The sequence below is a fragment of the Panthera tigris genome, chromosome X, assembly GCF_018350195.1.
Source record: "Panthera tigris isolate Pti1 chromosome X, P.tigris_Pti1_mat1.1, whole genome shotgun sequence".
NCBI lineage: Eukaryota > Metazoa > Chordata > Mammalia > Carnivora > Felidae > Panthera > Panthera tigris.
The window spans coordinates 112207378-112495735 of NC_056677.1; the positions used below are offsets into that span (position 1 = coordinate 112207378).

The following is a 288358-nucleotide window of genomic DNA, read 5'->3' on the forward strand; positions in this document are numbered from 1 at the left end:
TGACTGATGTTCTAGACGCCGGTGACTCCGTGTGTGGTTTCCGGCAAACAACTGGCCGCCTCCTTTAAGAGACAATATCACTAAGTGCTTTTTTTTAATGCAAAAAGAAAGAAATAAAAAAGAGCTCCCTCTGTTCCTCATTCCTGCAGGTGCCCAACCCGAAGGACTTGTCGGAGTGCATTTTCTGCATTCTTAATAGATAGCCAGCAGGAAATGCCTCTTATAGCCCGGGCTGGAGGGGTAGAAAGTAGCGAGGGGAGGGTACAAAATCCCCAGCCCCTGCTTCCGCAAGCCCTGAGTTGCTCCAAAGTGGGCCAGGCGACTCTGACCACCCCTACGCACCTTTGCCCAGCCCTGGGATCTTGCTGTCTCAGTTTGATGGTCAGGAGTTAAGGTAAGAGAAGCTGGTGACTTTGGGGGGGCGGGGGGGGGGTGGCAAGGAGTGATGGAAATTCAACCGTGAAGGAATCGGGGCGGGGAAGCGGTGAGCATCCCACACTTTGCTCACTGATAGACGATCTGGTCCCTTTGGGGCTTTCGTGCCAAGTGGCGACCTCTCTGACACGACACCCCACCCCCCGCCCGAGGTGCCTGGTACCATTCTGCAGACGGGTGGGAACCGCGTCCCTGCAGGCAGACCGCTGGCATAGGAGTCCGTGTTGGAGTATTTGTGCAGAAGTTTGGCCATTATTTTGAGGTTGAGTTGGAGCGCTTGGCGCCTTTGTCGTTTCCGTGCTGGGGACATCGCAAGCGACCAGGGTACTTTTGTGATTATGCTATTCTAGCCGCACAGCTGGCAAAGCTTGACCTTAGGGTTTTGTCTGCAAGAGGCTTTTGCTACAAGCCGGGGACTGGGACCGGGCCGTCTCCCGGAAGGTCCCACCCTCTCTCCGCCTCGTTGCTCTTCTCTGGGTTCCAGCTTTGCAGTATCCCCTTCTCTTCAGCCAGACCCCAGTTCACTCCTGGAGTCATTTGGGGATGGAACTGCCCGTGTTCCTCCCGAGGTGCCGTGAGATGCAGCTTTGCAAAGGCTGTAGATGGTAACATTACTCTGAATTTCATAGCCCTCCGAGGGGGCTACGAACATTCCCACAGAGGTGTGGGTGCCGGCCGGACGCTTGCCCTTGAGCTAGATGCAGAGACGTAACCCATGGTTTCCCTTGGGGACGTGCGTCCGTGTGTTTGGGGAGGACGAGATAGGGCAGAGGTAGCAGTTGTGGCTTGTTCAAGATCCCACTTGCGTAAGGTCTGATCCTTCCAAGATGATGGGGATGAGGCGTTGCCTCTGGCTCTCTCAATAACCTTTCCTGGCTGTGGCCAGCGGCCTGTGGTCTCTGTGCTCTTTACCCGAGGAGACGAGGGCCGTGCTCCGGGGCCCTGATGTCCCCAAGGGTCCAGCCGGCTGTGGCTTCAGGGAGACTCCGCAAAGACAGATTTGCAAGCTGTGTCAAGCCTGAGCTGAGATCAGTGGCCACTGGCATTTCCAGGGGTAAAGCCGTGAGTCCTGCAAAGGTGCGAAGCAGCCCTCGCAAGTAGAGGCTTTACGGAGGCGCCTGGAAGGGGTGCACAGATGTTCTGCCTGTATCCCCCAAAGGAAACCAGGTGGCTGCTTTAGGGCCTGGCTCCAGGTTCCCTAGATATCAGAAGCCAAGCCTTTACGTTTGGTAGACTGGGGCGGACGGAGGCTCACAGAAGGGGACTGTTAGTCCCACCAGGTAAGGGACGGTGGGGAAAGGACAGACACTGAAGCTAGAGAGGGTTCAAATCCCAGCTCTGCCTGCCACAAGCCTAGCTGTGCGGCCCGGGTAGTTCATTTCCCCTTCTGGGCCCCCATATTGCTCATCTGCAAAATGGGGTAATAGTACCTGCGCCGAGGGCTGTAAAGACTGGAGAGAATATCCGTATAGCTTCAGGCACCGAGGAGGTATTTCGTAAACCGCGGCTTTAGAAAAAGCGCTGCCTCCCAACATTTATCATGAGCTTATGCTCCGTAACAGCTTTGCTTTCCTTTTTTTTTTTTTCCTTTCTTTTGCTGTGTTTTCATACAACTGTGTCCATTTAAGGTGTTCCGTGTTAATTTGATAAATGTATACATTGTCATAGGATGGCCCCTCTAGTGATCATGCGTAACCCCACATAGTTACTTTCTATTCGGCAGCTGGAATAGTTTAGTTCTAGTCTGTGCAAATCGGAGGATTATACTGCGATAGGGTTGTGTGTGCGTTCTCTGCACGGTCTCAGGTCTTTGGGGTTTATTTACTCCTTGTAACTTTGTATCCTAAACAAGACTTGCCCGGTTCCCACCCGCCCCCCAGCCGCTCGTAATCATCACTTGAATCTCTGTTTCTATGAGTTTGGCTTTTTAAAATTCCGCACACTAGTGATATTATACGGTACACTTGACTTTTGAACTACAAGGGTTTGAACTGCGTGGGTCCACTTATGCAGTCTTTTTTTTTTTTTTTTTTTTACAGTGCAGCTCTGTAAATGTATTTTCTCTTCCTTACGATTTTCTTTACGTTTCTTTTCTCTGACTTTAGTGTAAGAATGCAGCGCATAATACATATACAAAATATGCGGTTAAGTGACTGTTTACGTTACCAGTAAGACTTCCGGTCAACAGTGGGTTATTCGTAGTCAGCATCCCAAACTCATAATGTGCTCAAGGATAACACCTTTGTTTTATTTCTGCAATGCTGAGTATCTGGATATAGCACGTGCTTTAAAAAAAGTTTTTTTTTCAATGTTTATTTATTTTTGAGACAGAGAGAGACAGAGCATGAGCGGGGGAGGGGCAGAGAGAGAGGGAGACACAGAATCCGAAGCAGGCTCTGGGCTCTGAGGTGTCGGCACAGAGCCCGACGCGAGGCTCGAACTCATGGGCCGTGAGATCAGGACCCGAGCCGAAAAGTCAGGACGCTTAACCGACTGAGCCACCCAGGCGCCCCGCATGTGCCTTTTTTAATCGAGGAATAATTTACCTTTAGTGAAATGCGCAGATCTTAAGCGTACCATCTGATGGATTTTGACAAACGCGTACTCCCACATAGGACATTCACCCTCAAGATGTAGGACATTTCGAACACCCGTGAGAGTTCCTCGTGCCCCTTCCCAATTTCCACCCTACAGCCAGCCACTATTCTGATTTCTACCCCCACAGGTTATTTCTGCCAGTCTCGTGTAAGTGGAATCCTACAATATGTGGTCTTTTGTGTCTGGGTGTTTTTTTTTTCACCCAACATAGTATTTTTGTGATTCTCCATGCTGTTGTGTGAATGGGTAGTTTTTTCCTTTTTCATTGTCGAATGACATTCCATTATACGATAGCGTCACAGCTAGTTTATTTATAATCCTGGTGATGGGCATTTGGCTCATTTCCACTTTTTGGCTATTATAAATAAAGCCGCTATGAATATCCTATACAAGTCTTTGTACGGACATATGTTTTTATTTCTCCTGGCTCTATGTATCTAGAAGTAGGATTGCGGGGTCATATATATAGCAAGCATATGTTCAACTTTATAAGAAACTGCCGAACACTGTTTCAGAGTGGTTGTTGGCGTGTTTTTTTTTTTTTTTTAATAAGGATACAAAGGATTCATTTTTCAGGTCGGGCCTGGTGATGCTTACTTAGCGTGGCTGTCCACCAGGGCGAAACAGAACGATGTGCTCAATTGAAAGCTGTGTTGTTATGAAGGCTTCAAGGCGGCAGAGCCCAGTGATGACTGGGGCCAGAATGAGTCGGAAAGGAGAACTTTTTGGAAGGGTCCCCTGCTCATCACAATCGATTGACACCAGGAACCTAAAAGAATGGGCTGCAGAATTCATCGTCTCCAACCTCTTAATTTTACTCAAGAGGAATCTGCATCCCAGAGAGGCTATGTGCCTCCCCCCAAATCACACAGCTGAGGAAAACCCCAGGTCTTCTGACTCCTAATTGGTATGATTGCCTTGCGTTGTGCTTTCTCTGCATGACATGGCATTGAGGCACTCGGCCATTGTTTAGTGACTAGAGAAGAACACAGAACATAGCTATTGAACTGTAATCATTTCCATCATATTCACAAGAATGAATAAAAGTGCTTTTAGCCAGAGCACCTTGGCAAGTGGGGTTGGGGGGGCCAAAGGTTAAGAAGCACAGGCTACTTCTCTAGTAAAGCAAGGCCACGCAGGAGGTCTTGAGTGCCCACTGTGTGCCCAGTCCTGGCTTTGGTGCGAGAGGACAGTCTCTGCTCCAAAGGAGCTCACGGTTAGGATACAATGATGGAAGCCAAGTTTAAGGCAATTCAGCAAAGGGCTATCGAGCTTCTACGGCGTCCCGGGCATTGTTCTAGGTGTGGAGCATCTGGCGGCCAACGGGGTTGACATCCTGGCAATCTTTCAAAAGCTTTTCACCAACGTTGCCATATATATTAGTGTAAAGCATGTTCGTTCTTGAGATGTGTGTTTGGTTCAGAATTTATGTGTCCGGAGGCCTTAGGACCGGTGCTGTTTTTAGTTGCTCGTGTCCAGCACGGGGTGGGGGGTGGGTGCAAGGATCAACAGCATCAGGGGGCAGGGAGAATTTGATGTGTCTCATTCCCTTGCACGAAAGCGGTCAAGGCGGAAAGCAATGCTTGTTATGAAAAGTGGAATCTTCGAATACCCACTGGATTGCTTAGTCAAGCTGTCCGGGGAGGGGGATCCACATGCAGTTCCGGGTCAGTGTTGACTCCTTTGTTTTGCAGGAGGAAGGCACTAACCCAGGAGGCAAGTTACGGTTTGGGCCTCAGTGGCCTTTTTTTTTTTTTTTTTTTTTTTTTTTTTTTTTTTTAACTCCCTGCTGTTCTTGTAGTGGAGTTGCCGGATCCTCCTCATCTGAGGCTCTTGAGGACCCCTTCGGCGCTTTGTAGACTCTTGTCTTGGTCCCTGAACGTTGATCACACAGGGCTCCTCTCCTGGTGCTCAGACCAGCGCAGCAGGGTGGACGAGCTCCCGGACGCCGCTCAGGGGCCCGGGTTCCCTGGAAGCATCGTGAGAGCTTTTGGGGTGCTTGCCCCCCAGGGGCCCCTCATCCAAACGATAGCCAAGCCGCTCGGAAAAATGGTGCCAGTAACGTTTTGTGTTCGATCTGCAGCTGTCATCTGCGTCCCTCACGATGGAAGAAACGGGGAAGACCGCTATCCAGCTGCAGAGACCCATAAAGACTGAGTGGAATTCTCAGTGCGTCCTTTTCACCTATTTCCAAGGGGACATCGGCAGCGTAGTGGACGAACACTTCTCCAGGGCTCTGAGCAGTGTCAAGAGGCCCCAGCAACTGAGCCCCTCGAGCCAGAGTGCAGATGTGATCCTGAGGAACGGTGAGCAGGCTGGGTGGGAGGAAGCTGGAAGTTTCTATCAAGGCTGTACGGAAAGACCGGTTCTGCGATGCCTTTGTGCTCACACGCGTGTATTTGCTGCAGGCGAGTCACACTGTAAATGAGAAGCCGCACCCGTTTCTTAGAAGTTTCGTGTCAAAATCGGGACACCTGGGTGGCTCAGTCGGTTGAGCGTCCGACCTCGGCTCGGGTCGTGATCTCGTGATCTCGTGATCTCGTGAGTTCGAGCCGACTGAGCCACAGCAGGCGCCCCTGCTGTTTGTTTATTTTTGAGAGAGAGAGACAGACCCAGTGTGAGTGGGGGAGGGGAGGTGGGCAGAGAAAGGGGGAGCACGGAGCCCGACATGGGGCTCGATTGAACCCATGAACTGTGAGATCGTGACCTGAGCCGAAGTCAGACGTTTAACCGACCGAGGCACCCAGGCGCCCCCCTCCAAACACCATTCTGAAATGTGCAGTGGACCAGGGCCTGGTTGATTTTAAAAACTCTTTATTGGGGGAGGGGGAGGAACTCTCTACTGTACTTGCCCAGCACCCACATCGAATGCCCGGCCCCCCCCTTGGGCCTTGGTTGCTTGTTTTTGCAAAGCTGCCAAGTGGGGCCTCTGCCTGCGGGGGAAGATGTCCCCTCTTTGCAGAATCCATCACTCTGGCTTTGCTCTTTGGGCCTGGACGCGGACGCGGTGTATATCTGATGTGTTCACCTTTGCAGCATTTAGTGCTTTTCTAGGAGTTATTTCTCCAGCCAGGCAACGTGATTTTCCCCGAGTCCCAGGACACCAAAGGGCAGGATGTAGAGTTTGCTGTTGCCGTGGGCGCGAAGGGCAGGGGGCGGGGAGTGGGGAGTGCCGTCCAACAGTGTGATGAGTACTTAGAGGCGGACCAGGAATGAGTGTGACCAGTCATCCGAGGCACTTGGTTGCCCCCTCTTTCACAGGGCACCCAGGTGGCTCAGTCAGTTGAGCATCCAACTCTTATTTTCAGCTCTCAGGTCAGGATCTCACAGCCCACTTCAGATTTTGTGTCTCCCTCTCTCTCGGCCCCTCCCCGGCTTGAGCTCTCTCTCAAAATAAATAAACTTCTAAAAAAAAAAAAAAAAAAAAAGATTCCCTCTGCCCCTTCCCCCGCTCAAGCTCTCTAAAATAAAAAATAATTAGAAAAAACCTCCTTCATTTGGATTCCGTAACACCACACTCTCTTGGCTTTCCTCCTTCCTCTCTGGTTACTACTCCTTTTTAAAAAAAAAAAAAAGAGGTTTATTTATTTTTGAGAGAGAGAGAGTGTGTGTACCAGTAGGGGAGGGGCAGAGAGAGAGGGAGAGACACAGAATCGGAAGCAGGCTCCAGGCTCTGAGCTGTCAGCACAGAGCCCGACGTGGGGCTCGAACCCACAAACGGCGAGATCATGACCTGAGCTAAAGTCAGATGCTTATTTTACTGAGCCACGCAGGTGCCCCCAAATTCTGTCAGTTTTACCTTCAAAATATATCCAAGTTCTGGGGCGCCTGAGTGGCTCAGTCAGTTGAGTGTCAGACTCTTGATTTCGGCTCAGGTCATGATCTCCCAGTTCCGTGGGATCGAGCCCCATGTTGGGCTCTGAACTGGGGCTGCAGAGCCTTCTTGGCATCCTCTTTCCCTCTCTCTCTCTCTCTCTGCCCGTCTCCCGCTCATGTGCACGTATGTACGTGCTCTTTCTCCCAAAATAAATAAACATGAAAAACAGTATATATCCAAGTTCTGACCACTTCTCCCCACCTCTGCTGCTATGATGCCATCATCTCACCCCTGGATTTTTGCTTCCCGATTGCTCTCCCTGCTTCCACCGTTGTTCCCCTTCAGTCTGTTCTCAAGGTAGCCATCAGAATGGTATCACTAAAACGACAATCTCCTCCTATCTCTCTTCTGTTCAGAAGCTTCTAGTAGCTTCCTGTGTCTTGGAATCAAACCCAAAGTCTTGAATGGGGCCCCACTCTCTTCCTGATTTCATCTCCTCCCACCTCCTACTTCACTCAATCCAATCTAGCCTCCTGGCTATTTGTAGGATGTGCCAAGTACAATCCTGCCTCGGGCCCTTTGCACTTGCTTTCCCCTCTCCCTGAAATGCTCTTTCCCCAGATAACTGCCTGACTTTCCGTCTTCTTCATTCAGGTCTCCCCTGGAACGTCACCTCTTCGTCCAGGCCTTCTCTGCACAATCTCTTTAAAAAATAGAAGCCCCCCCGCAACCCGTCAACCTCTGTCATCTTACACTATCTTATTTTATTTTTTATATTTTATTTTTATTATACGTTTTCTTTCTTGTCTCCTCCCATCCTCTAGACTCTGAATTCCGTGGCAGCAAGGACTCTGTGTTAATTGCTGCTTCCCAAGTAGCTAGCCCAATGCCTGACACATGGAAGGTGGTCAGGAAATATCGCTTGAATGAATGAAATTGTGATTTGGATCATAGGCTACTGATGTCCGCCATAGAAGGCGCCACTGAAGAGAGTGAACACCATGTGATGTATGGCCTTGGAACCGGATAGCCTGGGGCCCAGGCCAGCTCCACCATTGATTAACAACGTGATCTCCGGTCACATCACTTCCTCTATCTGTGCCTCGGTTTCCTCATCTCTACAATTGAGTATTATTGAACTATAGAAGGAGTCAGTGACATAATGCATATCCACTGGCACATAGTGCCATGTAGGTGTTATTTTGTGTGGGTATGAGGGCCTGTGTTCAAAGCATTAAGACTACAGAGCAGCAGGCCTCACCCGGAAGCCTGCACGTTTTCTAGGGACTTCTGGGCCCTCTGTGGCAGCTGTACGGTTTCCTATGCCTTCTGACTTCATTCTATTCTGTGACACACCTGTGCGTGAAGGGAACTTGGACGTGGCCCTGTTCCTTGTCCAAACCAACCTTCCCAGGTCAACCAGAGAGGCAGCCATCTTCCCCACTACCTTCCCAGTTGCGTTTTCCCTGTGAGAATCTCCCAGAGCCCTCGCCTGTCAAGATGTCTTCCACACAGACCGTGGGGTGGGCTAGGCAAATGTTGACCCAGCTGACTGAGCAAATGAGGGCCCGTCCTCCTCAAGGCCTCTCCTTGCTGTGAGGAGTCAAGTGTTTCACCAGCTTTGCTGCCTCAGGGGAGGCCCCGTGGAAAAAGGGCGGCCCCCCAGTGGTTCTCACAAGAGGTGCTGTGTGAGAGACAGGCAGCTTCGGAAGTGGTGGCAAATCCATAAAGTAGCCTTTCATGACTGACCGTTAGCAGTGTCTCAGCCCCTGCGGGCCAGGCCCAGGCTGCCCGGCCCTGGCTGAACCATGGCCGACAGAACAGGCGCCCATTCACAGGCTCTCACTACCAACCCGGCCGCTTTCTAAGGGTGCTCTGTCAAGCCAAGTATGCAAAGCCCAAACACGGAGACCCACATGGCTAGGAAATGCCATCGAACTTCCTGGCTGCTTTTCCCAAATCAAACTTGTTTTAATTTACCTATGTATATTTTTATACTGGCCGTACTTCAGAAAAGAAAACCCAGGGTGAAGTTATTTTTGAATGATCCCCCTTTTAAAAAGACTCCTGGGTTTCAGAGTCGGTAACCGGAGAAGCTTCAGTAGTTAACCACTTCCGGGGCAGGAGACATGGTCCCGGGGCACATCCCGCTCCGTATTCTTCCCATCACAGTCCCAGCCCCAGGCCGGGCGACGTTGCTCAAGGGCTGCTGAGAGGTGAGTGGATGTATACCTGAGCACCCAAAGGCCTTGGGAGCCAGACCCAAAAGATCCCACCTTCTTCTCTCTCCCCTCAACCATAATCCACTGGGAAGGAAACTGAGGCTCAGAGAGCCACGTGATCACTAGTGTCTATTTGAAACCAGGCTGATCTGACACAGATCCTGAGCTCTTAGCCATTTGAAAATACTGCCCACGTTCTGTGTTTCATTTTCATTTTCGCCAGGGAAAAGGTTCTGGATAACCCGCCAAAGACTAGGTACCCCAGGGAGGCGACCATAAGGCGGAAAGTGGGACTGAGCAGGTCGCCTCAGAGGCCTGGAGCAGAATCGTGTCCTGTAAGCTGTCCCTGGTGTTGTTTCAACTTCGGCTAATACAAACAATATCCTCTTTGTTTCTGGGGAGAATGAATAAGAGACCAGCGCCACTAGCCAAGAAGGCAGAGAAGGGAGCGTCCATGCGTACAGATCGGACAGGGCCAGAGGTTGGACTTTTCGTGGTGCAAGACGTGTGTGCTGGGAGGGTGCTTCGTTTTAACTTCTTCAGAAAGCAGGATTTGTATTAAAGGCGGAGACAGAGGGGCGCCTGGGTGGCTCAGTCGGTTAAGCGTTCGACTTCGGCTCGGGTCATGATCTCGCGGTTCGTGACTTCGAGCCCCGCGCCGGGCTCTGTGCAACAGCTTGGAGCCTGGAGCCTGCTTCGGATTCTGTGTCTCCCTCTCTCTCTGCCCCTCCCCTGCTCATGCTGTCTCTGTCTCTCAAAAATAAAGGCGGAGACAGAAAGGGGAAGAGGAAGAGAAGAAAGGATAGACAGAAGGAAATCTGGCAGTTATGGATCGATCTTTTACAACTGTGACTCGAATTCTTTGAGTCACGTGGCTTCCCAGTTTTTACTTAAAATAACTTTTTCTCATCACAAAAGTACTGTTATCTTTTCAAAATGAGCATCTATGCACCCTGCTACGTTTTATAGCGTATCATCATTTTGGACATAAATCGCGTATCTCTCTCTCCCGTGCCGTTACATGTTCTGCTACATCATTTTAATGGCTCAAGCGTATCCATTTTAGGGCGCCTGGGTGACTCGGTCATTAATCATCTGACTTTGGTTCAGGTCATGATCTCACAGTTGGTGAGTTCGAGCCCTGCTCCGGGTGAACACAAGCCCCGGGTGAGCCCCACTTCTCAATATCTCTCTCTCTCTCTCTCTCTCTCTCTCTCTCTCTCTCCCCGCCCCTTTCTCTCTTTCTGCCCCTCTCTCACTTGCGTCCTCTCTCTTTCTCTCAAAAACAAAGGAGTATGCTTTTTAAAGATCTATGGAATCTTATAATTTTTGGACACTGGATTGTTGTCAATTTTTCGCCGTATTCTAAATATCACTTTGCATATCTTTGTAGCTAAATTTTTGCACCCCTCATTGATTTTACCCCCAAATCGCCCTAAGGGCAATGACTGGATCAAAGGGTGCATACAAATCCCACAGAGATATTGTGTCCGCCTGCCACCCTTCCAACGCCAGTAGTTCCTGAAAACACCCAGCTCCCTCTGTTCTTTGGAATATTGTGGAGACATAGCTGCCTAGGGCACGAGTTTGGCAATCAGACCGCTTAGCGCCATCGTGGCATCTGGCTTGCTGTGCGGATCACGTGAGATCACGCACACAGAGTGCTAAGCAAGGTGCCTGGCCCATAATAAGTGCTCAATAAACGAAACTGTTCCAGGGCTGCCTGGGCGGCTCTGTCAGTCGAGCGTCCGACTGTTGATCTTAGCTCAGGTCATGACCCCGGGGTCGTGGGATCGAGCCCCGTGCCGCAGCCACTGTCTACGCCATCCTCCACATTGAACACGCACCTGCTTCTGCTTCCCTGGCACCAGGTGGCCAACGGCGGGGGGCGGGGGGTACCCTCCGGCCTCATGCCATTACCATTGTGCTTTCCCCTGGGTGGATCCACGTGGAGAGTTCCAAACCAGGAAAGAAGCGTGTGAATGTGAGCCCCCAATAACAATTGGTAATAATCAACAACAGCCACAGCCAGGTGCTATGCAAGTCCTTGAGGGTGTGATGGTGAACAAAAGAGAAATGGTTTCCGTGTTCCTTTTTTTTTAGATGTTTATTTATTCTTGAGAGAGAGAGAGAGAGAGAGAGAGAGAGAGAGACAGAGCATGAGTGGGGGAGAGACAGAGAGACAAGGAGAGACACAGAATCCAAAGCCGGCTCCAGGCTCCAAGCTGTCAGCACAGAGTCCGACGCGGGGCTCGAACTCATGAACTGTGAGATCATGACTTGAGCTGGAGTTCAAGGCTTAACCAACTGAGCCACCCAGGCGCTCCCGTGTTCTTTTTTTTTTTATGTTTATTTATTTATTTTGAGGGACAGAGACAATGAGTGGGGTGGGGGCAGAGAGAGAGGGAGAGAGAATCTCAAGCAGGCTTGGGGCTCGATCCCGGGAACTGTGAGATCATGGCCCACGCCAAAATCAAGAGTCAGATGTTTAACCGACTGAGCCACCCGGGCGCCCTGATCTCTGTGTTCTCCAAGCTTCCTGGCTAGTGGGGGAGAGCAAGTGTGAGTGAGTGAGTGGAAACATTGCAGATGAGGGTTACTGCTAAAAAGTGTCCCAGAACCAACATGTCCCTTGACTGGTCTCTGCTTGTGAATGTAGTTTGGGGTTATATAAAACTTCAGTCTTCCTTGGCGCTCCCTCTCTCATCTCTAGAGGTAACTGGTGGGGGGACCTTGGGTAAGAAACTGTCACCAGGGTCACTTCTAGCAGCAGCAGCAGCAGCAGCAGCAACCTTGAGTCAGTCAGGACTGTGGCTCAGGATGCCTTCCCGGTTCACAGGGTAGGGGTCTGTGGCTGCGGGGAAGAGTGGCTCACTAGAATTCAGGGTCTCAACTCCATGGGACAGCAGCACCCATGCCTGCTCTAGAAAGGCGGCTTTCCCCGGGCTCCCCAAGGCCCACTGTGGGGCTGCTGTGAATGTGGGATTTGGGACACTGTGCCTCCCCACACGCTGCCATCCAAGCTGAGCACAGTGACCAAGTGGACCTGCTCCTGGGTAGCCCCCTTGGTTGAGCGTCCAAGTCTTTACTTTCAGCTCGGGTCATGATCTCGGTCGTGGGATCGAGCCCCTCATTGGGCTCCATGCTGGGCATGGGGACTTCTTGAGATTCTCTCCCTTCCTCTCTCTCTCTCTCTCTCTCAAAATATTCCAAAGACCCTGGGGCCCTGCCTTGCACATTTCAAGCATTCAGTGCCTGGGTCAGATGCTACACATTGTTTCTAACGTGTACTCAGGACATGTGGTACCTTATTCCACACCAAGCACACAGAGCGATTATACTAAGTCAGCGTAATCTTTCTCTATTTGTGCCACGCGGGATCCTGAATCGCTGCTGGTCTGCAGGTATCAATTTTCCAAAGTGGCGTTCATCCCCAAGAACAAATCTTAATATGTTCCCTTGCCCTTGGTTTCGCTGAAAGGCCAACCATCGGGCCGTTGCTCACGGTGAGTGGTGCGAAACGTTGGGTAGAATGTCTGTGCCGCGTAAGTTAGGGCTTATTTTGCTCTTATCTATATTACATGAAAAGGTAGGACGGGAAGAGGGGGGAGGCTCCAGTGTCACTGCACAGACCACTCAGCTGTTTTTGTCTTGTACACAATCCAGGCAAGTGGAACATTCAGGAGAGCTGGGAGAGGCACATGTGCAGGGGGGCGGGGAGGAGGAGAGAAGGGGACCAGTCTCTCCAGCCCTCCGATCTTCCTTTGTCTCACGCCCACGCCCCCCTTCATTATCTTGGCTAGATGAGTGCCAGACCTCTCTCCCTCCTCCCCTCTTGCCTGAGTGGGTGTTGCGAATAGAGAAAACATCCATCCGTGTCTTGAGCCGTCCTAGACTTTTTGAACACTCAGATTCAGCTGCTACCATAGGAACAGTTAGAACAGTGTCTATGAGACCGAAGGAGGCTCCGGCCTCGTTAGCTGGTCCGCAAGAACTTTGCAAGAAGACACCGAGTCACCCCTTGACCTTGAGCATTTTGCTTCTGCGGGAAGAGGTGCAAACAACCATTTCTGTACCCATCACTTACGGCTCCAGCTCGGATCCCTGCTTGGCTAATCTGCTCCGCTCGCTTGGTCCAGTCTTAACATCCCCATGCCCCAGATCCCTCTGGAAAATGGGGTTTCAACCCCTCGACTTCTTTGAGTGACTTACACAGGCAAATGTTAAACCCTTCATAAAGTTCTGTGGGGTCCTTCTGTTTGGTGCATTCAAACCACCAGCTGTAAAATAAAGCCAGCCGGCAACAACCAAACAGAAATCACCTTTAATCAAGCAATTCTACTTCTAGAAAAGTTTCCCGGAGGGGCTCTTTGGACATAGATGCAAAGATGTATATACAAAGATGTTCCACCACGGGTGCCATTGAGATCATTGAAACGATGGAAATAACTGAGTTGCCCACAAATACCATGTCTATTGGCCACATTATTAGTGTCTCAGGAGGGAATACTGGGCAGCTATTGAAAAGGCTGGTGTTGGCTCCGTTTGTCACTATGGGAGGATATCTGGGATGTGTTTAATGATGCAAAAGCAGCCTTCAAAATCATATACACGATGTGAAAGCCGCGCGGGCCTGAATGGAAACAAATCCCAGAAAGAAGGCGGATGATGGTCTGTGGTGATGATGGTTAAGGCTTTGTGGGTTCACTTTTTCTACATTTTCTTCAGATCAGAAAAAGAGTACGTATTAACCAGGAAAAAATGAAGCTCCTTCCACGTCGCGAACAATGAACGCCTAACATGTCTTACGAATCTTTCCTTCCCAGATGGTGACATGCCTCCGAATCGGTGGCGTTTCTCTTCTCAGTGGACAAAGCCAGAGCCCGGAGCATCTTTTGCATACGGCGCCACCGACTGCAGCTTCCATGGGCCCGGTCTCATGACTATGGATCACTACCCGGTGCCCCTGGCGGGGAGCCCCTCCGTTCCGTCTGGCGAGCCGTGGCCTTACCCCTCCCCGGCCAGCCCCAGCTCCTCGGAGCCTGGCTACTCTCACGCCTACTCCGGCGGGCACGTGCCGTCCGAGCCCCAGCCTGACGGGAAGTATGAGCCTTTCCTAAGCCTCCTCCAGCAGGACCGATACCTAGCCCCTCCTCAGGAAGCTGCGGTGTGGGAGGATTGCAGCTCTGCTCCGACAGCCGGAAGCACGGGATTGACCTTCAACTTGCCTGCCGGCTCAGCCCACTGTAAGGAAACGCCTCCGGACGCTCGGGGGCTGGCTTCCGATTGGTCGCAGTTGAGAGGGAGTGGGCATGAGATGGGGTGCTAAGACTCATTGCTCCCACTCCAGACGTGGGGCTTCTGAGGGATGGGACGTTGTGCTCGAAAGTTCCGTAGACCTAAGTCTACGTGAACTTGCTAAGCTTCACTGAGGGTCACAGCTTAATGATTCAGGGTTACCCAGGGAGCCAGCCAGATGGGCTTGGCCCCGAATATTGACCCCAGTCTGTTGACTCGGGACTTACCCTAGGAAAATGATTTCGGCGGCGCCCTAAAAAAAAAATCACAGGGTTCTGCATTCACCTCGCTGTAAGCTGCCAAAGAATCCGGCTGTAAAACAGGCTGGCAACTCGCAGTGACGCCCGGTTCCCGGGCAAAACCAAGGGCCATCTATACCAACCACCTGCTCCAAACATTAAAATTCAAAGCCACTGTAGAGCCCGGCGGTCCGTGGCTTGTGCTTTGCACGCTGGACCCCAACCTGATCGGTTTCCCTCGGGTTCCCGCTCCCTGGCCACCACCCCTCCCCCTGAACTAAAACCCCCTTAAGGCTCCTTCGCTCCTTCGGTCACTCTTTCTCCCGACAAATATTTCATTAGTGCCTACGAGATGTAAAGTACCTACCCCGGAACCAAGACTCCCTTCTTTGTAAAAGGCTGAGGGAGAATTGGCCCGAAGTATACTTTCAGCCACAAGACAACTCAACCTGCTACAAAATTTGCCGTTCAGGGTAAATACTGGTAATAACATATATTTGATAGTTTCATGGGGCCAAGTCTGCATCCTCTGGCCTTCTGTACTCTGGACGAATTTTCTTTTACAGCCCCCTAGTCCATACCTATCTGTAGTTCCAGTGTCCCACGCCCGAGAGGAATTGCTAGAAGCCGCCTTTACCCTGAACTACACATACAGGGCACAAAGGGCCTGTTCAGCGTAGCCAACCTACGTCAGGCCCTGCGTTCCAGCCTAACGTCGAAAACACATTTCCCATTAAAATAACCGCTCTGTCGCTTCTAGAGTTTGAGTAAGAATGTACCGGATCCAGAGGAAGAATTAGGCCAACTGTGTTTGTACGTATGCCTGTGCGTACACACAGCAGAGCTCTGTTTCAGCAGTTAGTGAGAGCACGGCTCGCGCAGATCCTCGCCTCCCAAACATAACAGCTAGACGGTTCAAACCCAGTTCAGCAGATGTTTGGTAAGCATCTACTACACACCGGGCGCATCGGGGCAAAATGACGATGACACATCCTCCAATGTTTATCGCCAAGTCTGACGATAACTGCACACTCCACACTCTCCTCCGAACGTTGATGTCAGTGGTATTACTTGGCCTGATGGTCTAGGATCTGCTGGGGAAGTCGGGAATGCTCCCTGTAAGATGGGAGCAAGGCCCAAGGTCCCTTCAAAACAGAAGCTTCTCTGTTGTTTGTTTTTTTGTAACTTCTGATAAAAGGGAAAATATGCCCCGTGTCTGTACACTGAGGGGCAGACCATCTGGGGTCCCTGGAGCTTTGTTGTCTAATCAATGCCCTCGTTGCAAGTGAAAGTATGTCTCTGGTTCTGCCTTTGTTTGAAACACACTATCAAACTCAAGTTTGTTCTTTGTATCTTGAGAACAAACTTGAGAGGACTGGAGTGTGCAAACCAGGCTCTTCAGCTGAAAAGATCTTCATTTCTATTGAGTATTTTCAGAGCCGGAATTTGTTTCATCCTTGTCTCAAGGAACCCATGCTCTGGTTGCCTCATGAACTGTCTTGACCATTTTCTTTTAATTTTTTTTTTATTTTTGAGAGAGAAAGGGAGACACAGAATCTGAAGGAGGCTCCGGGCTCTGAGCTGTCTTGACCATTTTCTTACGCTGCTATCCTCCCAGCTCGGTTGAGTTCTTTTACCTGAGCTAGATTCAACCCAGGTGACTCAGCAAAATGAAGAAATTCATGAGGATTAGTTTGCTCTGTACCAGAAGTTCAGTGTTCAGGCTAGAACATCGGGCCACCCCAGGACTCTGCAGACCAAGAAAATGCCACCTGGGGCCAAAGGCCAAGACTCTGGGCTCCACACTCAGTTTTTTTTTAAGCACCATTTAAGTTTATTTATTTATTTTGAGAGATACAGAGAAAGCACAAGCAGGGGAGGGGCAGAGGGGGGCGGGATCCCAAGGAGGCTCTCTGCCCTATCAGCTCAGAGCCCGATGCAGGGCTCCGAACCCACGAGCCGTGAGATCATGACCTGAGCCCAAGTCAGATGTTTAGCCGACTGAGCCACCCAGGCTGCCTTCCATGCTCAATTTGAAAGTGGTGTCAGCGGCATCTGGCTGGCTCAGTCCGTAGAACATGTGACTCTTGATCGCAGGGTTGTAAGTTTGAGCCCCACGTTGGGTGTAGGGATGATGTGAAGATAAAAAATCTTAAAAAAAAAATGGTGTCAGTAAGAACATCCAAATGGGCACAATCTGGGTGGAAAGGCATGAGGCTCTTTATGGCCTGGGTTCCCATTACTTACTAGCTTCAGAAACTTGGTCACATTTCTTAACCCCTCCATTCTTCGGCTCATTTGCAAAATGAGGATTAAAATAGCGTGAGCCCCGTTGAGTTTCTGTGAGGATTAAACGAAATAATATATGTAAATGCTTAGGATTTACATTCCAATGTAAGTTAGCCACGGTGAAGGGGGCGTTGGGGGAAAGCAAGCCACCAAACCCACAGCAGGCCATCAAAGAGTGACTTCTGGGAAGAGTGCCTCAGGCTGTGCTCTGGGCTGTGTGTGTGTGTGGGGGGGGGGGGGGAAAGGCTCCCACAGCCCCAGTTGTCAAGTTCTTTACAATCTAGCGAGGAGTGGGGTGAGGGCAGTAGTAGACCGTGCTAGAATGTTCGCTCCTTGAGGGCCAAGACTTTGAAGTGTGTGCCCTCACATCCTAGCTTCTGCAACAGAGCTGGCCCAGAGGTCAATACGTATTTGTTGAATGAGTGACTGAATGCTAGAAACCACAGAACATTAATTAATGAACGTCAGGATTATAAAGTCTCCTAAGTACTTGTTAATAGTGTATATCTATATTGAGGAGGGCACCTGTTGAGGTGGGCACTGGGTGTTGTATGGAAACCAATTTGACAATAAATTTCATATTAAAAAAATAGTGTATATATATATATATATATATTTAATGTCAAGCCTTAGAATTACTGAAAACTTGATGCTTTAAATTATTCATAGGCCAAAACTAACAGCAGCATGTACAGATGGGGACTACGAGTCAGATCTTAAACACATCATCCTGCTCCGGCCCCACAGTGACCTTGTGAATTGTGTACGTGCCTTACGCAACAAGTATTCGGTAAACAGGGATTGACTGAATGAGTAAACAGTCTTATTTTATGGATGAGGAGAGTGAGTCTCAAACAGGTGAAAGGGCTTGCCTTAAGATCACACAGCAGAAGGGGCACCGGCTGGCTCCGTCGGTTAAGCGTCCGACTTTGGCTCAGGGCATGATCTCGCAGTTCGTGAGTTCTAACCCCGCATCGGGCTATTAGCTCTGGGCAGAGGGGGGCAGCAAGGCATGGGGACTGGGAAGGAGGTAACTCCCAGGAACCCCAGCAAAGCTCCTGCTCTTAAGCACGCCGCCCGCCTCCCAGTCTTGGCTGATGCTGAGTAGCACAGGAGAGCTTGTGAAATGCGCAGATTCTACGCCCTCGCTTCCTGTTTTGTAAGATTTGGCACGGAACCCAGTCACCTGTATACATTCGATTCTTTGTATATTTTATATTAACCTGGTTTCAAAGTGAACTGGATGAATCTTTCAGTAGGAATTTCAGTAGTTCTGAAAGATTTCCTGTGTGAAGGCCCAGATAAATATTTATCAAAGGAAGGAAGGTAGGGTCTCTTCCTGGCCCTCCAATACGGGCCCAGTCCCCTTGGGCTGCCCGTCACACCCCTGTGGGGGTGAGTCCCAAAGCACTTCGGTGCCAAAATTTTTAGGGAATTTGATGGGGGGGGGGGCGTTGTAGAAATAGACACTGTGCGTTCCTTTAATGTCTACCGGATAACGATACATTGATCTCGTTCATTGATATTGCAATTTGTCAGACACGGTGCTATGATACACATGTATGATATAATAGTGAATGAAACTATCTCTGTCCCTGCCCCCATAGAGTTAACAATCTAGCGGGGAAGGCAGGACCTCACGTCCCGAAAAAGGGAAAAAACATTTGCAACTTATAAGTGCCATGAGGGAAATATATAGGGTGTTGAAATAGGGGTAAAGTGGGGACCAACTTTGGACGAGGCGGTCAGAGGGGGGCTTCTCTGAAGCAGTGATAGGTGAGCAGGGGCCCGAATAAAGGGGGGTGAGCCAGCTTTAGGAAGAGTTGGCATGGAAATGGAGGGGGTGGGGGAGGCCTGTGAGGAATGGAGAAAGATCAGTGCGGCCAGAGTGCAGCGGGCAACGGAGCGTGGAGCGTGGCACAAGACCACGCTGGAGAGGTAGACAGGAGCCACGTGACACGGGGTCTTATGGGTCGTGTTGGGAGTTTGGATTTTATGTTGTGAGTGACTTGGTAGGCCATGGGAGGATTTTAAAGGTGATCCACGTTGTACTCAACTGAGGTCACCTCAGCCGTCATGGACAGGATACCCTGGAGGAAGGCAAGAAGGAAAACAGATCAGTAAGGAGACAAGAAGCATGAAAAGATGGTGGCTTGCTTTAGGTGGTTGCAGTGGAGACGGATAGAAGTGGATGCATTTGGGGTGCCCGGGTGGCTCAGTCAGTTAAGCGTCTGACTCTCGATCTCAGCTCACGTTTTGACCTCAGGATCATGAGTTCAAGCCCCAGTCGGGCTCCACACTGGGCCTAAAGCCTACTTAAGAAAAAAAAAAAAAAGTGGATGCATTTGAGCTCTACGTGGGGTGTTTAGCTCTTAGGGTTTGGCAATGGTCCGGATGGGAGTTCTGAGGAAAGGAGAAGAATTTACCCCAACCGCCCCCCCCCCCAGCAGCCCTCAGTTTGTTCTCCGTATTCAAGAGTCTCTTACGGTTTGCTTCCCTCTCTGTTTTTATATTATTTTTCCGTCCCTTCCCTCAGTTCATCTGTTTAGTTTCTTCAATTCCACATATGAGTGAAATCATATGATACTTCTCTTTCTCTGACTGACTTATTTCACTTAGGATAATACGCTCTAGTTCCCAAGTGGATAGATGTCGGAAACAGTTGTGTATGTAAGCAAGGAGCTCAGAAGGGAACCCCAAGGAAAACTTTGAGGTGGATCGGTGCGTAAAGGACAGTATTTAGATGCTCGAGGCAGAGGGTGTAGATAGAAGGGTGGAGGACAGTGTCCAGGAGCGTGCCGATGTTCCGAGGTTGGGGCCGAGGGGAAGCAGCAGAGGGGAGCAGTCAGTGTGGTGGGAGGAGAACCGAAAGAAACTAGTAGGAGCGAATGTGTCAAAACAGGGAGCGATCCGCTGGGTCAGAGGCTTCCGGGAGATCCAAGAAAAGCAGGAAATTTCTATGGGATGCGGCATCAAATTTTGGTAACCTTGTTAAGAGCAGTTTTCCCTGAGACACCTGGGTGGCTCAGTCAGTTGAGCGTCCAACTCCGGCTCGGGTCATGATCTCACGATTCTCCAAAGTTTCACGGGGGAGCTCATTGAGCCCATAGAAGGGACACGTGGACACAAGGACACGTGCTAGGAGGAGGGACGTCGTAACATGGAAAGTGCACAGAAGGAGAATAGGGGACACAGATGCGAATCGATCGGCTGGTTTGTTTGTCGGGGAGTCAGAAGAGTATGGATCAAACGATCTCTGTCTCCTCCATCAACTCTGGGGCGAGAGCGCGAATGCCGGTGTCGAAAAGTGGGAAAGTGTGAAAGTCGGCAGTCAGCCTCCTGAGCGCCCAGCGGAAGTCCGAGGTCGGGAGTCGCAGGTTGAACCAGCCGGGTTGTGTGATTTTGCTCAGTGCCGTTTGGCTAGTGCGATGCACAGAGGGCAAATGGTAACGTTCATCTGGAGGGAGGCTTTGGCGGGCGAGCGAGAAGGATGGGGAGGGAGGAAAAGGGGCCAAGGTATCTGCAAATGGAGTGACTGTAACAGCGGGGCCTGGTCTCTGACCTGCACAAGGCAGGAAATGGAGGCCGATGGAGGGGGACGGGGTAGAGGTGGAGGTTGAGGGACCGGAGGATTAGGTTATGGAAACATGTAGTGATAAGACTACTTACGCCAACGACACGGGAGGTGGTGGGTGGAGAGTCGGCGTTTGAAGTTGAAATGGCAAGGGTGCTACCTGTGTAGGTGACGACAGAGTCTAGCGCATGACCACGGGAATGGCTGGCTGAGGTAGAAGGAAGTGAAAGGTCATTAGAGATGAGAAGAATGATAAGATTCACAGAGGTGAAGCAAAATGAGAACCAGCAGCGACCTACAGGGTAGGCGCTATTTTTATCCTCACTCACAGGATGGGAAAATTGCAGTTTAGGGAGGTTAAATCATTTGCCCCAAGTCAAGGTGAGTGAGTGCCAGAGTCTGCTTGCTCTGACTCCGAAGTCCTGTGCTTCCCTACGAGGCTAATTCTACTCTGCGACGTATAAGGACACTGCCTCTTTAACAAGATAGTAGTTCATATCTATGGAGCAGATATGTGCCAGGCACTGTGAGAAGGAGCTTTATGTGGGTTTAACTCACTTAATCCTTTCCAGAATCTTAAGAGGTAGGTATCGCTTGTAGCCCCATTCAACAGATGAGAAAGTGGGGCTCAGATAGGCTAGGTAACTCGCCCAAGGTCACACAACTGGGCAGTGATGGAGTCAGGATTCAAACCTGGGCTCATTTGACCCCAGAGCCAGCTTCTTCCTCATCGTGCTCATCTTGTTTTTCAGAAAGCCAGTCTCCAGAGAGAAGAAATGTGGTGGTTTTTTTTTTTAATTGAACTTCAGTCGGAAGAAGAGAATTCCTTTTCCCAAACCTGCCTGTGATGTTCTACTGTGAATCTTGAGGGTCTGGAGACTGCACCGTCCTTTTCCCTTTCCGTCACTAGAGAGCGTTGCGCCAGGAGCAAGTTTCTGTTCTCCCTAAAATTCTACGCTTCCCTTCCTTGGCACCTATGTCCTGTGGCAGGAGTTCTCAAACTTCAGTGACTCCCCAGCGTATGAAATGTTTAAAAGAGCAGTTCAGGGACGGGGACCATAGAGGCTCATCCCACCCTCCCTGCCCCCAACTGCTCTCCTCCTTAGAAGTCATAGCGCCCTTGCCCTCTACCAGCAGGGTCTTTGGTATCGTACGGGGCCGCCCCACTCTGCCAACCGAATGGAGGAGATCCGAGGAACATCCTGAAGCTTTCTAGCCTCACCCAGACTGTGGGCCACTGCGCTCCGGCCTCTGCCAAAAGCAAAATGAACGTGCTGTCCTGAATGAAGTACTTTCTTTTTAATGTTTTCTTTATTTTTGAGTGTGAGCGAGCGAGAGAAGGGGGCAGGATCCGAAGCGAGCCCTGCAGTGAGAGCCGTAGGCCCAATGCGAGTCTCGAACGCACAAACTGTGACATCGTGACCCGAGCCGAAGTCAGACGATCAACTGACTGAGCCCCATCCCAAGCCGAACCCGGAGTAAGTTCTGTGCCAAGAGCGTTGGTCGGTTGCAGTTCCAAGAGTTTCTTCCTGCCCTCACTCCGAGGATGAGGATTCTGGCATCTGACGCCCCACAGGTGTCCCCCTGGACCTTGGTGACACCTTACGGCCTGCCACGGGGCCCGCTTGGCTTCCCCAAACAATGAAACCTTCCCTTCGGCTCTTCCACTGTTAGGGGCATCTGGGAAGTATTATCTGTCTTTTCGGTACAGAGCCGCTGGGGCCACCCATGGGGATACCCACGGCGTCTTAGACACATTGGTGGGGAAACACAAGGCTTGGGCCAAGCCATGGCAGCAGGACCTCCCTGCAGATCGTTCCAGATAAAGTGACAAATTTCTCCAAACTCCTTCATCTCATCTCTCTAATCTACCAGACGCCCCTGAGGCCAGCGTGAGCTTGGCAGTTAGCCTGCGACAACCCCAGAAGGCCTTGCTGCCCATGTTCCCCGTCCACACAGCCCCCACTTGCTCCTGTGTAATAGCTCAGGGGGTGAATAATAAAACTACTTTTTCGGATCACGCTGTTCTCCGTTCCACGTTCTTTCACATCCGTGGTCTCAGGCCAACTTCCCGGCAACCCTGGGACTGGCATTATTACCTCCGTGTAATATGTGGGTACTGAGGCTTAGGGCTGCCAAATGACCTGCCCACGGTGTCCCCACCGCACTACATCGGGGTGGCTCTTCCATACTTTTCCTCCCATCTGCTATGTGAAGAAAGACCACAGCTCTTGCATGAGTGAATTACACTCATTCTCCTGTCTCAAGAACAGTTTTTTTTCCCAGTGTGTCACATGTGTTTCCTACATCTGGGGAGAGAAAGGAAACTCGGCCAGTACAATTCGTCCAAGTTATTTACCTTCAAAAGCCATGCTCTTTTTTAGGGCTGATGCATGATTATGCAAGTGTGTGTTCCTTGGCTCACGCCAGGAAGATTCATCAGTGTTCAAAGATAATATGTACCACTAGGATTGAACTCCTAATGTACTGTTTAAGGAAAAAGAAATGATTCCCAGAAGCCTGGCATCTTCCGTAGCCTGGTAAAATCGGATAACGTTTCCTGAACAAATTCCTCAGCCCGGAAGCTCTATCTTGAATAAAGCTGAAAGCAGTAATCGATTTTCCCACTTTAATAAAGAGGGAAGACCAGGCCTCCTTCCTCAGAGACCCTTGCTCCTCCGACAGACCGGTAAATCCCCGCCCAGGTCAACTCCTACATAATCCCAGACTTCGATTTCCGGTTTTCTCTACCCATTCTTTGTTTCTTTTCCCGCCTCACTTCCAAAAGGCTAACTTGAAAAGCACCTCTTCAACTTACTTTTGGCATTTGACTCTTGGAATGAAAAATGCACACCAGATGGGGGCCACCCTTCACACACAAAGGTGGGGCGGCTGGCCCCGTCAGAAGTTGATAATCTTCTGAGATGCGAGTTAGGGGGTGAGGGGTGTAGAATTAGCAGATTGATCAAGGTCCGAAACTGGAGGGGCGCCTGGGTGGCTCAGTCGGTGAAGCGTCCGACTTCAGCTCAGGGCGTGATCTCACAGTTGGTGGGTTCGAGCCCCCAGTGGGGCTCCGTGCTGACACTGAAATTAGTTATCCCTCCACAAACAAATGCTAACTAGAATATAACAGTTCTCTCTCTCCCATATAAACAATCTCTGCCCTTTCAATAATGGTTTCCCTCTTGATATAATTAATTGAAAATAATCTAGTAAGCCGTTTTGTATTTCCAAATGTGCAGTAATAATGCGATGGCCCATTTCAATTCCTTTACTGTGTAAGCGTTTATTTATTTTTAAAAAAAAAATTTTTTTTAACATTTATTTTATTTTTGAGACCTAGAGAGACAGAGCATGAATGGGGGAGGGTCAGAGAGAGGGAGACACAGAATCTGAAACAGGCTCCAGGCTCTGGGCTGTCAGCACAGAGCCCGACGCGGGGCTTGAACTCAAGGACCTCGAGATCATGACCTGAGCCGAGATCATGACCTGAGCCGAGATCATGACCTGAGCCGAAGTCGGCCGCTTAACCGACTGAGCCACCCAGGTGCCCCTACTGTGTAAGCGTTTAAAACCATATGTCCCTGTGAATTTTTGTAGGATGGTGGTTTTATCGCAATTTTTAAAATAAATTTAATTAAGATTAAATGAAGCCTCAAAGATCTTCTCAAAGTGAAGTCTGGTTATTTATTTTTGTCCTTTTAATCATTCTGTATGCTTTGAAGCAAGTCAAGTCTATTAATTTACAGCAGTTACGGTTACTTTTTTGGTAAAAACTGTGACCCTCCACCAATCTTTCCAAACGAGTAGCCTTATTTACTTATTTATTTATTTGTATTTTTTAATGTTTATTCATCTTTGAGAGAGACAGAACGTGAGTGGAGTAGGGGCAGAGAGAGAAGGAGACACAGAATCCGAAGCAGGATCCAGACTCTAAGCTGTCAGCACAGAGCCCAACATGGGGCTCGAACTCACAAACTGTGATATCATGACCTGAGCCGAAGCCGGATGCTTAACCAACTGATCCACCGAGGCGCCTATTTATTTATTTGTTTGTTTCTTTATTCATGAGAGAGTAAGAGCAGGGGAAGAGCAGAGAGAGAGGAGGACAGAGAGGGGATCTGTAGTAACCTTTGTGCTGACAGCACAGAGCCTGATGCGGGGCTCGAACTCACGAAACACGTGAACCGAGCATGACCTGAGCCGAAGTCAGGCCTTCAACTGACTGAGCCACCCAGGCACCCGGAGCAGACTTTTCTTGATGCTACTGGGAACATAGACTGAGGACCTCTGTGTTCCAGTCCCGGCCCCTAGCTGGCCGGGTCTCAGTTTCTCTTTGGAAAATGAGGTGATCCTGGAGTCATTTCCAGCTCTGATGGCCTTCGTTGGAGGCTTCAGGTCTGCCCTTCGGCAGCAGGGAGTGCGGATCCCCGAGTGAGTGCCTCCCCAGGCCGGAGCCTTAGCCTCTGCTGTTTGTGGGCAGTCCCCAGCCAGTGACTGAGCATTATAGGGGTACGAGGGCCTGGCCATTTCTGCCCACCGTGGGGCTCCTCTAAGGGGCAATATTTGTTCCAGGTTCCCGTTGAAGGGGCTGAGACTGTCAGATCCCCATCACGGTCTGCGTCTCTCCCTGTTCACCTCTGCTTCCTCCCCCCTTGTATCTTTCACAGGTTGGAGGGCCCCCCCCCAACCCCTAAGTTCACACCACTAGCCCTTTCTCAGTGCCTGCTTCCTCTTCCAGGGTCAAAGATCCTTGCGATTACGTTGGGCACCAGATAATCAGGATAATCCCCCTGGTTTAAGCTAAGCTGATTAGCAACCTTAATTCCATCTACACCCTTAGTTCCCCTTTGCCGTGTTACAGAACACATTCCCAGGTTCCGGGGATTAGCCCCGCGGGCCTCCCTGGGGCTGTTATCCTGCCGGCCACATCAGGTCTGGAAACAACCTACCTATCAGATGTAAAGGTTTCCCCCTGAGGCCATCATATCTGAGGACCTCTGTTTAGCAAATCTGCATATCAGATACATTTATACGCACTGATATGGAAAGCTGTATCATTAATTGAGAAAGGCAGTTACAAAACAGCCACTTCGGTATTATCCCCTCGTGCTTTTTGGAAAGGGAGGTGTTAGTGTGTGTGTGTTGGGGTCGGGGGGAGGTTGTTGCTTTGCACAGTGCCACAAAATTCCAGGGGTACCAGTCACATTCTATCACGATATTCTTTTTTGTTTTAAAATTTTTTAATGTTTATTTTTGAGAGAGAGGGAAGCGGAGGGGCAGAGAGAGAGGGAGACACAGAATCTGAAACAGGCTCCAGGTTCTGCACAGATTCCGACGTGGAGCTCGAACTCACAAACTGTGAGATGGTGATCATGATCTGAGCTGAAGTCAGACACTCAAACGACTGAGCCACCCAGGCGCCCCATCACCATATTCTATGTGACTAAGGCTCTCTCCAAAACCCAGGTGTATGTATGTATATGTATATGCGTGTGTGTGTGTGTGTGTGTGTGTGTATCCAGCATATGCGTATTTGCACATGCCTAGGAAGTGCAGAGATACTGGGAGAATCTCAGGCAATCCAGCAACAGTGATTTCCTTTGAGGGGTGGGTTTGGGGAGCTGACGTGGGGTGTCGTGTGTATTTGGTGATGTGAAGGAAATTTTACTTTTCACGTTACACCCTTTGGGGCCGTTAGACCTTTTTACAAGCATGGATTATTTTCATGAGAAAATAGTTTTCCTATGTGTCTTATGCAGGAAATTTTTAGAAAATGAACAGGGGTTATCTCCGAGCGGAGTGATAATTGTGAAACCGCAAAATAGGTTCTGTTCTTTCAAAGCTTGTCTGATAACAGAGACCAATCCTCTTTCTGAGGCCCGTTCCTCGTTCCTTTCGTGAGCCTGGAAGAAAGTAGTAACACCCCTGGGGGCAGACGCAGCCTTCAGATGCATACATTATTTAAGGGATTCAAGACAAATCATTGCCTATCAGGAAACTATTAATAACCTTCTTCGAGAAATACTAATGACCTGTGTTCAATGAGTATTTTCTCTCTTGATTACTTACAACTCTGTAGACAGAAAAATGAATTTTTAACAACATCTATCGTCTGTTCCGAAGTTACCGTCACGTGCCCTGCCGCACGTTGAACCTCACAGCCACTTGTGCAATCGACAGACAAGGAAACTGAGGCTCAGGGAGGTGTAAACATATTGCCAAAATGGGAGAGGGGAGGGAATGAGCGTTTATGTGCCGGTCACAGTAGGTGCTTATGAAGGTGTTGTTATCCCCATCTTGCAGATGGGGAAACAGAGGCTGTCCGAGTTTCGGTTATTTCCCTCAAGGCCACGGTCTTACTCCATCCGGGGTGCCATGGCGAATTACCACAGACCGGGCGGCTTATAAACAACAGAAACTGATTTCCCACAGTTCGGGAGGCTGCAAGTGCAGGTTCAAGGCACAGGCAGATTTGGTGGCTCATGAGAGCCCGCTTTCCTGGTTCGCAGGCGGCCGCCTCTTTGCCCGGGTCCTCACAGGGGGAAGGGGCGAGGACGTTGTTCCCTGGAGTGCCTTCTGGAGCCCTTCCCATTCTTGAGGGCTCCACCCTTGGGACCTAATCACCTCCCAAAGGCCTCACCTCCAAATGCCATCACTAAATATTTTAACCCCTTATTTTTTTTTTATTTTTATTTTTTTTATTTTTTTTATTTTTTAATATATGAAATTTACTGTCAAATTGGTTTCCGTACAACACCCAGTGCTCATCCCAAAAGGTGCCCTCCTCAATACCCATCACCCACCCTGCCCTCCCTCCCACCCCCCATCAACCCTCAGTTTGTTCTCAGTTTTTAACAGTCTCTTATGCTTTGGCTCTCTCCCACTCTAACCTTTTTTTTTTTTTTCTTTCCTTCCTTCCCCTCCCCCATGGGTTTCTGTTATGTTTCTCAGGATCCACATAAGAGTGAAACCATATGGTATCTGTCTTTCTCTGTATGGCTTATTTCACTTAGCATCACACTCTCCAGTTCCATCCATGTTGCTACAAAAGGCCATATTTCATTTTTTCTCATTGCCACGTAGTATTCCATTGTGTATATAAACCACAATTTCTTTATCCATTCATCAGTTGATGGACATTTAGGCTCTTTCCATAATTTGGCTATTGTTGAGAGTGCCGCTATAAACATTGGGGTACAGGTGCCCCTATGCATCAGTACTCCTGTATCCCTTGGATAAATTCCTAGCAGTGCTATTGCTGGGTCATAGGGTAGGTCTATTTTTAATTTTCTGAGGAACCTCCATACTGCTTTCCAGAGCGGCTGCACCAATTTGCATTCCCACCAACAGTGCAAGAGGTTAACCCCTTATTTTTACAGAATCCTTCGTTTAAAGGTCTCCAAACTCATTCTCCCAGCCCTCGGGGAGCAAGGGTGGTTGGCCGACAGGACCTCAGCTCAGAGATTTGGTTAGCAAAAGATAAGGCGACACTATTTCAGAATCCTTCTTTTGTTACCTAAGTAGTAGGCTGGGAAAAGGAGAAGGCCATTTGTCTTTGTGGGAATGACTGCTTGTTCGTGACAATTATTTATCGTTTACCTCGTTATATATAATATATATAATATATATTATATATAATTATATTGTATATTATATATAATATAATTATAATTATATATAATTATATTGTATATTATATATAATATAATTATAATTATATATAATTATGTAATATATAATATATATTATATATAACTATATAATATATAATATATTATATAATATATATTATATATAACTATATTATATATAATTATATAATATATAATATATTATATATAATTATATTATATTAAAATATATATTATATATAATATATTATATATAAATAATATATATATTATATTATATTATAATTTAATAATTACGGTAAAAAGAGAAATGTGCGCCCTCGAGTGATCCGTTGGTAAAACCTGTTATCCACGGGAACTGAGGTTCCATCTCACAAAATGAACACACTGAACTGCACACTTGGAAATGGTTCAGACAGCCAGTTTTATGTTATGTGCTTTGTACCACAGGAAAAAAAAATTGGTTGAAAAACCTCTGAGAGGGGCGCCCGGCTGGGTCTGTCGGTAGGGTGTCGGACTCTTGATCTCAGGGTCATGAGTTCCAGCCCCACGTGGGGCGTGGAGCCTCCCCCAAAAAATAAAAATAAGGGCGCCCGGGTGGCTCAGTCGGTGAAGCGTCCGACTTTGGCTCAGGTCATGATCTTACAGTTTGTGAATTTGAGCCCCACGTCGGGCTCTGGCTGACAGCTCAGAGCCTGGAGCCCGCTTCGGATTCTGTGTCTCCTTCTCTCTCAGCCCCTCTCCTGCGTTGTCTCTCTCTCTGTGTCTCTCTTTACCTCTCTCTCAAGAATAAACATTAAAAAAAATTACAAAAGAATAATAAAAAAATAAAAATAAAAACCTCTTAGAGAGTTCTGGGAACTTTAAAACAATGTTCTCCTCGCACACATAACCTATATATGAAACAACCCACCGATCTGAGCCCTCAGAGATTCTCTTAAAGAACCGTTAACTTAAAAACATGTACGCGTCAGCTGTATTTGGACGCACCACTAGATGGTACAAAAACCTAGATTTCTGGTAGTGATTTGCTCATGGTGTGAAGGCAACAGCAGAGTATTTAATTTGAAGCCCTCGGAGTGCGTCCTTTATGAAGCTGGAAAGTGAAGTAACATCTGGAAAAAACAGCATCACATTCACATTTTCTGTTAGTTTGCTTTCCACCAGCTAATGACAAAAAAAAAAAAGCACTTTTGGGAAAACAGTTGGGATCCGTTTTCAAAATTTTCCAACCCCTTGGCTGGGATTCTGTGTCTCAAAACCTAACTGCGTTGGTGATATGTCCACTCTAACTGGCTTAACCTCAGCAGCTTCTAAAATTAAGTGAAATTATGAAAGAAGCATTTCCTTCCATTTCGAGGTCGGCAGACCTCAGTACCTTGAAAGTATACTGTCATTTGCACTGAGAAGAAATACTTTGGAGTTCCAAAAGGGGAAGTAGCAGGATTCCGTTTCTATTCAGTTAAAAACAAAAAACAAAAAACACGACAGCCAGGCGGAACAAATCTATGGTGTAAAATGTCAAGGTTCTAAAAGCAGAAAAGACAGACCTCCGTCTGCTCGTACCGCTGACACTGAGCTTGATTTCACCCTCAAAAGCCGAAGGTCAGTCTTCAAGACTCCATTGGCGAATGCCATAACCTACAGCCACGCCAGGAGGTTCTGGAAATTCGGGTGCACTTTCCTGCGTGCGAACCAACGCATTTTGTGTTGCCAGCGGAACAAATCATCAGTGGATGTTTCAGTCAGGCAGAAATCTGGCCAAGGAAACCTTCAGACGTAGTTGCCGTTACATTACCTGGTGCTCATCGGGTTGGTGATCCTGGATAAACTGGAAGGCATCCCTGCCACCCCTTCTGAAAGAAAAGAGCCAGCTTTGGGAAGGGCAATACTCACGTCTGAGTCAGCTTTGTTTGATCATGCCTCGCACAGTGCCTCGTCCCGTAAGTTTTTGTTCAATAAACAAATGAATGAGAATAGCACTGTGCCACTGACCAATCGCCATTACCGTCGGCTGGCTGACGAGGACAGCAAATGAACTTTACGGATCCTTCTTGGACCCCCGGTCCTCACTCCCGCCCAAGGATCCCACAGCTCCCTGGACTTCCCTTATCACGGCAAAGGCGACTCCGTGTTTATCCGAGATGGCTTGTTTCCTTGTCTGTGTTCCTCGCCAGACAGCGAGCTGCGGGTGACCTGACCATCACCACACCCCCCAGTGCCACGTCCCCGGATGACAGCATGCATGCAATATTAATGGTACTCTATGGTACAGAAGTACAAGGTCAAGGCTAAGGAATGATGGATTTAGCACTCCTTCGTCAGGTTTCCTTGCTCAGCCAACTGTGTGACATTAGACAAGCAACTTGGCTTCTGGGAGCCAGCCTCGGTTAGAGTGCTTGGTTTGGGGACAGCTCGTCAAGGGGGCTCAGGGCATTGTCTTACCCCAGGGCTCGGAGAGATCTAAGGCTGGAGGAAAGAAGAGATTGTCCCTCTAGAACAAAGTTGACAGAGGAGGCTCGCTTCTAGCAAGTAGGAGTAAGGCCTTGTTTCTCTACCGGGGTTTGTTGTGAGCATCTCACCCCTGCCATTGACTACCCTCAAGGTGAATTCATAATTGTGGATGTGTGTGTGTGTGTGTGTGTTTAGAATTCCTAAAATGTTCGAGGAATAAGCACTGCGATTTACCGAGTGCTCATTGCGTCCCAGGCTCCGGGCTAAGTGCTTTAGATGCATCATCTCATTTGATCATCACAATAACCCTTCCCCTCGGGAATCAGAGTCACTCTTTTGCAGGCAAGGAAAATAAAACTCGGAGTGCTGAAATGAATGACCCAGCCCACGCAGGTGGTAAGTTGCAACGCTGGGATTCAAGCCTTGTTTTGTCTGACTCCAAAGCCCATTCTCTTAACCCCTCCACTCAGCTGCTGCAGAGTAATTAAGGGGCATTAAGGTGGAACCCTGTAAAAGCCAGAGAATAAGGTAAATAAATAGAAAGCTTTTGCCTTCTCTTGAAAGGCCATTAGTTCCAGCAAGCTCTTGGTGTCAAATGGAAAAAATAATAAGCTGGGCCCATCAGTTAGCAGAAGCAGGCAACCCACTTTACCAGTATGCTGGGCCCTTCCTCCTACTGCTAGCTAAAATAATTACCATCTATTCAACCACTTTAATGACTGCCTACCTGGGCTTGTGCGGCTTTCATTTGGCTCTCTACTTCGCTCTGGAACATCAAATTATATGTAGATAGGCGGCCTTCCCTAAGGGACCTTTGAAAGCACGATTAAAAAAAAAAAGAAAAAGAAAAAAAGAAGCAGAAGTCTCCAGTTCCCCATCTTCTTCTTTTTATTATTAAATATAATTCATCGTCCAACTGGTTTCCATACAACACCCAGCGCTCATGCCAACAGGTGCCCTCCTCGATGCCCATCACCCACTTTCCCCTCTCCCCACTCCCCCCCCCCCAACAACCCTCAGTTTGTTCTCAGTATTTAAGAGTCTCTTACGGCTTGCCTCCCTCCCTAATTCTCAAATCTTCCAAAGCCAGGAATTCTTTCCAAATTCTGTGAGACCTTTTGTCAAACGCATTCAAGGGGTAAGCTGTCCTCCCCTCCCCTCCCCCCACCCTTCCGCCCCCGCGCCCCCCGGGAGAGTTTCGGGCCTCCTGGATGCTGCGCCTAAAGTTAACACTGGGAATGGCCTTGGTGACTTCCGGTTGCCCTAGTTTTCAGGCCGAAATTTGCAAACTGCTTAGGTTGGGGAAAAACATTTTAGTCAAACCGGGCGCGATTTCCACCCCTTTGGAGAGAAGCCAAAGGCGGTGCAAGGTTAGAGATGGAAGGAGGCCCGGCCCGGACGCGGAGGGGGCTGGACTCGGGGGTCTCTGCTGCCCTCTGCTGGCCGCAGGCCGGTGCCGTAGACGCCGAGGAAGTGACTTGGCGGTGCTGCCCCGAGGCTGGGCGGCGCCGGGAGCGCTGTGACTTCCACCAACTCTGCCATTTTGCGAGAGGTCCCGAGCGAGGTGCCGCGGAGACAGAGAGGACAAGTTCTCGTCCTTGTCCTTGGAAAACTCGGTGTCGCGGGGAAGGCAGATTCCCAGGGAATCACAATGAAGTGCGTAGTGTCACAGGAGAGCGACGAACAGGATCTCTGTGTTCTTTTAACCGGCGGCACTGAGCTCCCACTCTGCGTCAACTGCCAAGTGACGTTCTGGGCACAGAGCTTCCTTGTTGTCGCGGTCCTCTTCGCGCCCATCTCATTTGGGCGGCACAACAAACTGGCGAAGGGATGCAGAGCCGAGGGGAGTATCCCCATTACATGGATTAGGAAACCGAGGCGCAGATGGGTTGCACGTGTCGCCAGATGGAACGGAGCCGGCTGGCAGGGCACAGAGCTCGCACTTAACTGTGACTTGCCACCCACTCCCTTTGCTGTGGCACACAGCTTCATGCCGCTGCCCGAGAGCTCAGAGGAGTACCGGTGAAGGCCAAGGGCTCCGGCGTCCTCCCACTGCCTAGCTGTGTGGCCTCAGGCAAATTACTTCTCTTCGCCTCATTTCCCCCATCTTTTAAATGGGAAGAAAGTAGCAGCGGTCACCTCTCCGGGGCAGAATTCGTTCCTCCAGGCTCCGTAGGCAGGGGGGGAACCGCCAGGGGATATGGGACTTGTAAAATATTTTTTGTTACAAACAATGTTGGGGCGCCTGGGTGGCTCAGTCAGTTAAGCGTCCGAGCTCAGGTCGTGATCTCGCTGTCCGTGAGTTCGAGCCCCGCGTCGGGCTCCGTGCTGACAGCTCCGGAGCCTGGAGCCTGTTTCGGATTCTGCCTCTCCCTCTCTCTCTGACCCTCCCCCCGTTCATGCTCTGTCTCTCTCTGCCTCAAAAATAAATACACGTTAAAAAAATTAAAAAGAAATAAAAATAGTGTCTTCAGCGAGTGGGTGATGTGTCCATACTGCTCTGGACTCACCAGTGAGGAATCGCATGACAATCACGTCAAGGACCGGACTTACACATTAGTTTGTGTAATGATATTAGTTTGTTTCAATTATATTTTAAGAGACAAAGATGCTTCAGATCCATTTTAATACGAAGGGTTGGCTCCGGTTAACAGGATATGTGTCCAAGAAGGTCCGTGTGATACGCACACACATAGGCAGCTGGAGAATTTTATCTGGCTGGGAATAAATGCATTTTGGAGCAAAAGGGGGAAAAAAAGAATAAAAAAACCCTGAGAAATTCTCACACGAGGTTTTTAAATCATAGACAATTTGTCATCGGACAAAATTCATCTGATCCATACCTGCAAAACGAGGTCGTTAGAAGCTGGTCCTGGGAATGCGGGGCGAGGACTTAATTCTCTGGATCCCATGACAACCCATCCTCCCAGTTTTCTCCTCTCCTCAAATCTCTCCGAGGCTCCTCTTTGGCGCCTTCATGAACCTCTCTTTCTCTACCATCCCCTAAGTGTTTGCGCTCCCCAGGGATTTCTCCTTGGCCAAGGCTCTCACACACTATACCCTCTTCCTACATGCATCCTTTTCCATAACATCAATGACCACTGATGACTGAGGTGATTGCTCCTAAGTCGATTAGGCGTCTGACCCTGGATTTCAGCTCAGGTCATGATCTCACACTTTGTGAGATCAAGCCCCATGTCGGGCTCTGGGTTGTCAATGAGGAGCCTGCTTGGGATTCTCTCCCTCCCTCTCTCTCTGCGCCTCCCTCGCTTGGGCTCTCCCTCTCTCTCTTTCTCAAAATAAATAAATAGACTTAAAATAAAATTGAGATATAATTTGCATATCCACCCTTTTAAAGTGTTCAGTTCAGTACTTTTTAGTAAATTCACAGTTGTGCAACTGGCCCCACAATCGAGTTTCAGGACACTTCATCACCCCCCAAAAGATCCCTCTTACCCGTTAGCAGTCACTCCCCATTCCCAGCTCCTCCCACCCTTGAAAACAACTAATCTGCTTTCTGTCTGTTTGGATTGTGCCCCTTCTGCGTTTTTCATATAAATGGGATCATAAAATACGTGGTCTTTTGTGTCTCACTTCTCTCACGTAGCGTAATGTTTGCAAGCTTCAACCATGTTGTAGCATGAATCCGAATTTCATTGTGTTTTATGGCTGAACGGCATTCCATTGTATGGACGTACCACATTTGATGTCTCCATTCGTCAGTTGATGGACACTTGTGTGGCCACGTATTTCCGGTTTTCTTGAGTGCATATTTAGAAGTGGAATTTCCGAGTCGTACGATAATCTATCTTTAGGTTTTTAAGGAACTGCCGAAGCATTTTCCAAAGTGAATGAATATGCTGTGTTATACCCCACCAGTCACATATTTCCGGGAGGGTCGAATTTCTTTGGGACTCAGTCTTGATTCCTCCCTGTCCCTGAGCTCACACAGCCAATCAGTCACCGAAGTCTTGGCAATTTAACAAGCTGAACATCTCTCACAACTGTATCTTCGTCTCCTGTCCTGTCGCTATCGCTTTGGTCCATGCTACATCATCTCTGGCCTGGACCGTTGCAATCGCCTCCAAACTGGTTCTTGCCTCTGCCTTCTGTCCTCCACTTGCTGTCACAATGGGCTCTAGTAAACAGGTGCCTAACACCATCGTGGTCCTGCTTGAAACCCTTTAATGCAGTGGCTCTCAACCCTAGCTGCACAGCAGAATCATCTGGAGAGATTTCTTTTTTTTAATGTTTATTTATTTTTGAGAGAGAGAGAGAGCATGGGAGGGGCAGGGGAGGGGTGTGGAGACACAGAATCCGAAGCAGGCTCCAGGCTCTGAGCTGTCAGCACAGAGCCCAAAGCAGGGCTGGGACCCACGAACTGCGAGATCATGACCTGAGCGGAAATCAGACACTCAACGGACTGAGCCACCCAGGCGCCCCCACCTGGACAGATTTCTAATATCCTGATGCCCACGTTGCACCCAAGGCCAATTAAATGGGGATCTTGGGGGTTGGGAATCCAGGCATCAAGCCCTCCAAGTGATTCTAATATGTAGCCAAATTGGAGAAACGCTGCTTTCATGGCTCCCTGTTGCTCATAGGCTAGAGTTCCAGGTCGTTAACATCATCCTCAGATTCTTCACCATCTGACCCACCCCCCAGCACCTCTTCATCTGAATCTCTTACCCCTCCCGGCCTCACGTGGAAAACCCCAGCCAATGTTGACATGGCCAATGTTATGATTCTGACTCAGTCTTAGAATGTCCCCGAACCTGGACTTCCTCTTATGCCCAGGACCACAGAGGTTACTCGGCTGGACACAATCCAGACCACCTCCACTGGGTTTCGTTCCCCTCAGGCCTTTGAGAGTTCCCTCCTGGCCCCCCGCCCCCCCCTCCCCCCCTCCCCCGCCCCGCCGGTGGCTCTGTGGGTTAATCGTCCGACTTCAGCTCAGCTCACAATCTAATGGTTCATGGGTTCGAGCCCTGCTGGTGGTGCAGAGCCTGCTTGAGATTCTCTCTCCTTCTCTCTCTGCCCCTGCCGCACTCGTGCACTCTCTCAAAATAAGTAAATAGACTTAAAAAAAAAAGAGCCTATTCCCCATTATTCCACCTCTCTTGGCAAAGGAGCCCGAAACCCACTCTTCTTTGCAGCTTGGCCTTTTAAAATCAGCCCTTCAGGCTTTAATTTTTGGCTCGTTGTTTCTGTGTCCAAACTGAAAGCCCACAGGGAGAGAAACCCATGCCGCAGAGTGACTCACGGCGGGGGGGGGGGGGGTGCCAAAGAACCTTACAACGCCCACTTTCCAATCAAGGGTGACTAAATTGTGAACTAGCACCGTCCCCACCCCCTCCTTTTTAGTTCCTCACTTGCCTGCTATCACCTATTTTATAATTAGTAGTCGATTAGCATGAAAAAGATCTCCCTTCCTGAATGCGGCCTCACAATTGGGTTTTTCAACTTCTGACCCAAATTGCCGGACACTTTAGGGTTGTTGTTTGTGTGCCTGCTTTTTTTTTTTTTTTTTTTTTCCACTTGCCAAATCCCTGAAACACATTTTGAACAAAGCAGCTTCAAGGCAGAGTTAGGCTGTTTCTGCACGCCAACAGAAGAGCACCTAAGTTTGTGTTTCCACCGGGGGTAGAAAAACCTTTTCCTTCTGTGGGAAACGGGATTCAGTTTTGCACATGACACCGAGTTTGTATTCCAAGGTCAGGACTTGCCAAATCAGGGCTCTCTTGTTTTCGGGGAGGGTGGGGATTCCACACAGCGGGTCTTTAGGGTGCCCTTGATGCGTGGCACTGCCGCTTTCTCCTCGAGAAGGTTCCTCTCGCAAAGCACCCCACTTCCTTTGCAAAATTTACTAATTTCGCTCATCAGCAAAAAAAAAAAAAAAAAAGAAAATGTCTTTTTCACTTCTTTGTGATCATCTCCCCAGCTCAGCAAGTTAATGGCCCTCTGTCACTTTGATTTATTCAAATGATGCGAAATGTCAACCTATTGAGATCTGGAGGGGACCGTGGGTAGTGTCACCAGTGCCCTGAAAAGCCAACGGATTTCAGCTCTCTGAACGGATGTCAGAGAGGGTCAAAGCTGAGCCCGCGGGACCTCTTCCTCCCAGGCTTCTCAGTGGAGTGACTCCGGCCAGTGTGAATGGCGCCATCCTGGAGACAAGGAAAACGGTCACGGAGACCAGGAAGCAGAACCTGTCCATCCCAACCAGTCTGATCTCACTGGATGGGCAAGCACAGAGGCGATCTCAATGACGGTGCCAGCGGTTGAGGACTTTAGGTGAGGCCTCATGAATCGGTCTGCAGAGATGGCCTCTCACGGTGCTTGGCACCGAGGTAGGAAGCACCCATTGCATGTTGGCATTTGCTCTGATTAATGCAAGTTCACGTCCCCAGGGTGCCACTGATGGCCGACTTGGCCCCAAACACCCTGTGAGTGTTCCCGCGGTTGCCTCCTGCCGGCGGCGGGCCTGGCGCTCCGGTGTGGTCAAAAGCACCGCCGGAAACCTCAGGGAAAGGCCTACATTCTCCAGAGAGCGCTGGAATCCAGTGAGCTCTGCTGGCTCCCGAAATAACTGGATTCGTGTCTGAGGCCTGGAAAGGCGAGAATTCTCTTTTGCTCTACGGGAAATTTGGTGCGGATTTCGCAGTAAGACCAGACCTATACCGCCTTGCCCTGTTGTCAACAGGGAGCGGCGCTTCAGCTCAGTGTGAAGGAAGTTGGTCATGCGGTGCTATATATAACAGGGCTCTGACCTTGTTCTTAGCTGAGGTCACATCGGCTTCCTCCAGAGCCTTTGCCAAGTGGCCTTTGTGGTCGAAGAGCACACCGAGCTCTCTCTGAACTTCTTTGTCGGGAGGACAAAAGGATCGATTTTTGCCTGGCTGGCTGCAGTGAACGTTAGGGAGTGTCCTCTGTGCTCGGTCGCTGGACAGTCCCAGCCTAAGTCCTCACCAAATTCACACTCGAGTTGGGGACACAGATGGTTACAGGCTGTAGCCAACTCCTGCTGGCGCCTGAGATTTGATAAATGTTCAGGAACATTGCAAACAGACTGCGAAACACGTCATTATGACAACTAAAATTATGCAGACTGACTGTTAAATAAAACATAATTAAAACAAAGGTCGTAGGGGCACCGGGGTGGCTCCGTCGGTGGAGCGTCCGACTTCGGCTCAGGTCATGATCTCACGGTCGGTGAGTTCGAGCCCCGCGTGGGGCTCTGTGACGACAGCTCGGAGCCTGCAGCCTGCTTCCGATTCTGTGTCTCCCTCTCTCCCCGCCCCTCCCCTGCCTGTGCTCTGTCTCTCTCTGTCTCTCAAAAATAAACGTAAAAAAAAATTAAACAAACAAACAAAAACCAAAGGTAATAAGTCCTCAAAGCTTATCACTTCCTAACCATTTTTTTGCCTTTTATTATTCTCCCTGCTCTTGAGGCAATCTACTGCTACTGTATCTGTATGGTGAAAATAATATATATAATATAATAATATATAATAATATATAATGCGGTGCCGCTGGCATATCTTCCCAGCTTTAGTGCTGCGTGGCATCACTCTGGTAGCCTGAGATTGGCCACGGTAGGCGTATTTATATCCTGGAAATTGGCAGTCATTATAAACTAGGATTTTTTTTTCCCCCAGGAAACAAGTTATTAAACATTTACCAGCACAGTACCAGAGAGAGACTAGCAAATAGGTGATCACAGTAAATCCAGTGGACCCATGGGATTTCGGTGTAGGATGGGGGAGTGTGACGAAGTTATCACAGCAGGCTTCACGGAGGAAGTACTGCTTAAATAAGACCCTGAAGGATAATTAGGATGAAGGCCCAGAAGCAAGATAGAGCAGAAGTGATGGAATGGATAAGATGTGTTCCTAGCCCTCGGGGAGCTCTCAGTCCAGTGGGAGAGACAAAGGAAGAAACAGATGGAAGGAAATGCAGGGTCAAGTGCCCTGTTGGGACCTGTTGGGGCCGCTCTTGAAGCACAGAGGAGGGCGCCCTGTTATTGGGGGTAAAGGAAGGCTTCCTGGAGGAGGTGATATGATTTCTTTTTCAAAAAATAATTTCTTTAATTTTGCTGAACTTTTTCCTTTGTTTTTTTTTTTAAATTTTGTTTTACTGTTGATTTTTTTTTAAAATTTTTTTTTCAACGTTTTTTATTTATTTTTTTTGGGACAGAGAGAGACAGAGCATGAACGGGGGAGGGGCAGAGAGAGGGAGACACAGAATCGGAAGCAGGCTCCAGGCTCTGAGCCATCAGCCCAGAGCCCGACGTGGGGCTCGAACTCACGGACCGTGAGATTGTGACCTGGCTGAAGTCGGACGCTTAACCGACTGCGCCACCCAGGCGCCCCTGTTGATTTATTTTTTAGAGAGAGAGACAGAGTGTGAGCAGAGGAGGGGCAGAGAGAAGGAGACGCAGAATCCGAAGCAGGCTCCCCACTGTCAGCAGAGGCCAATGCGAGGCTTGAACTCATGAACCGTGAGATCATGACCTGAGCCGAAACCGAGTCAGATGCTTAACTGGCTGAGCCACCCAGGCGCCCTGCTGAACTACTTTTTTTAAGTTTATTTATTTTCTTAGTAATCTGTACATCCAACATGGGTCCCCAGCTCACGACCCTGAGATCAAAGCTCACATGCCAAGGCACCTGGCTGGCTCAGTTGGTGGAGCATGCGACTCTTGATCTCAGAGTTGCAGTGTGAACCCCACGTTGGGTGTAGAGATCAAATAAAAATAAAATTTTAGAGGTACCTGCGTGGCTCTGTTGGTTGAGTGTCTGACTCTTGACTTCAGCTCGGGTCATGATCCCAGCGTCATGGGATCGAGCCCCACATCAGGCTCCATCCATGCTGAGCATGGAGGCTGCTTAAGATTCTCTCTCTCTCCTGCTCCTCTCCCGTGCTTTCTCTCTCTCTCTCCAAATATAAAATAAAATAAGGGGCGTCTGGGTGACTCAGTTTAGCATCCAACTCTTGATTGCGGCTCTGGTCATGTCTCATGGTTTGTGAGATCGAGCCCCGCGTCGGGCTCTGAGCTGACATCACGGAGCCTTCTTGGGGTTCTCTCTCCCAATCTCTCTCTGCTCCTCCCCCGCTCATGCTCTCTCTATTTCTCTCTGTAAATAAATAAATAGATAAGCTTAAAAATAAATAAAATCTCGTTTTAATATAATTTACGGTCACATTGGTTTCCATACAACACCCGGTGCTCATCCCGACAAGTGCCCTCCTCAACGCTTTCCCCTCTCCCCCACCCCCAACAACCCTCAGTTTGTTCTCTGTATTGGAGAGTCTCTTATGGTTTGCCTCCCTCCCTCTCTGTTTGTAACTCTCTCTTCCCCTTCCCCTCCTCCATGGTCCTCTGTTAAGTTTCTCAAGATCTACAAATGAGTGAAAACATATGGTATTTGTCTTTCTCTGACTGACTTATTTTGCTCAGCATAATACCTTCCAGTTCCATCCACATTGCTGCAAATGTTGCCAGATTCCATTCTTCCTCATTGCCAAGTAGTATTCCACTGTATATATAAACCACATCTTCTTTATCCATTCATCAGTTGACGGACGTTTAGGCTCTTTCCATAATATGGCTATTGTTGAAAACGCCGCTATAAACGTTGGGGTACAAGTGCCCCTATGCATCAGCACTCCGGTATCCCTTGGGTAAATTCCTAGCAGTGCTATTGCTGGGTCATGGGGGAAAAAAAAAAAAAAAAAAGTCACAAGCTCCTCTGAGCGAGCCAGTCACGTGCCTCCATGATGTGATATCTTACGCTGAGATCAAAAGATAATTAGGAGTAGCCATCTCTCTTGGAAACGGAGGTAGAAAAGTAATGTCTTCTTACATATTAAAATATGTCACCAACATATTCTCCATAGGGATATCAGAGTAATTATTGTTCTCCCACCCGATATAGGGCTTTGCTTTATATCAGGTCTGACAGAAGGCTTCCAGCTTCTGCCTGAATGTGGGCAGAGGGCGGAGCTGGGGAAATTGGGTGTGTCTGTTGAATTCTGACCTAAATGGGACCGATTCCCTTGTTTAGGGGAGTATATACTAAATCCCATATTCAAAGCTCTGGTGTTTGCTAAGCCCTTGGATTTCATGGACAAAGCATAAGCCACGCCATTCTCTTCTTAATAATATACTTTCTTATAAACACCGCAACCTAACTTTAACAAGCAAAATTGGCCCAGGGATAAGGATGGAGAATATTCTGGCATATGTGTGAGGGTCAGGCACCTTGAATTGTGAACGGGTCCCAACTACAGAGAATCTAAGAAATGATGTTGTGTCACTTTGGTAATAAACGTCACTTGGGGAAAATACCTACTATCTCTTTGCATTTGGTGCCTTAAAAAAGAAAAAAAACTAAAGGTCAGATTACCACCCGAAAAATGAAAGTAGAATGGAGGCGAGGCAAGGAGTAGTGTACCAGTTTAGTCCATGCCGAGAGGAAGCAGAGCGAGTTATCCGAGCACCCAGAGGTGAAATGTCCGCCCTTTGTGTTACAAACAGGATTAATCCCTCTGCAAGTGAACTCTTGGAGGGAAAACCTGGGCTCAGCTCTTGCCGAGGCTTTGAGTTGTCATTTACTCCTTTGCATTCTACTCCGGTTTCTTGTTTGCAGGGAACAGAAACCCATTAGCCTGGCTCGGATAAAGGATGGGTGGGGAAATTGAATTCATCCTGGCATCGGCTGTATGCCAGGTTCTGAGCGAGGAGTCCCTGATAAGCAGTGACTAGGATGGGACACGGCCCCCGTCCTCAGAGATGGTATCGTCTAGCAGAAAACGCAAGCACTAAACTCACAATCACACACCTGGTTATGGAACCGTTAAGTGTGAACTGCCCTCTGAAGGAAAGGACCGGAGAGACTGTGAGATCCCATAGGGCCCAACCTAGTGGGACTGGAGGAAGGGGTCAAAGAAAACTCCCCCAAGGAAGTGATATTTATCACTTCATAATGTATGTCAATGTTGAATCACGATACCGTACACCTGAAGCCAACATAATATCGCATGTCAACTACACTTCAATAAAAAAAAAAAAAAGTGATATTTGGAAACAGGAGTTTGCTTTCAATTGCGATGAAGGAGGCACGTCTGGTCCAAACTCAGCATGAAAATTGAAAAATTAAAACTCAGAAACGGTGTCGAAAAATAATCCTCCAAATCTATTTTGCACTTGCAGGATCCTTCAACAAGAATGCTCAGTTATGTTCCCGGATCTTCCATTTCCCCAGGGGGTTATTCCTTGGATACTCCTGACAGAACGCTGTTTCGCAGGGCATCTCAAATGTGTGCAGGTACAGCACTGTACCCAGCCGGCAACCTAGAAAGGAATTGTCGGTGAATGGATGGCCTTAGTCATGGGAATGATAGGACCCAACGGTTGTGGGAGGGCTAATTATTATTTTTTTTTAATTTTTATTTTGGGGTGATGTGTATTTATTTTTGAGAGAGAGACAGAAAGAGCGCAAGTGGGGGAGGCGCCGAGGGAGAAGGAGACGGAATCTGAAACAAGCTTCAGGCCCTGAGCTGTCAGCGCAGAGCTCGACGCTCGGGGCTCGAACCTGCAAACCGCGAGACCATGACCTGAGCGGGAGTCAGACGCTGAACCGATCGAGCCACCCAGGCGCCCCGGGAGTGCTAATTATTTACACAGGACGTTATGGGATTTAAAACTTAATCCTCTGTCTTCACAAACAACGGTCTTGGTCCATTCAGGCTGTTCTACCAGAATACCTTCCACTGGGTGGCTCGAACAACTGAGGTTTCTCTCTCAGAGTTCTGGAGACTGCGAAGTCCAAAATCAAGTTACTAGCAAATGCGGTGTCTGGTGAGAGCCCCTTTCTTGGTGACAGCACGTGTTGCCGTGTCCTCACGCGGTGGGAGGGGTGAGGGGTCCCTTTTATAAAGGCACTAACCCCGTTCATGAGGGCCCCACCTCAGGACTTCGTGACCTCTCAAAGGCTCCATTTCCTACTATCACCCTATTTGGGGGTCAGGGTTCAACATATACATTTGGGGAGTGGGGACCAGACATGCAGTCCATTTGCAACAACCGTTTATTTTCCTAGGGCTGTAAAACTAATATCGCCATTGTCTTGGGTTTCATACTTTACGTGGCAGGTATCGTGTGCTTTTGAGAGTGCTACCATGTTTCTGGAGTTACTTGCCATCTCAGAAGTTGGAGGGAAGGCATTTCTTTGCATTGAGCCCCACCCACACCATCCACCTCGCCTCTAAGAGCGACTACGAGCAACCTCCTGAAGGTGATTCGATACCTCAGCAGACGCCGAGCCGCTGAGCAGGATCCCAATTTTCCCTTTCTTACAGCCATCTCTCTGTCACCCCCGGGGCAACTCCTGGGTAGAGGAGGAGGCCCCTTCTCTCCCCTCAGCTAGTTCTCTCCCAGAGACAACAGAGTGGTCTAACCTAAGAAAGCCAACTGACCTCAGCTTTGTGCAAAACTCAGCACTTTCCATTTTGCAGAAACTGTTGTTCAGTTACATTTGCATAAAGAGGGCCTTTTCCTCTTTACATTTCACTTTGAATTCCACCTTTGTCTGAACCCAAATAGCAGAGTGCAACTCAGCCAAAACCACAGTGTAGACCCCAAAGAAGAAAAGGTTTACTTGAAACCTGAAGGTTTTCTCAAAAGTTTTTGAGGGGGTGCAGTTAGAAAGGACCAGCCTTACTCAGATTTGCAATAAGGAGTGAAATGTAAAACCATAGGTTCTCAGGCCTTGGCTACCACTAGGGGTGGGTGGTGAAAGAGTGATAATGGTGCTCCATTATTCATGGACTCCTGGCAGCACCACTGTGAATTGGGCTTTTACTATTTGCCCAGGAGATGTCATGCTAAGCATTTTTATTATCTCGTTGGCTCGTGCAAGCAACCGTCTGGGGTAGTTACGATCAGGACCCCACTTTACAGGTGAGGAGACGAGGCTTAGAGAAGTCAGCACAAATGGCTCACATTCTCACAGCCCGTGAGTGTCAGAGCTGGGATTTGGACGCACATTTACCTTGGCAATGCCTGTGCTCTCAACCGGGGTCGGCTAGAGTGGGAAATATTTGAACTCGTGATAAGCTCATTTCCAAAGCAAAGGAGCAGAGGGTCATCGTGTCTGGATTCCTGTAAATTAATGCCAAGTATCATACCTCTTATATATACAAATTATATATACATATATACTCTCTAACGTTTAGGATGCCGGCACTCTTGTTAACTCTCGTTCCGACTAGACATGAAGTCCACCCTTATGCAAGTGCTTCCTACTGTGTTCATAAAAATGTGTTTTCTTGCCCATCTTGGTAGCAAGGAAGGACGAGGGGGAGGCAGCCTGATAGAGGACCCCATGATGTAGCTAGGTTGAAAAAATAATTTTGGTTTTCCTTGGGTTGACCGCAATGGGCAAAGCTGCTCACTTTGGCAATATTACTTGGGGCTGTTATACATGGGGACAAGTTTGGATCAGGAAGGTAGGTAACAATAGCACTAGAAAAGAGCATATATTACACACCTTCTCAGTCGATGGACTTCATATACGGAGTCTCTCATCTGGTCTCCAAACGTTTTTTGTAACATCTTATCTTGAAATAATTATAAATTTCCAGAAGGTTGCAAAGAAATGCCCAAGGAAATCTTAAGCAGCCTTCTCCTAGCTTCCCTTAATGTTGATGTCTGATACAACTCTAGAAAAATATCAGAGTCAAGAAATTGACATTTGTAAAGTCCACAGAGCTTATTCCAATTCTGCTGGTTGTACACACGCATTCGAGTGTGTGTGTGTGCGTGTGTAGCTCTATGCAATTTTATCACACGTCAAGATTTATACAACCACCACGACAATCAAGACACTCAACTATACTATCCTCACAAAGCTCTCCTGTTTTACACCGTAGCCACAGCCATTCCCCTCCCTCGTCCCCGGCAAGCACTAGTCTGTTTTCCCTCATTACAATTTTGCCATGCTGGGAATGTTATGTAAATGGACTCACACAGTAGGTACTCTTTTGAATTTTTTCAAGTTTATTTATTTTGAGAGAGACAGAGACAGTGCAAGCAGGGAAGGGACAGAGAGAGAGGGACAGAGAGAGAATCCCAAGCAGGCTCTGCACACTTAATGCAGAGCCTGATGCAGGGATCAAGATCACAAAACCATGAGATCATGACCTGAGCCAAAACCGAGAGTCGGATGTTTAACCAACTGAGCCACCCAGGTGCCCCTAGGTACTCTTTTGAGATTGGCTTTTTCTCCCTCAGCATAATTCCCTAGAGACTCACCCAAGTTGTCCCATTTACAACTTGGTGCATTACCTTTGTATTGCTGAGTACTCTTCCATAGGGTGGATGTATCACAGTCTGTATAACCAGTCACCTACTGAAGGATGTTTGGGTGGTTTTCAGTTTGGGCTATTATGAATAAAGACGTTACCAACATTTGTGTACAAGTTCTTGCATAAGGATTTAGAACCATAAAGTTGTTTGTGGTATTCCTTTATTATCCTTTGCAGCATCTGCTGTGATATCCTTATCTCATTCCTGATATTGGTGATTTGTGTGTTTTATTGTTTTCTTTTTCTTTACTTTGAGAGAGAGCATGAGTGGAGGAGGGGCAGAGAGAGAGGGAGAGAGAGAATTGCAAGCAGGCTCTGTACTGTCTGCATGGAGCCCAATGTGGGGCTCAAACTCACGAACCTTGAGATCATATAACGGAGTCGAAATCAAGAAATCAAGAGCTGGAGGCTTAGCCAACTGAGCCACCCAGGCGTCCCACTGATGTTGGTGATTTGTATCCCTTCTCTTTTTGCCTTTTCAAACTTGCTAGTGGTTTATCAATTTTATTGAGTTTTTTTTTTTTTTTGGAAGAATCAGCTCTTTGTTTCATTAATTTTCTCTACTGATTCCCTGTTTTCAATGTCATAGGTTTCTGTTCCTGTCACCATTATTTCCTTCCTTCTGCTTTCCTTGGGTTTATCTTGCTCTTCTTTTTCTAGGTTCTTAAGAAGATTAGATTATTGATTTGAGAGTTTTGTCCTTTTCTTTAATTTTTTTTAATGTTTATTTATTTTTGAGAGAGAGACAGAGACAGAGACAGAGAGAAACAGACCATCAGTGGGGGAGGGGGAGAGAGAGAGGGAGACACAGAATCCAAAGCAGACTCCAGGCTCTGACCTGTCAGCACAGAGCCCGATATGGGGCTAGAACTCACAGATCGTGAGATTATGACCAAAGCCCAAGTTGGGTGCTTAACTGACTGAGCGACCCAGGAGCCCCTGAGACTTTTGTCCTTTTTAAATTATAAACATTTAATGCTATGAATTTCCTTTTCAGCACTGCTTTAGATGCATCTCATACATGTTGATATGTTTATTCAGTTCTGTGTACTTTTAAATTTCTTTTGAGACCGCCTCTTTGACTCATGGATTGTTAAGTATGTTGCTTAGTTTCCAAGTGTTTGGAGATTTTCTTTTTATCTTTCTGTTATTGCTTTCTAGTTTGACTTTGGTCAAAGAACAAACTCTACATGATTTAAATTCTTTTAAATTTGTTAAGGTTTTTTTAAGTAGTTGCTCTGAGCATTACCACACACATATACACATTATCACAGATTACTAATGTTGATATTTTACTACTTTGAGTGAAGTATGGAAACCTTAATTCCATTTGGATCCTTTTACCCTCCTTGATTTTCAAATATCATTGTCTTAAATACTTTCTCTACATGCATTGAGCTCCATATCAGATGGTGTTGTATCATTTTTCAGCAATAAAATATTATTAAAGAAACTGATGAAGTGAAGGATAGTCTATAATGTTTACTTCTATTTTTACCCATTCCATGTTCTGCTTTCCTTTCTGAAGTTTCCAGCCTTCTTCTGTTATCATTTTTTTCTCTTTAGAGAACTTTCTTCAGCTATACCATCAGGGTAGGTGTGCAAGTGGCAAGTTCTCTTAGTTCTCCATTATCTGAGAATGTCTTGATTTCCCCTTCATTCCTCAAGGATAGTTTCAATGGATAGAGGATTTGTGGCTCCCAGGTCTTTTCTTTCAGTACTTGAAAGCTGTTATGACACTTCCTTTTGGCCTCCATGATGTCATCTGAGAAACCTACCATAATTCAAATAGGATGTTCCCTATAGAATGTTCCCTATAGAATTACCTACAATTTTGTGGTTCTCTTTGGCTGCTTTCAAGACTTTTTCTTTGTCTTCACTTTTCAGAAGTTTTCCTGATGCCGTGTCCTGGCGTGAATTTGAGGGGGGTGGGGGGGGGCGGGGGTGGGGGGGGGTTGGTATCCTAACTAAAGTTTGCTCTACTTCCTGAATCTGTAGGTTTATGTCTTTTGTCAGTTTGGAGGAGTTTTCATCTATTATTACTTTGAATGTTTTTTCAGTCCCACTCTCTCTGTCTTCTCTTTCTGGGACTCATACAATATGAATGTTTTTTATGTGTTTCAAGATAATTTGTACATTCAAGAGAATTTTTAATAGATTGTTGAAACATTTTTATGACATCTGCTTTAAAATTCTTATTAGATAATTCCAATGTACAATCCATCTCAGTATTGGTATCAGTTGACTGTAGAGTTTTTTTTTTCTCTCAGATTTTAGTTTTCTTGGATTTGGTATGACAGGTGATTTTTTTTATTGAATCCTGTACATTTTGACTATTATGCTAGGACACTCTTAATTTTATTTAAGTCTTCTATTTTACCATGTATTACCCCACTTAGTTTACGTGTGGGTTCTGGCTTACGTATGTGGGCTCCAGGGCCAATAAAAAGTAAGTTTCCTAAACCTTTGGAAGCCATCATCCTTTAGGCATGTTTTCTGGGTTTAGGCCATCTCTCAAGATTTTAGAAACTCCTGAAGTGGGGCGCCTGGGTGGCTCAGTTGGTTAAGCGGCCGACTTCGGCTCAGGTCATGATCTCGCGGTCTGTGGGTTCGAGCCCCGCGTCGGGCTCTGTGCTGACAGCTCAGAGCCTGGAGCCTGTTTCAGATTCTGTGTCTCCCTCTCTCTGACCCTCCCCCGTTCATGCTCTGTCTCTCTCTGTCTCAAAAATAAATAAATGTTAAAAAAATTTAAAAAAATAGAAACTCCTGAAGAAAACTGATTAGTGTTCCAAGCTTCTATGAAGTCCAAGGGGTTTCTATTCAACTAGAATTTTCTAAGACCATAGAGATATAGCTCAAAACCCACTTTTCTGATGCTATAGCTGCCAGTATTTCAGTAAATAATGTTAACAAAAGAGGATTTTCTCACATTAATTGTGATATTTTTGCCCATTCTACTTAAAGTTGGTCTATGCTGAAAAGTATACCTTCCTACATGTCATGTGTATACTTTTTCCCTACTAAGAGATTTTTTTGCAGAATTTGCTCTGAAACAGTTATCCCTCTGTCAACTTCATGAAATGATGGTAGTTCATCTTGAATATTTATTGTAAACAAATACATCTTAACCTCAAAAATTTTCAAGGATAATCTTTCTGATGGAGTAAGAGGAGCAATACTATATAACTTTCCCATACTCTCATTTTTAAAAATTACTTTGTTCTCCATCATAAGCAAAATGGTGGGTGCAATTTTACACAGGACAGTCAAGGAAGGCCATCTCTAAAGAAGGTAACATTTGAACTGAGATGATACAATGAGAAGAGAGCTATGTCAACACCTGGGAGAATAGCCTCTAAGGCAAAGAAAACAGAAGTGCCAAGGCTCTGAGATGGGAACAAGATAAGGGTGTTTGAGGAACAACAAAGAAATCAGTGTGTCTGCAGCAGCATGAACAAGGAGACAAGTAATAAGAGATGAGATCCAAGAGAATACAAGGAGATGGTACTAGAGGGCCCTACAGGCCATAATTGGGACTTTGGAATTCATTATAAGGGAGTCCACGCAGCTAGGTAGCAAGGCATTGGAGAACTTCAAAAAGATTTTGAAAGACATGATCTGATTTACATTTTAGAATGATCATTCTGGATGTGATGTACAGAATGAATTGGAATGTAGCCAAGAATTGAGTCAGGGAGAGCAATGAGGATGCTATTACAGTGGCCCAAATGAGGATGACTAGTTTCTCTGGACCACACTTGAACTAGGGGGGTGGGTAATGGTGGAGATGATGAAGAGTGGTCAAATTTTGATATACTTTTTAGATACAGTCTATTGGAATTTTTGAGGGTTTGAATGTAAGGGATGAAGAGAAACTGAAGAATCCAGAATGACTCTTGGGTTTTTGCTTGAATGACTATTGGACTATTGTGCCATTAACTGAGATAGGGAAGGATGTGAGAGGATCGTGTTTGTGAGGATGGGGGGGGGGGGAGAAGATAGCGAATCAGGTGTCCTTTGGCCATGTTAAATTTGAGATGTCTGTTATACATCTAAAAGAACTGGTTAAGCAGGAGGTAGTGTATATGAATGTGGAGCTCAGAGAGGAGGTCTGGACTGAAGATAAAAACTCTGGAGTCATCAACATACATAGATAATATATAAAGCCATGGGATTGGATGAAATCATTTAGAAATCATAGGTAGATGAAAGAGTTCAAGGTCAAACTCTAGAACACTCCAACACTTATAGATGGGATTAAAGGGAAAACCCGGCAACAAAATTGAAGGAAACAAGCATTTTAGGTTGGAAAATATGGTGTCACTGAAATCAGGAGAAGCAATTATTTCAAAAAAGAAGGAGTGTTCAATCATGTTGAATGCTTAAGAGTTTGAATAATACGAGAATAGCAAAGTGACTGTTGAATTAAGTAACGTAGAAGTCGTTAATGACTTTGACAAATGTATTTTCAGAGAAGTGGCGGAAATGAAAGCCCAGTTAGACAATATTGAAGAATAGATGGGTCAGTTGATGAATGGGTAAGCAAAATGGGGAATATCTGTAAAATGGAGAGTTATTCAGCCATGAAATACTAATCCATGCTACAACATGGACGAATCTCGAAACATGATGCTAAATGAAAGTAACCAGGCACAAGAGACCCCATATTATATGATTCCATTTATGTGAAGTGTCCAGAATAGGCAATTCTACAGAGACAGAAAGCAGATGAGAGGTTACTTAGGGCTTGGTAAGATGAGAGGGGTTTAGAGTGTGATAGGAAAGGGTACAGAATTCTTTCTGAAGCTGAAATGTTCCAACTCCAAGACTATACTAAAAACCATTGTACTGTACATTTAAAATGGGTAAGTTGTACGATATGTGAATTATATCTTTAATAAAGCTGTTTTTTAAAAAAAGACTGAGGGGCGCCTGGGTGGCTCAGTTGGTGAGTGTCTGATTTTGGCTCAGGTCATGATCTCATGGTTTGTGAGTTCAAGCCCCACAATGGACTCACTGATGTCAGCGCAGAGCCCACTTTGGATCCTCTGTCTCTCTCTCTCTCTCTCTCTCTCTCGGCCCCTCCCACGCTCACACACTCTCTCAAAAATAATAAAATATTAAAAAAAAGAGTGAATGGAAAATGAAAGAGAGTATAGACAATTGTTTGCAAACGTTCTTTGCAAAAGTTTTGCTTTGAGGGGGAACCGCAAGTGGGGCATATAGGATCAAAAGAGAATTGTTTAAAGACAGGAACTATTAGAGTATGTTTGTATGTTCAAGGCCTTGATGCAGTAGAAAGGGAGAGACTGGTGATGCATTGAAGAGGGAATCTCCAGAGATATTTCCAACTACCTGCAGGATAGCTCCACCTGGAGGTCCTACTGGCTGTAACTCAAAATTTTATCCCACATGCATTCACTTCTCTCCACCTCCACGCTACCACCTTGGCCCAAGCCATCAGCATCGCTCCCTAGACTCTTGTAAAAACCTCGTAATCTGGTCTCTCTGCGGCCACTCTCGGTGTTCTCAAATCCATTCCTGAGCCTGAAGCCAGAGTCATCTTCCTAAACGGTTAATCTGATCTTCATGCCCCTACTGAAAGCCATTCAGTGATTCCCCATTGCTCTTACAATGTAGTCTGCACTCCTTAACTTGGCCTATAAGACTCTCCAAGATCTGATCCTAAGTTTATATCCTCATCCCTGACCCTTACACATTAGATTGCAGTCATAGTGACTTTCTTTCTGTTCCTGGAATTCATCGTCATGCTCTTTCTCACCTCTGCACCTTTGCACATGGATATTCTCTCTTCTCCCAATTCACTTCTCACCTCATCCCCCTAGTGACATGCCTCACTTCTACTCATTCCTTAGGACATTTTTTCTAGGTGGTCTTCTCTGCCCACCTACATTAAATTAGGCCCCTCTCTATGTATTCCCATAAACCCCTGGGCTCTTGCTCTCACAATGTATGGCATACATTTTTGTATCTGTCCGATTATCTCTCTCCCTCACTAAAGTATAAGCTCCATGAGGCAGAATCTAGATTTACTTTGTTCATTACTTGTATTACTTTGCTAAGGCTACTGTTACTAGGTACCACACACTGGGTGACTTAACCGAAGGTCGTTGTCTCACAGTTCTGGCGACTAGAAGTCTCAGATCAAGGTGTGGGCAGTGTTGATCCTTCTGAGGGCTGGGAGGAAGAATCTGCTCCAGGTCTCTCCCCAGCTTCTGGAAGCTTGCGGGCAATCTTTGGCATTCCTTGGCTTGTACATGCATCATACAGATCTCTGCCTCCATGCTCACATGGTGTTCTCCTTGTGAGCGTATCTCTGTGTCCCAATTCCCCTTTTTATAAGAACATCTGTCATGTTAGATTAGGACCCATCCTAATGACTTAATCTTAACGGTCATCTCTTTAAAGACCCTACTTCCAATTAAGGCCACATTCTGAAATAGTAGGGGTAGTAGGAGTATCGCTCAGTGTATCTTCCGTAAGGGGGACACGGTTCAACACATAACACGGCTCTATCTCTAACACCCTGCACAGTCCTTGGCTCTGGGTGTCCAACTCCCCTGATGAATACTGAATGAACAAATGAATGAATCCGTGGATGGATTTTAAAGCATCTGCACAATGGTAAGAAATATGGTGTGTGTGTGTGTGTGTGTGTGCACGCGTGCACGTGCACATGTGCATCTGCGTCCCTACGTTTCTCTGGAGAGTGGGCTCCTAGCCTTCCATCAGATTCTCAGCAATTTGTGGCCCTACAAGTGCTAAGACTCACTAGTTTATAGCGTAAATGCTGCTCCTTTGCTGCGATACAGCAGCCCTTCATCCTATGACGCTACCTAGCTCTGCAGCCTGAGCTTTTAAACCTCCAACACGCGGTCTCCAGTCGCGCTAAACGGTCTGTGCTTCCCTTCAGGAGCCATTCTCTTGCTCACCTCTGAGCCTTTGTAGTTCACCCGGCAGATTCTTAACCATCTTTTTAAAAATCAGTTCTAGGGTTAGCTCCTCTAGGACAACTTGTTTGACCTCTCTGGAGAGAGGTAAGCATTTCTACTTTGGGGCTCCCTTGTTCACACCTTCACTAAAGAACACACCATAGACAGATATGTCTGTGTCTTCCATTGGACGCTGATATCCTGGAGAATGGGGACCGTGTCTTACCTCTGAATCCCCCTGTGCTAGATGACTGGCATTCACAGGCCAGGCCCTCAAGAGCGAGCTAAAAAAAAAAAGAATGGCTGACCTGAGGAAGACAGGTTCCAACTTAAAGGATGAGTTGCTCACTCCAACAACAAAATGGGTTGCTTAGTGAACTAAATAGTGTTTAGTCTCTAGATGCTGCATGGCCACTCATTATGAGTGATATTCTAGAAAGAGGATATGCACAGGTGGGAGGTTGGCCTGCATCTGGCCACAGAGTCCTCTTCCAAATCTGAAGAGTTTCTGATTCTATGAAAGCTTGACTTTCATCTTTAGTTTCCTTCTTGGCTGGAATGGGGCTGCTGAACTGGATGGCATGCACCTTTGAACTGACTTACTAGGCTAGGGTTAGAAAAGGTACTTTCCAGAAGTTCACCATCCCGGGCAGACCCACAGTGCCGGGCTTTGCCTTCTCAGCACCTCTGACTTCCCATCTGAAAACTGACTAATACTTGCTAATTGTATGTTCTGAAATCCTTTGATGAAAATGCCATACTATGTAAGTATCAAGTCGTGTTATGAATAATAAAAAATGGATGAAGTTTCTATTGCTTACTCCCTGAGTGGCACTGTAAAAAAAAAAAAAATGGATGTCTCTTTCAAAATTACAGGTCATTATCTGCATTGGAGAAAAGAGGCCGGTAAAGCATATCCAATCCTTCAGCCCTTTGAATTCAATGTAACAATGTATTTTCTTTTCTAAGAGTCTCCTGCCTTAGTCCATTCCAGGTGCTCTAACAAATTATCATAGACTGGGTGACTTATAACCAATAGAAACTTATTTCCCACAGTTCCAGGGACTGGGAAGTCCCAAATTAAGGCCCTGGAAGATTTGGAATCTGGTGGGAGCCCACTTCCTGGTTCGTAAATGGCCGTCTTCTTGCTGTGTCCTCCCATGGCTAAAGGGTGGGAGATCTCTCTGGGGTCTCTGATGAGAGCACTGATCCCATTCATGAGGGCTACATGCTTATGACCTAAACCCCTCCCAAAGGTCCCACCTTCTAATACCATCACATCAAGGGGTGGGATTTCAAGATAAGAATTTTGAGGGGGACACAAACATTCAGTCCATAGCATCTCCTGATTATAAAAATGCCATAGAACCTTTCGGTGTCATGGTGGGTCGTGCTCAGCAGACCTCCACCAAAGACCATGGAGCCGCACTGCCGTGGTTGTCCAGTGTTCTGTCTACTCAGAGCAGCACTCCCCCTTCTGGGAAATGCTCCCTTCTCCACTCCAACCACCCATTTGAAGGACCACAGCTATGTTCTTAGAGAACTCTGTTACCTGGACACAGCGATTGGCATAGACACGGGCACGGGATCTAAGGTGGGCCAAGCCTTCCTGGGATCTTTTAATACTCGGCATTAGAAAGAGTAAGTAGAAATTCCTCTGTGGCAGGAACTCTGGGAGGTGTGAGCACAGAACCGACCAGCCGCCATGCATCCAGCCGTGCGGAAGAAATGTCTGAGAGAACGAAGCTGCCGGAGAGGCAGAGATGGGAGTCGGAAAAAGAAAGGGAGAGGAGAAGGGAAACAGAGAATCCTGTCAGTTTTTCGAGTCCTTTGTTCCAGTTGTCCCTGCCCTTCCCATGGCTCGGTGACATGAGCCAGTAAGTCTCTCTTTTTCCCAGAAGCAAAATGGCAGCTGGGGTTAAGTCACCGATCACCATAAGAATCCTGAGTAATATCCACATGGACGGGCTAGCGGCTCTGGAAATGAGTGAGGAACCTCACAGTCACCAAGGACTTTCAGCCCAAGATGAGGTATTTTTTTTTTCTTTTTCAAACCACTTTATTGAGATATGATTCACATATGAAGAGCTGTCCATTAAATATCAACGTATAAAACTTGATGAGTTTGGAGATAAGTACACCCCCGTGAAACGATCATCATAATCTTTCTTTTTAAAAGCTTATTTATTTAAGTAATCCCTACACCCACTGTGGGGCTCCAATTCATGACTCCAAGATCAAGAGTCACATGCTTCTCCAACTGAGCCAGCCGGGCGCCCCCCCCCACCCCATAATCTTTGCCATAAACATATCCGTCACCTTCAAAGTTTCCTCCTACCTTCTTTATGATTATTGTCATTATTATTATATTTTGTGGTAAGGACACTTAAACATAAGATCACCCTCTTAGCAAAAATTTCAGTATACAATATGGTATTGTTAACTACAGGCGCTGTGCTGAACCATAGATCTCTAGGACTTATTCATCTTACAACTGAAACTTAGTGCCTTTGACTAATATCTCCCTGTTTCACCCCCCCCCCCCCGGCCCCTGGCAACCAACATTCTACTCTCTGCTTCTATGAGTTTGACTATTTTACATTCGTCATTCAAGTGGGATCATGTAGTATTTGTCCTTCTGTGTGTCTGGCTTATTTCACTTTACATAATGTCCTCCAGATTCATGAGACACCGTATTAACTATCAAAGAGACTTTTCTCAAGAACATCCACTCCTCCTCCTATGGCAATAACCTGGGGGATAAAAGGAAAGAGAAGGAGCTGACTGGCACACGAAAGGGGCTTTGCAGATCACGTGGTCAAACCTTCCTCATACAGTTGGGGAAATGGGGCTCCAGAGAGGGAAAGACAGATGATGCTCCCAAAGTCACACAGTAAATTAGCGATGTATGCATCAACTTCTGGTCCCATTCATTCTATACCTTCAAGTTAACGACTATGTAAAATGTCAAGAATTTCAAGCTCTGTATCTGCTCGAAAGTTATGGCCACGACACTCGCAATGTTAGTTCTACAAACTACGTTGGTTAATATCCAATTCTCAACTTGGGCATGAAAGCCTAATGAAGGGATCAGGTCCTTCGTCTTTTTATTTTTCCTCGTATAAAACTACTTGCTATATTTGGCCTTTTAAAAAAATGATGGAACCAGCTCTCGTTTTGGTAATTGTGTCCTCAAGACTTTCACAAACTGATGGCACTGTCATTGCTGTGAAATGATCCCGCAGCCACGGAGAAAATATAATAGCTATTTTGGAAATGATGATGAGATTCACATCATTGTCAGGCCCTTAAATATTTCTTCAGAGGGAAATGTGCACAAGTAAGATATTGCTGGCTATAGATCGCTTGGTTGATTGATCAGTCAATCGTTTGGTGTCTAGGAGGTACCTAGCACTGCTCTACTTGGGGAACAAAACAAGTAAGGCCCTTGAGACACTTAAAATATATTGTTCCAGATGCATTTTCCATCTGAAATGCTCAGCAGCTTTCCCACGGCGGTTTGCTCTCCTGACACTAGGAAGCCACATGAAGGCTGGAAAGAGCCCGGGCTCCGGAATCAGGCAGTAGTGGAATTAAATGAACTTTACTGATTGTGCAAACCTGGAGACGTTACAGCCAACCGCTGCCCCTCACTCTATTCATCTGTAAAGTTATTATAATAAACCATACATGGAAGGGGCACCTTGGTGGCTCAGTCGGTTAAACGTCCGACTTCGGCTCAGGTCACGATCTCGCGGTTCGAGCCCAGCGTCCGGCTCTGTGCTGACGGCTCAGAGCCCAGAGCCTGCTTCGGATTCTGTATCTCCCTCTCTCTCTGCCCTCCCCTGCTCACACTCTGTCTCTGTCTCTCAAAAATGAGTAGATGTAAAAAAAATTTTTAGTCAGCAATACATGTATTAATAACCCTATTAATTAATAAATAACACCAGCATTTTAAATGAGAGTTAAAATTCACACTGTCAGTTAGTACTCAACATCAGCGTCATTAATTAATGTGAATATTACTAATCAATATTGTTAATAATTAATACTAACATTAATAATTAGCACTAATTGATATTGATATTGATATTTGTTATAATAAAGAAATATTATTATTATTATTATTATTATAGCCATTATATCTACCAGGTAGGGTTTTGGGGACAATTTAAGGTGATACCAACCGGGACGAATTTAGCACAGTGCATTCGCTCATCGGTGAGGTTGTCCACATCTGTGCTGTAGAGACACTGTGACCGCTTTTTAAATCACTGTTATTTAGATAACATTTTCTTTCACAGGAACAACTGACCCCACTCCTTATTTTCCTCTGCTTTTGTCATAAGGGCTGAAAATAACATCGACATACAGAGACTTAAGGATTACTTTTAAAAAGCACTTAAAGATTTCAAGATGACACATCAGAGTTCCAGAAGTCTATTATTTTTCAGAGCGAGAGATAACAGATCTTCAGCAGAAACTTTTCTAGATACTAATGTAATTAAGTCACTAAGGGACTGCTCTCTGTTTGGGGCACTTGCAGAGAAGAGGCACACTGTAAATGTACAAAAATGTTTACAATGAAGTAAAATTAATCTTTTAGGTCCTCTGCCATTGTGTATAACGAATATCGTGCAAATCCAGCCGCTAAAATAGTTCTAAAGGAAAGACAAGACAGTCAACAGATTGTGCTGTTTCAAATGCATTTTGTAAAAACAAAAAAACAAGTTAAACGTTTTTACTGCATTAAAACTCTTAGAGTTGATTTTCTAAAGGAAACGCATTTTTTAAAACAAAGCAAAAAGATTGCACTGGACAAAACAGAAGAGACTCTGAAATATGGAGAACAAACAGAGGGTCGCTGGAGGGGTGGTGGGAGGGGGGATGGGCTAAATGGGTCAGGGGCACGAAGGAATCTACTCCGGAAATCATTGTGGCACTATAGGCTAACTAATTTGGAGGTAAATGTAAAAAGTTAATTAATTAATTAAGTCAAAAAACAAAGATTGCACGGGCTGCTGCGTCAGGCAGGAAGCCGAAGAGAGAAAACATTCATTGACTATCGGCCACATCACATGATCGCACTTAATCCTACAACAGCCCCATGAGGTGGACCCTTATGTTATTTACCCCCATTTTACAGAGGAGAAGACAGGCCCAGCAACACGAAGTGCCTTGTTCTAGAGCACACAGCGAATCAGTGATCCAAACCTGGGTCTGTTTACTTCCAAACTGCATGTTCGTTCCAGATCTGACCCTTTGCGTTGCCCCCTGTGACCTGTGTCATTTTGGTTTATCTGCGTCTTGTTGCTTAAGCTGCTTTTGGCTTCATGCAGTAGCGTAACTAACGTCAGTTTAAACAACAAATTTCATTTTCCCACATAATAAAAATTTTGGAGATAGATAGTTCGAGAAAAGGGACTGCAGCTCAAGCCCCCAGTTCGCTCTCTCTTTCCACCCCACCACCTTCAGTGGGCAAGTGGGTAAGCAAAGTCTCCCGCTCAGCAGCGTTCTCACCAGCTCCTGGCATCACATCGTCACCCAACAACTTCCAGAAGCAGGAAGTGGGTGCAGGGAGGAGACTTTCTCTTAATATAAGCCTCTCTCTTCGATCAGAGAGGAAAACCCTTCCCCGAACCTCCCCCCACCATCGGACTTCTCCTTTGTCTCATTCGCCAAACTAGGCCACGTTGCCACCTGTAAATGTCACAAAAGAAAGGGGATTGCCGCGCTTGGCTCGGTAATGACGGTGGTTAGGGACACGTTCCCTGAGATCAAGAGCTCTTGGCTCAACCAATGGGCAAGTTATTCCGAGCCACTTCTCAGTGGGATGGAGAAGAAGGCTCTAGCTACAGTTAAACAACAAAATAAAACAAAAACCTGAGACATATAAATACACCAAATCAACATATGCACTGTCCACTCAAGCCCTTGGACGCCGCCCTTTCTCCATCCCTCAGACTATGCTGGTCTTTTGTGAGGTCTTCTCCCCATCGAAGCTGACCTTGACATTCTTTTTCTTTCTTTCTTTTTAAGTGTTTTTTTAAAATTTATTTTTGAGAGAGAGGGAGAGAGCACGAGCAGGGAAGGGGCAGAGAGACAGGCAGAGACAGAATTCCAAGCAGGCTCCATGCTGTCAGCACAGAGCCTGATTTCACAAACCGGGAGGTCATGACCTGAGCCAAAATCCGGAGTTGGACGCTTAACTGACTGAGCCACCCAGGTGCCCCTTGACATTCTTTTTAAACCAGTTTGTACAGATGGTTGTCCTAGGGGTGGGAGGGGATCGACCGGGCCTTGTCCTTCCTTGGCTTCCCTCCTCCCTCCACCCCATCATCCTAACATCTGATCACCATCAATGTGGGTTTAGGAACTTGTCCTGTCCCAAGAGAGAAAGAAAGAAAGAAAGAAAGAAAGAAAGAAAGAAAGAAAGAAAGAAAAAATACAGTGGAATAGTCCATTGGGTAGCATAATAGATCCAGAAAAGATCTGTTTTCTGTTCGATTTCTTAGTGAATTATATTTCTCAATCGGAAAACTTTCCACCACGTTTTATATTGTGCTTTAAAAAAGTCAACAGTTGTTGTCATATTTTCTTTAAAGGCATCTGTCAGATTTAATCTTGTAACAGCTTAGTGACTTAAAGCACCTCCCCAAATGGTTTAGAGATTTAAACATTTCAACATTAAAAAAAAAATTAAAACAGCAGGATATTCTAATCACATCCCTGCTCCTTGCCTACAACTTGATGTCCCTCTCGTACAGCTTATGTCTGATGATATATCACTATATTCTCAGGTCCCCCTGGCTAAGGAACCTCAAAGTCTTTTCTTTTTTAACTCTTCCCCCTTCACCTTTTGATAATATCCACTAAGCAAATTAATCAACAAAGCCTCATAGTGCTACAAGCTCATCTCTGAAATCCAATACCACACCCCCTATGGTTACTTCCTTATTTTTTAATTTTTAAATTTATTTATTTATTTATTTATTTAGAGACAGAAAGAGAGGGAGACACAGAATCCGAAGCAGGCTCCAGGCTCTGAGCCGTCAGCATAGAGCCAGACGCGGGACTCGAACCCACGAACCGTGAGATCATGACCTGAGCCGAAGTTGGACGCTCAACTGACTGAGCCACCCAGGTGCCACCCCATTGCTACTTCTTAAGTTTAGCCCCCGTCATTTTTTTTTTTTTTTTTTTTTTTTTTTTTGCTTGAGTGCAAGTCTTCCTCATGTCTTTTTCAAAATGTAATCAGGTAGAAGAAAAACACAACAGCAATTGAGTAGCCCTCCTCCTGCAGAAAGCCTGTAGTTTTGCTTTATTTTTGGCGGAGGCACCTGGTAAATTGTGTGAGGGGTGGCTCCAATCCCGGCAGGGTGAACACAGAGTGGAAGGTGACACTGAGGCTCCCGTGGCACACATGTTTTTGTTCACCCAGATTCATGCACAACGGGAATGCGGAGCTTCCTGACATTATTCTACGTGTTTGTCCTGTGTCTGGGGGATGATCACAAACGTCAAGGGAGTGTGGCCCTCCCCGCGGAATCCTTGACAGCAGAATCCCCGTGAAACCCTGAACAACTCTAATCTCAATAGAAATTCAAAAATCGAGTTGCCTAAATGGGAGGGCCCAGGTGGAGAATGCACGCCCAGTGCAACAGCACTGCTAGGAATTGACCCAAGGGATCCAGGAGTGCTGAGGCACAGGGGCACTTGTACCCCAATGTTGATAGCGGCGCTTTCAACAATAGCCATATTACGGAAAGAGCCCAAATGTGCATCAACTGATGAAGGGATAAAGAAGATGTGGGTTATATGCACAATGGAATACTACGTGGCGATGAGAAAGAATGAAATCCGGCCTTTTGCAGCAACGTGGATGGAACTGGAGAGTGTGATGCTGAGTGAAATAAGTCCGTCAGAGAAAGACAGATACCATACGTTTTCACTCATGTGTGGATCTTGAGAAACTGAACAGAAGACCATGGGGGAAGGGAAGGGGAAAAATAGTTTCAAACAGAGAGGGAGGAAGGCAAACCATAAGAGACTCTTAAATACAGAGAACAAACTGAAGGTTGATGGGGAGGCAGGGGAGGGGGGAAACGGGGGATGGGCATTGAGGAGGGCACTTGTTTATTTTTTATTAAAAAAATTGTTTTAACATTTATTTATTTTTGAGAGACAGAGCGAGACAGAGCACGAGCAGAGGAAGGGCAGAGAGAGAGGGAGACACAGAATCCAAAGCAGGCTCCAGGCTCTGAGCTGTCAGCACAGAGCCTGACGCGGGGCTCAAACTCACGGACCACGAGATCATGACCTGAGCCAAAGTCGGACTCTTAACAGACTGAGCCACCCAGGCGCCCCAAGGAAGGGACTTGTTGGGATGAGCACTGGGTGTCGTATGTAAGCGATCAATCACAGGAATCTACCCCCCAAACCAAGAGCACAATGTATACACTGTATGTTAGCTAACTTGACAATAAGTTGTATATATATATAAAAAAATAAGTCCCAATGCAAAGCACGCTGCCTGGGTCTTTGCCCTCATTTGTAAATTGAATAAAGGTGTACTCACTTAAAAAAAACCCAGCAGAACATCAGATGAGTGCAGAAATGAGATCAGGGTAAGGTTGAAGTGGCTTGTTCATCAGGCATTAGTATTCCCCCCCAACACCTCCCCCAACCATATGCATTAGTTTCCTAGGGTTGTCACAATAAATTACCACGAAATGGGTGGCTTGAAACAACAGAAATGGATTCTCTTACAGTTCCAGAGGCCAGAAGTCTGATATCACAGTTAGCAGGGAGCCTTCTTTTGTTGTTGTTGTTGTTGTTAAGTTTTTATTTGTTTGTTTGTTTGTTTAGAGGCAGGGTGAGTGGGGGAGGGACAGTGAGAGGGAGAGAGAGAGGATCCCAAGCAGGCTCCACACTGTCAGCACAGAGCCTGACGTGGGGCACAACCTCCCGAACCCTGGGATCATGACCTGAGCTGAAATCAAGAGTCGGGCGCTTAACCAAATGAGCCACCCAGGCGTCCCAGCAGGGGGGCTTGTTTTGGAGGTGCTGAGGGAGAAATCAGGCCCGTGCCTGTCTCTCAGCTTCCAGCGCTGGCTGGCAACTCTTGGCCTTCCTTGGCTTGTGCCTGCATCACACACCATCTTCCCTGTGTGCGTCTGTGTCCTCACATGAGCTTCTTCTCAGGGGACGCCACTCCTGAGATCCAGGGCCCCACCCTAATCCAGTATGACCTCATCTTATTTTAACGAATTACTTCTGCACATATCCTGACCCAAGTGGGGAATGTGTTGACAGCTTCCCATTAGGAGATCATGTTAGTGATTCTTCCTGGAGTCAACTAGTCGATTCTCGAGACATTTCGGGGTTGCCCCCTCCCCACCTTTTGCCTTTCTACCAAACCACATAGTAACATACCAGCCGGCTTCCGGCAACATCAGCCTGGGAATCGTCGTCATTTCAAGGGAAACGTAGCTGATCTCATCAACTGGGGAGAAGACTCTTGGAAGCAAATACCATGGCACAACTCAATCAATGAATCGAATAATCATAGTAATTACCAATTATTGACACAATTCCAGTGCCCATCTTATTTGCATGGTCATTGGTTAGGACTGTTATGAATCCTGCAGGCTGAGACCAGCTGATGTGGGATTCTCTGAATAAGCTACCGATTCCAAGCCTCCCCCATCCTGTGGCTCCTTGAAAGTCCACGAGGCCAGGTGAAGATTGCACAGCTCTGCTACCGAAGGAGCAAAGCCTTCTTACCGTTGCTTTCATCTTTGACATGGAAACCTCGAGAAAGAGACAGCTGTTTGTGGTGGGAAATATACCAAAGGCCCCCATCTTGGGTAAAGTAGGGGTGATGGGAGTTTAAAATCATATTATGATGATGAAAACGTGGGCCCCTTAGCTCATCTGGAGAACTTCTTTCTGTTCAGGATTATCTGTTTTGTTTGCCTCGTGATAACAAAAAAAATCTGTCACCATATCCCAAGGGGAAGGCTGGGAGACATTCAGGCAAGTGTTGAAACCCTTCTGTCTGCTCAAGTTCTGGTGTGGAGGGAAAATTCTATTATCAGTAATTAAAAAAAAAAAAACAACAAAACCTAAGCACGTCCAGTTTGTTCTTCCCAAATTTACCAGATAAATCACTTCACTGAATAAGGAACGAGCCTACGCGTAATTCCTGGGCAAAGTTTTGTACCGACAATTATTTCAAACCTATTTCTTCCCTGTCACCAGACAGATTAGGGTTCGTACAAAAACACGCCAGGCGAGAAAACAGAAAATCATTTGTTTTTGGTGGTTTGTGATTGTTTATTTCATTGACCGGAACGATTTATTTTTTTGCTGTGACACGAATCTGAGTATCCCCACTCTGAATCAACCTACCTTGCCTGTGTCCCCTCAAACAACTAGTAGAACTCAAAAATAAGCCCCGAGCACCACTCAGAGTGACCTACCATGTCCCCAAAATTCAGATATACATAATAAACATGCTGATGAAGTCAAGGGAGGGAATATGGCTCATTCCATCCCTTTTCGTTGGTCTTTAAATAAACATTTATTTTTTTACTACCCTTCCATTTGGGGCAATTTTTTTTCCCTGTCATTTGCTGTGGGCGGGGGGGGGGGGGCGCAGAATATAACTTCATGCAGCACTTTTTGCTACAAAATGTAAGCTTGCAAAACAGCACAAATGTCTAATGTGTGTGTGTGTGTGTGTGTGTGTGTGTGTGTTTGCTTGCTTGCTTTTTTTTCATAATGGACAATTACATTGTAGCATATTTAAAGTGTACAGGGTCGCCTGGGTGGCTCAGCCGGTTAGGCATCCGACTTCAGCTCAGGCCATGATCTCGCAGTTCGTGGGTTCAAGCCCCGCACCAGGCTCCCTGCTGTCAGCGCGGAGTGTGCTTCAAATCCTTTGTCCTCCCCTCCCTCTGCCTCTCCCCTGCTCGTGCTCTCTTTCTCCCTCTCTCAAAAATAAGTAAACATTAAAAAAGATTAAAGTGTGCGACATAGTGATTCGATATACATTGTGAAAGGAGTTTCACCATCAAATCAATCAACGCATTCATCACCTCACATAGTGATTTTTTTTTTTGCAATAACACTTAAGTATTACCCTTAGCAAATTTCAGTGCAGTGTTATCAGCTATAGTCACCATCCTCAGAACTTATTCATCTTATAACTGAAAGTTTGTACCCTCTTGCCAATCCTTCCCAATTTCCCCCACTTCCCAGCTCCTGGCAACCACCAACTCTGATCTCTGTTTCTAGGAGTCTGACTTTTTTTCTTTTTTTCTTCTGTTTATTTATTTTTTTTTTTTAAATTTTTTTTTCAACGTTTTTTATTTATTTTTGGCACAGAGAGAGACAGAGCATGAACGGGGGAGGGGCACAGAGAGAGGGAGACACAGAATCGGAAACAGGCTCCAGGCTCTGAGCCATCAGCCCAGAGCCTGACGCGGGGCTCGAACTCACGAACCGCGAGATCGTGACCTGGCTGAAGTCGGACGCTTAGCCGACTGCGCCACCCAGGCGCCCCATCTTCTGTTTAGATTCCACGTATGAGTGATACCAAGTAGTATTTACAGGGTTTCCTTCTTTTTATTTTATTATTTTTTTAAGTTTATTTATTTTTCAGAGAGAGAGAAAGAGAGAGAGAGTGCGAGAGCATGTGTGAGCATGCAAGGGAAAAGGGCAGAAAAGGAGAGAGAGAGAGAGAGAGAGAGAGAGAGAGAGAGAGAATACCAAGAGATTGCGGGGCTCGATCTCACAACCGTGAGATCATGACCTGAACTGAAATCAAGAGTCGGATGCTTAGCTGGCTGAGACACCCAGGCGCCCCAGGATTTCCTTCTTTTTAAAAAGTGAATAATATTCCCTTATATCTGTATATATGCCATGTTTTCTTTATCCGTTCATCCATTACGTACCATTCGGGTACTTAAGTTGTTTCCGTACCTTGGCTATTGTAAATAATGCTGCAATGAACACGGGTGTGCAGATAACTCTTCTAGATAATGGATTCATTTCCTTGGGACATATACTTGAAAAGTAGGGTTGCTGGATCACCTGGTAATTCTATTTTTAATTTTTTGAAAGGCCTCCATACTGTTTCCCATAGTGGTTACACCAATTTGCATTCTCACCAACAGCGTGCAAGGGGACTCACCAGGAGCCTCACCGGCATTTGTTGTTTGTTTGTTTGTTTATGTATTTATTTACGTATTTATGTATTTATTTATTTTTTGTCTCTTTGATAATAGTCATCTTAACAACTATGAGGTGATATCTCATCGTGGTTTTGATTTGCATTTTCCTGATGAGCAGTGATGTTGAGTATCTTTGCATGTCCTTGTTGGCCATTTGTACGTCTTCTTTGGAAGGGTCCTTTGCCCACTTTTAAATTGGGTTATTTGGGTTTTTTTGCCATTAGGCGGTCAGAGTTCCCTGTATATTTTGGATATTAACCCTTGATCAGACATGGGGTTTGCAAATATTATCTCCAATTCTCTAGGTTGCCTTTTCTGTTGACTGTTACCTTTGCTGTGCAAAAGTTTTTTAGTTTGATGTTGTCTCACTTGTTTATTTTTGTTTTTGCTGTCAAATAAAAAAAAAAAATCATTCCCTAGACCAATGTCAAAGAGCTTATTCTATGTTTTCTTCTAGGGGTTCTATGTTTCAGGTCTTAGGTTCAAGTCTTTAATCCATTTTGAGTTGATTTTGTGTGTGGTGTAAGACAGGGGTCCAGTTCCATTCTTTTGCATGTAGCTGTCCAGTTTTCCCAACACCATTTACTGAGGAATCTGTCTTTTCCCCATTGTATCGTCTTAACTCCTTTGTCAAAAATGAATTGACCAAAGATGCGTGGGTCTATTTCTGGGCTTTGTCTCCTGTTCCATTGATCTATGTGTCTATTTTTATGCCAGTATCACATGGCTTTGATTATGACAGCTTTGTAATACAGTTTGAAATCGGGACGTCTGATGCCTCCAGCTTTCTTCTTTTTTCTAAAAGTCAAGTTAGCTAATCAGAGTCTTTTGTGGTTTCATACAAATTTGAGGATTATTTGTTCTAGCTCTATGAAAAATACCATTGGAATTTTGACAGGAATTACATTGACTCTATAGATTGCTTTGGATAGTACGGACATTATCGCAATATTAATTCTCCCAGTCCATGAGCATGAAATGTCTTTCCATTTATTTGCGTCCTCCTCAATTTCTTTCATTGGTGTCTTATAGTTTTCAGTGTACAGATCTTTCACCTCCTGGGCTAAATTTATTCCTAGGTATTTTAATCTTTTTGAAGGTATTATAAATGATATTGTTTTCTTAATTTCATTTTCTGACAGTTTGTTGTTGGTGTATAGAAACACAACTGATTTTTTTTATATTGATTTTTAAAAATTTATTGTTTTTAAATTCAAGTTAGTTAACATACAGTATAGTATTGGTTTCAGGTGTAGAATCTAGTGATTCATCACTTACCTATAACACACAGTGCTCACCTTGAAAGGTGCCCTCCTTAACGCCCATCACCCATTTAACCCATCCCTCCACCAACCACCCCTCAGTTTGTTCTCTGTATTTAAGAGTCTCTTATGGTTTGCCTCCCTCTCTGTTTTTATCTTAATTTTCCTTCCCTTCCCCTGTGTTCATCTGTTGTGTTTCTTAAATTCCACATATGAGTGAAATCAGATGATACTTGTCTATCTCTGACTGACGTATTTGTGTATTGATTTTGTATCCTGCTACTTTACTAAGTGTCTTTATTAGTTCCAACAGTTTTTTTTGACTGTAATCTTTAGGGTTTTCCATGTATAATATCACGTCTTCTACAAATAGAGACAATTTTACTTCTTTACTTCTCATTTTACTTCTTACTATTTCTTTGGATGCCTTCAATTTCTTTTTCTTGCCTTATTGCTCTGGCTAGGACTTCCAGTACTATGTTGAATAAAAGTGGCAGGAATGGCACCTGCATCAGAATTACCCATGATATTTCTTTAAAAATTACAGACCTCTGGGCCCCTTTGATTCCCTTTGTCTTTTTTTGCATTGGAGTGCCCCAGCCTCAACCTCTGCTTTCTACCTTTACTTATTTCCCTGCTACTATTCTCATTTTTTATAGTCTATTCTCAACACAGCAGCCAGAGCGATCCCTTAACACTTTTAAGTTAGATCATGCCTTCTTCTCCTCTCCTCAAAACTCTCTCATGGCTGGAGTCACAGGGTCCCTCCTCCATCGCTCCAGTTCGTGTGGGGCTCCTGTAATGTTGCTTTCCTTCCCTGTAGCTTCAGGCCTAGGAATCACCGGCCACTACCTCACCCCTGTGATCTCTGTGACCTTGTCTCTTATCGCCCTCCCCCTTGGATCACTCTATTCCGGCCAGCAAGCCTCCTTGATGCTTCTCAGGTCTGTTTCTGCCTCCACCCTTCATTTTTGACCCAGATAACCACATTGGTTACTTGCTCACTCTTTTAAGGTCCCTACCCAAATGTCACCTTCCTTACGAGTCCTTCTTTCTGTGTAAAATAGCGACTCCCTCTACACCCTTCGAGGCACTCCCCAGCTCTCTAACCCTGTCTTATTTTCTCCCTATCGTCACCTAGCATATTGTAGATCCATTGTTAGTTTGTTTCCTGCCTGTCTCCCTGCGCTAAGATGTAAGCTCCAACAAGGAAGAGATTTTGTTGTTGTTTCTTGACAGCCCCAGCCCTGGTGTCTAGCCTGGGCCACAGGAGGCTCTAAGGGAACATTTTTTTGAACAAATGAATGAATGAATGAGTGAACCATATATAGGCATGTAAACGCATGAATGAGGATGGATACACACTAAACTGGCATAGTGGTACCTCTGGGGAGTGGGGTTATGGAAAGGGGACTTACATTTTGTACATCAGCTTCCCTGTTGTTTGAATTTTTATAGCAATCAAGCACGCATTACGCGTGTAATTAGAAAAATAGAAACAGTAGCGGTTTTAAAAAGAAAACGAGCTGTACAGAGCCAAAAAAAACCGCTTAGGAGATCAGGTTGGGCAGCAGGTGGCAGGGTTGTTTCAACTTCTTCTCTCTGCCAGGCTGGTGAACATCAGAGCCCACAGGCATGTGGCCTGGTGCTGGCACAACGCCAGGGAGAGTGGTGTGAATACGGAAAAAAAAAAAAAAGGCTGCAATTAACACACAGCGTGATGTGACCAGTGACTATATCTGGCAGTGAGGTTACGGCAGATTTTTTTTTTAATCTTCCTTGCACTTTTGTGTATAGTTTGATTTTTTTTTTCCATGATGAACACGTAGTACTCGTGGAATAGGGGGAAAGAGGAGCATTTTGGTTTAAAGGTGTCAAGTCTTGCGTCCCCAAGCAGGAGGCTGCCCCGGCTCTAGATTGTAGAAGGCTTCTATAGCATTTCTCTGCCCACGAGAGCCCCAAGGAAATGCCGCCAGCTAACTATGGGACAATAAACTGGGCAAACTTACCAACGTCCGTAGATTGTGGAATCACCTCTGCCTCAGGTGACCGAGAGTTTCCCAGCTGAGGAGTTTGGCGTTCCCGTGTCGAGGCTTTAAAAGGTTCACAACTGCCGTCTCTATAAAACCACATCTCTATAGGTACAGAGTCAAAGAAAATTCTAGAAAAAGAATTTTCATCCGACACTTTTCCCTTCCCCAGCTCCCCAAGCTTTTTTCTGCTTTATAGCAGCTGCTCTCACCAGGGGCATTTTGAAGCAGGATTCTTTTGTCCTTGCCCACATAAACCAGTGATTGACGAAAGGGGCAGCCAGCTGAGCGTGACCATCCCTTGTGCCACTTGGCCTCTAGGATCTATGTGCGTATCTCACCTTTGGGTTATGATTTTGCTGGTAGTGCCCCTGCCCGCACCTGCCACACGCAAACATACGCGTGTGTTCACGTGCATGCGTGCACACGCACACACATCCAGCTCCGGACAGGAAGCTCACGAGACCCCTCTGGGCCCTCTGTATTTCACCCTGTCTCCAGGTGTCTCTTCCTTCACCCCACCCGTGCTGCTCCCCACCCATTGACGGGTGCGGCCTGGCCCACGTCCACCATCCTGCTGGACATCTGCTTCCCCAACACTCTTACGTTTTCACTCCCGGCTCCCAACTCTCTACCGACCCTGCGTGTATGTCAGTCAAAGCTCCATTATGCAAGGAACAGAGACCCGCTCAAGCTGGTTCAACAACAAAGTGTGTAAGGGGACAGGAGAGTGGGGCACTGGCCGTTGTAAGGAGATGGAGGTCTTATGGCGTTCCCAAGAGAGCCACAGCAGCGGGACCCGGAACGGGCAGTGTGGCAGCTACAATTTCTGGCACTCCCTCCAAAGGCCCGGGATCTCTCTCCGTATCTCCGATCGGCTCTGCATATCTGCCCCATCCTCCTCTCTCTGTTGGCTGGTTTCCTCTTAACTTTTGCTCATAGACGGTCCCTCATATTTGACCCAACCCCATCTGTCTTATAACCTTTCACTCTCATCTCAGATTGTGGCTCAGACCCTCGGCTTCCTTATACCATATTCCCAAGAGAGGAATCTGATCGCTCAAGTTTACCTTCTTAAGCCAGGCCACAGGAGTTCTCCAAAGAGCGCTAACCTCCCTATGAAACAGCCACCGTTGGTCAAACGCCCAAATGCTGCCATCAGACACCACTGGGAAGGGTTGGGGTCTCAGGGACGTTTCGGGTCACGGAAGCCACGTGCAGATCCCTGTGGAAGCGCAGGCAAATTATAAGCATCTCTGGTACGGCAGGCCCGGAAACTGTGGTCTGATTAAAAACCCAGACCAAAGGGCTCTGTCTACCTACGAGGACTTACAAATCCTACATGATATTCATGTGTCTCGTCTATTCACAGAGACTCCCAGAATTTTCAGGTCTTCAGGTTCATTCAGCCTACTAACACCTGTCCTGGTCCCTGCTCCCTGGTCCCCACTGCCTGCATTTAAATCCCTTCATTGAAACGAAATGTGGTGTATTCATAATATAGAATGTCACTCAGCCGTGCAAAGGAATGACGTACTCGAACATGCTAAACACAGAGGAACCTTGGAAACATGTTAAGGGGAAGAAGCCAGTCACGAAAGACCACATACTATATGATTCCATTCATATGGATGTCCAGAATAGAGACATCTATAGAGACAGAAAGAAGATTAGTGGCTGCTTAAGACTGGAGGTGGGGACGGGGTAGGGAAGTGATGACTAAAGGGTACAGAGTTTCTTTTTCGGGTTATGAGAATTCTAAATTTCGAAAACTAACTCTGGTAAAAAAAAAAGAAAAGAAAAGAAAAGAAAAGAATGAAGAAACCTGTGGCGATCGTTGCATATATCTGCGAATATCCTAAAATTCACGTCTCTCGGAAACTCAAAATGGCAGAAATGCAAAAATCCTTTGTCTCAGACTAGTGAAAAACCGTTCAAGTGGAGGAAAAATACGAGACACTGTAACTTCCAATTAATTTTGCCTCATCGTGAGATGAGTCATGGCACACGCAGAGATACAAACCCCAACAAAGGTGGTCAAGCGTGGAAGTGAAATTCCAACCCAGGGCGCACGATTCTCCCACACTCGTTTTAAGGATAACAGCATGAGGGGATGCATGTGTGGGTGATGGTATTAGACTTTTGCAAAGAGTCGTTACAGCTAACAGAGCAATTGCTTCCACTTGTGGGAAGTGTTGCATTTATTTTTTAAAAAATTTTTTTATGTTTTTATTTATTTTTGAGAGACAGAGAGAGACAGAGCACGAGTGGGGGAGGGGCAGAGAGAGAGGGAGACGAAGCAGGCTCCGGGCTCCGAGCGGTCAGCACCGAGCCCCACGCGGGGCTCGAACTCATGGAGTGAGTGATCATGACCTGAGCCGAAGTCGGATGCTTAACGGACTGAGCCACCCAGGCGCCCCCATCTCAAAGTAGTTTTAAAGGTAAGCAGAGCAGTGTGTGTTTCCAAAACTAATAACAGGAAAGAAATATAAGCGAATAGACCAGGGCAGACAGGGTGTGTCACAGAGGAAAGAACCAACCGTGGAGTAAACTTTTTCAAGTCTGACCTTCAGAGAAGCTAACTTATGTTACTTAGATCTCAGTTTAGAAGTTCAGTGTCCCTGTTAGACGTTTTTAAATGTGTTTAACCGCTAAGTATTTAAGAAATTATAGCCTATTGCTAGCACACCGACATGGGCTCACCGAGAGCTCATTCAAACAGCAAAAAGCAAAACGTGGTTTTCACAATTAGGTGGTGCTAAAAAAAAAAAAAAAAAAAAAAAAAAAAAACGGCCAAGCTATGATTCATTTGCTTATTTAGCCTTCATTACAGAATTTTAAAATAGGGAATTAAGTCACTTTAATTGACACTAAAAAGTACAACACAGAGCAAAGTAAAGCAATTCATATTTACATTTTTGTATAAAATATGATATGTATCACAAAACATTTAAGAATGAGAACAGTGAGGTGTTCTTTCTAAAAAAAAAAAAAAACACTTCCCCTTAGGGGCACCTGGGTGGCTCAGTCAGTTGAGCATCTGACTCCTGATTTCGGCTCAGGTCATGATCCCAGGGATGTGGGATTGAGCCCTGCATCGGGCTTCTTGCTGAGTGTGGAGCCTGCTTAAGATTCTCTCTCTCTCTCTCTCTCTCTCTCTCTCTCTCTCTCTTTCTCTCTCTCTGTCTCTCTTTCTTTCCCTCTGCCCCTCTCCCTCACTTACACTTTCTCTCTCTAAAAATAAAAAATAAAATAGTTGAGTCCGACTTTGGCTCAGGTCATGATCTCAAGGTTCGTGAGTTCAAGCCCTGCATCGGGCTCTCTGCTGTCAGCACAGAGCCCGCTTCAGATCTTCTGTCCCCCTCTCTCTTCCCCTCCCCCACTGGTTCTCTCTCTCTCTATCAAAATAAATAAATAAACTTAAAAACTTTTTTTAAATTAAAATAAACAAATAAATAAATAACTCCCCTACGACACTCACTTTATATTAGGAATGAAGTTTCCTGATCTCTATGCCAGATGTAGTATTAAGTTTATCTCTTTTTTTAAAATTTCTTTTTTTTTTAAGTTTATTTATTTATTCTGAGAGAAAGAGTGTGTGCACAGGACAGGCGGAGGGTTGGGGGGGTGGAGAGAGGGAGAGAGAGAATCCCAAGCAGGCTCCGAACCCTGGGATCATGACCTGAGCCAAAATCAAAAGTTGGACGCTTAACCAACTGAGCCACCCAGGCATCCCTTACGTTTATTTCTTAACTTGCTTTTTCTTACCTGGTGATACGAAAATCCTGTTTTACAAGGGTCTGTGTTGCAAAAGGAAAAAGACACAGTGCACGGTTGGCAGTGTTTGGAGACTCTAAAACTCATGAATTATTTGATATTCTACAGCTGTCTTCCTCTGATTTCTAGAAATGGGGTTGGGCTAGGCCATCTTCACTTTGAAGTAGTCTGGCTTCTTGCTTGCTTGATGCAGACCCAGTTTGAAGACCTACATCTGTGTTTCTGGCGTCAAACTTCTTCCTTTCTGTCACAAGTTCATAGGAAATGAGTGGATGAAATATACACATGAAATAGACAAGATATGATAAATAATAATCCCAAGTCTGTGGAACCAGAAAGACAACCGTTGCCCATTTCCTCGCCTTTTCACCCCAGAGACGGTGCTAAGCACAGAATTAGTAAATCCTTACCCAGTCTCCCTTTTCTGAGATTGCAGGGGGTGGCCCTGCACTAGAAGTTGACCTAGCCTCCAAAATAAAGCAAGAAATTTTCTACTTCAAAGCTTCTGCGAGCTCCTGGGGCAGGAGGCTCTGTGATCGGTTTACTTCGTATGCCTCTGGAGCACAGTGGGAAAACAGGAGAAACAAAACACTGTCACTCATTTTTGCATAACAGTACAACTTGGCAGGGCCAGCCTGGCAGGTGCTGTGACCCTTTGGGAAGTCTTTCTATTGCTCGCTTTGGATTGGACCCGACAGTCCTTAATAATTAATGGGTCCCCATGGGAGACGTGTTGATCCCCGAGGATCAGATCATGTCCTAAAGGTATAGGTCCCTGAGTCAGTCTGCTTAGGTTCACATTTACCATTTTCTATCTGTGGGACTTTGAGCAACCTTAACATCACTAGCTGGGTAACCCCTCTGAGCCTCAAATACATCATCTGTAAAACTACTGATAAAAATAGTCCCTCCATGGGCACCTGGCTGGCTCAGTTGGTGGAGCATGTGACTCTTTTTAAAAAAAAAAAATTTTTTTTTAATTTATTTATTTCTGAGAGACAGAGCGAGACAAAGCACGAGCCGGGGAGGGGCAGAGAGAGAGGGAGACACAGAATGTGAAGCAGGCTCCAGGCTCTGAGCTGCCAGCACAGAGCCCGATGTCGGGCTCGAACCCACGAACCGTGAGATCATGACCCGAGCCGAAGTTGGACGCTTAACCAACTGAGCTACCCAGGCACCCGGCATGTGACTCTTGATCTTGGGGTTGTAAGTTTGAGCCCCATATCGGGTGTAGAGATTACTTCAAAATCACATCCAAAGGAAAAAAAAAAATCTCTCGATGATGGAGTTGTGAGGATTAAATGGCCATATCTCATTGAATCTAAGATGATCTAAGACATCATCGACTGTAGGATAGACCATTATCTTATGTACCTCTCAAAAAGAAAAGACAAGTTACCCCTTGAGCTCTATACATCTTGATGTTGACACATCCTGGCTTCAGAAATGTTAAAATACTAAATGTGCACGTTTCCTAATCAAAGAAATGCAGTAGTTAACACTGATACGGCGCTTAGAGCAACGCACGACATATAGTGAATGCTTAGGGTTTGCTATTTTGAGGTAGGCTTTCCCGAAAGGAAAGTAGTCGTCCCCACCTTGAAAATGGAGACCTTACTGAGAAGAGAAGTCCACAGCCTTCAATAGGAGAGGGTAAGGCCAGGAACCCGATGTGTCCACAGAAGACCCTTGTGTAGGAGTTAATTCTTTCATGCTTTTTTGTTGCACAACATAAAGGCAAAGCCACATTTATTTTTTAAAAATATTTTTTTAATGTTTATTTTTGAGAGAGAGAGGGAAAGACAGAGTGTGAGCGGGGGAAGGGCAGAGAGAGAGAGGGAGACACTGAATCCGAAGCAGGCTCCAGGCTCCGAGCTGCCAGCACAGAGCCCGGCGCGGGGCTTGAACCCACGAACCGGAGATCGTGACCTGAGCTGAAGTCGGACGCTTCACCGACTGAGCCACCCAGGGCCACATTTAATGTATGGTTTGCATCCTCTGTCCTTCACTGAAATTCTCTCCAGTTACCCTTACCCCACCCCTCCAACAAAGTCTGGAACTCCTATAAGACTCTGCGTGCTGGAGTCTGAGAGGACTGCCCAGCTTGGAGCCGATGCCCACGCAGAGATGCAGCAGCACCCTGGGAAGGACCATTGTGCAGGAGCTCCATGTGGTGACAAGGTCGGCCACGAGCGGAGGCCTGTATGGAAGAATCTCAGAGAATGGCCTGGAGGGAATCCAACCCAGAGAAGCGGCTGCTCCGGAACACCTGACGGAGAGGTAAAATATGAGGGGGCAAAACCTCCTTTCCCCAGGATTTCAGAGAAAGAAAGACCCTAGGAAGACCCTTGGGGTGGCAGAAGTGGCTAACGTTTAGGTCACATCAACGATGCTAATGCTTAGGTCACATCGATGACGAAATTATAAAACAACCCACAGAATCCATACCAGCAGTCATGGAATTGGATCGCTATCTTTACTGTGTTTCTTCACTTTAAAAAAGGCACGTGTTGGGGGGTGCCCGGTTGGCTCAGTCAGTTAGGCATGTGACTCTAGATCTCGGCTCAGGTCACGGTCTCACGGTTCGTGAGATCGAGCCCCACGTCGGGCTCTGTGCTGACAGCATGGAGTCTGCTTGTGATTCTCTCCTTTCCTTTCCGCTCCTCCCCCACCCACACACATGCGTGCACACTCTCTCCCTCGCAAAATAAATAGACTTCTTAAAAAATAACATTCTTGGGGCGCCCGGGTGGCTCAGTCGGTGAAGCGTCCGACTTCGGCTCAGGTCACGATCTCACGGTCCATGAGTTCGAGCCCCACGTCGGGCTCTGTGCTGACGGCTCAGAGCCTGGAGCCTGCTTCCGATTCTGTGTCTCCCCCTCTCTCTGACCCTCCCCTGTTCATGCTCTGTCTCTCTCTGTCTCAAAAATAAACATTAAAAATTAAAAAAAAAACATTCTTCACACTTGATTATTTCTGAAATCAGGGTGTATAATTATGGTGGAGGCGATGAGGAGAATAATAATAATATAATATAATAGAGCTAGCCAGGTGTCCCTCTAAGTCCCTTATCTGTAACAACTTATTCATAACCCTATGAATTAGGTACAGGGATGATCCCCTCTTTGAGAGCTGAGGAAACTGAAGCACAAAAAAGGTGAAGTACGTCTTGCAAGGTGTCACATATGCGCACCTATTAAGAGGCAGAGGTGTGCCGAGTCGTGACCCTAACCATGACCCTGGCATCCAGTTTGCCAGAACCCTGGGATTAGTGTTCTCTCCCGAAGCTATCTTTAAACCAACGGTGTGCCTTAGATCCCCAGTGCTATTTTAGAATCAAGGAAATCCAACGGGTGGTGAGACAGTACCCACAGTCCAATCTCAGTCTCCCCAGACCATTTTCATCTCTCGTTTGACTTCCGGGAGTGCTCCGATGAAGGGCCTTCCCCTCGGCGGTTAGTGAAGGGGGTGGTGCTTATGCAGTGAAGACTAGCACCTTTGGACGGCGCCAGCCCTCAGCTGGCTCAAGCTTTCTAGACTCTTCTCAGTGCTTTAGAGCACACAGCGGCCTAAAGGCCCACTGCAAGGCCGCCATTTGCCCGGAGAACCCTGGCAACCGCAAACCGGGCACAACTTTGTGGCAGCTGGGAATGGGTAACATTTGCTAAGACTGGAAAACCACGTCTAGGTTTTTGTTTCACGTCGCTCAACTTTTTTGAATATCTCAAACCTGACCCAGGTTTGCGGGAAGCCCGGAAAGACTTCGGCAGGAAAAGCAAACACTCAAGCAAACAAAAATCAGATGCTGCCGGGCGCCTGGGTGGCTCAGTCGGTTAGAAGGCTGACTCTGGATTCTGCCTCAGGTCATGATCTCACAGTGGATGGATTAGTGAGATCGAGCCCTGCCTCCGAATGGAATGCACGCTGCCAGCGTGGAGACTGCTTGGGATTTTCTCTCTCCCTCTGTCTCCGCCCCTCCCCCACTGGTGGAGGAACATGCTCTCTCTCTCAAAATAAATTAAAAAAAAAAACTTTAAAAAGTCAGGCACTGCCATCTTGAAGCAGTGGATGGCCATGTGCCAAGGAGCACGCTGGAAATTAACGATTCAAGTGCTAAAGTGAGACCTAATTAACGAGGGGAGAGGATGTTGGGAGTCAATCTGTGGTAATCAAACAAATCCCCTTTTCTTAACTGTCAGCTTATGTCCTCTTGTTCTCTCTGTGGAAAAGAAGGCAAGCTTTTAATCCCCCCCCTAGGCAAAAGAAACCCTTTTAATGGGTTATTAGCATGGGATCAATGAATTTTAAAAAGGGGCTTGAGAAGGGGCGCCTGGGTGGCTCAGTTGGTTAAGCGTCTGACTCTTGGTTTCAGCTCGGGTCATGATCTCCCGGTTCGTGGGGTCGGGCTCTGTGCTGTTGGGATTCTCTCTCTCCCCCTCTCTCTGCCCCTTCCCCCACTTACTCATGCTCTCTCTCTCAAAATAAATAAACATTAAAACAATTTTTTAAAGTAAGAAACGAAGGGGTTTGAGAAGAAAAGTGTAGTCAAGAGGGGAGACAAAACTGCCGGGTGACCTGAGTGGTGAGAGATCTCTGTGGAGGAAGGGGGAAAAGAATCCGAGGCTGCACGGTTGTCTTTTATGGGAGCCATCTTGAAATTGAGCCATGAATTACGGTACATAAGTACAAATCTGGCACCTAGCTTCCTGACGCCATTTAGTCTCATTCCTCTGGGAACGTGCATGGATCTTTGGTTTGAAGATTTCAGGTTGTCCCCCTCAGCATGTGTCCCGAGGGGCAAGATGCAAACCATAGCCAACCACCACAGCAAACTCCTCTTGCTGTAAGCACATTGCTTCAACCAGCCAACTAGGCACAACTAAGCCAAGTAAGCAATCAACACAACCGCTCTCCACAAGGGCCCCAGACAGGATTTCTCACGGTATATAATAACCAAACTCTGGTCCCCCATCCCGATATTCAGCCTGGCTCTGGGTCTGAAAATGAAATCAGTCATCTCTGAAGTCGAATATCCGCCAGGGCCATCTCTGGGCATGGGGCCCCCCAACTCATAGTGTCCAGATAATACCATGGTGCTCATTTGGGCTTTAGAAGTTCACAGCCCTGATTCTCTGAGGAAGGCACAGGTACGAAAAACACTTGGGGGAAATGTGTGTGGGTAACTAGTTATAAGCCAGCTGGTGAACGTTTGGTGACCTACTGTCCTTCTTTTAAAGATTTTTTTCTTTCTTTTATTTGTTTTAGAGAGAGAGCGAGCAGGGGGGAGAGGCAAAGAGGGAGAGAGAGAAAGAATCCCAAGGAGGATCCACGCTCAACACGGAGCCCAACACAGGGTTTGATCCCACGACCCTGGGATCATGATCTGAGCCGAAATCAAGAGTCCAAAATCAGTTCATCTGACTGAGCCACCCAGGTCTCCCGGTGAACCAGTGTTCCTTAGAACCCACTTATGGGTTGAACCCTCAGGGGCTAAGTCACTACCTCCCATCTTTTCTGGAAGCAGTGGGGAGGAGAAAATCCATGGAATGAACAGCAGGGGCAGAGATTAAGGAAACACACAGAGCAGCCAGTAACACTGAGAGCTGGGTACCACTTGTCACAGACAGTGGACAGAACAGGAATAGCATAATGATTTTTTTTTAACGTTTCTTTATTTTTGAGAGACAGAGAGAGAAAGAGCATGAGCAGAGGAGGGGCAGACCCAGGATCTGAAGCAGGCACCAAGCTGTCAGCACAGAGACGTGGGGCTCGAACTCACAAACCGCGAGATCATGACCCGAGCCAAAGTCGGATGCTTAACCGACTGAGCCACCCAGGTGCCCCAGGAATAGCATAAGGATTAAGAGACAGACAGAGGAAGTGGGCTGCCTAGACTTAAACCTGCCATGCCATTCCATAGCTGGGCGAGTTAATTAACCTCCTTGGGCCTCAGTCTCCTAATCTATAAAAAGGAGATAATAGCAGGATAGCTACCTCAGGGGGTTCGTGCGAGAGTATATGTGTTGGTAAATAGACAATTATAACAGCACGCCTAAGCACATGCCAAGTGCTCTATATTATCGTTTCTGAGTTCTAAATGTTTCTAGAATGTTCTACCAACCTCAGCTGCCATGCCAGTTTGGTGAGCAGCCGTTAAGGACGGGGCAATTCAAAGGTGGGTGAGAGGACAGCTGCTATGAGGAAAACTTCCGAGTTCAGGTCATCGATTACCTCCCGCAAAGTCTAGTCCTTTTACACACCCACCTTTGGGGGGGGGCAGGGGAAAGTGGGAGCGTTTCCACATGGACATGAAAGATTGAAATTGCTTATTTCGGGAAAAGCAAAAGCAAACACTATGGAGATACAATGGGGGCCGTCCCCACCTACTTCCTAGGCGACTTCATAGGAAGCTGGCATTGGCCCTTTGAGCCGTGCGGGGTCATCTGGGCCTGGTTCTGTCACACACCTACTCTTTTCTATTCCACCATGTAACAAAGAACCAAGTCACCGTTCTTTGGTTACCCAGCACTTTGATGAGTGCAACTCTTCATTTCCTAGTAACCGTTTCCTTCCTCATTACTAAGCCCTACCAACCGAAGGCCTCTGAGCCCTTCCACTCTGACTCAGAACAAGAGGCCCGCATGGCAAGCCCGACGCCATGAATCAGAGCTTTTCCAGTGTTTGTTGATAGGAAGGGAAGAACGCAGATATGGCAACAGCGATCACAAGAGCTACGGCTTTGGAAACCTCGCAAACCAATTTCTAGTCACTCGTCATCTAAAGATTTTTCCTGAGGGGTAAAGCACCTTGATGTGAAGGCGGAAACGATGACACAGAAACTGCAAAGGTCTCCCTCTCCACCCCACCTCATCCTATGCTCCACTCCGTCCCGCGGCCCACAGGTGTTTCATCGCTCAGGATGGGGAGGAAAGGGTTTGACACCGAATTCACATCAAGGTGTTAGCAGTCGTGAGTGTGACCCCTCTAGGTAGTATTTCTAGGTAGTAGGTGCAACTGTGAAGGGAGTCCCAGGTAGGGTAACAAATCTCTAAGTGGCGGACATCCCAGCCCTGTGACTTCTAGGCCCCAAGCCCCAGAATAAGATGAACTGGTCCGGATGAGACTTTTCTCAAGTATCCCAACTAAACCACTTCTCCCCCACTGGTCAGTCTCTAACCAATGGCCCCCTTTGGTTTTCTTTATAAGCCTTATCACGATCTGGAATGGTCTTGTCAGTTTCTCTATTTATCTGATGACTGTCGGCCCACCCTCCTGAGAATGTAATGTACATTAGGACCGGGGCTGTGTCTGGTTCATTCACTCCTGTAGCTTTTAGGGCCAAACACAGTGTCTGTCACGTAATTAATAGGTGCTCAATAAATACTTGTGAAGTGAATGAAGGAGTAATGAACTGAAGTGATTTTTTTTTTTTTTTTTTTTTTTTGCACGAGATAGCACGGGGCTGTGGCAGTGTTAGGAGGCATCGGTTATTTTGTCCCTCAAAGGATGTTGGGCAAGGGGTAAGGTGGAATTCAGGCTGCCAGAGGCCAGAACGCTCTCCTCGGGATGTTTACACCAGCCTGGGGCAAGATGGGAACACTTCATCTTAATCGAAGTGCTGAAGAGGAGATTGAAAGGCGAAGAGAACAGGTCTCCACGCGATAACCCCACAGCCCCGAAAGTTCAAAGTTTCTACTTCGTTAGATAATGACTCCTCGCTTTCCATGGCATTTGCCTATGATAACCCTCACGACAGTGAAGGGGTCTGGGACAGGCCCCCCCACCCCGGCGCCCCCAGGGTGTGCCACTCTGGCGTGCGGATTCTTTTGAGCTGAAGGCAAATCGAGACCCTGTGGGCTCAAGAGAAACTCTTGCGCCTCCCTTAACTGCGTAGAAGAATCTAAGTTGGAGGGTCTTTCCAGAACAAGGGCTATTAGCGGAGATACATTTTATCCGAGTGACCCATCTGTACGGCAGGCACACATCTAACTACCAACATCTGCTCTTCTTATCGCCCTGTGAGGTACTTTTCTTCCCTCTCAAGTCCCAGACCCCTGCCCCCTTGTCCTTAGTTCGGGATGACACATACATCTCCCTTTGCCTGTTTTTGGAATTTCCACGTCCGCGTGGAGTCCCTGTACGTATGGTATTAAATTCGGCCTTCTCCCGTTCATCTGTCTCCTGCCAATGGCTTCTTAGTCCGGCTAGAAGGACCCTCGAAGGGGAGAGGAGTCTTTGCTCCCCGACAACAGCAGGAAGGTGTGTGGGTGGCAAGTATTATTAGGCCTCCATGCAGGTGGAGAAAGTGAGACACAGCAAAGGTGGGTGAACCGACGACGTGACCTATTGTGTATTCCGCTCAAGGCGCCACTCACCGAGTGCCTGGTCTCGATCGGCCTCGTTTTCAAGCCGTGTCAACCAATAGCCCACGTTAGTTTTGTCACTCAGGTAGGCCCGGCTTTGCTTAGCTCGGGACTGGGAGTCTTCTCCGATGGCCTGGAGGCCGCCCCTGAGCACACAGTCACAAATGAACTGGGCTGGGAGGACCAGAGCCTCTGTGGTGACAGTGCTTAAGAGTGCTGGGTTTCCTGTAGAGAACGAAAGGGGCCTTCCGATTGGCTGGCGATCACAAGGCTCAGTCTGGGGCCAGGCACTGTGCTTCCCTTGTGTTATCTCACCGTGTTCTCATAACCCTCCAGGCAGGAAGTCTCTTTATCCCCCTTTTATAGATGAGGAAACTGAAGCTCCCTGACCTGCCCAAGGTCACGCAGCTAATAAGCGGCAGAGCCACTTGAACACGAGTCACCTGGGTCCGCCTCGCCGTGGGGTCAACCGCAAGGCGTTTGTCCTTCCAGCGGAAGACGTACCCACCAGCACCGGAACAGAGCACTGGGGATCTGTCATCCCACACACAGTAGAAAGCTCATGCAGCCAGAGCCCCACGCAATCACCACTGGCATCTAGAGCCACATAACGGCACAGGCTCTCAGTGAGGGTGCAGCCAATGCACCGGTCATGTTGGTAACGAAGCCATTGCACCTTTCAGGAAGGGGGACCGCGTGTGTAGAGTCTTCTGTCGGGAAGTACTATTTTAGAAAGATTTCTCTCCGACAACACTGTAATGTGTAAGCGCCCACCCGTAAAGGGCCGGCCCTCAGTTACATGGGAAATGGGCTTCTCTGGAAGAGTCTTGCCCCCGTCGGTTCTGGGTAGCTGGGCTTGCCTGCCCCCACTGTCCTCCCTTCCCACGCAGTGACGACGCGGCAGTCAGCTGCGGCGACTGGGAGCACAGGCTCTGAAGTCAGACTGCTGGGGTTCTAATCTTGGCTCCGTCACTTGTTAGCACTATGATCTCAGGCAAGTCACTTCGTCTTTGTGCCCCTATTTCCTCACCTGTCACTCATTAAATGCGTTATTATTTGTAAGGCACTTAAAACGGAACCTGGCGTAAAGGAAACACTGCATGAACTGCCGTGCTGCTTCAAGTAAGAAATGACCCCATGATGACAAACTGGCTCGTGGACAGGCCACCAAATAGACAAAGTACAAGCAGCCGGTTGAAGGCGAAGCCTGGAAGGTAAAACTTCCGTGCACCAAGGACTTCTGTCCTCTTTCCGCCGTTTGTTGTTGGGCTCCAGGGTAGTTAGACCGTGGCCCGCCAGAAGCCACACTCTGTGACCACCGACACTCAGAGTTGCCCACCTCTGTCTTCTAGCAATTCTGCGTGGGTGACTCAGCGCTCACTTTCTAATTCCCCCTTAGCACTTAAGCCCGAGGCGAGCCCGAACCACAACAGCTAATGATATTGTCAGTATACATTGGGCGGCCCCTCTCGCTCCTTCCTTCGGAGTCTCCCTCCTCCAATCTCCCAGGCACTCTGGGCCTTTAGTAGGAGCCCTCGCCGGGCAGGACTCTTTGCAGAGACATCCCACAGGTTATTGGCCTGGGGCTCCAGTCCTTCCCTACCAGATTCTGATTGAGTACAACCTACATCTGAGTAGCTAGCTGGATTCGAATGGCCTAAGCCTTCATTCGCAAAACAGATACACTCCATCCGTAATAGCTCCCTAATCTTTATTAGTGATCTGCAGGACTGATCCAAGATGGCTTGGTGTTTCCACCTAGCTCAGGATGTCCTCCCTCCTCTTGCCAGGCCACCCTTGATAGCTAGGACCTCTCCTTTTTTCAAAGTCGGCCATAGCAAACCACATCTTGGGAGCATCAGAATAGGTCTATAGCATCTCTACTTGTCCTCGGGAGGGAAATGTTGGATGACTTTGTATCTTTTGTAAAATTTCTGAGGTCATCTATTAACGATTTTCCTCTGAGAGCTAAGCGATTTGGGCAACTTTATACTTAGAGAAATCTCCAAAAGATTAAAGGCATGATTGCCCCTTTTTTTTATTCAGAAGAGCACATTTTATCAGTAAAATATAAGATCAATTCATGCATGCAGAGAGTTTTCATGAAACATTCATCCGTCCTTATGAAATGTTGGATTTTATGCAAATGGAAGTATATGGTACATGACTTTGGCAATGAGTTGATGGCAATGCCTCCCTGATATCTGACTTCTCTTACTGAACAAACACTTTTCCCTTCATTCGGCAGCCCTACGCTTAGGTTTCTGTCCACTTTTCTGCTCCTCTCCACCCCTTCCTCCCTACCCATCCCACCCCATCTCTATTTATTACAGAAATGAACAAAGACAACATGTTATGGGTTGAGTTGTGTCCTTAAAAGTCCAACTGTTGAGGGGCACCTGGCTGGCTCAGTCATTGGAGCATGCGACTCTTGATCGCAGGGTCCTGAGTTCGAGTCCCATGTGTGGTGTAGAGTTTACACAGTTTAAGGAATCAATAAGATTAAGACAAATAATGATAAAAAAGTAAAAATTCAAATGTTGAAACCCCAACCCCCAGTGCCTCAGAATATGACCGTATTTGGAGATTGAGTCTTCAAAGAGGTGGTTAAGCTAGAAGAGGTCATAGAGGTGGGTCTTAATCCAATACGACTGGTGTCCTTACAAGAAGAGGAGATCAGAACACGGAGACAAACAGAGGGAAGATGGAGTGAAGACACAGGGACAAAGCAGGCATCTATAAGCCAAGGAGAAAGGCCTCAGATGAAACCACCCCTTGGACCTCTAGCCTTCAGAACTGTTAGACCTTAAATTTCTATTGTTTAAGCCACCCAATACGTGGTATTTTGTTACATCAGTGTTAACAAACGAATACACTGTATTGCACAGGCAATTAATACTACTCTTTCTGGATACTTAAGGTGATCAAGCATGCAAATCTTTAATAACCTGTATATGCCAAAGGGCCATGTATCCTGGGGCAAGTCTTCAACAGGACAGATGTATTCCAGAGCTCAGGGTCACCGATGTGAAATAGCTGGCTGGCTTAACCAACAGTGATTATAGACCTCAGCACTTTGTCCTTACAGTCTGGCATTCTGGCAGCAGGAGAGCCTGTGTCACAGTTCGCTCTGTTTATGGGGGAACAACCAAGCTAAGGGGGCATCCATTTTGTGGATGCCCCTCCGCTAACATCACAGCCCACGCAGTCTGAGGCCTGTCGTGAAAAGAGCTACCAGCCCCAACTTGAAACAATAGGGCTGACTGCCTTGGTCATTGGCATAGGCTCAGGTGGTGAGCACAGAAGAAGGAAAAAGAGCTCAGTCTTGAACCATAGCAGAAGGGGAAAGGCCCTGGGTTGCAAAACCTGGCTTCTTGATCTGAGTCTCAAGGATTCTAAGTTACTTAGCCTCTCAAGGTCTTTTTTACACCTGTAAAATGAATGAGTTGCACCCCCTTCCCGCTGAGACAGAGGTTCTCAAGGTGGGATCAACATGAACCACCCGTAGCACAATCATCTGGGATACTTGTTGCCCATGAAATCCTGGGCCCTACCCCAGACCCACTAAATCAGAATCTCCTACCTCGGGGCCTCGGAATCTGCATTTCAAGAAACTTTGTTGCTCCAAGGTCCCTTCCAACTCAACATCTCATGAGCCTATGACCTTTTATCCACTCTGCCCCTCCCTGGCATCTGTTTAGAACTAGGATCACTTTCTTGCTTGGACCCCTTGCTACTCTTAGCTGCTGGTTTGATCCTTAGTGCAGCTGGTGGTGTCCTCAAGTGCTATCAGCTATAGAAGCCCTATTTGTACTTTTAAGTGAGGAGAAAAGTAAAACTAAAGGTTTGGTGGGAATTAAGTTTGAAACTACTAGTTTAATATAAACTTTTGATACTGTGTTGCTTTTGATCCTCCAGAACTTGTTTGTCTCTCATGGACACAAATACTCAGTGGGTAACCTCACTGAAAATTTCCTTGAACTGGTTCCTTTGACCAACCAACCAACCAACCAACAAAAAAACAACGGCGGAGAGAAGGGTTCACTAATCACTTGAGTTCTACCAAACATCACATAATCATTTTGCAGATCACTGTTTTGGCCTTTCCTGCTAAAGGTCTTTCCTTGGGTTTGCAGACAGGAGTTTGACAAGAGTCCTGGTACTGACTGAGCTTTCTTGGTAATGTCACAACATTTCCAACCACAAAGTTGGTCTGCATTTGAGTCAGAGCCATTAGAGGAAGATTAATGTCTGTGGACAAAACTACTGAAATCTTTTATTGAGGAAGCCAACTAGGTAATTACATTGAGAAAATGTCTTTTTACAATGGTGAGGTACAACCTGCCATCTCTTAGCAGAGAAATGCCCAGAAGATATTCTTAAAGAAGAGGAGAGGGGCGCCTGGGTGGCTCCATTGGTTAGGCGTCCAACTCTTGATTTCAGCTCAGGTCATCATCTCAGAGTTCGTGAGATGAGCCCTGCAGGGGCTCTGTGCTGACAGTGCAGAGCCTGCTTAGGATTCTCTCTCCCTCTCTCTCTCTCTCTCTCTGCCCCTTCCCTGCTCTCTCTCTTTCTCAATAAATAAATAAACTTTTGAAAAGAGAGGAGACAATATGAATATTTGGGACTCTCTCCCACAGGCTGTAGGGAATGGCATTGAAGGATGACTTCCTGGGCTTTCCTCTGACATCTGTTTTCACAATCTTCCTGTAACTCAGGGCTTCCACCTTTATTTCCAGATGATCTGGGTTGGTGTCTCAAGGAAAGCCTTGTTTCGACTAGTCCCAGGTACTTTTAATCAAAGTCAATGGGAACTTCACAGACACACATGATCTTGGGTTGGGCATAAACACGTACCGTGGAAATGGTTGGAAAAGTCATTTTTAGAAAAGCTGAGTATTGGCTAAAGGAGCGGTACCCTATATAGAAGTCAGGATAGGTAAAGCCGCCAAATGTTCAAATGGCTCTTTTCACTTGAGAATACACTGGCGCTGGATCTTGATACAAGAAAATCTTCTAATGGAATCCGGGATAATAAAGAGAGTCTATACTTATAAAAGAAGCTCACAGTGCAAACGATTTGGATTGATAATGCTTGTGCAAATCAACAAGGACAAATTATGGATGGTAAACATTTCCAAACATTTACGGGGCCCTAAGTAAAGCTCAGGGTTAGAACTTTTCGGCAGTGCGACAGGATGCAGGAACCCCCATCCGGACTCTAGAGTCTGGGTAACACCTCTGTCAGCTGAGCCACTTAGAACCAGAAAGATTCTGCTTATTACCTTAGGATTTCGTCTGATGCCTTCCAAGATGCTAGAATCTTCTCACTTGGTTACCACGGAGGTAAGGTGTAAACCCATCAGGGTACCCTCTCCATCAAACCAACCAACCAGATTAAAAGGGTGTGGGAGAGGCCTCCACATGTGCAGCCTCCACATCAAGGCCACTGAAACATGACATTAGCTAGGAGTAGGTGAGACAGGGGCCAACACAGAATCTGAGTTTGAGGGTGGCAAACTTGAGCCGCTGAAAATGACTCATCCGATTGCTCCCATACGTGCTCCATTGCTCACGGAGGGGTATCTGTTCAGACAGTCCTCAGTTGGGGGCGCCTGGGTGGCTCAGTCGCTTGAGCGTCCGGCTTCGGCTCGGGTCATGATCTCGCGGTCCGTGAGTTCGAACCCCGTGTCGGGCCCTGTGCCGACGGCTCGGAGCCTGGAGCCTGCTTCGGATTCTGTGTCTCCCTCTCTCTCTGCTTCCCCCATTCCATTCATGCTCTGTCTCTCTCTGCCTCAAAAATAAATAAACATTAAAAACAATTTCTGGACAGTCCTCAGTTTGATGCTACTCATGCTTGGTGGCCCCAACTTAAGGGTCTTTGAAGAAATGACTGTCTTCCCCAAATAGAATAATAGCTCTTTGGGGGCACCAGCCACATCTCCAACCTCTTAACCTTGTGCCTTTTGCAGACAAGCAGGAGAAAACCCGCAATACGACAGTGATGCAATGTTATTAAAAAGAAAGCATTTCTAGGGGCACCCGGGGGGCTCAGTGGGTTAAGCACCCAGCTACTGATTTCGGCTCAAGTCATGATCTCACGGTTCGTGGGATCCAGCCCCGCATCAGGCTCTGTGCTGACGGCCCAGAGCCTGCTTGAGATTCTCTCCCTCTCTCCGCGCCTCCCCACCTCAAAATAAATGCATAAACACTTAAAAAAATTCTGTTCTGTTGCCTTTTAAAACAGTGGTTACTAGAACGTAGAGCAATGTCAGATGCTTAGTAGAAAAGGCTAAGTGGGGGCGCCTGGGTGGCTCAGTCGGTTAAGCGTCTGACTTCAGCTCAGGTCACGATCTCGCGGTCCGTGAGTTCGAGCCCCGCGTCGGGCTCTGGGCTGATGGCTCAGAGCCTGGAGCCTGCTCCCGATTCTGTGTCTCCCTCTCTCTCTGCCCCTCCCCCGCTCATGCTCTGTCTCTCTCTGTCTCAAAAATAAATTAAAAAAAAAAAGTTAAAAAAAAATTAAAAAAAAAAAAGAAAAGGCTAAGTGGAGGTAACTGTGAGATGGTGGATGTGGTAATTAACTCAATGGGGGCATCTTTCCATGGCACGTATGTACATCAAATCACCACGATGTACACTTTAAATACCTTACCGTTTTATTTGTTAATGATACCTCGATAAAGCTGAAGGAAAGCTAAGTGAAAAAAAAAAGCATGATACAATCATTACCTAGATCCTATAATCACAACTATGAAAAGGTTTATGTGAGGGAGAGACCAGAAAGAGATATAACAACGATGGTTATGCTAGAAAGGTAAGTTTACGGGTAATTTTGTTCCTTTTCTCTCCGTTTGGCAACATCATTAGATAACACTTTTCCAGAATTGTATTTCAAAGAGGGCTTTCTGTTCAGTTACAAGTTTCCAAGTTGAAAGCATGAATTGATTTTTTTCCTCCTTGCCTAACCCAATCTTCCAGAAACTGAGACTCAGTGGGGTGAGCCGTTGTTCATCCTAAAAAGATTGCCCAGGAGAGGGGCTCCGCTGGGCTCTTCGCTTCAGTAAGTAAGCCCAGAGAAACTCTCAGTCATCCCAGAAAAAGAGCCAGCAGCCTCATTTCTGACCGTCCTTTCAAATCGAGGCCATCACGTAGCCCATTCTTATGCGTGCCTACCAGAGTGGTTTCAGAAAGCTGAGTCTCAAGGTGGATCAAGGGCAGCTGGAAAGCCCTGATTTTGGCTCAGTGTGGACGGGCCCGGAACTTGGGAAAGGGAAATGGAGCATGCTGGGTACGAGATGGGGCCTCCTCTCCCTTGGAAGGAAGATGACCTTTGTGGCCAAGTTTGCCACTGAAGAACTTTCCCTGTCCCCACAGATCGTCAAGTGAATCACCAGGTTCACCGAAATATTTTGGGGGATGGCTGCTTACTACCTTGACACAAACATACACACACACACACACACACACACACACTCTATCAAAACCACATTTGAATCAATCCCGCAATTTTTTTTTTTTTTTTGAAAATGGGGAGTGAAGCTTAATACGTAGTGTTTGTTGAGGAGACGAAAAACAGTTAAGTGCCAGCGTCTGGTGCTACATAAGTAAGTACAACGTGAATGGAAGACCACTCCGAGGCTACTAGAACAAACTCCAAGTTACTCTGCCACCTTCTGGGCTCCGGAGCTGTTTGCCTTTATTAGGATTTGCTATTTAATAGTGATGGAACGTGCTTCTGAGAACCAGCGCTAAAATCATCTTATTCGTTTACAAAACCAGTTCCCAATAGGGATGAATGGGGGGGGGGGAAATTTAGAAAAATGCTCACTCCACCCAGTGTTCAGGGGAGAGTGAGTATGAAGTTGTATGGCCGGTATGAATCCAGTGATGCAAAAGGTATGTATATTTATTTCTTTATTGAGAGAGAGTGCATGCAAGGCAGTGAGCCTAGAAGGAAATACTCCAAAATGTTATCAGTGTTTATCTTTGGGTTGTGGGTGCTTTTTGTTTCCTTATTTATATTTTTCTGCATTTTAAAGTTTCCCACAACGAGCACTTATCACTTTTCTCATCAGAAAACCAGAGCTCCAGCAGGCATTGGTGGGTGAAGCATTCTAAAACACAGGGCCCTACGTGACAATAATAAAATGGGTTTAAGAACGATTTTAGAGAAATCTTTGGCTAAGTGAAAATGAATTCTTCGCAGAAATTAAGGCCTCTTCGAGGTAAACTTTTTTTCTGCTGAGATCTAATGCGGCAGCCATCCCCCCCCCCCCACACACACACATACACAAACTTGCCCTAATATCTCAGCATCTTGCCCCCTCACCCAGGGCCCGAGCAAGCGGGAGCTGAGGGCCTACGGTATGGCCAGCATTGCACCGGGTGTGATGGGGCTGCAGGGATCTCTCCTCTCCGTTGTGAGTGAGCTCAGCCCCCATTAGCTACGAGAGAAATCTGGGTTTCATCTGACCATGCCCCCTCCAGCGTCCCTTACCGTAGCGGGAGCCCTCATAGAACAGAGGTTAAAGCAGAAACACAGGAATCAGGCTCGGATTTCCATGTTGCTCGGTGCTGCTTACTCGCTTGGCCAAGTAACTTGACCCTTCCCAGCTTCCATTCTACCTCACAGGCTACCGTTGGGAGCCTCCGGGCAGATAAAGCGTACGAAATCTTTGGCAGGGACCGGGCATATCGTAAGCGCCCAAACGATGCTGGTCCCATCCTGTGCCCTTCCCGACGTCACCTCAAGTTCTGAAGTATTGTGGTATCTTGCCAGGTGTCGAGCAGGAAAGAACCACAGAAACGGCCATACAAGGCACTGGGTGGACAAAAGGGGATGGTGATGTGGGAGGCAGTGCAAACATTTCGTACCATTCCTAGCCACCCACAAGAAGTACAGACTTTCTCTCTAGAAGGAAGGGCCGCGTTGCGTGGTAGACGGTTCGGTTGCCGCAGGAGCTTACATAAAAGAGAGACTCCTGTGGGGCTTCCTGGAGAAGGTACAGCTGCAGTTGAGTCTTGGAGAGACGGGTGTGGGGAGGTACAAAGGAGTGGAAGGGGTTGCAGGGAAGGTGAATGGAAGGAGAGGCATAGTGGACGCAGTAAGAATGCTGGGCTGTTGACCTAAACTCATACGGTGCTGGCAGCAGTAGTTTGTGAGCAGAACAGCAAGGTCCCTCAGGGAACGTTTTACGGTCCAATCCCCTCATTTTACATCTAAAAAAACCGAGACCCAGAAGGGGAAGAGGCCACATAGTCACACAGCTGTTCAACAGCACAGCCAGGGCTAGGAACTCAGTCTTCTGCCCGCCCAGAGCGCAGCGATGTGGCACAAGACTGAGAGAGCCTTGGGGGCAGGGTCCTGCCTTTGTCAGAGTTGAGTGGGGATGGGAGGGGGGGGAGGAGGGCACGACCGCAAAAGGGGATGTTCCAGAAGTGGATCGTGGTGATGTTGGCACAACTCTGTGAATGTGCTAAAAAGCCATTGAAATGTATACTTTAAACGGAAGAATTATGGGATTTACGTCTTGATAAAAGTGTTGTAAAAAGTACCGAGGGCCCCAGGGCCCGTCCTGGGTCCTGGCCCAGATCAGGGGCCCAGGTGCCAGGAGAGGAGCGGGGCCGGTGAGCGGCAGTCATGAACCGTTGAGCTCACACGGTGCCCCTTGTGTTAGAAGTGCCAACTGTTAGGTTCCGGGTGCTGGCAAAGAGCTAGCCGGGTGGGTGCGTGGAGACCTGTGGTTTGGGAAGCGCTCGGGCCAGCAGAGGCCCCAGGCAGCGTCCCCACTGCCTCTGGTAACATGACAAGCGCCAAAGAGGGGTGCGGCTTTGATGCCTACCTGGTTTATACGCTCCACGGCTTTCCAGAACCTTTTGTGAAGCTGTAAGGGGTCCCTCGACTTCTTGAACACAATGGTCAGGCTTTCGATGAATCGAAACACACATATCCACAACTGTTTCCCCTTCATTCACGCCACAAAACAGGAATGGCCCGTGCCCTTGTGGACGTCGTGGTCCAGTGCGAGAGAGGGTAATCAAATAGGCACTGTGGTAGGCAGAATTCTAAGATGGCTCCCGAGATTCCTACACCCTGACGCGCATGCCTTGTACCGTCCCCTCCCCTGGCAGGTGGGCAGGACCCATGAGTACGATGGGGATATTACTCCTGTGATTCGGTTACATAGTATGGCCAAGGGGAGGGGACCCTGCAGATGTGCTTAAGGTCCCAAATCAGTTGGCTTTGAGTTACTCAAAAGGGAGATTCTGCCGGTGGAGCTGACTTAAAAAGCAAAAAAAAAAAAAAAAAAAAAAAAGTGGGAGATGACCATTGGCACAAACATTACAGAAAGGGAATGTGGGGTGCTAAGAAGGTCTGCAAAGGGGATATTTAACTATATATATACACACATTTGTATATATATACGGCAATAGGTAACACTCAACATAATATGTCCTATTTTCCAGGTGCTGTTTTTTTAAGTTTATCTTTTATTTTAAAATTTATTTTATTATTTATTTATTTTAGGGAGAGAAAGTGCGAGGGGGGGAGGGGCAAGAGGGAGAGAGAGAGAGAATCTTAAGCAGGCTCCACACTCATCGTGGAGCCCGCCACAGGGGCTTGACGTGGGGCTCGATCCCACGACCCTGGGATCATGACCGGAGCTGAAATCAAGAGTCGGACGCTCAAGCGACCAAGCCGCCCGGGTGCCCCAACTCCGGGTGCTGTTCTGGGTGCCTGTTTAGGGCTCACTATAGTCCTAGGAGCAGAGGCCATTGTCCTCTTTTGTAGCTGATGAGCTAGAGATGCGGCAAATTTACTGACCTCTGTGATGTTGTGGGCTTGGAGAATGGTGAAATTGGGAAGCTGGGCCGTGTGGTTCTGATGCTGACGGTCAGTCCTAGCTGATTAGCACAGAAAAAGCCTTCCTTGGGTGGGGAGGCGGGCAGTGCTCCAGGGGAAACCAGAAGGATGGGCTTAGTTCTTTTGCATCTTTCCCCCTCTTTGGTTTCTATGCTATCACCCAGTCCTGATTCTCTGTTCTTTTGACGCCTCCTTGCTTCTCTTTTCTCTTTTACCTCATTTTGAGACTCTCCCAAAGTCTGGCTACTTCCTCTCTGCCCTCTTTCAATTTGAGACTCTCCCAAGGTCTGGCTACTTCCTCTCTGCCTCCTCCTTTCTGAACGTGCACTTACTCTAATGGGTGGTCTTTTAGGGTATTAGGGAGTCGTTCGATCAAGCGTCAGTAATGAATCACAACTAATCTCAGAATCAAATGGCATGCATGTCAACTTGTGTAAAACGGAGAGAAAGTACTCGGAGACAAATGGCTACTGCGCCAGTTTGCAATTCCAGCTACCCAGCAGAAGCACGTGAGAAAGCTGCTCAGGTGATTCTCATGTGTAGCCAGGACTGGGAACCTTTGGGTTAATGCCAATAAAGCCAATGAATACAGTCTTCCTTTAAGGGGGTCTAAGGAGTAAGCACGGAGGGGTGTGCACTGTTACTTTGCTGACGAGACCATGCGTGAGTCAACACAAGCTAGAGCAGCAGGAAGAACATCCTACAGCCACCGGTGCAAATTTTACAAATCAGGAAAAAAGAAAAATGGTGGTACATCCTTTTCCTTAGTGTACTCCACATGAGACTGATGATAGGCAGTTTAATTTTTTATGCTCTTTTTCGGGTTTTTACATTTTATTTTATCATCGTAAGAACACCTGAGATCTAGCCTCTTAACAAACTTTTCAGTGCACAATGCACTATTGTGGGTATAGGTACGATGCTGTACGGCAGATCTCTCAACCTTATTCATCTTGCTCAAACTGGGAATTTACATCTGTTGGTTAGAATTCCCCATTTCCCCCATCCCAGCCTTTGGCAAACACCATTGCAGTCTTCTGCTTCTATGAATTTGACTATTTTAGATACCTTACCTAAGTGGAATCATGCAGGGGTTGTCTGTGTTTTCATGACTGACTTAGTTCATTCAGCATACTCTCCTCAAGGTTCACCCACCCTCCTTTTTAAAGGTTGAATAGTATTCCATTGGATGTATATACTGCATTTTCTCGATCCAATCTTCTGGCGATAGACATTTGAGTTGTTTCCACATCTAGGCTATTGTTGCAATGAACACAGCAGTGCTCCTATCTCTTCAAGATACTGATTTCAATTCTTTTGGATAAATACCCAGACGTGGGATTGCTGGATCACATAATAGTTCTATTTTTATTTTTTTGAGGAATTTCCGTACTGTTTTCCACAGTGGCTGCACCATTTTGAAGTCCTATCAACATGTGCAAGGGTTCTAATCTCCCAATGTTCTCATCAACACTTGTCGCCTTTTTTTTATATATATAGTAGCAGTCATGACAGGTGTGAGGTGATGTCTCATTGTGGTTTTGATTTGCATTTCCCTGATGATTAGCGACATTGAACATTTTTTTTTTATATATCTGCTGGCCATTTATTTCTATGTCTTCTTTGGAGAAGTGTCTATTTGAGTCCTTGGTCCATTTTTAAATTGGGTTGTCAGTTGTTTGTTTTTTAACTATGAGTTGTACAAGTTCCTTATATATTTCAGAGACTAACCCCTAATCAGATGTATGGTTTGCATATATTTTCTCCCTTTCTGTAGGTTGCCTTTTCATTCTGTTGAATGTTTCCCTTGCCGTGCAGAAGCTTTTAGTTTCATGTAGTCTCGTTTGTTTATTTTTGGTTTTGTTGCCTACGCTTTTGGTGTCATATCCATGAAATCATTACCAAGACCTAAATGTTCTTCTAGGAATTTTATGGTTTCACGTCTATTGTCTAAGTCTTAAATTCATTTTGAGTTGATTTTTGTGTATGGTAGAAGATAACGGTCCCATTTCATTCTTTTTGCGTGTGGATGTCCAGTTTACCTAATAGCATTTGTTAGAGAGACTGTCCCGTTCTTGCTGTGAATTCTTGGCACTCTTGTGACTCAGTTGACAGTATACATGTGGACTTCCTTCCGGGGTCCCTATTCATTTCCAAAGGTCTATTTGGTGTCTTTATGCCAGTGTCTTACTGTTGTGATTATTGTAGCTTTGTAATATATTTTCGAGTCAGGAAGGATGAGGCTTCCAGCTTCGTTCTTCTTTCTCAAGATAGTTCTGGCTATCCACAATCCTTCGTTGTTTCACATGATATTTAGGATTTTTTTTTCTATTTCTGTAAATAGTACCATTGGATTTTGTTAGCGCTGCATTGAATCTGTAGATTGCGTTGGGCACTATGGGCATTTTTACATTATTAAGTCTTTTGATCTATGAACATGCAATGTCTTTCCATTTGCTTTTATCTTGCTTAATTTTTTCATCAGTGTTTTGTAGTTTTCAGTAGACAAGACTTATACCTTCTTATTTGAATTGGTTCCTGAGTATTTTATTCTTTTGGGTGCTGTTTATAAATGGGATTGTTTTCCTGATTTCCTTTTCAGAGAGTTTGTCATTAGTGTATGGGAACGCAACTGATTTTTGTACATTGATTTTGTGTCCTACAACTTTACTGAATTCGTTTATTAGTGCCAGCAGGTTTTTAAAAGGACTCTTTAGGGTTTCCTGTATATAAAATCATGTCATCTGTAAACAGGGACAATTTTACTTCTTTTCTGATTTGGATGCCTTTTCTTTCTTTTTCTTGCCTGATTACTCTGGCTAGAACGTCCAGTTCAATGGCGAATAGAAGGGGCAAGAGTGGACATCATTGCCTTGCTCCTGATCTTAGGGGGAAAACTTTCAGTTTTCCACCATTGAGCATGATAGCAGCTCCGGGCTTGTTGTGTATGGCCTTTATTATGTTGAGGTACTTTCCTTCTATTCCCAGTTTGCTGAGAGTTTTTATCCTGAAAAGGTGTTGGATTTTGTGAAATGCTTTTTCTGCATCCATTGAGATGATCATGTGATTTTTACCCTTTATTCTGTTAATGTGGAGTATCACATTGGTTGATTTGTGTATATTCAACCGTCTTTGCATCCTAGGGGTAAATCTCACTTGGTCGTGGTGTTTGAGCCTTTTAATGAGCTGTTGAAATCAGTTTGCTAGTATTTTGTTGAGGATTTTTGCTTCTATATTCATTGGGGATACTGACCTACAGTCTCCTCGTGGTGTCTTTGTCTGGCTTTGGAATCAGGTATCATTGTGCAGACATCCCAGAATGAGTTTGGAAGTGTTCCTTTCTCTTCATTTTGTTTTTGGGAAAGTTTGAGAATGAATAGTATTGATTCTTCTTTAATGTTTGGTACAATTTTCAAGCCATCCAGTTCTGGGCTTTTCTTTCTTGGGAGGTTTTTCATTATTGATTCAATCTCCTTACTCATATTGGTCTGTTCAGATTTTCGATTTCTTCATGATTCATTCTTAGTAGCTTGTATGTTTCTAGGGATGTATCCATTTCTTTTCATCTGTCCAGTGTGTTGGTGTGTACTTCTTCATATTAGTCTTGTGTGATCTTTTTTTTATCTCTGTGGCATCAGTTGTATTGTCCCTTCTTTCATTTCTGATTTTGAGTCTTCTCTCTCTCTCTCTTTTTTTAGTTAGTCTAGCTAAGGTTCATCAATTTTGTTTACCTTTTCAAAAAGTTAACTTAGTGTTGTTGATTTTTTTTAATCGATTTTCTATTTCATTTATTTCTTCTCTAATCTGTGTGATTTCCTCCTTTCTGCTAGCATTTGCAGGCAACTTTTGAGTTAAGAATGTCTGGACCTCCTGAGACTGACATTAATTTTTCTGCTGTTTTCTCTACTTCCTTTTCCCCATTTATTGAATCAGATCCCCTGTGCTAGGGGAGGAGACTAAAGAGAGTGGAAAACGATCAGAAACTTTCATTGGGAATTAAATTTTCCCTGCCTCCCCCCTCCTACCCCAAAAGGCCTACATTTCTTCCGGGCCATGGTTTGAGCCTGCCAGTCTAGAATGTTCCATAATGCAACGATTACTTTCCTGCAGAGGTCATGAAATGTAGAGTTTTGGCTTTCCGGTCTTGCTCAAAGATCGTCTTCATTTCAGTGAAATACCAGTCCAGAAGCTACCTCATTTGAAAAGTGTCATATGCCGTCCCCAGCCTCGGTTTAGGAATCATTTGTGCAAAAGCCACAATTGCTCTTCTTTACAAAACCTCTACTGTGGTTTTCGCACATCACTGCTACCTTGAGCACAGTCTTTCCTCTTTCTTACAGGAGTAAGAGAAAGTATCAGTACTAAGTCAGCTCTGCACACATTTCCGGTTTCAGAGGGGCGAACTCCGAAGATGCAGTCATTTTCATTGTTCACCGACCTTGTGAAGGATACCCCCCAAACCCACCTCACTGATAGAAAATTCTCTGGAGCCCTAAGCTGCAAATGGACATTTTGCTCTGAGGTGGGAGTAGATTTTGAGATAGGTCTTTGCTAAGAATTATGAAAATAGGAACATCAGTCATTGGCAAGATGTATGAATTCCCAGGTGCAGCCCACGTATAGCCAGGAAGTTGCCTTAAAAAGGAAAGCTCACATTTCTGTGTCCAGGTAGCTCAAAGGCCTGGAAGACGTCCTTTCCCAGAATGCATGTGGCTCTACCTGGACACAGAAATGTGGCCTCTCTCAAAATCTTTTGCTATCAAAACTGCACCCTCTCCTTGTCTAGCAAATTAGCCAGTAATGGTCCTTAAGATAGTGGTGTGAGCTTTCCTTTTTAAGGCAACTCCCTTCCCTACAATTAATTGGCCCATAACCCTCCTTAAGCTTGCCCTTCCTGTCCCGGGGGGTGTGGAAAAGGCCAGGAAAGGGAACAATTATGAAATCCTACGGGGTCCCCAGAGCTCTGCTCCTCACCCCAGTGCTCAGAGGCCCCTGACCCTCCCTCCTTTTCTCCAATCTCTTGGCTGGCTCCCCAACTTCCAGAGACCCAATCCTTGGCACTGAGAGTAGCCACACGGCCCCCAGCACCCCCACGCGGGGCATGAGGTAACCTTAAAGCTTCCTGGGAAATTGGACTTGAAAGGAAGACCTGGGTACAAAGCTTGCCCTCTGGGAGAACCTCCCCACCCCCGCAAAAGGGCCTGGTGGGAATGGTGGGAAGGTGTCACCTGCATGGGAGATGGGGGGATATTCTTAGGAGAAGGCGTGAGAACTGGAGGTTGGGCCAGGGTGACAGCCAGGGATGGAGGTACCGTCTGCCTGCCCCACCCCACTTCCTTTTTCCTATTTGTTTCAACAAGTCTTCCTTTTTGATCGACTTTTAGACATTTTCTGTACTTTTCATGTTCTGTTCCTGACCTGAGACCTTTCTCCAACCACTTTGCTGCCATTTTCTCTCTCTGTCTGTCTCTGTGTCTCTTGACGTGTCCTGCCCCCGTCCCAGAACCAAATAAATCATTCTGCTGTTGATAAGCCCACCAACCTGCAGAGCCTACCCTCCCCTTGACCCTGGATCTGTTTTTCCTGGGGGGTGCTAATTTTGGACAAGGAACCCTATTTAGTATGTATTTAAAAGATTTTCTTTTTCAGTAATCTCTATACCCAGCGTGGAGCTTGAACCCACAACCCCAAGATCAAGAGTCATACGCACTACTGACTGAGCCAGCCAGGTGCCCAAGGAGCTCTTTTTATTTAAAAAGGTTTTTTTAAGTTTATTTATTTATTTTGAGAGAGAGAGAGAGAGAGAGAGAGAGAACGCAAAGGGGAGGGTCCGAGAAACAGAGAGAGAATCCCAAGCACGATCTGTGCCATCAGCGCAGAGCCTGATGTGGGCCTCAATCCCATAAACCATGAGATCAGGACCTGAGCCAGAATCAAGAGCCAGACACTTGAACTGAGCCACCCCAATGCCCCATAAGGAGCTCTTTTTAGACTCACCTTGTATGAGGTGAACGTCATAACCACTGCACTGTGGAAACTGACTTTTCAAACTCACCTTGAATTGTACCACATAGGAGCCTCCTTGTAGGCGATATGAGAGGTCATCTCCAGAAATTAGCTATCCTTTGCCTGGGGAGTGGGAGGTGGAGGAGAAGGCTGTAGAAGGACAGAGACTGAGAAGAGAGAGGAACCCCTTCAGCAGTCCTGCTGCTTTTTGCAGAGCACAACAGCTTGGCTTGGATAAAAATATCCCTAATGGCAGAAAATTCTTCTAGGGAGAAGCTTGCATTTGTCACATCCATTCAATAAAATGTACCGATGACCTACTGTATGCCAGGCACCATTCCAAATGCTGGAGATATAAGTGCTTGGGGAACATGACAGACAGAAAGTGCTATCCTTATGGATCTTACATTCTAGAAACTTCTACTGGGCCAGGTGTCAGGACCATGAGTGCTAGTCACAGCCCCATGAATTCTTAGCTATGAGACCCGGGAGGAGTTCTTTAACAACTCTTCGAGCCTGAGAATTCTTATCAATCAGAAGGGTATAAGTTTGAATGGGTTGATGGATATGCAAGTGTGCTCTTTGAAGAGTGTCAAATACCGTATAAATACATGGTTTTGTTTTTGTCTACCCTCACTCCTTCCAGGGTTTTTAGAGAGTAGTTCCTCACCATGGGCCTACAAGAAATGAAGGCACCCTGGGACTCTTTCACTTAGAAGGATTCTGTGAGTGCATGAGAGTACTAGTAATCAAAGATAGGTAGATCGATAAATGATGAAAGGTAGAGACACAGATTTTTTAAGTTTATCTTGAGAGAGAGAGAGAGAGAGAGAGAGAAGGGGGGCACAGAGATCTCAAGAACCGTGAGATCATGACATGAGCTCAAATCAAGTCAGACACGCTGAACCGACTGAGCCATCCAGGTGCCCTGAGACACCTATATTTTACAAAAGTCACACATACCCGTTGTAGGAAACTTAGAAAATACAGACAAGTTGAAGCAAACAGAGAGAAATATTCCAGAATTTATCACTCAGAGATAAGTCTTCTGGTACCTTCCAGGCTTATTTCTCTAGAGCAGTGCACAGCATAATCAGAGGGGCCGCCCAGTCCTTATGCTTGAGGGCGCGTCCTCTGGGGAGGAGCATCTTTCTTTTCATGTCACAACTGGCGCAGCCTTTCATAAGATGGGGCCAACTTTTTCCATATAAGTGTTGTATTTGTTTCCAGTGGCTTCCATAACCCTACAGCAAGCTTACACACTCCACACATATGCTACCACAAACCAGGTAGCTTGAAACAACAGGTTATTCTCACACAGTTCTGGAGGCCAGAAGTTCAAGATCAATGTGTCAGCAGGGCCACAGTCCCTCTGAAGGCTCTAAGGAAGAATCAATCTTTCCTTGCCTCTCCCAGCCTCTGGCGGTTGCCAACAATCCTTGATGTCACTTGGCTTCTGGCAGCATCAGTGTATGTCTGTGGCCAAACTGTCCTCTTCTTATAAGGACACCGGTCATTGGATTGGAGCCCACCCGAATTCAGCATAGCCTCATCTGGATTTAACTAATATCTGCAAAGATTCTATTTCCAGATAAAGTCACATTCACAGATTCCCGTGGACAAGAATTTTGGGTGGATGCTAGTCGACCGTGTACAAGTGTCACCCCCCATTATTTACTGGAACATGCTTCAGATATGATTGGTTCTCCCAATTTGGGAGAGAGGTATCCAGGCATCCACGACCTTGTCACAATAGGGGGTGTCAGGGCTTCCTGCCCCTCCGGGTCAGAAGACATCTTGACGTCAAAATCCTTGGTTGGAGGGGCACCTGGTTGGCTCAGTCGGTGGAGCGTGCAACTCTTGATATCAAGGTTGTGAGTTCAAGCCCCACGTTGGGCATAGAGATTACTTTAAAAAAAATCCTTGAGGATTAGATGTTGGATGAGATATAGATGTGCTCTGGTGGAAGCTGTTCTAAGTCTACACTTAGCAAGATGGCACCATTCACTGTGGGACATTGTGAAGGAGAAAAGTTCTCAACTCCGTTTATTGGCAGGTGAATGCTTGAGCCCCAGCGGATCTCAAAGGTTGTGGTAATTGTTTCCAGCTACCAACCTGTAGATAAAAATTAACATGGGTGCAGAGAATGGAGAGGAACATACAGCTCATTTCTAATTAGTACTCATAGGCACTTTGGGGACACTCTCACCTTCCTTTTACTTTGCAGTCTTAAGTGGAACTGTGGAAACATTCTATTTTTGCCATGACATTTGTACTAACAGTGTATCACAGGGGTCCCTCTACACCAGTAACTCTACTTTGGGACCAAAATGTATTTAACTACTAATCCCAAATCCTTTGATACAGCCCTTCTCCTCCTCACCCCACCCCTACCGTGGTCCCTGACATCTTACCATTTAATTGAATCTCTTCATCTCCTTCTGTACCCTCCACTCTGCCAGGAAAAAGAAATGCTTCCTGCCCCTGGCATTTCCTTAATGGTATGCAGACATGGTTGGATGTTCTTTGCGAGGCTGCTGAGTCAGAAGCCTGGACGGGCCAGCTGCAGTCTTAATGAACTGACTCAGGAAGGAAGTGCTTACAGAAATGCTGTACCGTGCAGTCAGTGGGTGGGAGCAAATGTCGGCTAGAAGACCTGAGCCTTGTGAAGGGGCGGCCTGATTCCCGGGGAAGAGCATTGGCTGGAAGTCTGGAAGCCTGGGCTAGTCTCTGCTCTGCCACTAACTTGCCGCATGACTTTGGTAAGTCGTCCCCTCTCTCCGAGCCTCAATTTCCCCATTTATGAAACCATGGGGCCGGCCCCAGGTGACCCTGTGGGAGCACCAGAGGTTCTCTGAGTGAGGTCCCCACCAAGAAGACAGTCTCCTGTGAGGATATTAGGAAATGAGTGGGGAGCAGAAGTGCTGTTTCAGAAAGAGCCCCAGGAGTGAACCACAGGACGGGGCAGAGGGACTGCTGGAGCCCAGGGTCGGGACTAAAGAGGGCAGCCAGGAGAGTAGTAGTTAGAAGTTGGGGAGAGACAGAATGAGAAAGACAGGAGAGAACCCTGAACCTGTGAAGTCAAGAAGGATTGGGTAGGGGTAAATTAAGAGGGGCCCAAGGAAAGGCTGTGTGGCGGGGGGGTCTCGGTGCACAGGAGCTTGGGGCCAGCCTACCAGGGCTCTGGAGCTCTAAGGGAGGTACAGAAGGCAAGCTGAGACCAGAACGAAGGAGGTTAAAAATGGGCTTCAACCACACAGACAAGCCTTATATGTTCATATCAGGCTGATTTCTAAAGGAAAACGGGTGCCAATAATATACCCACCCAGGGAGTACTTGATCCCTGATCTTCACCCTGGAGCAGAGGGGACTTTGTCTACCTATAAAGCCCTAATAGCCTGTGCTCCACCTTAAGGGCCCATTGGAAGAAGCTGAGGTGCTATGCAGAGCCCGGAGCAAGGCTTTGTTTGGTCCCAGGCATGCAGCCTCACGAGAAGAAAGATGCTCGGTCTCCGGGTCTTTGCGTGTGTTATTTCCTGTACCTGGAGGGCACCCAGAAAATTCCCTCAGGGTTCTAACATTACCTCCTCCAGGAACCTTCCCCGGCCCTCTCACACTTCACCCCCACTCCTCCTGCGTGCTCCCACAACCCCATCTACTTGCCTTGTTCTGATGCTTCCCCAGCGCACTGTGGTTGACTCCTTGCTTTCCTATCTCCTTAACTAGTAGCTCTTTCTTCTTCGTTTTAGTTCCCCAGACCTATCAGAGAGCCCAGCGCTTGCTAAGTGCTGAGCCAATATTTGCTACATGGATGTTGACCACTTGGTGTCAGCCACAAGGCACCTCAGGCAGTCCTGCCATAGGAGACATCAATGGGAAGACCTTTGTGGAATCATACGGAAAGAGTCCATGGGACTTGTGTCTTTCTGTTAGACGCACAGCAGGAGGTGTTAAACTCATACGAGGGACGCAGCAGCTTCCAAAAGCCCAGCTGTGACTAGAAATTTCTTCTAGAATTTTCCTTGTGCTGGTTGGGGGTGGGGAGCACAGCAGGGAGTGAGGGGACAGAATCCTGCATCCAGAACACAACTCTGAAGGGTTTTTTTTTTTTTCCTTAGAGCCAGAAAAAGAGGGATCACTCACCCATTCTCCATCAGATACTAAGCTGCTGACTGCCTCAAGGACGAACTTCTCTCCCTTGTCTTTCCAGGCTCGGCCAGATAGGTAGAGAGAACATGGACGAACATTTACCGTGTCAGGCATGGAGCAGATTGCCTTATATAATTTTCTCGTCTAATTCTCAGGACCACCCTCTGAAGCAGGAACTATTGTTACCTCTGCTTCATAGACAAAGCGACGTAAGGAACCAAAAGGTTAAATAGTTTACCCAAGATGCCACAGCAAGCAGAGTAGTCTGTAATATCTGCTACCGAATTCTGGCTATTCCCACCCCCCATATCCGCCCCTCAGAAGGATTGTTACACTTAAAGACCCCTAGTCAGGTTAATGGCATTAGTATTTTCAAGCAATTGTTTTAAATGACCACGTTCTATATTTTTGTTGTTTTAAATGATCACGTTCTATGTTTTTGAAAGATGCTAGCAACAAAGAGGACATATGGGTGGCAAATGAGCACATACAAAGATGTTCAACATCACTAGCCATCAGGCAAATACAAATCAAAATTCTGATGAGATAATATTACAGACCTATTAGATAAATAATACAGATGGTACCGAGTGCTAGCAAGGATAAGAAGCAACTAGAACTCCCGGCCAGAGCTATCTTTGGTGACAGAAGGCAGCACAGCGGTTACCTTTGTGAGAAGTAGAGGTGACTGAGAAGGGGGGTTTCAGAGGTAAAGGTCTACATCTGGGTGATGATTCCGACGGGCGTGTTCACTTCATGAAAATTCATTAAGCTTATGAGTTGTGTGCTTTTCTGTCTGTAAAGGTTTATTTAAGTAAAAAGTTTATGGAAAAGTAAATTATTACGGGGGCACCTGGGTGGCTCAGTCGGTTAGGCGTCCGACTTCGGCTCAGGTCATGATCTCCCGGCTTGTGGGTTCGAGCCCCGTGTCGGGCTCTGTGCTGATGGCTCGGAGCCTGGAGCCTGCTTCGGATTCTGTGTCTCCCTCTCTGTCTGCCCCTTCCACACCTGTGCTCTATCTCTGTCTCTCAAAAACAAATAAATGTAAAAAAAATTTTTTTAATAAAAAAATAAAAAAAAATTTTTTTTAAAAACTAAGTTATTACAAAAGCAAAATACGCTCATTGTAAACATCATGCCAGCCTCCAGTTCTACTCCCCAGTGGCAATCGGTGTTACCTGTGTTCCTTTTCCACCTAGGCATATAGATAAATATAGCTTTATTTTTCTTACACAAATGGGGCACGGAGGTAAAGTGCCTCCCAAGTCAGAAACAAGGAGCAAGAATTTGCCAACAAAATTCACTTTGGGGATCTGGGATGGAGATAGGCAGCTGGTAAGAAGAGAGATTGAGGATTACGGTCACGCTGGCAAAACTAATACCTACAACCAGGCCAACCTTCCAAGTACCCCTGTCCCCAACATCATTTGTCAATGCTGATTATCCCGAACCCCCTCCTACCTTACTCCTCCTGAGCCTTTGGAGTGTCAGAGTCAATATAGTCAACTAGAAGATGGCTGCACAATGAAGAAGGATAGGAGGTTCTGGATTAGAAAAGCCAAGGACAGTAGATGGATGTTGAACGCTGGGATTTGTCAGTGGAGTGCTAGAAGCCAGGATACAAAGTGATGGCAGGGATCTCTCCTCCTAGGGAAGCTTCTCTGATATTCTTTCTATTCCAGCCCCCTGGCTGGGTAGGTACTCCTCCTTAATGTTCCCACAGCAGTCTGTGTTCCCCTCTACTGTGACACTTCTCACTTTGTTTTATGTTTGTCTGCTCCTGTACTGGTTGGCTTCTCTGAACTGGGAGCTCCTGGCAAGGTAGGGACCACCATTATTTTATTTTATTTTATAGAGAGAGAGAGCACGAGGCGGGGAGAGGAGCAGAGGGAGAGAGAGAGAATCTTAAGCAGGCTCCATGCTCCGGGCAGAGCCCGATGCAGGGCTCAATCCCACGACGCTGGGATCACGATCTGAGCTGAAATCAAGAGTCAGACGCTCAACTGACTGAGCCACCCAGGCGCCCTGGCGCTATCATCTCTATCCTTGTCTCCCCAGCATCCAGTTCAGCACCTGGCCCGCAGCAGACAGTGAATGTTGATTTGAGCAAATGAACTAATAGAAAGAAATGTCTCCTGTAATTGCTTCTTACCAATCTAGCCAACAACGGCAGCGTTGTGGATGGAGGCACCAGAGAACACATCATCTCTGGCTTTTTGCTGCAGATCTACATGGAGAATCACACATGGGGCAACAAAGATTCTCAAGGCCAGGTAGGGCTTTGCATTGGAAGCTTGAAAATGCAATGTCTGGCTTTGAAGAAGATGTATACCGCAAATAATTTGCTATGCGTTGATAACGGAAATTTTCATTTTCCATTGGCTAATAGAAAATTAACCATGACTTTTAAATTATCTTCCTTTTAGTGTGATGTGTTTAGGTCAACATGTTGATTGTTTAATGTTTTAAAAAGTGTGATTTCTTTTTGCCTTCCAGATCTTGCAGAAATGTCTGAAAGGAAACTGTAAAAAATGAATATGTACGGGTTTTTTGTTGTTGTTGCAGCATTGTCTAGTATCATATGACTGGAAACAACCTAAATGTTCGTCAATAGGGAACTAGTTAAATAAGTTATGGTATATCATCATACAGTGGAATACTATGCGGTTGTAAAAAACAAAAAGAAAGAAAGAAAGAATAAAAAAGCATTTGCTGACATGGAATGATCTCCAAAATATATTGTTAAATGAAAAAACAAAGATGTAGAACAATGTATTGTATACTACTGTGTGTAAGGGTGGAGGAGAATATCTATGTACTTGCTTGAATGCATGTAAAAGCATCTCTGCAAGAGATCTAAGAGACTGACAACACTGGGTGACAATGGAGGACTGGGAGAAAGCAGTGGACGGGAGACTTTACGTTGCACATTCGTTCTCTTACGCCATTTACCTTTGTAACCATGTGAATGTATTATGTGGCCAAAAATAAATGTAAAAAGAATGAAATCACAGCAACCATGGGGAACAAGAAAAAGTGAAATAAATTTTGAGAAATCCGAACAAGTAAGAAAGCCAATGACTTTGGACTAGCAGACAGATGAGAGCATTGCACTGCAATGCAAGAACTCGGAGGCGAGAGTGGGTTTTCCCAAGGAAACATCAAGCTCAGAGACAGTAAATGCAAAGAGCAGGGGTAGGCTGAGAGGTAACCATCATGGTAACTCATTAAAGAGCTGCGGCAGAAACAGCTGGGACAGGTGGGCTCTTTCCCCCTTCTCCCTCTTCCCCCATGAACCCTTAGCAGCAGCATTTGGCCTTTGCCCTCAGGCTAAAGTTGCCCCAGGAGGGCTCTGGGGAGGGTGCTAAGACCTCCACGAAAGACAGGAAAAAGAAAACAAAAGAAAAACCAGCATCAGTCAAGAGTGAAACCCTCTACAGGGCTTCACCCCAGAGAAAAGCCCTCCTGGTTTCATCGGTTGTGGGGGTCCCTGGCCTTCCTGCCTCTCCACCCACATAACCTAAAGGGAAGCCTGCCTGTTGACAGGCTCTACCCACTGAAACAGAACCCGCAGCCAGCCCTCCCATTCCGGAGAAGGGTTTGTGGGGGGAAACAGATCAATGCAATTTGCAGAGGAAACCCATGCCGTCTGCCCATAAAAATGAACATAGTTTTTCATTCATAAATATCACCAGACAACTAAGGGTCATCAGGCATTTGAGGAGAACCACCAACATGAAAGAGAAGAACCAAAATAAACGAGTGGAACTGACCCCAGAGGAAAGAAAGATAACTAAAGGAATAGAAGAAAACTTAAATATATTATGACTTCTATCGCCAGAGAAGCTCGCCAGTGCTATTCTATCAGATTAGATAGAATGTTGAACAACGCCCCTTTCTATGCCCTTAAAAAAAATTTTGTAGATTGGCATTCACTAATTCCTTGCCATGGGTCAGGAAGCAAGGGTTCTGAGCTTTGAGTTTTTAATGGTCTCTTTGCTCTAGGAGCCAATGGTAGGGAAATCAAATGAGTCAGTTATGAGGCAACGTGGCACATGCAATGATAGATTAAGCACAGAAGATAGATTAAGACGGAGTAAACTTTCCACATTGTCTGCTGGGAGGGGATATTTCAGAAGGGGTGTCTCTTCCTCGACCTTAATGGATAAGGGCAGAGGGAGTCAGCATGAGCACAAGGAACAGCTTGAGCAGGAACAGCACGTTTAGGGGGATAAACCTGGCTTGACATGGCAGGGGACAGGTCGTGTTTTGGGCTAAGAATTGAGATGCCGTGCCCTAGGCTAGGGTTTTCCAGACATGTTCAGGGCAAAGAGTCCGTGTGAGGCCCTTTGTAGAACAAACAAAATGCTGATAACATTTAACTCTTTCATATGTACTGGAAATAATTTTCCTAGCAGAAACTATGACGGTGTTCTAGGTTATCAATATATAATCACAACCACAAGCATACTCACACCAAAGACAAACTGTTGAGGTATGATCCATTGTTTTCTGAATTTTTCCCTTGGTACTTATTCGCGGCAATGCAGTCACTAGTTAGCAGGAGAGCGGCAGTAAAACAAGGGGACAGAGATTTAAGAAAAGTTGGCATAAGAAAAACTGACAAGTGACCCAACCTATTAACTTAATGCTCTCTGTGAATTCAGAAAAAGATGGCTATCATTTGACCTTGGTTGTAGGCACTTTTGCGCGCTCCAGAGATCTACGGATCTCTTGGAAACTAAGTTTAAGAATCACTTCTGGATGCATTAGGCAGCTGGAGAATTTTTTTAATGTGTACTTATTCTGAGAGAGAGGGAGGGAGAGAGAGAATCCCAAGCAGGCTCCACTCTGTCAACGCGGAGCCTGACGTGGGGCTTGAACCCATGAACCGGGAGATCATGACCTGAGCTGAAATCGAGAGTCAGACGCTTAACTGACTGAGCCACCCAGGCGTCCCTAGGCAGCCGAAGATTTTTAAAGGGGGTCAACACCAGGGCAAGGCCACTCTTTTTTGGAGGAGAGACGGGTGTGGGATGTCCTGACACAAAGGACAAATTGATACAGAATCAGAAATCAGAGACTAGAGCTCAAGTTTGGAAGTCGGAAAGGCAGCCAATTGTTGTAGAGGACCAGGCAGAAGAAGGACGAAAGAAAGAGGAGGCTTCCAGGACTGAAGGGCAAGCAAGCTATTCTGGAGCTAATCCCATCCATGTTGAACATGCCAGGGCTCTGCCAATCTGTTTCCCTGGGTCTGGGGCACAGTCTGAGGGAGTCAGGTCAGATTAGATGAGATGGTCAGTTACAAGATTCAGAATTAACGTTCTGCTGGCAGTACGAAGGGTGGGTGGGGCAGGGCAGGAAGGGAAGCAAGGAGATACATTAGGAGAATGCAAGTCAGTAATCTAGGAGAGAGGGGATGTGGGACTAGACTCAGATGTTGACAGGAAAAGAGTAATGGCAATCGAGAAGCTTTGGGGAAGAAGAAGCCACTGGGATTGGGGAGGAATCTGGGCAAGAGGGAGGGAAGAGTCGTGGCTGGCATCCAGGTCTCTGACCCAGGCAGTTAGATGGGTGTAGCGGCACTCTTCCCCAAGATAGGAAGAACCTTGAGGGAGAACGGGTCTGGGCAGGAAGTGGAGTCAAGGGTAGGGGTGTGCAAATGTGAGGTGGCTTTGGGATGCCCAAGTGGAGACGTTGAGCGGTAGCTATACTTACAAACCTGAGATTCAAGGCCATGGTTATAGACTTGGGATTCACCACAGTGAGGGTCATAGTGAAAACCCTGAGGGTGGATGGGAATCGCCCAAGGAAAACGTGTAGAGTGAGGGGTGCGGAGGGGAGGCGCAGGGAGGAGAGGAGGGTAAGGATAGGGAATACCAAAGTTTTAAGGGGAACAAAGAAAAAAAGGGGCTCACACGAAGAAGTATTGTGAGAGGCAAGTGGGCAACGCTAGAAGGGTGACAACAGAATCGTAGGTCAACAGACTAATAGAAAGGTCACGCAAAATGCACTCTAAGAAAGGATTCGGCCCAGACGGTTGGGCTAATAGTGGTGTGGGTAGTTCCCGGGGAATGTTGGGAGTGGAAGTCAGACTGCAGGAGGCTGAAGGTGAGAAAGCGGGAAGCAGGGAGATCGGACAACTTTTTCTTAAAGGCGGTCACGTGAAATGAAGCCTGCCGTTGCCCCCATCTCTGGGGTCCCTTCGGCGTCCTGCCCCTGGGCGGTTGGCCGAGCTGATCTTGGCAGGGCCCTCGCCGTTCTGGCATTCTGTGATCTGGTAACCATACGAAACTGGCTTTGGAGAAGTCCCCGAGCCCCTCTCTTGGCGCCCGTGATCGTTTTCCTTCAGTGGAACGGAGGTTACTTGTCTAAGAACTGAAGCCTCTGACCTGACGGATGGAAGTTTATCATGTGCATCGAAGCCACCTACTTGGCAGACGCAGTGAGGAGCTGCACAGATCTGGGCCCGGGACAGGATGCTGACGCGTGGGAGGGGAAGAGAGCAGGTGCTAACTATACAGAGAGTGTGCCTGCCGGAGCACTTTGTTACATTTCCTATTTGTCTCTCAAAACAATTTTATAGGAATCACCAAAGTGATCTCATCATGGTTTCTTGACCAGGTTGGGATGTGGGGTAGGGATTTCCACAGCTGCTTTTATTTTGAAGGCAATCTGATAAGACGACACAAAAACCATTGAGAAATGCATAATCCTACACCCCTCAATGATTCAATGTGTTGTCAAAACTTTGGGTGTTTTTGATGTTGTTATTCTCTTGGTTTTTACTAGCGTGTAAGGAGGTAACAATTATTTCGAAAACTCACTCTCTTCGGCTAAACCAATTCCCCCAAATTCAGGGCGACTTGTTTGTCTATTGCTTAACACGTCTCAAAGATCTTTTGTGCACATTTTTAAAAGTTTTTTTTTTTAACGTGTATTTATTTTTGAGACAGAGAGAGACAGAGCATGAACGGGTGAGGGGCAGAGAGAGAGGGAGACACAGAATCCGAAACAGGCTCCAGGCTCCGAGCTGTCAGCGCAGAGCCCGACGCGGGGCTCGAACCCACGAGCTGTGAGATCATGACCTGAGCCGAAGTCGGACGCTTAACCGACGGAGCCACCCGGGCGCCCCTGTGCACGTTTTTATTTGATCTTCACAACAGCCTGTAGGCTAGGCAAGGCAGCTCTTTGGAGATGGGGAAACTGAGACCTGGAGAGGTCAAGTGATTTGTCTGAGGTCCATAGCGATTTGTTGGTGGAGCAAGGACTAGAATTCAGGTCTCTTAACTGGAGCCTATTGTCTCTATTCCGAGCCATTATCTGACAGATTAGAACAGCGTAGACAAGCAATCCGGCTAAGTCAAGCCAAGATTCCCACTTTAACCTCGATCCCAGAGTTTGGGACTGATTTCTTTCAAGACCCTACTCCTCTTGGCCTTGGAGAAATTTATTTTTCTCTAATTACCTTTCCAGCTAAATTCTATTTAATAACTGTCAGTCCTCCTTTGTGCTTTATGCCATGCAGACCCGACTGGCCAAGCTTCTGGGATTTCGTTGGGTTTTAAAGATGAAAGGAGTCTCGAGGAGCAATTCGCCAGTGGCCCAGCAGCCACAAAATCAATCCAAACTTTTGTTGACGTTTGTTTCTTTCCCCATACGCCAGGTTCCTGGGTGGTATTAGTAAGATTGAAATTGAAATAAGTCGGTTGCTGGTGGATGAATTTGTCACTTTCCTTGAAACTGGTGAACCCAGAAAGTTAGCGATAGGAAAAACACTGCCATTGTCTGTTAAGAAGCCTATGACATTTCAAGGCAAGAATGAATGTATGGAAGAAGAAACTTGTTTCTTCTTTACTAACAAAAGGGAAAGCCTGGAAGGGAATGATATGGGTAGAATTAAAAAAAAAAGAAAAGAAAAGAAAAACCTTTACGTAACTTTTTTTTTGCTGGGAGAGAAGACTGCGAAACACAATTTCCAGGAAGTGTGGGCTGCAACGATTGTGCGCTCTTAACTAATCCTGAGTAAGGTGGCCACTTTGACAGTGTTCTCATGCTGCTGCTGCCACCTCCTCGGTCTGAAGATCTCGTTCCAACTCTAACACAGCATGATCGAAACATATAGCCAAACTGCTCCCCGCTCCGTGGCCCCTGGACCACCCGTCAGTATGAAAATTTTTATGTATTTACTTACTGTGTTTCTCATCACCCAGATGATTGGGTCAGCACTCTTTGCTGTGTATCTTCACAGAAGACTGGACAAGGTAAGACGAACCACAAGCCCTTACTAATTACGTGTGGGGGTCCTTACCGCCGGGCGGGTCGGTTGGGGTCCGTTCTGCCCCGATGGGCAATGGTAGGAACCCAACTAGAGACGTGGTCTTGTGGCATCACGTTCGGCACCTAGTCCTGGAGGACAAGGTGTCCTCTTCTGGTCTCTGGGCGAGAGCCTGGGCTCTGGAGTCAGACTGCTTGGGTTCAAACCGCGACTCGGCTCCCTATTGGCCCCGTGATCCCGGGCAAGTCATTTTCTATTTCTAGGCCTCAGTTTCCACATTCGAGAAATGGGGACGAGAGTAGTGTCCACCCCGCAGGTTAAGTGAATTTAGCCTTTGTAGCAAGCTTCGAACAGAGCCTGGCACAAAGTAAACACTATGTGGACATTAGCTGTGGTTATTCGCTCAAGTTTTGCTTAAAAACTACACTTTTCTTCTGCTAGAGACAACTTTTGTTTTTTAATTGCCGATTAGAGGAGAGTGTGAATTTGATCTGAAACGTCCTAGTGCTTCAGAGCAGCGCAGACACGGCTAAGTCCCAGAATTTGCACATTTACGGCAAACGTGGCGTTCTCTCTATAATTCTTCAAACGCTGTTGGTAGCTGCAAGCCCCTCAGTCTCCCTCTGAGGGGTTTTACCTTCTTAAGCGGCTGGACTTAACAGGAACAGAACAGTGGAGCAACTTAGCAGGCGGTTTTGCATCCCGAGGGAAAAATAACCGTTAGGATTTATCCTGTCTCCGTGTGTCTACCCACTTCCCCCGCGGGGCATTGCCGGCCGGGCCAACAAAACATCGATCATATATGAAGAGGAGAAATTTGATCAATTATCTGGCTGGTCCGAAAAGTCCGGGTGTAGGAATGGTGGGTGTTCGGCCTCCGGAGGCTGCATGTTCCCAGGGATGTTTGAATGCCCTCTGTTGGGAGGCCAGCCTAGAACTGAGGCCGTGAAGGTTACCATCAGGATAAGGAGGGGCAGGGATGGTCGAGGCCATCCACTGGGTTAGTCAAGTTTTAGCTTTCAAGGCTGCAAAAAGAGGGGGGTTCTGGGTCTGTTTGTGTTTGGCCTGGTGGGCTCTTTCAGTCAAATGCACAAACTAAAATGAAGTAGGCAAACGAGCTCAGCAGAAAACTATTTTATAGACTGGGCTCACAGTGACCGATCATTACTGGACCAATGAGGGATAGATCATTCTAGAATATTGCTGCTTATCATACGTGGACAAAATGTGATGGAAGTTTATTAGAATGGCTGTGATTTCTACCTGGACTTTCAGATAATATGGCGTTTTAATTGCTGCCTTTGGTTATTACACTGACAGACGTCATTAGCTGCATGTTCCAGAATTATGTTTCTCATGTCCCTGTTCCTTCACAGATAGAAGACGAAAGGAATCTTTATGAAGATTTTGTGTTCATGAAAACATTACAGAAATGCAACAAAGGAGAGGGGGCCTTATCCTTACTGAACTGTGAGGAAATTAAAAGCCGGTTTGAAGCCTTTCTCAAGGTAAGGAGCCCAGTTGTTCATTAAAGTGTCATCGAAACGCTTTACTGCTTTTGCTAGGTCGGGAGACGGAAACCTGGCAATGTAAAAGCGTAGACATTTGTTTCATATACCTACATACGTAGGTGCATACATACACGTGGGTAAAGGTATCCCCCTCTCCCCCCTCCCCCCCCCCAAAAAAAAAGGAAAGGAAAAATGAAGCCGAGATCCCATGTTAAAAGGGAAAGGAGAACGGGAAGGGTGCGTGTTCATAAGAATGTTCTTGAGAAGAACAAAAAGGCCTCTCCCGGGGACATTATGCGCTCTCACGGTCGCATTCGCACACATCATGGGCTCACACATGCAGCCGCCTCTGTGAACGTGACAAAGGACACCGACTCTGTCCTCCGGTATTTTCTTGTCTTTCCATCCAAACCTCGATGCCTTCTCACTGGGGACCTGTGGCCACGTTACGGTCCTGCCTTCACCACGCTAGGTGGCTACGGTGGGTACCAGGGACTTCGCAAGGCTGATGCTCTCACACTGGAAGGAATGCTTCTCCAGTGACAGAATTTCAGGCGCCACCAAAGGGAGGTCTTTTCCTTTGCTCGTGGGGACAGGTGTGGGGAAAGGGGGATGGACTTTCTCGGTGCCGCTCACACCAGACCCTACATAACACCACTTGCTGGTGAAGCCAGTCCACCCTAGGGCCGGGCAACACCTGAGACGGACAGAGGACCCAGCAGGAAATCACTGCAGTCACTGGGGCCTCTAAAGGGTACCCCAAACAAGAAGTTTTAGAATTTCATTTACAACATGGACTCCATCATCACGGACAAGGAGTCTAGAAGCTCCTTCTCCTGAGGCAGAGCATTAAAAAGTCTTTCTACCTGTTCTGCTCTCAGAACACTAAGTACCCTTGGCCCTCAGCTCACTTTGGGACCGTGAATAGGAAGCAGCTCCCCACATTGAAGGCAGTTTTGTGCCAATTGGGGGGGGGCGGTATCTAGATAAGCCAACAGGAGTTGGTTCTCACGTATAAATGATGTATAGTTTAGGGACTCCTGGGTGGCTCAGTGGGTGAAGCATCCGACTCTTGATTTCAGCTCAGGTCACAATCTCACGATTCCTGAGTTCGAGCCCCGCATCAGGCTCTGTGCTGACAGCGTGGAGCCTGCTTGGGGTTCTCTCTCTCTCTCTCTCTCTCTCTCTCTCTCTCCCTCTCTCTCTGCTCCTCCCCTGCTCGCACTCTCTGTGTCTCAAAATAAATAATCATAAATACATACATACATACATACGTACATGCTCTGCAATTCAACCCAGGAGTAAAGGGCTTACGATGCAACCTGAGCTTACGCCTGTCCTCCTGCACTGTCCCTGAGGTGGAATTTAATCCAATAGTGAAGACTCCGAAGCCTATGAAGGTGTCACCTACAGGAATCAGAACGCAGCCCGAATCTGCTGCTGGCTTTTGCGTTCTTTACGGCAACCTAGGGTTTAGATGGAGACTCCTCTTTCTCTGCCAGGCTTGGAAATGTCTTGAGTTTCTCATGACTTGAGTTTGTCTGGTTCTTCAAGGATTCTCTCCAGAACCACGGGGCATTGGGAGGTGTTGCAAAATTAAAGCCACTTTCAGAACAACAGTCATCCAACTGGCCTACTTAATGCGCTTGGCCGTGTGACCTTGGGCAAGTGACTTCACCTCCCTGGGCCTGTTTTCTCGTCTGTAAATGAGAGGGCTGAGATTATCTGCTCTGCCGTCCTGTAATTATACGATCAGCCTTGCGTTCCCTCCAAGGCAGTGCGAGTGGCTGTTGGGTTTTCTCCTCCCTCTTTCTTACTGAGAGTTTTACAGTTCCACTGCCCATGGCTTACGGCTCTATTTTAGGTCAGATGTGTAAAACTTCCCAAGCCAGCCTCCCAGGATAGGAGCGAGGAGGACAGCCGGCTTGGCCTCTCCAGCTGCTTGCCTAAAAATAGTGACAGCTCCAAAGTCTCACATGCTAGAAAGGCAGACCTTCTCAACATGCCACCCAGGGCTCCTTGCGTGTAACAGAGGAAGCCCCTTGCCTCTCCTGCCACAGGGGCGGGATCCAAGGCGGCGCCCTGTGTACCTACGTATGATACGTGCAGTGGTGAGACAACGAGTCCTTTTCCAAGACCGACCCCCTCTCCGATATCCGTTCTCCCAAATTTCTCATTCTAAACGATATTTTGGAATCTTAAAAAAAATCCAACAGGCCAACCGCATAGTAACCCCAAACTGGATTTTAATATTCTTAGTGAGCGTTAACAGGCTTTCTTTCTGGGGTTCACGGTCTGACTGGTCCAGGGCAACCTAAGGTTTGATTTGGGGGGCTCCAAATCATAGGACTTGAAGGGGTCCTAGAAATCACCGGATCTAAGGGTGCCTGGGTGGCTCAGTCGGTGTCTGTCTCTTGACTTCAGCTCAGGTCTTGATCTCAGGGTCGTGAGTTCAAGCTTTGCACTGGGCTCCACGCTGAGCATAAAACCTACTTTAAAAAAAAAAGAAAGAAAGAAATCACCAGATGCAATTATCAACCCAAGACTTCAGTTTTCTCCCCAGTAATCCCTACCCAGAGGTCACCAAACTCTGGACACCTCTAGTAACAGGCAACTCATTATCTCCTGAGGCAGGGAACACCTACCCGTCCCTTGGACGGGATGGGATTCAGGGTTTATGCTAGGGTAAGTGGAGGCAGCATGTTGAATAGTGTAATTTCACGCTAAGACATACTACCCACCCCACCCCGCTAGACTGGTCAGTTCCAGGGTCGTCTACCCACTGAGGCCTGAGACGTCTTTGAGGTGTCAAAGCATTTCCTCTTCAAGGTAAAGGTCCGCCTGTCCGTCCCTGCCACATAGACTTCCCACTAAGAGAGAAATAACCAGTCCCAGATTTTCTGAAAGTCAACTTTAAGAAGTCTTTCGGTCGAGGTGGGGAGTGAAGCAAGGGGGGAAAAAGGCTCTGGGGAGTGCGGCTGAGGGAAAGTTCACAGAAAGGCAAGGCTGGGCACATAAAAGACAAACTTTGCTGACTTCACGTTTTCACGTAGCCTAAAAGTATCTCACCCTCGATCATCACACTCCATTTTTGAAAAGACACTAAATGCTCATTTGTTTACTTGCTGTCTCACAAACATTTTCCTGTCACCGCACTTTCTCAGCGCCACAATCTAGCTCAAGTGGAAAGTTAAAGCCCTGCGGGCCCCTGTGAGCATTTCGAGGCTCAGATTCCCCGCTAGGGCTCTGTGGCTTACACCCTCACATCTGGCAACCGAGCTGAGCCTACGAGACCCTCAACAGTACTGCCACGGATTCCTTCTGGGGAAGAACGGAAAAGGAAGGGCCCTATAGAAAATGGAGTCCGGTAATGGGACTTTGATGATCAGATGTGAAAATACTACTGTGTTCCTCCCTTGTATTTAGAGTCCAGAGTGATGGTGTGAGCTCAGTCGGCCTCTGAATGTGATCTCACGGTTTCTGCTCTTGGCTTCCACCCCAGACCCCTTGGGTGACCTCATGCCAGCCAGTTAAGCCCTCTAGGCCTCGTATTCAGGATCTTTAAAATGGCAGCCGTAGCCATTATTGCCTTCCTGCTTGCGTTGAGGGCTGTCCCTGTTAACTTCTTTGAGTACCTCCAGCTTTCCCCAGTTGCTAAGTGAAAAGCAACCCCTCAAGAAGTGTTGCATTTGCCTTTGAACGCTGGCATCACTGGGAGATTATCTGTGTTTCCCATCTGCTGATTACTCTAAATAAATACAGGCCACGCAAGGCGACCAGCAACCAGAGAATTCCCTCATCCCCTTGACAGGGATAAAAAAAAAAAATGTCTGAGGGTCTTTTCATAGTCTGGAATTTCTTCCCAAGGTCGAACTTACTCTTACCATTTCCTAAGAGATTTCAGACCAATTTTATTCCAATAGACACACACCATGCTTCGTGTTTAATAATATTCTATATACTAGTTCCCAGGGTAGAAAGGTCTCCCCATTCAGCATTATTTGTCAATACCTGTCAGAGGCAGGGAGGCTGGGGTCATAGGAAGGGTCAGCACCACAGCCTCTGGTCTGGAGAGAGCACCACAGCGGAGATTAATAAGGCCCAGATTCTGCTTCCAGGTTCGCCCCTGGGCTTTCTGGGCTGTCAGCTCATCTGTCAGAGCCATGGGCTCCCAATCAGGATGATGGAATTAATGACAGGATCTAAGTCCGTGTGATAATCCTCACCAGGAACAGGCGATAAAGCAATGACAGACGCCCAAAGAATGATACCTCTAAAACCCCCACGCCCGATTTCCTGTCAAAATGACCTTTTGCAATGATTCTTATTTTAGGACATAATGCTAAACAAAGAAATGAAGAAAGAAAAAAATGTTGCAATGCAAAAAGGTAGGTTGCTCTCTACTCATTTTTATGAATACTTAAAAACTAAAAGGAAGCTTTGGGCTGATGACACTGAACAGCCCGGTTGATGAATGAGGGAACTTTTAGCCCTAGAAATAAAACAGGAATACGATGGCCAAATCGACACCTTCTCTAATGCCTGCGATTTGGGAAGGCTTTGTTTATACGTGTCTATGGGGAAGTCATCATTTGGGAGCAGGGGCGTTCACCGCTCAGCGATAACAGGTTTTCATGGGGGACCGTGGCCAGTGGAGCATCTGGGATCGAGGAACGATACCGTGTGACGACGTTCTACTCTTCGCCCTGTTCTTGATGTCAGAACATCTCAAACACCTCAGGGGCGGAAAGGGTCTTGACTGGAAGGGTTCTCAAATGTAGCACCACCCACACCATATGCATCTCCTTCACAACGGCACTGACCATCTGTCCTCTGATCCAACACGCCTAGGCACCTTCTGTCTCATTAATCATCTGGGTCCATTTTTAAGTGGCTCTAATAATGATAATAAGATCGCTATACCGCTCGAGAGAAATCTTTCCTCCTCTGGAGTTGAAAGTCGTTCCTGTAATCTCCCACTCACTGGACCCAGTTCTGCTCTTGGGGGCCGTACTGAGCAAAGCAGAATTCTTCTTCTTATACAGCAACTGTCCAGATGTTGAAAATGGCAGCCGTGGCCCCTGAGCCTTGTCTTCTCCAGGCTAAACACCCCCAGTGTCTTCCACTGTTCCTCCTACGATGCTTTCTAGGGCCTTTCCTCTCCCGGCCACCTCCTTTTCTGGACACTCTAATTTTCCCTGTTCCCCTTAGTATATAACACCCCCAAGACAAACACTATAATGCCTGGAGTGGGCCAAGCAGCTGACTATGGGAGAGATGGAGTGTTGGTGGACGGGTGTTGGTAGAGACTGTCATTCACAAAGTCAGTGAAAATGATGCTATGGCTGCTGCAAATTTATGCACCCGGAGAAATAGGTACAGACAGAGATACAGATACTGTTTTCTGGGGCAAAGCGAGTACTCAGCGCTCGCAACGGGTCATCTGATTTCCACCAAGGTTTTTGTCCTCAGAATGACCGTAAGATGTGTTGAGTGGTACCATCGTGTCAGCTACTTACAGTGAAATTTGAGGAACCAGTTCACATGGATGCCGTCTAGAGGTCTGCAGGAAAAGGATCAACTTGACGAAACTGCTTATCTAGGTCCTGCAATTTGATTCAATATTTATAGGGCACCTCCAAGGTGTCTGACATCAGGCCCATTACCGGGGGGGGGGGGGGGGGGGAGAAACTTCCCCATAGTCTCTGCACTCAGGAGATCAGCACATCTGATTAAAAAGCAAGCTTTCTACACGAGAAACAACTCGAGATAGGCACAATAGTTTGGCCTGTTGCCTGACCACATCAGACACGGCCTGGGCGCCCAGTGAGATCCCCAGCGGATGGGAGCTGTTTCCAAAAGCAAAGCTTCCAAATATGTTTCATGGAGACCAGGAGTTTAGCCGGAGTCCACGTAGGTAGAGAGGCGTCGGGTATCGAAGAGCCATTAGGGGAACAGCCTCGGTGCCAAGAGCCGGTTCAGGCGTTCAGATTCCAGAAACCAACCTGTCCCTGTGACAGGGACTTCAGACCACTTTACCTTTCCTTTTGCGTAACCGGTTTAAGCCCGGCCTCTCTTACGTGGCTGCAGAACTAGATCCAATGGCTCTGCGGGCAGTTTCGCATTGCTCTTGGCCTGACAGTTGGCTCTTGGTTTCAATTTCAGGCGATCAGGATCCTCGAGTTGCCGCACATGTCATAAGTGAGGCCAGCAGTAGCACAGCGTCCGGTAAGTCCAAAGCATCTGAGTCGGGCACCCGGGCGGGAGGGCGGGGATGCTGAAGCGACACGGCCTACTGGGCAGGTTCCTCTCCTCCTCTGGGGCCCAGTCTACCAACCCACCCATACACCTCTCGTCCGCCCTCCTTTGTCTTCAAAGTGAGCTCCGACGGACAGATGGGCCTTGAAGGGACAAAAGGAGGTGGGAAGCAGTCCCGATGTCCTCATTATGTTCTTGTTCAATGGCCGATTCCAAATGATGAATTGCTGGGTGGAGGGACCATTATTCTGACAACATAGAAGAGATGGCAGGTAGTGAGTGACCTCCCGACTGGGAGCATCCCTCATGCTAAGCCCTCTTCGCTGTGCGTAAATGGGCCTCCGGAGGTATTTCCCGCCATCTGTCAATCCCTGTATGATTAACCCCAGGCTCGCTGGGGCCAACCCCGGGGAAATTAAAGGTAAAACCATTCTGCAAAGATCGATCGTTGCCAGGACGTTAGCTTTTCCGATGAAGCAACAACAGACGACACACCGTAATCCTTGCAACTCCGAATGATTTTATTTCCATATGTGTTCTGCCATCGTCCTGGCTCTGAGATCTTTTTCAACCAAACGTGTGCCTTGAGATAGGCAGTGCCAGAGAGTGTGTTGCATCTGACAAATGGGTGGAAATGTGCACACGAGCGTGAAACCGCCTCGGGAAAAAATGCAGCACAGTGCTCCAGAATGGAGTTCGACACAGCATGTGTGTGTGTGTGTGTGTGTGTGTGTGTGAGAAAGAGAGAGAGACACACGCACACACACACAATGAGAAAGAGACAGAGATAGAAATAGAAGACAGAGAGAGAGGAGAGGAGACACCACCTCATATGTGAGGCAGCTTGGGCGTCTCAGTGGGTGTAACCCATAAATGATTGTCGGAGATCATGATATGGAAGGAAGAGCACCGGATAGGAAGTTTTTGAACCCTGAGATTCCAGGACCGTGACTACCACTTGCTAGATGAGCTCGGGCCAGTGCCTTCACCGCTGTTTCCTGCCTCGTTGACTCACGGGGTGGCTCTCAGCATCGCATCAGCCAATGTGGAAGGGGGCTGTACTGCCACGTGCTCCACAAATGCAAGGTGTCGTTCCTGAGCTTACTTTACTGTACTTTAGCTGGCGGAAGAGCCGCGTAAAGCCCTTCGTTCCTACCCCTTGTTCCTACAACGTTTAATAATTCTGCCAAGTAGCCATTCTCAGAAAATACACTTATGGGAAAACATCACGAGTCGATGGGCATGTCCAGGGTGGCTGTTCACATGACACTGGCACATCCAGATTGCATGACAGCAACAGAGCCACCACCTAGGAGAGTAGCTTCCCGCTGGTCTTTGTCCACCTGTACCTAGACGCTGGCCCTTGGATATATTCCACCGCGCTCAGATTCTGCCCAAAGACCCATGATCGATATTGGTCCTAGCGTATTTCCCCGTCTGCATCCCAGGAGGCCCACAGGCGATCAGGTGCCAAGACAGTAACATCCCTCACCCCACCCCAGTCCCAAAGCCCTCACTCCTGCCCGCTCATGCTGCCACAAACGTGACCTGGATCCCACAGCAAGGACAAAGATTAGGTAAAAGGGCTTAGGAAAATAATGTTGGTGGACTAAAAGATAGAGAACCCGCGCCCTTGTTTTGTCAAACGGTCCCAAAGTGAAAGCCCAGTAATGAAGCGTCCTTTCTGGAGTGGTCTGGAGGGCCAGGAAATGTCAGACATTTCAGGATGCCTTTCCTGTTACCGAAGGATGAGTCTTGACAGGTTGAATCTGACACCCCGATAGACCACCAAATAGGAAATTTAAGAAAAAAAAAAAAAAAGAGCTCAAGGAAGCAAATGATCGATACTTTCACTTCTCCCCAACCCCCACAGCCAGCAGTCTAGCTGTCTGTGGGAGCTGAGATTTGAAATCGGGCGCACACACTACTTTGAACCCACTCAACATCTCAGCCGAGAAAATGGCACACTGTTGGTGGGTACTCAGGTTTCGCCACAAGAACACAGGTACTTTCAAGTTGGTGACGCCCCACTACAATGGAAGATCAAAACACACAGTGAAATGACAGGTTTATTTTCATACTTCCTTGCCTAATTTTAGTCCTTGCTGTGGGAGGCAGGTCGGGCTTGCGACAGCACGATCAGGGAGGAAGAAATGGGGTCTCTCCCCTTGTGGGCTAAGGCTGAGCTACGTGGAACGGGCAGCTCTCGGACTTTGTGAAATCCCAGGAGAGCAAGATGCCAGTGTTCCTGTTAGCGAGGGCTTTGTCTGACCGGGTTAGCGTGCGTGACTTATGACGTGGAATTTTGAAATCACTCACACCTTAAAGTTCACGGGCAAATCGGCTTCCAAAGCTCTAAAGGAAGAAGGAAACTCACCGCGTTAAGTACAGTGGCTGTACTTAATCCTCAGAACAAGTTTCTGAAAGACGCTGTGCTACCAGCCCCGTGTTACAGAGGAGGGACTAAAAAGCTCAGAGAGGTTAAGTGACCTGTGCGGGCTTGCACGACGCCCGGATTGGAACCCAGCTCCGTCCGAAGCCGCTGCCGAGTTGTAGCTGCTCCGTGGACGGAGGTCCGGAAGGGTCCTCAGGAGCCCCTATCCCCCCAAACTCTCATTCGTAGAGGAAGCCAGGGCCCCACGTTAGACTCTGTGTTGTGTTAGAATGCGAACCACGTACGCGTCGTCTCACCGTGAATCTCCCCTCTCCATTGCAGTTCTCCAGTGGGCCCCCAAAGGCTACTACACCATAAGCAGCAACTTGGTAACCCTCGAGAATGGGAAGCAGCTGGCCGTCAAAAGACAAGGACTCTATTATATCTACGCCCAAGTCACCTTCTGTTCCAATCGGGAAGCTTCGAGTCAAGCTCCGTTTATAGCCAGCCTCTGCCTGCATTCCCCGAGTGGATCCGAGAGAGTCTTACTCAGAGCTGCAAATGCCCGCAGTTCCTCCAAACCCTGTGGGCAGCAATCCATTCACTTGGGAGGAGTCTTCGAACTGCATCCGGGGGCTTCGGTGTTCGTGAACGTGACTGATCCGAGCCAAGTGAGCCACGGGACGGGCTTCACGTCTTTTGGCTTGCTCAAACTCTGAACACTGGCACCTCGCAGGCCGCGGCTGAGCTCACGCTGGTGGTCTTCTAGCAAAGCAGTTAAGCCCACCCCCTGTTGAACTGCCTATTTATAACCCTAGGATCCTCCTCGCGGAGAACTATTTATTATACACCCCCAGGCCCGTAGGGCTGCGACTCGCGAATCGCGGGGCCGAGCAGCCCAAGCAGGCCCCGGGTCCGTCAGCGTCTATAGTCTGAAGCGGCAAGCCCCCCCCCCCGCCCCCCCACCCGAGGCAGCCGTCCGGAGAGTCCCATGAAAAGACGAGACCATTATGCACAGATTGAGTTCAGAGTAAACGGCAGAAAATTCGTCAAGTTTAGTTTTGTGTCTTTGCGTGCAGTGTCTTTCAGTGGGTGATGTCTTTGATTACTGAAGACGTTGGTTCCGGGTTCCTGCGGCCCCTACGATGGAGGGGGCAGGCTCTAGAAAGTCTGCTGCGGCGGAGAACTGAAAAACCCTGCCCCCCCCCGCCTCCCCCCGCCCCACACTCATTCTCTCCCTCCTCCGCCCCCCTCATCCGCACACAGTCAGGCTGTTACTACTCGGTTCTCTTATTTCAACCCTGTCCAGTCTCCACCACTGTAGGTGGGAGGAAGAGAGCAGAGGCAGCCGCTCTCAGCCTGCCCACTCCTCCTCCCGAAATGACTGTATTTAAAGGAAATCTCTCGTATCTACCTGCAGTCTCCATTGTTTCCAGAGTGAACTTGTGATTATCTTGTTATTTATTTTTTGAATAATAAAGAGCCCTTAACATTACTGCTGTGATCCAGCCCCTCGAGCCCGCCGCCGCCGGGTTGGGGGCGGGGGTGGGAGGTGGAGGGTGGGGGGATCTTTCCGAGGGGGTCTCTTTCCGACCTTGGTGATGTTTTCGCAAACTCGGTTCTCAAGCTCGGTTGCACCACAAAGTATCTCGGTGACAGCACAGTCCCCGGAGGACTGCGATAGCCTTTGATGAATGATGTGAAGCCCGTTCAGGGAAAAGCAATCGGGGTCTTTATCTCCAGCCTGCTCTGGAAAGGCTGCAGGGGATTAAAAAGAGACTTTGTTTTCCTCTTGATTAATCACAGTTTAGCGAGGCTGGAGGTGAGGGGGGGTGCTTAGATGAGAAGCAGTTGCCTTACCTTTTTATTTTTAAATTTTTTTTCTAGTGTTTATTTATTCTTGAGAGAGAGAGAGAGAGAGAGAGAGAGAGAGCATGAGCAGGGGAGGGGCAGAGCGAGAGAGGGACGCAGAATCCGAAGCAGGCTCCGGGCTCTGAGCTGTCAGCACAGAGCCTGATGCGGGGCTCGAACTCACGAGCCCTGAGATCATGACCTGGGCTAGGGTCAGACGGCTAACCGACTGAGCCACCCAGGCGCCCCTGCTTTACCTTTTTAATAGCTGCCTAGGTGGTTCTACCTTAGGCGAGAGGGCCTGGAGCTGGGAAACTGGCCCTCCATCCTTCCACCGAGGCCGACAGGGCCATTCTTTGTCCTTTGCGATAGAGGGATTTTTCGCATAAGAGACCCCGAGTGGCTGTACTTGCTCGGCTGCGCACTTTCTTCGACGAGAGAACTTTGGTGTGAGCAGAGGTGACATGTGTTGACTCGGGGACCCACGTACCGATACGTCCACAGTGCCGCCTTGTCCTCCGGAGCGGAAGATCCTGCTTCCGCGTTGTCCTCCGCATGGGACGCTTGAAGGAGGTGGGGCAGCGGCCATGACAGCAAGGAGACGTTGCTCGTGAGGTTCTTATAGATGTCAGGCTCCCGTAGGAAGGCCAGGACCCCAGGTCCAGCTGAGAAGAGGGCTTGGCCTGGTCCAGAGAAAAGAGACCATACACCGGGCCATGACCCTCCCTGCCTCGCGGTAGCTCAGTGCCACTTTGTGCACAGCCACACTTGCCTGGTGGGGTCATGGGGGCGGGGGAGGGCGAGAGGCATCACCCCTTTGGTAGGCTTCCTCCAGAGGGAACCTACGTCCAGCCTGGACGAAACTTTTAGTCTTCGTATCCTCACCTCCCCGGGTTTAAACATGGCCCCTGCACGTCACCCCACCTTCTTCTTCTTTGGGAATGGTATCTCCCCGTTATCTTGGCCTCTGGCGACCAAGTTGCTGATGACATCTGTTACCAGAGGAACGCTCTAGATACAAAGACTACATTTTCTAGTCTATTTCTCCTGCTCTCATACCTCCTACTGCTCCCTAAAGGACACCTCCCGTAGCTCCGGCCCAGAACCTTCTTTCCCCTGAGCGTCAGCCTCACCAAGCCAACTGCCTTCACCCCCTCAGAGTACTTCCTCATGAGGTCACCCTGTCCTTTCCAAGAACTCCAGGTCCCACCCGTTACCCTCTTCTCTTCCTGTCCCACATGCTCGCAGCGGGCCATCTCCCCCGCTTTGCCAGCTCATGGGTCCGAGCACCACCTTCATGCCTGTAGTCCTGACCTGCCCCCCTGGAGTCTGTCCCCAACTGCCTGCATCTCCAAATGGTGGGCCCAGGCCCCCCAGCCCAATGGGTCCAAAGGGAACTGTTGACCCCTCCCCCGACACAACGAGATACGTGCTCCCCAAGCCAGAAACCTGGCTCGACTCCTTCCCACTGTGCTCACTCCACGTCCACACCAGCATGAACACAATCAGCTCTCTTTCTGAAACAGTTCCTAAGTTAATCTACTTCTTTCTTTTTTTTTTTTTTTTTTTTTTTAATTTTATTTTTGGGACAGAGAGAGACAGAGCATGAACGGGGGAGGGTCAGAGAGAGAGGGACACACAGAATCGGAAACAGGCTCCAGGCTCTGAGCCATCAGCCCAGAGCCCGACGCGGGGCTCGAACTCACGGACCGCGAGATCGTGACCTGGCTGAAGTCGGACGCTTAACCGACTGCGCCACCCAGGCGCCCCAATCTACTTCTTTCTATCTCGGCTGCCAACTATCCTAAGTCCGCGTCACTGTCACCTCGCTTCCGGAATGCTACACCAGGCTCCCAGCCTCCCCGCCTCCACTCTTGCTCCCTGTCATTTGACCTCCACACACAGCCAAGGTGACTTCTTGTGTGTTTTTTTGTTTTTAATGTTTATTTACTTTTGAGAGAGACTGAGACAGAAGGCGAGTGGGTCAGGGGCAGAGAGAGAGGGAGGCACGGAATCCAAAGCGGGCTCCGGGCTCTGAGCCGTCAGCACGGAGCCCGACGCGGGGCTCGAACTCACGAGCCATGACATCGTGACCTGAGCCGAAGTCGGCCGCTCGGCCGACTGAGCCACCCAGGCGCCCCCAAGGTGAATTCTTAAACCCAAGTCTGATTTCTCCACTCCCCTGCTTCAGCGTCTCCTGCCAATATGCCTCTCCGCGTCTTAAGTTCCAACCCTCGGTACCGCATGTGGTTTACTCTGCTTGGAACACCCCTCCCCCTCCCCCTCCCCCACCACGCCCACAGCTCTTAGCCAAGTGGAAGACGTTCCTACTATTCTGTGAGCTTTTTGAGGACCAAGACTGTGTCCTATTCACCTGTTCATGGTGACTTCGGTGTCTACCACAGGGCCTGACATAGAATTGGCCCTTTATTTATCACATGAAGGAAAAATGAATAAATGCAGCTGCTTATCACTCGGTGAAATAGCTCATGAAATAATTCTGGGGGTTGGGTAAAGCAAAAAAAAAAAAATGCAATACTGTAAAAATAGTTTATGTCAACATTTCTATGATAAAAAATGTACTCGGGGAGTAGAGAATGAGAATTATAGTGTAGATAAAAATAATCTATTTCTATGGGGCGCCTGGGGGCGCTCAGTCGGTTAAGCGTCCGACTTCGGCTCAGGTCATAATCTCACGGTCGGTGAGTTCGAGCCCCGCGTCGGGCTCCGTGCTGACAGCTCAGAGCCTGGAGCCTGTTTCCGATTCTGCGTCTCCCTGTCTCTCTGACCCTCCCCTGTTCATGCTCTGTCTCTCTCTGCCCCGAAAATAAATAACTGTTTAAAAAAATTAAAAATAAATAAAAATAAAAAAAAATAAAGAATCTGTTTTTATTATATAGTTCATGGTAGTTCGCAAAACAGTACATGCAGTTGTTCCAAACTTGAACATTTTCAAAGTTGTTCTACTAAATGAGGAGGACTTGAGGACATTTCTGGTCTACCTATAACGTTCTGATTATAAATTATCTAACTTCATTCCATTTTTTTTTTTTAACAAACATGTTACTTTTACATTCCCTCTAAGGGTTGGGGGAGGGAAGGCTTGAAATGACCAATGCTTTTTTTTTTCCAAAGAAAGAGAAAATGAGCCAAGTATGAAATATTAACGATCTCTGTTACCTGGTAGGAAGCAAATGTCTACAAAATGCAGTGTGCTCCTCGTACGGGGAAATCGCAGTTAAACGAAGGCAACAGAAACGCGGAACATGAAACTAAGTACAATTCTTTTCTCTGTGAAACACACCTCCAGTTAAAAAAGAAAAAATTGGAGGGGAGCCTGAGTAGCGCAGACTCTCGATTTTTGGCTCTGGCCATGACCCCAGGGTTGTGGGATCGAGCCCCACATCGGGCTCCATGCGGAGCGTAGCACCTGCTTGGGATTCTCTCTCCCTCTTCCCCTCTCCCCGACTCTCTCTCTCTCTCTCTCACACACACACACACTCTCTCTCTCTCTCTCTCTCAAATTAAAAAAAAAATGTTTTAAAGCAGAAATACTCACTGCCGTGTAATGATTGTGTCTGGAGTCAGACAGATACAGTCTTAATCTAGGCTCTAGCGTTGTTGACAACGAGGAAGCCTTGGAAGCCCGGGGGTCCCAGATGTTTCATTTGGCTTGAGCAGTTCCACATTGAGGGTATTTAGGAAGGTTTCTTTTTTTTTAAATTTTTTTTAATGTTTTTATTTATTTTTGAGACAAAGACAGAGCATGAGCAGGGGAGGGGCAGAGAGAGAGGGAGACCCAGAATCCGAAGCAGGCTCCAGGCTCCGAGCGGTCAGCACAGAGCCCGACGCGGGGCTCGAACTCACGGACTGTGAGATCGTGACCTCAGCCAAAGTCGGACACTCTCAACTGACGGAGCCACCCGGGCGCCCCTAGGAAGGTTTCTTTTTAAAAAGACTGTCATCTGGGGCGCCCGAGTGACTCCGTCGGTTATGCGGTCGTCTTCGGTTCAGATCATGATCTCACGGTTCGTGAGTTCGAGCCCCGCGTCAGGCTCTGTGCTGACAGCTCAGAACCTGGAGCTGCTTTGATTCTGTGTCTCCTTCTCTCTCTGCTGCTCTGTCTCTGGAGCTCGGTCTCTGTCTCTCTCTCTCTCAAAAATAAATAAACATTAAAAAAATTAAAAAATAAAAAAGACTGTAATCTGGGGCGCCCGGGTGGCTCTGTCGGCTGAGCACCTGACTTCGGCTCAGGTCACGATCTCATTGTGAGTTCGAGTCCCGCCTCGGGCTCGCTGCTGTCAGCGCGATCCTCTGCCTCCCTGTCTCTCTCCCCTTGCCCCGCTCACACACAGTCTCTCTCAAAAAATGAATAAAAAAGTCTGCGACCCTTGATTTCCAATCTAAAGGACATCAGCACGCAAATGTACCCCCTCCATACCACACTCCTCTGAGTAACCCCAGCAGGCAAGGCGGCAACTCTCAAGAACGCCAGTGAAATACACAGGGAACTTCCCACCGCCCGCTCCTGGAGCTCCTCTGAATTCTCCTGCACGCTTTCCTGTGGACCTGAACCCCACTTGAGTCCAATCATCCGTCACAAACCCTACTCCTCTCTCCTGCACCTCTCTGCTGTGAATGTCTCGAACGCACAGCCTTTAACTCAGATTTGATGCCCATTTCTGGTTACTGCTTCTTTTTGTTGTTGTTACCCATCCAGCCACCCGTCCAACACTGGTCGACGGTACGTGCAGTCTTCCGCACGACACGTGTGCAAGCTCCGGGAGCGGTGGCACAGACTGGGTCCTAAAGGATGTTGGGGTGGAGGAAGGGAGCCCCCGGGGGAGAGCACGGAGCACACAAGACCGCAGAGGTGTGCACGTGGATAAAGGGTCCGGGGGCGCGGGCCGGAGTCAGCTCACAGCGGGCGTCGTGTGGAGGGCAGTCTTGGTGTCTGGGCTGACTTCCCACGGCATCCTGCGCGACAGCGTGGCTCAGGTGGCCGGCGGGGCAAGTTGTGAGGAAGCGGCCAGGAGGCTGGGTCACTGACCAGACCCTGCGGGCTCGGAGGACGCAGACAGCTTAGACCCCCGGTTGGCTTCCACTATAGACACTGAGGCAAGCTTTCAGTTTTCCCACTCCAATTATTGGGAACATTTACTCACTCAACACATACGGCGTAGGTACTACGGACTTGACCCTGTATCGGGCTCTGAATTTATGAACAGGAAAGGAGACAAGCCCTCCTCTTAAGGTACGTCACGTTTGGTGTGGAAAAAGACACAAGCAGATGAAGTGCAATGCGGGGACACGGAAAAGGGGTGTTGGAATCTGGATTCCCTGAGGACGCAATCAATACTTGAGCTTTTTTTTTTTTTTTTTTTAGAAATTATTTCAAAGTTACGGAAAAGTTGCAAAAATACTAATATAAACACCAAGTGTATCTTTTTTCTGAGCCATCTGAGGTTTTGTACATCATGGCCTCGCCCCTGAATATTTCGGGGTGTATTTTCTAAGAAGAAAGATATTCTTGTTTATAACCACAGCCCAGGTGAGTCTCAGATAACACAGGTTTTAAGTATGTGGGCACACTTACATGCAGGAAATAGGGTACAGTACTACAAACGTATTTTCTTTTCCTTGAGATTTTCTTAATAAATTTCCTTTTCTCTAGCTTACTTGGTTGTAAGAATATAGTGTATGATACAACATACAAAATATGTGTTGACTGCATGTTATCAATAAGGCTTCTGGTCAATAGTAGGCTGTTGGTTTCGTTTGGGGAGAGTCAAAATTATACGTGGATTTTTGTGCGGGGGAGGTGGCGACCTTGCCCCCCATGCCGTTCAAGAGTCAACTCTACACTTAATCAACTTCCGTAAATTTAACGCTGATACTGATCTGCCATTTGTATTCCTGAAAATTCTGTTAAGTGATACAATAATGTCCTTTAATATCATTTTTCCCTTCCAGTAGGATCCAGTCTGGGGTCAGGTATTGAATCTAGTTGTTATGTCTCTTTAGTCACCTTTAATCTGGGACATTTCCACAGCCTTTCTTTGTATTTAATGACATTGACATTTTTAAATAACAATCTCTCCCCTTTAAAACAAAAAAAGAATGTTCCGGGGGCGCCTGGGTGGCTCAGTCAGTTAAGCGACCGACTTAGGCTCAGGTCACGATCTCGTGGTTTGTGGGTTCGAGCCCCGCGTCGGGCTCTGTGCTGACAGCTCAGAGCCTGGAGCCTGCTTCCGATTCTGTGTCTCCCTCTCTCTCTGCCCCTCCCCCACTCATTCTCTCTCTCTCTCTCTCTCTCTCTCTCTCTCTCAAATAAACATTAAAAAAAAAAAGAATGTTCCTTATTTTGTCTGATGTTTCCTCATGCTTAAATTCCAGTTATGCCTTCCTGGATGGAAAACTACATACACGATGTTGTGTTCTTCTCAGGGTTCCTACCACATCTGGACGCACACGATGGCCATCAGCCTCTCATCGCTGATGTGAATTTTGATCACTCGGTGAAGGTGTTGTCCAAGGCCTCCATTCTATAGTTACCATTTTCCCCTTTGTAACTAGGAAGCAGTCCTAGGGGGAGACACTTTGAGACTACGCAAGTATGTCTCGCATCATCATTTCCCCCTTCGTTTAGCACCTGACGGTCATTCTTGCCTGAATCAGTCTTTAGTACGCTGGTTGCGACGTGATGGCTTTCCCGCTCCGGTGTCCCTTGCGCGTTTACGAGTCAACACTAACCAGGGTCTGTACCCAAGAGCTTGCTGTTTCTCCCCACTTATTGATTAGTATGGACTCACAGACTTCTACTGTTTTCAATGCTCTCTAATTCACTACTGTTCTTATTTTGGTGCTCAAACTTTCCCTCATGTGGCCAGTGGGAGCCTCTTCAAGTTGGCCCCTGTGTCTTTGAAACATGGCTCCATCGGGTTCTTTTTTTAGCATTCTGTTACTTTCTGGCACAACAAGATGTTCCAGGCTCATCTAGTACCTTCCCTGCTTTAGCCATAGACTCGGCCATTTCGCCAAGGAGCTCTGCTGCCTTTCAGCACGGAGTAGAAGTGCTTACTGCTCCCAGGAAACGTATATATACACTAATTATATAGTGAGAGACTAAATATATATAAGAATAAACTAAGAAATATAAATATATATTTTATATACACGCACACATACAAAAGCTGTCAGAGTTAGCAAATAAAAATTCAGGAGACCCACTTATATTTGAATTTCAGGTAAACACTGAAAACCTTAGTATACATACATCCCGTGCGATATTTGGGACATGATCTCGAATTTGGGACATGATCTCTAAAACTCAAATTTTTAAAAAGTGAGTGAGCTCTACGCCCTCCGTGGGGCTTGAACTCGAGACCGCAAGATCAAGAGTCACATGCTTACGGACTGGGCCAGCCAGGTGCCCCATCTGAAATTCAAATTTAACTGAGCACCTTGTATTTTGTCTGGCAATCGTAATACATACAGACACACATACACATGCAGAGACACGCCTATATGCACGCGTTTTAGAAATTGTGAGTTCACATAGATACTTGAGCTGCCCCCTAATGGAAAGGGAAGAATTTGCTCAATGGACAGTTACGGGAAAGGGATTTTAGGAAGGACAAAAGGCATATTACAGGACTTAGGGGAAATTCGTGGAGACTAAATTTTGCTGTGTGCTGGGAAATAGCGAGAGATTAAATTTTGAAACAGATGAGTGACATACATCTTACAGGTAATCACTCTACTGGCACGAAAGAGGACAGACTGGAGAAGGTGACACAAGAGGGAAGGAGGTGACAAGTGCCAAAAATAGGCGATGGTCGGGAGGATGGAGAGGAATTCAGAGGATACAAGAGAGTTAAAACTGGTAAGATGGATGGCTAGACTTATAAAGCATTGATGTATAAACTTATACACGGTTGAGGGAGAGGACAGAGTGGAGGAGAATGCCCATTTTCCTGGCTGGGGCAACGAGGTAGCCAGGGGTGCTGTTCACTGGGATGGGAAACACTGGACGAACAGACCTGGGAATGCAAATGAGGAGTCCAGCTTTGGATATGTTGAGTTTGAGGTGCTGAAGGACACCCGATCTGAGACCGTCCGGCAAAAAGCTGCATCCATGGGTCTGGAACTCAGGAGAAAGATCGCGATGGGAAAATGCGGACGCGGGAGTCACCTGCGTTGTGATAAATGAAGTTACAGGAGTAGACAAGGCTGTCCAGGAAGAGGCTATAGAAAGGAGGAGGAGAAGAAAAGTGTCGAGGACCAGCCAATGTTCAAGGGACAGGCAAAGGAGGCAGAGCCAGCAAAGGAGACGGGGGTTGGTCAGGTTGGACGAATGCCAGAAAAGTTGGGCTCACGCAAGCCAAGAAGATCTATCAAGGAGGCGAGGGCCAAACACTGTGGAGAGATCAAGATAAGAGTTGAAAAGGCTTCCCTGGATTTTCCGATTACGAGCTCAGTAGTCTGAGGGTTGATGGGGGGTGGGAGGGAGGGGAGGGTGGGTGATGGGCATTGAAGAGGGCATCTTTTGGGATGAGCACTGGGTGTTGTATGGAAACCAATTTGACAATAAATTTCATATATTAAAAAAAAAAGGCTCAGTAGTGACTTCAGGAGAGTAGATGGCTGAGGCAGAAGCTTACCTAGCAGGTGCCAAGTATAGAGGAGGAAACGTGGTAGAGACAGCATGGATCCAAGAGGCAGACAGACCAGGGTTTCGCGTCCCGGCTCCACACACCCCGCCATCTTGTTCAGCATCTGCGCCTCTGTCCATTTGTAAGACGGGGATAACCAATACCCCATAGGGTCGCTGGGAGGGTTTTGTGAGCTTAGCCACGTAAAACACTTAGGATAGAGCCTAGCACCCGGGAGGTGCTGCGTCGTAGCTACGACGTCAGAGTAGGAAACGTAAACTGCCAAAGGCGTGGCGAGCAGAAAGGTAATACTCGGTGCCTGCAAAGTCACTGGCTACGGAAGTGCAAGTCAGGGGGCTTCTATTGGACGGATGGATTCAAGGTCATGGTTGCTGCTGGTACGGTCTCCCATGCACAAAGCTGCACCCTCTGGAAGCTGGGGTACAGAAACCACCAACACGTCCCTGGAACCACCCACATTGTATACGGAGCCTTAGCTGCAAGGGAGCCTGGGATAGGTCTTTTTTTTTTAAGGCTTCTGGGGAGAAACATAAGAGGGGGCACAACTCAGGAAAGAGGTGTCGACGAGGATGCGGAGAAAGGGGAACCCTCGTGCGCTGCTGGTGGGAATGCAAACGGGTGCAGCCGCTCTGGAAAACGGTATGGAGGCTCCTCAAAAAATTAAAAATAGAACTGCCTCCGACCCAGCAGTCGCACCACTAGGTATTTCACCAAAGGATACAAAAATGATGATTCAGAGGGGGCACAGGCGCCCCAATGTTGATAGCAGCGCTGTTGACAACAGCCAGATGTCCATCGACTGACGAATAGATGAAGAAGATGTGGTATGTATACACGGTGGAATATTACTTGGCGAGCAAAAAGAACGAACGCCTGCCATGTGCAACAACGTGGATGGAACTAGAGGGTATTCTGCTAAGTGAAATTAAGTCCGTCAGAGGAAGACCAGTACCATATGATCTCACTCATATGTGGAATTTGAGAAACACAACAGATGAACATAGGGGAAGGGAAGGAAAAATAAGATAAAAACGGGAAGGGAGGCAAGCCATAAGAGACTCTTAAATACAGAGAAGAAACTGAGGGTTGCTGGAGGGGTATTGGGTGGGGAGATGGGCCTGAAGGAGGGCACTTGTCGGCATGAGCACTGGGCGTTATACGTAAGCGATGAATCCCTGGGTTCTACTCCTGAAACCAATGCCACGCCGTATGTTCACTAACTTGGACTTAAATAAAATGAAAAAAAAAAATTTAAGGGGGCAGGAACAGATGCATCAGTCTCGAGGGGGAGCAAATATTTTCACCGTGACTGCTGACACCAGCATTCCAACTGTGGGCAAGATAGAGGCTACCACTGGTTGACCAAAGCCCGACACCGGGCGGAAAATGGTGTAGACAGGTCGCAGGCTGGGGCCAGAAGGAGAGGGGCGGAGAGGTTAAGGAAGGTCCCGTCCCATGGCACGAAGTATCTCTGTAAAGTGGGGAGCAAACGTCCCCTGCCCTGAGTGAAGACACGCGGGAGGAAACTGCCACCAGCTGGTGGGGGCGGGGGGAGAAAAGGAAAGAAACACAGGACTTAGTTTATAAAGCACTGTTATCCTTGTTTATTGAAAATGTCCGTTTGAAAAGTCTTCAAAATAAAAACAAGTTAGAAAATCTGAGCTTGTGTCAGAAGGGACGCGACGGAAGAAGAGCTACAAAGCCTCTAAGGGCAGCGGTTTAGTTACAGGGTGACAGGAACCCACTTATAGAGTATTGTAAACAACACAACTACGGAGACACTGCTCTCGGGCTAACATGGCTTCGTTTCCTTTATATTATTGTTTCACGTGCGAGTGCGGACATCACTCGGCGCAAGCTTCAGTACCCAGCGTACCGAGGGCCTCTCCTGAGAAGGGCCGGGTTCCAGACACATGCATATGTACACGTCACTTTAAAATAAAGACCTTTCACTATGCTAAGCAATCCTACACCTTATCAACTAAAGGATTTCGCAATCGCAACAATGTTCCCTAGGGGTACAGTTTGTGCCATTCACTGCAAGCCATTGGTTAACCCCAGACGGGGCGGACGCTAAGATCTGTGTGGCTGTTGTTAAGTTTTAGGTGAGGGACGGCACATCTAGACTGCTGGGCTTCCGCACAGCTTCCAAAGACGGCCGCCTGGGGTTGGCTGATGGTGGGCGGCGGGAATAGTCCATTTCCCGTGGATGGTGTCATTTCTGCCGGGCGGCAAGCGGTCAACAGCCCCGTACTGTGTAGCTGTGGGAACTTGAGATCCCCGGTACCAAAAAAGGAAAACGGGCTTAGCAGGCTGGGGGTGTTCAAGCTTCAAGTTTGGTTTCTAGACAACACTTGCAAAACCCACATTTATAGGCACCCGTCAAACGTATCTGGAAGACAACCTTGACCGGTCCATTGGCCCTTTGCCTCTCTTTCCAGTGATTGTCCCCGCCTGCCCAATGGCACCTGTCTTTGGGAGAGAGAGGGGCGGGTTGTGCTGCTCTGTCCCGGGGCCTCATGCCAACGTTCGATTGTGTCGAGTTCGGATGGATGCTGCTCTTCTGTGACCCTCTTCTAAACCGGGTTTACGTGGTGCTCATTTCTGAGACACTTACAGAGGCGATCACTTGATTCAAAGGGCAACTTTGGCAAACCGGTTCCAAATACTCAGCTTCACTAGTAACCAGCGCACGACCACTGGAGGGGTCCTTTCTTTCCGGACATACAAACCGGACCAATAGCACATCTCTGCAAATGATGCTTCGAGCCCTACTCGAAGAGGCTGATGAACATACAGCTTCTCACAGCGTATCTGGGAGAGCAATACGGGGAATTAAAGCTGTCTACTAGGGCACAATATCTCCTCGATGCAGATCGTTTTGAAGGATGAGAAGTCGCGAGGCGAATACGCAGTGTGGATGAAGGAGCGGCTCACAGTCCGTATTTTTTAAAAGTAAGCAAAGCGCACACTTACTAGTTTACGCACCAGTGGGTATGGTTGGCTTAAAGCACTGGGGAGACATAAACCTTACGCGGGAGGCAGAAGGTTAGGGGAGGAAACCTATCATGCGCTGGGGAAAGATGGCCAGCTCTGCTGCTGAAGGGGAAGATTGTCTAGTGCAATTTGCTAATGGGTCTGGTGTTGGCATGGATGCGTGGGGCTTCTGCCCCGTAGAGTGAAAATGTCAACCCGCACGAAAGAAATAAGGGTGCTACTGTCTTCTTGGCCCTACAGACAACACAGGGCGGTAACAACAACAATAATAATAATAACAATAAAAAGTGTGCATTGAGGGGTGGCACATGATCACCCGGGGAAGGGTGGCTGGGTCATTGGGCAAATGTGCTAGTCTTCTACTCACCCTACCCTAGTCACAGCTCGGGGAGCTTCGCCTTCATTAAATTGGGTACTGAGGGGCTTCCAGATACAAGAAAGCGTTCGAGAAAAAGTCAAGTTCACATTTACTAAGCCACGGCCAGCCACTTTGCTCTGGTAGCCAGCCGCAAAAGAGTGACCCAGGGGTAATGGCTGGTAAAGAGGCACTATGAATTGAAGGCCATCTGAAGACCATTTAAGTCACTTGCCTACACTAGGTTTCCCTTTTCTCATCGGATGGAAAAGACTCTGGGGAGATTTCTACCACCTGTCAGAAGGATCTGTCAGAAGGAAAACAACCAACCAGTAACCAACCAACAGACACTCAAGCAAACAGGGAGACAGAGAGAGAAAGCGAAGGAGAGAGAGAGAGAGAGAGAGAGAGAGAGGGAGAGAAAGAGAGACTGACTCCGATACAAAATGAAAACCGAAGAAGTGAGCAAACAGAGCGTTTGAAGCTGGACATTTCAAGATGTCCCGAAGGCAACATCTGCCCAGCTGCACAGTGATGGTTATGGAAGGATGGAGATCTTGCTACTGGACTCGGCCCGAATACACTCATCAGTTTGCTTCAACAGCCTCCGGACCAGCTTTTCTAGGTCCCTCCTTGATTTCAATTCTTCTTCCAGGCATTGCTTCATTCTTTTATTTTCCTGTGATGGGAAAAGACTTGTCAATTCCCAAACCAAGTGGCCCCTTCTCAGGGCTCCTCCTGCTTATCCTGTTAGCAGCTTTCACCACTGACTGTACTTTCCTTTCTCGTGCTCCTCTGTCTCACCCTGAGTTTTGTGACAACTTCCCGAGTGTTCTTCCAGTCTCTGTTCTCCCCCCTCCAGTCCGTCCTTTACCCCGTCACCAGGCACAGCCAGTCCCCAAACACTGGGAAGAGTGTGCATCATGAAAACAGCGGATCACATCTCTAGAGGAGCCCACAACTCAAGATTTATGGTTCTCTTTACCCTTATCCACTCACGGATGACTTAGCTTTGTAAAAAAAAGTTCCGTTTACAAATGTCCGAGAGCATGAAAGTTATAACTAAGTTGGGGACCCTTTTGTAAACTGCTAAATAGGTATATGAGCAATCCTGAGAAATTTAAACCCAAGACCACATGGGAAAACCAACAAGACCCACCTTGAAGACACAAGGAAAATAAAAATCCCCACCTCATCACCTTGTCCCTGGACCTCTCCTGAGAACACCTACCAGTGCGTGGTCCTGTTCTATGAGCTGAGAAAATGACTTTTATATTTCATTACCTGTTTCAGTTCTTTGACCTCATCCTTCAAGGCATAAACAGTATCGACAAGACTCCTAGAACATAAAGTTCAGAGTTTAACAGCTGGCACTGAAGTACTGTTAAGCAAAACGTAACAATAAAAGCAGCTTTCTAGAAATACAGATCCTGAAAAGCAGTGGACTTTCCAGCTGGTCGGGAGACATAACCGCCAAGAACGGTCCTCGTGGGGCCCTATTTTTGTGGGTGAACAACCATCAGCGCACGTGGTCATTCAAACACGATGTCATTACACCTTTTCTACACTGCCCTCCTCCTTGGCCACTTGCTTCCCAGCTGGGTGAACACAAAAGAAGAGACTAGGGCTCATCAAAAGGTTTCGATTCTTTCTCTGGGGCAGGAATGAACATCACCGAACATACAATGAGGGCCCTCATGAGGTCCTGCCTATCCTACAAGATCTGTGCCATGGCATTGCACTTCTCATCTCTCTGACCCTACATGACCCTACATGACACAAAGTCAGAGGCATTATTTCTGGAAGATTCCATCTATTCCAAAAGAGAATTAAAGTGCCCTGGCTGAGTCAGAACAGTCACTTCCCGGCTGGCTCTGCTCCTGGACAAGAACTTTGGAGATCCGGGTTCCAGTTCTGATCCTACCACCTACCAGTCCTCCAACCTTGGGTAACCTTGGGTACCTTGGGTAGTTTCTTTCTCCTCCTCTCCTTGTCTTAACTTTCTTCACAGACAGAATGGGGATAATAGTACATTCCCCAAAAACCTCACAAAGTTATCGTGGGGATTAATATAGCTACAATAATTATAATGACAATGATTATCATCTATTAAGTGATTACCATGTGCTAGCCTTTGTATTTATTTTTCCATCTAACCTCACAACAAACCTTAAAGTAGTACTATCATACCCATTTACAGATGAGGAAACTGAGGCACAGAGAGGTAAAGAGGTTTGCACCTAGGCCATACAGCTAACGTGATGCAGAATTTGGACTTGAACCAGGGCTGTCCCCTTGAGCCCAAGTGCTTTACCATTTTGCCACATCACTTCATGTACCAGATGGAAAAACACATCGACAATGTCAAGCACTTTGAAATATGCTGTCCTAGGCAAATTTAGGCCTGACTTCAGAAATGACTCAAGTTTAAACAAACCATTTGGCTGGCCACTTTGTGTTTATTTTATGAGCCCATGGGTACTTAACCTGATTCTCGCCCGTTAGGTCACCCTCACTGCCGTGCAAAGGTAGACCAGGGACATCATCTCCCTGAACCCCAGCTTCCGCGCCTATAGAAGTGGTGAACATAAAGCTTATCTCACTGGGTTTCTGTAGGATTCTAAATAGGTCAAGTGTGTGAAAGTCCAGTGTTTGACTCAGTATGCATGAGAAGCATCCATCTGGGCAGGGAAATTGGTGCTGTGGCCTTCCCCAGCGCCATCTAGATTCATCTAGGGTGCTATTCTTGTGTGCCCTGAAGCACCGTGCCGTATGAGGGAGCTGATCCCAGGGGCAGCCACCAAGCAGAGAGTTCTGCCCACTTGGCCTCCCTTTCCCCCTTCCCTTTGTTGGCGGGGAGGTGGGGGAAGCCCTCCCACCGCTCCCAACTGCATGAGAGCAAAGAGGGCTATATTCCCGGAGAAGGACGGACTATCCTTCGGTGCAGGCTTTGCAAGAGACCCACTGCCCTGCCAGAACCTTCTTTCCGGCCCCCAGACAGATCAGAAACAGCAGCCTGCTCTACTCACTTCTCTTCAATGATGGTCTGGCCATTGCTCCTGGTTTCTTCAATGATGAGCTTTTCTTCCTCGGGGAGTAAGACCTGTGGAAGCGAATCTTTGCGAGCACCTACAAACAAGGATTCAGAGAGGGCAGAAAGGGGACAGTTACTGGAGACTATTCTAGGTGTTGGCCCCGTCCACTGTTGTCATCGAGGGGTCTCTGTGGATGGCATGCTGCTGCCTTGCACCCCAGAGAGCAGTCACCCAACATTTGGTGACTACACCTTCCCGACTGAGGAAACGGCCAAATACACCGATTCAGTCTCGAAGCGGGGGGCCGGGGTGGGGTGCGTTCAGTCAGTCAAGGCCATTTTGGTCAAGGGTAGAGCGGGGGTTGGGGATTATCACATCATCTCAAAGATGTGGGCATCCTTAGGGCTCTGCTCAGACTGCCTCGAGGCTCTGGGACAGAAGAGGTGACGGAACAGACAAGGGACCTGGCCAAACAGCTCTCCTGTATGTCCAACCTCCCCCTCACTTCCGGATCCTTCCTTTCAGAGCTCAAGCCCTTAAACTTCAGTCTCCCTGAGCCACTGGCGTCCTCTCTTCAAAGCCTAATTCCTTCAAGTCATGAGTGCTCACTGCCTCCCCTTTGCTGAGGTGGCCCTGTGTCTGCCTTCCACAGGGCCCAGCACTTGGTAGGTGCCTAATAAGGAGACAGCGGACCGACTGATCAGTTAAATGCAGCAGGAAACAACAGCAGTCGTTTCCAAGGAAGCACGACTTCTGGCCGGAGAGGGACAGAGGATGGGAGGTCACCATGATGCTAGACGCTTGCCACGTGTCAGGGGAGGCTGGGCAGGAGGGGTGGAAACGTGACTCTTTAGGCTACAACACCTGCCTGCCCCTGTGACACATCTACAGACACTGTCGACATGAAGAGAGCGGGTTCGGGGAGCAGGTGAGGTCAGGTTTTGCACAAGGGAGGCTTCTTCTGGGGCCTCCCCGTCCCCCTCGCTTTCCTAGTTTTCACGACACACATTGCTTTCCCTTTCCTTTCCTGCCTCCTCGAAACTTGTTCTCAGAGCTGGGCATGCCCAAGGCCACAGCCAGGATTTGTCTGTGAACTAGATGGTGTGACAGTCCTCCCTTCACCGTCAAACGTGTCAAGTTCGACATCAAACGTCTTCCTCCCGCCAGCCTTAGGGACAAGTTACTCCGAAGGCATCGGTCAAGGCAACCCACCAAAGTGATCCCCTCCCCCCCACACCCAAGTGATTGGGCAGTGGCTGTGTTACAGAGCACTCGTGTCTTAAGCAAATGCAGACAGCAGACACCTCACTTGTGGTCCCCTGAACGCCTATAGTCACGGAAGACTCGTGTCTATGTGACTCGGTTTGGAAAAAAAAAAAAAAAAAAAAAAAAGCTCAAGGATCAATCAGAAAACATCCGCTTGCTTTCCTTTGGTGCCTGAAAGTTGCTGGGGGGAGGGGTGCGGGGAGGGGGGGATTACCCTCCCCCCTGTAGCTCCCTGTAAATTGCACACATTCCAAACAGCCCCGGCTAAGCAGCTACATTTCCAGAATTTCAGAGCAACTTTGAAACTTGAGCTTGGTGAAGCACTGTTCGCTTAAATATGCAGCTGATCGGAGATAGTATTGTGACTTCCTTTCCAAATCTGCCCATGAGAAGAGATTAGCATCAGTTCACAGACACAGGAACTCTCTGGGTTCTTTAATTCCTAACTAGTGCTGGTGAAGGCATCTGCGTACTTCAAAGGAGAATGACTTTTTAAAAAACTTCTTTTGTTTTCATTTCTATCACCTCCAGCTTTTTTACTCTTGCGTGTCTCTTTCTCTCCGGGTGAAAAGAAAACACTGCATAAACAAACCGCCGGGCAGCTAAAAGCCCCTTATCGGAAAGATGCAGTTCTGCTCTTCTGCTCGCTGCTCCTCGGCACAAAGTCACCTGCTCTCCACACCCTGCAACCCAGCTGGGCTGCTTTTCTCTTCTTCAAAGAGGTGCCGAGCAGTAAAGAAGAAACAGGGCTCATTAGAGAAAGTGGTTTGGGGGAACCTACTTGAGCCATGGCCTTGTTGAAAGTTTGCGCTGGTGCAGTAGGCTTCGATCACTTTCAGGATCTGAGCATCTTCTTCCAGAGCAGCCGTACCTGTGAGATTTAATTACCAATGAGTTTGCAGAGACATCTACGCCCCTGGACCCTCAGAATCATGCACTGCACTCAACTGCTAGGGACTGGGCTCCCTGACCGGAAAGCTTCCTCCCCCAGTGGCTTTCTTTCCAGAGTTCTTTCCTGAAGAAATGTCCTCATCACTTTGGGGCTTTTGGTTTTAAGTTTATTTTGAGAGAGAGAGAGAGAGAGAGAGTGTGTGTGTGTGTGTGTGTGAGAGAGAGAGAGAGAGAGAGCGAGAGCCGGGAAGGGGCAGAGAGAGAGAGAGGAAGACAGAGTCCTCTCCATGTTGTCAGCACAGAGTCCGACGCGGGGCTCGAACTCATGAACCTCAAGATCACAACCTGAGCTGAAGTCGGACGCTTAACCGACTGAGCCACCCAGGCGGCCCTGGGGCTTTTACTAGACTCTTAGAGGCCGCAATGACAGCACCAGCCTCAGTTCTCATCCGATATATGCCACAACCTGCCTCTCCCTCAAACTTCAAGGCTTCCCTTCTCTAGGAAGCTTTCCCCCATAGACCTCACCCGTTTTTCCAACCAGCCAGCAGAGTCATTGATTCCCCCTCCTGCCTCTCCTCCTCCAACTCATTCTTGAAATGACTGGAGGGCGAAACCCTGCTAGCTAGCGGGCGGATGCGCACATCCCGGTGGGGGGTGGGGTGGGGTAGATGCAGAAGCTGGAGTCCAGCAGATCTTTCCAGACTGTATTTTTGGCCAGGACGCACAGATCCGTCACCCCTTGGTGATACATCACTTACTCCTTCATGTGTGTCCCAAAGGACCTCGTTCCCAGCCATAGAGGCAAATACATACATATCCACTGGCTGACCGACTCTGCAGCCTGACTCTGAATCCAGCTGCTTCTATGCAGCAGCTGCCCGATTCCTCGGCTAACTCAGAGAACGTCATTGAGCGTTAACCTTCCAGAAGGATTTCAGCCTTCAGGTCTATTTAGTGTATCCTGGTAGAGGAAAATATCTTGGGCATCAGAAACTAAGGGAAAAAATGTATCCGTAGCAAACAGGTCCCTTTAGTGGTTCTCAACCAGGCAGGGCAAAATATTCAAAACGAAATCATACAGGCGGCAGCTGACTCAAAAATCTTAGAGGTGACCAAACCCTTGAATGCATGCATTTTTTCTTCATGAAACAGGGGGTATGGAGGACAAACTGCTCTAATCATCTGCTTTCAAAAAAATCCTTCTGCTAGTTCATCCATAACCGACCTTCCAAAAGTACAAAACACATACTTTTCCGAATCACATACTCCTCCTCCGATGGCTTTCTTTCCGTCTTTCTTTTATGAAGAAACTTCTTCATCGTTTTGGGGCTTTTACTAGACTCCTGTAAGGACGGAGGTTTGTTTAGGAATTAAAATTCTCCCCCCAAGACAAATTAAAAAGAGCAAATGAAATGAAACCGAATGGCTCTCTCTTATTTTGACAGTCCCAAAAGGGCATCAAAGTTTAATAATGTACACAATAAAAAATGGCTCCAAGAAACTCTAAAAGCTTCCATAAAACAGAGGCAGTGACACTGGCCTCTCAATCGCCATAGGGACAGGTGCCGTGTACAGAGAAAATAGTGGGTGTAGATCCTAGGGAAACAACCGCATTCCTAACTTGGTTTATAGTCCTCGCTGATACAGTTTCCAGGGAATCAAGTAACAGTTGTAAATACTAATACGGTACATACTGCTTTTCAAGGAGCTTCAAAGCTTTTTAAATACATTTTCCTTAGTGACAGTCCCACAAAGAAGAATATTAATTTCCATTTGTCAGATGGGAAAATTAAGGGACCAAAAAATTTCCCTGAACTCAGAGAGAAGAGCCAAATGAGGGATGTCCTGATAAATAATTTGGCGTCAGGAACAATGGGTGTAGACCGAAGCTTAAATATACATACAGAAAGCTGTATTTTTAATTAGCAGACAAAAGAGCCATGGATTACTGAATTTGCTTTTGCCGGATAAGTAACCGGTGCTCATTATCAGGTATCCAAACAAAGAGATGAGAATCTCAGACCCTAGTGACCGTCTTATCCCAATGTTCCATGCAAGGTATATACGTGATGTGTGGGTCATAATTAGTACCTTAAAATATATGGGACAAAACAATTGAATTTCTTCCACTTAGCCACAGCGACCCACTTAGACTTGAAAACGGACATGGAAAACTCACATGTGACAAAAAGGATCGGAAAAAGAGCGTTTACCAAAAAGACACAGGGAAAACAGGCATTTTCAAGGCGTCTAAGACAACATTTTCATGTGGATTTCACAAGAGGCTGCTTTCTGAAGAAAGTACTTACATGTCAGAACTGCATCTTCGTACTTTAGCCACCAATGAGAACAAGGGACAAAACAAGCATAAAGGAAAAGCTTCATTCATCAGAGGTGACAGCACAGCATTATGAGGCCACTGTAAGCCAAAGATATTGTTCTACCCTTACCTTTAAGATATAAGACATCCTCTAAAGTGAATATGTAAAGAAAGAGAAAATGAGCGTGAGAGGTCGATGGTTATAATGATCAAATCCATTTATCAGTAATTCTAAAACAACAGTCAAATGTTAGTGTCATCATCAATTACACAGAACATCATCATGTTTCCCGCATTAGTCTCAGATGCAAAATTGTCACGCGAAAGCCCAAGGAATACAGTTCTGTGCAGAATAACAAATACTGAAAATAACTGAAATACACACTATACGCTAAGAGTATATTAATAGCTCTCTTCTCCCAGCAGAAACAACGTGATCATGCCTTAGTTTTAATGGATTAGTTCTGCGAAGGATTAAGTTAACTGGACCCTTCAAGGCTCACCTGAATTCGAACTTAGGAACTGACAATTACAAAATAGCGATCGTTAAAAAGGGGACCCAGATAACTACGATTTTCCCGGGTCGATTTCCACAGCAAACCCGTGGGACTGTTTCCTGGCCCAATTCTGAACAGAGGTACATAATAAGGATTCAGCTCAAGCATTATTTCTCCTGTCATGCCCAGTTGAAACGATCAAAAATTCCTCCGGTGTCAATACCGCTCTATTTTTACCGCACTCGGAGGCAACAATTAATCGAGACAGTAGCACAGTGTTTGAAATCAAAACAAACTTGAGATTGAGCTAAATCTGTGTCGCGCATCAAAACACACAGTCGATATGGCAATGTATGCTGTCTTTGCTCCCTAATTCTAAGATGCGTCTCATAACCGCCACGATCTTAAACCTTCACTCAGGAAGACCTAGTTAAAGAACAGTCACTTATAAATGAGGCTCTTTACTGAAAGCTGAAATGATGATTAACATCTTAGGGAAACAAAACAAAACAAAACAAAACAAAACAAAACACCGTTTGGATGGAAAAACTAACACTCCACACAGTTACAGAAGCCAGTGACTGACATTTCCTGACTGTGACTTTCAGGAAAAAAACAGAAAGAACCTTGAAGTCCCCATACTACCCAAATATCCAATGTTGCTTAGAAGCCTCACTTGAAAAGACATTCTTTTCATTAAATTCTTTTCCCTTTCCAACTGCAGCAGAAGGTCCAGACTCTCATAGCTCAGACTTATGGCTTGGTCCCATAAGACTTTCCTGATTTGGCTTTAATAGATCAAAATGATCCAAAATGCAGAACTGGGTCTGCCTGGTCGCAAACTGAACTCCAAGGAAGTGGCTTCTGTTTAAGATGTGTGGACATTATATACAATTATCAGGAAGGGACCGGGGAACCCAGGCAGTGCACATAAACCCTTCTGGATAAATATTTGCACAGGGACAATGGGGAAATGGAAAATTAAGAAATAACAACATCCCCGAGTCTAACGATTCACGACTGACTGACATGTATCACCTAGCATAAATTCTAGCACATCCCCACAGAACTCTTCGGAATAAGCTGTGACATTAGCTTGACAGACACATTTTATACCATATGTAGCAAAATTACCTCTTTATAACCTAGTGCTGCTGATGGTCTAAGTGGAGGTGCGGGTCGTAGACAACTTAAACTCCACGGTTTTATAATCTGAGGAGGCTCCAAGGGTCCTCGGGACTGTCCGGTAGAGCTAAAAGACTGGGAAAATGTCTGATGAGATGCTGGCGATCTGCCACCTGAACCCGACCTTGTGCCGCACGGCAAGAGAACAATAGTTTCATTGGATCAGCAAAGCCAACCACAGGAAAGGAAAGGTGGGAAAACAAAAGTCCAGATGATGGGGTCTCTAAGGAACAGCACAAAATCGACTCAACATCCTACGGGCCTGTCTTCCCTCTCTCTTCTGGAATTTGATTCACTAAAGTCAGGGGTGGCTTTCCTTCATAAGAGAGGAGAGTGGAGTCAGCACTGGATGGCTTCAGTCGGGTGCCTGGCACTCTATCAGGTGCTGAAATAGGTTATCTCAGCAGAACTGCCTACGACAAACCTTAGCGAAGTGAAGTAACTAACTAGCTAGCAATTGACAAAGCCAAGATTTGACCTCAGATCTGATGCCGGAGCCCTTGTTCTTCCCACCACAGCGCACAGTGCCTGAGACTGGAATTTTGGCATCACCGGTTGGAGTGTTAACAGCACTGCAATCCTCGCTCTCACTCAACAAGTACAGTAAAACCTCATCAATTCCAAGTCCAGGAATTCCAAATTCGTGATGACTTGGAAGAAGGCAGCGGCTGCAAGTTTACCCTTGAAGGTTGCCCGGTGAATGTGGAAGCCTAAATGAGATTACGTGGAGATGGTGAAGTACTTGGGCAGGTAAACTATCTGTTTTTTGACTCAGCACACAACGAATAGGAGAATAACGGCTGCTAATTAACCCGTTGGGATGAGCACTGGGTGCTGTACGGAAACCGATTTGACAATAAACTATATGTAATAAAAAAAAGTGAAAAGAAAATAAATCTCGTTTACCGCTAAAACATCTCAGTGGGACTTCTGATTAGACAAAACTTTGCGGGCAGCTGGCGGGAGCTCCTCAACGCCGTCCGACAAAGCCGCACACCTCTACGTAAAACCTTTCATTAATTTGGACGGACCTCCCTCCACAAGTAGTCAGAATTAGTGAGGTTTAACTGTACTTCAAGACCTACGAATATAGACAACCCAAAGACTAAGGGCATGCTCACTGCTTCTTGTAAGTCCTCTGCAGGCAGGTGTGACGAGAGACTCAGTAGTCCCCGGACCGCACAAGTGGACAACTTACGGAATGAGCACCAGAAGAGGACGACGATGTTTTGGATAATGAGCTGCAAGAGGCAGGTCCCCTGATCAGTCTGCACAGCTGCTCCAGCCATTCCTGGAAGTCCTGGCTGTTGTTGCAATGGACCACAGTCCTCTCTACTAGGTTACCTGCATTGCCCCATTGGGAGCATTTGGAGACAAAAGACACGGAGGGCCTTGAGTTCACCTCATTCATAAACACACGTCGAGCAACTAAGGCTGGGGTGTCTGTTTCCATGAGTGTCCACAGCGATGAGATAACCCCTGTTGAAACCCCTGCTGAAGCAAGGCCAACATCCGATCTCGGGCTCCCTACTGGGGAACGAAGGGGGTAAGGCCCGGGGCCACCATCCCAGCGTGAGCTGCTGCGCCCTCTCGGTGCAGAGTGGAAATCACGTCACGTGGAAATCACACGGGCCTGGCAAAAGGGACCGTAGGCCAAAAGGTCAGGCCTGGTATTTTGCTCAATTTGTGCCTCTACGTCAGTCCATTCTGTTAGTTCTAACAAGTAGCTCCGATGCAAGAAAAGATTGAAACCAATGGCCACGCCGAGGCTTTTGAGTGGCCAGACTTGGTTCTGTCGCCGGACCCTAATTATCCCAGAAAATGGAAGACACCTTGCTGTGGCCAGGTAAAACTTGCTCACGGACTTAGAGCAGAAAATAATAGCTTTTACTTACTCGAATCCCACTTCATTCCAAAAAGGATTTCAGGTAGCTACTTGAAACAGACAAGAGTGCCTACCTGTGATTTCAAATGTGTAGTCATTTCCTTCGATTTCATCTAATCTGGTCACCACGATTCCCGCGACTGGTATTTTTCCCTATCAGAAAAGGAACATTCCCATCAGTTCTGTGGTTAGATGTGCCCCGGCTTATGTCTATTAGATTTTCTGACCCTCTCGGAAATCACTGCTGATTCAGGGCTCGACATATTTCTCTGGCCTGCATGCTTCCCTGCTTTCAAATGTGATCAGACGAGAAAGCAAGGGGGCAATGTGGCTTGTGTTTTGCTAACACATCCTAAACCATACGGTCAGGATTTACAAACAGGCTTACTTGTTTTCTAACACATTTTCCGGAGAATCAGTCAACAGAGTAAAGATTCAAAAAAAAATTTTGTTTCCAGTTTCATGAACATTAGTCATTGCTAGGCCAGCTATAATAGGCAACAGTAACTTATAGCACTCCATATTTGGGGAGCGGACTGAAGGAAGTTTGATTTCCCAACGAGTGGAAGGACTTCTATCGGAACATTCGTAACCTAGCTCACAGCCAGCGCGATGGACGTTCAAGATAAATTCATTACAGCAATACAAAGGTTTTCCATCTAAGGAACATCTGCTCTTATAAGCTGTATAATTACAACAAAGGGTCAGAACATTCTGCATTTTCTGGCTGGAGCTTTTAGGGCCATAGAACAGATATTGCAACTGGATGCAAACCTGTTTTCATTCTGGGTCCTGCTGTTTGTTTTATATGAAATCTACTGACCTGATAGATAAAGCCACTCATCCGAGGACTTGCGGATAACATTATCAAGACACTTGAAAACAACATGAGGTACCGCTCCTCTTTTTCCTAAAGTGAAATGGAAAATATTAAGTGGAGGACAGAAAGTGGACATTTTGTTTGTTAAGAATTTCTGGAGTTGGGGCGCCTGGGTGGCGCAGTCGGTTAAGCGTCTGACTTCAGCCAGGTCACGATCTCGCGGTCTGTGAGTTCGAGCCCCGCGTCGGGCTCTGGGCTGATGGCTCAGAGCCTGGAGCCTGTTTCCGATTCTGTGTCTCCCTCTCTCTCTGCCCCTCCCCCGTTCATGCTCTGTCTCTCTCTGTCCCAAAAATAAATAAAAAAAACGTTGAAAAAAAAAATAAAAAAAAAAAAAAAAGAATTTCTGGAGTCACTGTTGTACATCACAGGGCTTATATACGGCAACGAAACATGAACAGTGACCTTTTAAAAAAGATACCCAACTTAAAAGCACAAGACTAGTTGAATTCGACATCGAAGTGAATATAAAGCCACAGTTTATCCCTCTTTTTCCTATACATAACGGTTAAATACAAATAACGTGCCTGTTTCCCAAGTATGTATGCCTGAGCAGTCACACAGTTAATGCCTTCCTACGCAAGCTGTAGGCAAAGCACAAGTCTCTAGGTTCGCAAAATGAAAATGATTTTACTCTGAAAAGTAGCAAAACAGAAGGGGCTTTCAGGTAGGAAAGCCTGAAATAGGAAATGTATTATGCTCTGGCATGTGTGTTAAGATCTTATTCATAAAATTACTTTTAATCAGTAAGAACATGAAAACCACCGTACTCATGTGAAACAAAGAAATAAATACCTTTTGAAAATGGCACCAAGGGAGATTTTACACGTGAGGGCTTCTCTGAACTCTACAAACAGATGCACACGTAGTAGATGCGAAAAAAATTACATCCAGGGGTGCCTGGGTGGCTCAGGTCACGATCTCACGGTTCGTGAGTTCGAGCCCCGCATCGGACTCTGTGCTGACAGCTCAGAGCCTGGAGCCTCCTTCGGATTCTGTGTCTCCCCGTGTCTGTCTCCCTGTCTCTGTCTCTGTCTCTGTCTCTCTCTCTCTTTCAAAAATAAATAAACATAAAAAAAAATTTTTTTAATTACATTCGGCTTACATGTCCAGCCATGTTAGCTCCAATTATCTCCATGCCCTTCTACAGACACTTAATCTCTTCTTCCTCCTTCCAGCAGCGTCGCCTGCTTAATGAGCTTTTCCTCTTTTGCCTTTAACATACGCACATCTCCTGTCCTAACAGGCCTTCCCTGGCCCCTGTGGCGCCTTCGATATAATACAGGCCTGCCTTGTTTCCTTGCGGTCCACTTCATTGCGCGTCACAGGTAGTCGTGTTCTTTAACAGACTGAAGGCCTGTGGCATCCCTGCGTGGAGCAGGTCTGTAAGTGCCATGCTTCCAGCAGCATTTGCTCGCTTCATGTCTGTCGCGTCGGGGTAACTGTTGCCATATTTCAAGCTTTTTCATTATTACTGTATTTGTTATAGGGATCTGCGATCAGTGGTTATGACTCACGGAGAGCTCAGACGATGGTTAGCATTTTGTAGCAATAAAGGAATTTTTTACGTTTTGTAGACTACATGGCACTGCACACTTAATAAACCACTGCGTAGCGCAGAGATAGCTTTTATACACACCGAGAGACCGCTCTGGAACCAAACCCCCAGGATCTCCCGAGGTATGTCAGTACCCTGTTTCTCGGTATTTTATGGCCAAATGACTTGCTGCCTTCATTTTTCTCCTCATCGATTCCTCCCTAACTGCAGCCCCACCGCTGTCTCCGAGCCATCAATAACTGCCTTCTAGCAAAATCCGATGGCTTCTTCTTGGTCTCCATACTGCTTGACCTTTGAACCTTCTGCAGCACCCACCAACCTTCCCCAGGGTATCTGCGCCTTAAATGAGATTGCTCATTAACCCAAAGTAATGAATCTCTGACAGAGACCTGCCAGGGAGTATAGGAAGATGTCTGGGGACGGGGAAGGCAATTCTAACAGCCGATAAATCAGGCCAGGTGACATAACCAACCTTCCCCCCTCGCTGGACTGCCCCCTTCCTAAAAGACCTATTCCATCTCAGCCCTCCGTGCTTCTCTCTGGATACTTACTTCCTAGGAAGGCACATCTGTCAGGGACATCTAAATCCCTGCCTCTAACTCTGACCTCCCGCCCACGTTTCTCTACTGTTTTAATGGCCGCCCACAAGACATCGCCCCCTGGAGACCCACGGTCACTTGGACGTTAACAGGTCCAAGATGGCGGCCATCATCTCCTCCAGCCCATAGGTCACTGCCTCCTATCGGCTTTCCCTCCTAAATGGGGCTCAGATTTGGCCCTGAAGTTTCATTTTCTGCCACCAGCTTCGTGGGGAAGGGGGGCGGGGTACTGCTCACTTGCCAACCCAGCCGGTCCTTCTGTTTACCTGACGTACGTGGTAGTCAGGTTAAGTATCATAAACACCCCTTCGCTCCCGTTTCTCTACTACTCGAGCCTCTAACAGTTCCCTGTTGCCTGCTGGGTGGATCTGAACGACTCTTGCCTGACGCCCAGCGTTCTCATAACCTGACTCTGTCTCGCCCCACGGCTTTCCCTCTCCCAACACACTTCCTCTGCTCCCGACAGCCCGGCTTCCTCGCCTTCCTGCAGCAAAAGGCCACGCTCCTGTTCTCTCCTGAGAGAAGAATGACCTCTGCCTTACGAAATGCTCGCCTTTTCCCTTCGTGGCCCTCCTCCTCGAGTCCCCTCTCCACAGCCTCCTTGCTCTCTCCCTTCTCTGAGCTTCCGTGCAACCCACTGTTGAGGCGCACCATCTACACTGACTACCTGGGTTCGTTTTCTGGCCGCAGCCTGTGTTTTCATCTGTGTTTAAGGCACGGCTCATCGCGTGGTCTCTCCTCCTCTCTCCCACAGCACCTGGCAGAGTGTGGGGCAAAGAAGAGGCGCTCGGTTTCCCGGCACGTTCGAGCAACCTGGCCTGGACGGACGAACGAATCAAAGAAGAACAAGAAGAAAGATGGCAGCAATGGCGTTGAGCTGTGAAACCTCTTACCTCACATGTTCCATACTGCACCATTACTTGTGACATAAACAGAACATTCCCCAAGGTTTTAATACTCTCTCCTTCCCACGCCTGAATAGGTTCAGAAAGTATCTGCAACTCCAGCTGTTTTCTCTTCCTTAGATCTTGGCACTGCCCCTATGGAACCAAAGCAGAACATACTGGAAGAGGAATTCTTGCGAAACAAGAGCAGAGTTAGAGGAAGCTTTGGGCTCTCAGGTTTCCACAGCGTCCTGATTCCTCACCACGAATCCCATCACCAGATCCGTTCCTCACGGACAGAGAGACCCACGGCCCTGAAGCTCTAGCCTGGGGCCCCCAGAGGTTTTGCGAAGAAGAGCTACCTTTCGCTGTGCCAAAACGGCGAGACAAAATGGCAGAACGGGCTTGCTTCTCCATCACCGCAGGTATATGAGGAGACGAGTGGCTGGCTGGGGTCCCTGCTCTAGCCCCTTTCCAGCTCGTCACCAAGCCGTTTTATTTTACTAACACATGCTCGGTTTCCAACCAAGCGACAGCTTAGTAAAGCAAACAAACACAAAATGACTCCAGGGGCTCTAGAAAAAGGGAAAACTAAATTTCTCCTGCTGCAGTGAATCAAATAGACCTTACAACGAAACAGAGGCACTGCCTATGCTTTGTTTAGGGACTGGGAGTAGGTTGGTATGGAGAAAAAAATACTACATTAATTCTGTTCCTAAAAGAATTGTAAGAAAGAGATACAACTGAATTTTATGAATACAAAGTGAAAATACAAACCAGGAAACAAAATGTGGGGTATGAATACTATATCTATCTATCTATCTATCTACATATAGATAGATATAGATCACTGTTTCAGAAAATGTGAAGTCATCTTAGAATAATTTTTAACAGTATTTACACATTTGTTAAAAAATGTAACAGTATTTACTCCAAATTGAATATGAAAATAAGCATATGGTTAATTATGTTACTGTTTCCAAATAAATGTCACAGTTCCCTGGGGGCTGTGTTTTCTATAAAATCTCTGCTGCCCCTTTCGGCTAAATGGAAACTTGAAGAAATCAGTTCACTGGACACATGTTTCTGAAGCATCTAAAGTGGGAATAAATATACTAGAACCATCAAAGCAAGCTTCACAACATGTACTATGGTCAGAAAGAAATATTGTTGTCAAAAGGAATTTTATATTCAATTTACGTAGGACAAAATAAAAGGGACGCAAATAGTAATAAATGCCATGTAAAACTGCCAAGATTAAACTGTGACCTATGACAACAAAAGGTATTTAATGTAATACCTTACTCTGGACTTCAACTTGCTGTTTACCTGTGGACGCATCACGTACTGATCTTTCAACAGCAATAAAAATGAGGTGATGGCGAATGTTGCATCACAACCTTATAGCAAGAACCGACAACTAACCATGGATCCCAATCCCTTGGAATGCTACATTAATGTCTAGAATGGGGGCACCTGGGTGGCTCACTAGGGTAAGCGTCTGACTCTTGGTTTCAGTTCAGGTCATGATCTCACCGTTTGTGGGTTCGAGCCCACACTGACAGCCTGCTTGAGATTCTCTCTCTCTCTCTCTCTCTCTCTCTCCCTCCCTCCCTCTCTCTGCACCTCCCCTGCTTGCTTGCTCTCTCTCTCAAAATAAATACGTAGACATTAAAAAAAAAAAGAAATGGCTAGAATGAAGCTAAACTTAATCAATCACCCAAAGTGATGCTTTGTTTTCTCCTAAAAGGCCACCAAGTGCTTTTACATCAGTGGGTTCAAGAAGACATTAACAATCATGCTCAAGATACAAGATTACAAAACAATTGCATTTTAGTAGGTTTTTTTCCTTTTAGATTTGATGAAGGATTTCTTTTTCATACGCAAAGAGTAAAACTCACACCCTTTGGCATAAATAGATGAATCCAGCATCGATGGCAATCAGTGAGTGACAAGTTGCACAGACACAAGGTGAACGACACGGGGGTAAAGACAAAGAGACAAAAGGAAACCCCCCACCTACACAACGATGCTTAATGTGGCAGAGACTTCAAATGTGAGTGCTTTATACCCTCAGCCTGGCAACCTTTCATAGGTAAGCATGATTTTTGGAAGACAAAATTAAATGAAACAATCACTGCGATACTGTCGCTAAAGCTTATTGTTTCCACTCTAAAGACCTTTGCATTGGGAAAGAGACGTTACACACAAATCACTCTTTTAGGAACAACGCATACACAACGGAGAATTATAATTTGAGAGCATCACCTACCATGAGAGTTTTGAATGCTACGATTGCTTTCAGAATATCCTGATGATCTGGATGCGTATCCTAGTAAAGGAATACATTGTAAAACAATGTTAAAGGAGAACAGATCAGCGGTCGCCAGGGGTTGGGGGGGGAGGAGGGTTGCGGCTGCAAAGAGACAGGAAATCCGAGGGGATGATGGAACCGTTCTGTATCCCCGTTGTGGCGGTGGTAACACAAATTTAAAGATTACATAATACAACAGCACTTGAGCCTTTGGAATCTCAGCACCTCCGATTATCAGGCGAGCAAGAAATTAAGACAGCCGGTAACACATCATGGGTTTGGCAACAACATACTAGGTGCGGTTATTGGGGCAAGAGCTCTCGTTTCCCCTTTTGCTGCTATACTTGAGATAAGAAATAACCATTAGTTGGCGGGGGGCATCGTCAGGCCATGTTGTTAATAAGTGACCAGAGGTAGGGAGTTGTGGAAACAGAGGAGCGGTCGGAGAAAAATCAATCCAATCTCATTTCCTAAAATGCCTCCATTTTCTTTCGGCGGGTTCAACGTGGCAGACGGGGAAAACAATTCCAAGCTCCATACCGTGTGTTCTTTTGCAAGCGAGGTTCTTACGTATGGTCTGCAATTCCATGGTACTTACAACCCCGAAGAGTGGACAGCTTCAAAAACTACTTGCAGGGATCCACATCTCCGTAACTGTCCACGAAGGGAAAGGGGTGATGCTTGGGGAAGCTGTATACCTAACATGGGGGGCACATGGGGTGCAGCTGCGTACCTAACCTTGGGGGTATATGTACACCTAACCTTTGGAATTCAGCTGGAATAAATGGAAGGAGAAAACCCGCCGTTCGGCCGGCCTTGGGTCACAAAACGCAGCTGAACAGACCAGGGGTCTGCCCCAAGCCAAGAACTGTATCGCGTGTGTGGAGAAAGGTTGTATTCCATCATAGTTAGATGTATCCTTAGCCAGACTAGCGGAGAGCTGACAAGTTCAGGTTCTATTCTACCATTAGCCAGCAGCCAGGCTAAATGATGAGAAAGCTGGAGAAGGAGTCTCACCGGATGGTGAACTCGGGTGCGTGTTATCTGATGGTGGGAAATGGAAGGCAGCCAAAGGCAGGGAAGCAACAGAAAAGGGAGACAGGAGGGAACACGGGTTCCACTTCAAGGAAGGTCAAGAGAGAGGATCCCGGCAGTGGGGGCATCTGGGGAGTCTTCTCCTCAAACGGAGCGCATATTAGTACCTCAGCCCTGAGCAGTAACAGAAACTGATGCCGCTGCTTTCTGGATTTTTGTGATAAGCAAGGAGGGGCAAACCTCAAACGGTTCGGCAAACTGGTTGAGCTTTTGGAAAGGCATCCAGAGGTCAACACCTTCCCAAGCCCTAACTGAAATTTCACTCCGGCAGGCTTTACTCACTCACGGGCTCCCCGCTGCCTCCAGCTTTCCGGCAGGTCAAATAACCTGAGAATGTGGTTTTGCTCAGAGTACATGCTTTCAATCCTTACAAATGCTGACGAGACCGGCAGTGTGCAACCTTTTTCTTTAAAGATAATCAAGCCCTTTAAAACCTCAAAACCTTTCCCCAGACACAGGAAGAGCAACTAGGGTAAACGCAGCCTCCCCCAGAGGGCCCTCCTCTCCCACCCACACCACCTCCGGCGCCCATGCTCGATGGCTCAAGGACAATTCTAGAAGCTATCCCTGTTGATTGGTTTTTAAGAAAAGGATTGGGCCTCTCGATGAAATAATATTCAGTTATCAGGCCTCGGTGCAAACCTTAATATTCAAAGAAGATTATAGCTATGCCACGGCTGGGGCAAGCCAACTAGAAGTTTATAAACAAAAATGTGAGGGAACTTTGGTGTAGATCTACGATGCGTAGACAGATAAACTAATATTGGACCCGTCTATGAATCTTTAAGGAAATACCAGAATCTTCCAGTGTCATCCAGGGTCAGAAAGCTGAGTGATCACAGGGCTGTAGAGATATCGACCCCTGTCTAGAGTGAAAGCGGTATTTCTATTTTCTGACGTTTTGCTCTGTGTGTCTCCCACAGTCAGGTTGGTTCATATACCGGAACAACGGAAGATCTTGGTCGATTTTGATTGAACTGCCGTCTACAGATGAAGAAAACCTAAGTCAACCGGTTAGCATGGGCTTGAGAGAAGCGGCTGGACCGAGAAGGGGAACGATCATGAATATTGAGTAGTAAAGGAGGTGGGACCTTTGGTTATAAGATGAATAAATTCTGGGGATCTAATGCGCAGCGTGGTGGTCACAGTTTATACCACTGTGTCGTATACTTGAAATTTACTGAGAGTCTATCCTGCGTGTTCTCATCCTCTCTGTGAGGTGATGGAATTCACTTGCTCTGGGAATCATTTTACAATGTATACATATATTAAACCATCATACTGTAACACTTTAAAACTCACAATGTACAACCTAAATATACACAATTTTTATTTGTCAATCAGACCCCAGTAAAAGTGGGAAGATTAAATAAACTAAGTAAAACTTTAAAAAAATCTCCAGAAGGGGGAAATAAAGGAATGCTCCCCCCCCCCCTTATTTTGCTGCATAATGAGGAAAACTAGAAGCCCAGGGAAGTGGGAAGATTGAATCAGGTAAAATTTGAAACCCAGGCCTTTTCTGAATTCCTCGGCAAGCTTAGTCTGGAAGGAGACTGGCTGCTTCTTCCAGAGCACAGGCCCATGCGTGGCCTTCCCTTACCTCCATATGGCGTTCCAGCTCTTGCAAGAGAGTAACGTACTTTTCCAGTCGCATGAACGGTTTGCTGAGGCTGGTTGTTAAAATGAGGATACCTGGGCTGGACGCACCTTGACTTTCCATAAATTGTTCCAGATCATCGCTAGAAAAAGAACGAACATGGCTTTGCTATTGCTTCATGTTCTATGCAAAGAATTATCAGCCAAGCATCATTTGCCTATATTTCGTACAATATAAAACCAAATAGAAGTTAGTCGCGCTAATCCAAATGCTGTCCCATGCACGTCAGTGCAAGCGGCGGAGGGGCGGACAGAGGGAGACACAGAGTCCAAAGCAGGCTCCAGGCTCGGAGCTGTCAGCACAGAGCCCGACGCGGGGCTCGAACTCACGGACCGTGAGATCATGACCTGAGCCGAAGTTGGACACTCAACCGACTGAGCCACCCAGGCGCCCCAACATCCAACATACGGTTTTAAAAAGTATTTTCTCAGTCGCCGCAAACATTCAAGTTATTGGCTGGTCAAAGGCGCAGGGTAGCGACTCACCACATGCTCCCTATCACCGGGCACCCACTCATAATGTTCAGAATCAAGTTGAAAATTTGGATAGCTGCGTGTTTGTGTGACTAACCACAAAGTCACGGAGCCTAGGATCTGAAACCAGTGCAGCAGGCGACACAGACAATTCCCATAAGGCAACAACTCGGTTAAAAGAAAAAGGCTATTCATATGTTGTGAACTGTGCCCAGGAAGCTCGTGCTTCTTCTGCTTTTTGCACCGTCTGGATTGTCTCCTTTCTCCCGGCGTGATATTGAGGCCTGGGGCTGAAAGATCATTTTAATATTCATTTATGCAAAATGAAATTAAAGAAGGACACCCACTGCCTACCTGCCAGCCTATTCTGAAACTTCTGCTTATTACTTGGCCCCTTTTACCTCTTTGCTTGCCCGGGCGTATCCAATCAGTCTCGCGTTTATTCCTTTGCATTCCTGCTGCCACTGTCTTGCTTCGGACCTTTCTTTCATCCCATCTGGTTCACTCCAAGAGCCCAACTGGTCTCCTGGCTTCCGGGCCTTTTTGCTTCCAAGTCGTCCTGCAGACCACGGCTCTAAGCCTCTTCCTTTCTCACTCAAGAACCTCTGCTTGCCTCCAAAACCAAGCCTTAACTTTGTAGACTCCTACTGGTCCCACCAATCTTTCTCATCACCCTCGATCACGAACCTTCTCCTACAAAATGACCTACTTCCTTGTGTTCAAGGAAACTTGGGGAGGGGATGCATGGCAGGTCACCCCTATTAATAGACACCGTCCCTCCTTGGGCTTTTGTGAGTGAGAGAGAAAAGGATGGCGTTTCAGCTGATGTCCCAGGAACATGCCGTGCAGGGAAAACGGGCTGGGAGTCACTGCCTTAACGGAAGCTGGATCGCATGGGAGAGGTCACACCTGACAATCCACACGGAGTACTGTCATCGGTTGTTGCAGTCTGGCCCCCGAAGCCCCTGAGAGGAGAGAAGTACCCTGACCTGCAGTCATAAAACAGGCCTGGTCACCCTGGATCGCTTACCTAGCCTCAGCTGACTCATCTGTACAACAGAGATAAAACCCACTTCCTAGGGGCGCCTGGATGGCTCAGGCGGTTAAGCGCCCGACTTAGGCTCAGGTCATGATCTCATGGTTTGGTTCGTGAGTAACGGTTCGGTTTATGAGTTGGAGCCCCGCATCAGGCTCGCTGCTGTCAGCACAGAGCCCCCTTTGGATCCTCTGTGCCCCCTCTCTCTCTGCTCCTCCCCCGCTAGCCCACGCTCTCTCTCTCTCTCTCTCTCTCTCTCTCTCTCTCTCTCAAAAATAAATAAACATTTTCAACAAAAAACCAAGGGGGCCTGGGTGGCTCAGTCAGTTCAGCGTCCAACTTTCGGTGTCAGCTCAGGTCATGATCGCACAGTTCGTGAGTTTGAGCTCCGTAGTCGGGCTCTGCGCTGGCAGTGAGGAACGGGCTTGGGATTCTCTCTCGCCCTCTCTCCCTCCGCCCCTCCCCAACTCCCGCTCACGCTCTCTCTCAAAATAAAGAAATAAACTTAAAAAAAAAAAGATAAAAACAAACAAAAAAAACCCTACTTCCTACTAAAATTCTGAAGATTCGGTATTGGGGTTTAGAAGGCTACTGTTTCATGCTAAGATCTTTGCACACATTCATTCTTATTTAATATGGATGCCAACACTTCAAAACAGATGTTATCCTCATTTTACAGATGAGAAACCTGAGATTCAGGAAGAGAGAGTACTCCTAAGTAAGTAGCTAAGTTGGGGTTCATGCCCAGGTCTGAGGTCAAAGCCTCAAGTCTTTCCATGATGCCACACTGCCTCTGTACAGAAAAGTAGTTTGTAAACTTCAGCCTGAAAATGCATCTTTATTACTATTATTACTATGCCAAGGCAAATACCTTGCTAAAATCACATCTTTAAAAACTACCATTAAGCTGTGATTTCCAGCTTAATGGAAACTCAATTGATGTGAAGTTTCCAACCAAGAGCACAAAGTGCACAAGGAGGTTTAAAAATTCATTACATAAAAAATATAATTAGGAAAATAACTTGAATTTGGAGAATGCATCTGAGAAGAAATGTAATTTAGAGAAAATCACTTTCCTAATTTCTTTTCAATTTGGTAAACAAGTCTTTCTGTGACTACAGAATTGCCCGCATCCTCAATATTCTAACTCTAATTGATACAGGGGTTACAACAATTAAAAGCAAATGCTAGCATGTACTTTGTTATTACTTTCCGTGCAGCACTCCAACTTCTAGGCTTGCTTAATATTATAAGAGAATTAAATTTTTTTTTCCATTTAACATGAGATCATCGGCTATCAGGAAGAAATGAACATTTGACGAGTGCAACGGAAGAACAAAATGGTCTTAATAAAGCCACTGCCCGTTACAATTAATAGGTCCTAAAAGACACATTTTACTTAGCCCGATAAATTTAATGCACAAATTAATATCATTATACAAAAATGAAACACTCAAATATATATTGTGATACCAAAGAACAAGCTGTCTTGAAAATGCAGTTTTTAACTTTATGCAGCCTATTGGAAATGTCAATGGGTTGACTTGTTTTTCAAGCTTAACATGTTCTGTACACGTGATACTATAAAACACAAGCAGTTGTCAAGGTATGGATGCTGTTTTAGACTCAACATATAGTGTACCTCACAGAATGCATGGTGGATGGGGCTCTGGGACATTCTGGGTTGGGCTGGAAAGCTCCAGAAAACTATCTTACCTTATAGTACCTATACAGAGCTTAACCACATCATATAAGAGCGTTTCTGTGGAATCTTTGCAGAGATTTCTACTTTGTTTTTTTTTTTTAATTTTTTAACGTTTATTTATTTTTGAGACAGGGACAGAGTGTGAGCAGGGGAGGGGCAGAGATAGAGAGGGAGACACAGAATGGAAGCAGGCTCCAGGCTCTCAGCTGTCAGCACAGAGCCCGACGTGGGGCTCGAACCCATGAACCGTGAGAACATGACCCGAGCTGAAGTCGGACGCTGAACCGACTGAGCCACCCAGGCGCCCCAGAGATTTCTACTTTGAATGATGAGAGGTCTACCTAGAGCAGCTGGAAAAGGATCGGAGATCTCCCCTCCACAGCCCCCTCCTTCCCACTCCCCTTTCGTGGAAATCACTCTGTTGGAGGCCCCGGGGTGGGGGTGGGGAGTCTGGCCAGTGGAAGATCCCAGGGATGCCGCTCAACTGGGCTGGGTGGATCCCTATTATTCCTTTTTCATTCACCTCATCTCACAGACCAGGCTGTCTGCTTCTTTTTTGTTCCCACCACTTTTTTTTTTCTGTCCAGTCTCACTTGACCCCTTCCCCGGTTCCTCAAAGACACAAACGGAACAGAAGCTACTTTCAGAATGTTCCCAACGCTCCTTGTCCCGAAGCAAATACACAACACAGTTCTTTGGGTTTTTCTCAAAGTCTTCTATTGCTGACAACATGGTAAACAGAGGGTGAAAACTCACAAGAGGGAAAGGGCCCAGCGGTGTTTGTCGCTGCAATGGAGACAGAAGTAGGTAGGGTTCAGACCTGTCTTAGCGCTCATTCTCCCATCTCTTTGCTCTCTCTTTAAATCCGGGCCCCTCTCTCTCGTCAAAAGGATGGGAGCCACACCAGAGCGCGGGAGAGAAGTGGGTATTTTTGTAAGGGAGAGGTTAATCCCAGGAAGAAGGAAGAGCTTCAGTAATAAGCCTGAAGGGGAGAGAGAGGGGAAATCCCAAAAGACCTCAACCAGGGGATAACAAAAGACTGGGGCAGCCATTCAAATATATGTAAATATGGGGACACATCAAGGTGGGGGTCTGCCTCTATATCCAAATTCAGGTAATACATTACTGCATTTTTCACCAGGTGCTAACACGCCATGAATTTTAAAGCCTTAGACCTCATGGCCCATTGTCAGGCGCATTTCTGGTATGATACTGCCACCTGCAGGCTGAAAGGGAGAAGTTCGACTGACTGGCCTGCCCAGGCTCCAGGGATTTTCCAGCGTCTGACCATCCACAGATTCGGCAGGCAAAGAACAGAAACCCACCAGAGTCCTTATTTCAGCTGACAGCTTCGTCTAAAACAGGATTTTAGACTGAAATTTCTGGAAATTTCATTCAACTACGCCTCGCCTTTACTGTGTCAGCATAAATCGCCACAAAATGCATGTAAAACAGCTGAGATTATGTTAGAACCACGTCTGGGGAAACCCCCCAAGTATTTCAATTTAATTTTCACTCCTTACATGCAAATCAAAGGTTCGATAAAAATTCCGTTCTATGGGACTCCAATGAGTCCTCCATCATTTCAAGGGATAGTATAAAATTCTCAAAAAACATCACCAACCCAAAGGAAGCAAACCGGATATAATCCCCCCCCAAAAGTTGAGAACCTCTAAATTAACTATGTGACAAACTTTAAATCATAATGTTTGAAGGAGTTTCTACGGTTATGCATAAAACTGAATTCCTAATATGGGGAAATGCAGTCAGTAACATTTTAACACACAGTTACAACAGAAACTTCTCTGAACACTACAGAAGTCTGCTACTTGAGGCACACTGTTTCTGGAATTGCTACTCTCAGGTTAAAAGGAAAAGAATATGTGCTCATAAAAATGGTAAGCTAACATGAGGGGGATCTCTTTTTTCCATGTTTAGTTTATATTTGAGAGAGAGAGAGAGAGAGAGAGAGAGAGAGAGAAAGCAAGCAGTTAGGGGGCAGAGAGAGAGGAAGATACAGAATACGAACCAGGCTCCAGGCTCCAAGCTGTCAGCACAGAGCCTGACACGGGGTTCGAACTCACAAAATGTGAGATCATGACCTGAGCTGAAGTCAGACACTTAACCAACTGAGCCACCCAGGCGCCCCAGAGGGATCTCTTTTTATTGGTATTAAAAAAATTGCCCTTTGGGCACCTGGGTGGCTCAGCTGGTTAAGCGTCCAATTCTTGGTTTGGGCTCAGGTCATGATCTCACAGTTCGTGAGTTCAAGCCCAACGTTGGGCTCTCTGCTGTCAGCGCAGAGCCTGCTTTGGATCCTCTGCCCCCCTTTCTCTGCCCCTCCCTTGCTCGCACTCTCCCTCTCTCTCTCTCTCTCAAAAATAAACAAACATATAAAATTTTAAAAAAAAAGAAATTTGCCCTTTTACACACAGGATGTTTATGTATCCGCCACAAGAAAAATGTCTCTGAACCATTTTTTTTTCTTTATTGAAGATGGGTGGTAAAGTATGAGAGCGTTCCTGGAAATGACAGAAACAAATCCAGGACTGAGGTCCCCTCCGGTGAGGGAGGGAGAAGCAGGAAATACGAGGGAGCACACACACAGAACTCCAGCTGCAGCTATATTTTGTTTTATAAGCTGAATGGTGGCTACCTGGATGGGATTTATTTTATCTCTGGTTTTTGTGTGCTGGAAATATTACACACCTTTTTTCTAAAAAGGAACTAGCAGCTCGCAGCAGATGAATAAAGTCGAAATAAGGGGTGGTGACAACTACCTTGGTTTTGCTTTAAATTTGTTTATTTTGAGACAGAGAGAGGTGGGAGGCAGAGAAAGCGGGGGGTGGGGGCGAGAGAATCCCAAACAGGCTCTGTGCAGTCAGCACAGAGCCCAATGTGGGACTCGATCCCATGAACCATGAGATCAGGACCTGAGCCGAAATCAAGAGTCGGACGCTCGACGGACTGGGCCAGCCAGGGGGGGCCCGAAGCCAGAGACTTTGGTATACATTACTTCACTTAACCCACAAACCTGCAAGCTGGTGGAAACTATAAAAGCAACCATTTAAGGTCTCTAGAAACTGTCCTAATGGCATAATGATAAGTGAAAAAATATGTATTCGAGAAAACATTCTTATACTCACACAGAACGGGGAGAGTTCATGGCCTCTGAGCCAGGACCTGCTCCCCTCACCTCTCCTTCCTTCCCAGCTCAGCCTGACAGAGACCGTAGTGGCCAAGAAGACAGGTGTCCCTCTCCCCTTCGCTTCCAATCCAAGGACACCATATCTCACTAGCATATCTCATGTGCTTCAACGTTGAACTGAAAAAGCCAATTCCTGGCAAGGGTGGCTGAGAGGCCGGAGGCTTCTTTCTGTGCTCAGCACCCCCACAGACATAGGGAGGGGGCTCTACCCCAGGAGTGGCAGGCTGAAAATACCGGGGCCCCGCACCCTCACCCCCACTCACTGTTGGGCACAAGTTCTGTGCGGGGTGAGGCAAGCAGAGAAGGGCAGAGGCTAGTGCCCTGCCCAGACCACTGGCACAAAGATTATGCCAGGGGAGGAGGGCAGCCTACAAGAACAGAGGGCTCTGGAGCTCTCCCCAAAGGAACTGGTTTTAGTTGAAAAAGAGCGTGGGGAGGGGAGCGGGGCTGGCTCCGTCGGTAGAGCATGAGACTCTTGATCTCTGGGTCATGAGTTTGAGCCCCACATTGGACACAGAGCCTACTTTAAAAAGAAGAAAGAAAGAAAGAAAGAAAGAAAGAAAGAAAGAAAGAAAGAAAGAAAGAAAGAAGGAAGGAAAGAAAGGAAAGAAAGGAAGAAAGGAAGAAAGAAAGAAAGAAAGAAAGAAAGAAAGAGAAAGAAAGAGAGAGGAGAAATCCAAGCCTAAAGGCTCTTGCAAAAACAATGAAGATTTTGGTGGTGAGCAAATGAGAGGGCGCTGGCAGCTTTTCTTAATTAAGAGCAAGAATGTAAACCATAGGCCACTGAGGTCACTAGACACAACCAAGGAAAGAGACAGCTAAGAACGGTCAGAACAAACTTCAAAGACTGGTCTCAAAAACAACCCCTGCGTGAACTTAATTGGATCAGATGACAGATCAATTTATGCCCCCAGGGAATTGTCAGAAACATTAGAGCAATCAGCTGGAAATCAGTGGATCTGGCGCTAAATCAGCTGGATGTGGCATTAAATTGGGGTAAACAGCTTAACAGGAAAATCAGGGAGAGATGGCCAAAGAGAACCCCGCTAAAACCACTGTCATTTCGGGGTGACTGTGTGTGCATGACCAAGGCTGTGCCCTCTGAGGCGTGACCTCAGCGGATGCACGCTGTGGGCAAAACAGACCCCACTAAGACAGTCCAGTCAACTCACTAAACAAACAAATAAGCAAACAACAACAACAACAAAAACACCCCCCTCTAAGAGGGGAGAAAAGAATCCGTATCCAGAGTTGCTAAATCTAAAATTACATAAAGTGCCTAGTTTTCAAAAAAAAAAAAAATATGTACGACACTGGGGCACCTGGGTGGCTCAGTTATTTCAGTGTCTGACTTCAGCTCAGGTCACGATCTCGTGGTTCGTGGGTTCAAGCCCCGCACCGGGCTCTGTGGTGACAGCTCAGAGCCTGGAGCCTGCTTCGGATTCTGTCTCCCTCTCTCTCTGCCCCTCCCCTACTCGTGCTCTGTCTCTCAAAAAATGAATAAACGTTAACAAAAAAAATTTTTTTAATGTAACACACAAAGAAAAAGGAGTCTGTGACCCATACACAGGAGATAAAAAGAGACAACAGAAATTGTGAGAGTGACAAAATGTCAGATTTAACAAAGACTTCAAAGTAGCCATTATAAATGTGTTCTAAGAACAAAATGAAACCATGCTTAAATAATTAAAAGAAGCTATAATGACAATGTCTCATCAGAGAGTGTCAGTAAAGAGATAGAAATTATAAAAAAAGAACCAAATGGAAATTCAGGCTATAAAGTACAATCATTGTGGGCCGCCTGGGTGGCTCAGTCGGTTAAGCGTCCGACTTCAGCTCAGGTCACGATCTCTCAGTTTGTGAGTTCGAGCCCCACACTGGGCTCTGTGCCGACAGCTCAGAGCCTGGAGCCTGCTTCATATTCTGTGTCTCCCACTCTCTCTGTCCCTCCCCCAGTTGCACTCTCTCTCTCTCAAAAAAAAAAATAAACATTAAAAAAAATTTTTTAAGTACAATAACTGAAATTTAAAAATTCACTAGAGGTGCTCAGTGGTAGATCTGAACTGGCAGAAGAAATCAGTGACTTTAATGATAGATTGGTAGAGAATGCAATCTGAGAAAACAGAAGGGGGTTAAAAGAATAAAGAAAATTGAGGGGCGCCTGGGTGGCTCAATCGGTTGTGTCCGACTTCGGCTCAGGTCAGGATCTCGTGGTCTGTGAGTTCGAGCCCTGCATCGGGCTCTGTGCTGACAGCTCAGAGCCTGGAGCCTACTTCACATTCTGTGTCTCCCTCTCTCTCTCTGCCCCTCCCCCGCTTGTGCCTGTGTGTGTGCATGTGTGTGTGTGTGTGTGTGTGTGTGCGCGTGTGCGCTCTCTCCCTCTCTCTCAAAAATAAATACACATTTTTTTCTAAAAAATTAAAATGAAGGGCACCTGGATGGCTCAGTCAGTTAAGCCTCTGACTTTGGCTCAGGTCACGATTTCGTAGTTCATGAGTTCAAGCCCCACATCTGGCTCTGTGGTGACAGCTCAGAACCTGGAACCTGCTTCGGATTCTGTGTCTCCCTCTCTCTCTGCCCCTCCCCTGCTCTCTTTCTCAAAAATAAATAAACATTTAAAAGAAAAAAAGAAAAATGAACAAGCCTCAGAGAAATGTGGGACATCTTTAAGCACAACAACACGTGCATCATGAGAGTCCCAAAAGAGAGAATGAAGCAGAAAAATATTTGAAGAAATAATGACTGAAAACTTTCCCAAACTTGAGGAAAATGTTAATCTACACATCCAAGAAATTCAATGAATTCCAAGTAGAAAAAATGCAAAGAGTTCCATATATAAATTATCGTAAAAATTCTGAGAGACAAAAGCAAAGAGAAAATCTTAAAAAGAGAAAGAGAAAAACAATTCATGGTGCGCTAGGGAACCTGAATAAGATTAACTGCTAATTTCTCATCAGAATTAATAAGGGCGGGGCGCCTGGGTGGCTCAGTCGGTTAAGCGTCCGACTTCAGCTCAGGTCATGATCTCGTGGTCCGTGGGTTTGAGTCCCGCGTCGGGCTCTGTGCTGACAGCTCAGAGCCTGGAGCCTGTTTCCGATTCTGTGTCTCCCTCTCTCTCTGACCCTCCCCTGCTCATGCTCTGTCTCTCTCTGTCTCAAAAATAAATAAACGTTAAAAAAAAATTAAAAAAAAAAAAGAATTAATAAGGGCAAGGAGGCAGTGAAATGATATACTCAAAGTAAAGAAACAAAACTGCCCACCAAGAATTCTATATCCATCCAAACTATCTTTCAAAAATTTAGGTGGAAAAGGGGCACCTGGGTGGCTCAGTTGTTTAAGCATCTGGCTCTTGATTTCGGCCCAGGTCGTGATCTCTCAGTTTGTGGGTTCGAGCCCCACATAGAGCCCTGAGTAAGACTCCATGCTGACAGCACAGTGCCTGCTCAGGATTCTCTCTCTCTCTCTCTCTCCCTCTCAAAATAAATAAATAAACTTAAAACAAAATTTAGGTGGAATGAAAATATCCCCCAATAAACAAAAACTGTAAGAACTCTTTGCTGGAAGACCCACCTTACAAGAAATACTAAAGTTACGTGATAAAATCAAGTAAATCCAGATGTAAATTCAAATCTACCTGTAAGAAGAAGAGAGATGTAAACCGACCTATCATAAAAGACAGTAAAAATACATATGTCTCCTTCTTCTCTTAACTAATGTAAAAACAATTGCATAAAGCCTGTAACATATAGAAATGTAATGTATTTTACAACCACAGCACAGTAACTCAAATCCACAGGAAGAAATAAACACATAGTAAACGAGAATGTTAATGTAACTGATGCTATAAATACATCCTTGCCCTCTTTTCTTCTCTCGTTTTCATTATTACACATAAAATAATACTTATAGCAATATACTATTGGGCTTGTAACTTACAGATGTAATATGTATAACAATTGTAGCCCAAAAAGGGAAGAGGAAACAGAGTTATACCAGGAATCACATTCGTATATCTCACTAGAATTAACTTAGTGTGACTTATAAAGGAGATTCTGATAAGATATATATGGAAAGCATCAGAGCAACTACCAAAGAAAGAATTCAAAACAAAACAAAACAAAACAAATCACTGAAGGACTTCTGGTTTCAGCTCTGACATGTAGAGTTCGGAAGGCATCATTACTATTCTCCCAAGTAAAAAACTAATTGAAAAATCAATGACTTTTCTTAGATCTACTAGGAATTGGGATCACAGGGAAACCACCACCCCCAAATCTGGAAAGACAGGTAAATACAGAGACTTAAAACAGAGATATGTTTCCCTGAAGGACAAACCACTGGCTCCAGTAACTGGCAGAAACATTCAAATGCTAATTTTAAGAGTCTGTTGGGGCCCGGAGCCTGCTTTGGATTCTGTGTCCTCCCCCAACCCCAGCACTCTCTCTGCCTCTCCCCTGCCCATGCTCTGTCTCGCTCTGCGTGTCAAAAATAAATATTAAAAAAAATTGTTTTTAAAGAGTCTAAGTGTGGACTACCTGGACAATTAAAAAACCCCCAGCAACTCAGTCTCAGGATCCAAATATTTTTGTGGGTTTTGCATCCAAGGGCCCAAGCAAGTTCTCACGGTAAAGATCAGGGGAAAATCCTCTCGTGTGCTGTTCTTTACACTTAAAAGTTTGTTAAGGGGCGCCTGGGTGGCTCAGTCGGTTGGACGTCCGACTTCAGCTCAGGTCACGATCTCGCGGTCCGTGAGTTCGAGCCCCGCGTCGGGCTCTGGGCTGACGGCTCAGAGCCTGGAGCTTGCTTCCGATTCTGTGTCTCCCTCTCTCTCTGCCCCTCCCCCGCTCATGCTGTGTCTCTCTCTGTCTCAAAAATAAATAAACGTTAAAAAAAATTTTTTTTAAGTTTGTTAAGAGGACAGATCTCATGCTACATGTTTTTTATTATTTTTTTTTTTGGTCACCATAAAAATAAAAGAGAAAAAAATTAAGTAGAGGAGAAATAAAACTGCCCCAGGCACACAAAAACTGAGGGCAATTATCGCCAATAGACCACCTTTGGAAAAATTGTTAAAACAAGTTCTTCCGAGAGAAGGAAACTTGGATCTACATCCAAAAGGAAGAGTGTTGGGTTGCCTGGGTGGCTCAGTTGCTTAAGCGTCCAACTCTTGATTTTGGCTCAGGTCATGATCTCACAGATTGTGGGATCGAGTCCCACATCGGGCTCTGTGCTGACAATGTGGAGCCTACTTGGGATTCTCCCCGCTCTGTTCCTGCTCTCCCCTGGCTTGTGGGAACACTCTCTTTGTCTCTCAAAATAAATAAATTTTTAAAAAGGAAGAGTGTTAGAGAATAATAAATGCAGGTAAAAGAAAACCTTTTCTTCTTCTGATTCTTCGTGGATCTAATAGATAACTTTTAAAAGTAATAATAGTGACAATATATTAGGTGGTTTTACCTTATGGAAAAATAAAATGAATGAGCACAATGTTATAAGAGATGAGGGAGAATTGAGAATACTCTTTTATAAAGTACCCACACTACCTATGAAATGGTAAAGTGTTATAGTGAAAGTGCTGTTAGATTAGTTATAAATGGATATTATAAACTCTAAAGCACTAAAGTTTTTTTAGAAGTATAATATGCTAGGAGAGAAGATAAACTGAAATCATATAAAACATTTAACTAAAATCAGAGAAGTCAGTAAAAGCGGGGAGGGGGGGCGGATAGTAAAGAAACAAAGAACAAGTGCAATGAATAGAAAAGTTATAAACATGGTAAACATGAATCTGACTATATCAATAAGCACTTTAAATGTAAATGGTCTAAATACACCAATTAAAAGACAGAGACTGTCAGGGTGGGTTAAACAACAAGACTCAACTGCATATTGTCTACAAGACACAGACAGAATACAAGGAAAAGGATGCAAGAGATATATCATATTAACGGTAATCAAAAAAATAGCTGGCTTCAGGGCACCTGGGTGGCTCAGTCAGTTGAGCATCCGACTTCGGCTCAGGTCATGATCTCTGGGTTTCTGAGTTCGAGCCCCACGTCGGGCTCTGTGCTGACAACTTGGAGCCTGGAGCCTGCTTCCGATTCTGTGTCTCCTCCTCTCTGTCCCTCCCTTGCTCATGCTCTCTCTCTGTTTCTCAATAATAAATAAATGTTAAAAATTTTTTTTAAAAATGCTGGATTAGCTATATTAATTTCAGAAAAAGCTGATATCAGAATAAGGAAAATTATCAGGGATAAAGAGGAAGCATTACATAGAGATAAAAGGGCCAATCCCCAACAAGACAAAATAATCCTTAACATGAATACACCTAAGAAGGGAACATCAAAATACACAAGGCAAACATTGATAGAACGGACAGGAGAAATAGATAAATCCACTATTATGGTTAGAAACCTCAACATCTCTCTATCAATAAACAGATCCAGCAGATAGAAAATTAGTAAGGATATAGTTGAATTGAACAGCACCATGAATCTAGTGATCTAGTTGACATTTATAGAATACTTCATCTAATCACAGCAAAATATAAATTCTTCTCAAGCTCACATGCAACATTCACCAAGATAGACCCAATTCTGAGACATAAAACACAGTATAACAAATTTATAAAAATAGAAATCAACAAAAGGTGCTGGGACATTAGACATCCACACACAAAAGAATGAAGTTGGACCCCTACCTCATACCACATGAAAAATTAACTCAAAAATAGATTAAACAGGGGCACATAGGTGGCTGAGTCGGTTAAGCATCTGACTCTTGGTTTCAGCTGAGGTCATGACTTCAAGGTTCATGAGTTCAATCCCCACATCGGGCTCTGCGCTGACAGCTGTGGAGCCTGCTTGGGATTCTCTGTCTCTCTTTCTCTCTCGGCCCCTCCCCTGCTCACTCTCTCTTTCTCAAAATAAATAAATAAACATCTTTTAAAAATAGATTGAAGAGCTAAAGGTAAGAGATAACACTATAAAATTCTTAATCAGGCAAAAATCCTCATGACTTGGATTAGGCAATAGTTTTTTTTAGATAGAACACCAAAAGTGCAAGCAACAGAAGGCAAATTCGAAATTAAAACTTTTGTGATTCAAAAGACACCATCAAAAAACAAACAAAAAAGGACCCCATCAAGAAAGTGAATAGAAAATCCACAAAGTGGGAGAGAATTTCTGCAAATCGTATATCTAACAAGAGGATATAAAGAAGAATATATAAAGTGTTGCAAGTCAACAATGAAAAGAGGAATAACCCAAATGAAAAATGGGCAAAGGATTTAAAAAAAATTTTTTTTAATGTTTATTTATTTTTAAGAGAGAGAGACGGAGTGCAAGCAGGGGAGGGGCAGAGAGAGAGGGAGAAAAGGAGGCTCCAGGCTCCGAGCTGTCAGCGCAGAGCCCAATGCGGGGCTTGAACTCACGAACCGTGAGATCATGACCTGAGCCGAAGTCGGAAGCTTAACCGACTGAGCCACCTAGGCGCCCCCAAAATAGGCAAAGGATGGAGGTACCTGGGTGGCTCAGTCGGTTAAGCGTCCGACTTCATCTCAGGTCATGATCTCAGCGTTCATGAGTTTGAGACCCGCATCGGGCTCTCTGCTGTCAGCGCGGAACCCACTTCAGATCCTCTGTCTCCCTCTCTCTCTGCCCCTCCCCCACTCACTTGCGCTTTCTCTCTCTCTCTCTCTCTCTCTCTCTCTCAAAAATAAGTAAACATTAAAAACGAATAAAATAGGCAAAGATCTGAATAGACATTTCCCCCAAAGAAGCTATACAAATGGCCAAAAAGCCCATGAAAGATATTTAACAGCATCCTTCATCAGGGAAATGCAAAGCAAATCACAATGAGATATTACTTCACACCCGTCAGGATGGCTACAATCACAAACGCTGATGATAAAAAATGGCGGGAATGAATATAAATTGGTGCAGCCACCTTGGAAACCAGTCAGACAGCTCCTCTAAAGGTGAAACATAAGTTTTCATATGACCTAGCGATTTCACGCCTGGGTGTCCACCCCAGAGAAATGAAAACATATGTCCACACAAAGACTTGTAGCTAATGTTCATAGAGGCATTATTCACAATCCATATGTCCACCACCTCGAATGGAAGAACAGTATGCTGTATATTGCATATAGTATATTGTATATTGTATGCTATATATTGTGTATCTAAACAATGGAATCTTTTTTTTTTTTTTTTTTTTTGGTGATTTAAAAAACAAGGTACTTAGGGGCACCTGGGTGGCTCACTCGGTTGAGTGCCTGACTCTCGATTTTGGCTCAGGTCATGATCTCACGGATCCTGAGATCGAGCCCCGGGTCATTGGGCTCCAACAGGGTGGAGGCGACTTGGGATTCTCTCTCTCCCTCTCTCTCTCTGCACCCCCCACTTGCATGCTCTCTCTCTCTCTCTCTCTCAAAAATAAATAAACTTAAAAAATTAAAAATTAACAAATAAAGACCAAGGTGCTAACAAGTGCTACAACATGGATGAACCTGGGAAACATTACGAGAAGGGAAACAAGCCAGACCCAAACGGCCCTGTGCTGTGTGAGTCCACTTAAATGAAATGTCCAGAGTGCCAGCGAGTGCCTGGCGATTAGGATGGGTTTGTTTCGGGAGTGATAAAAATGGTCTCCAATTGATTGTGGGGATGGTTGCACAACTCTGAATATGCTAAGAATAATTTAACTGTATGTGAATTCGAACCCAGTAAGCCTGGTGTATAAAAAAGGAAGTGGTGATGTTTTATTTCTTAAGCTGGGTGGTGTGTACCATGGGTGTTCACTTTATTGCAATTCCTTAAATTTGCATTTAAGTTATTCTTTGTAGGTAAAATATATATCTTAACAAACATATCTGTTTAGAAGTCTGGCAGACCTGGGTTCTAATTCTGACTCAACCGCTTAACGGCTACGGGTTCTCGGGCAGATTCCTTGACCTTCCAACGTCTTATCTGTAAAGCAGAGACGGTAATAATAGTAATTCCCTCATAGGCTCTTACATCATGTGCCTGGCACACTATCAGTGCTATTATTAGCTAATATTAGCTCTAAGGAGTTGAGCCACTTGCCTAAATAACTCAGATTCACGGCTCCGCTTTCTTTAAACGTCAACTTCCGGGTTTGCTATTCTACAAGAATTCACGACGTTGGTCAGGAAATAAAAACTGACCTTCGAGTAGGACCCACTGAATTCTACCTTAAAAATGTCCTTACTTAACAGCTCTATGAAGTCAATAACGCTTCTAACAGAGCAGGACAAAACCCAAAATTCCGCCACCTCCGAGGGTTGGTGTTGACTAGTGTTCCAGTCTGGCTCCGGGAGTTCAAGTCTGAGCCAGATTGAGAGAAGAATATTCCTTTTGGCCATGAGCAGTCTCTACAACTCCTATCCATTCTGAATCTAGTCTCCAGGTTAAGTCCTGAGAGACTCTGTGTGTTGTACTTGCTACTGTCCCCACCACGTCAGATTTCTAGCACATGATTTCAAAGTTCAAACGGCATCTTTAAACCTATCGTACAGGGGCACCTGAGTGGCTCACTTGGTCAAGCACCTGACTCTTGATCTCGGCTCAGGTCATGATCTCATGGTTCATGGGATCGAGCCCCATGCTGGGTTCTGTGCTGACAGCGCAGAGCCTGCTTGGGATTCTTCCTCTCCCTCTCTTTCTGCCCCTCCCCTCCTCGCTCGTGCGCACGCTCTCTCTCTCTCTCTCTCTCTCCCAAAATAAATAAATAAACTTACAAAAAAGAAACCCACCATACAGCGTGCTGGCCCAGATGAATGCATCGGTAAATGTGTCAGGGACAGGGAGCCCCAGGGTCAGGAGGGGTAGGAGAGAGAAGCATTTATCAAGGTCCCTTGCGAGGCCTCTGAAAGGAGATACTATTCTGTTATTCGCCATGAATCTGAAACAATTTCTAATCCTGTACAATTATTATCACAGCCCAATTGCATAAAGTACCTGCCAGGTAGTTCCCACCACTCGTGCCCTTCCACCCTCCATGTTAGTAAATATCTGCCTTCCAGTCACAGCGCTGCTTGAGACGTCCCCCGCCAGACAAAGGGAAAGTGAAAACGAGATGACCCCTGGCACTTGAGCTGTTTGGCAGCAACTCAGAAAAACCATTCATGGGGGCACCGGAAGACTACACCAAAGGATCCCAATGGAGTTTTGCTTCAGGAAGGCCTTCCCTGAGCCTCCCCTCCCCCCACACTAAGCTGATACCATGTTGCACAGTCTCACACCATCCTTTTCATTACCCTTTTGTCCTACAACATGGTTATGGTGTTTGATTTCACGTCTGCATTGCTCTCAAGAGTCTATGCTCTGAGGGGAGGGACTTCCTCTTCCTTGCTTACTGCTGTATCCCCGCCAGCCAGGACAGGACCTTGCACACAGCAGCTGCTCAGTCATCAAAAGTTCAGCTGGCGACCTTGGACTTCCAAATGAAGCAGTCCCAGGAAAGGATCTCACTGTAAAGCAGCCTATTTGGGGAAATGGTAACAATTTACCTGTGCTGTGTGAGTACATTGACAGCTGAAGGGTGATTTGCGCAGTAAGCCAGATACATAGATTTAAAATGAGGCATGAGGTTCAGTAGACAGCCTCCTACTTTGTGTTGGTTTTCTGGGAACCTGTAAGTAAAACAGATGAAACACAGAACGTAAACTAATAAACGCAATAAAGGAAGATGGCTCCAATCAAACCTGGCAACGTGCAAACCTTTGGAATTCTTTTGCCAAAATTAAAAGAGAAACTATATTATAATCACTTCCTCCATGAAATGTAAGCTCTTGACCACCAAACACAGCACCAATGCATAAGGTCAGGTACTTACCTGGAATTACAAAGTAGGGTGTTTTGGGTTTTTTTTTTTTAAGATATTTATTCAAGGGCACCTGGCTGGCTCAGTCGTTAAGCATCTGACTTGGCTCAGGTCGTGACCTCATGGTTCGTGAGTTCCAGGACCACATCGGGTGAGCTCGAGCTCTGCTTTGGGTGAGGCTGCCTCTCTATCTCTGCCTCTCCTGGGATTCTCTCCTTCTCTGCCTCTCGCTCACTTGTGCCTCTCTCTCTTTCTCAAAAAAGGTATTTATTCAAATTATAATATTCAAGTTTTTGGCCAGGCACACACAAAAATACTGTCGGCTAATTTATATGAAGTTCAAGTACAGACACAACTAATCAACTCCAAGAACGACATATCACAAAAGAGTATTATGTAGTCTTAGTGACCTGGTGGTCCCTAGGCAGGATGGCCTCAAGATTTTTTTAATTAATTTTTTTTAAGTTACAAGCCACCTGTTTTTATTTGTAGAAAAATCAGAAAAGTGCAAGAAAGAAAAAATATTACCCAGAACCCCACCATTCGGGGATTATAATAATTTTGGCATTTTCCTTGGACTTCCTCCTACCTCTTTCTCTATAAAATGGAAAACGAAGATTACAAATCTAGTTTGTGATCTGCTCTTCTCAGCTGGTGACTTCTCTTCCCTCATCAACAAGCTGGATCCCTATGCACATTGAGGATGGCTCCACAGGTCTCTTTGGTGTGGGCTCTTACCATCTTCCTTCCTGGATGACCACCCGTGTCCCAGAAAGCTCAAGAAACAGGCAATCCCTCCAGTTTCGCTATAGACGATGAAAGCTGCCAACTTCTCCAAGATACGCTGCTTGGAAAATGAATCTTGCTACAGAAATATACTGCCTGATGATCATTACAGCCCATTCCATAGTTGAACACTTCAACCATCGAGCGAGCCATCAAATATGTATTGTGGTTCACACAAAGATATACTTTCCTTTCCCCACTTCTTCAAGTTGCAACTGTTAATATAACAGATAAGATCCTGGGTGTGATTTAAAGAGAAGCAGCAGCTTGTGCAACCAAATGAGTCATCTGACTAATTTTCCATTCGCAATGTACAAAAGAAAATATCTAATCAATGTCAAAGGCATCATCTGCGGTCGATCGAGACCGTATTTGGCTCTTACACTGCCCAGGAGCAGTAAAAGCAATACAATTTTTCAGTAAAGTCAGGAACAATTTACTGCACGTAGAGCCCTGATATATACAACTAATGGTTTGGCCCTGTGAATGCCACCACCTAGCGTATTTTCTCTGTACCGGGACCGTTTATCAGAGTTGTAACAAATGAGTAAACATAAAATGCCCTTAATCTAAGACAACAGTTAAAAGGAAAACAAAACACGCCAAGGAAGCGATGTTGCTGGCTATCTTGATGGCAATATGTGACACTCACTTTGAACATTCTTCCAAGGCTTGGCAGAGCGTCTGTTGAAATGAGCATACTTCCTCAAAGTTCCCCAATAAAGATGTAAACTCCACAGTACTCAGACTGGAAAAAAAAAAAAACATACATAGTTTCAGTGGCTAGAATTTAAGGATGATTCTAGTTATCTATCTCTGGTCTAGTGAGCTGATGATTTGCTAATAACTGGCAAAGGGGACAAGGGAAGCAACCCCTAGATTTTAACTTTCGCTTTTTAATTTACACCAAGTCCGTGTTCTTAAACAACTTGTAAAAGCATCTTTACTCGGGGTGCCTGGGTGGCTCAGGTGGTTAAGCGTTGGACTCTTGGTTTCGGCCCAGGTCATGATCCCGCGGTTTCGTGAGTTCAAGCCCAGCGTCGGGCTCTGCACTGGCAGCATGGAGCCTGCTTGGGATTCTCTCTCTCCCTCTCTTTCTGTGCCCCGCCCCCCGACGCTGTCTCTGTCTCTCTCAAAATAAGTAAATAAACTTAAAAAAAATAAAAGTGAAAGTGTCTTTCCTTGATTTTCTTTTCCTGCAGTAAGAATAATGATCGTCAAGCAAACGAGGGTTTATCAAAGCCATTTAGGCATTTTACAGTGCAACGAGTGAACGAATTACAACTGCATACTATCTAAATATCTTAATAGGCAAAATGCATCACAACGGGGGATAAACGTAAAGCATTTTGAGTCTTCTAGAGCTGTTGGGAGAGCAATCGAAGGATAGTATATATGCTCGCAGAATGCACAGGGGAAAAATCACAAAACCCAGTTTCTCCCAATTTGCAATGCTCATAAATCAACGAAAGGAAATGTTTAGGAGAGGAGGTCCAGGAGAAGAAACTAGTACTGATTTGTCTGTGGAGTGGAACGGAGCAGAAAAGGCAAACAGAACAGTTTTATCCAGAGCTTCCGCGCTGTGACTTCTGTCCATTCCTCCCCTACCAGACAGTACGTGGTAACAAGAAGCGCCAACCACACTCACTCGGCACTTAACACGGAGGCGGGCATTTCACACATAACGCATCGTAACCTGCCCACAATTTTATGAGGTAGGGACCGTTGCCTCCGTTTTTAATTAATTTTTTAAGTGTTTTTTTTTAATTTATTTCTGAGACAGAGAGAGACAGAGCATGAGCAGGGGAGGGGCAGAGAGAGAGGGAGACCCAGAATCCGAAGCAGGCTCCAGGCTCGGAGCTGTCAGCCCAGAGCCCGAGGTGGGGCTCGAACTCACGGACTGTGAGATCATGACCTGAGCCGAAGCCGGACGCTTCACCGACTGAGCCGCCCAGGCGCCCCTGTTGCTTCCGTTTTACAGGTCAGGAAACCCAGGCACAGAGAGGTCCAGCAAATCGCCCGGAGTCACAAAGCCAGTGAAGGGTGAAGCCAGAATGCCAATCAAAACGTTCTAGCTCCAGAGTCCATGCTCTTAGACCGTTTGGGGGAGGAGGCTTTTCTGAAGACTTAAAGGCCTTTCTTCTTCATGTATTAATACCAGGGGCGTGTTTCCCAGAGAGTCATTTTTGCTGACAAAGAAAAGGAACACCCAAACAAACGCTACCCGAAACCCCTCGGGCATAAAAAGCTGCCAGCTTCTCTGCCCCCATCGCCCTCCTGAACCACACGCTGGAAAACCCCTATGATGGGGAGTCAAAAGCAAAACCTTCAGGCAGCCAGCTTCCCTTTCCTCTTACTGTTTCCAGCTTGCTAATCAGTCACTCCTTCATTTGAAATCTCACCATCTCCCCTCCCAGGGTCACCGCCTCCGTGTCCTGCCTCTGCCTGTCACCTCCGCGAAACGGAAGGCACATGTTACTGGTGGCAGGAGGCACAGTGGGTCGAGCGTGGCCACTTCCTGGCTGCGTGATGGGTACGGCAGTAAGCCCTTCTGGACTTGAGTTTTCTGTGTTCAATGGAGATGGTGATTTCTTCCCGGGCGCTGGACCCAGTGATTCACTGGGGTTCCTTCCATTCAGCTCAAAGAAGCATGATTCACAGAATTCACTTCGTGCTTTACATAATAATAACAAAGGACACTTTGTTGTTGATCGCGTTTAAGCTCTTACAAAACATAGGACTATAAAATCCTTTCACGCTGGAGTAATATTCCCATAGTGCCGTGGAAAATTCCCAATTGGGAAATTCAGCCAGGCTTTACGCCTTAGCAAACATGATGTGGAAAAAAGGGAGAAAAATCGTGAAATATATGAAACATATTTCCCTGACTGAAGCCCAATACTTTAGGCAGCTGTCCAGCAAAAGTAAACTCTTCCCGAGGAAAAAGAGGAGGCTTTTGTCCCCCATTACATGGGCCAACTGCCACATTTTCTATTTGACTTATAGATCGTAATCTCCAGTAAAGTGTAATCAAGTAAGATATAAACACAAACAAATGCAGTTAGCCACTGTTTAATATGCTATTCTAGAAGCACACACACACACACACACACACACACACACACACACAAAATGAGCGGTCGATATTTTTCTTTCACGAAGACTAAGTTTTCAATTCCAGCCTCAGACAGTCACTTCGAAGACCGGAATAAGGTTTGAATGTTTTGTTTAAAAAAACAAAAAAACAAAAACATTTTAACATCTCTATCGTTCTCTTTTTGCCCGGCTGAAATACAGGCTTGAAGCGCCCTTATGAACATTCACAAAATGCCACACTCTTTCCGCTCTCAGACCGCGGGAAAGAGTTTCTGCCCTGGCAAGAAAAGGTCACGGGGAGCACAAAACTTTCCAGTTTACATGTTTGCTGCATAGAAACACCAGCAGGCCCTCTTGGGGCGAGGTAAAACCGCATGTGTCGCTTTTAGGATGTACAAGATAAAAACTGTGACAGACAAATGCGGATCCGCTCATTCCTGCCAAGCTCTCCAGCAGCAACATCTTGCGTAATTTCCGTTGCCTTGACCGCGTTTCTTGGCAACCTGTGATCTGTGGAAATTCTTCTAAAGGGCAAAATCAATTATTCAGTGACATAAGAGTAATGACTCGATGCTGACATTATCTTGCTTTATTTAGCAACGGGTTTAAAACGTAAATCTTACTTGTTATTGGCCTGCAGGGGTCTTAAGTAAGTGACAAGTAGAGACTGAAGTTCTTTAGCATAATCCTTTTCGGTGTCCAAAATGTTCTGTAACACCTGTGGAGAAACAAAGGTCAGGGTCTTGTATTTGTCAGGACAGTCCCAGCTAAGAAAGAGCTTTTAACCAAATTATGAGGCTAGCACTGTAAGTGAAAAGCACAAAATCTGAATGCCCTTTGTTTCATTCTAGCAAACTATTTTAATGATTACGGTTATATTGCATAAGTCATATGAATACAATTTTTCAAAGTCACCCATAACCGGAGGGGCCTGGCCATTTACACAGTACTGTTGAGAATGCTTTTGTCTGGGTACCAATTTGACAGTAAAATATATTTAATAAAAAAAGAGAGAGAGAGAGAGAGAATGCTTTTGTGTGCTTAAATCATTGATCCTCGGGAAAGGGCTCAGTTAACTAACAAAGGATCGTTATTCCCATTTTATGGAGGAGAACGTTGAGACCAGCCGCCTTAGAACGCGCAGATTCAATGTCAGGATAATTTAATGAAAATGGACGCCAAATGCCGTCAAGTGTCTTTATGTTTTTGGCAAGACCTTTAGTGGACAAACATCTGAGGCCACGGTGAATTTTTAAGTAGAGTTAAACCTAGTCTTTCAAAAAAGGTAAAAGGTGCTGGGATGAACGATTCAAAGGGAAGAGGAAGCAGGAGTGTGAGGAATTTGGCAAGGGAAACAAAGCCTACCGGTGTTATGAATTAAAACCAAATTAAAATCCTCTGGGCAAAACAACCCACGTACGGTCCACCGTCTCTCTTGCCCCACCAGTGCTAGGGGCCCGGTCCATCCCCCAGCCTCTTCCGGGGGCAGCTCCAACCTTCCCTCCAAGCTCCTCGAGACACGCAAGCTAACATTTTCGTACCTTTTCTCTCCTACCTCCTGATTCATTCAACAAACATGTACCGAACGCCTACTCTGGGCCGAATGCCGCGCGGCCTGCCGGGAGCTTCCACTCCGTTCGCAGGGCCAGACAGCGTGAGGCGTTCTTAGCTGGGACGTGTACTCACAGGACAGTCCATGACGATCTGCCTTCGAAAGGCGGAGTGAGCGAGGCGAGCGGAGGCCCGGGCGACTGTGGGCGTTTGGGGGGACACAACCGGACTGGAGGGTGGTCGTCCGGGCTCTGCCCCCGGCTGACAGCCTGGCTACAGTTTTAAGGCTTCACCCGCCTCACCTCAGATTGTGACATTTCACCTACCTCAGGGACCATTGTGAAGAGGCACTGAGACACTGGACAGGTAGGTGCTAAGCGAGCAGGAGGCAGTCCCACCAACGTAAGGGGGCAAGAAAAGGTTTCTCCACGGCAGCGCTGTTGCCATTTCAGACCAGATAACTGTCCGCTGTGAGGGGACGCCCTGTGCGTTACAGCATGCCTAGCAGCATCCCTGGCCTCTACCCGAGAGATGCTAGACGCCACTAGCCACCCCCTGCTCCAGCCTGGCGATGACACACGGGTCCCGGCATTGTTCAGTGTCACCGAGGGACAATACTGGCCCTAGGTCAGAATCCCTGCTTTAGAGGGAAGCCGCCCACAGGGTGGCTTCTGAAGCGAGGACTGAGGTCACACGGCCTTCTCCTCAGCCACTTCTGTCTCCTTTCAGTTCCTGTCTTCCTCAGAAACCACTGTCGAAAGGTGTTAGTGGAAACAAATCCCGGGGCCTGGAGGTTCCACCGCTCCCTGGAATTAATCCAGTGACGGGCTGGCGATGCTTTCCTCCCCCCCATAGAAAGTTTAGGCACCCCAAAGGAAGTCAGCAACTACCCTGAGATGAACAAAAAAAGAAAACACAACGTAAAAACACTCACGGGATGCCCTTAAGGCAGACGATATGTAGCTATAAATGTCTCTATCGAAAAATAAGCAACAGGACTTCTGGTTTCTGGGCCAGCATTTAAGGAGCTTGGAAGTCATTACTCCAGCCTAACAATCAGCAGACTAGCTGAACTAACTGGGGGAAAAAAAAAAAAAAACAAAAACCTAACTCTTCTTCTCAGGGAATTGAGGTCACAGGGGACAATGCTACCCCCAGAACTGGAGAGACAGACAAGCGGACACAGAAAATCAAACCTTGCTGGAGCAGAAACCCATGAGCAGAGGCCTCTGCGGAACTCAGCAGCAGGGCAGGAGAATCCGAACTGTGACCGAATTGCTGGGGGGCTCAGCGTAGCCCAGTCTGAGAGTTGAAAACCCCAGGGGGCCCAGTCACGGGACAGCCCGCCCACCTTTTGTTTTACCTCCGCTAGCCACCAGGTTGTCTCAGTGAAGTGGGAGGAAAATCTCCGTCCTGCTTCAGAAGGGGGAAAGGAAGGGGAGCCATCTTGAAATACGCCACAGCATTCTGTTCATCCTAACAAGGTCTGCCCTCAAGAGAGAAACTATTTGACCAGAGCTTGATCTATCAGGTTTTTCGTCAGAGCCTAACCCACCTAGGGGAAAGGAAATACCCTATCCCAGTCCCTCTAGCCTTCCTGTCCCACCTAAGGGAGGAAAGCTGCTTGAGAAGCACTGGTGAAGTTCGTAATCCAGAGACATAAACTCACCAAAAGACTGAGACCTAATCACCGGGCTCCAGAATACTGCCCCTGCCCCCCCGTGCCATGCCACCGTATTACTAAAGACCTATTTACTGCAGTCCCTTTCAACTAGTACATCATGTTTGGCTCTCAACGAAAAGCAACAAGGCGTACTACAAGGCAAAAAACGCAGTTTGAAGACACAGAGAAAACATTAGAACCATGGTCAGATATGGCAGGAATGGTGGAATTAATGAGACTAGGACTTTAATATAACTATGTAACATGCTCTATGAAAGTAGACAACATACAAGAACAGATGGGAACTGTAAGCAGAATGAGAGAAATATTTAGAATAAAAATGAAACGGTAGAGGTCCAAAACACTCTAATAGAAATGAAGAATGCCTTTGGTGGGCTCATTAGTACACTGGCCCACTAAAAAAACAATCTCTGAGGGGCTCAGTCGGTTAAGCGTCTGACTTAGGCTCAGGTCATGATCTCACGGTTCGAGCCCCGTGTCGGGCACTGTGCTGACAGCTCGGAGCCTGGAGCCTGCTTCCGATTCTGTGTCTCCCTCTCTCTCTGCTCCTCCCTGCTCATGGTCTGTCTCTCTCTCAAAAATAAAAAAAAAATTTTTTTTAATTAAAAAAAGAGTCTCTGAACTTGTGGATATGTCAATACAAGATTTCAAAACTGAAAAGCAAACAGGAAAGAAAAAAAGACTAAAGAAAATGGAACAAGATACCAAAGATGACATATGTTTAATGAGGCTAGCAGGAGAAGACAAAGAGAAAGGGACAGAAGAAATACTTGAAACAACAATGACTGAGAATTTTTCCACATTGTTAAAAACACCAAACAACAGATCCAGGAAGCTCAGAAAACACCAAGCAGGCAGATCATATTTAAACTGCAGAAAAAAACAATGATAAAGAAAAGTCCTGAAAGAAGCCAGGGGGAAGGGTGGGGAGGGTTGGGAACAGCTTACCTAGAGAGGAGCTAAGATAAGAATTATATTCAACTTATCCTCAAAAACTATGCAAGTAAGAGAGGAGTGGAGAGAAATGTTTAAAGTGCTGAGAAAAAAAAAAATCTCCCCAACTTGGCATTCTGTACCTTGTGAAATTTTCCTTCAGAACTCAGGCATATAAAAATTGAGGGAATTTGTTGCCAGTAGACCTGCCTTGCAAGAAATGTTTCCCAAAAGGTTCTTCAGGAAGAAGGAAAATGCTATATAGGTCAGAGACCCAGATCTACATAAAGAAAGAAAGTACAAGAGAAGTAGTAAGTGAAGCATCTGACTATTTCAGCTCAGGTCACGATCCCAGGGTCATGGGATCAAGCCCCGCGTCAGTCACGCGCTGAGTGTGGAACTTGCCTGGGATTCTCTCTCCCTCTGCCCTTCTCCCCATCTCTCTCGCTTGCACGCTCTCTCTCTCTCTCTCTCTCTAAAATAAAAAAAATGAAATAAAATAAAAACTCGAATTTTTTGTATTCTTTTTTTTTTAATGTTTATTTATTTATTTTGAGGGGGAGGAGGGGACGGGAGAGAGGGAGAGAGAGAAGCCCAAGCAGGCTCTGTGCAGCCATCACACAGCCCTCCGTGGGACTCGAACCCACAAACCACGAGATCATGACCTGAGCTGAAACCAAGAGTGGGTCGCTTAACCGACCGAGCCACCCAGGTGCCCCATCTACTTTTTTTGTATTCTTAATTGATCTAACAGATAACAGTTTGTTCAAAATAGTAACAGGAATGGGGCGCCTGGGTGGCTCAGTCGGTTAAGCGGCCAACTTCGGCTCAGGTCATGATCTCGAGGTCCGTGAGTTCGGGCCCCGCGTCGGGCTCTGTGCTGACAGCTCAGAGCCTGGAGCCTGTTTCGGATTCTGTGTCTCCTTCTCTCTGACCCTCCCCCGTTCATGCTCTGTCTCTATCTGTCTCAAAAATAAATAAACGCTTAAAAAAATTTAAAAAAAATAGTAACAGAAACAATGTATTCAATTATATATGCTTATCTACAAGCATATATATGATACCTACGTATGTTTATGTATAAATGAAATGAACGACAGTAATGATGCCAGGGGTGGGAAGGAAGAATTAGGTATACTCTGTTATTATAAGGTGCTTGTGCTACCTGTGAAGCAGTATAGTGCTCTGTGACAATGGACCCGGATTCCTTCTAAATATATATTGCAAACTCTAGGTCGACCACCCAAAAAAGTAAAAAAAAAAAAAAAAAATCTATAAAAATACAAACTACCAAAACCAACTCACAAAAGAAATAGAAAATCCAGGAGCGCCTAGGTGGCTCAGTCTCTCGATTTAGGCTCAGGCCATGATCTCACAGTCACGAGATTAAGCCCCACATGGAGCTCCGTGCTAGGCGTGAGGCACGCTTAAGACTCTGTCTCCTTCTTCCTCTGCCCCTCCCCCGCCTCAAGAAAAAAAAAAGAAATAGAAAATCTGAATACATCTATAACAGGCAAAGCCATTGAATAAAGCATTCGAAACAATTCCCATCATTTAAAGCCCAGGATGAGATGGCCTTACTGGTCGGTTCTCCCAAAAGTTGAAAGAATTCATATCAATCCTTCACAAACTCTTATAATCTTAGAAAAGAACAAAGTACAGGGTACATTTCCCAATTCCAAAACACACTCCAAAACTACAGTGACAAGATAGTTTAGTACTGGCATAGGATAGATACATAAATCAACGGAGTAGTCCAGAAATGAACCCCTGGTCAACTGAGTTTTGACAAGTGTGCGAGACCTTTCAATAGGGAAAGAACAATCTTTTCAGCAAATGGTGCTGGGACCACTGGATGTCTACATGCCAAAGAATCTGCACTCCAACTTTATAACATATACAAAAATTAAGTCAAAATGGACTCAAGAGTTAAAACTACCAAACTCTTAGAAGAAAACAGAGGAGAAAATCTTCACGACTTCAGATTTGACACCAAAAGCACAAGCAACAAGAGAAAAAAAAAATACATAAATTGGAATTCATAAAAATTAAAAACTTATGTGTGTCAAAGGACATTATCGAGGACGTGAGAAGACAACCCACAGAATGGGAGAAATATTTACAAGTCGTATATCTGATAAGGATCTAGTATCCAGAATATATAAAGAACTCTTACAACTCAACAGTAAAAATAATTAATTAAAAGTTGGCTAAGGGGGCGCCTGGGTGGCTCAGTCGGTTAAGCTTCCGACTTCGACTCGGGTCATGATCTCACGGTTCGTGAGTTCGAGCCCCGCGTTGGGTTCTGTGCTGACAGCTCAGATTCTGGAACCTGCTTCAGATTCTGTGTCTCCCTCTCTCTCTGCCCTTACCCCGCTTGCACTCGGTCTCTCTATCTCTTAAAAAAATAAACAAACATTAAAAAAAAAAAAAGTTGGCTGAGGATTTGAATAGCCCTAGAGTTACCATATGACCCAGCAGTTCAATTACTAGAGAAATGAAAACCTATGTCCACACAAAAATTTGCACATGAATTTTCACAGAGCGTCATTAATAGTACCCAAAAAGTGGCAATAATCCGAAGGTCCATAAACTGGTGAATGTCTACACAAAACCTCGTGTGTCTATACAATGGAATATTAGCCGCAAAAAGGAAAGAAGCACTGATATATTCTACAACATGGATGAACCATGAAAATATTATTCTAAGTGAAAGAAGCCAGACACAAAGGAACAAATATTGTCAGCACAGAGCCCGTGCGGGACTTGAACTCACAAACCGTGAGATCACGACCCGAGCCAAAATCAAGCGTCGGACGCTTCCCCCACTGATCCACCCAGGCGCGCCCGTGCAAGTTTAAAACGGTGAGTCTTGTGGTATGGAAATTATACGGCCAAAAAAGCGATTTTAAAGACTCAAAGCACATATTTCTCATCTGTTAATGGAAACTCTTTCCGTTTTTTTCTCCCTGACCCCACGTCCTTACCCAGGATGGTCCTTCCAAACTCTAGTTTGTCCATCAGTGAAACTGCCTGCCCAGCTGGGCTGGGGTCGCCTGTGGTACCTCAGATAATCGCTTACATAAATGCGTTGCACTCATATTCATTTTGTATTCTTAGAAATGGGGAGAACTACACCAGAATTCAGCAGCACCGTCTTTTATAAGTAAGAGGGAAAACGTACGCAGACTGCTTCATTAACAAGATTTATTTGTCTACAGCATTTGTATCAAGGGTGGGAAAAGGCTGGTAGCGTGCCTTCCTGCTAATGTTCAGGAAGGGATGAAATCATCTAATCATCTCCTTTTGTTCACATTTTTCTAAAAAGACCGGGTCTGGATACGAGCCATCTCACATCCTCACCCTCCTTTCGAGCACTGTTGCCTAGAGCTGTGACACTACCCAAATCACCACGTCTGTTGAAAATAAGAAAAACAAAAGAAAAAAAAAATCAAACCGAATCCGCTCACCCATTGCCCGAAGGAACTTTTTAAATTAGAAACTGCAGGCGTTATTTACCTCGTAAAATGAGGTTTTCATTTTCTTTTTTTACTTTTTTTATCTTATTTTAGAGAGAGCGTGCACTCATGTGCCCGGGGGAGACAGGAAGAGAGAGAGAGAGAGAGGAGAGAGAGAGAGAGAGAGAGAGAGAGAGAGAGAGAGAGAGAGAATCTTAAGCAGGCTCTACGCTCGGAGTGGAGCCGGATGCGGGGCTCAATCCCATGACCCTGGGATCATGACCTGAGCCCCAGTCAAGAGTCGGATGCTCAATTGACGGTGCTCCACAGGCGCCCCATAAAATGTGATTCTTAACACAATTAAACAGCATTGTTTGAATCCGACTTCCCTCTCACCACTGAAACAGCGTTACTGTTTCAACGTCCTTCAAAACGCTATCATCTGGGGCTCCTTTACAAGAAATCAGTAGGATTTTGCAAGAAAGGTGCCAACTGTCCTGCTCCAGTGGCTTTATTTGCCAGGTGAGGCGGCGCACTTTCTAGAAGTCCCACTCTCGCTGGACCCACCAGCCTGGGACACGCAGAAGGCAAAGGTGAGGGAAGCAGGCGGATATCTCCCGCCGCCTTTCAGTGAGCAAAACTGAAACAAATTTCATAGCTAAACATTTCCTCCTTCAGAGCTAAACAGAAAACATATTTTAACTCTTATTGTTGAAAGTTTTGAGGGTGGCTGAATGCTGACTTTACAAAACTAAACTGACAGAGATGATCCACGATTCCTTCACTTAATAATGCAAAAAACAACAACAACAACAAAAACCCAATTGAACGGTAACATGTTAAATAGCGCTGCCCTGGCTGCGGTCTGACGAGCAGAAATGCTCATCAGGGTGGACACTTAGGATTCTTTCTCAAATTCATTTGAGCTTTTATTGCTTTCCTCAATCTCAAAAGACCAACTGATGAACTTCTGAGACTGGTTCTTTATTTTTCAGGCCACAGGGCATGTACTGTAAAGGGATAAAAAGGGAAGCAGACAGAGGAGGCTATGTGTTCCCAAACAGAAGGCCTCAGTGGTGAGTCAGAAAGCAAGGGGTTTGGCAAGCCAAACAGCAGCACAGTTTGATCGAGATGAAATCCATTCAAACTTACTAAAATAGACTGCATCCAGACATTGCCTTTGCCTCCCTGACTCTGTCTTCACAAGGGCGACGGAGTATTCTTTTGCTCAATTAACCTTTGACTAAATTCAGAGCGAGACAGATGGTAAGAAGCCATAGAAAAACAGGTGGCGGCCTTTTATGCCTCTATCCTGGGCTATTGATTTTCCAGTAAAATATATTTCCCACATTTCCTGGAAAGGCTTTAGAGTGAGTTCGTTTTTATAACTCTTCTTTTTTTTTTTTTCCAAAGGGAAAGAGTCATAGAATATGAAGAAATTATTTTAAGAGGCTAAAATGCATAAACAGCCGACCCTTGAACGACACAGCTTTGAACTGCGGGTCTGCTTACTGTAAATGTCTTTTCTGTTCCTTATGATATTTACATTTTTTTTTAAGTTTATTTATTTTTTAGGGAGAGACAGAGAGACGGAGTGTGAGCAGGGGAAGGGCAGAGAGAGAGAGGGAGACACAGAATCCCAAGCAGGCTCCAGGCTCCAAGCTGTCGGCCCAGAGCCCGACACAGGGCTCGGACTCCCGAACCGTGAGATCGTGACCTGAGCTGAAGTCGGACGCTTAACCGACTGAGCCACCCAGGAACCCCCTGTTCCTTATGATATTTTAAATAGCATTTTCTTTTCTCTAGCTAACTTCACTGTAAGAAGACAGGACGTAATACATATGACATACAAAATATGTGTTAATCAACTGTTCATGTTAGCGGTAAGGCTTCTGGTTAAGCTCTTGGGGAGTTAAGAGTTCTACGTGGATCTTCGACCGTGCAGGGGGTCAGCGCCCCTAACTCCCAAGTTGTTCAAGGGTCAACCGTATATGGATGAGTAAGACAGGAAATGGGTAGGTAAAAAAAAAAAAAAAAAAAAAGTACAGGGAATGTGGAGAAGGAATAAATGGGCAGATGTAGGGAGTAGTTCAGGCTGGTAGATAAAAAGGGGAAGGTGCACAGAGGATTTTGAGGGCAGTGAAAATACTCTGTGTGATACTATAATGATGGATACAGGCCATTATACATTCGTCCAGACCCACAGAACATACAACACCAAGAGGGAACCCCAATGTAAACGATGGACTTTGGGAGATCATGACGTGTCAGTGTAGACCCTTCGCTTGTCACAAGTGGTCACCGATTCTGGTGGGAGACGCTGTGAGCGGGTGAGGCTGTGCGTGTGTGCGGGTGGGAGGGGCACGTGAGAAATCTCTGTTCCTTCCGCTCGATTTTGCTGTGAACCCCAAACCGCTCTGTAAAATAAAGTCTTAAAAAAGAGGGGGGGGGCGGATAAGCGCTAAAAAGGTAGAGAAAACTCCGGGTGGGAGCAGGTGGGTAGAGAGATGAGTAAGAGGGAAAATGGGGTAAGCAGAAGGTGGGTGGTAAGAGCAGAAATTGCGGGAGGCTTCCTGGGATTTTTATGTGAGGTCACATGTTACACACTCCCCACCTTTCCCACTGCGTACGGGTTCTCCAAGGCATACCCTCTAGGCATCCGCCACAAGTTACAATGAAGTAGAAGAAAGTTAGGAGAAAAATAAATTGTGCTGGCCGCTACCGATTGTACCTTCCTGTTTGGAGGTAGGGAGAGATCATCTCTCCCTCTGCAGACGGATAGATGCTCGCGCCCAGAATCGAATGTTCGGATCACTGCGTGTGAATACAGCACTCCACCTTCCCGGGGGGCATTTTGACGGGCGAAGAAGACAGTGCAGTCCACTCTATGACCAGCAGGGAGGGATCGCGGGCGCGCCCACTCTTGCCCGGGGGGATGCGCCCATGTAGCCCCCCTGCCTGAATTCCCTTCCAGCTCTTCTCTGCTTAGCTAAGTCTCGACACGCTTGAATCCCGTCTTCCACTGAACCTTTCCCTTTACTGGTTCTCCAACTTCAGTTTAGTGAGCAGCAGAATCAGCCGTTTCCTGGGGCGCCTGGGTGGCTCAACCGGTTGGGCATCCGACTTCGGCTCAGGTCATGATCTCACGGTTCGTGGGTTCGAGCCCGGCGTCGGGCTCTGTGCCGACAGCTCGGAGCCTGCTTCGGATTCTGGGTCTCCCTCTCCCTCTGCCCCTCCCCCACTCATGCTCTGTCTCTGTCTGTCTGTCTCTCTCTCAAAAATAAATAAACATGAAAAAAAAGTACTGTTTCCTGAGATCTATGGCCAGAGATTCTGATATACAGCAAGTCCGGTATGGGGTCCGGACGTGTGCACTTTTAACAAGCTCCCCGGGGCCTTCTGAGGCAGGATCCCCCAACCACGTTTTGAGAAGCCCATCTTAGGATACTTTATAACTGCATCATTCTCTGCCACGTGGCTTCCTGTCACGTCTGTCCTACGTTCCCAGTGAGACAGACCATGGGCACGAAGAGCTAAGCGCTGCGCACAGATTCAGCCTGATCGCTAAGCCACATACATCCCTTTTCCTGTTCTTTGTTTTCTCAGTTTTACTGAGGCATAATTGACAAATAAAAAGTGTCTATGCTTGAGGTGTATAACTTGATATATTTTTGAAAGATTTTATTTTTCAGTGATCTCTACACCCGACAGGGGGCTCGAACCCACAACCCCGAGATCAAGAGTCACACGCTGCTCCGACTGAGCCAGCCAGGGGCCCCTGTAACTTGGGCTTTTGATATAGGTATGCAGTGTGCAGTGATCGCCACAGTCAAGCTAATTAACACCAGCCCCTCACATCGTTACCATTTTCCTTTGTTGTTGTTGTTCTTTATTTTTAAATGCCTCCTGGCACGTCACAGCAAGTTATGAAGGGCAGAGAAAGCCAACAAGCAGCATAAGATTATTAGAAAAACAATGGATAGAAAAATGGCATGATGTTTCTCACTAGTGAGAGAAGTTTAACAAACGGCAGTGAATTTTGAGAACGCGGAAGGAACCACGGTCAGGGGCAGCAAAAGCCTCCTCTGGGCTGCCACGGCCCTAAAGGATCCTGAGCACCTATTCCAAGCACCAGGCCAGGAGTGGGCAAGCCTCAGTTAGACACACTGAACGTGGCTCATGGCACATGCAGGTCTGGGCTGGGTACCCAAAGCCACTTTGGTCACACTGGAGAACTTGCATCAAGGCCCGGGTGGGGCAGAAATCAGCACACAGTCCCCTGGAAACTTGAAAAGGGGGAGACAAATCTACAGACTTGCAAATTCAAGGAGTCTCTATCCTGCCCAAATTGATCGGATGCGATTGGTTCATTTTACATGTCAACTTGACTAGGTCACAAGGTACCGAGCTTAACCATTATTTGGGTATGTCTGGGAGGGTGTCTGCAGATGGCATTGGTAGGTTGAGGAAAGCAGACTGCCCACCCCAGCGTGGCTGGGCATCATCCAATCTTTTGAGGGCCTGGAAAGAACAAAAAGGGAGAAGAAGGGAGAATTTGCTCCCTCTGCCTGACTTCTTGAGCCAAAAATATCAGTCTTTTCCTCCCTCAGACTAGAATTTACACCATTGGCTCTCCTGGCCCTCAGGCCTTTGGATAATTGAACTTCCAGGAATCCAGCTACAGGTCTTTATATGCCTTGCCAAAGTCCTACGTATAAGATGTTCACTGCAGAATTGTTTAGAGTAGTAAGGTACGAGAAGCCATGCACATGGCTTTCATATCTCAACTATTGTAAATAATGCTGCAATTAAACATAAGGGTACGTGTATCCCTTCGGATTAGTTCTTGTATTCTCTGGGTAAATACCCAGTAGTACAACTGCTGGATTGTAAAGTAGTTCTATTTTTAACTCTTTGAGTTAAACACACACACACACACACACACACACACACACACACCATTGGAAAATTATTCGGCCATAAAAAAGAATGAAAAGAATGAAATCGAGCCATTTGCAATGACACGGATGGAGCTAGAGAGCATAATGCTGAGAGAAACAAGTCAGTCAGAGAGAGACAAACGGCATACAATTGTATTCATCAAGAAACAAAACACATGAGCAAAGGGGAACAAAATAAAAGAGAGGAAAACCAAGAAACAGACTCTCAACCATAGAGAACAAACTGATGGTTACCAGAGGGGAGGTGGGGGGGGGGACAGTTAAATAGGTGATAGGAGGGCACTTGTTGTGATGAGCACGGCGTACTTTATGAAAGTGTAGAACCACTATAGCGCACACCTGAAACTAATATAACACTGTATGTTACGTAACGGGATTTTAAATACAAACTTAAAAAAATAAATAGAATCAGCAGAGGCAGAGACAGCTCCAAAGCCGTGTGATGGCATACTCCAGATGCAAAGAGAGAAGAAGCTACTACAACGTTTTCATCCACCATTTGACTGCATACTTTCTTTAAAAATTAAATCACAGTGGGGAGGGGGCGCCTAGGTGGCTCAGTCGGTTAAGCACCAGACTACGGCTCAGGTCATGATCTCACGGTTCGTGAGTTCGAGCCCTGCATCGGGCTCTGTGCTGATGGCTCGGAGCCTGGAGCCTGCTTCGGATTCTGTGTCTCCCCCTCTCTCTGCCCTTCCGCCGCTCATGCTCTGACTCTCCCTCTCAAAAATCAGTAAACATTAAAAAAAAGTTTTTTTAAATAAAAAAAAAGAAATGTAAGAAGAAAAATAGTGACAAGATTGTCCCCTATGATTATTGCCCATGTCCCCTATGAAGCTGCTTCTTGAGTTTTCATGCCCACGACCACTCATGTCATCATTATGGAGCAAACTCATGGAAGGGTGCAATTCTGACTTTTGGAACGCTACATATAGAGATGTTGAACAAGATTATCCATGTGCAAAATGAAAGGAGTATGCAGTCCAAATGCACATCCAATATTGGGTGAAAAGTGACACTAAGGAGCACCTGGGTGGCTCAATCGGTTAAGTGCCCGACTCTTGATCTCGGTTCAGGTCACGATCCCACAGTTCGTGAGAACTGTGCTGATGGCGCAGAGCCTGCTCGAGATTGTCTCTCTCTCTCTCTCTCTCTCTCTCTCTCTCTCTCTCTCCCTCTCTCTCTCTCTCTCTCAAAAGTGACACTATTTCAAACAAGAAAACTTAGAGCTTACAATGATTTGTCCTTTTCATTAGTGATTGGGCCGAGTCTGGAAAGGAGACATGAAGGAAAGCAGAGGGAAGATTAAGGAGAATAATACAATTTTTTTTTCTCAAATGGGAACTTATTTTGAGTACTGTATCTGTCTTATTTATAGCTAATATATTTTGACATGTCTGTGTTCAAGCCAGAGTCATTCCACGCCTCCTGCTGTGCCAGAGGGCAGTCTTCCCTCCGGGCTCTCCTCAAATACAAGGTTCATAATATTTTGGAGGACACCATAATGGATTGATTGATTCGAAAATAAAATCACAGTATGCGATCACTTAAAACTAATAGCATTAGGGGAATGTGGGAACTCACCTTCTTAATATCTGGTAAGGCTATATCTAACTGCTGGGTTTCCCCATCACGCCTACTTATGAACCAATTTCTCTTTTGGTGCCGTTTAACAGGCCTTGCTCCAAATCTTTGGGCTACCTTGGAATTTTTCAGTACGGTGGATGTAAAACTTCTAGACATCTGTAAGAGGCCTACCAGCAGAAGAGCTCCACGGTAGCACAGCTGACATTAGACCCTTGCGATACTTTACCCAGTCTCCTATGAGCGTCACCTCAACACATCAGTGGCTCAGCAAGTGAAAAGGTTCCATACAGAGAGTCAAGAAATTTTGTTAGTTCTGATCTGAACACTCACCACAGTATAATAGTTCTTGGTAAGTGGAGTAGTTTCGAATCCTTTGCCAGCCTTGGGGGAGAGGGGTCTCTCTGTGGAATAGACATTTAAATTATGTTAAGATCACACAGATCTAAGATGAACATTTTATAACTGAAGTCAACTCACATACTATAAATTTTGTCAAATGGAAGGATCAGTGGAAATGTACATTCCCCGACAAGTGACACTCTAATTTTACTAAACTCTAGATGGTCCAAGCTAGGGTTCTTGTCCAGACCCCTTCAATTTCCGAGAAGTTAAGGCCTAGCTAATGAATGGCAGGGCCAGACCAAGAACTTCACTCCATTCGGGCTCGTTTCTTTACTCCAGTCTGCCTCTCCACTCACCTCATTCAAAACAGATAAGCCAAATTAATGCTAACCAAATACACATATTTGTAACTTGTAAGTTACTATACAAGTATAGTATAGATATATATTATAACATAGGTAATAGCAGCCATCCTTTCTTGGGGCTCTCTACTGTGCCAAAAATAAAATAATCAGAATCTCTAACACACTGAAAACGAGCAGAAAATTCTTCTTTCTTTTATGTATCGTTTGAGTATCATGACATCGTGCTACAAAATGCTGCCTTTCTTTTACCAAGTTAATCTTACCTATTAAACTCATGACTAAGAGACATCCTAACCCATTCTTTCTTTAAAAAAAAAAAAACCACCTCAGGAAAATACAAGATGGTGATGATAAATGTTTAACAGTGTCACTAACACTATCGTTCCTCCCTCATTTTCTCCTTTGTTTCATTTTGTTTTACATTCCATTTTTATCTTGCTATATTATATGCTGCTTTAAACTCTTTCTGAAGTATAGTCAAGTATATATAAGTAACCAATTCATAAGATATCATCACACTTGATTTTTCTTTTTAAAAAATATTTTCTAGTTTTAAATCTATTACATCCCAACCCTAAAAAATGCAAATTATAGAGAAAACATAAAAACCAATGATTAGTCAGAGTTAACCATCATCAAAGTAACATTATAAAGCATGTCTTCTCACTCTTTTTATATATGTATTTGTGAACACACACACATACACACACACACACACACACACACACACACACAGAGGGATCTTTCTTACTTTACTTATGGTTTTGTAATTCTCCTAACAACCTTTTTAAACATTTCTTATTTATTTACTTATTTTTAAGTGTTTTCTATTTATTTTGACAGAGAGAGAGAAAGAGAGAGAGAGCCCCAAGCAGGCTCCGTGCCATCAGAGCAGAGCCCGATGTGGGGCTTGATCCCACCAACTGTGAGATCATGACCTGAGCTGAGATCAAGAGTCGGACGCTTAACCGACCGACCCACCCAGGTACCCCTTTAATCTTATGTTTTTATGTTAGCTCGAACCCCAGTGTGGGGCTCCAACTCATGACCCCAAGGTCAAGAGTCACATGCCCTACTGACTGAGCCAGCCAGGCGCTCCTCTGTAATTCTATCACATTATCACATGAATATTTTCTCATTTAACCTTGACTTTTAATTATTGTTATATTTAAAATATTATTATATTAAAATAATCCTTTTATTTATTTGGCACTTAATAGCTTTTCAGACATTTTATTTGAGCCTCACGACCCTAGCAGGCAGAGATGATTGCATTTTGCAGAGAAGGTCACTCAGGTCCAGGGAGGTGAAGTTAGTTACCTAAGGGCATGTATGTAGGACATGGCAGGGCCAAGACTGAAGCTCAGGTGTGCCTTGACAAGAGCCTGGGCTCCTAACCAATATGATGTCCAGAGGTAAATCTACCGAGAAGGGCTTGGTCAATGGCATTTGCAGTGATTCCTACTGGCGTTCAGAGAGGCCATCAGTTTGAGCTGGGATGCTCAGAGAAGACCTTGCTGGGCAGGAGGCACTCAATCTAGTCCTGGAGGGTGGTGAGAATTCCAACCAGGAGAGAAAACAGTAGAGAACTTTCTGGGCAGGGAAGATTCCAGAAGCACAGTTGTAGACATGGCAATGCTCAAGGCAGGACTGTTCCTGTGCCAATCAATTGTCCAGCTGGGCCTTGCTGGGTAGGGTGAAAACAAGGCAAAAAGGCAGCCCTCTGGGCCAACTGTGTCACGTCCGAATGATGACAAGTGGGGTACAGCCAGTTGCTGGAAGCTTCACGCCATTTCAAGATCCTCCTGGATCTACCTGGTGGCTTCACAAGATTGTAAGTGGCAGAGCCAGGACTTGAAATCAAGTATTGTACCAAGCCGGCTGTGCTTCCCAGGCACCACTGTTGGACTCTTAGACTTACTTGAAATTGACAGTTACCAAATTCTTTCAGTGTTTAGGAGGCCAGTTTCCTATAACGTAGTGATAATGGTTCTACTTAGAACTCATAGCCGAGAGCACCTGGGTGGCTCAGTCGGTTCAGTACCTGACTCTTGGTTTCAGCTCAGGTCATGATCTCCCAGTTCGTCAGTTCGAGCTCCACACTGGTCTCCGTGCTAATGGTGCGGAACCTACCTGGGATCCCCTCTCTCTCCCTCTATCTCTGCCCCTCCCCTGCTCGCTCGCTCTCAAAATCAATCAATCAATCAATCAATCAATTAACCTAAAAACAGTTTTTTCTAAAAGAACGCACAATCGTTTTGTGCGACTGTAACGTAAGCCAGTCTTGATAAAAATGAAACTTTCTAGAGATACCGGCAAGATAGGGTCAGCTTTCAAAAGCCAGGCTGAACGGGAGGGTAAACAGTAATGGAGAGCCTGCCAAGACGGAGAAGCAGGAAGGAAAGGCCACAGGAATGGGTGATTGCAATGGAAACAAAATGTTAACTATGCAGAGTAGGACGGAGAAACATGAACCGAAAAGAAAGGACTGGCTGCATGGAGGTTCCTGGGTGGCTGAACAGGATGCAAAAAAACAGCTGGTGCTTTAAATAAGATCAATACCATTGTCAAACCTCTAGCAGGATTGACAGAGGCCAAAAGAAGACACGAATTACCAATATCAGGAGTGAAACAGGGGCTGTCACTACCTATCAAAAAGATGACAGGGGCACCTGGGTGGCTCAGTCGGTTTACGACCCGACTCTTGATTTCAGCTCAGGGCATGATCCCTGAGTCATGGGATCGAGCCCCGGCGGGCTCTAGGCTGCTCATGGAGCCTGCTTAAGATTCTCCTTCTCTCTCTCTCTCTCTCTCTGCCCCTCTCCCCTACTCGCACTCTCTTTAAACAAAAAAAAAAAGATGATAAAGCAATACTCTGAGCAACTCTACACATATTAACTTGATAATTAGATGTGAAACGAACCAAGTCTTTGGAAAATAAAAACTACCATAACTCACCCAGTATGAACTAGACCATTTGAACAGACTTATAACTATTAGGTAAATTGAATTTCTAAACTTGAAACTCCAGAAAAAGAAATCTCCAGGCCTATATGGTTTCACTGGAGCATGCTATCACACGTTTAAGGAAGAAGCAATACCAATTCTTCACAATCTCTTAGAGAAAATAAGAGGAGGGATAACCTTCCAACTCATTTTATGAAGTCACTATCACACAGACACCAAAGCCAGACAAAGATAGTATAAAAAAATGACAACTGCAGACCAATAGCCCTCATGAATATAGATGCAAAAAACCTTAACAAAATATTAGCAAATAAAATTCCGCAACATTTTTAAAGCATTGTAGACCATGGAATCCATCCCCATGGATGCCAGGTTGGTTAAACATTCAAAAATCAATCAATGCAACCCACAATATTAACAGTCTACAAAGAAAAATCGCATGATAATACCCATCAGTGCAGAAAAAGCACCTGAGAAAACTCAACAATCCCTCAAGGGGAAGAAACTCCCACCTCCTATCCCCCCCGAAATAGGAATAAAGTGGAACTCCTTCAACTCAATACAGAGTATCTACCAAACACCTGCAGCTGGCGTAGACATACATGGCACAAGATGTAAGGCTGAGCGTGGTCCCCCTGAGATCAGGAACAAGGCAAGGTGGTCTCTCTCACCACCTCTTATTCAATTCAGTTCAGCTCAATTCAATTCAATTCAAATCAACTCAATCACTGACATCAACCAACGGTCATGAAGAATTCAAATGGGTTACTTGGCATAAGATAACTCCAACAACAGCACTATCCCACAGATAAAGCCATAAGAGACCCTCCTAATCCTGATATAAAGAGCCTTTTCCAATTAACGCTTGGTTCTTCCCCGCCCCCCCCCCCCCCCCCCCCCCCCCCCCGCTGCTGTACAGATTCCTATTGCCTGTTGGTGGTGATGGGACAAAAAGAAATCTAGTGACAATGGGTTTCTCTGGATATGAAACGTCTATGTGACATACCCAGGGGATTACAACAGGAAGTCTAAATATAAAGCTCAATCTTACTTTTGGTTTACAATCAGCAGGAAGAGTCATTTCTTAAGCTGCCTTAATACAAATTTAATTAGCCAGCCACCTCATCTCCTCATCTGATAACTATATTTACCTGCTGATAAAAAGTCTTAGAAGGATTTAATGACCCTTTAATGGAACCAGTTGCAGAAAACAGAATTTGCTTAAAATATCTGTTCTGATCATACTTGCTTCAATACTTCCTTGGCATGGACATTTTGCCAGGAAAATTTTAATGCAAAGTCCTTAGCTTTTCTCTAAGACAAAAACGAAAAAAAGATACAATTTATGGTGTTACTGATGTATTGGCAGGAATTTTTTTTCATGCATAAATAACATGTTAATTTACAGGTCACCACTGATTTTTAAATAAAGGACTGAAAATTGTTACCAATGGCTAATTTTCTTATTTATAATGTATCTGACTCAAACAAAGGAGCAAAGGCCCTTAATATATCCTCTGATGCTTATATAATGCCTAATTGATTCATACATATATTTTTCATGAAACAAAATCTTTGAGAAAATGTTTTTGTTCAAAAGGGTTTATTTTTCTCGTGCAACAAGAAAACGAGAGGTACGCAAGCAGGACTGGGAACAATGGCTCCATAATGTCACCACCGTCCAGGTCCCATCATTCTTGGTGAGAGGCCTTTATTATCACGGTCACCAAATCCTACCCTACCTTCAGCCTCAATCTCATGTTGAAAGGAGTCTCGTGTGTACGTGTGCGTGCACGAGATACTCAAACATTCTACTTCCTCACTTCCTACGGTAGTAGACTGGTGGCTTCACAGGTCCTCTGAAACCAGTCTCCTCCTGATGGGGGGGGAAGAAGCTGTCCCCAGGGCCTTGACCATAATTATCTTCTAGACAAAAGTTACAGTGGAATCTCAAATTTAACATGTCACTCCCCAAGGGCAACTTTACCAGAGCACAAAGCGCTCCTGTCCATAGCAGGCTCAAGGGAAGAAAAGCGGGCACAGCCCTCCCACGGCACCAAAATCTGCAGGGTGGGGGTTTGCACAGGGCCAGGGTTGCTTTGTTCCGTTTTGAAGACAATACAGAGGCACATGGAATACCAGCCTGAATGAGAAGTACCCCAGGCTACCACGAATGAAGGTCAGAATCACCGACTATTCAAGTGACCTCAGCGTTACCCACTTGACCCAAGAGTAAATGGAGATCACAGGAGTTCTTGACTTCCATGCCTGATTCAGCCTCCCAAACGACCCAAGAGTTTGTGTGGCCGTGGGGTTTAAAACTCTAAATGGATGGTTTCATTTCAACGAAAGACGCATTTAATCTAGGAGTCATTTTTTTCAAACTCCTTACAGACAAATCTTCCCTAAGCTTATACATCACTATGAACTTCACGAAAAGAAATAAAACATTGCGGGGCGCCTGGGTGGCTCAGTCGGGTAAGCATCCGACTTTGGCTCAGGTCATGATCTCGCGGTTCGTGAGTTCGAGCCCCGTGTCGGGCTCTGTGTTGATAGTTCGGAGCCCGGAGCCTGCTTCAGATTCTGTGTCTCCCCTTCTCTCTGACCCTCCCATGCTCACGCTCTGTCTCTCTGTCTCTCAATAAGTAAACATTAAAAAAAAAATTTTTTTTTTAAAGAAAGAAAATGTTGACAGGTGTATTTTCTACACCAAACATAAAATAGCACAACACTGAACTTAACGTGTCCCTCGGCAGCATCCTAAATAGGTTCCGGCCAACTTGCCACCCTGTGGAGGCAGCGAGAGGTGGTGTGGGCAAGAATTCGGGTCAACAAAGACTCACTACCTCCTTCCCAACAAGACATTTTCATGACACCGAACTGATCTCCACCACCCCAAGCTCCCTCTGCTCAGTCCTACCACAGATCCTCTGTGGCTTTGGTCCTCCCTGACCAATCACTATGGCTTGGATTGTCCTCCCCTCTCATCTGGACCTATCCACAGCCTACATGTCTCAAGCCCTACCTCCTCCACGAAGCCACTTCCAACCTCTCCAGCCACAGCACACTCTCCGTCCGCTGATAATCTGCTATGTATTTTTACGCTTTATCATCTACCACTTTACGGCGTCAGTTGTCAGTTTCGTCTCCGGCTATTAGCTCTGCCCCGGACTCCAAATCAATAATGACAGCTACCTGCTGGAAATCTTCAGAACGATGACTCTCTGGTGCCTCCACTCAACATGTCCAAAGCAACTCATCATCTTCAGTGAGATCTCCCCGTCACTAGACTATAAACATGAGGACAAAACTCATGTCTTAGGTTTCTCTGCCTCACCAGTGCCGGGACAGAGCCTGATATCCCAGTCATGGCAAAGAAACCTTCGCCGGCTGGCTGGGTGCATGACTCCACATGCCCTTAAGGAGCTCACCCTCAAGCTGGACCCCTAGACTTGGAATTATCTTCACCTCCTCCCTTCTGCTCATCACAAATCATCAGCAAATTTTCCTGATTGTTTTTTAACAGTATCTACTGCATCCGCCCACTTTTTCCGCTCCACTATCACAAAAGCAGCCCGCACGGCTCTCTGGATTGCCAAGATCTCAGCAAGAGTCTCTACTGGCTTCCCCACATCCTCGTTGGTTACCCCTACCACTTCTCTGCCATCCAGCCCCCACTTGACCACTAGAAACAGCTTTCGAAACCACATACTGTCCCCTACTATCCCCTGCTTTGTGTTGACACCCTTCTTCATATAGCTCCAGCCGAAGCCCCACTCCTCTTTACGTGCCTCACCCTCAACCCAAATCACCCTACCACCCACTCCACATCTTCCTACCTCCATGCTTTAACTTACTAATGCCCTCTAACCTTCTACCTGTCAGAAGCGTCTTTTCATCCTTCAAGGCCCGATTCAAGTGCTCCCCCCTCCCGCCGAGGTTATTGTTCATAGAATCTTTTTTTTTTTTTTTTGCCTGCACCAATAGCATCTTGTCTAGACTTAGAGCTTTGTCTGCGTTACTTATCCCGTGCTACCCTGTTACAGTTGTCTATGTACACACCTATCTTGACCACTAGACTGTAAGGTCATTAGAGGCAGGGTCCCCGAGGACAGACTATTATAGCCCCACCACCACTACTACCAAGTATCTAACTGATGCTCAGTGAACAAGCTGAACAGAATATAATGACCTGCCCCACGGTATCCATTCATTTTACAGATACTTAGAGAGCCTAAACAAAACAGAACATCTCTGCCCTCATGGTGCTTACATTCTCATGGGAATATACAGATGGTAAGTGAAGTAAATAAGCACACGTACACTATGTTAGGTGGAGAGAAATGGTTAACAAAAAATGGTTAACAAAAAATAGAGCAGGGAAGGGGGAGAGGGGCAATGGGGATAGGGTTCAATTTTCTTGGGTGACCAGGGAAGGCCCTACTGCAAAGCGGACAAGTAAGCAGAGACCTGAAGGAGGTGAGGGAACCAGGCATGTTAAACATGTCCCTGGTATACATCCAGGGAGCGTCCTAGGCAGAGGATCAGTAAGTGAGGTAGGTGCCCGTTTGGCACAGGAAACCGGGAGCCAGTGTGGCTGAAGTGGAATGAGTGAGGGGGAGAAAGGTCAGAGAGGAGGTCAGAGGGGCAACAGGAAGCTGAATCCTGGAGGACCTTGTAGGCTAGTGAGATGACCTTGGCTTTTACTCTTTTTGAGATGGGGAGCCATTACCCAAGTTCCATTTTGAAAGAATCACTCTGGCTGCTGAGTTTAAATTCGGTTTAATTTAAGTAGCAGGCTTCCTGGCCCCAGCTGTCCAGACCTATCCTTGATGGCTGGGTAAGACGCTTCAAAGGGTTACCTAGGTGCTCAAATCAGAGCCAGAGATTGCCACGTGAGTCCTTAACTGAGCTCCAAACCAAAGAGAGTATAGAACAAACCCTAAGGGAAGGGTCCAAAGCCCAGAACAAACAGCCCAGGGCAGTCCACAATGCAGCAGCCAGACTGTGCTACAAGGCATCTCAGCGAGGGACATGATGATGAAGGCATGCTGTCTGTCCACTTCCGGTGTCCTCTCGACAATGCTTGGACAATGCCTTGGGGAATCCCCAGGCAAGGCGGCAAGACCTGTGGCTTTCGATCTGGGGGATGAAGACACTGAATCAACGAACAAAGCTAGAGTGAACCTGGAAAGGTAGAGACCGTAACAACCAGACCAAAGCAACTGAAAGATGTAGCGAGGGGTAAAAATCAGCTGTGAGAATCATCAAAACCAAGGAAATTCCAAGAAGGCCTGTGAAAATATTTCAGGGATCAACAGAAACATCTCAATTCCCAGTAATAAAGAAAAAGCTAAGGGGCACCTGGTTGGCTCTGTCGGTAGAGCATGCAAGTCTTGACCTTGGGGTTGTAAGTTCGTGCCCAATGTTGGGTGTAGACATTACTCAAAAATAAAATCTTCTAAAAAATGCTAAGAAGTCTACACATACATATATAACTATAAATCTTTTAGTAAACATTTATTCCATTAAGGGAGGTGCCCCCTGCCTTAAACCAACACACGACACAGAAAAGCGTGCAAGCCAAACTTTCTCTTAAATGCGCTCGGGAAAAGCTCCTAAGAGGGGTTATCTGGGGGAGGATGCAAAGGAGAGAGGAATTTGTATCGCCTATATTATACATCTTTGTAATTTTTTAATTTATTTACAATGAGCCTATGATTATATTAGCCGATAGTATTACTCTTGAGTCATTAAAAAAGCAACGAAGACGTCTACAAAAGAAAAAGCGCACTGAGCAGCTAACCACTCAAAGGAGCCCTTGGGTAAATATTTTGGGGAAGTGAAGAGATATAACAATGTGAATAACCGAACACTACTTTATCTGTATTGTGACATATTTTTATATATCAGGGTTTTTTTGGTGATATAGGCAGGGCCTCCTTGCTTAAATAACAAAAGGCAAGGAAGTGACCTAAGAAAGTTCTAGAAAGACTACTGAAGAATTCTTAGATTTCATTCTCCCGATATTATTACAAAAGAGGATAAGCAGTTAGCAGTACGTAAGAGTTAAGGGCAATTTTATTCAGAATCAAAGCAGCCAGACGGCTTCCTGCAGCCCTATGATTGTTATTTCTCGAACACATGTCTGAGGCATTTAGACTTAGGTCTGCTTAAAGAGCTTAGGGCTAAAAAAAGGAAGTTAGCACATGGCCTCTCTTATTATTCTTTTCTACCATGGTGATTCTTAGAGTGGCAGGAAGGGGACATAGTTAAGGTGGAACAGTTGTCTGAGCTTTGAATTCTTTAGCTTTTTTAGGTTTTTGCTGTCTTGATGTAATCGAAATGCAACTTCGTTTCAAAATATCGAATCACCGATTTTTCCTAGTTCCCTCCTACCCCAATTGTCGGCTTATAAATGCAAATACAAACAGTGTCTGTTGACCAATTAAAACTACAAGATTGTCAGTAGGGGGGCGCCTGGATGGCTCAGTCGGTTAAGCGTCCTACTTCGGCTCCGGTCATGATCTCATGGTTTGTGAGTTCGAGCCCCGCATCAGGCTCTGTGCTGACAGCTCCGAGCCTGGAGCCTGCTTCGGATTCTGTGTCTCCCTCTCTCTCTGCCCCTACCCCACTCACGCTCTGTCTCTCTCTCTCTCTCTCTCTCTCTCAAAACTGAATAAACGGTAAAAAAAAAAAAAAAAAAAAAAAGATTGTCAGTAGGAATACAAGAGAGTACATGAGTCACGTTCCAAAAGGCTTTTGAAAGATCCACTTACCACTGGACTTAATTTCTCGGACATAATTACTAGGGAACCAGCCTGTTCTGCCATTTAATGTGCCTTCCCACCAGCCTCCTTCTTCAACTCTGGTGACATAAATGATGTCCCCTTTACAAACTGACAGTTCATCTTCATTAGTCTGCTTAAAGTTGAATCTTGCCTTTACTATCAACTGGTGGCCTCCATTTTCCATCATCTCCTAGGGAAATAAAAGCCACACCAGATTAAGCACCCATCTACATGGGGCAGGGGCACAAATGACATGAATTGAGGCAAATAACGTGGGATGCGCAAGGACGGAACCCCAGGTCCACAGCCGTCTTGAGTCTTTAACTTAGGAGTGGGGCTGGGGTGGGGGAGGGTAATAAACGGCGCAGAAGTGCATGCAACCTTTTGTGTTTACGAGAATGTGTATTTTGAAGGGGGCCATAGCTTTCATTCCCCTCTCCCCTCGCCAATTGCCTAAAGATACTTGCTAAATGCGCCAGGAAACAAAGTAGAGTGATAAACTATTCCACCCTGCCTCTCCCCAACACCCAGACACGGTCTTACATAATTATAGGGCCAAGATTAAGTACTAATCTACACATAAAATCTGCCTCCCACCTCTCAATGGCTAAGAATATCTTAAATTGGCTGATTTAGTCATATGCAAACATCAAATATCCCGTAGATACCTAAGGCGGAGTTGTTAACCTGTCACGGGCCCCTTTGAGAAGCTGATGCGCACAGGGATCTTTACCTAAACCACCCGCAAGTTCCCGCACAGGAGGTCTGCACACAATTTGAGAGGGTCCAAGGGGGCGCGGAGGAACCGTAGTGTTCATCAGCTCCCCAACGGGAGCCGGGAGCCGTGATCTCAAAAGGTAAAGCGTAGTGTTCATCAGCTCCCCAAAGGGAGCCGTGATCTCAAAAGGTTAAGCGCTTTGGAAGTAATTAAAGTGCTTTGGAAGTAATAGCTCCTGATGGCTTAAAGCAAGTGGGTGGCTTTTGACGAGGAATAAAGGTCTCCAAAGAGCCAGCCGAGGATGAGGCGGTTCCTCCCAAATAAAAGCTCCTATTAAGACCAAATGCAGAGCTAACTGGGCTACCCCACGAGGGGAGTTCATCATCACAGGCTCAATAGGAAGGCACAGAGAAAAAGCAAATGACAGTAACGATGATGATGGCAAGTAATGCATATTGATTGTCGGTTATGTGCCAGGCACTATCTAGTTCTCCTAATAAGCCAGAGGTAGAGGAAATGCCAGCAAGCTGCCATCAGGAAGCCGTTCTAACGACTTCCATTTGCACGGCATTCTCCGCTAAACGAGTCACTAGGTCCCAGGAAGGGAAAGAACTCTGGGACTTCGGCCCCGATTTTCTGACCCTCTGCCCCACATGCCTTTGATGCGCGCCAGCGGGCCAGCCCGAACTGGCGCTGGGTTTAAAGTAGTTTCACCGGCGACGCCCCAAACGCACAGGACGGCTATCTCGCCACACGGGGAGATGAAACCAGGATATCGATTTCATCTGACAGACTGTGAAACAGGCAAGGGGAATTGGCTTCTATACTTACCACTGCCTTTGACTGCCTCTGCAGCCCTGGAGCTGTGCTAACAACTGCTCCCTGTGGGCTTGTCTGAGAACTATTAGCACTAAGAGAAGAGGAACGTCCACATGGTCTTTCTGATAGCTGATCTGTGAAAAGAGGAAAAGGCAAGATAAAGGGAGCCACTCATGTCAGAAGCACGTCTAGAACATAACACAATCTTTCACGGGACATTAGCACGGGCGCCCTGGCCGTAATCCTCACGGTTACCATTCGGAACGTGCCAAGTGAATTTCCTCCCCCCGCCTCCCATTTTGGTGGCCAACTTCTTCATAGTCTTACTGGCCATCGCTGTCCAGTAGAATGAAAAACAGCGACAGAGCCACATTTTCTCTTAACCCATTTCCCTACGACTCTCCCCTCTTGAACCGGTTGAGACAGTACGCCCTGTTATCCAAGGCAGAACTATATTGGGTACCAAACAGCTGTTTGTGGCTCTTATTACTTTGAAATATTTCAAACTTCTCTCTTTGTGTTTTGGCCCTTAACTGGGTGGTTCTTGTCTTCCTCATATGCGGTAACATGTGTAGCGTATGTAATGTAAATTCTCACAGAAACTGGGGGTGCGGCGGTGGCGGGGGGCGGTGGGCGAGGCGAAGGAGAATCGGAGACAGAGTGTGTCTGGGAAAGATGCGATCTTCAAAAATTACACTCGAGAATCTTCTCTTCCTTGAAACCTTGTGAAATTCGATCAGACCAGCGCTGAGCTGGGTGTTTTCCGTATGCTGGCTTCTCGACAAATTCAAATGAGGGCTTTTTTCCTCTCCGTTTATTTTTAAAAGACATAAACTGCAAAAGTCTAAAGCCCAAACATTCCCTAGGCGACAAGCTCAGTATCCAAGTAATTTCCTTGATGCTGTGGGTTTTAACTTTCACCTCCTTGTATTTTATAAATATCCGCGGCAAGGGAAGAGACTATAAAACTTGCTAGCAGAGTTTGGCAAAGGAACGTATAATTTGGATGGCATAATGCTAGAATGATACGATCCTCCCTGCCTAGCACTGGCTAGTTGTCATATGTCTTAAATATAGTTACTCGAATTAGCTGTACTTCTGCTATACGCCTTTGCAATAGCTCAAAAGCCTCCTTTTTTTTTTCCCAAATAGCAAAAGAACAACTCTAGAGAAGTATTTTTACATTTATTGCTATTATGTACAGCTCTTTTCACTAAAACTATAATTACTTGATAGCTTCCTAGATGCTCCATTCTATTTGGCACTCGACTATATTGTCTGCTCTCGTGCGCTAATTGTTTCACGTGGGTACGTTGAGTCTCCCTAAATAGATGGTAATTTTCTCAGGGGCGGGGACCGTATCTTACACTTCCTTTGTAGCACCTGGCGGTGCTGGGCACACAGCCTGTGGACTCTCCAACAGTCTGAGCACCAAGACCTATGTTTGGGGGGCGGTCAGTCCGATGTGGGTTTGAACCCCAGCTCTGCCACTTACTTCCCGGTTGGGCAACTGTGGGCCAGACTCCCCTTATCTGTAATACGGACCTAATAATAATACCTACCCCCAGGGTCATTTCAAAGAGGAGACCACCGATGATTCTTAGAATTGCTTAGACCCATGGTGAGGGCTCAGTGCATCTCAACTATGCTTATTCCCACCCAGCTGTACGAAAGATGCTGTCTCACAGGAGTAAGGTTATACTCCAAGGCTATGGGGCGTTTTCTTCACATTTGCTAGGATTTATAGTTAATGCCTCCAATGTGGTGGGTATTAAACATTTAAATAAAAAATATTCCTTTCACTCACTACGACCCTGAGGTTTCGTTTCCAGTGCAAGGTCACTGACAACTTCTTTTTTCTTTTTAAAGTATGTGGATTTCTTTTTTTTTTTTAATGTTTATTTGATTTATTTTTTGAGAGAGAGATTGACAGAGTGTGAGCAGGGGAGAGGCAGAGAGACAGAGGGAGACACAGAATCCGAAACAGGCTCCAGGCTCTGAGCTATCAGCACAGAGCCCGACGCAGGGCTCGAGCCCACGAACTGTGAGATCATGACCTGAGCTGAAGTCGGGCGCTCCACTGACTGAGCCACCCAGGCGCCCCACTGACAACTTCTTTTACGTGGACAGACACATACAAAAATCTATGAGAAAAACATGGCTCTAATGGGGAAGTAACTGCTATCTTCTGTAAACTTTATGAAAAGGGGAACTCATCTTTTCCTTTTCATTTTCTGTCTTGTTGTTCTCAGTTGCGTATTCTGTAGCTTTGGACGAAATAGTTCCTTGGTTCTTATCATTATATGAAGGCCATTACAATAACATCTGTGATAGATGTGTTTAAATCCTAAACTCTGAACAATTAAAAGGGGCGCCTGGGCGGTGCAGTCGGTTAAGCGTCAGACTCTTGGTTTCAGCTCAGGTCATGATCTCACGGTTCATGGGTTCGAGCCCTGCATGGGGCTCAGTGCTGGCAGTGCAGAGCCTGCTTGGGATTCTCTCTCTCTCTCCCTCTCTCTCTGCCCCTACCCTGCTCACTATCTATCCACCCCACCTCAAAATAAATAAGTAAACATTTAAAAAAAAAAAAAGCATTTGACACCCACTGGGGTTGACTTGCAGGGAGGGGAGAGATGTGCACCGATCGAACAATCGTGGCCAAAGTTGGCTCCTCGGGGAATGAGACGCCCGTGGATCCAAATGTGTCACGCACGACTCACAAATGGCAAACCCAGCTCACCTTCTGTTGCTTTGTTGACAGCTAAAAGCGTGCTCAGAACCTTGGAGAAATTGACCCCTGCATAAAGGTCATCAGGATCAAACACCTATGAGAAAGGAAATTGAAACTGTCAGATGCCGTTAAGTGTTCAACTCAGCAAACCAACCTATCGAAAAGGCCACTCCCTCCAGCTCTCAGGAGAAAACGATGTAAAAGCCAAGAGCCAAACCTCCGTAGAGCCTTGCGAGAAGTGAAAGCGGCAGCTGAGCCGCCTAATGACATGTGGCAGGGCCCTCGGTGAGTCAGAGCGAAGCAGTGCTGGGAAATGAGAGCCGAGCCAAGAAGCTGAGCCCATCAGCAGACGCGCGCTCCGGCCCTGAGCGTGTCAATGCTCGGCCCCGTTACCGGAGCCCCGTAGGCACCTGTTACAGTTCGTGCCCGCCACCTACACAATGCCCTTCCAGCCCACGAAGAAGTTGCTGGAGCCCTTCTGACACGCTGCCACCTGCACCGTTCAATCGCTGGACTCAGGAGGGCCACTGGGGCATGCTGTCTCTTCCTCTGCTGTCCTCCCTGCTGCCACCCACCGGGTCCCAACGGCCTGGGATCCCAACTCCGTGGTCACTCAAACTTTTCCAGGTGGGTCTTTTGCTCCCAGCCTTGATTCCTGGTTTCTGCCGTTTGACCTCGCCCCTCTCAGCTCATCGTCGTGGATTTGAACCTGTGCCGGCTCTTCCTGGCCTCAGGTGACTTTTCCAGACGTGACCTCTGGCCTTCCTAGTACTCCGCAAGTGTCAGCAACAAAACATGAAATAAATACGATATTTCACTTCGCCTTCGTTCCGGTATGCCACCGTCCCTGGTGAAGACTCCTATCGGTTGTTGTCTTAAATACAAATTAATTGTTGATTTGTAAATGTCTTCAATGTATTAAAATGCACATAGAATTCTTCTAGTCTCATATATGAATATTTGAAGCTAGCAATATTCTCAAACACAGGCACAATCTATTCATCTGCCAGCCAGCCCACAATGTAGATATACATATCTATAGGTAACCAGATGCCCAGGTTCTGGATGCAAGTTCACCTTCTAAAAGCATTTCATTCTTTGGGGCGCCCGGGTGACTCAGTCGGTTAAGCCTCCGACTTCGGCTCAGGTCACGATCTCACAGCTCATGAGTTCGAGCCCTGCATCCGGCTCTGTGCTGACAGCTCAGAGCCTGGAGCCCGCTTCAGGTTCTGTGTCTCCCCCTCTCTCTGCCCCTCCCCTGCTCGCACCCTGTCTCTCTCTCTCTCTCATTCTCTCAAAAAATAAACATTAAAAAAATTAAAAATAAAATAAATAAAATCATTTCATTCCAGGAGGGCTAGAAGTCTGAATCTTCTTTTCCCAGATGCAGTGACAGGAATAAAATGTACCTTTTCATGTGGGCCGTCCCATTAGACGGAGCCATGTGTTTCATTCTTAATCTGCGTGTTTTCTGAAAGCCATGTCAAGGCACAATTTTATCTTCTTTGTGTACCTATTCTCCAAGACCTAAACTCTGTCTCTAGAATGAAGGCACATAGTATCCATTTTTTTCGGGGGGGAGGGCGTCAATATAGATAATATATGCAAATGTGAACCTATAAAAGTCTGTGTATTCTGGGATTGACAATGATACTGTTCATTTAACCAATGGATGTTTCGCATTCAAACTTAATATGACTGAAGAGCCCAATCACATCTAAAAATGACGCACTAGGGACGCCTGGGGGCTCAGTCGGTTGAGCGTCTGAGTCTTGATTTCGGCTCAGGTCGTGATCTCACGGTTCGTGAGGTCGGGCTCCGTGCTGGCTGTGGATCCTGCTTGAGTTTCTCTCTCTCCCTCTCTCTCTGCCCCTCCCCTGCTCATGCTCTCTCTCTAAAAAAAAAAAAAAAAATGACACACTCATTCTACTTTTAGTAAAGGGGTAATCCCAATATTACTAAAGAGTCAAATGACAGTACAATCCAAATATGTCTCTGAATCCCACAATATGAAATTCAAAATTGTCCAGGAATAAAGGGGTAGGCACTCTGTTTTAGTCTGCCAAAGCCTGGGTGAACAAGATACAACAGACCCTGGAGAGCGTATCTAGTATCCCAGAGGATTCCAGATTCACTGAATCTCCCTTAGAGCACATCGGTGGGGAAGTCTTAAGGGCACGGGTGCCACGATGGTAACCAAGCCAAAAGGTCATTTGTTTTTAGCCTCTGATTCCTAACGGGAGCGTGAATACGTGTGCGCGTGTGGATGCGGGTGCTGGGGAGGTGTGGTGGGGATGAGCAGCCTAAAATAAAAACCACGAGTAAATATTAGTAGGATGAGACATGAGAGCAACAGCTGTGAGAAAAACGTCCCCCCTTTCCTTTTCTGTTGCTCCCTGATCCAGGTGAATTGACTGCCTACGTGCGGCAGATGCTGGCCCACATCAGGGGCCCGTACCCGTACAAGGGCACTTGACTGAGATTAAGACAAATAACCCGATCAGAAAACGAAACACGCATCCACAAGAGTCACCGCCTGTGCTTGTGGGAAGCTGCCGGGACTATACAGGGTTTCCTTTTTAGAAAACCCCCATATGCTAGAGTTTACCCACGGACACTGTTTTTCTCCCTGCAAGCCTGTTCTGTAGCAGCAGCAACTACACAGGAAGGAGCTGGAAGAGGCCTCTAGGGAGTAGCAGAGACAGCAGAGCCTAAGAGTTATGATTTCAGAGCAGTTGGAAGATTAAATATAGCCAGGAACACCCTCCACCGCACCACACCCTTCCAAACCTCAAACTGCATGCTATTAAAAATTCCGCCCCAGACTTTTCTTCCGCGCACCGAGATGGGTCCCTTACTAAAATGGAAACACTGGGAGGGAGCCTAACGCTTTCAGCTGTTAGCAGTCTTGTAGACCTTAATGGAAATGACAGGCATGAGACCAAGTTTAGAGCTGATGGTGTGGAAAACGTAAAGACATTAGCGCCCAACTTGGGAAAAAGCGAGGGAGAACGGCCGGACGACGTGGAGAGGGTAGGGGAGCGCGAGGAGAACTGGACTGCAGTACGGGGCCGTTTGCCTGGGAGCGATCCCAACCATTTACACACACAAAATGGAGAGCCAATTCCCCTTTTCTGTCCGCAGAGCCCCGGGGCTTGTTAAAGGAAACGCACATTTGCACATTTGCGGCGTTGGTGCTTTTCCGACGGGAAGCCGTGATGTTACTACTCCCCGTCTGCTACTCCGCGTGAGCCCGAGTCCCGGATTAACTGAACTTGCTCTATACCATTTGGGTCCAGAAATTAGCTGGTTAGTCGCAGTGGGGTCTGTGAAGGTCGGATGAACGGCAGGATTCCTTCCCTCCATCTACCACGACTGTGATGCAGACAAGAAAGGGCGGCTTCTGGAACTACCACGAGATGCTTTCAAGGTCCCGCCTCCTGCAACGGGGAGGGGTGAGGGGGCGAGGTTCAAGGACAACAATGACGGACGTTTACTCTACTCTGGGTAAGCAACAGGGGAGACCGAGATTAAACCTCATGAAAGATGTTTTTTTAAGTGCCGTTGACCCTTGAACAACACAGGTTTGAAATGTGCGGGTCCACTTACACATGGGCTTTTTTCGATAAATACAGTACAGTACTGTAAAAGTACCTGCTCTTCCTTATGAGTTCTTTTTTTTTTTTTTAATGTTTATTTATTTTTGAAAGAGACCAAGAGAGAGCAGGCGGGGGAGGGGCAGAGAGGGAAGGAGACCGAGGATCCAAAGCGGGCTCTGCGCAGCAAGCACTGAGCCAGATGCGGGGCTTGAACTCATGAACCGTGAGATCATGACCTGAGGCGAAGTCGGAGGCTCCACCGCTGAGCCACCCACGCGCCCCTTTTCCTTATGACTTGGTAACAACATTCTCTAGCTTACTTCATTGTAAGAATGCAGTATATAATACATCTAACATGCAAACTGTGTGTTAATGGGCTGTTGATGTTATCAGTAAGGCTTCGGGTCAATGTACATAAGGTCAATTTACATAAGGCCCAATACTACATCAGCGGCTGAAATCAGACAAGGCATTTAATATTTTTTTTTATTTTTTTTTAATTTTTTTTAACGTTTATTTATTTTTGAGACAGAGAGAGACAGAGCATGAACGGGGGAGGGGCAGAGAGAGGGAGACACAGAATCGGAAACAGGCTCTAGGCTCTGAGCCATCAGCCCAGAGCCCGACGCGGGGCTCGAACTCACGGACTGCGAGATCGTGACCTGAGCTGAAGTCGGACGCTTAACTGACTGAGCCACCCAGGCGCCCCAAGGCATTTAATTTTTAAATGTTTCCTCGCATTTTTCCATTTCGGATATCCACAATGACCGCACAATTTCTTTTCTGTCCACTAAACACCAGGTGTTAATTCTGGACTGTTGGGCATCTGGCAGTATAAACCACGCAGACATGTAATATTTTCATGGTTTTACAAGTAGACCCTTTGGGGACAGTTTTCACTTTCAATCTGCACGCCGTTCGATGATGTTTTCCCTAAACGACCAGCGCAAGGAAGCACATGAGAAGAAAATCTCCAAGCCCCCCTCCCCGCTCCCCGCCGCTCTGTTCCCTCACTAATCTTACAGGTACACTGTACTGATTTACTGAGCCCTTGCGACACGCCGACACCGTGCCTGGAGATATTTATATGTCTCCATTCACTGCACACGATTCTCCCAGCAAGCCCGAAACGTGGGCACGTTTATTTCCCCCATTTTACAGATGAGCAGACTGAGACTCAGAGCGGTTGCGTCACCGAGCAAGAGAGTGATGGAACCAATGCAGATACACGAGAGAGAGCTCTGGGGGACATCTGAGCCCTGTCTGCATACTTCCCACTGTCACGAGGCACTAGAAAGAAGAGGAAGAAATCCGTGGGTTTGTACCCAAAAAGAAATCCCTGCCTGCTGTCAACACAAGTTCGTTACAACCGCTACGATGACTAATTCAACTAATCGTGGCAAGGAGAAAATGTCCCACAGGACCAGACTGTCTCCGCAGGGGCTGTGCCACATTCCCGTGCTGGCCTTCTCCTTTCAAGCCCCGACCCGGGAGGCACCGGCTCAGGTTTGCCGGAAGCAGGGAAGGGCTGCACTGAGCCACTCGCTTTGTGTTCTTCTGGTTCCACCTTGTGAGCCGCTGTCCATATTTGTGAGGTGTTGCTTGGGCGGGGGTTCAGCCCGGGGTTACAGGACAAACCTAAACTACTCCTTGGCACCTCGCTCTGACCACCTGACATAACCAGTGACAGCTCCGGCCACGTCCTCGTTAAGAGAAGAAGCCACACCATAGAACAGGGTGTCGGAACAGGGTAACGTCTCCAATGTCATGAGGCTTCAGTACCCCTCAATCGACTTCCATTTAAAGTTAATTTAGGGGGCGCCTGGGCGGCTCAGTCGGTGGAGCGTCTGACTCAAATCTCACGGTTTGGGGGTTCGAGCCCCACATCCGTCAGTGCAGAACCTGCTTGGGATTCTCTCTCTCTCCCTCTCTGCCCCTCCCCTGCTCATGCTCGCGTGCTCTCTCTCAAAATAAAGAAATAAACTTTAAAAAAAAAAATGAAGTTCATTTAGGGTCTGGAGTGATCCCAATAGGCTCCGTCACTCAACTGTTAAAACCTAATCAATTAAAAAGCAAGTGATTCAGTGGAACCACATGGACACAGCTTCTGTTTCGGGCCCGTTAAAAAAAAAAAACAAAAAACAAAAAAACAGACTCCAAATGTTTTAAGAACATTCCATCTCTCCCTTGTTCCTACTGGGTAAAATCTGAAATGCACTTAGCCCATCTTGAATCACAGCCTCCAGTTCTCACAGCTGAGCGTGCTGCCTCTGTTGACCCCTGAACTTTGGAGGAAATGTCATTACGTGGTGCAGCAGAGCAAAGCAAATCCGAGCTGCTTAGTCATATCTCACGGGGTGGCACTGCTCCTGGCTCTGTGAACCCGGGATGCTTCCGCGCGGCTCCTCCTGAAAGCACTCACAAAGTCAGCAACGATGCCACTTTTCTGCGGCTCTGTTTCCCACGAGGGATGTGAGTGACGTCTTTCACCAAACCAGCACAGCGAAAGGCTCGCCGGCCCATGATCTGAATAGGGGACTCTCAGAGGCAGCACCTCGGCCGCGTCCCCAAGGTCCAGAATCTGCTCTTCAATTCTCATGGCTCTGGAGAATGGACTCGTGCGAACCGAGTTCGCCCAAGGCCAATGCATAACCCCAAAAGGCCAACTTGCGTAGTTCTGCTAAAAGAAATAAACCATTAAGCAGATTGGATACTGCCATTTTATGGCCAGCGTATCACTCTCTCCCGAGACAGAAATCCGCATGATAAGCCAAATCAGAAATAGAAATTTGTTGGGTAGTACAGCATCTAAGCAGAGGGGTTCTGGGAGATCACAGGCTAATGTCACTACTACCTGTTTACAAGTGGACTTGTTCAAACTGTCATTAAAAAAAGAAATGACCGATTTGGGGCACCTGGGTGGCTCAGTCGGTTCAGCGTCCAACTCTTGATTTGGGCTTGGGTCATGATCTCACGGTTAATAGGCTCGAATCCCGTATCAGCCTCTGTGCTGCCTGCTTCGGATTCTGTGTCTCCCTCTCTCTCTGCCCCTCCCCGGCTCACTCTCTGTCTCTCTCTCAAAATAAATAAAACTAAAACTGTTAAAAAATAAAAAATAAAAGACGCCCTACTTATAAATTCTGGCTCTAGCTTTGACCATCTACGTCCTTGCATCTCTGTGGATTTGTATGGCGTCGTTCTCCAGAACTAATACGGGCTTCTCGATTGCCTGGACCTTAGAGAGTTCAGAGCCAGGAAGTTCCGCTGCATAGAGCTCCCGTGACAGGAGCGAAGACCGGAGTGTGACCCCCTCGTTGCTCACGTCTCGTCACAACATCACCAAATCCTGATGGCCGCTTCAGAATCGCCAACACCTCATGGCCTCCAATCTTCCTTGTTAGCACTCCTCCAGGGGAAAAGACCCTTTTGCTCCCCAACAGGGAGTTATCATCAATCGACGACTAAGTGTTCGGGAAGGAGGGGGATGACTGAGGAATGATCTAGGCATCTTGGCCGGGATGGTCACAGGATTAAGAAGAGAAAGAGACAATAGAGGGCTTTGGATAATTGCCCCAAGAAGAGAGTAGGCATCAGCGGAAGGGAAAGATGAAATCTCTCTTGTTAACAGGGCTTGCCAAGCCGAGGACAGGAAGCAGGGCGCCCAGAACCAGCTGCTGTTCAGCCAGACGCCATCGCGGCCCGCCCCGCCACCCCTCCCGCACTCCCGTCACCAGAGCCTTTGCAGGAGCCGCACTGGCTGCCGCTTCTGAGGGGCGGGGCGGACGGGTGATTCCTCAGCTGCTAGAAACATCTGGGTGCCAGACCTGGGGGTGTCCTCCCCAAGCTCCTCACCCCCACCCCTCCGGAGAAGGGGACTTATTTCCTAGCGTTCCAAATTGGAATGCGGAACACATTTTCCCAGAGATATAGGGTGAATTCTATAGTTCGACCGCATTTATTAAACAGGCTGTTGTGGGCCAGCCAGAAAACATAATCCCTGCATAGAACCTGGTTTCTAGGGGGGAAAAAAATGTCTTCCGGGTTCCTAACAATAACTTGCAAATCAACCTTCGGAAAAGAGCCCGCTTTACGGTGAAGAATGCCTGGACGTGTGGTCCCAGACGAGCGTCCACATCCTTCATACTTTCTCCCTGTCCTCGCACGTCAAGGATGAACGATGACTCTAGACACCCCGAGCACTATCCCTGTTTCCGCACTGCCCATAACGAGAGAATCGAGGGATACAACAGGAAGGTGAGAATAGCCTCCGAAAGTCTAACGGTCGACCAGTCCTGGCTGTTAGGCGGGCCAGGCAGTTGAGGAGGAGACGCACATGTGAAGACAGGGCTTCTGCAGCCCCAGCTGGCCTAGGAGTCCGCTCGGGTTCAGGGTGGGAGCCCTGCAGCCCAGCAGAATCAACGGCTTCACCACGAGTCCCAGGCACCGGAGACACCGGCGTCAAATGAACCCCACACGGAGATTAGGCAGGGAGGAGCACCGCGGAGAAAGGAACCGCGGTGCGGTGGCTTTACACGCCCTGGCCTGCTCATCCGCTGCCTTCCCCCAAAGTCCCACATCCACTTACCCTCGGGCTTCCGTCTTCTGAACTGCCACAGCCTTCCGGTCCGTACGGACGCTGTACAGTTCAGCCCTCAACCATCTACCGCTGTAACATTCTCTGTTTATTCGGTGGGCGTTAAGATCAGGTCTGCGTTTCCAACTAGAAGGCGGGCTCTTGGGAGTCCAAACTGCCCCACAGACGCGGCCCGGTATCCAACGCATGTGAGACGCTCGAAAAGGGATCATGCATCGGCCGATCGACGGGGAGTGCTGGCAGAGAAACTTAAACACAAACGATGCCTCGAATGTGAGCCCCATGAAGCCAGGGCTTAAAAAAACGTTTTCACTTCCGTATCCTCGGGGTCTAGAAGAGTGCCTGTCACGCAGCAGGCGCTTAATACGTATTTGATGAATTCACAAGAGTTGAGAAGCTCTTGCCAATCGATGATTAGTCCTAACTGAAGAAACAGCATTGCCGAAATTACGGTAAAGTTAAAAAAAAAAAAAAAAAGCATACGATTAAATATAAAAAGTCAGGGGGCACCGAGGGGGACTCAGTCGGTTAAGCGTCCGACTTCGGCTCAGGTCACGATCTCAAGGTTCGTGGGTTCAAGCCCCGTGTTGGGCTCTGTGCTGACAGCTCGGAGCCGGGAGCCTGCTTCGGATTCTGTGTCTCCCTCTCTCTCTGCACCACCCTTGCTTGCACACTGTCTCTCTCTGCGGCTCAAAAATGCATAAACATTAACAAAAAAATTTTTTTTTAAAAAAAGACAGATGATTGTATTGAGGAGGGCACCTTTTGGGATGAGCACTTGGTGTTGTATGGAAACCAATTTGACAATAAATTTAATATATTGAAAAAAAATAAAAAATAAAAAAAATAAAAAGACAGATGATTAAGGAAGAAAATCTCAACTCCCACATGACTTGCCAGGAAACACCTATCGGCTAAAATAACATACACCCGTATCTGTCTGCAAAATTAAGCCCTGCGACTGTGAGGTGACCTGCGTACTTCAAATTCCACGTTTGTGGATTTCACTGAGTTTCTGTGCCCAGTCTGGGCAAAGTCTGCAACGGCTGGCCTGTCCCAGTACCGGTGCCTTTTGGTCTCCCCACAAAGCACCAGGACCTACGAATCAGACAGCAAGGAAGCACCAAAGAGCTGAGGGGTTTTACCGCTTTGCTGGCCGTTGGCTCTATCGTTTGAACTGTTTCATTGTCAATGGCTTAAATGACAAACACCATAAGCCACACTCACCTGTTTCACACCTCGCTCTAAAACGGGCTCTGCCGAAGGAACTCAGGAGAAGCAAGAAGGCGTGACAGATTGAAAGCCTCCAATCCACATGCCCGAAGACCCCCTTCCACCAGCTCATCAGGGTAGGAAGGATGTTGTGCCAAAGTGATTACCGTCTTCGTTGAGAGATCACCCCCCACAACATCCTTGGCAAAGACTTTTGGCAACGCCCCCCCCCCCGCTCACGGCCACATGCGAGTCACATTTTCAAAAGTAGGTCCTTTCAGAGATGCCCCATCAATGTCCTAACAGACGTCAATCAGTTAATTTTCCTCCACCCGATCCCAAGCAAGATGTCCACGTGGGATACAATCCACGCACGGCAAGGTGGGTGTTTGCGAGCTCTCATAGCAGACACATGATGGAATGGTGCTTTCCACGGACACCCAGGTCTCTCAGCCTGACGGAACCCCGCCTGCAAGTGCCATTTCATCTCAAGCCCGTCATTTCTCACCATGGTCTCCTCGTTTGCCCCAGAATTCTTCACGTTCTTCACCGTGCCTCTCTCTGACAGGTGCACGTCTCCTGATGGAAAACTTCCCTCACCCATTTGGTCTGGTTTGGTTTTCTTTTTAGTTTATTCATTTTGAGAGAGAGAGACAGACAGCAAGTGACCCGCTATTTCAAGACCTGAGTCAAAGTCGGACGCTGAAGTGACTGAGCCACCCAGGCGCCCCTCCTCAACCATTTGAATCCCCCTTGTCCTTGGGGGCCCGAACAACATCACTCCCTTCCACAGGGTCTGCCCCAAACACGGCACCTCAGGCTACAATGGGCTTCTTCTTCTGAACTCTGTATTATGTTCTAGACCCTGGAATCACTAAGCCGGATACCTCGAGGTATCGCTGTTAAATGCGGCGAGTTCCCACAATGCCAGGCATAGCACCCACCCTAGAGACAGTGAACAAGTACTTGCTGATCATTAGTCTTTGCTTTTCCACCTAAAAGCTAAACAGGTATTTCTTCCACCAGAAACACCTGCCCTTTTGGTATGCCTTCCCCCGAAGGAAAGACAGAGAAAAGGTCTTTTTTTTTTTTTTTCTGGCAGAACTTGATAAATCGGGGCTTATTTATTTTCCATCGCTTGGTAAAACAGATTCTTCTCCTTGAAGATGGTGATTGAGAGAAGGGAAGAACGTTGAAGGAAGCGAAGGTACCGCCTGGGATCACATTCGAGAATCAAAGTTACCGAGTCCTAATGTGTGCAAACGTCACGTCTTGAAAACCCAATGAAATCAAGAGAGTTTGGGTAACGTAAGAAATAAGAGGTGAGCGGAGGACTGGAAAAGCAGAAAAGGTCTTCCCTTCGACATTATGGGACCTAACTCGCATACCATTAACTGTCTTTTCTTTTTTTCTTTTTAATTTTTGAAAACCACGAAACAGGTAGTCCAGCTTGGCAGAAAGAAGTTGAGTAGATACTGTATTAGAAGAGACTCAGCTTTCTCCTTACCCTTACTTACACTCACTAAAGAGTCATTTCTCCGAATAAAAGTCAACTCCTGATATTTTACATACAGACTCTTAGATACACAAGCTATCTAAAATAAACTTTAAAAACACGCATCCGGTCATTCTCCATTGGACAAATACTTACTGAGCCCCTGGGAGACGCCAGGCACTAAGGGAGACATTTGTTGTAGGATGAAAACAAAAAGGATAGTATGTAAAATGTAGCAAATAAAGAAGCCACCCATGCATGGGCTCACCAAGCACGAAACCATGGTTTTCCATCCTGTTGTCTTTCCTGAAAAGTAATTTTTCGATCCCAAATCAAAATTTTCCCCAATCCATAACACATTCCCAAACACCAGCATGTCTTCAAGGAATGCTATCGCAACACTTGTGCCCCCAAAGAAGTGCTTACATTTCTTTTGTTGGTAAAATACTGGCTGCCAGACGCTTCTCACAAATTATTGGGAAATATCCTGTTTGCTGGAGACCTAGCCATGAAGAATAGACGAAGGGGCACCTGTGTGGCTCAGTCAGTTAAACGTCCGCCTTGGGCTCAGGTCATGATCTCCCGGTGCATGAGTTCAAGCCCCACGTCAGGCTCTGTGCTGACAGCTTGGAGCCTGGAGCCTGCTTCGGATTCTGTGTCTCCCTCTCTCTCTGCCCCTTCCCCGCTCATGCTCTGACTCTCTCTCTCTCTCTCTCAAAAATAAATAAACATTTTTTAAAAATAGACGAATTACAAGATGAAATGTTCAGGCCTGCTTCTCAGGCTGGGCTCTTCATAAAAGATGCTAAGAGCTTAACACCTTAAACATGCCTTATAAAATGATGTCCGCACTTCCAAGGGTAGAGAAACGTGTCTGCTATTGTCCAGGGTGAGACAAGCCCTTAATAACCGTGTCACTCACTGCTTTGCAAAGTGCTGTTTCCACCTTTCCCTTAATTTAATCCTTCCTTTTCCCTGTTGCCCTTTTCAATCCCTCAACTGATACGGCTGATCTCTGTAATAATATTCAAGTTCCCAAGAAAGTATAAAGCTGGGATTTGACTCTATTTGTCTAAGCAGAACTTAATTAGGAAGGTAGATCTTCTGCCAGAAGGCAAATAGAAATGATGGGTGGCTCTATGTTCTCTCGGATGAGCCAGCTCTCTGAACCCACACACCCCTCTGTGTGATGGGGTCCAGTTCGCCGGGGTCTGCCTGAGCCCAGAGCTAAGCAGACAGATGTCTGGTGCCCTAAGTCTTTCTTCCAGATGAAATGCAGATATGGAGCAGCTTCTGAACCGGGTGGACATCTATCCCCTCTAAAAAGCGGGTAAGCAGAGGCCCTGAAAAACTAGCAAGTGCCCTCACCCTTCTTCATTTGCAATTCAAAGGCCAGACCTTGGGCATCTTTTCCCTAGGAACTCCAAAGTCATCACCCCTCACACTGATCCCTGGGGGCTCCCGCTACGGGATAACATATGACCAGAGTAGGAGGGGGCTGGAGTAGGGGATAGCTGGCCTACATTGTGTGGTTTTAGTAAAGAGCTATATTGTGTTCTGTTGCCCCCTGAAACGGCCTGGATTACAATCAACGTTAAAACCAAATTAGAGGGGCGCCTGGGCGGCTCAGTCAGTTGAGTGTCCAACTCTTGATTTTGGTCAACTCATAATTCCAGGGTGTGGGATCAAGTCCTTCCCGTCCACAGGGTCTCAGCGTGAAGCCTGCTTGAGATTCTCTCTCTCTCTCTCTCTCTCTCTCTCTCTCTCTCTCTCTCTCTTTCTCGCTCTCTCCCTCTGCCCCTCCCCTACTTGTACTCTCTCTCTCTTTCTAAAATAAAAAAAAAATTTTTTTTTGAGTGAGATTTAAAACAAGATAACTTGTATATCTCCCAGCAGAAAGATTCAATTGATCAAATTTTCTAACAAAACACATTCCCTTTGGTATTATCAATATATATTCAACCCAGGGGCGCCTGGGTGGCTCAGTCGGCTGAGCATCGGACCTTGGCTCAGGTCATGATCTCACAGCTGGAGTTCAAGCCCCGCAACGGGCTCTGTGCTGACAGCTCAGAGCCTGGAGCCTGCTTTGGATACTGTCTCCCTCTCTCTCTGCCCCTCTCCCACTCATGCCATGTCTCTCTCTGTCTCTCAAAAATAAACATTTTTAAAAAATTTTTTTAAAAATATATATATTCAACCCAATTCAGAAATGACATGCTTCCTTTTTAAGTACTGCCTACCGTGGTTTTTTGTATAGAGGCAATTGGTTTTGATTTCCCCCTTCAACTATGCCCAATTCATCAGTTTTATTACTTATTTCCCAGGGGCAAGGGAAAATGTTTTTTGTCAGTCATCACCAAACATAGAAAGCCATTTGTCGAATTGTTTAACTAAAACAACAAGCAAAAAACAAAAACAAAACAAGCATCTTGCTCTGGAGTGTATTTTTATTTTTTTAAACCTTTTTAAAAAATTATTATATTTTATTTTATTTTTGAGACAGAGAGAGACAGAGCAGGAGCAGGGGAGGGGCAGAGAGAGAGAGGGAGACACGGAATCCGAAGCAGGCTCCAGGCTCCGAGCTGTCGGCACGGAGCCCGACATGGGGCTCGAACTCACAGATTGTGAGATCAGGACCTGAGCTGAAGTCGGACGCTTAACCGACTGAGCTACCCCGGCGCCCCTGGAGTGTATTTTTAAGTTTCAAGCTACTGTAATTAAGAAATGAATATGTTGGTCTTAAAAGACACAAAAGTTAAACTATCTCCTCCAGGTAATCAATGTGAGAAACTGAAAATATTCCTTTTTCACGTTCTTCTAGCTCATGCCTAGACTAGAAAAGAGTGAAAAGCATTCCTGATTTTTTCGATTCCAAGAGGAATCCGTCCAAATGGTTTCTATTCCTCGCACACAAAATGGCGGCTGAGGAAGTTCCTGTGGTCAACAACTGAATAATTCGTAGTCTCCGAAGAATTCGGTGGTTTTGTCTTCTCCAGGTCCTCCTTGGAATGACAGCCCCACACACATTTCTAGTCCTGAGTTCTTACAAAGGAAACCATATACGAATTGTCTTCAGCAGTTAAAACTTGGCCATGCTAAGCATCGAGAACAACAGTAAGACAACCAGCCAGAGACCTTAATGTGAACTTTCATAACCAGTTCATAAAACTCTTAAGATTGCACATAAATTGACAGAAATGACAGTTAACGTTTCCGACCTCTGCTCCGGGGATATCACTGAGCCATGATATCACAGAAATTTCAACCGTCTTCACATAGCCTTCCGAATAAAATACGTAAACAAATTAAATAGGACATAGGAATAATTTTAAACACACTTCAACACACTCTCATCTAAATTCAAATTGTTTTCTGTGATGTGAGGCACAGAGAATTTCAAGTACAAGTGAAAAGAAGAAGCACTTCAATTAGTGAATGAACGATATTAATAACGGGCAAAGGACTGATGTCTGCTGGTAAAGACAAGGAGGGCTGCCACTATTCATCCACAGTTTCCAGAAAATGCTCAACTTTGTTTTGCCTTCAGAAGAGGGCTGTTAAGTATTAGAAAATATGTGGAGATTTTACCACCAACTTTACTTTTAAAAAATGTTCTTTTCCAGGGGCATCTGGCGGGTTCAGTCAGTTAAGCATCTGACTTTTGGTTTGGGCTCAGGTCAGAATCTTGCAGTTTGTGGGTTGGAGCCCCACATCGTGCTCTGTGCTGACAGTGCAGAGCCTGCTTGGTACTCTCTCTCTCTCCCTCTCTCTCAAAATAAATTTTAAAAAAAACCTTTAAAAAAGGTTTTTTTCCCAAAATCATGCGGTCTCTGTCCAATAAATCATGGAACTAAGGAACAAGATGGCTGGATTTTGTTTTCCTGTTTTAAGGTTCCTCCCTGTTTAAATTCTCAAAGTAACTGGTGTAAAAGCTCAGAAATCTGGGAGAAGCTATCATTTTACAGAGGCCACAGTCTACCCCTGCCTGTGTCCCAGTTGGGTTTTTTGTTTGTTTTTACTTTTTTTTTTAAGTTTATTTATTTTGAGAGAGAGAGAGAGAGAGAGAGAGAGAGAGAGAGACAGCATGAGCAGGGAAGGGGCAGATAGAGAGAGAGAGGGAGAGAGAGAGAATCCCAAGAAGGTTCCACGATGTCAGCGCAGAGCCCAACGCGGGGTTTGATACCAAGAACTGTGAGATCGTAACCTGAGCTGAAATCGAGATTTGGAAGCTTAACCGACTGAGCCACCCGGGCGACCCTGTATCCGAGTTGTTTTTAATGTTAAGATTTCAAAAGAAGATATTCTCTCTAAAGCATGACTCACTTCTTAATAGACTTTGCTTAACACGGCTAAAGACTTCAGCAAAAAAAATTTTTTTTGATAACGCAATGTTATCATTTGCAAATAATCGTCTACTGGGGGGGGGGGGTTGCCTGACCCCACGCCAAAAGGCCCCGGGTGGTTATGTATTTGGGGGTCTGCTCTTTTTAGAGTTTTCCTGGCTCCTTCCCTGACGCGCTGTTGACTTCATTGCCTCCATGTGGTACATGGACGTGAACTCTCTCTACCCCTGCCGGTACGTCTAGTCCCCAGCAGCCCCCCCCTTCTCCCTTTATCACGACCTTCTATCCAGATGCTGTTCCCCAGTTTACAAAGTGCTTCCACAAACCTTATCTCATCTAATATAATTTTCTATTTCTAATCCGTTTAGGGATGAGCAACCAGATGACCCATAATGCCAACGAGCTCAGTTAGATAAGTAAAAGTCATCAGGCTCCGAGTGGGATCCTGAAGCAGTCTCCCAGGAATAGAGTGCGTAAGCCTTAAGGCAACGATGCGGTATCTCTCTGCAGCCCAGACTTTCCCTCACCGTTCAGTCATTCTACTGATCACTCACTTCATAAACAGTTCCTGAGTACCTGCTACGCGTACCTGTTAAACTGAGGGCTGGGATTATAAGAATGATCAAACCCAGGTTCCTGCCTTCGAGAAGCACCAAGACTAGGAGAGAGATCAACGTGTCCACAGTTCCCCATAGTGAGAATGGCCCATCAGCATTAAGACAGCTTGGCACAGGGGTGCCTGGGTGGCTCAGTCCGTTAAGCATCTGACTCTTGGTTTCAGCTCAGGCCGTGATCTCACAGTGGGTGAGTTCGAGCCCCAAGTCGGGTTCTGAGCTCTCAGGGCAGAGCCTGCTTGCAATTCTCTGTCTCCCTCTCCCTCTCTCTCTCTTCCCCTCACCCATTTGCGCTCTTCTCTCTGTCAAATAAATAAACATTTTTTTGAGTTAAAAAAAAGATAGCTTGGCACAAAGGATTACGAGAACGGGAATGATAGTCCCCCAATCCAGCAGAGAAGATTTTCCAGAAGCTCTCAAGCTGCGGAAGAAGCTTGGCATGTCTTTCTTTACGGTTCTCAGCTGGGTGACGGACGCTGGAGGTTGCTAGACTGCTGAACTCTAGATATACCAGGGAAACGGTTCTCAAATCTGGCTGCACATTAGAACGACTGGGGGGACCTCTCGAAACAAAATAATTACAAGACACGGTGCCTTTGGGAAACTGTCGGGCGGTACCTACTCAAGCTGAACATATACCTACCCGATGACCCAGCTGTGCCATCCGTAGGTACAAACCCCACAGAAACGCGTACCAGAAGACATGCCCGAGGCCAGCACTGTCACAGCAACCAAAACCTGGAAACCACCACCAACAGGTGAACGGATAAACAAACCATGGGACGTCCACATGATGGGACAGTACCAGCAATGAAAAGAACGAGCCACTAGTATCCATAACATGGGTGACTTGTACAAATGTTACCCTGAGTGAAAGAAACCTTATATAAACGAGTACATGCTGTATAATTCCACTCATATAATGTGCCAAAGCAGAAAAAAAAAATGTATCTATTGTCTTAGAAGTCAGGGCCGTGGGGCCCACTGGTGAGGGGTGGTGACTGGGAAGGGGCACTGAAGGTGGTTTCTGGGTGCTGATAATGTTGTGTTTCTTTTTTTTTTAATTTTTTTTATGTTTATTTATTTTCGAGAGAGAGAAAGAGTCAGAAGGTGAGTGGGGGGAGGGGCAGAGAGAGAGGGGACACTGAATCCGAAGCAGGCTCCAGGCTCTGAGCTGTCAGCACACAGCCCCGAGGTGGGGCTCGAACCCATGGACTGCGAGATCATGATGTGAGCTGAAGTCTGACGCCTAACCCACTGAGCCACCCAGGCGCCCCGAGGTTGTGTTTCTTAATTGGTGTGCTGATTATACGGATGTGTTCAATTCGTAAAGATTCGTCAAACTGTATACTTAGGATTTGTGCGGTTTCCTGAACTCATGTAATATTTCAATACCAAATTTATTTATTTATTTATTTACTTTTTAAATTTTTTTTTAATGTTTATTTATTTTTGAGACAGAGCATGAACGGGGGAGGGTCAGAGAGAGAGGGAGACACAGAATCAAAAGCAGGCTCCAGGCTCTGAGCTGTCAGCACAGAGCCCGACGCGGGGCTCGAACTCACAGACCGTGAGATCATGACCTGAGCCGAAGTCGGATGCTTAACCGACCGAGCCACCCAGGTGCCCCTTCAATACCAAATTTATTTAAACGTTAAAAAAAAAAGAAGAAGAAGAAATACCTAGGCCTGGGCCTCACCGCAGGCCAATTAAGCTCAGCGGGGGGCGGGGGGGGGGTTGGGGGGACCACAATGTCTGTATTTTGTAGAAGCACCCAGGTGGCTCTGATGTCCGGCCATATCTGAAAGCCAAGCAGCTTGGTGTTCCTATATTTATCAATAGCTCCTTTGTGGGGACAGCCTGGCACATGGCAAAGGGAATGAGCCCTGGAGTAAGGCCCATCAGCAGCGCCGTTCTGATTGGCGCATTTGCCCGGATCATCCCCAAACCTCAGTTTCCTCCACTGTGTAATGGGCACAACACCACCTCCCTGCCAGGACTGTCGGGAGGATTAAACAAGGTAATATGCCTAAAGTACCTAGCACAGTACCTAGAACACAGTAGGTGCTTGAGAAGCGGTAGGCACTCCACTCCTTTTCCTCCTTTGCATCTTAAGTTCCTAAGCACGGTGATGAGCGGGCCGCTGTAAAGGAACCAAATTCGCGCTCTCCAATTTCTCCTCCTGAATGAGTTTCTTTGTAAAGACTGAAGTAATATTATACTTGGACTGATGATGTCAAACAAATATCGGACATTTCCGGGCCCTGGTTTGCTGACTCTATTCGGCACCTGCTGTCCCCAAAGATGCATGGGGAGGACAAAGGCAGCAGATAAATACAACAACCACAGACCCTCCTTTGGAAAGCTTTACTCCTGTCCTCACCCTTAAGCACAGCGCCAGCCCTGTGCGAGCAAAGACAAGGCCAAGATGTGAGTTGGCAGAAAGAATCGAAAAAATGAGTAGCTCAGAAGACATACCATCCATGAAATGTGCCAAATGAAACACTTTTGTATAAAAGTGTTTTAGGGGTGCCTGGGTGGCTCAGTCAGTTAAGCATCTGACTCTTGGTTTCGGCTCAGGTCATGATCTCACGGTTCGTGGGTTCGAGCCCCGCATCAGGCTCTGCGCAGACAGCACGGAGCCTGCCTGAGAGTGTCTCTCTCTCTCTCTCTCTCTCTCTCTGTCTCTCTCTCTCTCTCTCGCTGCCCCTCTTCTGCTCTCTCTGCCTCTCAAAATAAATAAACTTAAAAAAAATTTTTTTTAGCTTTAAAATGTCCTCTATTAGTAAAAACAAACCAAACAAACTCCTGGGTAGAGAGCAGAAGATCTATATTGGAGCTTTAACGCTACCACGGGTAAGCTGTCTGTATGACTTCGGTGAACTAACTTTTCCGTTTCTCTGGCAAACGAAGAGTAATGCCACCTCTCCTACATGCTTTTCCAAGGGCACGGCGAGTTTCAGATAAGGTTAAGTACAAGACATTCTGAAAAATTAAGCAGCAAAGAAACCCAAGCTGAGAATCCAAGCTGCAAATTTCACTTTGTTCCAAACTCCAATCACCAACCAGCACCACCCCCGGAGGCTGAGAACTCGCTGCTATGAACTCCTCCAAGCACACACCCAGAGCCTGAAGCCGGCTTATGTAAGAGTGAACTGCGGTACCGCCTGGCATGTAGCATAATACTTTGCTTCAGAGAAATCCTTGGAAATGCCTCAGCTGAAGTACAAGGGCAGGCCCTGGCCTTACGTTTCGGAGAGAGGTGCCCTCAGTCCCAGAACACCAGGACCGCGGCTGGAGCAAATGATGTCATCCCAGCTCCCCTTACCGTGGTCAATGTCAAAATTAAGATAGGAAGTTCAAGGACAAATCGTGGGCTTTCCAGGCAAATAGAAGTTAGAAAGGCAGTTTGCACCTTAGGGTCTTGCAGTTTAAACTGTTAATACTTTGCAGAACCTCAACCGAAATCTACCCGTTTCGGTGATGGTTTTTAGGTTATATAAAGCTTTTTATTCACAAAAAGCTAAGTAGCCGCATAGACAAATATATTCCCGTATTCTATTTTTATTCCCGCTACACGTTAAGAAAAGAAAAACAAATCATGTGAGTCACCCCTATAGCCCCAAACAATAACAAACCAAAAAATGAAAACAAGGTTTTTGAAGAGACAAGAGATAAACTTGAGGGCTCTCCACTCGAGAGCTAAGAAACGAAATAGCTCAAATACCTGTTGGGTTCCTAAATGACTGGAAAATGAAAACTCGAAATTAACTACGGGCACGTCGGTACACCTTGTAGAGTACAGCCACAAACCCTTCCTGCGACAGACCTGTGTACTCGACGCCAAAGATATCCCCAAACGTGCGGATGCCCGGGACTGAGGGGGTGGGGAGGGGGGAGGCATCAATTAGTATCGAAAATAGTGCTGTTGACTCCCGCCCCGGTTCGGAGGGGGGGGGGGGGGCGGGGGTTGGAAGAAGGACTCCTGTCCGCTGCAAACCCGGCGGCCAGGGCCGGACAACTCGCCCCTAAGTTTGGCGCGTCCTCGCTCCGCGCCCTCCGCCCCCCGCCCCCCACTCCCGGCCCCCGGGATCCCAGGGCACCGCCAGGCCCTGGCCCGGCACCGACCCCGCGGCCGGGGCTGCGAGCCACGGCAGGGGGAGGAAGGGCGGCTCCTCTGCAACCCCGGTCCTGCGGCACCACCCCGGCCCTCGCGCTCTCCCCTTCCCCTGACCCCTAGCCCCCAGGCAGGTCACCTGGCTCGGCCGCTGCCCGCTGCTCCTCCCGCTGCTCGCTCGCTCGCTCCGGCCGCGCCGCCGCCGCCGCCGCCGCCTCCTGGAAGCGGCTCGCCCTCGCGAGTCACGGGGCCGGCGAGCGGGCGGGCGAGCCCGTGCCAAGGCTGCGGGAACCGCGCGCCCCGGCCGGAGCTGGGACCCTGCGCGGAGCGCGGCCGCCACCCGGGCGAAACTGGAGAGCTGGGGCTCGGCTCGCCCGGGCGGGGAGGGGCGGCTGCAACTTTGCTCCCGAACGCGGGCGAGGAGGGGGCGCCCGTCTCCAAACTCCGTGCCGCGCCCGCCACCTCTCCGGCCGAAGGATTTTCTTTATGCCTTTTTTTTTTTTTTAAAGATCTAAAGGGAAGCCAGATTCTCGCCCTCAAGTTCTTGCTTCCAGGGCCGTGCGGCTCGGCGGGCGGAGGAGCGCGGCGCCGAGCGGGGTGCGGGAGACGCTCCCGCCGGGTGCGCTGGCGGCGAGCCGGGCCGGGGCGCGCGGGGCGGCGGGGCGGGCGGGAGCGGCTTCCCGGGGACCCCGCTCGGCCGCCGCGCGCTGGCCCCTCCGGCCCGGAGCCGGAGCCGGGCAGGGAGAGCGGCCTGGAGGGACCGGGCCGGCGGCGGGGAACCGGTGACCCGGACCTGGATCGCCGAAGTAGGAACTGGAAGTGACAGCGGCAGGGCAGAGCAGCAGCAGCCGCCGCCGCCGCCGCCGCCGCCGCCGCCGCCGCCGCCGCCGCCGCCCCGGGTAGCCGTGGCAGCGGCAGAAGCCGCGGCGAAGCGGCGGCAGCATGCGCAGTGTGGCCGCCGCCTGCTCCGGCCGAGCCCGGGGCCCGCTGGCGCCCGGCCTGCCGCGGGCCACCGCCGGGGCCTCGGGCGGGAGTCCCGGCCTCCCGGACGCGCCCTTCCCGGTGGCCTTGCTTCCTCCTGCACCCCCGGACCCGACCAGGAACCCCCCCCCATCCCCACCCCCCAGCGCCGTGCGGAGCCGCTGAGACCGCCAGAAAGGAAGCGCTCTCCGGCGGCCCTCGGCATCCGTCCCTTCCCCAACTCTCCTGGATGCCCTTCCCGGGCTCTCTGATAACAGGACCCAAGTCGAATGGTCCCTCCGGGAGAGCCTCACCACGTTCGTGGGGGGGTGGGGGGTGGGGGGGGGGTATTTACCGCCTTCCTCGAAGTCTTTTTACAGAAAGACAATGCAGTCGGTAAAAGATGAGGCTGGCCAGAGCCCTGTCAGTTCCTGTAACTCATGGAAATTCCATTAGGAGTGTCAGATTTGCTCAACAGACCAAAAAAGAAAAACTTACCAAAATCCTCCTTAGTCTTCCCACTGGCACAAACTGAGCAGCTAAATATACAAAGCTTTGCCGGGCAGAAACTCCTGGAATTGGGCCAGTTAAAAACAGAGTGTCCAACAGTTAGACGTTACCAGTCCCTACTCTAGTCTCCTCTTTCACAGATGAGTCAACCGAGGCCTAGGGGAGGGGACTCTGACTTCACAGTGGTGGCAGACTGGGGCTTGAGGGAGGGTCTGATACCCATTACAGCTATTGGTTAGTGGCGTGACCTCATGCCTCACTCCTCCAAGATGGTTTTGCTCTCCTAGAGCTGGAGCGCTCTTAGGGGAGAGCCAGCCTTGACTCTTGGTCATCAGTGGACCTGCCTGCCTTCCAGAACTGCCTCCCTGCAGAGCAGCCCCTGGGAAATGGCAAATCGTCCATCCCACAGGCCCCACTTTGGGGACGGCACCCAGGCTGTTCCAGTGACAAGGCAGATGGAGTGACTCAGGGAGACAGGAGGCAGTGAGGGGGTGGGGGCAAAGAAAAACCATACTGATACCAGCTGGTACTGGAAAGAGAAGGAGAGAGAGAAGAAAGAAGGGAGGGAGAGAGAAAGAGAGAGAGAAAGACGCACTAAGTGAGCCACATGTACATTCAATGAAATCCCTCATGAACAAAACATCTCTTTATAAAAGTAGGCTTGGGGGCGCCTGGCTGGCTCACTCAGTGGAGCGTGCAACTCTTGATCGCAGGGTCGTGAGCTCCAGCCCCACGTTGGGTGTGGAGCCTACTTAAAAAAATAAAAAATAAATAAAAGTGGAGTTGGCCCAGGAGCAAAATAGGAGATAGCAGGGTAAACCTGGCGATGGGTTGGTAGTAAGGCGGGCAGGGGACAAAGCAGGAGTACGGGGGGCGGGGGGGATGAGGCCAGGAGGAAATCACAGAGGCCGTAGCCAAGAACAGCCCAGACAGGTATCAATCACTCAGGCCACTCTCAAATGATCGGAAAAACTGTATCTGTCCCTACACCTCCCAAGTTCAAAGGCAGAATGAAAATAAAACTACCATCGCTAGAATAGTGTTGTCAAAGGACTTCCTGGTCGCATTAGTGACACTCTACCTAGACATCAGGGTTTTTCCATGCGCTCTAGAACATTTTCTCTTGAGGCCTGAGTGTCTTCCCTGCCTTCTCCATTTCTACAAAAAAAGATCTAGTTGGTTCACAGGAAAGGAAATACAAATGGACCATAAAAGGGTCAGAAGATGCCCCAACTCACCAGGAATCATGAAATTCAAATTACAGCAGTAAATCAAATATCATTTTCACCCAACATTTGAGCAAACATTGAAGATAAATAATACCCAGTGCTGCCAGGGACATGAGGAAGAAGGCACTTCCTACTCTACTGGTGGGGGTATAACTTCACAGGGCGTTTTTATAGGGATTTGAGAACAGCTATCAAATTTGACACAGTAATTCCATTTCTATGAAGAAAGACATTTCAAGAATAATCACAGATGTACACAAATCTATCTCTATGTGCACATACTACAACATGACCCACTGGGATTTATCCCAGCAATGCAAGATGGAACTAACATATGAAAATCAATCAGAGTAATACAACATATCAATATAATAAACCAACGGTCACCTTAACAGATACAGAAAAAGCATTTGACAAAATCCGGCACCGTTTCATGACAAAACAAAAGACAAAACAAAAAACAAAACTCAAAAAAACTCAAAAAACTAAGAATAGAAGGGGAACTCCTTCAACCTGATACAGGGCATCGATGAAAAACCCACAGCTAACATCCTACTTAATGATGAAAGACTGAAAGCTTCCCTCTAAGTTTAAGAACAACACCAGGCTGTCCACTTTAATCACTTCTATTCAACATTGTTCTGAAGGTTCTAACCAGGCAAATTAGGCAAGAAAATGAAGTAAAAGGCATCCAGATTGGTAAAGGAGGAAGTAAAACTATCTGTGTGCGCAGATGACATAATCTTGTACAGGAAAACCACAAGGAATCCAAAAAACTATTCAAACTAATAAATAAGTTACACAAAGTTGAAGGATACAAGATCGATATGCAAAAGCCAATTGCATTTCTACACGCTTGCAGTGAGCAATCCAAATATGAAATTAAGAAAACAATTCCATTTACAACAGCATCGAAAGGAATCGAATACTTTGGAATAGATTGGACCACGGAGGTACAACACGTGCACACTAGAAACTACAGAACAATGTTGAATGACATGTTAAAAAGCCCAAATAAGTGGAAAGACATCCTGTGTCCATGGATCGCAAGACTTAATATTGTTAATGTGGCAATACTCCCAAAGCCATCTACAGATTGTACATAATCCCTATCAAAATGCCAGCTGGGTTGTTGGGTTTTTTTGGGTTTTTGTTTTGTTTTGTTTTGTTTTTCACAAATGGACAGGCTGATCCTAAAATCCATATGGGCACACAAGGGATCCAGAATAGCCAAAATGATTTGGAAAATGGAGAACAAATTTGGAAGGCTCATGCTTTCTGATTTGAAAACTTACTACACAGCTACATTAATCGAGTGGGGGAAGGAATGGTCTTTTCAACAAATAGTGTTTCAGAGAATATGGTTGGACCCCTACCTCACACCATACACAAAAAGTAACTCAAAACGAATCGAAGACCTAAAGGTAAGAGCTTAAACTATAACACTCTTAGAAGAAAACATAAGGGTAAATCTTTACGACCTCGCATCAGGCAATGATTTTTTAGATACGACACCCAAAACGCAAGCAACAACAACAAAATAGATCAATTTGACTTCATCGAATTTTTTAGAGAATCTTTTCTTTAATGTTTATTTATTTATTTTGAGGGGCGGGGAGGGAGGGCCAGAGAGAGAGGGAGAGAGAATCCCAAGCAGGTTCTGTGCAGGCCTGAACTCAAAAACCATGACGTCATGACCTGAGCAAAAATCAAGAGTCAGACACTTAACTGACTGAGCCCATCCAGGCGCCCCTGACTTCATCAAACTTAAAAAACTTGTGTGTTTCAAAAGATACCATCGGGGTGCTTGGCTGGCTCAGTTGGAAGACCCTGCGTGCCTGGATCTCAGGGTCATGAGTTTAAGCCCCACGTTGGGGATGGAGAGTCCTTAAATAAATAAAACTTGAAAAAACAGATACTATCAAAGTCAGGAGGTGCTTCAGCGAGTGCTTTGTTTTTTTAGATGTCTCAGCAAACCTCCCTGACCACTTACTAGCTGTGCGATCTTCTAGACACCCTCGGACACTACCGCCATATGAGCACACAAAGACGGAGGTCCCTTGGAGAGGCCCGCTGGACCCCTAGAGATTCAGAAGGCAGCAACTCTTTTTTTTTTTAACATTTATTTATTTTTGAGACAGAGAGAGAGAGAGCATGAACAGGGGAGGGTCAGAGAAAGAGGGAGACACAGAATCTGAAACAGGCTCCAGGCTCTGAGCTGTCAGCACAGAGCCCGACGCGGGGCTTGAACCCACGGACCGCGAGATCATGACCTGAGCCGAAGTCGGCCGCTTAACCGACTGAGCCACCCAGGCGCCCTTGGAAGGCAGCAACTCTTTAATGGGGCCACCATACCCCACAGCCAGCACTCGAACTGTCATTCTGCTGTATCTCTGGCTTCATTTTTCTGCATTTCCCAGCTGACCATTTCAAACTGGCACTCTCTCTTTTGATAAATAATAATGTGTTCTGGGCAACAGTCAAGCCCTACTCTCCTTGCGTTTTGTACATTAACAGCTTTATGGCATTAATCAAAATCTATTAAGTATGTCCTATACTAGGCACTGTTGCTAGGTAAGGTAGGCCTGAGAGATACTGTAGCTGAAGCGACGAGAGATGCAAACAACTTAAATGTCCATGGATGGATGGATGGATAAAAAAGATGTGGTATACATACACAATCAAGTATTATTCAGCCACGACAAAAGGAGCGTATCTTGCCACCTGTGACAACACGGATGGCCCCTGGGCACATTACACTAAGTTAGAGAAGTCACAGAAAGACAAGTAGTGTGTGACCTCACTTACATGTGGAATCTAAAAAAGTCAAACTCGAAAAACTGGGAGTAAAATGGTAGTTACCACGGGATGGGGAGGTGGGGGGATGAAAAGCGATATGGTTTAAGGCACGAACTTGGGGTGCCTGGGTGGCTCAGTCGGTTAAGCGTCCGACTTCAGCTCAGGTCATGATCTCCCGGTTCGTGGGTTCGAGCCCCGCGTCGGGCTCTGTGCCGACCGCTCGGAGCCTGGAGCCTGCTTCGGATTCTTTCTCTCTCTGTCTGCCCCCCCCCCATTCTGTCTCTCAAAATAAAATAAATAAGCATTTAAAAAAAAAGAAAGATTTGTATCCGAAGTGGGTGAAAATATTTTAAGCATTGGTACTTACAGGAGTAAGCTTTATTTATCAGAAAAATCCACTTTTGTGAAACGACTCATTCTCCAATAATGCCGGCTAGACCCAGGAGGTGTTTCTGTATCATCTAGTATTCTTAGAACTGCAAAGCAGCTCAGGATACCTTCTGGCAGCTTCATAGTGCAGAAATCATTGGCACCCTCACCGTGTTTTTATTTGTCAAATAAAAAAGAAAATACCATGATCTGTTCCGTAGAAGACATTATTCTAGAAGATACATACAGTCGTCCCAGGCTCCACTTACCTCAAAAACCATACACACACACGTGCCCGTGCATACACACGCAGCTAAAATTGGGCAACAGGGACACCTGGAACACGATATTCTGAGACAAGAGTAGCCTGATGCTGTGGCTAGCTTTAGGAAAAAATCCTGAAGCAAGCCAAGTTTTATCCGGGGCAAAGCGACTTGCATTACTACTAATAACGATAGCTAACACTTGGAGGATAGTTACTATGTACGAGGCACTCTTCTGGGGACATGAATTCATTGGCATCTTACACTGATCCTATGAGATGTGTGCTGCTATCCTTCCCATTTTACAGGTGGGGAGACTAAGGTGTAGTCAAGTAGCATGCCCAAAGCCACAAAGCTACTAGTAAGAAGAGAACTGAGATTTGGACCCAAGCAATCCAGCATCGGAGGGCATGATCAACCCACTACTAATAATTCTCCACAAATAACACTGCTAATACATGTCTATACTTCTTATGTCCCTGGTTCTCCGCTGAGGACTGTACATACATTATCTCACAGATCTTTTTCAGGTTGGAGCTCTTAGTTCTAAATTATTATGTAGTATCTCATTTAATCCTTAAAACAGCCCCATGAAGTAGTAATTATTGTGTCCGTTGTACAGATCAAAATACTGAGGCACATACCCAAAGGGGGGAAAAGCACAAATTCAAAAAGATATGCACCCATATGTTTATTGCAGCATTATTTACAATAGTTAAGATATGGAAGCCACCCAAGTGTCCACTGATAGAAGAATGGACACAGAGGTGTATATGAACCATTAAAAAAAGAATGGGGGTGCCTGGGTGGCTCAGTGGCTCAGTCAGTTAAATGCTCGACTCTTGATTTTTGGCTCAGGTAATGATCTCAGGGTTCATGAGTTCAAGCCCCACGTCGGCTGCTTGGGAGTCTCTCCCTCTCTCTCCTCCCCTCCCTTGCTCGTGCTCTCTCTCTCTCTCTCTCCCTCTCAAAATAAACATTTTATTAAAAAAAAAAAAAAAGAACAAAATCTTGCCATTTGTGACAACACGGATGGACCCAGAGGGCATTATGCTAAGTGAAATAAGTCAAGACAAAGAAAGACCATTATCATATTATTTCAGTGATAACGTGGAATCTAAGAAACAAAACAAACAAAGCAGAAACCGACAAATACAGAGAACAAACCGGTGGTTGCCAGAAGGAAGGGAACTGGGGGGCTGGGTAAAATAGGTGAAGGCGGTTCAGAGGCACAAACTTCCAGTTATAAAATAAGTAAGTCACGAGGATGGAAAGTACAGCATGGGGAATATAGTCAATAATGAGATAGTAACGTTGTATGGTGTCGAACAGTAGCTATACTTAGAGTGATGAGCGCTGTGTAATACACAGAATTGGCAAATCACCATGTTGTACGCCTGAAACAAATACAATATGATATGGCAACTGTACTTCCATTTTCAAAACTACAATCTTTTTTAAATGAATGCATAAGACTTCAGCATCATTTGAATGTACTATAATTTATTTATTTGACTACTCCCCTATTGCTAGATACTGACGTTGTTTCCCTGGTTTTTGCTTCTGCACATAAAGACGTGATACACACACGCGCGCACACACACACACACACACACACACACGTTGAGGAACAGAAAAGTTAAGTAATTCAACACTCAGGCAAAGTATCACCTCCTTTCCAGCAACGCCCCCATATGTACTGTAAGGATCCATATAACATAACATAATGCGATGTAATTTCATATACAATTTCTACCACAGGCCCACGTTTTCTCAGCTTTCCAAGGCTTCTGTTCTAAAGGGTTAATGGGAGGGGCGCCCGGGTGGCTGGGTCGGTTTAAGGGACCGACTTTTGATTTTGTCTCAGGTCATGATCTCACGGTTCATGGGATCAAGCCCCAAGCTGGGCTCTGTGCTGAGCAGGAAGCCTGCTTTGGGATTCTCTCTCTCCCTTTCTCTCTGTCCCTCCCCCACTCACACTCTTTCTCCCTCTCTCAAAATAAATAAACATTTTTTTAAATGCCCTTAAAGTGTTAATGGGAAAAAGTGACAATATACTTTCCTCTCTTCCCAGCTCAGGGGGATTATGGTCAAGGCTTGGATGCTGTATTAAAAGATAATCATATTCCGGGGTGCCGGGGTGGCTCAGTCAGCTGAGCGTCCTACTCTTGATTTTGGCTCCAGGCATGATCTCGCGGTTCGTGAGTTCGAGCCCCGCGCTGTCAGCACAGAGCCTGCTTGGGATTCCCTGTCCCTCTCTCTGCCCCTCCTCTCCTCTCTCTCAGAATAAATAAATAAACTTGAAAAAAAAACACCCTATTTAAAAAAAAATATATATATATATATCACATTCTGAGTTTTAGATTTTGTTTTCTTTTGCTTCGGAACTGGTTTCTGGAAAAGACAGACTGACGAGCCACCACTGGAGACCACCAATCTTAACCACGGTTTCCCTAAAGCGCTACCTCTGTTCAAGAGTCAGAGTCAACCAAGCGCTTTTAGTACAACAGCATCTTCCTTAGCAGGGCCTGGGCGGGCTTACCTCCACCTGAAGGCTTGCACATCCTTTCAGGAAGTCACTGATGTTGTTGAGGCAGTCAGCTTCGGTTTGCGGCTCCAAACAGAACTAGAGAAACACAGTCAAGTGTCACTTGGATGCTGGCATCCCATGCCAAGCACGCCACATTCCTCATTTGCTGATAATCAGAGAGGTAGGCTTTTTAAGGCAGGGGCAACACCGCTGTCAATCCAGGAAGAGAACTAACCACCGGAGGAAGTGATGTAAAAGTCTAAACGGTCGGTCCCGTTTCAAATGTCACTAAACCTCTAGTCCCAAACCATCTATCTCTGCGTGCAAACTTTTTCTTCGCCTTCTGCCAAAGTGTGGCGATAGCGAATTCGATCCAGGCTGTTTTTCGAGCTTGGTTCTTGCTTTTAATCTAAAATTATACTTTCCCCTTGGCCGTTTGCAACATTTGGTCATAGTTCTGTATGTTTTACCACCATGTCAGCACTGGTTTTCAAGTTTCAGAAAACTTCTGAGTCAATCAGTTGGCTCACTAAAAATGCAAACTGGTTCAAGGAGGCAAAAGAAGTCACGTTACGCTCACGGTCATGTTCCCTGCCAACCTAAAGAAAGTGACAGGAGGACTTGACCTCTAAACTCACTTAAAGTGCCTACTTGAGAAATTAGCCATCCTCGTGATCATGGGTTCCCAACATTAAAACTTTTGGAGTTTAGAAGAGAGTAAGGTTAGTTTCGCTTTGAACGCATGTTGCATTCAAAACCTGTATTTGGTTTCTATTGTTTTACCAAAGCTTTCCTGACATTTTGGATTATTTCTCCCGGTTGCTAAATAGCCTCTGTTTCAATGGATATTTTCTTTCTTTGAGAAGAAAATCGCCATGGATTTTAGTCAAACTGTCAATAAACACCATTAGTATCTGCTCTAAATCATGCCATGATTACACAGACTCACATAGACCCCAAGTTCAAAAGATACCTTTGATACACAGGGAGGTACCACATGGATCTCTATGACAGAACAAATGATAGCAGTATTTTTTGGTGCCTTGTCCCCTGGCACCAAAGGTGTATCAGTTGTATTATATTTGGGGGCCAATCGTTAAAGGAGAATATTTCACTTTCAGAGTTTTTCAAAGTAGAAAAACAACAAGACAGAATGCCAAACTCTTAGCGATTAAAAGTAGGAGAGTCCCTGGCAATAGAACACCTCCAGAGTTACATTATTACCGCTCTCTGGCGGTAAGCAATGCCAAAGAGCCTTTCTCTTACCTTTTCTAGAGAGCCAGGCCTAAGTCTGTTGATCAGTTTGCACAGCACTACCCCATTTTTCAGCGAAGACTTCAAGAACTCCTCCGGATCACAGATGGTCTTTTTGGGGGAATCTAAAACCCCCAAGGATATAAGCCATGTCACGATTCGCTCTTCTGGATTCATTGCTGAGGACTGTCTGCTCTGAACAGCTCTCTGGGGCAGCTGCAAAGACTAAAGCCACATCCGCGATTGCATCTGCTACTGTCTTCCGTTTTTATGAGTTCTCTGCTGGTGCTTGCAGAGCAAAGCATTTAAACAACTTTTCTTAGATAACGGGGGAGCCCACTCAACTTATGGGATCTTAAAGCCACAGAGATCACACGTAAAAGATGTAGAAATCGAATGCATAAAAATCCTGGAGAACGCTGGGCTTCTTTTTCAAAACCTGCAAAACAAATTCACTAGGATTAAAAAGAAGAAGAAACACACGCAAACACCGCCCCTTCCCCCCCCCAAAAAAAAAACCACAGTGTAAGAAGCTGTAAGGGAAGGAAGTGAAGGAGAGAGTAGGAAGCAAGTGCTCTCAGAAAACAGAAAGGACCTTGGAAATGAGACACCCAAGGGCCAGTCTGGGAGAACACTGTCAATAAATAGTCTAGCCCCAGTGAAAATCTGGCCTCTGTCAGGAGGAAGATGCCAACTGGCTCTTAGGTCAGACAGATCTGAGCCTCGTGGGGAAGGTAGGCTGAGAAAACGTGCCAAGTGAATGAAGATTGTGCCTGCTGTCAGCCATCACGGTGTATACGCAGAAGCTAGAAGAATGGCATTTTACTTTGCAGCCAAAAAAGCTATGTTTAGGGAAATAGGCTAAGGATAACATCTGACATCCTGTTTACTTGCATTCTTTAGCAATTCCTTTTCTGGACCTGGTTCCACTACACAATCCAGCTGCAGTACCCTTAGCAAAGGCTCAGACACAGTCCCATAAGTGGGTCCAAAACACTTGAAAACAGAACTTTGGAGAACAAAAGAGCCCTTGTCCTCTGTCTATACTACAGTCTGGAAAGTGCATGCTTTCCCCAACAAGAAACACTTTGCATTAAAAATCCTGCTCTGAGAAGAGAAAAAAAAAAACTGGTCTATAACAGATCTTGTTACCCTCAAACATTGTCACCACCAGTTGAAATAGTCATAGAATTGGGAAACTTACGATAAGGCCAGTGTGAAGAGCATAGTCTTTTTTTTTTTTATATTAAACATAACTTATCGTCACATTGGTTTCCAGACAACACCCAGTGCTCATCCCAACGGGTGCCCTCCTCCATGCCCATCACCCACCTTCCCCTCGCCCCCACCCCCCATCTAGCACAGCCTTAAACTAGCCAATGCACGGTACTCCCCATCAGTCACCACCCCTCCTCACGCAGAGGATCTTCCTAAGCTTCCGAATCCTTCTCAGCACAGCTTTAGACATCTACCACCAAATAACCAGCTTAGATGAGCTTCAAAACTTCCCCTTCTTGCCCTGTCCTAACACTTAACCACGCTTTACTATTATTACTTTTTGATAAGTCTCCCCCACCAGAACGCGACCTCCCTAGAGCAGAGAGAGGTCTTGTCCGTCTGGTTTAACGCCGTTCTCAGCAGCGCCAGGGACACAGTAGATGTTCCAAAATGAATGAATGAATGAATGAATGTGCACATATGTCTTAAGACAAACATGTTTTTTTTTTCCTGGCCAATGATTTTTACTTTTGAGATATAATTGACACATAATAAATCGCACATATTTAAGATGTACGATATAATGAATTTTGACATATGTATATACCTGTGATAGAACCACACACATACACACTCACGCAATCCAGATAAAACTTTCCATCACCCTCAGATGTGGCCTTTGTGACCTTTCAATCCCCTCTTCCCCCGCTTCCCTTCCCATCTGCTTTCAGTCCCTGTACATTAGTTTGCATTTTCTGGAATCACATATAAATGGAAGCATACAGTATGGTACTTCCTTTTTTTGTTGTTAAGTATATTTATTTATTTATTTATTTTGCGAGAGAGAGAGAGAGAGAGAGAGAGAGAGAGAGAGAGAGAGTGTGAGTGAGGGAGGGGCAGAGAGAGAGGGAGAGAGAGAATCCCAAGCAGGCTCCACGCTGTCAGCACACAGAGCCTGATGTGGGGCCTGATCCCACAACCACTAGATCATGACCTGGGCTGAAATCAGAACTTGGACGCTCAACCGGCTGACCCACCCAGGCACCCCTGTGGTACTTCCTTTTACCTGGCTTCTTTCACTCAGCAGTATCATTTTCAGATTCATTCATGTTGTTTTGTCTAATAATAGTTTTAAAAGAAGGATTTGACCTCCAAATGTTTGATCTGATGTAATTATACTTAGAAGCAAAATACATACAGTCAATCAAAAGTTTTTTTTTATTTTTTTTTAACGTTTATTTATTTTTGAGAAGAGAGAGACAGAGCATGAGTGGGGGAGGAGAGAGAAAGAGGGAGACACAGAATCCAAAATGGGTCCCAGGCTCCGAGTTGTCAGCACAGAGCCCGACGCGGGGCTCGAACCCACGGACCGCGAGATCATGACCCGAGCCAAAGTCGGACGCTTAACCGACTGAGCCACCCAGGTGCCCCCCATCAAAGGTTTTAAGTGACAGGGTGCCTGGGTGGCTCAGTCGGTTAAGTGTCTGACCCTTGGTATCGGCTCGGGTCATGATCTCACGGTCCATGAGTTCGAGCCCCGCGTCAGGCTCTGTGCTGACATCTCAGAGCCCGGAGCCTGCTTCGGATTCTGTGTCTCCCTCTCTCTCTCTCTGCCTCTCCCCCACTTGTGCTGTCTCAAAAATGAATAAACGTTAAAAAAAAATTTTTTTTTTTTTAAAAAGATCTGCAGGAAGTAAGGTCAGTGTTAATATCTGCTGGGTACCAGTTATACTGTTTACTTTTACACGTTTGAAACGTTCATAATTGATGTTTAAATTTTTGGACCTACCTGGGCACTTCAAAAACAGCGTTGGGAGCCGTAGTCCCCAGTACCCTGCTTCAGAAGATCTGCCCTAAGGCACCGGAATCTAAATTACTAAACACCCCACTTGATTCCGACACAGGTACACCAAGGTCACACTTGGAGACACAAGTGGGTTTATAACCTTCCACTCTACCCCAATTTCCACCAACACCTGGGTCACGACCACCCGGTTCCTTGACTTTCCCTACTTGCGATTGATGGGTTACCTCCAGCCCTTCTGTGAAAACGGACCTGGGCCTTTACATCATTTTTACTTTGCCAGCTGGCACGAGAGGAAGTTTTATCGGTAGCGGTAGCCGGTGATAGACGCTGCAGAAGAAGGGGTTTGACTTCCTGTTTCCTGTGTGCTCGCTCCACAGGCTCTTGCCGGGTTTCCAGCTTTCCGAGTGCTCCCCTTCTGCATCCGAGTGCTCCCCTTCTATGACACTGGCTCCCTCCAGTGCACAGTGGGGAGCAGGTTCTCCTGGCAGCCAATTTGGGGGGGGGGCGGTTTCTAAAGCAAGGTGCCTTTGGTGAGACACCTCCCCCATGAATAGGAAACAAGCACCGTAAAGGGCACATTTTCAGCAAGTTCTAGAGGGCAGATGTCCAGCAAGTTCCATCGACTCAGCCCCATGGCAGCTTCTATAACAAGGCCTGGATTTCAGCTGCATTTTTTTCGAGTTCCCTTTACTTCTTACTAGCCAATCCCTCGTTACTCCAATCCCCTGTTACTGTTCACAGCCCTGTCCAAAGCTTGCTGTGGTTTCTCTGTCCTGATTGGACCCAGACTGACACGCCTCTTCACCTTCAATGAACACTCTTCCGTGTTAGCCAACCGCTTGTACTTTGTCATCACAGATTTCTCCGCTTCCTAAATCGTGAATTCAAACATCACCTGTCTCTAACCACAACCTACCGTCTTTCCAGCTGCTTGTTTGGTTTCTCCCACTACAACTAGCCCTTAACCTTGTAGGGATCTTCAAAGCACCGTTTTCCAAAACGATTATACCATTTCAATAATCAGGGTCTGATTTCCCATTGCTCCATATCACAGCTAATACTTGATATTTCCGACGTTTTTTTATGTTTGTGGCTGTGAAATTTACTTTTCTATGATTACTAATAAGGTTAAAGCATTTTATCATATGTTGATTGATAATATTTCCTCTTCTGCCAAATACTTGCTCATTGCCATCATCCACTTTTCTACTGGGTTGTCTGTTATTACTGTCTTGTAAAAGCTTGTTATACATAATGGATACTAAACCAACGCTAGTTATATGTGTTTGTACATAGCTTCTTCTTTTTTAAGTTTATTTATTTATTTTGAGAGAGAAAGAGAGAGAGTGGGGAAGGGGCAGAGAGAGAGAGGGAGACAGAATCCCAAGGAGGCCCCGTTCTATCAGCGCAGAGCCTGACATGGGGTTTGAACCCACGAACCGTGAGATCATGACCTGAGCTGAAGTCGGACGCTCAACCGACTGAGCCACCCAGGCGCCCCCGTGTATATCTTCCTGTACTCTTGTCTTTTTTCGCAGTGTAACATGTGGTGTATTTTAGGAAACAGAAGTTCTTGATTTTTAAAAATAAGATACTTTATCGCAGTCTCGGGTGAAATAAATCCAGAATTGGGCAGCCCAAGGCCAGCATGCAGCTTCATAGTCACCAGAGACCCAAGACTCTGCTCTCTCACTACCTCACCATCCTTAACTTCCCACCTCATAGTTCAAAACGACTGTTTATGTGAACGTGGACTAGGCAATGATTTCTTAGATATCAGACCAAGGCCACAAGCAACAAAAGAAAAGATAAGTTGGGTCTTCATCAAAATTGAAAATGTTGTGCTTCAAAGGACACCATCAAGAAAGTGAAAAGACAACTCCAGATTGAGAGAAAACGTTTGCAATCATATATCTCATTAGGGACTTGTATGCAGAATATATAAAGAACGCTTATAACTCAATAATAAAAAGACAAATAACTAAAAATAGGCAAATTATCTGAATAAACGTTTCTCCAAAAGAGATACACGAACAGCTAATAAGCTCAAGAAAAGATGCTCAAAATCATTAGCATTCAGCGAAATGCAAATCAAAACTGCAGTGAGGGGCACCTGGGTGGCTCAGTCGGTTCAGCATCGGACTCTTGGTTTCGGCTCGGGTCATGATCTCACGGTTCCTGAGTTCCAGCCCCACCTCGGGTGAGCTCAAGTCCCGCTTCAGGCTCCTCGCTGACAGCTTGGTGCCTGGGTAGGATTCTCTCTCACTCCCTCTCTGTCCCTCGCTCACTCATGACCTCTCTCTCTCAAAAATAAATACATAAATAAATAAATTAATTAATTTTTAAAACCCCCCAATGACATTGAACTTCATACCCATTAGGATAGCCATAATCAAAAAGACAGATCGTGGGGCACCTGGCTGGCTCAGTCAGAAGAGCATGCGACTCTTGATCTCGGGGTCATAAGTTCGAGCCCCACGCTGGGTGTAAAGATTACTAAAAAGAAAAATTTGGGGGGCACCTGAGTGGTTCAATTAAGCTGCGGACTCTTGATTTCAGCTCAGGTCACGATCTCGAGGTTCATGGGATCCAGCCCCGCGTCCGGCTCCATGCTGGCAGTGCACGGAGCCTGCTTCTGATTCTCTCTGTCCCTCTCTCTCTGCCCCTCCCCCACTCATGCTCCCTCTCTCTCAATAATAAATGAATAACCGTAAACAATGTTTTAAAAGGAACCCCAAACACGTGAAGTTTAAAAAAAATTTTTTTTAATTAAAAAAAAACAAACAAAAAACCTGAAACGATAGGCGTGCCTGAGTGGCTCAGTTGGTTAAGTGTCCAACTCTTGATTTCAGCTCAGGTCATGACCCCGTGGTTCATGAGATCAAGCCCCACGTCGGGCTCCGTGCTGACAGTGTGGAGCCTGCTTGGGGTTCTCTCTCTCCCCCTCTCTCTGCCCCTCCCTTGCTTGTGCTCTCTTTTTCTCGAAATGAATAAATAAACTCAAAAAACTAAAAAATAAAATTTAAAAACCTGAATCGACAGACAATAACTCGTGTTGGTAAGGATGTGGAGAAATTAGAACCCTCATACATTGTTGGTGGGAATGTCAAATAGCTGAGCTGCTGTGGTAAACAGTTTTGCAGTGCCTCACAATGTTGACACGGTCACAATATGACCCAGCAACTCCTCTCTGAGAAAAATAAAAACGTGTGTGCGCCTATGAACTTGTACACAAATAATCACAGCAAAAAGTTTAAACAACCCAAATATCCATCACTTGATGAATGGATAAGTAACGTTACAATCAAATATTACTCATGACAATGAATGAATAAGCCTCGAAAACATTGTACTAACTGCCAGGAGACAGATACAAAAGGTCACACATTGTGTGATTCCACTTATACGGAATGGTCAGTATAGGCAAGTCCGAATGGACAGAAAGTAGGACAGCAGTTGCCCGGGACTGGGGTGGGGGGTGGAGGGGAAATTGGGAGTGACTGCTAAGGGATATGAGGGTTTCTTTGGGGAAGCGGTGAGGAAAATGTTAATGTTGTAAACTCGATTTGGTGATGGTTGCACAACTCTGAATATGCTGGAAGCCATTAAACTGTATGCTTAGAATAAGTGAGTTATATACTCTCTGAATTATGTCTCAATAAAGCTGTTATTTTTTAAATTTTTTTAATGTTTATTTATTCATTTTGAGAGAGAGAAAGAGCACGAGCAGGGGAGGTGCAGAGAGAGAGAGAGAGAGAGAGAGAGAGAGAGAGAGAATCCCAAGCTGTCAGCGTGGAGCCTGATGTGGGGCTCGAACTCACGAACGGTGAGATCATGACCTGAGCCAAAATCAAGAGTGAGATGCTCAACTGACTGAGCCACCCAGGCGGCCCCAAAGCATTATTTTTTATTTTTTTAAGTTTACTTATTTATTTTGAAAGAGAGAGAGAACACACACGAGCGAGCAGGGGAGGGGCAGAGAGAGAGAGGAAGAGAGAGAGAATCCCAAGCAGCCTCCGTGCTCACAGCAACTCAGGGCTCAGTCTCACAAACCGTGAGATCATGACCTGAGCCGAAACCAAAAATCGGACGCTTAACCAACTGAGCTGCCCAGGTGCCCCAAAGCTATTATTTTTTTAAAGGCAATTGTGAGTTAAAAAAAAAATAGGCTGCTTGAACTCCAACCATGTCTGCATTTCAGCCACCAGGAAGAAAGAAGGGGAAATTAAAACGATACACACACACACACACACACACACACACCATTTACTAGGAAAAATTTATAACATACTGAAAAATTGAAAGACTAGTATGATGACCTCCTTTGTACCCAGCATCCAAATTTAATAATTAGTAACATTCTGCCATATTTCACTTGCCTCCATAGGTGCAGTGGCTATATTTTTAAAAATAAACTATGTGCAAGCACACCGAAGGCATCATATCACTTCAGCCTCTCCTAAAATTAAGGGCATTTTCAATGTAACCAAAGGTCTATTATCACAACTAAGAAAATTAACAGTAGTTCATGAATGCCTTCTAATTTTCAGTCCATATTAAGATTTCTCCACGTGTCCCTAAAAATGTCTTTTAGAGATTTTTTTTCCCCCCAAAGCAGCATCCAATCAATTTGCCCTTCTTTGGGGTCGTAGTACTGAATTCGTTTTGAGGCAAAACAATCTGAGTGACCCTCGGGGTCTTCATCCTTTGTTTCCCTTCTCTTGGGGACCAACGTTCTGCACTGCTTGTTGTCTCAGTATTTCGAAAGAGCTCATTCATATACTTTGTCCAGTTTACTAGTTGTTTATGTTAGGGGAAAAAGTCCATACCACATAATCTTTTACGGGTAGAAGCAGACATTGGCTTAGTCTACTTTTTTTGCAATATGTATTTATTTTTGAGAGAGCGCAAGTGGGGAAGGGAGAGAAGGAGGGGAACAGAAGATCCAAAGCCGGGTCTGTGCTCAGCACAAATCCCGACGTGGGGCTCGAACTCACGAACCGCAAGATCGTGATCTGAGCTGAGGACGGATGCTCATCTGACTGAGCCACCCGGTGCCCGAAGTCTACTTTTAATTATTCTTCTACAGCATGCGACAAATGAGACCCAATACAGTTCATTGTTGTTACGATAGTAACAGCGTCCGACGTCAGAATATTTAGATAGTCAGAATATTGACCTTTTGGTATATATGTTTTAAATTTCGGCTCACGTTATGATCTCACAGTTCATGGGTTCAAGCCCCACATCAGGCTCCGTGCTGTCTCTGCACTGGCAGCACAGAGCCTGCTCGCGATCCTCTCTCTCTCCCTCTCTCTCTGCCCCTTCCCTGCTCGCTGTCTGCCTCAAAAATATATATATATTTAAAAATAAAAAAAACCAATCTCTCTCAACACTCAACAGTTAAAAAGAATCCAATAGAAAATGGGCAAAAGACACACACAGATATTTCATGAAATAGAATACATAGATGATAAATAAATGCATGGAAAGATGATCAATATCATTGGGCAATGAAAATTAAAACCACAGTCAGAGATCACTGCACACATATCAGAAGAGCTAGAATAAAAAACATTGACAACACCAAATGCTGCCGAGGATGCAGAGAAACTAGATCCTAACTCATACGTTGCCGGCGGGAAGGTAAAATGTTATAACTGCTCCAGAAAGTAGTTTGCAGTTTTTCAATGAACTAAACAGGTTATTGCCATACAACCCAGCAATTGCACCCTCGGGCATTATCTAGGGATATCAGATCTGACTTCTGCACTTTGTATCTGTAGATGCCAGCTTTCTGTTGGTCTGTTAATTCAATGTTTGGCTTTTCTGCATCGACCTTCCAATCAAACCAGTTAACGAAACATTCCTGTGTTCGATTTAGAGCTTGAGTATGTATGTAGACCCATACCGGCCACGTCTACTTTGCTATGATCAAGAATTACTAAGAAAGACGGCCCCGCTTGTACTGTGCCAATAATCAGATTGCTGGATTTATAAACCCAGATCGTGTCCATACTAAGAGCGCAGAAGGAAAAGGCAGTGTAACAACGCTCGTCTTCTCAGTAAATGTGATTTTTAAAAAAATTTTTTTAATGTTTGTTTATTTTTTGAGAGAGAGTGACAGAGACACAGAATCCGAAGCAGGCTCCAGGCTCTGAGCTGTGAGCACAGAACCCGATGCGGGGCTCGAACCCACAGACCGTGAGATCATGACCTGAGCCGAAGTCAGACGCTTAACCGACTGAGCCACCCAGGCACCCCAGTAAATGTTATATGGGTGATCAGCAGCATTTGAAAGTGTCCCTTTCAGGGGTGCCTGGCTGGCTCAGTCAGAAGAGCGTGCAACTCTTGAGCTCAGGGTCGAGGGTTCAGGCCCCACGCTGGGTGTACAGATTACTTAAAAATAAAACCTTAGGGGCGCCTGGGTGGCTTCGGCGTCTGACTCTTGATTTCGGCTCGGGTCACGATCCCATGGTTCGAAGCACGAGCTCCACTCCGGGCTCTGCGCTGACAGTGCGGAGCCTGCTTGGGATTCCCTCTCTGTCTCTGTCTCCCTCTCTCTCAAAACAAATAAATAAACTTAAAAATTAAATTAAATTAAAAAAAAAAGAAAAAGACAATGCACAGACCCGCCAAAAAACTAAGTTCAAAGGGAGCGCCCCTGCTTGCTTCCAGGGGCCACTTTAATTTTTAATAAGGCTCTAGGTCATTTTAACCTGGTAGATTGCTGAAGCTTGGCCAAGGAGTTTGATGCATTTGATCTGCATATCTAGAGGACTGAGGCTTACAGGAACCTGCAAACGTCAGCAAACGTAATTCCTGGACAACAAGAGAAATAAAATGACGTCCTCTGTCCCACTCAATACGCTGCAGGATCCCCAAAGTGGGAGTTACGTGCATTAAAAGAGCCTTTCCCACTGTCTGCAACATCACCTTTTCAAGTGGGAAAAAATTCAGGCCACCTAAAGGCCATACATACCATAATGAGAAAAAATCTCTTACCTTCTGCAAGCATTAGTTCCATGAAATCCAACTGCCACCAGGCTCCTGGTAAATCTGGCTAGGGAGATCTTTCTGGGCTTAGCTTGGGAGCGGCCTGGAAAGAATTCTGCTGATAGGGCTGCCTGGGTGGCTCAGTCGGTTAAGTGTCTGACTCTTGGTTTTGATTCAGGTCATGATCTCACAGCTCTTGAGTTTGAGCCCCACGTCGGGCTCTGTGCTGACAGCTCGGAGCCTGGGGCCTGCTTCGGATTCTGTGTCTCCCGCTCTCTGTGCCCCTCCCCTGCTTGCACTCACTCTCTCTCTCTCTCTCTCTCTCTCTCTCAAAATAAACAAACATTAAATTTAACAAAATTATTTTAATTTTTTTAATATGTATTTATTTTTGAGAGAGACAGAGACAGAATGCGAGTGGGTTAGGGGCAGACAGAGAGGGAGACACAGAATCCAAAGCAGGCTCCAGGCCCCGAGCTGTCAGCACAGAGCCCGATGCAGGGCTCGAACTCAAGAGCTGTGAGATCATGACCTGAGCCGACGTCGGACACTCAACCGACCGAGCCACCCAGGCTCCCCTTAACAAAATTATTTTTAAAAGAAGTGTCGTCAGGTAATTCCCATAGCCCAGTCAAATTCAGCTTCTTTCTCAATCCGTTTGCCCCTTTCCCTTGGTGAAGTACATGATTTATTTTGCCCTTTTTTTTTTTTTTTTAGTTAACACAAGTTTCTTCCTGTAGGAAGTTATCCACGAGATGTTGTTTTCCGTGAGATATGCTTTTGCTCAACAAAGTAAAAATGCTCTATTTTTTTTTTTTCAGTCGTGCTGTTGCACGACCGACACCAAAGACAGATCTGGTATTAGTAGATTTTATAGGTCGATTCTAAGTCCAGAACTAAAAATGGCAACTGTAGTGTAACTAACTGGTATTAACTTGTCGGCCTTGCGCAGGTTTAATTCCAGACCAAACATGAGTTTCCGGGCCGTATGTTAAGTCATCGCAGCAGAGGAGGCCTTAAGCGGGCTGCTTTTAGCCACAGCACCTTACCCATTGGTAAATATTATTACATCTGCATTTGGAACAAGAACATCATATAAATCAGGTCAGAGTTTTCAAAATTTGGACGCCTCAAAGCTGGGAGAGAGCTGGCAGCTTCAGTTGTCCAGAAGTCTCTTCAGATTCTAGGCATCACACGAGGAAGTCTGGTGGATTATCATGCAATTGTTTCATCCGAGGTTTTACACACTCTGCCAAGCCTGGAATCCACTGTCTACGGTATTGTGCTGGTCTCAAAATTGTCTAAGTTTTTTTTCTTTTAGGAGGCTGTTTGAGCTACAAAACGGGTGGCCTCCTAGATTGTCACACTCTGTGGCTTACGGCTGACAACAGACGCCTTAAATATTCCACCTTAGATAAGCAATACTGAGACTTGTCTAGTGAGGCCTTTTGCCCTTGTAAAGCAAAGAAGGAGAACCAAGCCAATGCATCAACCAGTTTTCCATTGTTCTTTGGCTTCTAAGGCTGCCAGCAAACCATCTACATTTTGAAAATTGTAGATCCCTCCTAGTGGAACAAATTTCTCTAAGTTTTCCTGTCAATGATGAGAAAAAACAGTAGGGAGTCTCAAAACCCTTGAGGAATTCTTTGTCATAAATCCCAGACTCCCCCATAAGCAAAAGCAAACAAGATTTCGGATCCACCTGCTACTGGAACAGAAAGAGGAAGGAAGGGAAGGAGGAAGGAAAGAAAGAAGGGAGGGAGGGAGGGAAGAAGGGAGGCAGGAAGGAAGGAAGGGAGGGAGACAGGGAAGAAGGAAGGCAGGAAGGAAGGAAGGGAGGGAGACAGGGAAGAAGGAAGGAAGGAATGGAGGGAGGGAGGGAGGGAGGGAAGAAGGGAGGCAGGAAGGAAGGAAGGGAGGGAGACAGGGAAGAAGGAAGGAAGGAATGGAGGGAGGGAGGGAGGGAGGGAGGGAGGGAGGCAGGAAGGAAGGAAGGGAGGGAGGCAGGGAAGAAGGAAGGAAGGGAGGGAGGGAGGGAGGGATGTGAGCCAGGACTGTAGGCCTGACCCACAGGTATGTAATGAGATGACTCATAAAACATTGTGTCCTAGGGGCAAGACATAAGAACAGCCAACAAGGGTATTGCTTTATACACGTATAAATATATATAAATATATTTATTTAATAAAAATTAGATAAGCAGATGTCTGAGGTGGCTATAGTTGAATGTTTGTGTCCCCCTCAAAATCCGTATGTAGAAACCTAATCCCCAATGTGAGGGTGTTTGGAGGGAGGGCCTTATAAAAGAAGCCCAGAGAGCTCCTTCGCCCCTGCTGTCATGTGAAGTTAGAGTGAAAAGATGGCTGCCTGTGAACCAGGAAGCAGATTCACAACAGACAATGAATCTGCCATCACCTTGATCTTGGATTTCCCAGCCTCCAGAACCATGAGAAATAAATGTTTAGTTTATAAGCCACCCGGTCTCTCGTGTTTTGTTCCAGACGCCCAAACAGACTAAAACAGAAGTCAACTGCCCCAATGGGAAGTCACACCCCCATTCCGGAACTAAGCCAGTTTGCAGACCCCAGAACCCTTTACAGAACCCAGTAAAGGAGAGGCCAGGTTCCCACGAGGAAGCACGGTATGACATGACAAATACATCGGTAGCGATTTCCCCTGTCCTTCTCCAAAAGCATCTGTGACCGTTTACTCAGATAGCCAGGGAAAGGGGAATATACACAGGACTTTTGAGGTCTCCTGGAACCAGGAAGTGAAGGAGACACTGATACTGAGCCCAAAGTGGGTAGAGAGAGGGTTTACAGTGGTCAGGTAATAATAAGGAGGATAAGGAGTATTGGCTCAGGTCTCACAGTAGGTCCAGTAGTCATTTACGTGGCTCCCAGATGAATAATGGATGAATATATTAGCAGTTACCAGAATCCTTATATATCAGCTCATTGATCTACAGATTAAGAGCTATCATAATAGGAAAGGTCCTGTGGAAGCCCCCGAAACCTTTCCCCTCACAAAAAGTCCCCCAATGACCAAGAGAGTAAATAAAAACCAGTATCACATCCCTGGGCAGGGGTGACAGGAATGGCAAAAATTAGTGTCACCCTCAAAACATACAATGATGCAAGAGTCACGGTCCCCATCACATCCCCATTTTATCAGTCTGGCATCTGCCCGATAACAGTCCCAGTAATGGGGTGCCTGGGGGGCTCAGGTGGTTGAGTGTCCAACTCTTGATTTCGGCTCAGGTCATGACCTCAGGGTCGTGAGATCAAGCCCCGTGTAGGGCTCAGTGCTGGGCTGGGTGTGGAGCCTGCTTAGGATTCTCTCTCTCCTTCTTCCTCTCTCTCTCTCTAAAAAAAAAAAAAAGTAATAATAATAATAATACTCTCAACTACATTTACTGAGCTGGATGTGATATCTTTACTAGAGCAGATTAACACAGCCTCTGGCAAGTGGCAGGTGGCTACAGATTTGGGAAAATATACTCTTTCATACCCACCAGGAAGAAAAATCAAAAACAGTTTCCAATTGCATGGAACAGACACCAATATATATTCACAATCTTACCCCAGGGCTATGTAATTTCTCCTGTTCTCTCTCATAATAAAGCACAAAGGTACCTAAGCCATCTGGATATTTCATAGAACACCATAATGATCCCTCAGATTGATGGTATCATGTTAATTCGATCTGATGAGTAAAAAGCAAAAGTACCCTGGATGCTCTAAGACATATGCACTCTAGATAGTCAGAGATAAACCCCACAAAGATTCAGGCAGGGATAAGCCACATGAGTGAAGTTTTTAGAGATCTAGGGTCTAGGGAAAGCTGAGGCATTTGCTCCAAAGTGATTTTGAACTTTGAATCTCCTACCTCTCAGAAAGAATATAAAAGTGGACCTCTTCGGGTCTGGAAGCAGCACGTTCCAATGCTTGGGAACACTGCACCGGTCCATTTAGTGAGCGGCGTAGAAGGCAACTTGTTTGGAACGAGGCCCAGAGCAAGAAAGGGCTCTGTAGCAAGTTCAAGCTGTAGTAAATGCCAACCTGCCACTTTGGTCATATGATCCAGAAAGTTCCATAATACTTGAGGTATCTGGGGGGGGTGGGGGTTACGTTTATGTATTTATTTTTTTCAGTAATCTCTACACCCAAAGTGGGGCTTGAACTCAAGAGTTGCACGCTCTTCCGACTGAGCCAGCCCGGTGTCCCAAAAGGTATCTGTGGCTTTAAAAAAGTGCTGACAGGGGCACCTGGGCGGCTGAGTCGGTTAAGCGTCCCACTTCGGCTCAGGTCATGATCTCCCGGTTCGTGAGTTCGAGCCCCGCGTCGGGCTCTGGGCGGACAGCTCGGAGCCTGGAGCCTGCTTCGGATTCTGTGTCTCCCTCTCTCTCTCTGCCCCTCCCCTGCTCATGCTCGGTCTCTCTCTGTGTCAAAAATAAATAAAACATTTAAAACACTTAAAAATAAATAAATAAATACTGGCAAGCCCAAAAAGGGGCAGGGCAGTGCAGATCCTCAGGGTTCTGGAGCAAGGCCAGGCCATCCAGAAGCAGAGAACTATGTATCATTTGAAAAGGAGCTCCTGACATGCCAAGGGCCCTGGTAGAGATCTGAGCACCGACCTTGGGACATCAAGTGACATCATGTTCCCAGAACTGCCCATCACGAGCTGGGTTCTGTGAGATCTACCCAACAGCAGATTGTTGGACAGACCCAACAGCAATCCATTGGCAGATAAAGTGATACATGTAGCAGGATTAGGCTCAAGCAGGCCCAGGGGACACAAGCAAGCTGCAGGAGCAGGTGGTCCAGACACCTATGTCACCTGCCACTGTCGTGCTGGTACCTCTCCCTCGACTCACACCTATGGGCATACGGACCGTCGGTGACGTAAAAAGGAAAGAGCTCAAACTTGGCTCGTGGTTGGGTAGGCTCAGTTTGGGCACAGGCTGAAGGTGTGCACCCCACCCCCCTCCCCATGGCCACACTCGAGGATTTCTACGAAAGACACGAGCAGAGCTTTAGGTGGTATCCTTGGTCATCCACCTTGTGCGGAAGAAGCGTCCTGGGGTTACAACGCGTATTGGTTCATGGCCACAGGGAATGGTTAGCTTGGTTGGTCGGGGGCTTCAAAGGGAAAGATGGGAAGATTGGGGTCAGGGAGGTCTGAGGAAGAGGCATACGGGTGGACTTAGGGGAATGGGCACAACGTGACGGGGTTTGTCTTTTCACGTTAACACCCACCAGAGAGCAGAAGAAGCACTAAATGGCCAGGGAGACATGATGGCCTGGCCGGTTGGTATCGGCCACAGCGGCAGAGATAGAGGCTACGCACGGGCCCAACAGCACCGTCTTCCTCTTACAGGGCTCATCTGCACATGGCCGCGGCCAAATATCTGACCTTCCAGCAACAGAGACCAACACTAAGTCCCCAAAATGGCACCATCCCTTGAGGATAGCAACGAGTTGCTTGGTCCCAAGATGATTATATTTGACCCCATCCCGTTGGAAAGGTCAGTGGTTCCTTCCGACAGAGACTGACCCGTGTGCCAAGTATGGACTTGCCTTACCTGCCCACAAAGAAGGCTTCAGCTGGCATCACTATCTACGGGTTCGCGGAACATCTGATCTATCAACATACACCAAATTTCTAGTCCTCAACTCACAATTCAGCATGTCGGTCCTCCTCCCGTGGCAGGGGCAGGGGGGGAGTAAGTGAGGGGCACAGAAGCCTGGAGTGTTACCTCAGTAGATGTCCCTCAACCTGAAAACTGGGGGAATACGTGACCCGCCTTGTCCCAGGGTGGGTTTCCCAGCAGCAGATGCTGAGATGAGAACTCCCGTACATGCAATTAATTTAAAGACGTGCTCCCAGGAGAACCTGATACGAGAATGGAGGAAACAGAACAAGAAAGGGGAAGAAGCTAAACACGTGGGTAATTTCTGGCAGCATCTTGCGGAAGGTTGTCGCTTCGGCACGATCCGATAGGGGAGCTCTGAGTGTCAACTCTGCCTTGCCTGAGAGTTTGTCTCTGCTTGAGCCAAAGGAACCGAGCTTTCCTACCCCCACATCAGTCAGTCATCGGGTAAAGACTGTCCACGGCTTGCAGGTGGGGAGGAAGAGGGGTGTGCAAGGGTGAATGTGAACTCACACGCACTATCAGCCCTCTGCGTGCACGAGCCAAGCAGCTCCAGCGGGCCTCACAGACACCCCCACAAGTGTGTCTTTACCTGGGCATCCCTTAGCCCCGTCCAGCTGACACATAAAATGAACCATCACAGGTACTTACCTTCTAAGTTGTCAAACGTAGGAGCGTCCGGTTGTTCCTGACACTCCCTTTTGTATCCTTTCAGGGTCTGGAGATTCCGTAGTGATTTTCCTGTTTGGCTCCCGATATTGGTAGTTGTGTCTTCTCTTGTGATCAGTCAAACTTGTTAGAGGTTTATCGAGGTTATTGATTTTTTAGAAGAATCATGTCTAAAATCACTTATTTCTCTACTGTTTTCCCTTTTTCAGTGTCAGTGATTTCTGTTCAGATTTTTATTAGCTCCTTCCTTCTTGTTTCTTTGGTTTCATTTTGCTTTCTGTTTTCTGGTTGCTTAAAGAAGGAAACTTAGGTTATGGATTTGGGAACTTTCCCCTTTCCTAACGTAAACAGCATTTAGTGTTAAAAAGTTCCCTTTCGTGGGATCGTAGAATGGTTGTAGCCACTGTGGAAAAGAATTTTGTATTAACTCAAAATGGTAAAAAAAACTAGTTACTATATGACCAGATACTATATGATCTGGGTGTGTCTATACCCAGGAGAACCGAAAAATGTTCACACAAAAAGCGGCACAGGAATATTCACAGCCGCATTATTCATGATAACCAAAAAAGGCGCAAACTACTCAAACGTCCACCAGTTGTTGAATGGATAAACGAAATGTGTTATATCCAAACAATATAATTACTAGTTGATTCATAAAAGGAACGAAGCACTGGGGCGTCTGGGTGGCTCAGTTGGCTGAGGGTCCGACTCTTGATTTTGGCTCAGGTCATGATCCCGGGGTTATGGGATGGAGTCCCACATCCGGCTCCACACTGAGTGCTTGAGACCTTCTCTCTCCCCCACTTTGTGCCCCTCTCCCCCCACTCACTCTCTCCTTCTCTAAAATCAAAAGGAACGAAGCACTAACACATGCTACAACAGGGATGAACTTTGGAAACATGTCAAGTGAAAGAACCCAGTCACAAAAAGCCACATATCGTAAGATTTCATTTACATGCAAGAATACGCAAGCCCATAGAAACAGAAAGCAGATTATTTCTAGGGGCAGGGAGGAACAGAAGGAATGGGAAGTAACTGCAAACAGTTACAGGGTTTCTTTTTGGGGTGATGAGAATAAATTAGTGGTGATGGTTGCACAACCCTGAATGTACTCAAAACCACGGAACTGTAAAGGATAAATTATATCTCAATGAGGCTAGTATATAAAAAACATTTCCCCTCCAGCACCACTTTACATGAGTCCCACGTATTTTGATATGTTGGATTTTCATTTTCATTTAATTCTATGTATTTTAAAATTTTCCTTTGAGACTATCTCTTTGATCCACGGATTGTATAACAGGGCTAAAGTTTTATTTCCAAATGTTCATTGATTTCCCTGCTGCATTCCTGTTGCTGATTTTTTTTAAAGTTTATTTATTTTGAGACAGAGGGAGAGAGAACACGTGCAAGTAGGGGAGGGGCAGAGAGAGAGGAAGAGAGTCGAGAACCCCAAGCAGACTCCGCACTGCCAGTGTGGAGTCGGACGCGGGGCTTGAACCCACAAACCGTGAGATCATGAGTCTCTGAGTCGAAACCAAGAGTCAGACGCTCAACTGACGAAGCCACCCAGGCGCCCCTCTGTTACTGATTGCTAATTTGGTTCCATTACAGTTAGAGAACGTACTCAATGTGGTAGGCAGAACAATGGCTCCCCACAAAGATGCCCATGCCTTGATCCTCAGCCCCTGTGAATATGTTAGGTTACATGGAAAAGAGCTAAGGCTGCAGATGGAATTAAAGTTCCTAATTAGTTTACATAAAATTGGGAGAGAATTCTAGATCATCCACATAGGCCCAATCTAACCACATGAGTCCTTAAAAGTAGAAGTGGGGAGCCGAAAAGGTCAGAGGGACGCAAGACGATGAGGACTCAACCTCCCTTTACTGACTCTGAAGACGAAGGGGGATATAAACCAAAAAACAAAATGAGTAGCCTCTGGAAGCTGGAAACTTGCCTCAGTTTACAGCCTGCAAGTAACATGGACGTCAGTTCTATAAACCCACAAGGAAATAAAATCTGCCAACAAGCCAGATGAGCAAGGAAAGGGATCTTCCTGGTTGTGTCATTATCGTTTGTCCAGTTGTACAATTGTTTACGGTGGGAAAGTAGGTTTCGGACCAATTACTCCCATCATCATCACAAGTGGAAGTTGCTTAGTTTACTCTTCTGTGTGCTATATTTCAATGTTATTAATGTTTTTAAAAAGTTAAAGGAAGATTAGTACAACATACAGCTAGAACCACCAAGGGGGCTTACCCCTCAGAAATAAAGGTTTAGGTCATACCACCAAGTAAATAGCACCCTTAACAGAGGTAAAAGGGAATATAAAGTGGATCTTTTAAAAAAAATGTTTAATGTTTACTTATTTTTGAGAGAGACAGAGAGAGAGAGAGAGAGAGAGAGACAGAGGCAGAGTGAGCAGGGGAGGGGCAGAGACAGAGGGAGACACAGAGTCCAAAGCAGGCTGCAGGCTCTGAGCTGTCAGCACAAAGCCCCATGAGGGGCTCGAACTCATGAACGGCGAGATCATGACCTGAGCCGAAGTTGGATGCTCGACGGACTGAGCCACCCAGGTGCCCCAAAATGGATCTTTTAGAAGGAACATTATACATACCAATATGGTCTTGTGACCAGTTACCAAAGCAAGTGTTGTAGATTACAATCGAATTTTGCCCCCTGCTCTGTAACATTCTTGTTTCCTCCCAGTACTTTACATAGAATATTTGGAGATGGGGGTGCCTGACTGGCTCAGTCGGTGGAGCATGCGACTCTGGATCTTGGGGTTGTGAGTTTGAGCCCCACGTTGGATGTACAGATTATTTAAAAATAAAATCTTTAGGGGCGCCTGGGTGGCTCAGTCGGTTAAGCGTCCGACTTGACTTCGGCTCGGGTCATGATCTCATGGTCCGTGAGTTTGAGCCCCGCGTCGGGCTCTGGGCTGATGGCTCGGAGCCTGGAGCCTGCTTCCGATTCTGTGTCTCCCTCTCTCTCAGCCCCTCCCCCGTTCATGCTCTGCCTCTCTCTGTCTCAAAAATAAATAAACGTTAAAAAAAAATTTTTTTTTAATAAAATCTTTAAGGGGCACCAGGGTGGCTCAGTCAGTTAAGCATCCAACTCTTGACTTTGGTTCAGGCCATGATCTTATGGTTTGGGAGTTCGAGCCCCGCATCGGGCTCTGTGCTGACAGCACGGAGTCTGCTTGGGATTCTCTCTCTCTGCTCTCCGCCCCTCCCCCGTTCATGCTCACTCTCTCCCTCTCTCAAAATAAATAAATAAAACTTAAAAAATAATAAATAAAACATAAAATCTTTAAAAAGGAAGAATGTTTGGAGATAAATTTAACACGTTTAGTACATATATTAGAGAATATGAGATCGGTGCCCAGAGATTCCGCACTTAGGAGCTGAATGTAATTATTCACAAACTTTGGGGTCTTTCTTTGGGGTGGCCGTGAAGCAGTACATTGGCGGATATATGTGAAATAAAGTGTGGTAGGCAGATACATTTCTGGAAGAATTGCTCTGAGGAGTGAAGTATATTCATTCACCCGACACACATTTGTTGACCTCCTACTGTGCCAGGCACTTTTTTAGGTTTTGGGGGAGACATCAATAAACCAAACAGGTGAAGTTCTCTGATCTCATGGAGATTATATTCTAACAGGGGAAGACAGAAAAGAAACAATGGATATAGTAAGCAGGTAAATTATATGGTATGTATGAAAGGAATAAGCATTACTGGGGGGAGGGACGAGAGCAGGGGAAGAGTTCAGGCATGCTGGGAGTGGGGTGAGACGGGACGGACAGATGGAGTATTAAATAGGACAGTCAAGGTAGGCCTCATGGAGGGCGTGGGTGAGATGTGAACACAGACTTGAGGGAGGGAAAGGAGGGAGTCAAATGAACACCTAGGAGAGGTAGTGGGTCAGAAGCCCAATCAGGCCTTCCAGGGGCGAGGGGGGGCTGGGAAAGTAACACGTAAGACTAAAATCAAGGTGTGGGCTGGGGTGTTCTCTGGGGGAACTTCTGGGGGAAGTTCTTCTTCTGGGGGAAGAATCTGCTTTCAAGCTCACTTAGGCTGATGGCAGAATTTAGTTCCTTCCCTTTGTTGGCTGACAGCCTGGAGCTGCTCTCAGTTTCCAGAGGCTACCTTTATTCCTTGACACGCAGCCCTCTTTCCATTTGTGAGCAAGCAAGAACACATGAAATCCTTCTCATGCTCTAATCTCTGACTTCCTCTTGGGGCAACCTGGGTGGCTCAGTCGGTTGAGGATCTGACTTCGGCTCAGGTCATGATCTCACGGTTTGGGAGTTTGAGCCCACGTCAGGCTCTGTGCTGACAGCTCAGAGTCTGGAGCCTGCTTCCGATTCTGTGTCTCCTTCTCTCTCTACCCCTCCCCTGCTTGTGCTCTCTCAAAAATAAAGAAATGTAAACAAGAATTTTGAAAACAATCTCTGACTTCCTCTTTTGCTACCTGAGACCATCCTTGTTCTTAAAGAGCTCCCATAATTACAATGGGCCTACCCAGATAATCTCCCTTCTGATTAACTCAAAGTCAAGTGATTAGTAACCTTAATTATATCTGCAAAATCCTTTACCTTTTTTCTAATTTGTTTTTTTTTTTTTAGTAATCTCTATCCCTAAGGTGGGACTTGAACTCATAACCCCAAGATGGAGAGTCGCATACTCTTCCAACGGAGCCAGCCAGGTGCCCCTCCCTTTTACCTTCTACATAATACTCTCATGACTGTGACATATCCTATCCACAGCCCCGAGGATTAGGGAGAGAAATCTGGGGAGCCACTTTGGAATTCTGCCTACCAGAGACACAAAAGGAAGTAGAAAACCTGAAAAGACCTGTATCTACTCAAGAAATTAAATCTAAAACAACAAAAATTAATAAACAAAAAGCACAATCAGACCTATAAATACAGAGAACAAACTGATGGCTGCCCGAGGGGAGGGAGTGAGAAGCTGGGCAAAATGGGTGAAGGGGAGTGGGAGGTACAGGCTTCCAGTTATGGAATGAAAGACTCATGGGAATAAAGGGCACAGCATAAGGAGTATAGTCAATGATACTGTAACAGCAATACCTTCACCTGTGGTAAACATAGCATAATATATAAACTTGTCCAACCACTAAGTTATGCACCTGAAACTAATGTAACACTGTGGGTCAACTACACTCAAATAAATGTAATTTTTAAAAATAATTTAAAATTTGGGGCGCCTGGGTGGCTTAGTCAGTTAAGCGTCCGACTTTGACTCAGGTCATGATCTCATGGTTCTTGAGTTCAAGCCCCGCGTCAGGCTCTGTGCTGACAGCTCAGAGCCTGGAGCCTGCTTCCCATTCTGTGTCTCCCTCTCTCTCTGCTCCTCCCCTGCTTACACGCTGTCTCTCTCTCAAAAACAAATAAAGATTAAAAAAAAGTATAAAAAAATTTTTAAATAAATTTGCAGGGGCGCCTGGGTGGCTCAGTCGGTGAAGCGGCCGACTTCGGCTCAGGTCATGATCTCGCGGTCCGTGAGTTCGAGCCCCGCGTCGGGCTCTGTGCTGACAGCTCCGAGCCTGGAGCCTGTTTCCGATTCTGTGTCTCCCTCTCTCTCTGCTCCTCCCCTGCTCACACGTGGTCTCTCTCTCAAAAACAAATAAAGATTAAAAAAAAGTATAAAAAAATTTTTAAACAAATTTGCAATAAAAAAACACTCTTCCCACAGAGAGAATTCCAGGCCCAGAAGATTTCATTCGTGACTTCTATCAGACATTTAAGAAAAAGACAATACCAATCCTAAACACGCTCTTTCAGAAAACAGAGGAAGCATTTTTGAATTCATTTTATGAGGCCAGCATTACCCTTCATACCAATTATTGATTTATTGCCTCTCAGCTCCAAATTCACTTTTTGCCTGCTCTGTGAAAATGAATCTGAACCCTTTAAATATTTTCCTTTTGTCAGCTGGCGTAACATTATGTACAAGAAAAACTTGTTTCCTATTACTACTCTCAATAACTCTGGCCACCAAATGTGGGTTTTTCCCCCACATTGACCCATTGTCTGACAACAGCTGGGTGGCCTACAGTTCAATTCTATCTGGAGTTTGCATCAGATTCTACAAGTGAAGGGTTCAGTCCCACAAGGCTGCCCTCCTTTAGATGCCAATCACAAGTGTGTCTATAGATTGATAAGTTGCTAGAACGGCTCACAGAACTCAGGAAGAGCTTTACTATTTACTCATGTCTTATAAAGGATACGACTCAGGAACAGCCAAACTGAAGAGACGCATAGGGCCAGGGACAGGGACGAAGAAGGGACTGAAAAACATCCATGCCCTCTGGCAGGGCACGCCCCCTCCCTAGCAACTGCGTGGGTTCACGGCCAGGAGGCTCTCCAAATTGACGGTTTCCTTAGGTAGGTAGGACTGAAAAAATCATTGGCCACTGGTGATTGGCTCGTCCTCTTCCCAAGGTCAAGGGGGTGGGGCCGAAAGTTCCAAACCTCCACAATCACGTGGTCAGTTCCTCTGACAACCAGCCCCACCCCTCTTAGGGACTTTCCAAAAGCAAATTTAACGGAATGCCTAAGTGGCTCAGTTTGGTTAAAGGCCTGGCTTGGTTTTGGCTCAGGTCATGATCTCATGGTTCATGGGTTCAAGCCCTGTGTCGGGCTCCATGCTGATGGTGTGGAACCTGCTTGGGATTCTCTCTCTGTGCCCCTCCCCTGCTCAATCTCTCTCTCTCTAAATAAACTTTAAAAAGAAAAAAAAATAAATTTAACAAACTTGGGTGTGGTTGAAAGGGGCTTTTTAGGAATAAACAAAAGGCATTCTCTTCTCCTTTATCACTATGGAGCTATTTCAGGAACTGGGGACAAAATCCAAATAGAACAAAAGATGAACCTCTACCTTTATCACTCCAGAGTTGAAAGACCAAAAGAGGCCTTTTTTGTTTGTTTTAAAATTTATCTCTTTTGAAAGAGAGAAGGTGCAAGTGGGGAAGGGGCAAAGAAAGAGGGAGAGGGTCCGAAGCAGGGATCAAACTCATGAACCGCGAGATCATGAACTAAGTCTTGACACAACCAACCGAGCCACCCAGGCACCCCCAAAAGATGGATTTCTTAATGTATCACAATACATTAGGTTTTGTCGGTAAAGGCCATTAAAGAGACACTTGTAGGAAGAAAAAGGGTTTTTGCTTCCCGGTTCAGGTATGCTTCCTTGGAAGGCTCTTACAGGAAGGATGTGCTTCTCCAGCTTGGGCAACTCCTCAGGTCTGGCTGCTGCAGTGAGGGTGGGTTTCTCCAGCCTCAGGCCCTTAACTGTGCTCAGAGCCTGTCCAGGGTCCGGGTCCTGCAGTATTCCAGTCGCAGTGGCTTCCCCAGAAAGCCTCCCAGGCAGTTTTAGAGCCAGGTACCTCTGGTGAGACCGGAGCACCACCTTCTCCAGTACCCTGGAAAATCGTTCTAGTAAGTTCTGTAGGTTGGGGGCAGGGGGAGGGACCCCCATTCCATAGGCCACAGCCATGCCTCTCCAACATGGTGTAGAGATTGGCCCTGGGGTGCTGGCAGGGCTCTTCCTTGATCACTGCTCTTGGCAGGAGTGGGGGTGGGGGGGGAGGTTCCTGCAGTACTCACTCCATCGCAGCCTTAGGAGTAGCGGTTATCACGCGTATACTGTATGTTGTTGCATGTTCTATTATATCGGTATTCTTTTCTTCTTAAGAGCTGTTTTCTTAGTAGTCCCTTATTTTCCTCTCCATGTTAAACTTTCTATAAACCTTCCCTGTTCAAACTACCGTGTGGCTTCTGATTGGACCTAAACATATACTGCATTAACCGCGCCATAGACCCAGGAGTGGCAACTGGAAACGGACCCGGCAAAAACGGGATTTGGGGGACTGGTCTGTTCATGCCTTTGGGCTTTATTGCAGTTTCGGCCACACGGGAAACGGGATGCCAGTAACCCACGCAGGCAGGAGCATCACGATGAACTAATAGGAAGTGCCAACCGAACCACGTGCTCCGAGCGCCCAAATGCTTGCTGCTTAACCCTTATACCAGTAAGATGACCAGAAAGACCGTAACGTTGGGTGGAGTCTTTGGAGTTCACGTGAAAGCTTCCGAAGAAGCAATTACAAGCCCAAGTCCGGTAACTCTCAGCTCAAGTCAGTCTGGGAATCAAAGAGCTTCCGTAACTACGGTCAAACCTCAGCCTGCTCTAGGCAGCCAGGTATACACTACGACCCAGGAAGGAATAGCTTGCACACCAAACTGGCAAGTGGATAGACAAACTATGGGGGATGCACACCATTAAATACTATACTTAGAAGCAGCGGACACGATGGATGCCGGGTACGTGTCCAAAACACGGTGATGGGAAGTTACGAAGGGATATTTAAATACCGTAGCGTTTAAGTCAATTAAAAATACATGCATATAAAACATCGATATCCATTAAATGCATTAGATGCTTCCCACCGGGGAGGGGCAGATGGTGAATGGGAGTAGGAATGGGAATAAAATGTGAAAATAAAATGAGAAGGGCCCTGTATGGATTAATCACCATAGTGTCCCCCAAAAAAACAGATGACTAGGACTCAAAAAAAAGGAAGAACCTTGGCTTATAATAGGGACTTCCAGTCCTTGACAAGATTCTACCATAAGGTGCTGGGCTCCCTCCCCCAAATCCAGCCCGGATGAGGACACACAACAGGAAAATTGACAGATGATGATGAAGTCTACCACTTAGGCGGCATTTTCTATGTGCCCGGCACTATTAACTCATTTAATCCTCGCGCTAGGAGACGGATACTATGAGCTCCACTTTACAGGTGAGAGAACAAGTACAGAGAGGTTCAATAAATTGCCTGAGGCCACACAAACGGTAATGCTGGAGTTCCAAGTCCAATTCTAGATAGTCTAGATAAAAGTGAGAAACACCTAGAGACTGGAGAAGGTAAGTCTCCAGCAGGGATGGAGGTCAGGAGAGCGTGGCCTAAAATAGAACAGAGGCAGGCACCACAGAGAGGCCAGAGAAGAAATTTCTAACTGTGCCTTTCTTCTCCCCCAACATTACTCTGGAAAGATCATTCTCCTCCCCATCACCATGGAAAGACGAAGAACAGCGCTTCCAAGCCACCCGGAGATGGGTTACATCAAGGCGGCACTGAAGCCGCTGCCGAGGGGGGCAGACCTCGTGTGCAAGCACGGGGCCAATCACCACACACCCATACGGCAAAACCCCAACCTTATGTATTAAACCAGTAAATACCCCCTACGCCCTCAAGGTAGGATCTTGGCCAAGATTTCCTTGAGGTATCTGACTAGCCCAAGAGCAAAGCCCTAAAGGCGCTGGCCTCAGGGGTTCCCCAACGGAACAGCCCCACAGTGAAGCTCAGCTCAGCGTTGAAAAGCCCCCGGAGCTTACAACTTCATCCCCTACCCCTTATAGTCAGGAGCACAAAACCAAAAACCTCCATTTGTTTAAGAAAGCCTTGAACAGGGGCACCTGGGTGGCTCGGTCAGTTGAGCTTCCAACTCTTGATTTCAGCTCAGGTCATGATCTCAGGGTCCTGAGACTGAGCCCCACGTTGGGCTGAGCGTGGAGCCTGCTTGGGATTCTCTCTCCCTCTCTCTGCCCCTCCCTTGCTCGCTCTTGCAAAATAAACATTAATATCAGAAAACCTCTAACATAAGATGGAGTTTGAAGTAAAAAAACCAAAAACCCAGCAACAATAACTTCAAGGAAGAAAAACATCCTACACACACAAAAAAAAGAATTTATCTTTAGTCAGCTTACGATACATAGTGACAAAAATTAAGATCAGACACGTTACTAAAAAACATAGTAATGGGGCCAGTGTATACACTGTTCCTACAAAGACAGAGGCAGTAATCCAATGGAAAAGTAGTCTTTTCAACACACATTAGAATAAATGGTATTGTATTCCTGGGGCGCCTGGGTGGCTCAGTCGGTTAAGCATCGGACTTCAGCTCAGGTCATGATCTCATGGTGAGTTCGAGCCCCGCGTGGGGCTCTGTGCTGACAGCTCAGAGCCTGGAGCCTGCTTCGGATTCTGTGTCTCCCTCTCATTCTGCCCCTCCCCCTCGCTCTCTCTCAAAAATAAATAAATAAATATTAAAAAAATAAATAAATAAAAGATTAAATGGTATTCCTATTTTTTAAGAATTTCAACTCTTGCCTCCCCAAAGGAAAAAAAAAAACCCAACTCAAAATGAATTGTACACCTAACAAAGTTAAAACTACCAGACTGTAAAACAGATGTACCAACGTTCATCTCGTTTTGACAAATGCACCACAACGATGTAAGATGTTGAAATTAGGGCAGCCTGACTGCCGGATATACAGGAGCTCTACCCTATCTTTGCAACTTTTCTGTAAATTTAAAATGATCCCAAAATAAAGTTCATTTTTTTAAAAAAGCGCTCAGCATTAGTCATCAGGGAAATGCAAATTAAAATCTCAATGTTATACCACCTCGCCCACCCACTAAAATGGGTAAGAGGAAATAGACCAACAGCGGCAAATGCTGGAAAAGCAACGAGAACGCTCATAAATTGCTAGGAGGGCATCAAATGGTACTCTGGGAACACTATTCAGCAGTTTAAAAATTAAACATATATAGTCCACTGTATTACTCATCAATCCCGCTCCAAAATTTATCCAAAAGAAACGAAACTATATGCTGAAGGCTTACACATTACTCACAGCCACATTATTCCTAACAGTCCAAAGCTAGAACTCCAGATGTCCATCAACAGAACAGGTAAACTACATATACACCGGGGTTCTCTGCACCAAAAAGGAATTCATACAAACTACGTGGAGGAATCTCAAAAACATGCTGAAAGCAGCTGGACACAAAAAGTACATGGCGGAAGGATTTAACTTCTGTGCAGTCCTAAATGTGCAAATATATCGTACAATAGAAACCAGATTAATGCTGTTTCTCTGGGCATGGGAGAGGAGATACTGACTGGTAAGGGACATGCAAAAACTTCCCGGACTGGAAAATATTGCATTTTGATGAATGGGTAAACAGTCTTTTTCAAGACTGAACACAAGATCTGTGTGCATTTCACTGCAAATTATAGATTTTTAAATATAAACGGTACTCCTTCATCAGGGATATACAAATCTAAACAAGATGAAATGTACCCACCAGGATGGCTACATTTAAAAGCACCGAATACAGGGGCGCCTGGGTGGCTCAGTCAGTTCAGCGTCTGACTTCCGCTCAGGTCACGATCACACGGTTCGTGGGTTTGAGCCCTGTGTCCAGCTCTGTGCTGACAGCTCTGGAGCCTGCTTTGGATTGTCTCCCTGTCTCTCTCTGCCCCTTCCCCACTCGTGCTCTCTCAAAAATAAACAAATGTTAAAAAAAATCTTAAAAAAAGGGGCACCAAATATGGATACAGCCAATATTGATGGCAAGTAAAACAAGTTTGGGAAAACATCTGGCAATTCCCTATGAAAGGAAGTATCTACCCTACAATCCAGCAATTCCACATTGAAGTGTTTTCCACCTCCTTGTGTACAGACTTAAATATTAGAATGTTCACAGCAACTTGTTTTCACCTCATTGTGTACACAGACTTAAATGTTAGAACATTCACAGCAACTTCATTACTAGCCAAGAGCTGAAAAAGGCCCAGGTCTCCATCAACAGGCAAACTGTACCATGCTTCTACTTGGCAATAAAAAGGGAACAAACGGATACACTTGCAGAATCTTAAAGCATTTTGTTTAAAAAAAAAAAAACAAAGAAAAGCTTTACGCAAGGTTCCACTTTTATGATTGCATTTATTCTAGAACAGACAAAACTAGTCTCCATCTTTTGAGGAATGATGGCAATTGTCTGCAGCAAGTCACAAGGGAACTTGGCCTGGGTGATAGCAACGTTCTCCATCTTGATAGTGTGGACTTTTGCTAAATTACACATACTTAAAACAATCCAAATTAAAATTTTAAAACTCATCTTCAAAATCTGTACATATTGAGGTCACTGTTTTTTAGGGAAGCGCACAGATGTGTGCAACTTAACAATTGATGGGAAGGACTAGTTCCTCTAGAAGTGGTGTGGAGCTAATTTATTTACAGGTCAATACTTAGGGCTTTTTCTGCCATCCTAATGCTCAACTAACATTACTTTCCCACGCAATGATTTCTGTTCAACTGACTATATAACCCAAATCCACATTTTAGGTGCGGATGAATTTAAGGGGGACCCAGAAAACAGAGACTGCCCCAGTGGTCTGGCCCAGGTCTGAAATCTAAATGTCAGATGTCTAAATGCACGCACAGAAAACCTGAAATATCAAACAATCCCAACTTAGCTTTACCTCCCCCTTTACCCTAGAAAATAGGACCTTGTAGCCAGCCAATCGTGCGTTTCCACACCTTGAAATACTCCATGAAACTCACTCATGCCCCAAACCCCACTGGGAGCAGTGCCTGTTTGAGGTACTACACTCCAAACCATGGTGGCCTTCCTTTTAATAAAGGACACAGGTAAACAGTGCAGGAGTCAGAAATACACAGAACAGTAGACAATAACAGAGAAAGTGCTCAATACAGAAGCACGTTAATCAAATGGCACTGTGTTTAAGAACATCGCTGAAGGTCCCCATTGGGATTCGCTACCAAACTGAGCCAATGGACCTGTGCCTCCCCCCAAGAGTTAAGCAGTAAAAACCAGAGTATACCTTCTAGTCTTTTAGCTTCTAGTTCTTTGGTGTCACTGCCTATGTAGGGGTAGAGATTAAATGGGCTCACCTCATTTACCTTGATACCTACACCTGAAGCTCACTCCCCTAATAAAAGCAGCCTAGTCACAGAAGAGGCCACCTTGGGGACTATGTTCCAAGGCAACCGCTCAAGATGGACACAAGGTCATATGGAAAAGCCTAAATTCCTTATTACAAAAGAATAAAGAACCCAGGGGCCACAACATATGCATGTTAAGTTTTATTAAGTTTCAAATACAAAACATTCCAAAAAGAGAAAAGTGATCTAGGATATCTAAGTTCTGTATTCAACTACCAGTTCAACAAAACATTATATCATTCTTTTACAACCAGTATAAAGCCAGAAGACTCAAGACGGATTCTTTTCCCAACGGGAGAATTAAGTCTGCTGGGTCAGTAAACTATTTGCCAACAGCTGAATGGTCATTTGGGTATGCTTAATTTCGACTTCATATTAATGATCACTATGTTTAATTTCTATGTTCTACACTATTTTCCAGATACCTAAATAAAATCTCCAGAGCCCAAGTCATCAGAAGCATAATCCCACGTACTTTACATCATAGGATTGAGGAAGACAGCTATGTGTCAACAGCTATTTAAATTTGGTCAATACCCTCATGGCCTGGGATTAGAAAAGCCTGTCCGAAGAGGGTTAGAATTTTGGGGTTATTTCCCACAATGACAAAGATCAAAGATGATAGCACTGATTTTACGATGAAGAAAAAAAGTCTTAGGAGTTGAGTTGGTTTTTCTAACCCAACTACTCAAATCTGTTTCCTTTGGAAACATTAGCTTTTTTATACTACCAGCTCTGGTCTCCAACACAATTGGTTTGTTTCCAAGACAGGTGGTGGGGGTAAAAGCAGGCTTACCAAACAATACAGTTAAAAAAAAAAAAAAAAAAAAAAAAAAAAAAAAGCCAAGTGGCCCAATTTTGTTTCCAGTTTTTAAAGTGTGCTTTCAATCATTTTGTCTATGTTTCCAGTTACTCTAAGTTTCCAGACACTACTCCCTTGGTTTTCTGACTAAACCCCACTTCGGGATAAACTGCACCAAAATGTTCCACTTGCTGAAAAAAATCAAACAGTTTACTGGATAAAGAGTTACCACTTACGCCTTTCATTTTTCTACTTCAACTTTCTGACAGTAGTCATCAGCCAGTTCTAAACTGCAGAGTCATCCCCCAGGACTTTAACAGAATGAAAGCCAAACTTGTCAAATCCACGTGAAGAACCACAAGAACTTCCTACCTCCACTTACCAATTTCCTTAAATGCTCCCCTTTATCTGGTCAATTACTTTTTTGAAGTAACTACCACTCCCTAGTTAAGAGTGCTAATCAACACTGGTGCCTTCCTTCCTCAGATCCACAGGAACCCTCGAAGGCAAAAACTCTATTGCCTGCACCAAACCAATTCTGAGGAGTACTGCTTATGCAACTGTTGTGCCTTATCGACAATCAGCATTCTTCTGCTTCAACAACTCTGTAAAATGAAAAGCATGTGATCAGGTCACAAGATATTGTTTTATACTGGAAATTACTCCCCTCTTACCCATTCTCTAAACACATACTTTGTAACTGGCAACATTTCCTTTAAGCTGCAAGCTCCAAGATGCAACCGTAAATACTAATTCCTTTATCACTTTGGGAATATTAAAACCGTGTCACCATTATGCCGGTAACATTACTCGTAAGTGGAACTTAGAAGCAGCTGCATCTGTTCTCCCTTTAGTCCATTTGTACTGTGGCTGGGGCGGCACGAACAGGGCGTCCTCTTACAAAATTCACGGGACCAAGTTTGAACCTCATGGAAGTGAAGTCTGCGCACCTACCAAAACACTAACTGGACAGCTCCAGTCAACAACTGCTTAAGGAGACTAGATCAGCAAGCTTTGTAATACACTCAGAAGTAACTAACACAGGGCATGAAGAGGTACCAACTTCCAGTCGTAAATAACATGAAAAGTACAGCACAACATGGGGGGGGAGGGGAGCTAAGGGGCACCTGATTGGCTCATTTAAGCATCTGGACTTTGGCTCAGGTCATGAGCTCATGGTTTGAGATCGAGCCCCCAGGTCTGGCTCTGCGCTGAGAGCGCGGAGGCTGCTTGGGATTCTCCCTCCCTCGTTTGCACACACGCTTGCTTGCAAGCTTAAAAAAAAAAAAAAAAAAAGCTAAGATCACTTGACTGAGCCACCAACGGCAACCTACCTGTTTAACCTCACCCTCCATTCTAATGGGTAACTTAACGCGCCAGGTGTAAAATACATTACAGCACTTAACTTTATCCTCCTCACCCACGTTAGGTTATCCTACCCCATGGAGAACTTACAAATATCACAGCTATGCAAACAGGCAAAGCTACATAATTTGTACCTATAAAGGCCATGGCTTCTGAAACTTACCTTAGCATTTGATTTCTCTTGCTGTGAGGTTTATGTAGTGTGAATAAATCAGCACTCCAACCATAAGGACCAAAATCCTCAACCTGTAAAAATTAAATAGGTAAACTAGTTATCTCTCTTAAAGGAAATTCTTCAAAACTTGCCTACAACTGCTCTTTTCCAGAAAGAAAAGGCAAGTTCAGACTTGCAGCTTAACGTATTTCATGTTCTACTAATTCTCTTAAGTGGTGGAAGATTCACTGGCTTGGGATGGACTGGAATGGCTTAAAATGGTTAAGTCGCATGGCTTATGGATTCTCATTCTGTTCCAATGGTGCACTGCCATGTTAAATCCATAAGTTGAACGGACAAAACTTATTTGAAGGAATAAGTGCATTGTAAGGATTTTTAGTTGGAGGTCTTCAAGTTTACTATATTCAAGAGCATCTTTTTCAACTTCATGGCTGGACCTGGGTCATGCTGCCTCAGGTTTTGCTTTTTAAAGACCACTTTGCAATAGATTTTCTCCATACAGTGTAGTTCCATAGAACTAAAAACAAGTCAGGCATCCAACTAAATGTCAAGTTTGCAATGGCTTACAGGGGCAAGAGTGGGACCCCAAACTTAAGCCATTTCCTATATTGACTAAAAGGCTATTTTGAAAAATGTTAAAACATACGAAGCATGTTTAAAGGTCTTCATCAAAAATACTTTAAAAAAAAAAAAAAGGCACCCCCTCCCAAGCCCCAGATCGCTATTGGTAAACAACAGCTGTATTAAGGCCTTTAAGTGTCACACATGCTTTAAAAAAAAAAAAAAATCCATGTGTTGAATTTGGAGAACTTCTAATATGCTATCGAACACTTTGCTTTTCCAAAAGTTTTTTTTTAATCTAGAAAGCATTTCCATTGCCATGAGGTACAGTATGTCTCACTGTACTAGGAGGAAGGTAAGTGTTCAATCTCGACTTAGACGGAAAAACTAGTTTGCTTTGCTTACCATCTTTGCTGTTTCACAGGCATTTGATGCTTTAAATCTGATGTGGAATGCTGATAGATTCACTTTTTAGAAGTCATAAGCCTTTGAGAAGTTGGAGATAACTTCATTGCTTATCTATTTTCTCCTTTGCAATCAAGCTGTTCCTTAAAAGTGAGACACTACAGAGTTGCAAAAATTTGAAACAGTAAGAGCAAGCACCGTTTGCAGCTTCATGGTTGGTTTTGGCCAAACTTTTTATTTAGTATTCTGTAGTTGCTTAACACACACTTAAATGGTCTTATTGGGGAGGGGAAAGGGGAGGTTCTTGTAGATTCCCAAGGAAATGTCAGAAAGGCAAAATATGGCCAGCATTATCCATTTGCTTTTTTGGATTTACTGGGTGAATAGCACTTTCCTTACATAAAAGCATCTGATCTCAGGTTTTTCATACTGAGAACATGGAGATTTCAGTTTGAAGACACTCTGAAATCCTAAGAGTAGCATATCCCGACCACCCTCTAATAGCTAGCTTGTTTGTATAGGCAGAAGAATTCCACCTCTCCATTTTAGATGGCTAGATGTTTGTGGAAGGTCCTAGAATTGCTTGCCTCATTTACTGGGAAAAATCAAGATATAGGAAGTGACCTTTAGGGACACTTTTACTTGGAAAATTACAACACTAGTACACAAGTCAAGTCTTAAACACATTTAACATTTGCTTACTGAAAGCAATGTCATAAAGTCAAATAAGATTAACAGATTTTACTTTTTTCCCTCACAAGAACATAAAAATTATGGAAGGGGAACTTAACAGGAAATTTAAAAAAGGTAACACAATTTTTCCTTTTAGTAGTCCTTGGGTAGTTATGACAGAAAAGGTTCCACTGTTTTGTTTGTTTCTTTGAACGGGGATTTTGGTCCAAAGTTTTGTTTGCTTTTAATATCTGCTTCTGCCTCCCCCTCTATCAGATCGGCTTCCTCCACGGCCACCACCTCTTGGTGCTCCGCGGCTTGAACTGCTGTAGGAATCACGTGGAGGAGGGTACCCCCTTTCCATAGAAGGGGGAAGCCCTCTTTCTTGTCTGCCAACCCGATCACGACCACTTGAGTAGAGATCACTTCGGCTGCTTGAGTAACTGTCTCGACTTCCACCATATCCGTCACGTGAGCTGCTGTAATCATCATAGCGACTGCTTCCACCATAAGATGGCGGGGGCCCTCGTGTAGGTGGAGCACTACGTGAGTTACCTGCAGGGTCAATGGTCAGGTAATATGGCAACACTATAAATTGTATATATACAACATTTAAATCTGAATTTACAGAATTCTTGTATTAAACGTTTACTTTCTTAACTGGAAGGTTTTAAACTCTGCCATTGCTGGCCATTAACAGGGATTTGCTCATCTGCTGAGATACGGAAATGGATGGGTTTTAATGTTTGTTTGCAAAGACTGAAGACGGTGTGTATTTCAAGAGGATATTCCAGACAGCTTGTTATTTTAGAGAAGACACTCAGACACTTTCCAGTGATAAGTTGCAATTTTGAACTGTAGACTTTCCTTCACATTGCAATGGTAAACATTTGATCTTGTTAATAAAATTTTTAAATTGTATTTTCACTGTTGGGGGAAAACACATAAGGCTGCCAATTTAAGCAAGCAAAATCCCCTCCAAAGCAAGCAAACAGCCTCAAAAAAAAAAAAAAAAAAACTTAGAAAAAAACAAAAGCCCCTCACAAAACTAGGAAAAGCCCAGCTGATAAAGTTACCCCTTAAAAGCAAGCAAATATCCCTTAAAAAGCAAGCACCACACAGCCTAATAAAGTGGCTCATGAACCTAAAAACTCAAGCTGGTGATACTCGAAGACCCTCAACCAGTATCTTACCATAACTCTCATATGAATCTCTGTAGGAGCCTCCACTCGGATGATCTGAATAGTCACGATCACGACCATAGCCATCTCTATCACTAAAGAGAAAAACTCATAAGCCACAGGGTAGCAATATTCAGAGCAAATCTACAAGCTGTCACAGGCTGCAGTATCACTTTACCTATAGCCTCTTGATGGGTAGTCATCACGTGAACTGGAATGACCATAGTCACGGTAAGTATAATCTCTCGGGGGTGGTGCGTAATCTCTTGTATCACGAGAACTTGGGTAATCTCTGCTTGAATAGCTACAAAAACAAAAATGAACTCGGTTCACACTTCTGGCAAGTTCTCCCTTCAACTGAAATTATGGAGACAAACTACTACACTTGTCTGTTACCTGTCTTTAGTAGAATATCCGTCATCTCTTGGGGACAAATAAACATCTCTACGAGAGGGCAGGGGTTCCCTTCGAGGTGGGCCTCCATAACTGTCTCTTCCACGTGACACAGGAGCTTAAGACAAAATAACCATTTTTAGAAATACATCCAAAGTGGGAAGCTTCGGTGAATGTGAATTTCCATCCAGATAATGAAAGCAGGGCAGTTCACTCAGATAGGACAGATGGTATGGAACTCAAAGAGTTTCTTCCCTAAAACCCCCTTGTTCACAACTCAAGTCTTTTCAGTGCATATTAACTTCATGTACCTACATCACCCCTAGTCCACAAGTCACTTTCATAAGCATCTTTTATATTGAAGATTTTTATTTTAAACCATCATTTTTTAAATCCCTTGTCAACCACGTGCAGGTCATGGTGGCAGGATGGATCGTTCTAGAAATCCAGCATTTACCTCTTCCTCCCATTCCACTGCTGCTGCGAACTGGTCCTGAAGGGGCTGATCTTTTAGGAGGAGGGCCGCCACTTCTTGGTGGAGGTCCTCTTTTTACTGGAAGTGGTCCCCTGGAAGAACTCATGTTAAAATTCATGGAATAACCACCATCATCTACATTAAAATAAAAAAGAAAAACCTGTTAATCGTCGTAATAATCAGTAGGAAGCTGTACAAGTTCTTTTTTGCTCTATCAAGAATGACCATTTTCTGTTCAGTTGGGCAATCTTGTTTTCGTTTTCACTTCTACAAGACTACTAAGCAGAAGGGAGTCTATCTAGACTAATCAAAAACCGGTAGTCTTTAAATTGCTTCGAAGAAAAAACCCGAATGGTTTCATTTTTATATACTTAAAATGAAGGCCTAGATCCAAATTTTTCTGTGAAGTCTTCTGCAATTTTTCCCCCCACAAACTACCTAGTTCTGGTGCCCAAACTCACAACCCCAGAGATCTGGGGCTTTGAGCCAGCTAGTTACCCCATCCGCTGTTGTTTTAAACACAAACTTATGACTTCTAGGTCTCTTAAGTCTCATGGACTTCAATATATGCATCAAGTGTTCGCAGTATCAGGTGGAGTCTTTACACAAGGACTTAACCAACGCACACTGGCGTGAGGTCTGCAGTTCCCAAATTCCACACCAAGCCTGAGGCAGACCCAAGTCATTACCCATGTGCCCTCCACGTGAGGGAGGTCCCCTGGTTCCTCCACTTCCTCCTCTTCCGCCCCTAAGACCTCTTGGGGGGCCTCTGCTTCTTGGGGGTGGAGGTGGTCCACGTCTGCCACTTTCAAATGACGGTTTAGTGGCTTGTTCTACCTTGATGGCTTTTCCATCTAAGGACTAAATAACATCAAAATGTAATTCCATCAACATTTAAAGAAAACCTGCAGATCCCTTCACTATGCAACGTGACGCCAACGCACCCTTCAAAATAAAGTTTGTAGGTAAATCTTGCTCAATAAAAATACGGGGTCGTTTTTTCCGTTGGAACTTTTTGAGAATGCTACGGAGGAGGAGTTGAACCCAAACGTAAGGTCCGTTGCACTACTGGTCAACAAAACATAAAAGGCCAGTCAAGTTGTTAACAAACTGATAACCGAAAAGCCAAGTTTTCAAGTAGAGAACAGAGTCATGCAACATTCTGAACTGAGACACTTTCGGAGCATAATCCCTAACTTTGCAAATTGTGAATTCACAAATGGCTAAGATCGGATGCCTCTAGAAAGGTATACACTCAAACACAACTCAAGAGCTACCCTCGACCAGATTTCAAGAACACTGTGCCAGTTTATGCACTAGAAACGGGATCACTGTGCAATCTCACCTTTCCGTTCATGTCTCTGGCTGCATCCTTAGCATCTGCTGGGCTTTCAAAGGTGACAAAAGCAAATCCTCTCGATTTGTTGGTTTCACGATCTTTCATCAACAGAACTAAAACACAGTTTTGGGGGGGGGGGGAAGCGTTACTCTAGTTCAAATGAAATAACCAAAGCTAGTCTATAAAATGCAAGCTCAGAACTTCTTAGAGGACAAAATGTATCATGTCAGACGATCAACGTAATCAAATTCATCACAGCTTACATTTTTAATTATTCACAGCTCCGCGTATGCCTTCAGAGAACTCACCTTCCACTATTCGTCCATATTTGCCAAATACGGCTTCAAGGGCTTTTTCATTTGTTTCTGTATTGAGGCCACCAATGAAAAGCTTTCCTGGGCGATCTGCTTCAACCATTTTTTCCCCCTGGTGAGAGTCTGTTGAAAAAGAACAGTATTACCTCCCTAGAAAAAGTTCAAGCTTATGGGACACATGTATTTATTGGCACATCTTTCTTGTTATACTATAAAATCATCATTCCTTAAAAACTGAAGGCACCAAAAGCATTCTCTTCTTCCAAGCGTCAGCAGGAAACCAATTTAAGTAGTTTAGTGATAGCGCAGTTTGCATTAGACCAGTTAAAAGGCCCAAGTTAACTTATGCCTCCATCCTTAAACCACCTTGGCAATTTTAATCACTACTCAACGTTTGAAAAAGCAGTTCTAGTTTTAATCCTACATGTGTTGCCTTTTAAGGATTCAACGGTCACATCCAAATTACCCTGATGGTTTTTTTTTAAGCGTGTAGCCTCATTCAAGGTCACAGGCCAGTCGGAGGACCTCTTCCAAGAACTTTGTCTTTCCTCGTTAGGATTCCCCAGTAAACCTAAGCAGAAATCTCAAGTTTGAGCCAAGTTATACCTCCCCTTCTCCACCAGCCCCTGCCCCGCCGAAAAGGTTTAAAAATAAAAAAGGTTTCGGCATCGTTTCATAATAACGGAAGGTGGAAGCGCGCATCGTATCACTCAGCACTCCATGACTGCAGCAGAATCCAATTAAACCCCGTCATTAAAAAGCGCGTGGAAAACACAAAATGGCGACACTTGGATTCAACCCAGAAAAGCCTACACCGGCCAGGGGAGTAACTTTCGCTATCGGCAGTGGCTGGGAAAACCCGTAGGGCTTCCTCTCCAAGGCCGCCAATGAACAAGGACCCGCGTAAAAGTGCACGTGCCCGTCCGTGGCGCCAGCGCCATCCCAATGCAGGTACCGCGGTGGCGCGGTCGGCCCTCGTCCCGTTCCCACCCCGGCCTCCGCCGCCACCCCCGCGGGCGACAGCCAAACTTTCTCGAGAGGCACCCGGCCGAACGGAGCCCCCACGTCCGTTTTCCCCGGACACGCTCAGCCTTATCGAAATAGGTCGGCACCTCTCGGTTCTTAAAATGGCGCCCGCCACCCCCATCTGCGGGGAGATAATCCCAAGTTCTAACGTGGCAGGAACGTAGGCGCAACGGGCGAAGGGCAGGGGAACACGTACCGGAGGGGTGACGACGGTTCCAAGCTCCTACGAGCTCGCCGGCAGGGGCTTCGTAGCAGCCCAGCACGAGGGAGGGCCGCTGGCTCCGAGAACGGAAGAGGGAAGCCGCTAGCACTACTGCGCAACGAGGGCGAACAAAGGAGACAGCAAACTTTATACTGCCCGGGAACGAGGCTGAAGGACCCGGATGGAAACCGAGCTTAGAATTTGAAACGCTAAGGGAGGGGGAGCGGTTCCCAGCCTCTCCATTGGCTGTCTTCTCTGTCATTCGCTCTTCGCTCCTCCCCTTTCCCTGGGCCCCTCCGCGTTTGGGCCGGCGCCCGTTTCTAACCGTTTCCCCAGCCCCCACCCGTGCTCCACGAACCCGCGTTTTTGCTTTCCGCTAAAATGGTTCACGGGCTGCCTTTGATACCGAGCTGAAATTTATTGCGTGTTCTAGGGGGCCGGGCACGGGGCTGAACTTTACAACCATTAACTCGTTTAATTCTCAGAACAACGTGATGAAGGTAGATACTCCTAACTATGCTGATTTTACATAAATGGGAAACAAAGAAGTTTAGATAATAAAATAGATCCTCCCCAAATATCTGCAACAAGAATTGCCGGTGAATGGGGACAATTCTGAGAAATAAATGTCACTTGGGGAAAAAGAAGTACAAAACGGCAGACTGATAGTTCCTTCATGTAGAACAATTACTGAACACCTACTAATAAATGGCAGGCTCTGGGCTTGGCTGTTAGCATACAACCCAGAACAAGCGAGACAAGGGCAAGGCACTTACCTCAAAGGTGAAGCTCCCAAATTTGGCAGATAAAAATACAGGATGCCCAGTTAAGTTTGAATTTCAGAGAATTTTTTTCAGTATGCGTATATCCCAAAATCATATACCAAAAACTTCTTCGAGGTGTATCTTTAATTCAAGTTTAACCGGGCATTGTGTATTTTAACTGCGGTAGTCTCGTGGTGGGGGATTACAGAAATTAAAATTGTTCTAATTTATTTGAAAACGAAAAAAATCTGAATACAATTAACAAAACAGTTACCTATTGTGGTTGGGGCCAAGGAGGAAGCAAACTAGGTGCTTTGGTGGACAATATATGGGAGACCAAATTTGATATTAGATGTCACATCAGATCTGAATGGAGAAAAGAAACCAGCCATGGGAAAGCTTTTCAAGAAGAGCAAGCAGTTAAGTGCAAACTGGAAGAAAAGAGCGTGCACCAGCAAGGGACAGAAAGAGATCCAAGGTGACAGGAATTGAAGGGGCATAAAGAGAGAGCCCAGTTAGAGGTAGGCAGAATCTTCGAACCCATTAAGATCGCAGGGGGTTTGAGTGCAGAAGAAGGGGCCCCACTGGGGGCGTGCGAACAGACCTTGAGAGAGAGCACGGGGACATGAATTAGGGTGCTGGCAGTGGAGAGAGGGAGGCAGGTGTGTGTAGCAGGTAGCATAGAATTTGTTAAAGAATCAGATGGAAAGGGGGTGGAATTGAGGTGACTGAAGTCACTATGGATGACTAGGTATCTGGCATAAATGGGGGTGGCCACTTACCAAAATGGTTGCAGACGAGCAAGTTTGGGCTGGGGGTGGGGGGGGTGGGGGTGGGGTGGAGAAAGCTGACGTCCAGAGTAAAGATCAGGGCTAAATTGTCGCTTTACAAATGATAATACAAGCCATCCGAATGAATGAGACCACCAAAGAAGAGAACAATGGGAAAAGAAGGCCCAAGATCACACAGTATTAACTATAAAATACATACTGTATATGGAGAGAGATAATTGTATAGGCTGAAATGTCACTAGTTCATCTTGGTGGGGGTAGGGTCTGTTGACAATTGTGTCTTGACTTCTTCCCAGTTACAATTACTCTGCTTACAGGTGCATGATGGTATATGCCAGGCAGGTGGTAGTCAATGATGTTCAGGTCACGGGTGAAAGCCCCAAGGAGCTTTGGAACCAGTTCTGAATTACTGACATGACCGGAGGGAATAGTAGTCAGTAGGGTTAGAATATGTGTTCTTTTATTTCCTAGCCAAATGATGACAAATAAAGCAAAAGTTCTGTCCGTTTGCCTTCAGAATGAGTTATGTAAATTACTTGCTGTGGTGATAGTTGGGAATTGGCCAGGTTGGCAAAAACCACTTAAACGCCCGGCTCAGCAAGCAGTCTGCACCCCCAGGAGGAACCAGGAGAAATCCCTCCCCCCTGGATTGGCAGGCACTGTCTTTTCTCTGTCTCAAATCCAGACCGAACACGACAGCGCCTTCCCCGAGGCTCTGATTCTGAGCCAGGCCTCCCCCAGCCCAGGGCAGAACAAGGCCAACTCTACAATAAATGTCCCTGTCCCCCTCGGTCTCCAGAGGGAAATGTGCATCTCTGTGAACGAGATCGGTCTGGCCTTTGCAATTAGTGCCCAGGGAGTGTGGAGGTGGCGGAACAGGACTTCCGAGGACAAGAAGCCAGAGCGGGGTGGCGGCGGGGGGTGGGGGGTGGGGGGGAGTGGGGAGGGGGGCGCTCGCTGAGGGAACGGCAGGAGGGCATCAGTATGGCTGTAGTGCAAGCCAGGACTGAGAGGACAAAAGAAGAAGCTGGACACGGGGAGCGCAGGGCCTACTGACGAGATCCAGGTGGCCATGAAGAGGGGAGCCTTTTTTAAGAGGTGGAGCAAAGTAATCAGATTTCATATTAAAGAGATCACTGTGGCTGCAGTCTGGAGACTATATTGGGGGAGGGAGGAGCCGGAAGCAGAGGATTGCTGATGTAATCCTGGAGAGGGGAGGTGGGCCTGGCGAGTGTGAGAATCTGGCCAACGACAGTCCTAGAAGCAGGTCTCACGCTGCCCGAAGGGAATCTCTGAAACCCATCCCTCCCCCTCGTGGATCCTCTAGATTTTTTCCTTGGCTTCTTTCTTTCTTTCGACTTCCTCCTTTGGATTATCAGTAAATAGAGTTATAGGTTCTCTTTACTCTAATTTGTCCCTCCAGATGCCATCTCAATGACTGGCTGACAGACTGAGTCGGTATCCGGTGCATAGCAAGTACTTAATGAATACTGGTGGCCTTGTCTCAAATCTCAGTTTGCCTGCAAAGGGTTCACACTTGACTAAAACAAACAACAACAACAGCGCAGCACTCCATTCAGTGTTAAAAGCTTCAAGCAATGAAATGATTAAGAGAGAACCCTAACTTAATTTAAGAAAACGTTTTTAAGAAGGAAACTTCGGTCATCAAACTAAGGATCACTCTGAGACGACTAAAGTGGGACTTCTGGCAGGCTTGCATTTTTACACGAAGGGCAAATGTAAGGTCACTCTGCACCCAGTTATGCCTGTTTTCCCAACTACAGAAAGATATTCTGCCACGTGTTCTAAAAATGTCTGTTATCTGGTGTCAAGCAAGAAAAAGGAAGGGAGGGAAGAATTTTATGTGATTAAAGGTTGGGAGACGTTCCAGTCCACTGAAAGTAGCCACTCTCCGGAAGATAGCCTGCTTCGAGACAATAAGTGAAAAATGAAAACTTTTTCAACCAATGTATAGCTCTGATATCGCTATACGCTGGCTGAATGAGTGAAGGTCAAATTCCACCGGACCTTTCTTTTCTTTTTTTTTTTTCTTTTTACATTTATTTATTTTTGAGAAACAGAATGAGACAAAGCGTGAGCGGGGGAGGGGCAGAGAGAGAAGGAGACACAGAATCTGAAGCAGGCTCCAGGCTCTGGGCAAACGGTCAGCACAGAGCCTGACGTGGGGCTCGAACCCACAAACTGTGAGATCATGACCCCAGCCGAAATCAAGAGTTGGATGCTTAAACGACTGAGCCACTCCGGTGTCCCAGGAGATAATGAGTTCTAAGTAAATACTTGATTCAAAGGAGCTAAGGTATGTCTTAAGAAACATTTCAAATGGGGGGGGGGGAATGGTGGGTTTTGCAATAAACTGTGTTAGGACAATTAGCCATTTGAAGGGGGGAGGGGAATCTGGATTCATGCCACACTTTTTAGTTCGAGATAAATTCCAACTCAAGGACTGAAATGTAGAACCGCTGAAGTAGGAGAAAAATGGGTAGGCGCTTTTATAATCTTGTCAGGCAGAGCATCCGTCCATTCATTTTATTCCCTTAGCAAGTACTTGTTCAAATACGGTGCCTACTCCGGGCCAGCCCTGTTTCAGTGCTGGGAATACACCAGCGAACAAAAAGATAAGAGTTCCCGCCTACCTGGAGCTAACATTTTAGTTACAGGGGGGAGGTACAGTAAACAATCTAAATAAATAAATAAATGGCACAGTACGTTTGAACTTGAAAACTGCTGTGCAAGAAACAGTGTACATAGTAAGGAGGGAGGGTCCAGAGTATGGAATGGAAGGGTGCCACCTTGAAAGAGCAGATCCGAATTGGCTTCACTGAGGTAACATTTGAAACAAAGATACAGGAGGAAGTAAACCGTGTGGATATCCTGGGGGAAAGTAGGCCCGAAAGACCAAAGCCTACCTGCCATGTTCTAAGAACAGCGAGGAGGCCGGTATAGCTCAAACTGGGTGAGGAAACACAAGAGTGGTAGGAGAGGATGAGAAGTAGCAGAGGGGCCGGATCATGTAGATTTTTCTAGACCATGGAAAAGCCTTTTTTTTTTTTTTTTTAATGTTTATCTTTGAGAGAGAGAGACAGCGTGAGCAGGGGAGGGGCAGAGAGAGAAGGAGACAAGGATTCCCAAGCAGGCTCCAGGCTCTGAGCTGGCAGCACAGAGCCCGACGTGGGACTCAAATGCACGATGTGGGGCCTGAACTCACAAACTGGGAGGTCATGACCCGAGCCGTGAGAAACTAAGAGAAAAATTACCAGGTGTACTCACAACTGCAAAGAAAAGACCTTCCCCCCCCCCCCACCCACCCCCTCACCCCTCCCCGCCGTTCCCAGAACCAGCCAGGGCATGCCCGGTTGTGGTCTGACCTAAAGGCGGGAACCAATCAAGTTCTGCTGAGTGGTTTGAAAAAAAGGCGGGAACCAATCAAGTTCTGCTGAATGTTCAAATTTAAATGTCAACCAATAACAGCTCTGTAACCGCGAAAAAAATCCCTAACTTGTTTGTGCCTGCCTATAAAAGAAGCTGTAAGAGCCTCGCTCGGGACCTCTTAGCGTCACCAGTAACGAGTGCGCGGAGGTCCGGGTTCGAACCTGCAATAAACGACCCTTGCCACTTGGCTTTGACTCTGGACTCTGGTGGTTTGTTCTTGGGGGTCTTTCGAATTTGGGCATATCAGCCGGGAAGTCGGACGCCCAACCGGCTGAGCCACCCAGACGCCCCGGGAAAAGACTTTACCTTTGTTGGGAAGGAAACATAATTTTCCTTCTAGCCTTCTAAATTCTTGGCTGAGGACATGCCCCCTCACCCAATAATAAAAGATGAACAGGAGAAAAACAAGTTTAGTAACACGGCTACCTCCTATAGGCATGGGAAAGACCAGGAAATCTGAATAATTCTCTCAAAAGGTCCTAGACTTCATCTTAGGCACCATCTTCCGCCAACAAGAAAAAAAAAAGGTTGGGGATTGGGGAGTCAGTTACAGGATGTTAGCATACAATGCATAATAAACACAGTAAGGTTGTTATGCAGATTGAAGTCATTGCCTTCTCCATTGATAAGAGTTTCTAGAGATTTAGTGTCCTCCTTCCCAGTACACAGAGGGAGAGCCCTTAAAAAATGTAGGTTCCCTTCAAAATGTTAACGTGTCCTACAAAAAGGCCACTTCTACTTGCGTTTTTAGAGCTTCTCCTGTGAAGTTTTTAAAAATAATTACATTAGGGGCACCTGGGTGGCTCAGTGGGCTAAGCGTCCGACTTCAGCTCGGGTCGTGATCTCACGGTTTGTGAGTTCGAGCCCCGAGTCGGGCTCTGTGCTGACAGCTCAGGGCCTGGAGCCTGCTTCGGATTCTGTGTCTCCCTCTCTCTCTGCCTCTCCCCCACTTGTGCTCTGTCTCTCTCTCTCTCAAAAATACATAAAATGTAAAATAAATAAATAAATAAATAATAAACAATAATTACGTTAAAATCATCCTTTTGCCAAAGAAGCACATTTTGGGGTGGGAAACTCTGCTCCTTCACCTTTTACTGGGGTTGAAATCGGGAGCCGCTCGAGGGCCTTGAGCAGACAGGAACGTTCTCGTCATACCTCATTGCAGAATCTCATTGTCCGCGCTGTCCAGGATACAGTGTCAGGAGACAGGGGGGAAGGAGGGAGACCTAGGAGAAGACTATTGTGGTAGTGCCTTGGATGGAGGGCAGAGCAGTGGAGGTGGTGAGAAATTGTTACATTCTGGATGCATTTTTTAAAAATTTTTTTAAATGTTTGTTTTTGAGAGAGAGAGAGAGAGAGGGCACGAGTAGGGGGGAGGCAGAGAAGGAGACACAGAATCCGAAGCAGGCTCCAGGCTCTGAGCTGATACACACTACGCATTGGGCACCAAGGTTGGGACTTGTACGATTGAGGAGGAAAAATTTTCTCTGTTCTTTGTTTGTTTGTTTTCTCTGGCTGGTCTAAGAATTAAATTGACATGAAACAGATTAAGAGGAGAAAATCTGGGCCACCTTGGGACACCCAAGAGTCAGTTAAGTGTCTGACTCTTGATTTCGGATCGGGTCATGATCTCGTGGTTTGTGAGCTTAAGCCCTGCATCAGGCTCTGTGCTGACAAGGTGGAACCTGCCTGGGATTCTGTTTCTCTCTCCCTCTCTCTCTGCCTCTCCCCTGCTCTCTCAAAATAAGCTTATAAAAAGCTTATAAATAAGCTTAAAAAATGCCAATTTGCAGACTCCACCTCCAGACCTACAGAATGACAAACTCTGGTGGGGGGAGGGCAGCAGCCTGTGTTTGGACCAGCCCTCCAGGGAACTCTGCTGTACAATCAAGTTCGGGAAAGCAATGCAGAGGAGGAATAATGGCTCTTCTCATCCAAGGCCAGTCCTTCTATCTTTGCCTTAGACAATGTCCTCCCCTGCTTTCTTGGGAATGTTATGTTATTAATTCTTTTTTTCTTGTGCTCATTCAACCACTCCTTCTCAACTGGAACTTTCTCCTGCACGTTAAAACACGCTCAAGCCTTTCTCATACAGAAAAACGACTCTGGGGCACCTGGCTGGCTGAGTCAGTGGAGAATGCAACTCTTGATCTCGGGGTTGTGAGTTCAAGCCCCATCTGGAGCGAAGAGCTTACTTTAAAAAAAAAAAAAAAAAAAGAACGCTCCCCTCCCCTCGGTCTCAATATTTCATCTCCTTCTGGCTACCACTTGATAGTTTTCCTCGCCTCTACAGCCAAACATCTTGAAAGAGTTGAGCATGTGGGACAGTGGTCTCATGAGATGCCCAGTGCTGTTGGGAAGGCAAATTGGTACAGTCATTTGGGAGGGCAGTTTGGTAGTAGCTATTAAAATGTCAGTGCACCTGGGTGGCTCAGTCGGTTCAGCGACCAACTTCAGCTCAGGTGATGATCTCACGAACCGTGAGTTCGAGCCCCACTTCGAACGAAGCCGGCTTCAGATCCTCTGTCCCCCTATCTCTCTGTCCCTCCCACTCCCCCCCTAAAATAAATAAATAAATAAATCTTAAAAAATGTATCAAAAGCACAAGCAGTGTCAACTAACATTTAAATGAGGGGCGCCTGGGTGGCTCAGTCGGTTGAGCGTCCGACTTCGACTCAGGTCACGATCTCGCGTTCCGGGAGTTCGAGCCCCGCGTCGGGCTCTGGGCTGATGGCTGGGAGCCTGGAGCCTGCTTCTGATTCTGTGTCTCCCGCTCTCTCTGCCCCTTCCCCGTTCATGCTCTGTCTCTTTCTCCGTCTCAAAAATAAATAAACGTTAAAAAAAAATTTTTTTTTAAATAAAATTTAAATGAACGTACCGTTCTTGTTGCCTTCAATGCCCAGGCCAGTGTGTCTAAGGCAGTTTTGTGTGCAGAATTGTTAGTGACTGGAGAGAAAGGTGGAAACAACTTAAATGATTGCCAATAGAGGAATGCCAAATAATGATATACTCGTAGTATGTAATATCTGTAACGTATCTGTTAAAACACTGAAGTACATCGTTCTATACATGTTATACATATGTAAAATAGGTACACGTAAAATATGCAGGAGTATATGTGTGTATGTTTATGTGTAAACTAGGCTATATGTGTAACCCCAACATGTTAATACATACAAAAAGGCCAGGAAGGACACACCAAGCAAATAATAATGGTTACTTCTGGAAGATGGAGGATGTGGTGACAGTGGTCGAAGGATTTCAGTGCTCTCTGCGATGTTTCAATTGTTTTTAATGTTTATTTTTGAGAGAAAGACGTAGTGTGAGTGGGGGAGGGGCAGAGAGAGAGAGAGAGGGAGACACAGAATCTAAGGCAGCCTCCAGGCTCTGAGCTGTCAGCACAGAGCCCGACGCGGGGCTTAAACCCACCAACTGTGAGATCATGACCTGAGCCAAAGTCAGACACTTAACCAACTGAGTCACGCAGGCGCCCCCATCATTGGCTTTTTCAACAACACACATTATGTTCTCTATACTTTTCTTTGAGACTCTAATCACAAACTTCCAAACTTGCTTTTGTTTTTAAGTCTGTTTATTTTGAGAGAAAGAGAGAGCACCAGCAGACGAGGGGCAGAGAAAGAGGGAGACACAGACTTCAAAGCAGGCTCCAGGCTCTGAGCTCAAACCCACGAACCGTAAGATCATGACCTGAGCTGAAATCAGATGCTTAACTGACTGAGCCACCCAGATGCCCCTATAGGAGAAATACATTTATGTATTAGTTATGCAATTAAAAGCTAATCAAATAATAGAGTTGTCTATACCAACTACCTTCAGTTCACTACCTGTTATTCAACTCTGAATCTGTTCTAATTTGGCTTTTATCCCAATAATTTCCCCTCACATAGCTGTCTCTCATGTCACCAATGACATCTGTGTCACCAAATCAAAAAGATAAGATGTCGGCATGCCTGGCTGACCCAGTCAGAAGAGCATGCGACTCTTGATCTCAGGGTTGTAAGTTCGAGCCTCGCGTTGGGTGTAGTGATTCCTTAAAAATAAAATCTTTTTTTTTTTTTTTTTGAGGGGCGCTTGGGTGACTCAGTGGGTTAAGTGTCCGACTTCAACTCAAGTCCCGATCTTGCGGTTTGTGAGTTCGAGCCCAGCGTCGGGCTCTGTGCTGACGGCTCAGAGCCTGGAGACTGCTTTGGATTCTTGTGTCTCCCTCTCTCTCTGCCCCTCCCCCGCTCGTGCTCTGCCTCTCTCTGTCTCAAAAATAAACATTGAAAAATGTTAAAAAATGAAAATTAAAATCCTTTTTTTAAAAAAAGATAAGATGCTCTGTGCTATTTTACTTGGCTTTTTTGTTGTTGCCGCTCTTGACCACTTTCTCCTTGAAATACTCTCTTCCCTTGGCTTCCAAGCCCTTTTATATTTAACATCACATAGTTCTGGTTCCCCCCCCCACCTCCCTGCCTGCTACTTCTCTAGCAACTCTGTAGTTTATCGCTCGACTAAACCACAAATTGTTGACATTTTTCAAAGACTGGCCATCCATTCTCTACTGCTCTTACTCTGTACTCTCCCAGGATGTGACTTCTTCATCCAAAAGCCACCAATTCCCAAATTTGTATCTCCATCCCAGAGCTGTAGATAGCACTGCATGCTGGATATCTCCATTTGTAACTCTCAGCGTGTCCTCAGGTATAACGGTTCCAAAAACACCCCTCCTGATCTCTTTCTGTCACCCCTAAACTTGGTCCTCTTCCAATGCCATGTCTCAGTGAGTGGCTCCACCATAAGGCCACCGGTGCAACTCACACTTCCCTCTCTGTCCACCCCCAGTGTAATCCATCAATCACCAAATCCCATCAGTTTTCACTCCTAAATAGCTCATTATATCCATGGTCAACACTAGTGTAATGCTCTAGTTGAGAGGTTATCAAAGTTTGATTTGAGAACGCTGGGGGGGATCTGGAGACGCTTCTCGTGCATTCACAAGATGAAAAAATGTGCATAGTAACACCAAGACAGCACACGCCTTTTTCACTCATTCTTTCTTGAATATGCAGCAGTCCAGAGGCTATGTGGCATGCGATGTCACAACAAATTGAATGCAGAAACAAGTAGGGGCATCTGGCTGTCTTCTATTAAGCCAGACATTAAAAATATCTGCAAAAATGACACGCTTGTTTGCAATGCTTATTTGCAACAATACCACGCTTCTCACTACTCTCTTTTGTTTTAGAGAATACAGGTGTTTTTAAGAATCAATAGACAATAGGGGCGCCTGGGCGGCTCAGTCGGTTAAGTGTCTGACTTCAGCTCAGGTCATGGTCTTGCAATCCGTGAGTTCGAGCCCTGTGTCAGGCTCTGTGCTGACAGCTCAGAGCCTGGAGCCTGCTTTGGATTCTGTATCTCCCTCTCTCTGCCCCTCCCCTGCTCATGCTCTGTCTCTCTCTGTCTCAAAAAAAAAAAAAGCAGTAAAAAAAAGAACCAATAGACAATAGAACAAACAACTCTAATATTTGTATTAACCATAAAAGTCCCAGAATAGCCAGAGCAATCCTGAGAAAGAACAAAGCTGGAGGCCTTGTGTGCCTTGCTATCAAACTATACTACAAAGCTACAGTAATCAAAACAGTATGGGATTGGCAAGAAACCTGACACTTAGATTAATGGAACAAAGTTGGGCCCAGAAATAAGCCCACATACATGTGGTTCATCAATTTATGACAAGGGAGTCGAGGATATACAATGAGGTAAAGATAGTGTTTTCATTAAATGATGTTGGGAAAACTGAACAGCCACATACAAAAGAATAAAAGTGGAATGCTATTTTAGATCATATGCAAAAAATTAACTCCAAATGGATTAAAGATAAGAATGTAAGATCTGAAACCATGAAACTCCTAGACAAAAACACAGGCAACAAGTTCCTTGGCTTTGGTCTTGGCAATGATTTTTTTGGATCTGACACCAGAAACAAAGGCAACAAAAGCAAAAATAAACAAACATGACTAAATCAAACTAAAATGCTTCTGAGAAACAAAAGACACCATCAACAGAATGGAGAGGAAACCTACCGAATGAGAGAAAATATCTGCAAATCGTATATCTCATAAGCTAATATTCAAAATACATAAAGAACTCATGCAGCTCAATAGCAAAAACACATAAAACAAAAAAACAACAACAAAATAATCTGATTAAAAATGGGCAGAGGACTTGAATAAATATTTTCCAAAGAAGACATACAAATAGGCAACAGACACATGAAAAGATGCTCAATATCACTCATCATCAGGGAAATGCAAGTCAAAACCACAGCAAGATATCATCTTACACTGGTTAGAACGGCTACTACCAAAAGGATGAGAAATATTAAGTGTGGGCAAGGATATGGAGAAAAGAGAATGCTTGTACACTGCTAATGGGAATGTAAATTGATGCAGCCACTGCGGAAAACAGTATGGAGGTCCCTCAAAAAATCAAAAATAGGGACACCTGCGTGGCTCAGTGGGTTAAGCGTCTAACTCTTAATTTCAGCTCAGGCCATGATCTCATGGTTCGTAAATTTGAGCCCCACGCGGGGCTCTGTGCTGACAGGGCGGAGCCTGCCTGGGGTTCTCTTTCTCCCTCTCTCTCTGCCCCTACCCTGCTTGTGTTCTCCCTCTTTCTCAAAAATAAATAAACTTTTAAAAAATTAAAAATAGAATGACCATGTAATCTAGCAATTCCATTTCTAGGTATTTATCCAAAGAAAATGAAAAGACTAATTTGAAAAGATATAGCTCCCCCCACCAATGTTGATTGCAGCATTATTTACAGTAGCCAAGATACAAAAGCAACCCAAATATCCTTCAACGGATGAATGGATAAAGAAAATGTGGCATAATATATACAACGGAATATCATTCAGCCGTAATAAAGAAGGAAATCTTGCCATTTGTAACAACATGGATGGACCTTGAGGGCAGAACGCTAAGCAAAATAAGTCAAACAGAAAAGACAAATACCAGGGCCCCTGGGTGGCTCAGTTGGCTAAGTGTCTGACTCTTGCTTTCGGGTCAGGTCATGATCTCTCAGTTTGTGAAATCGAGTCCCACATCTGGCTCTGCACTGCCAACATGGAACCGGCTTGGGATTCTCTCTCTCCCTCTCTCTCTCTCTCTGCCCATCCCCTGCTCGCATGCTTGCTTTCTCTGCCTCTGTCTCTGTCTCTCTCTCTCTCACACAAAATAAATAAATAAACTTAAAAAAAGAAAATACAAATACCATACCATCTCATTTATACGTGGAATGCAAAACAAAAAAACCAAACACCAGAAACGCGTAGCAACAAAAAAGCGAGCTCACAAATACAAAGAACGTATTAGTGATTGTCAGCGGTGGGGAGGTGGGGGTGGGAAAACGGGTGAAGGGGGTTAAAAAGTACAAACTTCTAGTACCAAAGTCATGGGGATGTAACTTACAGCATGCTGACTATAGTTAATACCATGTTGTATACTTGAAAGTTGCTAAGAGTAAATCTTCGAGGTTTTCATCACAAGAAAGAAAATTTTGTAACTCTGTTATGGTGATGGATGTTAACTAGATTTATGGTGGTGATCGTTTTGCAATGGTTCCTGCAATACAGGGATATACGTGTCCGTTCATAACAAGTTGCTGTTGGTGCAGAAATATATTTCACAGTCGGAAACTCTATAGTCCCAAGGGAAAAACTAAAACTCTTCCCTCTCGCTGTATCAGAGTATATAAATTCCGAGGATAGTTACTCAAATGGGAAACATAAGCCTCAAAGTGTAAAGCCTGTGAGGTCGAGCTACTTTGAGCGGCTGTCTTGCTGTAGGAAAGTGCTAAGTGTGTATACAAGGGGAAGAGCCAGAGTTAGCAATTGACGAATGGGGGCGGGGCAGACAGGACCTTACCACAGTGTGAAAGCGACAAACCAGAGGTATACATAGGGTGCAGTGGGAACACATTCAAGGGACACTTGCCCAAACTCTGTGCATGTGTTTGTGTTGGAGGGGGTGGACCATGTGTAGTGTTGTCGGGCGGGGTGGGGGGGGGGCACGGCTGTCAGGAAACATGTGCCGGGCAAAGTAACTTCCAAATTATGAGCTGAAATATAGGATCAAGATTTCAGCCAAGCAAAAGGTAGGAGAGGGGTTGAGTGCTCGCCGAGCATTCTAGACCAATGAGCAGCAAGGCTCAGTTCGTTCCGAGGCGAGGGGCTAGGGAGAGTGGCCTCTTCACATAACTAAAAGCAATTCTCTGGAGCAGAATCAGAGTGATTGTGGGAATGGAGCCCCATTCCCCCTCCCTCCTCCCCAATTTTGATGCTGGAGAGGTAGGTGTTGGGGGCTGGGGGTTAGGTAGAGCAGGCCTCACTAAGCAAAATTTGGACTTAATCCTTAGGACAATGAGGAGTCAGTAGGAGAGTGTTTCAACTTTTTATTTTGAGATAATTTTAGATTTACAGACGTATTGCAGAAATAGTACACAGAGGTCTCATATACCCTTCACTGAGCTTCACTTACTGAGAACATCGTACATAACTATGGTACAATGATCAAAGGAGCAAAGGAAGAAATCAACATCAGCACAATGGTATTCTGTAAACTATGACCATAATTGGATTTCATCAATTTTCTCATTAGTGTCCCTTTTCCGTGCCAGGATCCAATCTAGGCCCCCACATTACTTTGATCTGTGCAGCGAAAAAAATTGTACTTTTTATTTATTTAAAGGAATGTCTACACCCAATGTGGGGCTTCAACTCATGACCCCGAGATCAAGAGGGATCCCACTGAGACAGACACCCCTGTGCAGCAAAGGCTTTTAAGGAAGAGTGTGAAACGGATACATTTACACTATCAGTTTCAAGGAAGCCTATTCAGATTTGGGGGAACTGGGAAGCAAAACGTGATTCAAGGCAGAAGGCCCGAGGGGTAAGTTAGACTGACTTCTGTCAGCACCCTGTGAAAGGTCTGATGTGGCTTCTGAAGCTGACACCCTGGCCGACCATGGCATACTAGTTTTCTTTTTTTTTTTAACTTTTATTTTAAAGTTTATTTACTTATTTTGGGGGGTGAGGAGCAGAGAGAGGGGGAGAGAGAGAATGCCAATCTGCTGTCAGCACAGAGCCTAATGTGGGGCTTGATCTCACGAACCATGAGATCATGACCCGAGTCAAGATCAAGAGTTGTATGCTTAGGGGCACCTGGGTGGCTCTGTCGGTTAAGCCTCCGACTTCAACTTCAGGTCATGAGCTCTTGGGTCGTGGGTTCAAGCCCCACGTTGGGCTCTGTGCTGACAGCTTAGAGCCTGGAGCCTGCTTCAGGTTCTGTGTCTCCCTCTCTCTCAGACCCCTCCCCCACTCATGGCTCTCTCTCAAAACTAAAAAATAAACATTAAAAAAATTAAATAATAATAAAAAAGAGTCGGACGCTTAACCAACTGAGCCACCCAGGTGCCCCTAGTTCTTTTTCTGATGTTCCAATATGCTGATTTAGAAATGAGGCTTAAACAGAACATGACTTCACTGGATTACAGTGTTCTTTGGTTCCACTGCTTAATTTTGGTATGTATACGTTGAACTGGCAAGATGGGAACTGTCACTTGGATATCTTCTTTTTTTAAATAATTTTTTAAAATGTTTATTTATTTTTATAAAATTTTTTTTAATGTTTATTTATTTTTGAGACAGAGAGAGACAGAGCATGAATGGGGGAGGGGCAGAGAGAGAGCAAGACACAGAATCGGAAGCAGGCTCCAGGCTCTGAGCCATCAGCCCAGAGCCCGACGCGGGGCTCGAACTCACGGGCTGCGAGATCGTGACCTGAGCCGAAGTCGGACGCTCAACCGACTGAGCCACCCAGGCGCCCCAAAATGTTTATTTATTTTTGAGAGAGAAACTGAGACAGAGTGCGAGCAGGGGAGGGACAGACAGAGAGAGACAGAGGAGACACAGAACCCGAAGCAGGCTCCAGGCTCTGAGATAGTTAACCCACTGAGCCACGTGCCCCTGTCCCTTGGATATCTTTAACTCCAAATGGTTAGAACTGTGGAGAAAAAAATTACCTATTAAGAACCAACTATTACAGACCTAGTAGTTGTATTCATCTGTTTTACATATTTTCTTTACTGCACTCTGCAGCACCCACTTTTATGAAGTGCCATTATTGTGTTTCTCTCCTTTCACAAAGTTGTTTGAGTGACACTACGTATCACAAATTTCATGGTTAAATTTCGCTACGCACCGTTGTCAAAGATAGCTCCTCCGAAGGCCCATATGCTTCACTCAATCTTTTACTTGTTTGTTTCATACTTGATGTAGCTGGAAATTCGACAGCTACATCATAAAATGAGTTTCTTTTTTTTAAGTTTATTTTGAGAGAGACAGAGATAGCACAAGTGGGGGAGGGGCAGAGAGAGAGAGGGAGAGAGAGAATCCCAAGCAGGCTCCCCCATGCCAGCACAGAGCCCCACTCGGGGCTTGAACTCACGAAACCACAGATCATGGCCTGAGCCCAAACCAAGAGTTGGATGCTTAACCTACTGAGCCACCCAGGAGCCCTGAGTTTGTTTCTTTTTTATTACCACTTTGCATTTCCTTTTCATACCCTTAGGTTTCAAAACTAAATTAGGTACCAGGGGACCTGCTTCCTGGCCTTGACTTGGTCATTTGTTAGCTGTGTGACCTTGGACAAGCAAACTAACTTCTCTTGGCCTCAGTTATCTCACATAAATGGGTACTATCCTGTTATCTACATTTGCTCTCATCTTTTTTTTTTTTTGTAAGATCTTATTTTTAAGTAATCTCTACATACAACATGGGGCTCAAACTCATGATCCCAAGATCAAGAGTTGCGCAGTCTACTGACTGAGACAGCCAGGCACCCCTACTGTCATTATTTGGTCGTATCCTCTTTTGACTTTTATGTGAGGTAACATAGATACAAATCCCAACAACAGTGTAAGTTACATGGCATTCATTCATCCATCTTTTAATTTATTCTGAATCAATGTGTTGTCCTTATGGGCGAGCAAACTGCTACCCCCAAATGTGTGTTTTTGGCATGTGGATTATTTTAGGCTGATTATTTTTAAGAAACACAAGACTTGGGAAGTTTTTCTTTTCTTCTTTTAAAATTTTTTTAAAAAGTGTATGTGTTTATTTACATAATCTCTATGCCCAACATGGGGCTGGAACTCATGACCTCTAGATCATGAGTCACATGCTCTTCTGAATGAGCCAGCCCAGTGCCCCAGGAATTTCTTCTTTTCTTTTCTTTCTTTCTTTCTTTCTTTTTTTTTTTTTACCTTCCCCTTAACTGCCTAAAAGAATTTAGATAGAGGACCTGTTCCAGAAAGAGAGCTATCATGACAGATAACTACAGTATAACATAATCTAGGTGTGGTAGACAAAGGAATTTAGCAAAATCTGTTAAAATTCTTCTCTGTGTCCCATTGTTTCTGTATAGCCCAGCAAACATTTGTTTACCAAATATTTGCTCATTTTCATCTTCTTGTGAATTGCCTGCCTTCCTTTTGAAGCCCCAGATCCTTACCCCTTCTCCTTATTCCAGAATGACATACATACTTCATTTTCCCTGTCTTTGGAATTTCTCATGTTTTTGTGGGTTCCCCATATGTATGTAATTAAATTAGATTGTCTCCTGCTAATCTGTCTTATGTCAGCGTAATTCTTTGAGTAGTCAAAAGAACTTTAAAGGGTAGAGAAAAAAATTTCTTCTCCAACATACTCTTCCCAAGTGCCTGAGTCTGTGCTAGGAATATGAAGACAAGAAAAAGATCTTGTACTTGAGACACTTACTTCCAGTAGAGGAAGAGAGATCAGTAAGCAAATAAAATGAATAATGTATTCTTCACTTTCCACCAAAATACTCCTAATGGCACAGGAAGGAAAACCCACGTCTCCCTGGAGTTTGGGGCATAGCCTACATTACAAAATTAATTTCTTTGGGGCACCTGGGTGGCTTAGTCAGTGAAGCATCCGACTTTGGCTCAGGTCATGATGCCGTGGTTCGTGGTTTCGAGCCCCGTGTTAGGCTCTGTGCTGACAGCTCAGAGCCTGGAACCTGCTTTGGATTCTGGGCCTCCCTCTTTCTCTGCCCCTCTCCCATTTGTGCTCTCTCTCTCTCTCTCTCTCAAATATAACATTAAAAAAAAGAAATTAATTTCTTTGACTTTTGTATTTTTAGAAAAGTTTGTATCTAAATTCCAATTAAAATACAGTGTCATATTAGTTTCAGATGTGCAATATTGTGATTCAACACTTTCACACACCATCCAGGGCTCATCACATGCACAAGTGCATTCCTTAATCCCCATCA

At 46.2% G+C, this 288358-nt stretch overlaps 4 protein-coding genes, 1 long non-coding RNA gene and 1 other non-coding gene across 15 annotated transcripts; 3 read left to right on the forward strand and 3 right to left on the reverse strand.

Moving 5' to 3' along the window:
• The first annotated feature begins 225 nt into the window (after window positions 1–225).
• VGLL1 (vestigial like family member 1) lies at window positions 226–22483 on the forward strand. Of its 3 annotated transcripts, XM_015544881.2 has the most exons (4): window positions 226–394; window positions 5117–5339; window positions 13899–14318; window positions 21225–22483. In XM_015544881.2, coding segments are annotated over exons 2-4 (624 nt in total). In that variant the 5' UTR covers window positions 226–394; window positions 5117–5137; the 3' UTR covers window positions 21227–22483. The 3 variants fall into 3 exon arrangements, with proteins under 3 accessions (XP_015400367.2, XP_042830340.1, XP_042830341.1); XM_042974406.1 differs by lacking the exon at window positions 21225–22483 and having other exon boundaries at window positions 13899–14401; XM_042974407.1 differs by lacking the exons at window positions 226–394; window positions 21225–22483 and adding an exon at window positions 1644–1715 and having other exon boundaries at window positions 13899–14401.
• Window positions 22484–98959: 76476 nt separating this feature from the next.
• LOC102969152 lies at window positions 98960–103973 on the forward strand. 2 transcript variants are annotated; one of them, XR_006213439.1, is made up of 3 exons: window positions 98960–99186; window positions 102632–102846; window positions 103070–103973. It is a non-coding gene; the product is annotated as an uncharacterized LOC102969152 (long non-coding RNA). The 2 variants fall into 2 exon arrangements; XR_006213440.1 differs by lacking the exon at window positions 98960–99186 and adding an exon at window positions 100552–100648.
• A 4626-nt stretch (window positions 103974–108599) lies between these two features.
• CD40LG (CD40 ligand) lies at window positions 108600–120474 on the forward strand. The gene is made up of 5 exons (XM_007098484.3): window positions 108600–108837; window positions 110228–110359; window positions 114696–114750; window positions 116528–116590; window positions 119337–120474. Exons 1-5 carry the CDS (start codon window positions 108682–108684, stop codon window positions 119711–119713), a joined length of 783 nt encoding a protein of 260 aa, XP_007098546.1. The 5' UTR covers window positions 108600–108681; the 3' UTR covers window positions 119714–120474.
• A 10630-nt stretch (window positions 120475–131104) lies between these two features.
• ARHGEF6 (Rac/Cdc42 guanine nucleotide exchange factor 6) lies at window positions 131105–233338 on the reverse strand. 5 transcript variants are annotated; one of them, XM_007098485.2, is made up of 22 exons: window positions 232898–233338; window positions 231644–231727; window positions 203007–203091; window positions 200279–200400; window positions 198718–198919; window positions 188595–188665; window positions 174714–174808; window positions 171647–171742; window positions 169895–170017; window positions 152882–153020; window positions 150145–150204; window positions 147882–148028; window positions 144778–144864; window positions 144029–144107; window positions 143268–143413; window positions 142019–142144; window positions 140518–140538; window positions 139317–139410; window positions 137955–138044; window positions 135902–136001; window positions 134157–134211; window positions 131105–133551 (listed from the first exon to the last, which is right to left on the reverse strand). In XM_007098485.2, the coding sequence occupies exons 1-22, from the start codon at window positions 233060–233062 to the stop codon at window positions 133411–133413; spliced, it is 2328 nt and encodes a 775-aa protein (XP_007098547.2). In that variant the 5' UTR covers window positions 233063–233338; the 3' UTR covers window positions 131105–133410. The 5 variants fall into 5 exon arrangements, with proteins under 5 accessions (XP_007098547.2, XP_042831091.1, XP_015400364.1 ...); XM_042975157.1 differs by lacking the exon at window positions 140518–140538 and having other exon boundaries at window positions 232898–233106; XM_015544878.2 differs by lacking the exons at window positions 231644–231727; window positions 232898–233338 and adding an exon at window positions 224430–224534.
• A 28871-nt stretch (window positions 233339–262209) lies between these two features.
• RBMX (RNA binding motif protein X-linked) lies at window positions 262210–271156 on the reverse strand. 3 transcript variants are annotated; one of them, XM_042974420.1, is made up of 10 exons: window positions 270986–271156; window positions 269758–269886; window positions 269456–269562; window positions 268800–268971; window positions 268093–268245; window positions 267639–267753; window positions 267421–267546; window positions 267255–267337; window positions 264412–264494; window positions 262210–263488 (listed from the first exon to the last, which is right to left on the reverse strand). In XM_042974420.1, the coding sequence occupies exons 2-9, from the start codon at window positions 269864–269866 to the stop codon at window positions 264490–264492; spliced, it is 870 nt and encodes a 289-aa protein (XP_042830354.1). In that variant the 5' UTR covers window positions 269867–269886; window positions 270986–271156; the 3' UTR covers window positions 262210–263488; window positions 264412–264489. The 3 variants fall into 3 exon arrangements, with proteins under 3 accessions (XP_042830354.1, XP_042830355.1, XP_042830353.1); XM_042974421.1 differs by lacking the exons at window positions 268093–268245; window positions 268800–268971 and adding an exon at window positions 265390–266616; XM_042974419.1 differs by lacking the exons at window positions 262210–263488; window positions 264412–264494 and adding an exon at window positions 266218–266616 and having other exon boundaries at window positions 270986–271155.
• LOC122235613 lies at window positions 269640–269708 on the reverse strand. The gene has a single exon (XR_006213654.1). It is a non-coding gene; the product is annotated as a small nucleolar RNA SNORD61 (small nucleolar RNA).
• Window positions 271157–288358: the final 17202 nt, after the last annotated feature.

Bases quoted from the DNA above. Each gene is read 5' to 3' on its own strand.
- CD40LG (XM_007098484.3), top strand. From the start codon at position 108,682: ATGATCGAAACATATAGCCAAACTGCTCCCCGCTCCGTGGCCCCTGGA. The intron at 110,360-114,695 runs GTAAGGAGCCCA...TTCTTATTTTAG, and splicing joins GGTTTGAAGCCTTTCTCAAG to GACATAATGCTAAACAAAGA. The intron at 116,591-119,336 runs GTAAGTCCAAAG...TCTCCATTGCAG, and splicing joins CAGCAGTAGCACAGCGTCCG to TTCTCCAGTGGGCCCCCAAA.
- VGLL1 (XM_042974406.1), top strand. From the start codon at position 5,138: ATGGAAGAAACGGGGAAGACCGCTATCCAGCTGCAGAGACCCATAAAG. The intron at 5,340-13,898 runs GTGAGCAGGCTG...TTTCCTTCCCAG, and splicing joins AGATGTGATCCTGAGGAACG to ATGGTGACATGCCTCCGAAT.
- RBMX (XM_042974419.1), bottom strand. From the start codon at position 269,866: ATGGTTGAAGCAGATCGCCCAGGAAAGCTTTTCATTGGTGGCCTCAAT. The intron at 269,563-269,757 runs GTGAGTTCTCTG...ACTGTGTTTTAG, and splicing joins ATATGGACGAATAGTGGAAG to TTCTGTTGATGAAAGATCGT. The intron at 267,547-267,638 runs GTAACAGACAAG...TTGTTTTTGTAG, and splicing joins GGATATTCTACTAAAGACAG to CTATTCAAGCAGAGATTACC.
- ARHGEF6 (XM_007098485.2), bottom strand. From the start codon at position 233,062: ATGAATCCAGAAGAGCGAATCGTGACATGGCTTATATCCTTGGGGGTT. The intron at 174,809-188,594 runs GTGAGTGTTCAG...GTTTCTCCACAG, and splicing joins CCAAGAACTATTATACTGTG to GTGTTACAGAACATTTTGGA. The intron at 139,411-140,517 runs GTAAGGGTAGAA...CCGTCCTTACAG, and splicing joins GGATGTCTTATATCTTAAAG to GAGTCTAGTAAAAGCCCCAA.